The 263002-nt window shown below is 41.9% G+C and overlaps 3 protein-coding genes across 6 annotated transcripts; all 3 read left to right on the top strand.

Annotated features, from left to right (window-relative positions):
• Nucleotides 1-51410: 51410 nt before the first annotated feature.
• Nucleotides 51411-106067, top strand: LPCAT2 (lysophosphatidylcholine acyltransferase 2). 2 transcript variants are annotated; one of them, XM_005289777.4, is made up of 14 exons: nt 51411-51638; nt 62845-62984; nt 64047-64264; nt 65892-66004; nt 69302-69362; nt 70829-70887; nt 79732-79766; nt 85173-85227; nt 90095-90177; nt 90807-90932; nt 92781-92934; nt 101274-101372; nt 102947-103088; nt 104359-106067. In XM_005289777.4, exons 1-14 carry the CDS (start codon nt 51531-51533, stop codon nt 104598-104600), a joined length of 1635 nt encoding a protein of 544 aa, XP_005289834.1. In that variant the 5' UTR covers nt 51411-51530; the 3' UTR covers nt 104601-106067. The 2 variants fall into 2 exon arrangements, with proteins under 2 accessions (XP_005289834.1, XP_005289835.1); XM_005289778.4 differs by having other exon boundaries at nt 51416-51638; nt 62845-63009.
• Nucleotides 94871-96473, top strand: CAPNS2 (calpain small subunit 2). The gene has a single exon (XM_005289776.4). The coding sequence runs from the start codon at nt 94994-94996 to the stop codon at nt 95735-95737; it is 744 nt and encodes a 247-aa protein (XP_005289833.1). The 5' UTR covers nt 94871-94993; the 3' UTR covers nt 95738-96473.
• Nucleotides 106068-139214: 33147 nt separating the features above from the next.
• On the top strand, nt 139215-241026 carry SLC6A2 (solute carrier family 6 member 2). 3 transcript variants are annotated; one of them, XM_042852290.2, is made up of 15 exons: nt 139215-139349; nt 141638-141944; nt 166531-166662; nt 170765-171002; nt 185823-185961; nt 187348-187482; nt 192592-192695; nt 196903-197027; nt 198893-199005; nt 203766-203894; nt 210927-211026; nt 224247-224347; nt 231540-231707; nt 237852-237923; nt 239568-241026. In XM_042852290.2, the coding sequence occupies exons 1-15, from the start codon at nt 139320-139322 to the stop codon at nt 239589-239591; spliced, it is 1917 nt and encodes a 638-aa protein (XP_042708224.2). In that variant the 5' UTR covers nt 139215-139319; the 3' UTR covers nt 239592-241026. The 3 variants fall into 3 exon arrangements, with proteins under 3 accessions (XP_042708224.2, XP_008165157.2, XP_023959867.1); XM_008166935.4 differs by lacking the exon at nt 139215-139349 and adding an exon at nt 140958-141118; XM_024104099.3 differs by lacking the exon at nt 139215-139349 and having other exon boundaries at nt 141215-141944.
• Nucleotides 241027-263002: the final 21976 nt, after the last annotated feature.

Here is a 263002-nt window from a genome sequence, read left to right as displayed (position 1 = left end):
ACGCCTTTGCTCATATGGTTTGAATTCCAGCCCCTTAATCATCTTTGTCTCTTGCCTCTGGATCCTTTCCAATTTTTCTATATCCTTTCTATACATTGGTGACCAGAACTGGACACAGTACTCCAGCTGAGGCCTAACCAGCACCAAGTAGAGCAGTTCTATCACCTCCTGTGACTTGTATGCTATGCCTCTGTTAATACAACCTAAAATTGCATTTGCTTTTTTTGCAACAGCATCTCATTGCTGACTCATGTTGAGGTTGCCAAGCCAGTTTTCCCCTATTCTGTATGTGTGCATTTGGTTTTTCGTCCCTAAGTGAAGCAGCTTACATTTGGCCCACAACTGCAGAAGAAAGCACTGTACTTCTACATTTAGCTTCCATGTTTTTACCCTGAAGTAGCCTTTCCAGACAGTTCCATTTGTCCATCAGCCACGTCTGTATTCCCTCAATAGCCTCCTATCACCTTGTCTCTTATTGTCATTGATCTACAACTTACTTCTCTGGTTAAAGGCTTAAGCAGCCAATGTCTGATGATGTAATTCTGGCATCTGTCAGGAAACGATTGAATAAGATTGGGTATGGCATCTGAGCAAGAGACAAAACACATCACTGCTACAATAGATGGCCTGGCTGATCCCAAAGCGTTCTCCATTCACTCCCGAGTCTCGATTCCAGGCCTTCTTCACAGATATAGAAAGACACAATTGAATAGCGATGCAAAGTCCCCAATCTGAAAAGCAATGCTGGTTGGCCACCAAAAATGAGTAGTGTTTAGTGATTTAAGGTGATTTTAATTTAAATGGACAAACCCCACATACTGTTAAAAGAGAACACTGAGAATATACAAAAAAGCACAGAGACCAGTTGTTAACATGCGGTCATCTTTGTCACAAATTTATCACACACATCTAATTATCTACTGTTGATTGATATAATGTGATTTTTAAAAAAATCTCACAAAAGGAAACAACATGCAAAACCACATCTTTTCCCAATCATCTGGGGATGTAAAATTGAACTGAAAACTAGAATTAGCACTGCCTGTTGGGGACCAAATACTGGCTAATGTGCAGAAAGTGGTTTAGCAACTTCTCAGACTTTTTGGAGGGCCCAGAACAGAGCTCTTATGGTTTGTGCACGCATCTAGTGTATAAATCCATGGTCCCAAACAGGACACAAACTACCAGCTAACTCCGGCCCCTTTAGCATTGGGGATCAAAAATAGCCATTCATCCAAAGCCACAGGCCTCTACAGTTTGAGTAAAGGTAAAATCTCTACTAGCTGCAGTATGATTAGGACTATATCCTCTGTAGGCCAGTCACTTGAGGTCTGACATTTTATCCAGGAGGAAGTGATTATACACAGAGTTAGGCAGAAGATTTTAATCTGATAGATTTGAGGTTCCAGGAGTTTTTGTTGCAGTGTTTTGCAGGTTTTTAAAAAATTGGGTGCAACCATTTTGTATTGGAAAGTAGTGATTCTAAAAGGAACTTTAGGGGTCATGGCGGATAACCAGCTGAACATAAATCCCCAACACAACGTAGCGGCTAAGAGATTGTGATTTTTGGATTATAAACAAGGGAATATTGAATTGTATTGTAATTGTATAGGGCATTGGTGGAACCATTACTGGAATACTGTGTCTAGTTCTTGTGTCCACACTTTAAAAAGAATGTTGAAAAATTAACAAGTGTTCAGAAAACAACTACAAAAATGACCTGAGATCTGGGACACAAGTCTTACAGTCAAAGACCAAAGAAACGACTTGATCACAATCTGTAAGTACTTACATGGGAAGATTTCTGATAGCAGAGGGACCTGTAATCTAGCAAAGACATAACAATATCCAATGGCTTGCAGCTGAAACTAGACAAATTCAGATTAGAAATAAGGTGCAAATTTTTAACCGTGAGGGTAATGAACCACTGGACAAAACAGACCTAGGAATGTAGTGGATTGTCTGTCACTTGAAGTCTTTAAACAAAATGGGTTGATTTTCATTAAGAAATGATCTAGCTTGATTTAGAGTTTATGGCCTGTGTGATGCAGGTGGTCAGAAGAGATTATCATACTGGTACTTTCTGGCCTTAAAAATCTATGAAAGTTGGTGTCAGTGCTTTTTTTCTGCACCCATAGAGGAAAAAATATAAATGGTATGATTATTTTAAAAGCATAAGAAATCTGGTATCATACTATGGACTACAATATTTTCTTTCTTCCGTTAAACTGGGAGCAATCATTTATCTAATTAACTCTTAGTATAGATAGAAGTCCAACAGAAACCATTTTTAGAAACCATATGAAACCTAAATGTTGCTTTTCCTAAAGAATGTCTAATTTGGTCACAGTCAATCCATTTAAGTATGTTTACACTGAAAAACAGAGGGATCTCACTTAGAAATAGAGTAAGAAATATTAGAAATAAGCATGTAAATCTGGACAATGCTCAAATTGTTGATCACTAGTATTTGACAATACTGGTCTGGCTCTAATACAATAGTTCTCAACCAGGGGACCCACTTGGAGGGCCGCGAGCAGGTTTCAGGGAGTCCGCCAAGAAGGGCTGGCATTAGACTTGCTGGGGCCCAAGGCAAAAAACCGAAGCCTGAGCAACTTAGCTTCGCAGGGCCGCCTCTGGTGTGGGGCCCCAGACAGTTGCCCTGTTTGCTACCCCCTAATGCTGGCCCTGGCTTTTATATGCAGAAAAACAGTTGTCACACAGACGGACCATGGAATTTTTATAGCATGTTGGGAGAGGGGAGGTCAGCAAGGAAAAGGTTGAGAACCTCTGCTCTAATAGACTCTCGTACTTGTTGCAATAAAATTAGGGTTGTGATTAAAGGGCATTTGTTGACGAGACTAGCCAAAGAAATGAATGGCTTTGTACAGTGTTTTTGTTTAAGAGGGATGAACAAAAAGTCTCTCTTATTAGAGGTGCTTTAGACCAATTGTAGTGTTGCTCCTATTAGTATACCTGTATCCCTGTTTAAAAAAAAAAATCACATGATTAAAAAACAATTTCTAATTATAAGAACAAATCTCCAGGGAATTGATATCTGCCTGTATAATTTTTTGCTTTTAGAAACCCTGATCTATTCATATAAGAATGGTTTGAAAATCAGATGTCTTCTTTGTTTACTTCAGGGTCATGGGTGCATGCAGCTTCCCAGATTAGCCTCTCACTTCCTGTGTAGAAGTCAAGTCTGTTAATTAGGCTGCTTCCTATCAAAACAAAACAAAACAAATCAAAACAAAACAGGTCCATCCTGGATCACCATTTCTTGCCCTGCAATACTCTCAAATACAATTTTGAATCTTTGTGACCTGTTAACATGGGCTATAAAGTCAACATGTTGGATAATTAACACAGTTCAAGGAGTAACCTAGACTAATTTTGCATACATTGTTCTGTGTCTGAAGACTCCATATTTTCAAAATAAGCCATATGCACAATGACTCTAGGAGAGATTTTATAGAGAATGGCTTAAGAGAATGAAACAAAGTGAAAGTAAGGTTATGTTGCAGATGAAATTAGAGCAGATGGAATGGCAAAGAATATATCAGGCTATATTGCAGATAGAGTGGCAAAGAATATATTCAAAGAGATACTCAATGACAGGCTGCCATGAATGAATGTTAGTTAGACCCATCAGAATAAAGCCTATCCTACTGAAAAACCTGCTAAAACAATTTGAAGAATTAAAATGGAGATACAGACTGAAATTCACATATATACGGCACAGTACAGACTTGGTTACAAGTGCTGGTGGGCAAACCACAAAAGACATGGAAGATTGGTGTGGTTTGGTTCAGATAATCACCCGTGAATAGATCTAGGCATTCAATTGGATCTAAATTTAGTCCAAACTACACATCTGATTTGTATAATCCAAAGTTAAATAGAGCATTAAAATTGAATTAGTGCAGCAGTAGGATATGGAACACTTAGTTACATTGCTAAACTCTTTGCTAGCACACTCTTCGTATGCACAAAGCTGTAAAATGCAATGGTTGAGAGATTTCTGAAACACAACTCAAAAGAAAGTTTATATTGCAAATCTCTATCCTCCAGCTTTCGAACTGTGCTGACATTTTCTGTGCTTAAGTAACTGAAAGGTGCAGGAAACTGAATAGTGAGCAAATGAGGGAGTTAGGTTTTCAAACATGGATGCCTAAACTACCCTGACTTTGGCCAGTCAAATAACATGTCTTGTGAATGCCCATTTTAAATGCTGAGCTACAGAATTTGACCAGCATTTACAGGTGCCCATTTCAATACTGGGTCCACAGTCAAAAATGAAATAAAGTAAAAGGTTCCATGCTCCATTGATTCTCTCTTATTATAACTTTCCAGGATATCAACTTCAGTGACAAGCTGTAACTTGAGGATGCACCATTATTAGTTTCATCCCTATCACCTACTTAACCTGAGTATCTAGGAGAAATCTCCACATACAGAAAATCTCATAAATCCTGAGGAGGAATTTGGGTCTTCCTGTGGGTTCTTCAAAAGCTAAGCTTTCATTATAAAATTAAAAAAAAAAAAACTTTCTTATTTCGAAGACAATGGTTTTGTCTCCTTAATGAGACAATTGTAGTAAAATAAATTATTTCTCTCAGATACCACAGTGATGAGCATGGTATAAACCTCTTTAAAATAGAATATCTCAATTAACCATAAAGTCCAACTATGGTCACTTAAATACCATCATTGTTAATCACTTCTCTCCATAAATACCAAATTCATCCAGTATGGCTAGATGCACAGTATCTTGATGGTCTATGTTCTTGCATAAGGAATAGAAAGAAGTTTTTAATGTTCTGAATATGCAAACAGGCAAATAAACTTTTGGTTATATGGATGATCAAGGTGATGGCTATTAACCTTAAAATTATGGTGAAAGTGGTATTTAGAGTGATGTCAGCTAAAAAGTTGTGGACTCCTGAGGTGCACTTTGTGGCATCCTACATGACATTACTTGATTTTGTGGGTTTCCAATAAAACCTCTTTTTAGACCAGAAAAAGCCACTCTTCACATTTTTGTTGAATGATTTATATTTAATTATACGGATACCTGGCATTGACTTTGCATGCAAAGCATTTTTGATCTTGTATTTCTAAAATAGCTAACAGATCTCTAACGGACTCTGACTGTGACCAATTTGGAAGTGGAATCAGTCATACTGTCACAGCACCGATGCAACCAAAGTCTGAACTCCAGAGTACCTTGTTTTCTTATGGGACAGAAATTTGTTGACTCAGACAAAGGATCCTAGTCTAATTTACCAACAGTAGACATATATTTTTAACAGAGTTATTACATGTGGAAAGCAAAGGGCATTTTCTATCAGTCACACATGTAGCACGCCATTTCCAGAACTCAACAGAACAACTATTTTCAAACCCTCGCCTGTTGTGCTCTCAGACCCAGTGAGCTTTATTCGCCGCTCACTGGGGTTTCACACCAATTCAACTCCATTGACTTAAATAGAGTTACTCCTGATTTACACCAGTGTAAAAGCTAGATAAGGCCCTGTGGGTTTAAATACCTCCATAAGCACATTAAGGGTATGTCTTCAGTACGTGTTAACTGTGCATCATCTACACCCAGGTTATTTCTCTCTCATTACGCTAGCTAAGGTTAGTGCAGCCCTACTATGAAATAACGCTTGATCTCCTGTGTCCACACTGGTGTGCTGCACACACTCGTGTGAGACACTAAGACTTGGGGTTGGGGACGCATCCCATGGTTCTTTATGCTGCAGTAAGATGAGCTGCTCTATAAATTCTTTCCCAGTGAAGTGTGAGAAAACTTGTCTGCCTAAACTTGTCTGCCTTTTCTGGGCTCACGGAAGGCAGTGGAAGACCAATGGCACTCAAGTGGAACTAGCCTGTGTCCACACTCCCAGAATAGTTGAATTAGCAGCCAGCGAGTTGTGCTCACTCGAGCATTAGCATGTACCCCCTCTTGGGTCAGGCAACTCAAGTCAAAAGCAGCACCACGCTTGAGTTAAGAATTTCTGTATGTTGACAGGACTCAAGTGAGGAGCAACACTGGAGTTAAGTCCACAGTAAAGACAAGCCCTAAATCTTTTGTTATGAGGTGGGACTGGGCTGTCACTCAAAAACACTCCTCCCCTGAGAAGCTGAGTCTGAACTACCCCTTTCCTGCTGTTACTCCCGCCAGTGCCAATCTACAAGTTGCAGCAGCAATGACTGGCCTAGCGTAGAGAAAGCACTAGGCAGCCACTGGAGTCTCAATCCTTGTTGTCTAACGCTGCTCAGAACAAGTCTACGTGCAATGCCAATGCCTTGTCTCCATTAGCATTCTTACTTAGCTACCACTGCTGGAGCAGCACCAGCAGTATCAATGGTGGGAAATATTAGGGGAAAATGGTGACTATAGACAAGACCATATAGGGCTTTTCCTGCACAGGTCTCAAGACCCTCTACAAAAATAAGTAAGCATTATTATCACCCTTTCACACAAGGAACATAGAACCCATGAGTTTAAGTGACACCTTCAAGCCACATAGTGAGGAAAAGGCATAACCAGCTGCCCAGGCTGGTGTCTTAACCGCTTCACCACATTCTCTCCCTTCTATTATAATGTTGGGATAAATTCAAGTCCACTTAGGACTTTCCAGTGGCCATTATGCTATAAACCATGGCTACAGGGATCTCCGCAATCGTGGAGGTTGAACTCCTGTTCCAAAGCTTAACCCTTGATCTGAAGGAGAATTTCCACTAGTTGTTAGCAGTACAGGGTCTATGACACACAATGGGACAGTTCCAGTTCTATCCAGTCAAGGGCAGTGGTGTACATTCACTAGCCAGTCTATGGGTATGTCTACACTATGAAATTAGGTCGAATTTATAGAAGCCGGTTTTATAGAAATCGGTTGTATACAGCCGATTGTGTGTGTCCCCATATAAAATGCTCTAAGTGCATTAAGTCGGCAGACCGTGTCCACAGTACCGAGGCTAGCGTCGACTTCCGGTGCGTTGCACTATGGGTAGCTATCCCACAGTTCCCGCAGTCTCTGCCACCCATTGGAATTCTGGGTTGAGATCCCAATGCCTGAATGATGCAAAACAGTGTCGCGGGGGGTTCTGGGTACATGTCGTCAGGCCCCTCCCCATCCATCAGAGAAATGGCAGACAATCGATTCGCGCCTTTTTACCTGGATTACCTGTGCAGACAACATACCATGCCACGCATGGAGCCTGCTCAGCTCAGCTCACCGTCACCATATGTCACCTGGGTGCCGGCAGACGTGGTACTGCATTGCTACACAGCAGCAGCTAATTGCCTTTTGGCAGTAGACGGTGCAGTATGACTGGTAGCCTTCATCGGCGATCTGGGTGCTGGCAGACGTGGGGCTGGCAGATGTAGGGTTACATTGCTACACAGCAGCAGCCCCTTGCCTTTTGGTAGATGGTATATTACGACTGGTATCCATCGTCGTCGTACTTCCCAATGACGATGATGGCTATCAGTCATAGTATACTATTTTCTGCCAAGTGCCCAGTATTTTCTGCCAAGCACCCAGAAGATGCCGAGGGCTATCAGTCATGCTGCACCGTCGTCTGCCAGCTTAAGATGTAAAAAATAGATTTGTTCTGAATTCATTTGTTCCCCCCCCCCCCCCCGTGAAATCAACGGCCTGCTAAACCCAGGGTTTTGAGTTCAATCTTTGGGGGGGCCATTCTGTGTGACAATTGTTTGTGTTTCTCCCTGATGCACAGCCACCTTTGTTGATTTTAATTCCCTGTACCTGTACGCCATGTCGTCACTCGCCCCTCCCTCCTTCCCTCCATCCATCAGATACTAGTTTCGCGCCTTTTTTCAGCTCAGATGCCATAGCACTGGGATCATGGAGCCCGCTCAGATCACCGCGGCAATTATGAGCACTATGAACACCACATGCATTGTCCTGGAGTATATGCAGAGCCAGGACATGCCAAAGCAAAACCAGGATCAGCCGAGGAGGCGATTGCAGCGCGGTGACGAGAGTGATGAGGAAATTGACATGGACATAGACCTCTCACAAGGCACAGGCCCCAGCAATGTGCAAATCATGGTGTTACTGGGGCAGGTTCATGCCGTGGAACGCCGATTCTGGGCCTGGGAAACAAGCACAGACTGGTGGGACCGCATCGTGTTGCAGGTGTGGGACGAGTCCCAGTGGCTGCGAAACTTTCGCATGCGTAAGGGCGCTTTCATGGAACTTTGTGACTTGCTTTCCCCTGCCCTGAAGTGCCAGAATACCAGGATGAGAGCAGCCCTCACAGTTGAGAAGCGAGTGGCAATAGCCCTGTGGAAGCTTGCAACTCCAGACAGCTACCGGTCAGTCGGGAATCAATTTGGAGTGGGCAAATCTGCTGTGGGGGCTGCTGTGATCCAAGTTGCCAGGGCAATCAAAGACCTGGTGATATCAAGGGTAGTGACTCTGGGAAACGTGCAGGCCATAGTGGATGGCTTTGCTGCAATGGGATTCCCAAACTGTGATGGGGCAATAGATGGAACCCATATCCCTATCTTGTCACCGGAGCACCAAGCCACCGAGTAAATAAACTGCAAGGGGTACTTTTCAATGTTGCTGCAAGCCCTGGTGGATCACAAGGAACGTTTCACCAACATCAACGTGGAATGGCTGGGAAAGGTACATGAAGCTCGCGTCTTCAGGCACTCTGGTCTGTTTTGAAAGCTGGAGGAAGGGACTTTCTTCCCGGACCAGAAAATAACCGCTGGGGATGTTGAAATGCCTATTGTGATCCTTGGGGACCCAGCCTACCCCTTAATGCCATGGCTCATGAAGCCGTACACAGGCAGCCTGGACAGTAGTCAGGACCTGTTCAACTACAGGCTGAGCAAGTGCTGAATGGTGGTGCAATGTGCATTTGGACGTTTAAAAGCGTGCTGGCGCAGCTTACTGACTCACTCAGACCTCAGCGAAAAGAATATCCCCATTGTTATTGCTGCTTGCTGTGCGCTCCACAATATCTGTGAGAGTAAGGGGGAGACATTTATGGCGGGGTGGGAGGTTGAGGCAAATCGCCTGGCTGCTGATTACGCGCAGCCAGACACCAGGGCGGTTAGAAGAGCACAGCAGGGCGCGGTGCGCATCAAAGAAGCTTTGAAAACAAGTTTTGTGACTCCCATTGATGGAGTCAAAGCCCACGGTTGGGGTAGTGGTGGCTGCACCCCCTAGCATGGCATGCAGCTCCGCGTAGAAGCGGCATGTTTGCAGCTCTGACCCGGACCTTCCGTTTGCCTCTCTGGCTTTGTGGTAGGCTTGCCTTAGCTCCTTAATTTTCACGCGGCACTGCTGTGCGTCCTTGTTATGGCCTCTGTCCTTCATGGCCTTTGAGACCTTTTCTAATATTTTGCCATTTCGTTTACTGCTATGGAGTTCAGCTAGCACTGATTCATCTCCCCATATGGCGAGCAGATCCCGTACCTCCCGTTCTGTCCATGCTGGAGCTCTTTTGCGATCCTGGGACTCCATCATGGTTACCTGTGCTGATGAGCTCTGCGTGATCACCTGTGCTCTCCACGCTGGGCAAACAGGAAATGAAATTCAAACGTTCGTGGGGCTTTTCCTGTCTACCTGGTCATTGCATCTGAGTTGAGAGTGCTGTCCAGAGCGGTCACAATGAAGCACTGTGGGATAGCTCCCGGAGGCCAATAACATCGAATTCTGTTCACACTACCCCAATTCCGACCCGCTAAGGCTGATTTTATCGCTAATCCCCTCGTCGGAGGTGGAGTAAAGAAACCAATTTAAAGGGACCTTTAGGTCGAAAAAAGGGACTTAGCCGTGTGAACGTGTCCAGGCTTAATTTGATTTAACGCTGCTAAATTCGACCTAAACTCATAGTGTAGACCAGGCCTATTACAATACATACAACATAGAACATAGCAGAGGTTATAGTACAATGCCACAGTTTACATAGACAAGGGGATGAGGTAACATCTTTTATTGGACCAACTTCTGTTGACGAGACAGATAAGCTTTCGAGCTTACACAATGCTCTTCTTCAGGTTTGGGAAATGTATTCAGAGTGTCACAGTTAAATACAAGGTGGAAGAGATTGTTTAGCATAAGTACCTTTCAAGATCCATGGGTCCTACACTTACCTATCACTACATGTGCTGTACTTCATCCAGTGCATTAAATGCTCCAACAACTAAGTGGGTGAAACCAGACACTCACTACACTCTCGAATGAACTCACACAGGAAAATGATAAAAGATGAAAACATCCTATCACCTCTGGGTGAACACTTTTCACAAAGCGTGCACTCTATATCTGACCTATCAGTCCTCATCCTCAAAGGAAACATGTACAACACCTTCAAAAGACAAGCCTGGGTGCTTAAATTCATAATTTTGCTACACACTAAAAATCATGGACTGAACAGAGACACTGGATTTATGGCTCATTACAACAATTTAAAACCCACTAAACCCCCACCCCACCCCCAGCTGCCTTCCCCTCCCCTTTCTTTCCCCCATATGACTGGAGAGGTGTTAACAGTCCACTTCACCCTCAATGGCCCCTTGAAATATGCATTAAACATCTTATGCTAAACGATCTGTTACACCTTGTATTTAGCTGTGAGACTCTGAACACATTTCCCAGACCTGAAGAGCTCTGTGTTGCTTGAAAGCTTGTCTCTCTCACCGACAGAAGGTCCAATAAAATATATTACCTCATCCACCTTGTCTCTCTAACCTCCTGGAACGGACACCGCTACTACAACAACAACGCATACGGTTTACATAAGCAGTAAACACAGCAGGCTAAAATAGAAATGATACTCACTAGTAACTGGTTCATGAACTCTTATTATTCATTTTCTTCTTGCCATTTTGTTGTGATTTGACAAAGCAACAGTTTCCTGTGAATTTAAGCAATTGTCATTAACTACTAGACTGTTCTTTACATCAATAGCAAATAGGTCCTCTGGGCCCATCTTGGACGAATTACTTCTCCACATGGGCTTGCTTTTAACAGTAAAAAACAGGAGCCTAAGCTTTCCTCTGCTTTAGGAAGAGATTCAGTCTAACAAATGACCATGCACCGGGATCTGTGGGATCGCTGAAGCCAAATATGTACATTTACATCTAACTGCCTACATATACAAAGGGGAAACATTCTGCTCACTATTGGCTACACAGAAAGCTCATAAGAAATAGCAGTGGAAATCTTATAAGTTTAAAGGGAGGGATATCTGTTGAGAACTGGGGGGAGGGGGAATGGATGGACGGACCCTGAAACTCACAAGAGAAGAATAATGCAGTCAAAGACAGATCTGGAGGTATCTCCAAAGCTGTCAGCTTAGCTTCCTGCATACCAGAGTCTGTCAAAGAGCTGCATGCTGCTATTTGAAACATATTACCTTCTGGAATTGCAATCCAAAAAGGAAGGGAAAGCAAAAAGAACAGCAAAAATGGCATCCTAGATTAAACCGTGTGGCTCTGATATTTACAATTGCACACACAATTACTATGATTTCATGCACAACCAGCCAAGTAATGTGTACTTGGCCTTTTACACACACAGTCAGTGCAGTTAAATGTGCGTCTGTGATGGCTATGCACACATTTTGCACATATATTGAGTGTATGCAAATCTAAGCTTTTTTGTGTAAAAATTCTGAAAACACATATATTTTAACGTATAAGACAGCTTTGCATAACAATATATTCTAAAAATAATTGTTCAGAAATTAAACACATTTATTTTTTTAAAATAGTGTAGGTGTTTATTAAGTACACGTACAACATTTTAAAAACAGCATAGTGACAAAAACCAGCAACAAGTCTACACTCACGTTTTCCCAATGGTTGTTAGCAGTAGTGCAGCAATGGTGGAAGAATTTCAGAACAACCTCAGTGCAGAGACAGCCTTTGGGAATCACTCATGATGCCCATGGAGAGGCCCACACCCAGAATATAGGCTTCCACATTCTTGCAATGCCTAGATGATGAAAAGCACTCATCAACAGACACCACCTTTGCAACTTGCTTGGCTGCCTACCAAAGGGTGAGCATTCCCCATCTGTTGAGGGTGCTGATTTAATCTATGCCCAGTTCTTCTGGTTGCTTCCTCAACTCTTTAAGCATTACCTCCCACTTCAAGTAGGCCGCACCCAGACTCTATTAGATGATGGACAAGCTGCTCACTTGCACTTGCAAGGTCAACAAAGATTGGAATATAAAGCTGTGTGTCTTCCACATACAGTACTGAAGACACCACAGCCTGTATTTTCCTATTGCTCCTAAAGATCCCATGGAAATGGAGGGTGGCAGAACAGAAACCTTTGGAACCTTCAACTGCCTGTAACTGCCCAGTGCTACCCTTTGGCACTTCCGAAGGAAAGTAACAGACCCACTCCAAAGTGACTAACTCGCGTTGCGATGAAGAGTTGGTCAGTGTTGCCAAAATAAACTCAGTATTAAAAGGATAAGAGTTTAAATTTGCATTAGCCTGAAGTTTGTCAAACTGATCCCAAGGGTTATTCACAGATGGTTTCCTTCTCTACATGACAGGAATTCAGAATATTATGGGAGTGGGTTTGTGGTTTGTGTTTAGGTTTTCATCCACTCCTTCGATCTTGGGCTACTTTGGAGCTTCACAGCCCTATCCAGCCTTCCATATGCCATCACAGCTGTCATCCTGATGCCAAGAGGGCTGGCGTTTTCTGAATCCATAAAGCAGTTTAGCTATCTGCAGTCAGGGGCTATACAAAGATGAAAATCCTACACCCTCCCATGTACAAGACTTCAGATCTCCACCAGCCTATGAATGAAGAAACTCAAGGTTAAATCGAAGCATAGGCCTCCCACCCAGTGCTACATCAGCCAGCCAATTAAGCATTGGAGACATTATTAAATACTTTGTGGTTGTCCCCATAAAAGATCGTGCTGACTACTGCCTTTCTCTTTATTGTCCTCCTTTTCAACTCCTTTACTCCCATTTGTGCTGAACATTGGTGCACTGGAGTATAATGCCTAAACAGGGCAAATGACTGTTGTAGTAAGTAAACCAAGTTGAGGCAATTTATTTAAATGCAAGTCTTGCATGTGATAGGAAAAAGTCAGACAATTTTTCTTTCAATAGTCAGTGCACCAGCTGCTGCGCTTCAGTCCATTTTCTCTACAGAGTTGGAGAGAAGGTTCATTACATATTCCCCTCCTAGGATTTTGGTCCATTCTTTCCCCAATAATATATGTACCCTTTTCTGAGGCCTCTGCCAACTCTCTTGTTTGGCAGAGCCAGAAATGAAATGGGAGGACATCTTGCTACTTGGTAGGAATATGGGTGTTTCACACACACACCCCGCCATGTGACATGCCTTTCAGCAACTTGGGAAGTCCATGTGCCAAATGCAAGGGGTTTGTGTTACTCCTATTCAACAGCCTAAACAATATACTGAGAAGAGGGGCAGCCAGAGAACCAATGGACAACATGATGAACTTACCGGTGCCTGTCTCACATCAAGGTGACAACATTAGAAGAAGGCACCCCTCTGTTCCCTCAACAGCACCCCGCCATAGGGCAGGCGAAAGCTGCAAGTCCTCGCCCTCAGCATACTTGTATGGTACTTATTCTGTTCTCCCTTACCTGTTCTCATTTAAATACTATTTTCTCTCCCTTCTGTCCCATTGAAGCATTTGATTGATTGAGAAGCCAGAGGCCATCTTCCCTTCCTTACATACTTCTAGATGGGTAACCATCACTGACCAGATCAAGCTCCCTCTGCTGGACTCACCAGGCTGATGGGTTCAGATCCAAACACTGGATCCTGTATGTTTCTACCCTCTGGATCTGAGCAGTGTCCAAGCACTGGTTCTGGCCTCTCAGGCTCACTCCCAGGGTGCAGACACCCTATCTAATACCCGTTCTTGCTCAGCCTTCAGGTTTGCTCTCTATCCCTGTCACAAGCTTTCTCTAGCTAGTTCAGGTCTGGCAGTTCAGGTCCGGTAGCTCAGAGTACATATCTTTTTAATGAAAGCTTCTATAGGGGGTCCCTGGTATATATCTCCCCTTTATCCGTTGTTTAGGATAGCTCACATCAATAGGGGAATGTGTTTGGATTACGTTGGTCCAGATCTGCATATCTGTCATTTGCACGGATCGGGACCAACGTGAATTGGAACATGTTCCCCTATTGTACAGTACAGTACTATACTTGCATTTGTCGGCCACGCTCAAGGCTTATTACCTATGGAAGATGTTCTCCATGTTGATTAAGGAGATGGCAAGTGAAGGAAAGTCCAATGTAAAGGAGTTTGGGAAGTCCTACAACATTTTGAACGGAGTGAAAAACATTAATGCATCATGGGAAGAGGTCACTTCAAAATGTATGAATGGAATTTGGCACCGTGCATGGCCAGATGCTGTCCACAGCTTCATGGGATTTGATGCCATTCCTGTTCTTGAGCAAGAAATTGTCAAGTTGGCAAAGGATGTCAGCTTCGAGGAGGTGGTGGAGGAGGAGGATGTACCGGAGTTGTTGGAGTCTCACGCTGACCAACTGACAAATGAGGAACTGATTGAGCTGGACCAACAACGAATATCCGAAGAAAGCAAGGACAATGACGACGACGACGATGATGACATAGGGCAGAAGCCAGGAGTCTGACGACAAAGAGTCTCTCCCATTTCTTTGAATTGCTGGATGAGATGACTGAAATCAAACAGAGTGGTGATCCTTTTCATGAACGGTCTGCAAAAGTCTCCAAGGCTCTCAGTGATGCAGTGGCTTGCTACAGGAAGATCTTTCCTTCAAAGATTCATGCAGGAAAGCAGATGTCGATAAAATCCTTTGTTAAGACTTCTGCAACCAAAAAGCCAACCACGGAAAAGCCAGCCCAAGAATATCCAGCTGCCACCCCTACCTAAGTTTAGCATAATTGACACTGTTTTATACTGTATTACTGTACTGTACTGACTGTATTAAAATGTTCTGTGTGTTTGAATGATGTTAGTAGGGTTCTACATTATTTTATTCAATATTTTATGTGTACAATGTGTACTGTATAACCTGTCATTGTAAAAAGATACACTGTTTAGGCAAAAAGAGCATTGTCATAGGCGAGTGTGGTGAAGATGTGAACCCCCTCCCTTATTCCATTATTTCTTATGGGGAAAAATTCCCCGGTATACGTTTGTAACAGGGTGCTGGCCGAAAAAGGTTCTGGCCAGGTCCCTGTTAGCCCAGCCCCAATTAAGGGGTATTCATTGGTACTGGCTGGGTGTGGCTCACCAAAGGGCTTAAGGAAAAACACCTGTGGGCCTTGTTAGCCCAGAGGCTATATAAAGCTGGCAGGCAGGCAGGAAGGAAGGGGAGGGGAGGGAGATGACAGAAAAGGGAGGAGTCTGTGGCTGTAGTTCCCAGCTGGCTGAAGAAGCGAGCTGTCTCCCAGGGAGCTGGCTGGAATGGACCGTATATAAATGGTGGTGGGAACTGACACAAGGAATAAAAGGGCACTGGTGCTTGCATAACAAGCAGTCTCTGACTGATTTTTGGGACGAGCAGCGAAGCGCTCCATTACACGTGGGGGCTTGTCAGGGATTGGAAGCCAGCGAACGTGGTTGGCAACCCGGAGATGGAGGAGACCCTGTCATGGATGGTAAAGCAGCAGGAACAGACACAGCAGACCCTGCAAAACTTCCAGCAGTCCCACCAGGCTGAGAGACAGGCCTTCCTAGCCTGGCAGGTGGAACAGCAGTGCAGCCCACAGGAATTTATCCTGGAGCAAACCAGCGTACAGGGGCACTCCTACAATGCCTGGTGAGTCCTGTGACAGGAGAGGGCACCCGTCCGCCAGGCTGGGGACAGTGCAAGATGAGCCCGGCAGATGATCCGGATACCTTCCTGGGGACCTTTGAGCAGATAGCCACGAGCGCCGGGTGGGAGAGGGCAACGTGGGCCCTCTGACTCGCTCCCTATTTGACAGGGGAGGCTCAAGCAGCCTATATTCATTGAGCAAGGAACAAGCCCGCTATTATGAGACCATAAGAGCAGCCATTCTGGACCAGGTGGGCCTGTTGGCCGAGCGGTACCAACAGAAGTTCCAGTCGGCCCGGTGGACGTCGACAGTGCAGCCCGGGGCGTATACCCAGAGGCTGATGGTCTGGGCCACGTGCTGGCTGAGGCCTGAGGTGCATACCATGGGGGAAATCATGGATACCCTGGTCCTTGAGCAACTACTACAGAGCATCCCTGAGACCATACGCATATGGGTGAGACATCACCAGCCAGGCACCGTCGAGGCGGCCGTCAGATTGATGGAGGAGTACACAGAGGCCAAGGGACCCCGGAGGGCGGACTGACCCCGGAAAGATAGGGAGATGGGGAGGAGACAGACGGAACCTTTTCCCGGGAGAGGCCAAGAGAAGAAAGCGGATCCCCGAGGAGCGCTCGAAAGGCCGCCTGGCTAACGTGTGTGAGAAACCAGGTCACACGAAACAGGACTGCCCGGATATGGAGTGCGGGTGGGCGGAATTTTGTGGATGGACTCAAGTTGAAGGGCAAAAATGGGGGCCAAATCTGTCCACCATTCCTGTGGCATCCACGGGGACAAGAAATCCTGCCTGGTGGCTCAGTACCCCTGGAAGTGAGGGGCCGCTTCAGATGGAAGTGGGTGGGGGTGCTGGATGGGCTACCATTCCTGGTAGTGTTAGGCTGGGACTGGGGTCCGCTGCCTAGAAGGAAGCAGTGGGGTACCCCGAAGTGGAGATACCGAGCCGGACAGTCTCCAGATGAAAGGACGGGCCTAGTCCCGTCAGTAGCGAAGAAACTCCTAGACAACAGAGCCCAGAGAGGGTGGACCTGCGGGAAGGGTATATGTGGGAGATGGTCAGCCTGAGCCCTTAAGAGGGGACGGGCGAAGGGGAGCACCCCATATCACCGCTCCCCACGGATGAGGGCCTGGACCCGTGGAATAAAGCGGGGGAAACTGAGGTGCAGAAGGTCCCACCAGATGGTGGGAGGAATCCTGACCCCCTACCCAAGGGGCAGAGGGAACAGGGGACTGGTGTGATAGTGGAGGCGGAGCTATGGGGGCAGCCACTCCCAGAACAGTGTACGTTCTGTGGGAAGGGGATGGAGAACCCACCAACAGAGGTGGCCGGGGTCACCCGGCCAGAGGCGGGGAGCTTTCCCCGGAAGGGCCCGCCCCAGCTAGAGTGCGGAAGGGCCAAGGGGCCGAGGTTGACTGGACTTTCTGCTTCTTAAGGGGGAGACATGTACAGGGTGCTGGCCAAAAAGGTTCTGGCCAGGCCCCTTTTAGCCCAGCCCCAATTAAGGGGTATTAATTGGTACTGGCTGGGTATGGCTCACCAAAGGACTTAAGGAAAAACACCTGCGGGCCTTGTTAGCAAGGGGGCTATATAATTCGGTGTCTAGGTAAGATCAGTACCAATGAAACAAGTCCTCTGACCTTTATATTTATTATATAATCAATTATATTTAATAAGCATAATTCTGACCTGGTTTTGATTTGAATTGGTGAAAACCATCACAGATCTTTATACCATTAGTCCAGTATCTTTGAAAGTAAGGAAACCGTAAAGCTAAATGAAATACATTCCCAATCCATTCACACAAGGGGGACACATATCTAATCTGTCTTTAGTTATTAGTTTTTACTTAACTGGTGTCCTGCATGTCTTTGAATGAATTTATAATATATCAAGTTATACCTGGCATTTGTCGATATCATTTTGGTTTCACTGCACTTAGTCACCGAGGTTTATTCAGATACTTGTACCTCCAGATCTACTTCCTGTCTACTCACAGTTGGACACTGGGAGTAAAAAATGTCCATGAAGAGTGTAGTTAGGGGAGGACTTAACCTTTCACCCCTAAAATCATCTGTTCAAATCCCCACTAGAAAACCAAAAGCTGTTGGTCAGCACCAAATTCAATTTATTTTAAAAGTGTGGATAGATTTAATATTTTCTGGGTGAATTTTATGCTAATGAAAGGAAAAGGCTACTAACATTGGCTAGAGCCAATTTTAATCCAAGTGCTATGCAAGCTTCCCCACGTGGCTCTGCTAATGCCATACACTCCTGACCTAAAGCCCCTTGCTGTTCCCGTCCCAGTCTCCCATGGGCAGAGACTGCTAATGGTACCAAACTGGCACACACTGTTCTTTTCAGAAAACTTTTTACTTTTAATGAGGTAAATGTTTAGATCGGGAAAGGGCTTGGGCTAACCTTTATACCAGCTTGATGGGCCAAATAAGTAATTATTACTATTTACCATTTGTATTACATTAGTAACCAGGGGCTCCCAACCAAGGTCAGACCCTATTGCTCTCAGCACTGGCAATACAGATCGTGAGAGACAGTCCCTACCCTGAATAGTTTACAGTCTAAACAGACAAGGCAAGACAAACAGAAGGTGAGAGAGCTAAAATACCTTCACTTAAAATAGGAGAACTGAGGCTGGAAAGGCTAAGAAATTTGTCTTAGGTCACATGGAAAGTCTGTGGAAGAAACAGAAATTGAGCAGGACATCGGGATTCAAGGCAATATTTGCAAAGGTATTTGGGCACCTAAGATGCAGATAGGTGCCTAAATACCTTTGCAAAGCAGCCCTTACCCGCTAAGTATTTACACTGTTATGTGTCATTAGAGATTCAAAAGCAAGACTACCTTTACATCATTTTCTTTTATATTTTTTATCTGTATGGTATGGTGCTGCAAATCACAGTGAGGATGGACTCTCATTATGCATTCTGTAACATTAACACACACATGCCATTTTACAGATAATTTGGTTGCAAACCTACCTTTCACAAAAATGTCCAAGGGTTTAAGAAGCCCCAGTAAAGCTAAACAAAATACCAAATCTATAGAACTTTCCAGTGCTATTAGAAAGCCTCAGAAGACGTGGTAGGTTCAGAGTCGCACATCCCCTGTTTAGGGCTTGATTCTGTAACCATTGCTCACATCAGCAGTCCCACTGACTTCTGTGGGTCTACCTGTCGAAGTGTGTACTACTCAAGGGCCAGATTCTGCATCCCTTATGCTATGGATTTGAAGAGATGTGCACGCTCCTCAGTGGAAGGTGGCAGCACCAGGGGGCTTTAGCTACTCTGACCCTTTGTGGCACACAGATGGAGTCTGTCAGCATTGCCAAGAATGGAGCGTCTGTACCAGTACATCAGCTCCAACGTTAAAGAGGTGCAAGCATTTAATCATAACCCTTTTATTTGGTAACTCCCCATAATGCACATACCACTGCCCTTCTAGACCAAGACAATCTGAAAGACACTCACATAAGACATGCTTATCAGATTACCTTCAGTACAATAAATGCAATTGATTTTTCCACTGTGTTAGCAATTCCTCACATTAAATTATTGAAGCCCACACTCACCAACACATCCAGAAAGCTATTAAATATGGATTGCTTTAATACTATGAGATCTTTTTTCTCATGTGAAATAAGCATTGTGGTGAATTTTAACCTACTGAAAGCCTTGCAGCATGCCAAGGTTAATACTGCAAACTTCACTAAAGCACTTCACTAGGTTTTGCTTGAGGTTGCTAAAAGAAGCAGACTAGCCCCGTAGCCCAAGACTGTGCAGATAAACTCTTGATCAGAGATCACTGCAGTCTTTTCTGACCAATTTAACACATCTCTGGGGTCCTGTCTACGTTAGCACTTTTCCCACCCCTGATTCAGTGCCAGTACAACTCAACTGGTGGTATCATGGTAGAAGTGCTGGTATAAACAGGGCCCAGGCATTTTTACTATCATGTCATGTTAACTGTGTACAATATGAAGGTTCGATCATACTCATCTACATTAGCGCTCCTTCCAAGACAGGATTAGGGTACTATAGGCTGATGGCCCCAGATCCTCGAATTTTATGATTACATCATAATTGCCGTTTTCATTTTTAGAAAAATTACAGTTTCTGGCCCCAATAGTTGCAGAGAAAACCTTCAGAATGTGGACCAAGCATAACCAATGCAGCACCTGAGTCTGCAGAGAGCCTGAGACAATAGTTCTTAGAGGTGTAAACTACAGTATGTATCTCAATGAAGTGATAACTCTAGACCTACTGCTCTGGGGCCCTGCCAATGCCATCCCAACAGAGGATTCAATGTGGGGCAAGAACAGATGAGTAGAGAGGGCCCAGCCATCTCACTGTGGAAGGCAGCTGAGGTAAGCACAGGACGGCTCACCCAGCTGTTACAGCTGCTTCTCTGAAGTGGGTGAGGGACATCGATTGCCATCTCTACTGCTCTCATGAGGAGCAAACCTTTACCATTCCTAAACTGGAGAGAAGGGGACTCACGCTTTTACCCATGACTCTCTGCCAGGGCAAAGGAGTGGGCCCCACTGCCACCACCACTCCAAGTGGAGGCAGAATCATACTGGGACCTGTGTCATGGTTTGCCTAGGGTCCCAAATTACCTTAGTCCAGCCCTGGTTTCCTCCTCTGCTACCACTAGTAGAGCTACACTGTTAGCAGCCCAACGGGGAGAGAAGTGCTGGAAATCCCAAGTGCAAACACACCCTAGGAATGCATTTGGATTTTCAGCTGAGCATAGCTACCAATTGACACCGTTTGAGATGCCTTGCCTGCATCGAGTCCCTTTTATGTGAGCATCCCGGAAAGCTTTACAAACATTAATGTCACAGCGCCCGGTGAGATAGGTGAGAGCTGCTAAACACATTGCAGACAAGTGTCCTAGAGAAGAGGAACTAAGTGGGTTATCTGCACCCATAAAATGGTTTTGAGTATTTGTTTATTTTCAGGAATACATATTAGCATGACATATGATTCTCCAGCATTAAACCTGGATTCAACTTTTTTAAAAAGCATCAATTGGCTTTTGGCCTGTGGAAGTCTGCAAGGACAGCAAAGAAGTCCCCCCAAAATGAGGCTTTTGTGGATTTTGCAGCATTGCAGGGCTTGTGTAGTGTGGAAGTTGGAAGTATTTCTTATTAAACAATTCTGATCTTTGGAAAGCATAGCTGTGTATCTTAGCTCTACAAAAGCTAACCATCCCCAACTGAATCTTTGCCTCTGAAAAACAACAAATATTGCTAAGATGCAGTGTGTTGGAAGGGCACTCTAGGGCAGCTAGGTCTGCCAATGCCTTTATACTAGCCCTTTGGAAAGAAGACTTCAGATTCAAGGGTTGTCACATTCAGGCATTAAATACTACATTCATATAAAGAAACAGGTCAGCATAAATTAGACACAAGGACAAATTCCTTCTGACCATTTTGAACCTTATATGTAAACAGCAAGAATAATTCGCCTCTTTTCAGACTGTTCCATTCCTTCTAGTGAGCATCTTTATCTCAACTGCCAAAGGCTGTGCACTGTGGCATTTGAACTGCTTAAGACCAGCATAAATTACAAACATATTATTACGTGCCTGATTTTGGAGATTAGCCTCAGCCTTTTGGCATGTACAGAATCGAGCTTAGTTTCCCTATCCCTAAAATTGAGGATAATGATACATAACCTACTTCACAGGCATGTTGTCAGGTCTAACTAGATGTTTGTCAAGCGCTATATAACTACAAAGGGGTACTAATGTCTGTCATAGAGGTGATGAAAGAATTCCGGCTTCCAGCTCTATGCTTATTCCTCTGCACAATGTGACCTCTAAGGCTGCAATGTCACCTCCCCTCATTGCTCCAAAAGTTTTGATTAGGAAAAGGGGCCTCTACGTTTTTTCACTCTTCACTGAAACACATTTTTGGTCTCCCAAAATTTTAGGGATGCAAAATGAAGTGGTGAAAAATGTTTGCAGTGTTGATGTAGCCGTATGAAAAATGTTACTTTTATGCAATTTTTCACCCATCTCTGGAACGACATGTTTAAATTACTAGCAAACTATTCTGGATTTCTCTGCATATTTCCCTGTATAATCTTGTGAAAGGGAAATTCATTGACTAGAACAGGAAAAACGATAACTGCTGGACATAAATGCACTTTTTAAATGCACAATGCTTTTTGATAGAAAATGGAGCCTTTTCTATTAGGTTTTGAAGGGATTTTTATGATGATGTTTTAATAAGGAAGTATGCCTTAAAGAATTATGCAATGATACCAGATACCATAAATACCTTCTGACCATGTTGTGAAAATTACATAGTAACTTGTGTGGGAATTACAATGGAAATAATGATAACTGTGCCAGGTTAGTTCATGTGATTTCAGCAGGCCCATGTTCTCCTAACTTTGCAACAGTTTGGATCCCCACTGCACACCCATGTATTGTCCCACATACTCAGCTTATTCAGTAGAATTGAGAAATAAGAACATCTATGAAATGAGAAAGTTAAAATGAAGGAGTTCATGAAGACTGAGGCAAGGAAGACTGTAGCTGTAGGACTGGCTTTGCAATAATTGATATGTTCAGAGAACAGCAAGTGAGAGCCGTTGCAGTTGCCACAGCATTGTTTCTAGTTTGCTTTTATTTTCAGAGTAACAAAGAGGCTGTCACACACTGATATTTGGAAAGCATGAAAGATTCTGAAGTAGTCCAGCCTACATATGGTTTTGGGATCAACTATGTGACATAGTCCAGTAACTGGACAAACAGCGCCACTCACAGGCCAAACTGAATCACTGCACTAATGTGTTTCTAACCTGTGGAATTTGCAAAGTTAAAACGAATGGAAAACCTAGTTGACTTCATTAAGCCCCAATCCACACCACCCCTTCGACTTGTCAGTCATGGCATAAGAGAAGTTTCACCTAAGATACGTTCTGAATTCACTCTCTGAATTATGCTTGACCATGGCCAACCCAGGATGTGGAAACTGCCAAAAACATGAACTCCACTTTCCCACAAGACAGTTACAGATATTTACCCTGGACAGTTTTTCAAAGTACAGGCACAAAAATGACTTCTGCTGAAAGCAAGATTAAAAGGTGCAGTATCCCCTCAGTCACTGCTTCCCCTAATGCCTCCTCCACTCAGTACCTTAACACTAACCAAACAATAATTCCTGCAATTTGAGAGTGACGGAGCTCAACGATATCCAGGTTAAACTGTCTTTTCATTACAGCAGCTTGGGGCGTGACTTAAGCCATTATAACCCCCCTTCTAATACTTACATCAAGACATACATTTGAGAATTAGATATGAAATTTGTGTTTAGAACTTAGCACATTGTACAAAAATGAAGGTGTGGGCATTGATATGGCTATGATAAGGCATGGCATGAGTGTGTGGCTCTGAAAGACATTATATAATGTCCTGACACATGTCTATATTAATCAGATGCCCACCACTAATCCTCCATATCAGATCCAGGGCCAGATTCTCAGCTGCAGGCAGCTTCCACGATCTCCAAGTTGGTTACAGTGCTCTGATTTTCAGCCTGGCATAGGTTAGAGCGGCTGGGGGATTGTGCTCTGTCCACTTTCTGCCCCCACATGGCCTTCTGCACTAACGGCTTTAGGAAGAGAGGCACAGGAGCCATAGAACAGCCTTGGGTATTCCCGCAACATCAGGGCAATGCCAAGCAGGGACTTGTAAGTGTTTCCCACTCCCTTTGTGCTATTTGGGACTAGTATCGTGCTATACAAACAGATGCCATTAATTAAAACAGTGGTCGATATAAAAGCAAGGTATATTTGTTGGACATATGTACGAGAATACATTTCCAGGCAAAAATAATTAAGCAGCAAGAACATTGCCTCATCAGCTCTCATGACTACTTATATATACCCACTTTCCCATTCTCCTAGACCCTGCATTTTGGTGATCATTCCTTCAGCCAAGGAACTAACTCCCTCTAGAATCACTGAGCATATCAGCCAGAAAGGGGTGCTTGAGGCCGATTCAAGACATTTCCTCCTTCTAAGAACTTGAGGTTTCTGTCTTGACTCACAGTCACTCCTGGCAGTCTGCGAAGCAACGATCTTCTCTGTAGGAACAGAGCATGCTGCCACTAAGCCACTGACCTGGCCCACATTTCAGCAGTATTTCAGCTATGTATCACAGCTGCTAGTGGCATTTATTTTGTAAATGCACATTACTGAACACAATTTTTTAAATTTCCGAAAGGGTCGTCACAGCCTGTTAAAGAATCTTTACTAAAGCCTGTTTAGCAAAAAAAATGGACTTTTGACCTGACTGGCTGTGATGGATTCTTGACGGAAAACCTCATAGTACATTGTATCAGTCCACTAGGTGAAACCAGCAAGAATTTATACAGCTCTTCATACCAGGAAAGATCATGCAATAAAAACAGCATATGAAGGAGGCACTTTCAGAACCAAGCTAATCTAACCCTTTCCTTTGGCATTCTTGAAGAACACAAGGTCAACATAATTCCAAGGTATTTTTAGGAGACTGTGTTATTTTCTCTTCTACTCATCCAAACAGCTCATTAAGAACTTGATCCAGGGCCCATTGCAGTCAACATAAAGAGATCCGCTGACTTCAAAGGGTTTTGGATCAGGCCCTAAATCCATTATGCCAGTGCAGGGAAGTCGTATCTGTCCACATCTTTATGTAATTTTAAGAGAAGTATATAAATATATTAAATCCCAAGCACAGCTTTCATCAGCCACTTTGCTTCAATTCTCTATCGCAATTCAACATGCCCAACAGCAGATTTTGTTGTACACTTTTATTTCCACAACCACTTATTAGCATGGTAACCTTTCAGCCCAGAGCATGGGGAATCAGCCAAGCAATGTCAATGATAATATTGCACAACTAATTATTGTGTATCACAGTGAAAAGTTACTCTGCAGTTTCTTGCTATAACTGGCTACTTAGTAGAGAGAGTGAGAAATCATAATAATTAAGAGCAATGATTGTTGAACACACTCATTGCCACATTTGAAGAATGAATGAGAGTAAAATTTATTGCTAATCCAGTAATTGTGGGAAAGCAACCATTAAAATATCACAATGTCATCCTCTTACTAGCCTATAAAGTGAAATAAGAAGAGCAAATCCAACTTTAGAACACTTGCAATTGGTCTTTACAGTGGCTTTATAATGGAAACATAAGCTTACAGCCCATGTACCTCATCAGGAATACCTAAAAGTTGTGACCAAGTTAGAGGAACTAAAAGACAAGAGAATGAAAAGGGAGAAGAAGGCAAATGAAGAAGCAGCCCCAGAAATATGGACATTCAAGGTAAGCAGCCATATGTGAACCACCATAGCATCTATATTCTCTGGGTCAGTTTGTCTCTTATGAAAAAGTCACTGTTATTTTCTGTCCCTCAGTTTTTAAAATTTCTCCCAGTCTTCAATGCAGCCTGACTTCTAACATATTTAACTAGCTTCCGGGAAATTCATGCGGGCCCTGGCTTGGTGGAGGAGAGAGAACACATCAACAATGGTTCCTTCTCCCCAGTAAATGGCATTTGATGCTTGATGCTTTTGGTTCACTTAGGTGGTTATATCTCCCAAGCATAATGGAAATTCCAAAATCAACCAATCATTGACTGGATCAAACTTCTCACAAACCCAAATCTACTAGATGAGCTGAGTGCTTCGAATTCAGATTTTTTTTTCTTTTTTTGCCATTGAAAAGAAGAACAAAACATGGGGTTTTTCTCTGCTGCTGTGTGCCCTAACAAGAGCCCTTTGCCATAAGAATCAGGTATGGTTTAGTAATAAGAGGAATTGTCATAGGCAATGCAATAAATAATTGATTATTCTATGCAGATCTGCTGAATTCCATTCCAGCATGGGGGGATGTTTCCCATGACTATGGAGAGTGATCAGGATATAAAATCAGTTCAAAACAGAAGCCATATTACTGGCAGTCTCTTTAGAGCAGCAGATGTTTGTCAATAAACAGAAATTTAACTGGGTCTCTCTGATGTTTCATTATCTGAGGCTGAAAAACACCGCTAAATATTTCAAATTTATACAGATTAATCTATTCTCTATTACCATCTAATATACAACAAGATCTAATCTTTATTGGCAAGACCTCTCCATTTCCCTGATGGGAAGGGTAAATTCTATTAATATGAACATGAACAGGTTCTATCTGTATTGCAGTCCTGGTGGCTATTCCCCAGCATACTTTCAATTTACTGAAGTGCAAGAGCCTTTTGTTTATTATGGAAAAAACGCTGACCTAGAATTAAATACAGCAGCCTTGCGTTATGGAGAAAGAAAGGAGGTCCTATTCTTCCTTACTGTCTAGTAGGTCAGCTCATGGCAATTCCAAGCGATAGAGAATTTATCACATCCATAGTAATGTGTTCCAGTGGTTGCTTATCTTTACTGTTATAAATGATTGTTTCAGAACTGTAGTGTCTTCACTCTTTATCCAACTTTAAGGACCTGGTGAAACCACATGGACATACCTGGGTTCCAAGAACCGTGTTTACTACTTACATACAAACAAACAGGGCCTAGTACATATGCATGGCTCCTCTGATAGCTTCTGGTGGCTTGTGCAAAAGAAGACAGGGAGGCCAATGAGAGGACTCACAAACTATTTGAAGAGATACTACCCAATACTTATGCACTACAGAAACAATCTATAATTATTGTGTAACTACATATTTTCCTTGCTCCCTGTTGAGCTTGGATTTTCTCATGAACATGGGAGGGAATATAATTCCGGTAAATTCCTCAATTAATTACACACTTGCATTTTAAAAATCTTCACTAACTCAGTTCAATTGATCAAGATCAGCCTTTTAAAAATAACTGCAATTTAGGCACTTAAATTTCTCTCTCAAAAATTCGGACACAGAATCGCCTCCCACCCTGAGAAAACAGGATTTCCCCTTCCTCAGAGCACAAAAGGAACAAGCATCTAGGATGTAGTCCAAAAATATATACTTCAAAATTCTGAGCCAAAGTCCACAGAAGTCAATAGAAAGGCTCCCATTGAGCTTTGGATCAGACCCCAAGAGAGTAAGAACATGAGAGCAATTATGTTCTTCATAATTGAGTACAAGAATTTCAGGTCGATATACAATTTGCTTTCAATGGCTTTGTCCATACTGCCCATTCCCCATTCAGGATTATTGACTCTGTGGGTTTTCCAAATTTAGCACCACTATAGGTGGTTCAGAATAACCTTGTGCTGTAATATTCATTAACTTGTATTTACATTGTGATCTAAGCATAAGTTAAGACTAACTTAGTCTTCCTGAAACCATTGAGCTCAGGGTAGACTTAGCCCCTCATCTTTGCAAGAAAAATAAACCAATCTCCAGACAGATTACTGTGTGGTGAACTTCAGGTGAGACTTTATAAACTGAGATCCTGCCAGTTCTGTGTCCACACCACAGATTCTTCATAAGAACAGAAGATTATCTAGTGTCTAAAGTCAAAATGTCCTCTCCTCTCCCCTGTCATTCTGCTGTACACCAGTTCATTAGTGCCCTTCAACTCTGGAGGTGGCTACGTGTTTCAGTGATGCTGCCTACTCAGTCTGTAAAGTACTTTGGGGTCCTTAGAGATACAAGGTGCTATATACTCATGTGCGTATAGATATAGATACACACACTCACACACACACACATATATTATACCACACAAATATAGTATAGTAGTTGAAGTTATATTCACTATTACTCACATTAAAGTTAAAATATTACCATTGTTTTTGAAAATACTGTGCATGCAAAATATTCACCATCCCACCTTTTTGTGCCAAATTAACTTGAGACTTGGGCTTGTAACAATTTAAGAGTCTGAACTAGAAGAAATGGGGTAGGGGAAATCTCATTAAAGGGAGAACTAAGAAGAGGCTTTCACTTTCATATTGCAATAGCTGTATGTGATGGATTGGCGGTGGCCTGAGCAACTTCAAAGGGGAGATTCAAGGAAGAGTTTCCTATTAAACCCCAAAGCACATATTAATAATCAGCTACAGTATTTTGGAAGCATCAGAAGCTACTTCCAACTTACTCTAGCTTTGTGATTAAGAGCGATACAATGAACTGCAGTGAACTATGTCAGGCTATGTTGAGTCTACAAAACAATGTAGCCTACACGCAAATTGATTTACACAGCTTTTTTGGAATTCAGTAGCATTTTCTTACCAAAGAGATTTGGATTTTCTCCAAAGAGAAAGTTGTTTTCATTAACCGCACTACAGCTAAGCAACGGAGACAGACAACTAATTTCCTGAAATGCTGAGCACAAATAAAGTCTACATCTATGTGTTTGGCAGCCTAAGTATTTCCAATCAAAGCAGCTCTGCTTGAAATTAAAAAAATAAATCTAAATATTTTAACATCAGAAGGTATCTATCCAGTAAATCACACGCTCTCAAGAGACAATTGGATTACAGTCAGAAACCACCAGGAAAAACTTTCTGCATGTGGAATTCTGACAGTGGGGTTCTGTTTCTCACCATGCACATTTTTTTTTTTTTTGGTAATTAAAACCTATTAGTTCTACATCTCTCTAGCAAAAAGAACTTCAAGAACTTTAAGTAATAATAACCATATTTTCATCTTGAAAGCACTTTATAAATATAAAGTGATGAATCCTCATAGCCCCTTTGTAAACTGTGGAGTTTATTATCCATAATACAGAGGTGAGGAAGCTGAGGCAGAGAGTTAAGTGCTTTGTTGAGGACATAGAAGAAGTTCATGGATTAGATCTCATGCTCTCTGAAGAGTATATAGGGGCTAAAAAGGAGAAACAATAGTCCTTTCATTGCAGAAGTTTGTGTAGGTGGTGGGACTAGGGGAAGGAGGATGTGGGAGAGGGAGTACCTGTAGTGCTCAAAATTATAGGGATTCTTATCTGTGGCACAGCTTTAAGTAGCCATGGGAAAACTGCCATAAATTAGAGCTGCCTCAGCACCTAGGGTTATTTCTGTCCCAGCAGCACCCAGGAATCCAGCTACCTTTGCATCCCCTCCTCACGGCATAGCATCTGAGAAGAACAGAACATGGTCTTCTGCCAATAAAGATGTGGTGGTTAGTGATCCAGGCACTCAGTTATCATGATAAGCAGACACTATTCTGCTATATTATTTGTGTGAATGTTTAGTGGACTTCTTTCTGTCCTCAAATGAAGTGTCACACCAATCCAATACCTGGCAACATGTTTTGAGATATTATAAAATACAACTCATTCCCACTAGTGCTAACAGAGCAACTCCAACAGACAACATAGTCTGAAATATCACATTCTAATTAGCCATTTATCTGACTACACTTAGATTTCCCTACTCTGGTTACACAGGAAGTGCCGTCTGCTCAGTGCTGTCTTCTATTGGAGCACAGCATCCTGGAGTATGATTCCATGACTGCTGCCCCCCATGCAAGAATATTGCCACATTGATATATGTAGCTCATAAGACTATCCCAAAGAACATCAATTTAAAGTTACTACAAATATATATAGCAACAGAGAGTCCTGTGGCACCTTTAAGACTAACAGATGTATTAGAGCATAAGCTTTCGTGGGTGAATGCCCACTTCGTCGGATGCATACAAATATATATGTGCAAGTTAAGATTAATGGTCCTCTTGTCCCAAAGCTCCTTAGGTGGGGTTATCAAGTAAGATGTCCTTCACCTGAAGGGTGTTTGCACCCAAATGTTTCCACAGTGGAGCCTGAGTTCCTTTATTTCAGAATTTCCAGAATAAACCAAATTCTAGGCTCTCAGTGTTTAAAGCAACGTACATCCTGTTCTGTTCTTTATATATGCATCTGTAATTCACTGGTCGTTGTGGTGCCTAGGTAGCATGTACTTGGTCAATCTTTCTCCAAAATTCAGAGAGCTGTCCAAATTCACCACCACACCAGCATTAAATTAACTTTCTTAAGTGGGGCTGTTCTTACTTGTTGGTCTCCAGCTCAACAGGGCTGGGCCCTGGATTCCTAAAAGATCACCTTCAGGCTGCAGGATAGGACTATGGTTGACAATTCTGCTTCTCAGGCACAATGGTGATGTTTATCACAAGGGTATAGCTTGTCTGTGCTGGAGACGGAACTTTCTCAGGGGCTGGTCTAAGGCTCTGGAACCAATTCCTCCAGGATCTAAGAACCACCACAAACCTTTCTGCTTTCTATTCCGAGTGAAAGGCACAGTTCAGTACTAAACACACAGCAGATATCAAAAACTATAATAATAAACAATTACATTGAATTGAAAAATCTCTCATACTTTTCCCCTTTGGAGAGAAAAAGGGAGAAAGAGAGCACTACACATAACAGATGTCAGTCACATCACTCACTGCACTACTGGAAGGCCATCAGATACTATGGTAATGAGGGTGGTACAAGAACCTGAATAGAATGCAAAAGAAAAGAAGAAACGTGGCTAGCCATTCTGCAGCTACCATTAATGAGGTAGAGTTCTAGTGGCATATGCCATTCCCTCTTCTATTCACCCTCACTAACAATACTCTATTATTTTGGTCCTCAAATTAGTCAGTTGGTTTAAATAAATGTAATGAAAATGTTTTAAAGACTGCATATATTTGCTTCTTTTCTTGCTTTTCTTTCCACCCTTTAACATAATTGCAACTAGCCTGTCAAAACTGTGAACACCATCAACATTACAAATCTGCCTTCCCAAGAAACTGAATGCAGGAATTAGAAGATTTGAGTAGAGTCGCTCGGGGATATTTTAGAGGAGGACAGTGTTGGCCTTGGGTTTATGGCAGGAAGTCCTTTGATATTGAAGATAGCCAGTAGTGAAATGCAACTGGCGTCAAAGCATTAACACCTCCAGTGTTCAACTTTCATGTATTAATGGTTAGGCTAACCCTTGCCAACCTCTGAAAAGAGTCTTGAGTGATATTTCAAGGTAAAGTGAGTGGATAAAAATGCCATCAAGAAAAGGTGAGCAGAGAGCATTCTTACGGAAAAACTTGAACACTTTATACTGAAGTGTGATAAGCACTCAAATAAATCTTGTGCAGATCCCTATCTGCTAAGGGTAAGGCTATAAAATCTGGACAGAGATATAAAACTAGGAAAAGAAAACCTGGCCTATTAGGCCTTTTTCAAAGGCTCTGTCTTTCTCCCGCCTATCTTGCTTTTGAAACTTGAGGGTATTTTAAAGCGTCCTGGAGATCAATTCTCTCATCAATTCTAGCTCCACTGTCAAGAGCCACAATCCAACAGCATAGGAATATATGGTGCGTAGAGAGGTTTGGTAGATTTTATTTCATTTCATATGGCCTCAACTGTGTTTTGGTCTGTTTTCAGGATTTACCACAAAATTCTTTTTAGAAAAAACTCTGCAATTTACAAAGGAAAGACATTCCCACCCAGGCGAAATACGTGCTCCTGAGGAAAGTGTTTATTGAAATTTAAGTATAAGATGGGGTTCAGTAGGTTTCCAATATTTATCATAGCATTTTTTTTCTTTGAGAGGTTCTTTGTTTTGCCTTATTGTTCTTGACATTTCATACAGCATGTTATGAGTTTTCTCAGAGGAATGCTTTTTCCAGAGAAGCACAAATTGCTGGGTTTTCTCTCATGCTAAGCATTATTAAAAGACGTGCCTTTCCCAAATAATAGATGAAAGGCAAAGTGCCTTATGTGCACTTGCAAAACAGAAGCACAAAGCCTCAGAGAGAAATGTGGTCTAATTTCTAATAATATGAAGAAAATCCTCTCAGCAGGTTGGTGTGTGTTAGCATTTTCCTTTATGCAGCTCTTCTGTGGTTCTGAGGTAATGCTCCACCAAGACTGGAGATAAAAGCCATGTGAGACCATGTATAGGTAGGAAACAACTTTCCAGATTTCTATTTATGTGGTATATGCCTAGAGTTCTACAGGCTTCAGCTGAAAGATTGGAATGCCCATCTCTCCAAGCACAATTCCACGGGATCCGAAAGCCTAATCTGACTTTAATTCCCTTTAAAAACCACAGAAGCAGCCAAAAGATACAAATAAAAATCAGAATTTAGAATTTTAAGCTAGATCCATATTCTCCCTTACAGTCATCCACTGAGATTTAGCCCTATCAGTAGTTACACTCTTAAATAGATTCTAGATGGATAGTGGCTGATTGCAAAAGTGTTTTGTTGCTCTCTTACTTGGCTGCTTTAGTGATTGCTCTTATTTACATCTATATAGGCTGAAACTCTTAACAGCAGTAGTGTTTCTCAAATGATTCAGTTTAGTCAGATATTTACAAAAGATCATAGTCTACAAGGCTAGGGGGTAAATATTAGGCTTCTCCCAAACCTCCCCTCTCTTATGTTAGCTCCCATAGAAAAGCAGTCAGGGAACTAGTTATTTATAACCTGTGTCAGGAATCACATGATGCCTGGCTTTTAATGGAACACACCCTTTCTAATTACACTCTTATATTCAATTAACATACTTTAGCTTGTGTTCCTTTTCGGCCCAAATCCTCAGGCTATTCAAGTGCTTTTCATCCTTACCTGCTTATATTTCAGCGATACTGAAATTAGCAGTTTTCATAAAATCACAAATTAATAAATTGCTAATTAATTGACTTACTGAGCAATACTGCATCTACTCTTCTGTCTTTGCTCTGTCCCAGTAAGGAGCAGAGACTGAGAGTAATTAGGCTCATCAGCGTAAGTAATCTGGTTTCTGAAGCTCCTGCCTTTGCCTAATGCTTCCCTGTGGATAAGAGTCACAACTTTTTGCCAGATTAAGGACCTGGTCCTGTCCCCAGTGAACCCAATGAAAGATTTGCTACTGACCTCAATAGGAGCAGGATTCCTACCTCAATAATATAGAGCGCTGATATTTCTGATAATTTCCCAACAAATAGCTGGAGTTAAGGAATTGGTCTCCAAATTAACTTCTGGACCTGCAGTGATTGATAAAAGATATTTACCCGTTGCACCTTCTTTTTCAATCCACTTTACAAACACTATATTAATCCTTTCCCAAACCCCAGTAAAATAACCACCACACATTACATAGTGGGAAACAGGCAGGGGAGTGAGTTGCTCCAGGTTGTATAGTGAATCACTGGTGGAATTTCAGACTTCATTCCCAGTTCTTACCACTAGTCCACACTCCCGCTGCTGCTGTGGACTCAAATGTTTTTCTTAACTAATCACTTCACTGATGTAGCGCTTTCTTTTTGGCAACTGAGGTGCAACATATTTACTTATTTATCATAACATTTGTGATCTGTGATTTGACCAAATCATTTACCATGTTTTATAGGGCCTTGTTACAGCCTGACCCAGCTCCCCACTAGTGTAACTCCTTTAGGGACAACGTGTCAGGATAGTGAGGTACATAGGCTTAGCAAATGAATTTCTTAACCATGGACACTTTACTCTAAAAGCAATTGAGAGGTACAGGACTTTGAAAATAAAGTCCTGAGACACATCATGCCTGAGTCTGAGCTCAATCCTCCTTGTGAGTCTCAGGTTTGGCAATGTTTCAGGCAGGGCCGGCTCTAGGTTTTTGGCTGCCCCAAGCAAAAACATTTTTGGCTGCCCCCCCCACCCCAGCCCTGGGTTCTCTCTTCCCCACTCCTACCTGCACCCCCTGCCGCCCCAGTCCTGGGCTCCCCCCGACCAGTGATGACTCTGCCTGCTCCCCCCTCACCTCCAGCCGGTCCAGCGCTGGCAGGGTCGGGGTAAGCAGCGGGGCTCCTGGGCCACGTCTCAGCCCAGGGTCCCTCCATCCACAGCTCCCGCCTCCAGGACCGACCAGGACCTGGGAGGGCAGAGCCGGGGGACCACCGCCGCAGAGGGCTGAGGAGCCGGGGCAGGGTAGCCCCAGAGGCAGCGGAACCCCAGAGAGAGGGATGCAGGCCCCACACGACAGCGCCCCGCCCTCTATGGCATCGCTGCTGCTGCTTCTGGCTGCCCTGCCACTGTCCCTGGGTGGCTTGGGCCGCTTCGCCCAGCCCCGGCTGCAGCGCTGGGGGCGGCCGCCCTTCAGCACCTGCAGGCGGCCCTGTGTGCCCGGGGGGTGTCCCTCAGCCTGAGTGTCCCCCGCTCGAAGCCTGCCCGGCCCAACCACAAGGTGAGGGCGCTGCTCCCCCACGGGGCGAACTGCAGCGGCTACAGGGCGCCCCCCCCCCGCGCACGACGTGCTGCTGCTGCCAGGGCCAGCTCTAGGCGTTTGCTGCCGGAAGCACACACACACAAAAAATGGCCAGAATGCTGCCCTTGAAAATGTGCTGCCCCAAGCCCGTGCTTGGTTTGCTGGTTTGCTAGAGCCGGCCCTGGTTTCAGGCTGGGTTGAGTTTCTTTTGTTCTCTTTCTTCTGCAAGCCCTTCTTACGTATGGTGAGGGTTGGTCGCTTTGCACAGAGCAGCACCCTGTTTTTAAGTAGTCTCCATCTCTCTGTCGTGTGCTCCACTGGGAAGCCCCAACCCCCTTTCCCAGTCATGCTGGCCCCACCTACCTGTCCCCATTAGTTGAGAGTCATTCAAAGTCAATGGCTCCAGATCTAGGTCGTGAGGACTCTTAGTATTAGTCTTTCAGCAAGCTGTCAAAGCATTTTTCCTGGGGAGGGCAACTATCTGTAATGTAGTTCAATAGGTTGTCTTTGGCCATGTCCAGGCTTGTGTTCAAAACACTACAAACTGGAATTCAAATTTGATACCGAAACCACACTGTCATAGGCCTGGCCCCATTTTCTGATTCATGAGCTATCACTGGCTCTTTATCCCAAGACAGCTCCTTTGCTTTTTTCACATCTTATAAATTGTGCAGAGCCCCACCGAAGTCCACATTGATGGAGGAGTCCTTCACACAGATACAGGATTGGGGGCCTTAAGATTAAAGTGTTTTATTGTACTTCCTCCTTCATTTTTTTCTACTTAAAGATATGATATTTGAGGACCCTAATCCTGCTTTCTTTATACATCCCAAACTAAGTCAACTGAAACTCAAGGAAGAGCTGGTCTGATAAAGTTTTTGTTTTTATTTTCCAAGTGGAAAATTTAAACAAAAATGGGTGGAAAATCCATTTTCATTTACATTTTCCATGGAAAATGTTGATTTTTCAAGGAAAACTCAAACACCAAAAAACTCAAACACCAAAACCAGAAATATTTCAATTCAGAAATGCTGCTGTGTGCCTCAGATGAATTGAAGTTTGGGCGTCTCATGCTCCCATTCTGCTCTAATGGCTGGGTCCTATGGTTGGACTATATCTTCTATGATCCACCGCAGTATCCTCTCTTGGAGAACAGAGGCAGGGCATGATGGGAGTTCCTGGTCATGGTGCATCTTGGGAATGTAGTCCGGCCAGGAAGCACCCAAAGGAGAATGGGGATGTGAGGCAGGTGAACTACAACTCCCACGAGACACTATGGCAACATATCCAAATTGAAATATTTTGGTTCCCAGGTGTTTGGTTTTTCAACAAAAAAAAGTCAAAATTTTTCAGGAAATCATACACTTCAGGAAAAAGGTTGTTTTGTCAAAAGCCCAATTTTCCATCAAAAAACAGTTTTGACTGAAAATTTTCAGACAGCCTTACCTGGGAGTTCTGGGGGTACAGGGAATGCAGGATTTATTATTTCTTTTCATAGTCAACATTTTCTCTTGGCTTTTAATGGATGGCCTGGTCCATTGTAAAAATAACCCAACAACCCTGGATCATCTTCTACATACAAGCTCTGCTGATACTACAGTGTGCTTGCAATTTTAAGTAATAAGACAAAATGTGACTTTTGAGGATCGTTTTACATATGGATGGAGTTTTGGAGGGCACATAGTTGTGGTAAGAAGGGTTTGTTTTCCTTAACTGAATACGCATGAGTTATGGATTAAAGTGAGGCACGTCCCATTTATAGTTGACTTTACCCTATTTAGTGTTGCATACTCGTGGCTGCATAGCAGAACTGTGGCTACTTGTGCCAAGGAGGGTATAAGAAGTTAATGGAACACAGAAAACTCTGAGGTTTTCTGGCGTGAAGCTGATGTAAAACCCACATAAGTGATGCCACACATTTTTGTGATACTGTTTTGAACGTAAAAAAACCAGCCACAATGCCTGAATCTCCTGGGAGAAATAACTAGGGCGTACTGGGTGTTAAGACCTGAATTCTTGTCTCAGAAACCATTGACTATGGTAGGAAAGGGGATCTGAAGATTTTACCTAAAGATACAGACATTAAAACTTCTCTTGGTGTTTGAGCCTGTAAGACACAGCAAAGCTAAATATCTACCTTCCATCCAGCAATTATGGAAAGGATGGGTAGATTCTGATCTCAGTTACACCCAGATCAGGGTTTGGACCAGGAGGTTCAATCCTGTGTTCCTCAGAAGCACCACTTGGCAAAGGGTCAGATTCCATGTGGCTTTACTGCTCCCCCAATGAATAGTGCCAGTGCAGGGCCATCTATATGCCAAGGTGGGAACAGCCCTGTCAGCTCTGTGTTGCCCCTGCAGAAACTCTTAGTACAGAGGGAATTGTTTGTTGGGAATGGGGGAGACCAGGGAGTGGGTGGATTATTGGCCACAGAAGATGTGGCCGGGATAGTCCTGCAGCCTAGCAAGTCTCTGCTGCTCCAGGCACCAGGGCACTTTGGCAATGAAGTCTGCCCTAGCTTATGGAAGAGCCTGGAAACAGAAAGCTGCAAGTTCTTGAAAGAGAAGACACAAAGGTGGTTTGAGGCACCTCTTGACCCAGCCTTCTGCATTAAACCTAAGCACATGCCTTGTGCTTAGCTGAACGGGGTCCATGGTTCTGCATGAGGATTTTCTATGCATTAGAAAAAAATATACAGAAGTATATTATATCTAATAATAAATATTTTCATTTAGGAGACCCAGTAAAACCATTCTTCAGGGGCCATATCATGCTTATTAAGCATTTACTTTAACAGTGATTGCCATTACAAGCTGAAATAGGCCCAGGTCCTTCAGATCCAGCACCTGGAATGAGCTCATGTAGCATTAACAGAGACACAAAGTATTGAATTTTCTAAATCAGGGGTTCTTCTTCTTTTCCTCTTTTCTTTTCCTTCAGGATGCTCTGGCTAGAGCTGGTGAAATTCTTCACAGCAAATAATTCACTGTTCTTAATACAGGAGAAAGAAAATCAGACCTCACAAAGATAGAATGGACAGCAAAGAAAAAGGAAATCACAACAATCATTAAAATAAAAGAAAATAAAAGGATCATAAGCTTCTTAATACAAGGGGGGAAATGAGTATATTGGAAGAGAAACCAGAGATGCTAAATCTTCCAAATAGCAGCAGCAGTTTCTGCTTTCCATCATTATTATGCAGATCAAGATAAGGCAGCCTCCGAATATCCCCCTGGTCTGTAGATGTGGTATTATTGCTACTAAAGGAGAGGGTCTACAGAAGGAGACGTGGTAACTTGAAGCAAAGGGCTGAAATTAAGAAATGGAAAATTCAGACAACCAGGGAAATGTCCCAACTGTAAGAAACACACTTAATGGGTGCTACTTCAAATAAATAAAAACTGAAACACTGTTAGGCTTTAGGATAGCCTCCCAAAGGGAGCCATGTCATTAGAGACATTTAAAACTAGCCTGGACACCGCACCAGTAAATGTAACACTCCTGAACTAATAGTGGGATGGAGTAGTACTGTGCCTTAATAATGAGTAGAGGTTTATCGCCCCCTTGTGAAAAGAGAAAAAAAATTCAGTCTTCTAGGAAAAGGGACACGTGTGATTTTTGCTTATAGATAATACTGAAAATGTGATGATATGGTGTCCATATAGTAATTTACTAAACGTAAGGTTAAGGGAGCCAGAGGCACTGTTCTTATTAACAGACTGTAACAATTTTATGTGAAAGAGACAAATGCTAAGCATAAAAAAGGAAACTACAAACATGAGGAACTGAGCCAATTGGGAGTTTTCTTAAAAAAGCAATTTAAACTTCCCAATGCTCCATTCCCCGAGTTGTGTGACTCAGTACTGCATACAATATAGACCTATAATGGTGCTAGCTGGCCCTAAGCAGGCCCATCCAGAGAAATCTGGGGCCCGGTACATCATGTTCACTGTCCCTGTTGTGTGCCAGCACTCCACTAGACAATCATCCTCCCATTTTGCCCACTTCTGTGCCCAGGTTTCCTCCATGGGCAGCCCCAGGTCTCTCATTCCTTAGCAGCTTTAGCAGAAGACAGAGAGCCCTGAGTATTCTACCCTCTGTACAGACTGTGATGCCATCATGACTCTTTATTGAGCTAGACACAGCGACTTATTACATATTCTACCTCCTGCCTTTCCCGGGCTGCATTCTCCACCCCTCGACTGTCCCTGTCAGACTCAGACCCACTTACCGTTCACCTCTTCCTTTTCATCTCCCTCGTTTTCCATTCTCTCACCCCTCTTCTCACTTAGCCACTGGTCCCTTCTCCACCCTCTTTTTCCTTGCCCCACGCTACTCCCCACCTCATCTTCCTTCTCCACTGCTCCTTCCCGCTACTTTCCCACACCTCCCCCTTTTCCTCCCCGCTTCTTTTCCCTGAGCTTCTACCCACCTCACCATGCACCCTCCTAAGATAAAATGACTACCGACGCTTACTAGCTTTCTCTCACCCTCTGCTGTCTTTTCTATGTTAACTGTAAGCTCTTCAGGGTAGGAATAGTCTCTTAACTATATATGGGGATCACCTACCATAAAGCGCCGATGGCAGTTGGGGCTTCTGGGCACTATGGCCCAGATTGTTAAAAGTATTTAGGCATTGCTCTGCTCAGCATTGCAAGGCCTAAGTGACTTAGGAGTCTAGAGTCTTATGCACTTAGGAGCATAAATTCCATTGACATTCAATAAGACATTCAATATTCTTAAGGGCTCACCTTTGAAAATGAGACTTAGGTCTTGCAATTCTGAGCAGAACAATGTCTAGATACCTTCAAAGATCAAGCCTATGTCAATACAAATCAGTATTACTATTTCTACTATTAATAATAATAATAATAATCCTGCCTGACATAATGCTTCTATAGCTTTACAATTACATCTCACCTAAACACTCCTTTGTGACATTTCCACCAAGTCACGGCAGCAATACAGCCCTAAATATTATTTGATCATAAATAACAGAGGACTTATATTGTGAGGAACAAAAAATGTACCAGCCTTCTACAGTAATCCTGTTGCTTTTACTGTGCTGCAGTGGGTTTTGTTGCCTCCCCTGATTCAGAATAAACAAAGCATAAATCCTATCCAAATGAAGGTTTTGCTAAGTCCTGCTAGCCTAATGTAATACCCACTCATTATCACAAGCAGTGTATTATTACCATTTAGCTTAGTAAATATTTAAAATTATATTACAGTAAAGAATACAAATTCACCTACGTGCCTTTACTGTGCTTAGTTGTGAAATTTAATAAACACAGTTTTATAGCTACTATATTTGAATACAATTAGTTCCATACATTTCCAGCTTAATAAGAAATAATACATATTCATTTCTGCTCATTAACAGTCAGTAAATAACTCTTAGCTAATGAACATTCAATTATGCTCCATGAATACATTGTGGGATAAATTCTCTTTTTGTTGCTCGTATCAGTTCACTTCAATTCAGTTTTTTCTAATTAAAATTATTTTGCCTCATGTAGACAAAACTGGGGTTTTTGAGTCCCTGGAGACTTCTCTAAGACTTCTTTTTTATCTCTATGTACTGTCAGCTCCCTAATTAATGTTTTAAATAGGGTAAACTTTACTGTTCCTCCTGGGTTTAGTTCAAAGGGAAAAAAACAGTAAGATTTTATATTTCATACACATGCAATTCACTGATTCTTTCTTTTTCTCGTAAATCTACTTTTTTCTTTTGTTTTAAAGTGAACTTAGTGATCATGGAAGATGACATTACAAGAGTCCTGGGAGTTGGATACATAATCCTCCATCACCAGTTTGGACTTCCTTTGACCAAGGAAACATACACATACACCTCTACCTCAATATAACGCTGTCCTCGGGAGCCAAAAAATCTTACCGCGTTATAGGTGAAACCGCGTTATATCGAATTTGCTTTGATTAGCCGGAGTGCGCAGCCCCGCCCCCCCGGGAGCACTGCTTTACCGCGTTATATCTGAATTCATGTTTTTTCGGGTCGCGTTATATTGGGGTAGAGGTGTATAAGAAATTCCCATCAAAGTGTCCAGTTCTCTGGCAGGGAACTCCTTGATGTAAATGAGAGTATGTGTGACATGGGCCGCGCCTGCTGAATCAGGCCCTAAGTCAATACTGACTTTACCTTCAGTTAAAATCAGCAAGCCACATCTAACCGAACATCATTTAGCTAACTGTTCAGTGTATCGAGGTAGCCATATAGGCCCTGATCCAGTGAAGGATTTAAGCAAATGCTTCTCTTTAAATCCCATTGACTTTCATGGGACTAATCACATACAAACTAAGCACATGTTTAAGTGGTTTGTGGAGACCCTGTGCTGCACTTCTGATACACGACTTGTAAACCTAAGGGACCTGATTCTGGGTTTTTTCCTGCTTTATTCCACTCAAGTGGTGCAAATTGTGGGGGAAGCCAGATTAAATGGCTACCTGGGAATTATCTCAGCATAGGGGGAGTCTCCTCCCTGTTGTAGGGTGCATGCCCATGGGAACAAAGTATCACTTTACTGCCATTATACTCCAGCTATTCTTGGATGCCTGAATGACCCATTAAAGCAATGGACAGTCCAACTGTCAGGCTACTCTAGCTTATGCAGGAGGGAGAAGCACTTGAGTCTGACCCCCACCCTAATGCTTCTGAACCAGTAGAGGCAACAGAGACTGTGCCCCTAGATCTTGGGCAGATTAGCCCCGGGAGAGGAAATTTTGGACGGGACCAGGCAGAAGACCCAAGGTATGACAACATTAGGAAGGAGGTGACTGAAATAGATGGGGTCCCCGTGGAAAGGAAAACCCAGGGACCAGGACCCTACTTCATAATGAAGAAGGATCTCTTATACCGGGTTGCACCAGTACAGGGGCAGAGGTACAGCAGATCCTGGTACCTCAAAAACACCAGAACGCTGTATTAAGTCTTGCTCATAGTCATCTTTTTGGGGGGCATTTGGGGGTAGAGAAGACCCTGGTACAAGTCCTACGATGGTTCTTCTGGCCCGGAGTACATGAAGAAGTGCGGAGGTACTGTGCCTCCTGCCCGGAGTGTCAGCTGCACAGTCCCCGTCCCCACTTGAGGGCACCTTTAGTACTCCTTCCCATCATAAAGGTCCCCTTCGAGTGAATAGCCATGGACCTAGTGGGACCCCTGGAGAAGACGGCTCGGGGCCACCAATATATACTTGTTGTTTTGGACTATGCTACTCGCTACCCAGAAGCCGTCCCCCTGCGGAACACGGCTTCTAAAACTATAGCCAAAGAGCTGGTGGGGATCTTTGCCCAAATGGGGCTACCGAGGAAGATATTAACCGACCAAGGAACCCCATTTATGTCGAAGCTAATGAAGGACCTCTGTACGCTGCTTCATATACATACCCTGAGAACTTCGGTCTACCATCTGCAGACTGATGGGTTGGTAGAAAGGTTTAACCGAACCCTCAAGGCTATGATAAGGAAGGTGGTAAGTCGGGATGGGAAGGATTGGGACACCCTACTACCCTACCTTATGTTCGCTATCCGGGAGGTACCTCAGGCCTCAACTGGGTTTTCCCCCTTCGAGTTATTATACGGGCATCACCCCCGTGGCATACTAGATATCGCCAAAGAGATCTGGGAAGAGGAACCCAATGAGGGAAGAAATATAATAGAGCATGTATTGCAGATGCGAGACCGGATAGCCTGGGTTACCCCTATTGTATGGGAACATTTGGAGAAGGCACAGGAGGCACAGCGAACCCATTACAATCGCCAGGCAAAAGTTCGACAGTTCCAACCAGGGGATCGGGTTATGGTAAGCAAGCTTCTGGCCCAATGGCAGGGGCCCTATGAGGTGGTTGAACCCGTGGGGGAAATAACCTACAAGGTGTGGCAGCCAGGATGCAGAAAACAAGAACAGATTTATCACGTTAACCTTCTGAAACCCTGGCATGCACAAGAGGCATGCACAACGGTCCAAAAAGACCTAACCCAGGAAAACAAGGCTTCCAAACAGGTGAGAGTGTCTCCCGATTTAACACCAGATCAGAAGAATGAGGTGTCTGAGATGATCTTCTGGAACCAAGATGTGTTCTCGACAAAACCGGGTCGAACAACCGAGACATATCACCACATCGTCACGAACCCTGGGGCCAGAGTAACAATGAGGCCCCATCGGGTGCCAGCAGTAAAAAGGGAGGAAATAAAAGCAGAAGTAAAAAAAATGCTGGCGTTGGGGATTATCGAAGAATCCCACAGTCAGTGGTCCAGCCCAATCGTGCTGGTGCCCAAACCTGATGGCACCACAAGATTTTGCAATGACTTCCGGCGACTAAACTAAGTATCCCAGTTCGACGCGTACCCCATACCTCGCTAGTGGAGATGAGCTAGTGGACCGTCTGGGTAATGCCCGGTACTTGACTACCCTAGACTTGACAAAGGGGTACTGGCAGATTCCCCTTGCAGAAGACGCAAAGGAAAAGACTGCGTTCTATACATCAGAGGGTCTTTTTCAATATACTGTCCTCCCTTTTGGACTACATGGGGCCCCAGCTACCTTCCAGCGCCTCATGGACAAGCTATTACGCCCCCATAACAGTTATGCTGCTGCCTACTTGGATGATGTGATCATTCATACCCCAGACTGGGAAACCCACCTGGAGAAGGTGGAGGCAGTCCTCGATACCTTCAGGCGAGCTGGCCTTACAGCAAACCCTGCCAAGTGTGCTGTAGGGTTTCCGGAGGCCAAATACCTTGGCTACATTGTGGGAAAAGGTCTGGTAAAACCCCAAGTGAACAAGTTAGAGGCCATCCAAAATTGGCCCCGACCAAGTCGCAAGAAACAAGTCCGGGCGTTTCTAGGTGTGGTGGGGTATTACCAACGATTTATCCCCCACTTTGCCACAAGGGCAAGCCCCCTGACAGACCTAATGAAAGCCCATGGACCTGATCTGGTGAGATGGTCTGACGCAGCAGAGGAAGCATTCACAGACCTACGGACTGCCCTCTGCAGTAACCCCGTACTGATAGCCCCTGATTTCACCAAGGAGTTTATCCTGCAGACAGATGCATCGGAAGTAGGGTTGGGGGCCGTTCTATCACAGATGGTCGGGGAGGAGGAACACCCAATTCTATACCTCAGTCGGAAACTCCTTCCAAGGGAACAAAAATATGCAGTGGTGGAGAGAGAATGCCTCACTGTAAAATGGGCCCTGGAAACATTGTGCTACTACCTGCTCGGGCGCAGATTTGTCCTCCTGACAAATGCCCCTCTTCAATGGATGCAGCAGAACAAGGAGAAGAACACAAGGGTGACCAGATGGTTCTTATCCCTCCAACCTTTCCAGTTCCGTGTGCAACATAGAGCAGGGAGCCGTCATGGCAACACCGATGGCTTGTCACGTATGCACTGCCTGGCATCCCAAGCTGCCCAATCCCTTTGCGTTGAGCAGGGGGGAGGGATATGTGACAGACCCAGACCAGTGGGGTACTGGAGTCTGGTAGAGGGCAAATATACTGGTCACTGGATGAGTCGTTTTCTGTTTCCTGAGTGACCAGAGCAGGGGCTGCACTAGAATAATCAGGAACCTGCTAGAACCAGTTAAGACAGGCAGGCTAATTAGGACACCTGGAGCCAATTAAGAAGAAGCTGCTAGAATCAATTAAGACAGGCTAATCAGGGCACCTGGGTTTTAAAAGGAGCTCACTTCAGTTTGTGGTGTGAGTGTAAGGAGCTGGGAGCAAGAGGCGCAAGGAGCTGAGAGGGTGAGAGTGAGGGTGAGGGTGTGCTGCTGGAGCACTGAGGAGCACAAGCATTATCAGACACTAGGAGGAAGGTCTTGTGGTGAGAATAAGGAAGGCCATGGGGAAGTTTTGAGGGAGTTGTAGCTGTCATGCAGCTGTTACAGGAGGCACTGTAGGCAGCTACAGTCCACAGGGCCCTGGGCTGGAACCTGGAGTAGAGGGCAGGCCTAGGTTCCCCCCAAACCTCCCAATTGACCTGGACTGTGGGTTCTTCCAGAGGGGAAGGTCTCTGGGCTGTTCCCCAACCCACATGGTGAATCTCTGAGGCAAGAAAATCCACCAATAAGTGCAGGACCCACCAAGATAGAGGAGGAACTTTGTCACACTAGTTAAATAGATACCTCTAGAAACTGATCACTCCTAGTATGTTTTATTATCCTTCTATAATGTGACCCCTTTCTGTTTCTAGATCTGCCATTAAAAATGATCCTTTATTATTCTGGACCATAGCTTGTGCTACTGATTTTCCTTTCTCAGTCTGTGTTTTGGCTACCTAACAACTGGTAATTTACACATAGAGTGTGATTCTTTTCTCACACCAGTTTTACACCAGTATAACAGTATTGGCTTCATCTGAACTGCTTCTAATTTACACCAGTGCGAGCAAGAGGAGAGTCAGGCCCATCAGATTTAGTAATCTCTTGTGCAGGGTTATTGTAGCCCGCCTTGAGACAGGGCTGTGGGGATCAGTTACTGAACAGTGCTGAGTTTTGTTGTGGTAGAGCATTGTGACCACCAGATGGGGCTCGTTTTTCAAAAGCAAGTGGGAATCTGCTTCAAACATAAAAGTGGATTTTCAATTTATATGTCAGAAGTGCCTTGTGAGTGTGTTCTATAAAGATAAGACACTGGGGCTAATCAGGATAATTAATCAGCGAAAACCTATAAGGAGCACCATCTGTTAGCTTGTGGTACAGAGGAGAAATGACTGACAGCAGATTTCAAAAATGTGTGAGTGCATGTATTTAGTCTCATACTTTGGAATATGTATTTTCTTCCATTCCATACTTTTTGGAAATAAACATTAAAATGAGTTTCTGGTGTTTTATTTCCCATCATTATGGTATGAAGATATATAGGAACACATTCTAGCTAACGCAAAGAAAGGAGAGTTATTTCTTCCCAAAATGAGTACTAAGGGGAAGACGTTAATGTGGTATAATTTGTCATAGCACCACTGATGTCAATGAAGTTATGACAATTTACACCAAAGGAAAATCTGCCCTCTACAGGATATATTCTGCAAAAATGGCATTATTATAATTTGCCCTCTACAGGATATATTCTGCAAAACATGGCACCATCTGCTGGCATGTTCCGCATGGGTTGTATGTACAGACTGCAGCTGTACTGGACGCAGGGGTTTAACATCAGCAGATTTAACTGCAGGATCAGAATCTTAGATTGTAAGCTCTTCTGGGCAACAATCTATCTTCCTACATCTCTGCAAAGTGCTTAGAATACTCTTATGTGCTAGATCAATATTTTATAGTAATAAGAATAAACTACTCTTAAATTGTACATATATAACACTGTATGTTTATCTGTGGATTTTGGTGATGTACAATAAAAAAACACTAGATAGACATAAAATTCATTGTGGTGATATTATTATTATCAGTAGTAGTCATTTGTATTGTGGTAGCACACAGGCGCTCCAGTCATGGACCAGGACTATTGTGCTAGGGGCTGTACAAACACAGAACAAACAGATGGTCTCTGCCCCCAAGAGGTTACAATATACCTCACTGACATGAATTCCGGAACAATGGCTGGATTACAAATGAATGCCAGTAAAATTTTCACCTCATCATGTATTCTGGTATGCGACATATTTTACAGAAAGACTCTTTCAGAATGTTAAAACATTTTATTTGCATTATATGCTTCTCTCTCACTGCAAAGCTAAGCTCTCTCAATGGCATAAATCCAATTGTACTGATCGTGGATAGGAGAAAAAATATAATCAATATTTTAAAAATTGTGTGAAATTGCCTAAAATAGATTTTCTATACATAAGAACATCATGACTGTAAGACTCAATAACTTGAGATCTTTGAAGCAGCACAAGAAATGAATGAATTAGAAAGCTAGGATTCTCCTCTATCCAATGGGATAAAGCTCCTGGCCAGATCTCCAGTTCATGTAAGCCACTGAAGATCCCTGGAGTTAGAAGTAGTCTCAGTGGGTGAGGATTAGTGGGCGGAGTGCAGGTGAGATGGTCAAAGATGCTTGATAAGTGCCATTTATCATGAGTACCACCACCACATGCTTTATATATACCTAAATCTGAACTCAAATAGCAACTGGAAATGAATGATATAGAAAAAGAGGGCCTGATTTTTGAAGATGCTGAGCACCTGCAACTCTCAATGATTTAAAATATCCATATCACCAAAGCACTACACAAAAAACCTGGCTGTGCTCAAGAGGTGGAAGGTTAGAGAGAATAAACAAGAGAGATCACACCTGAGCTGTTGCAAACAGAAACATTATGTTTACTCAGCTTCCACTTTGCTGCTTCCTGCATGAAGATCACACTGTACAGGGTAGAGAAGCTGAGGCTCAGAATAGTTGGCCATGTGAAGCAAGGTCTAACCGTCAACTGGATGGCAATTCTGTGTCTCCTGCATTAAGCTTGGAACTCCTAATTTATGTTAGCTCAGCTGCTAAAACTATAACCCCAGATTTCTTCTCCTCATCTCAGTTTATTTAATTATAAAATGGAATATCCAGGATGAACATTCACTCTTGTCCTGCTATCCGTTACTGAAACAAAACCTTTCAATGCTTCCGAACCACATTTTTTGACATTACTATTCTATGGGAAATTCCAGTTTCCAACTAGTTCTAGCCATGACCCATGGAGTCAGGGCTTTAAAAGATCAAGGATTGGCAGAGAAGGTCACTTTTGAATTCAGGGCACTATGGCTCTAGGCCTAGAAGCTTGAGTCTTGGCATCATCCCAAATGGGAGGAACGTGAGTGAGAGATTTAGTACCTAAGTGTCCTTTATTATAAGTGGGGACGGGGGTTACAGAAGGAGAATTAGGCAGAGCCTTAATCTCTACACAAAGCTCATTTAAGCCCAGTTGGGGTGTTTGTATGCTCTATGGAAGACCAGGACAAATTACTGGGGCGGGGCTTCCCCCCCCCCCCGCCCTTGTAGGCCCTGTTTAGCCGGTCTGCGCTTGCTGGGGGGCTCGAATAAATTCCGGGCCTGGCTTCCCCGGTTCCCCCCCCGCCTCTCGTCGGCCCTTTTTAGCCGGTCCGCCCTTGCTGGGGGGGCTGGAAATTTTTTTTCACCGGGGCCCAAACCCGCTCTCGGCGGCCCTGTGGAAGCCAGACAAATCTCTCCACCAACTAAGAACGGCCATGCACCGCCACCCACAGAATCGAGAAAGAGCTATCTATCTGTCAATCCTTTCCGTGTCCGGGCCGGGTGAGGTTTCCCATGTTGAGTCAAATTAAGCCGCAGGCTCCACTCCCGGAGGTGCCCTTCCATCAATTCCTTTAAGTTTCAGCTTTGTAACCATACTCCCCCCGGAACCCAAAGACTTTGATTTCCCGTAAGCTGCCCAGCGGGTCATGGGAATAACACCACCGGATCGCTAGTCGGCATCATTTATGGTCGGAACTATGACAGTATCTGATCGTCTTTGAACCTCCGACTTTCGTTCTTCGTTAATGAAAACATTCTTGGCAAATGCTTTCTCTTTGGTCCGTCTTGCGCCAGTCCCAGAATTTCACTTCTAGCGGCACAATACGAATGCCCCCAGCCATTCCTCTTAATCATGGCCTCAGTTCCGAAAACCAACAAAATAGAACCGGAGTCCTATTCCATTATTCCTAGCTGGAGTATTCCAGTAACCAGCCTGCTTTGAACACTCTCATTTTTTCAAAGGAAATGCTTCGGACCCCCAGGACACTCAGTTAAGAGCATCAAGGGAGCGCCGAGAGGCAGGGGCTGGGACAGGCGGTAGCTCGCCTCGCGGTGGACCGCCAGCTCGATCCCAAGATCCAACTACGAGCTTTTTAATGGCAACAACTTTAATATATGCTATTGGAGCTGGAATTACCGCGGCTGCTGGCACCAGTCTTACCCTCCAGTGGATCCTCGTTAAAGGATTTAAAGTGTACTCATTCCAATGACAGGGCCTCGAAAGAGTCCTGTATTGTTATTTTTCATCACTACCACCCTGGGGCGCGAGTGGGTAATTTGCATGCCTGCTGCCTTCCTTGGATGTGGTAGCCGTTTCTCAGGCTTCCTCTCTGCAATCGAACCCTGATTCCCCGTTACCCATGGTCACCATGGTAGGCACAGGAAGTACCACTGAAAGTTGAGAGGGCAGACATTCGAATGCATCATCGCCTGAATACTCCAGCTAGGAATAATGGAATAGGACTCCGGTTCTATTTTGTTGGTTTTCGGAACTGGGGACATGCTTAAGAGGGACGGCCGGGGGGCATTCGTATTGTCTTGCACTGGTCCAAGAGGTGAAATTCTTGGACCGGTGCAAGACAGACCAAAGCAAAAGCATTTGCCAAGAATGTTTCATTAATCAAGAACGAAAGCCGGAGGTTCGAAGACTATCAGATACCATCGTAGTTCCAACCAGCGATCCAGTGGCATTATTCCCATGACCCGCCGGGCAGCTTACGGGAAACCAAAGTCTTTGGGTTCCGGGGGGAGTATGGTTGCAAAGCTGAAACTTAAAGGAATTGACGGAAGGGCACCACCAGGAGTGGAGCCTGCGGCTTAATTTGACTCAACACGGGAAACCTCACCCGGCCCGGACACGGAAAGGATTGACAGATAGATAGCTCTTTCTCGATTCTGTGGGTGGTGGTGCATGGCCGTTCTTAGTTGGTGGAGAGATTTGTCTGGTTAATTCCGATAACGAACGAGAGTCTGGCATACTAACTAGTTATGCGACCCCCGAGCGATCGGCGTCCAACATCTTAGATGGACAAGTGGTGTTCAGCTCCCCGCTCGGCCATCAGGTCAATCTGGAGGAAGCGGGCTGAAAATTTTTTGCCAAGTCTGAAAAATTATTGCCGAGTCTGAAAAATTTTCCAAGTCCCCGCTCGGCCACCAGGTCAACCCATAGTCAACTGGCTGCCGATGAGAGAGGAATTGGTTGCTGCTCACCTAGCCAAGCCGTCAGGTTTTTGAACAAACAGTTATTCATAGAGAAATAACAGCAAGTTACAGAACAATGCGAAAACAAAACCAGCACCTCCCTCCAATACCCTCACCGCTCAGAGAGCCCTTTGGATTTTTGGTCGGTCCTTTCAAGATGCCTAGACTCTCCTCTCCTCCCTCTCAGCCTTCAGATTCTTTCTCCCTCCATCTGTAACAAGTTCTCTCTAGATAGTTCAAGCATGGCAGTCAAAAGGTTCCCCAACATTCCATGTTAGCAACTTCTTTGATTGTCCTGTAACTGTTCCAGACAGGGTGTGTGACAGGTGACAGTGAAAAACCCCAGCAGTGAGGAAAATCCTATCCCGTCCAAGATTCAATTGCAGACAGATAGCGCGGTGCGTGCATACCTGAAGCCACAATTTGGCAGAATCTTTGTATTATTAATTAGCTGTTACACTGTGTTTTGCACTTTCAAAGCACAAATACTATTAAAAATCATTTGACTGCTGTTAATGTATTAATCCTCATGACATCACTGTGAAGTAGGTAAGTACTGTTCTCTCCAAACAGAGGAACTGGATTAGAAAGTTGAGACTTGTCTATTATTATTGTTATTTAGTTGTATGATGGTAGCACTTAGAGGCCCCAACAGAGTTAGGGTGCTAGCCACTACATGAATGCTTAGTTACACACAAGACAGACAATAGGTGAGATAGGAAACAGTGTCACAGGGAGGTCAAGGGACTCACCTAAGGTAACACAGCAGGTCAGTCATTTGAGAGCCAAGACTGGAAGCCAAGTCCCAGTCCAGTGCCCACTCCACCAGACCCCCTGCCTTCGATGGGGCAATGAAAAAGTTTTGTTCTTATATCATAAACAGGTTAATAAACTTATATCAACTCTGTTATGAGTGTAGTGTGAGGAACTAAAACAAAGTACCCCAAAGAAAGTCAGGCTGAAACTTTGCTTAGTTTCAAAAAGGGACCCAGCTTAATTCAGGTTTGAAGACAGAGGAAGTTCCAGCAGCCCTCACCTCCGAAAGGGAGATGGAGAATGAATAGCCTTATAGGACTCCCTACCTAAAATTAACTCCTCTTCACTAATTATGCCACCTGATCCCCTGACTTTATCTTTCTGGCAATAAGTTGTCCTGTCTCTGCCTAGTGGTAGATCATTGCAGCATAAAGGTTTCAGGGCATTAGGATGAGGACCTCTTTACAGGATATGCCATCTATTTTAGGTCCATGTTTACCCCTGCTTCTACATACAAACCTGGGGCTGTCTCATTGTTAAACCCTGTCAAATACGAATCAGAAATGGTGGCAACATGATATAAAAGGATGAAACTGACGTTATTGAAGTAAACTTTACACATATTAAAGAGAGAGAGACAGACCCGACTGACCCAGACCTGGCTTGCTCCTCTATGATTGATTGGGCTGTGCATTTGAGAGATTTTTGGTTTTGTACCACCACAAAGGAAAGGGGAAAAGAAAATCTCCATGGAGTAGCGACAGTCTTTTGGTCTGTGTTTGTAGAGCGCCCAGCACAATGGAATCCTAGGCCATGACTGGGGGTCCCAGCAGGCCCTACCACAAAGCAAATCATCATCATAACAAGGGATGCAACCTCCAAGCAGACGCCTTGGGCAAGTCATTTAGTTTCTGTATGCATCAGTTCCCTATTTGTGAAATGGGGGCAATAGTAGTTCCCTGCCTCCCAGGGTTGTTGTGAGGAGAGATATAGTAAATATTGTGAGACCTGTAGATACTACAGTGATGGAGGCCAAATAGGCACCACAAATAGATGTAAGGTTAGTGAGGCTTTCTGTGTGCTGGCTCTGAGAAGGCTGCAAGGGGCCTGCTGTTCAAGGTTTGGGGTGCTGGCAAGAACCCACTAGCCCAGAGGGTCTCAAACTGGGGGTTGGGACCCCTCAGGGGGTCATGAGGTTATTACTTGGGGGGGGGGGTCAAACCCCGCTTTGCCTCCAGCATTTAAAATAGTGTTAAATATAAAAGTGTTTTTAATGTATGGGGGGGGGAAGGTTGCACTCAGAGGCTTGCTGTATGAAAGGGGTCACCAGTACAAAAGTTTGAGAACCACTGCACTACTGAGTCCCAGGAGATGGGAAGTGTCGGGGGTCCTCCAGCTTTGGCTTTGGCCACAGCTCCTGCAGGAGGAACAGGGGCTCTTCTGTACCTGGGATGGTTCCCTTCCCCGCCCCCAAAGCTGAGGGCCACAAGGGCCCTGGGGTTGGCTGTGCTCTGGGGGCAGTTCCCTCAGAGACCCGTTTACACCAGGGGGCCAGCCCAGGCTGCCATTAAATCCCCCCCCCCCTTCCCAGCCCTTCTGGGGGCTCTGGCTGGAGCCAGGGCAGGGGACTGCCCCGCAGAACCCCCCCCCAGCGCCCACACGCTGAAAGGCCGGGAGCAGAGACCCGGCCGTGGGCGTCTCCTGCCTGCGGGGGAATCCCTCGGGCGCGCTCCCCTCAGGCCAGCCTCCCCCGGGCCCCGGCCGGCTCATGCGCAGGTGGCGGCAGGAGGTGGAGCAGCCCGGCGCCGGGCTCCGTTGCGGTGACTGCACAGCGGCGGAGCGGAGCGGAGCGGGGCCATGGCGCAGCGGCTCTTCCCCCTGCCCAGGCAGCAGTCCCTCTACCCGCCCAGCGTCCGCAACCCCTTCGTGCACGAGGGGCGCCTGAGCGCCCGCGACAAAGCCCGGGTAAGGCCGGCGGCGGGACTAACGGGGCAGCGGCAGCCTGGCCGGTGCACCCGGGGCACGTGCGTGGGAATGAAGGTGCCGGGGCGCGGGGAAGGGTCTGGGCCCGGCTGCTGGGCGTGGTGCCGGGCTTCCCACCCAGGCTGCGGCTCGGTCAAAGCCAAGGGAATGAGGCTGTTTATGCCCGTGCAGCCCTTCCGCCAAGGCTGCAGTAAATCCAGGGCGGCGATTAGCCCTGGAGCAAACCGTCTCCCTCCAGCCTCCCTCCCTCGGCGATCTGCAGGGAAGCAGCCCGACGGCCCCCGCGGGTGTGCACGAGCTGGACAATGTTTGTCTTTTCCCTCCTGTCAGCGTGCGGGGTTGCAACGACCCAGCTAAATTGCATGGGCACTAGACTTCCCTTTCTGTGCGTGGACACATTGCAGCTGAAAGAGTACAGGGTGATCCGACTGTGGTTAAAGTAGGGGCCGCTTATACCAACAAACAAATCCCAGCGCCTTTCCCCAGCTTGTCAAAATCTACATGGCTATTTCCCATGTTAAAGAGAGGCACTATTACCAATACTGTGCCTTAGTAAATGTTGATTTCCCCGCCCTTAAAAAGTAGCTCTCATTGCACTGGAGATGTTTGTTTGGTCCAATTGACCAATTAGAGCAGGGGGTCTCAAACTGGGGTTCGTGAGCTGTCAGCCTCTACCCCAAACCTCACTTTGCCTCCAGCATTTATAATGGTGTTAAATCTTTTAAAACGTAGTTTTAATTTGCTGGGGGGGGGGGGCTGCACTCAGGGGCTTGCTATGTGAAAGTATAAAAGTTTGAGAACCACTGAATTAAAGGAATAGAACTGCTGAGGTGCAATTACTTTTGATGTTAGCACTCTGGCACCATCAGGTCAAAACTGGTCCATGAGTTGGCTCTAATACTACAGTTAGATCCAGTTGCAGCACTGGGATTTTAGATTTGGCTGGGGTGGGGGAGCATTTTATAAAATTTAACAGCAGTAGAAGTTTTTTCCAGTGGAAACATTTCCTTCCCAATCATTTCATCATTCTTCTGGTTCATGTCACCTTGAAAGTGAAACTGAATAGCAATAAAAGGGAAAATGACTAGTCTTTTTTATTATCAAAGCTTAGGCGAAATGTAAAAGAAATCAGCATAAAGAGTAAGTCCCCGTTTAAAATGATCTCATTTTAATAATCTAATGACCTAATCCTGCAAACAAGCAGGTGAAATATCTGTATGTAAATGAGTAGTCCCACTGACGTCAAAATCACAACTTGTGTGAGTAAAGTTACACCCTTGCATAAATATTTGCAGTATGAGGGCTATAGTTGTTGTTTATAAAGTAGGAAAGAAAATAGCTTAAAACATTATTTTTGTCATAAGTGAACTTTTAAACCCCGTTCCTTGGGTTATTAATCTGTACAATGTGGCTAATATTGTCTCGCTTTGAAATGGCAGTATAAAAAGCTCAATTATTATAATATTGATTTTAAAAGGACTCATGTTACGCACTTTAAAAATTTTCTTTTCAAATTAAAATTAAATAATTTAAAATATATACTTTAAAAAAAAAATGTTGACTCTTACCTATCTGTTAGCTTGGACAATGCAAAGAGGGTGGCCAGTTTCACATTATCGTTGACTAGGGTGACCAGATGTCCTGATTTTATAGGGACAGTCCCAATTTTGGGGTCTTTTTCTTATATAGGCTCCTATTACCCCCCAACCCCTGTCCTGATTTTTCACATTTGCTGTCTGGTCACCCTATTGTTAACAGATTTTACTTGCAGGCTCAATTGAACTAGATTCTGCGGTAGTGGATGCAAATGCTGCAGGGGATTGGATGACAGACTTTTTTTTTCTTCTCTTTCACCTTTTGGAATGAAAAAATACATGGAAAATATGGATTTATGATTTTAAAAATCTTATATTATTAAAATCTAAACTTTGAGCCAAATTTGACCCGACATTGTCTCAGTAAGGACAATCAACACAACACAGGGTGGCCTAATCATCTTCCACTTTCTGCTGATACTTTATTAAATATCTGGGATTATGTGTAATGGAATTCTAAATAGTTCTATATATCTATACTCTACATTTTAAATAATTCACATTGAAGGTCGGTGAGGTGGAGGAAAGGTAAGACACTTGCATAACAATTTATGATCAGTATTTACTCTGTTCAGCTTTAATGGTGGACTGAAATGTTTCTTAAATACAAACACACCAGGATCTGCAAGCATGGACCCCACATCTCTCAAGTGTGCCATTGACTTTGGTGCGACTGCGATTCCCCAAAGGTGTAGGTTTCCATACTAGCAGATCTGGTTATAGAATACAGAAACTTGTTTTCAGAAGCCTACAATTTGAAACCATGTTCCATTACTCCAGATCTCTACAATAATCTCCACTTGTTCAGCAGTTGAAGTATGTTCTTGTAAAGCTACAGGAGGGTGAGGGGAGATTACACAATGGTACAGTTTCAGGCCCCAGTGCTGCAAGATGCACTGTGTGGTGAGCCTGTCACCCATTCACAGCCCCCTTGAGGCCATTGGGGTTCTCCATGAGTGCCAGGTTCTGCCTGTGAGGTGCACCTTGCAGGTAAAGTCCTGACAGAGACAGGAGGCCAGTGGGAACTGAAGATCCTGCTTTTCACATTTTGCTAGCTGAATTTTTCTTGTGGACATTAGCAGCGAATGTTCACATTCGAACTTCTGCATAAAAACAAATGCTTTTCCTTAATTCCTTTCTAGTCTTCAGTGAGATGTGGTATCACCCTGTCCTACATTAGAGGCTTAGTCAAATAGTTCAGTTCCCAAATCTAGGGGGGCCTTTGTGGCTTTGAATATTTTTTTACTCTTTAACAAAACTTTTTATAAAAATAAACATTTTCATGACACGTTTTCTGGATAGCTATATTCTGCTGTAAACCCCCCAAAGGCTGCACCAATGTGCTAATAATACATGGAAACTGGGAAGGGAAACTGATTAGTCTGTTTTCATTGTTGGAGCTGAGTGCAATGCAAGAGGTAAATAATGTCAGACACGGTGAAAAGTGTAGTCAACTTTAAAAGACCTCTGGCTTTATATACGGCAATATAGCAACTTACTTTTAAATAAAAATGGTTTTTTAACCTCACAGTGCAGCTGTTTAGAAGAGAAAGGGTCTCTTTAGAAGATGAGGAAATGGTTTTCTCGTCACATAGGATTACTTGGGTTTGGAACCATCTGAAAAAAAGTAATACAAATCTATTGAAACAAACAATGGATGTTTACCTTGCATCCCACAATATAACCAGTCATACCTGCTAGGGGCAGGTTTACCTGCTCAGGAGCTGTAAGAAGGTGGGATTAGCAGACCTAAATTCGTCTCAGTCCTTAATCATCTCTGTACGTCAATTTATGACATGTCCCTCTAATATTAAATGTGTGTGCTATAGGTGATCAGGAAAAAAGATTGCAGTATCTTTGTTGTGTTAATTTGGAGTTTATAGCTCAATAGCTCTATTTAAAATGTGTGTGTATTATACTGCCTGTACCAATTGAGGGGTGTTGTATCAGAATAGCCCATCAAGTCAAGCAGAAGACATGGGTTATCATTCGTGTGGTGGTTGTCACCAAAGGTTGCAATTAAGATTTTAAAAAGATTGTGCTAGGAGCTGTACAAACTGCACAGGAAGATGCAGCCTTTGCCTCAGAGAACTTGCAATCAAGTTTGAAACAGATGTAAATAAGCAAGTGTGATTAACCAAAGTGAAGAAAGGAGTAGGGTATTTAGAAATTAGATCACATGGATTTACATGGATTTCCCAAGCTTGATGGGGGCCTGCTATTTCCAGTCTGGAGTTAGTTCATCAGAATGGTTGAATTTTAAAATAAATAAATCTGCTATCACTGACTGCTGCATTACCTATCATTCACAGGCTGGCTGATTTTCTTGGGCCTAACACCAAAAGTATGTATTGAGGAGAGGCTAGTAACCTTATAGATTAATTCAGAATGCATGTTTTATGTGTAACGGCCGCCATCTTGGCTAACTTGAGGGATTGAACTGGAGATCTCTAGGGCTAAAAGCTTGAGTCTGTGCATCTTGAGTTCAAGAAACAGACTCTCTAGCTGGGAGTTGTAACAGACTCATCTTGTGTGGACTGGGCACAGAGGAGGACATACTGACCAATGGGTTACATATGCATAAAGGGCATCATGGAAGAAAGCAGAAACACTCATGGGAGAAATAAACAAATGGAGGTATGAGGGAAACATAAGAGACTAGAGTACATACGTTGGAGAGGGACAGATTTGTGAAGAGCCTGGAAGATGAGGACAGGAAGCTTGAATTCGATGCACTGAAAAATGTGGAACCAGTGGAGGGATTCAGAGAAAGGGATGACGTAATCAGAGCAAAGGGTAAGGAACATGATCTTAGCAACTGTATTTCTTAATGGATTAGCGGGGACGGGGGCAATGTTCTTGTCAGAGAAGCCAGAGAGTAGGAAGAGGGAGATGGGAGATGATGTGAGCCTAGCTGTGTGGAGAGAGAAAAAAGGCTGGATTTTGGAAATGTTATAAAAGAGGAAAGGGCATCGTCGGCATAAAGCCTAGATGCGTTAGATGTAGGAGAGGGAGGAGCCAAAGGTGACCCCAAGATTGACAGAGTGTCAGGGAGGATTGGGGCATTGTCAACAGTGTCAGATACTGGGGTGGAGCACTGGGTTTGGGAGGAAGGCTAAAGAGTTCAGTTTTGATCTTGTTAAGGATAAGCTGGTGTTGTGACATCCAGGAGGTGGCAGAAAGGTAGGCCGAAGTATGAGATTGCATGGATGGAGACCAGGCAGGTATGGAAAGGGAGAATTGTAAGTCATTGTTTTAAAGAAGCCCTGTGAGCAGAAAAATCATGCCCAAAAGGTGCACAGCTAGAAGAGAAGAGGCTCCAATGAGAGCGGGGCAGGAAAGGGAATGTGCAGGAGCTGACAAAAGAGATCCTCATTCAATGGGTAATTTTGAAAATTTTGGCCTAGGGGACTGATAATTCCCTCCTTTATTCGGTGTCGATCATTGTGAATCTAATAAAATCATCTCCTGTGTGCAGAATTTGTTGAACCAGAGATTTCCTATTAGCTTCTCAATACTGGATCAAGAAATACAGTACATGATCTTCTCCTTTTGCGTCTTTTGTTTATAATCTGCACATGAAGTGCAACATCATGGACTATGCATCATGGAAATGTGGTGAAATGATAATCAATGGAACTTGGTAATACCAGAGTACAAAATATATAGGAATGACACAGTAGGTCATAATGGTGGGGGAATGGCACTATGTGTGAAAGAAAGCATACAGTCAAAGTAAAAATCTTAAATGAATCAAACTGCACCATAGAATCTCTATGGATAGAAATGTTGTGCTTGAACAGTAAGAGTATAGCAGTAGGAATATACTACCGACCATCTGACCAGGATGGTGACTGTGAAATGCTCAGGGAGCTTAGAGAGGCTACAAATGCAGAAAATGCAATCATAATGGGGGATCTGAACCAGAAGTGAATATAGCTGAACTGCTAGGTAATAGTGGCCATAATGTAATTAAATTTAACAGGCTTGTAGAGGGAAAAATGCCAAAGAAACCCACCACAGCAGCATTTAACTTCAAAAAGGGGAACTACACAATAATGAAGCTAGTTAAACAAAAATTAAAAGAAACAGTCACAAGAGTGAAATGCCTGCAAACTGCATGGAGACTATTTAAAAACACCATAATAGAGCCTCAAACTAAATGTATGCCCACCCCCCAAAGCAATAAGAAGACTAAAAAAATGCCACCATGTCTAAACAGCAGAATGCTAGAAGCAAAAAAGACATCTTTTAAAAATTGGAAGTCAAACTCCAGGAAGGAAAATAGAAAGGAGGATAAACTCTGGCAATGTAAGTGTAAAAGTATAATAAGGCAGACCAAGAAAGAATTTTAAGTTCCACTAGCCAAGGACACAGAAAACAGCAGGGTTTTTTAAGTACATCGTAAGCCGGAAGCCTGTCGAAAAATCAGTCTGGCCACTGGATGATTGAGGTGCTAACGGAGCATTCAAGGCAGACACAGCTGTTGTAGAGAAGCTAAATGAATTATTTGCATTGGTCTTCACTGCAGAGGATGTGAGGGAGAACCCCATACCTGAGCCATTCTTTTTAGGTGACAAATCTGAGAAACTGTCCCAGATTGAGGTATCTATAGAGGTGGTTTTGGAATAAATAGATAAATTAAACAGTAGTAAATCTCCAGAACCAAATGGTATTCACTCAGGAGTTCTGAAGGAACTCAGATATGAAATCGCAGAACTACTAACTGTGGTATGTAACCTGTCACTTAAATCAGTCTCTGTACCAGGTGATTGGAGGGCAGTTAATATAATGCCTGTAGCCCAGTGGGCTAGCTTGCCTTTATTATATGCACTGTATTGCATTATATTCTGCTTTGCATTATATGTAAGGAACCTACAGGCCTGTATGCTGTTAGCATAAGACTTGAGGTCTATGAACTTTGAACAGATAAACGGCCAATGGAAACACCAGTATTGGGAAGCTAAAAATCGAGTGTTTAAGGGGAAGTTCTGACCACAGGCATGTGATCCAACCACAAGAGTATCCTGACAATAAATTGACGTATATAACAGGTACACGACTTACAGCTGCAGATACCTAAAAGGGGTCATGGTAACAAATTAACGTATATAATAAGTTGAAGTAATTGATATACTAACCTATAGGAAAAAAAAGACAGTCTGACATTAGTAAGGTTAAAAAATACAAATAAAGAAAAGGGGAAAATCCCCTACTAAATATGCATCAAACATAGTGGTGACAGCGTAACATATTATAAACATTGTATCACAGCCTAGGGGCAGTAGGGAGGAGATGTAGTCCTTGGGAGGTGCCAAAATAATGGGCACTAGTGCTGAAGGAGAAGGTGATGGTAATGAGGAAGATAATAGCTAATATTTCAGGTTATTCTACAAGGGATGGTGTGAGTGTATGGATGCGCAGATGTACATTCTGTAGTATCGCTATCTACATTACCAGGGCTGGCTCTGGGCACCAGCTCAGCAAGCAGGTGCTTGGGGCGGCCAAGGGGAAGGGGCGGCACGTCGGGCTCTTCGGCGGTGGGTCCCTCGGTCCCTCTCGGAGGGAAGAACCTGCCGCCAAATTGCCACCAAAGAAGAAAGCGGCGCGGTGGAGCTGCCACTGATCACGATCGCAGCTTTTTTTTTTTTTTTTCCCCCGCCACTTTGGGCGGCAAAAACCCTGGAGCCGGCCCTGTACATTACCAAGTTGGGGGGTTTGTGACTCTGCTAAATGTATTAATAAAACAATTTGTAAATATAGAAGAGTTCCAATCGTGTATATGCCTATTTTTTAAAAAAGGCCCCAGAGGCGATCCTGGCCATTACAGGCCCGTAAGCCTAACTGCAGTACCAGGCAAACTGGTTGAAACTACAATAAAGAACAAAACTATCAGACACATAGATAAACAAGATATGTTGAGGAAGAGTCAACATGGCTTTTGTAAAGAGAAAACATGCCTCACCAATCTATTAGAATTATTTGAGGGTTCCAACAAACATGTGCACAAGGGGGATCCAGTGAATATAGTGTACTTTGATTTTCAGAAAGCCTTTGACAAGGTCCCTCACCAAAGTCTCTTAAACAAAGTAGGCAGCCATGGGATAAGAGGGAAGGTCTTCTCATGGATCAATAACAGATTAAACGATAGGAAACAAAGGCTAGGAACAAACTTTCAGTTTTCACAGTGGAGAGCAGTAAATAGCAGGGTCCCCCTGGATCCTCCCAGGATCTGTATTTGGGACCAGTGCTGTTCAACATCTTCAGAAATGATCTGGAAAAAGGGGTGAACTGTGAGTTGGCAAAATTTGCAGACATTACAAAATTATTCAAGATAGTTAAGTTCAAAGCTAATTGTGAAGAGTTACAAAGGGCTCTCACTAAAGCGGGTGACTGGGCAACAAAGTGGCAGATAAAATTCAATGTTTATAATATTAATACTTAGAAGATAAATAAGGACAAATTTACTTTTGGATGGAGATGATCCAATTATTTTTGGAACCGTAGGATATCATGACAAGATTGAAGGAATGCTGAAAGAGATGAAAGAGAGACAGACAAAAGGAACATTGGAGCCAATGGAGTATATTGAAGAATAGGATGAATAATACTTAGAAATGCTTTTAATCTCCAACGTCAATTACAAACATTAGTTAATTTAAAGGGGAGACGTAAGAATCAAGACAGTGAATATAGTTTGGTAATGATCATTCAGCTGTATGAATCAGAAATTGCTTTCCAGAAGTTATTTCCTGATGGGGCAGCTGTTTGGCCTTGCTTGTATTGAACAGGCAGTAGTCACTTGTAAAGATCAGCTTAGAAGTTCTGTCTTTGAGGGAGGAATGCTGCTATTTAGTTGCGGTTTAAAAACTATGGTAAAGCTTGCATGGTTGCTAGTAAGAGCCAATCATCTGCTATGGCAGTAAAATACTTAACACAACTTGCTTGTTTTTTGTACGATACACTTCTTGCTGCAATGTACCTGTCTGGTTTTGGAAATTCATTGTTAAATGGCTGTGGATTAACTTTCAGATATAACTTTCAAAATGGGGTTTCCCAAAACTAATTCTTCTGTTTATACTTTGTTATTTTTGACCTGCTTGAAAAACATTGCAAAATTATTTAAAGATTTCAAATTAAATACAACACATTAAGCTCTTTGATTGTGATTAGTTATGTTGAGAGGCTTCATGACATCCAGTCATGCCTTTGGATGAATATGGTTTGTGCATGTATCCTGCTATATACAGAAGCAGGATATGGTTACATCATGATAAAGTTTAATACTCTGTCAAATATTTGCATTAATGTTAGCATGATTTGTGGTTTTATAACCTTTACTGAATAGCTGGATTAGCCAGTCTGCATTTTCCTGAGACGTGTGTCTCTGACAGAGGTGGGCAAACTACGGCCCACGGGACCCTCCTGCCCAGCCCCTGAGCTCCTGGCCGGGGAGGCTAGCCCCCAGCCCCTCCCCTGCTGTCCCCACTCCCCCACAGCCTCAGCTCGCTCGCTCCGCCGCTGGCGCAACGCTCTGGACAGCGGGGCTGTGAGCTCTTGCCTGGCAGCGCAGCTGCAGAGCCTTGCCTGATCCGGTGCTCTGGGCAGCGCAGTTGTAGCGCCGCCAGCCACCGGTGCTCCAGGCAGCGCAGTAAGGGGACAGGGAGGGGTTGGATAGAGGGCAAGGGGGTTTGGGGTGGTGGTCAGGGTGTGGGGGTGTGGATAGGGGTTGGGGTGGTCAGAGAACAGGGGGTTGAATGGGGGGCAGGAGTCCCGGGGGGCGGTCAGGAAGGAGAGGAGGGGTTGGATGGGGCAGCGGGAGACAGTCGGGGGCAGTCAGGGGACAGGGAGGGGTGGATGGGGCAGGAGTCCCAGGGAGCAAGAAGCAGGGGGGGGTTGGATAGGGAGCAGGGGCGAGGACATACCTGGCTGTTTGGGGCAGCACAGCCTTCCCTAACCGGCCCGCCATACAATTTCAGAAACCCGATGTGGCCCTCAGGCCAAAAAGTTGCCCGCCCCAAGTCTATGATGTACCTACCCAGCATGTTTGAGAGAGCTTTAGGAACTGAGTCGAAGAGGAATAGTTTGATTGTGGCAAGACTGCTTTGTGTGTATTACACTAGGTGTAAATATTGAGTCTGTTCTTGGCAGTAACCAAGGAATAGGGAAGCTGTGTCCTTTTCCCTTCAACAACTCAGAGTGCATTTCAGTTTTTGCCTGTCTAAACCAAAGTTTTTCTAAATTTATGAAAAATAAAGTTGAGGCTCTATCTCCGTGTGTTTTGAGGATTCAAAGAGGCACATTTCAAAGCAGTCAGGAGGTAGGAAGTCAAATATTGATTGATTGTGTTGTCTTCGTCAAGCCTGTATGTTTTAATACTTGTAAGTGACTCCAGTGCTTATGAAAAATTCTCAGTGACTGGGGACTGAAGACCTTTATTGTGCATAGAACTGACATTGCCTGGGCAGCAGTAATGACATGCAGTACTCCTACTATGCGTGAACATAAGTTGTAGTGATTGTCTTTAGGGGTGAACAGGCAATTTAGGTATGGCTTCACTACATTTATAGCTCAGGGCACAACCTGAGTGTTAGCCCTAATTCAGTTCCTAACCACATCCATAAAGGTCTAGCTCAAGGTAACTGGGGCTTCATGCTCGAGGTAGCTAGCTCATCGGGGTGTGTGTGCATGTGTAGATGCTTGAGTGCCACTGAAGCTCAGGCTCCTAATGCAGGGGGGGACTTAGCCTGTTTCCATCTTGGTGTCTCTGCTGAGGCTACACCAACATTAGTGCTAGTTACAGTAGGCTGTGTTGTGGATATGTTCCCTAGGACCAGGACTGAGAAAACATCCAGCAGATATCAGCTGGTAATGATATTTGGTTACTAGCTATCTGGACTCGATGTGAACCGGTCACCTGGAGGCGACCATAACCATTTCCAATCTGCCACGCCAGGACATTAGGGTGGAAACACTCTGACGAGAGGAACGGATATCTGGTATAATCCCCAACCAGTCCCTCATCGCCGACCCCACAATTTGCCTGCCTGGTTTTGACCTGCCCCGTCGCCAATGGTCCCTGTTGAACAGGTTCTGGACCGGGCAAGGTCTCTGTGCAGCCAACCAGTATTGCTGGGGCCTTCGTGGCAGCCCTTTGTGCAGTTGCAGCGCGACACAGATGATGACGCACATTGTCGAGGAATGCCTGCTGACTAGGTTCAGCGGTGGCCTAGAAGAACTGCATCGCGCCACTGAAGAGGCCATCGCTTGGCTAGACGGCTATGCCCCTGCTAAATAAATAAATTTTCCAATCCCCTGTGCCAATCAGTCTTGTAAGATCCTTTATTTAAAGATTCAGAAAATCCAGTTCTAACTATAGAATTTTCCCAAGCACCATTTGTAAAAGAAAAAATAACTTCCCCCTCCTTTTATATAAACATCTGTAGTTGTGTTAGAATCACATAATACTTTTCGTATTTAATCATGTAGCAGTGACATAAGTACTTTAAAGTCCACATTATGTAATCAGAGCAAATTGGTTGTCAAAGTGATTTCTGTTGGTGCATTTTCTTCCTTTTTTTCCCCCCTCCCAGATTGTCCTATTGGGGATTATCCTGCTTCCATTTCGTGCCATATGCATTGCATTAATTTTGCTGCTGTCATGGCCATTTGCAGCAATTGCAACTTTCTGCCATCCTGGAAGAGGGTCCATGCCACTCATGGGATGGAAGAGGTAAAAAGCAATTGTCAAACTTTAGGTAAATTTTAGTGATATATTTTAAAAGCTCCAAACGTTAATAAATTGTTTCCTTATTATTTACATGATCAAAGAAATATTGCAAATACAGGCTGTGGAGAATGCGTCTGCTTTAGGATCAACAACTTTTTGGTGCATTTTCTCTGAGTGATTGTAAAACAGAAATAAGGTTTCTGCTACCTCATGCAAATATCAGAAAATCTTCTATGTGGTGGGCTATGTAGTTTGCTGAGCTCATTGTAGCAGAGACCTCGGGAGCTAGTTTAGATATTACACTTTGCAAGCCAGGCCTTTCCTTAGAGGTGGTGCCGGAAAGAAATATTTGGGCCATGGAGTGGGGTACTCATTAACAAAGGAAGTAAAACACCTTTGGAATTCTGCCCAAGGATGATGGGAACAAGAAAATACATCCCTGTATATTGCTGATGTTACATAATAGGCAAAGTGCCCAGACTGCTCAATATTATTATGCATGACAACAAAAACACCTGTGGTAGCTCCCACGTCTCTTCTCCTAGGTGTGATGTCATCAAAGGGCTGTTCCACAGCGATAATCGGTTATAAGCAGGGATTCTGGGTTTTGATCACTCCGCTTTGAGCCTTTCAATATCTTGGGTGCATTCCAGATTCTTCCCTCTCTGTAGCCATATGATACCAGGCGCAAATGAAAACAGGAAGTGAGTTATAGCAAAACTGGGGAGTAGCTGAGAGTTAAAGTTCCCCTTTAAAGGAACATGATCACTTTCCATCTTAATCAGGGTTTATTTATTAAAACTGATCATTTCAAAAAATAGGATTGATGTTATTTGACTTGCTAATTTTGATTCAAAGTGGAATCCCTATGTTTTTTAACATAAAAAAGGGGCAGGAGGGTCTGATTTCCCACATAGTGGGTGCATGAGTCCAGTAGTTATAAGGTTTCCATGTCATGCATAACTTGCATGCTCTTTATTCTAAACTGGGAAAGAAATGGTGACCGGGGCAAGTAATGGAGTTGATTCACTTACACATGCTATTTGTTTTGTTTTCTTTTTAAAGGAGAGTGACCCGGTGTGCCCTCCAGTGCTTAGGTCGTGTTATGTTCTTCTTGATGGGCTTCCAAGTTGAAGTGAAAGGGAAAGTAGCAGGTCCCTTGGAAGCCCCAATCCTTGTTGTAGCTCCTCACTCAAGCTTCTTTGATGGAATTGTTTGTATCATAGCTGGATTGCCGTCGATCGTATCCAGGTTAGAGAACCTGTCGGCCCCCGTATTTGGCAGTAAGTATTGATAAAGTTACAGATAAGGGGTAAAATTTTCCAAAGCACTATAGTGACTTAAGAGCCAAAGTCCTATTTTAAAAAGTGACTGAGGGCCAGATTTTTAAAGATATTTAGGCACTTACAAATGTAGGTAGGCGCCTAGTGAGATTTTCAGATCTCAATGGGGGAGAGGTTCCTAACTTGCTTAGGCACTTCTGAAAATCCCACCATGCACCTATCTGCATCTTTAGGTGCCTAAATATCTGCGAAAAGCTGACCTATATTTCCACTGTCTTTCCCTCCCTAACACTGTCCTGCCATAATTTCTAGCTCCATTGTCTTCCTTTGTGCACATGACTCAAGTGACCCTTGACAATCATCCTGTAAATCATTAGCCAGAAGATTCTCGTGTTGACAGTGTTTGGCTTTGGGCAACCTGGATGGAACGGGGAAAGGTTGGGAGCTTCCCAGAAATTTCAGACTCTTGGGGGGAAGGAGGCAGGAAGACAAAGGGGCTTCAGGAGTAACACAAAGAAACCAAAGGAACGTGGTTCACGTGACTTTGGGGTGACTTTTGCCACAGGGAGACCTTCTTGCCGCAGAACTGGATTTAGTGAGCCCACGCTGAAGGCTTAGATACATTCCTGGCCTGTGACAGTGACTAGCTCCACAGCAGATCTCTCAGAGGAGACTTGAAGGAAGCAGTGGAATTGACGATCCCGGTGCAGATCTGCCAGTCGTTTCCAGGAATGGGAAAGTTGTGGAAAGGCTTCTCTACTTGACATGGATGGATGGAACGGACTCATCAAGCCCTCAAAGTGCTGAATTTTCAAATGAACATCCAAATTACTCAGGGTCTTGGGGGTTGGGAGTTATGTAAAGAAAATGCAGAACAGACCCATATCAAGGAAATTCAGAAAATGGCGCATTCTTGACACTGGTTTCTATGTTTGAACTCGCTGAGCATTTGTGCTTTGTGTGTGTCACTGATCTGTGAAGAAGGAGTTATGCAAAAAGGAAACCATTCCATAGATTAGAATATATGCTTGATTTTTCCCATTGTCTGATCTCTCCTCCTCCTTCTCCCCCCAATCAACCCAAGAAAAAAGAAGACCCACACTTTTATTATTACTGGGGCCATATACATGCTGTAGCCCTTTTACTAATCTCACGTCCTTTATTTTGTATGGTGGCCAGCCTGAAGTTTACAACATTGTTCATAAGCAATATAACTCAAAGCCATACTCCTAGTAGGCAACTAGGAAAAGTAACCTAAAAACACTAGACTAGCATGAAAGACACTGATATTTGCTATGTAGTTTTGGGAGCACAGGGTAGGGAAGATGGTCTCATGTTGAAGGCAGGACTGGGACTTAGGAGATCTGCATTCAGTTTCTGACTCTGCCACAGATTGTATGAACTTGAGTGCAAATCACATAATTTCTCTGTATTAGGGGCAATAATATCTTGTTTTTTCCATTCTTGGCCTGTCTTTTCTATTTAGACTGGAAGCTGATCAAGGCAGGGTCTGTTTCTTACTATGCGCTTATTCAGTGCCTAGGACAGTGACGCTTGATTTCAGTTGGATCTTCTAGGTATTAGTGTGCTATGAATAATAATGATAACTTGAATCTCTCCTTCACAGCAATTCTCAGATCCCTCCAGCCTGTACTGGTATCACGTCTAGACCCAGATTCTCGAAGGAATACAATCAATGAGATAACTAAACGAGCAACATCAGGAGGCCAGTGGCCACAGGTAAAATAGGCTGTAAAGTGTCAGCTTTCCTTTTAAATTGTGAAACGTAAGGCTTAAAAATCCCATTCAGTTGGGCACTGGCCTGTAGCTGTAACTTTGAAACCCAAGGAGACATCATCAACCCTTTGGGGTTTTATAAAAGGCTTTTTAAAAAGGAAAGGGGATTCCAGCATAATTACTCTTGAGTGACTGAGGAATCAATTCAGAACCCAAATGTATTAACAACTTGTAAAAAATGTGTCAAGACCACTCAAAGGGATGCTTTTTCCCCCCTCTCCCCGCCCCGAAGATTGGGGCCTTGAGCCTGTTGACCAGGTCGCTTGAAACTTAGTAGGCATTTAGCTTCACCTGTATTTTGGAAGCCACTTTACCATCTGTGTTCGAGTTCAGCATGAGAGTAATGGATATCAGCTCCGCATACCTACTCGCTTGTGGTAACTTTTCAGCACCACGCTGTTTCTCTCCTTCTGGGACTACATCATCTTTCCAGCCGGAGTAGCTAGATGCTGGGGACCTCCGTGGAAAGAGTAGCGTTGTGGGGAGCAGCTCTACAATTACTGTGCCAGGCCAAGGGCTGGGATGGGCCCTGAAACCTTCGCACACCCCATTCTTCTTGGAAGAGCAAAGCCTAAAGGATCCCTGTAGAAGCTGATCCTCTAGTTCTGACCTCAGCCCACTGCTGCCCTGTCATAAAACCCCCTGACTGACAGTGCCCAGGGAGCCCCACACAACTGAACTCCCCATGACAATCTGACCAAATCCTGCATCTGTCCTATCCCACGCAGTGGAATGGCACCTCTTCTACTGTGTGTGGAGCTCTTAAAGGCAGAGGAGCATCCAAGGTAGAAATCTGCACCTGATCTCGTGCTTGTGCTTGTGTTTGTTTTTGTTTTCAGTGACTGAGAGAACGAGTTCAGTGGCTGAAATATCATGAGATCTATTTTTCTCAGAGCAGGTCCCTTCCTGGATGATTGAAACATCATGAGGAAACTGGCTATCAGTTTGTTTTTGTTCCGTAGCTGGCTTCCTGAAGCAAAAATAAAAAAGCTGGTGAAAAGTCAGAGATGCCAATAGCAAGATATTTGTGTTTCTGTTGAACCGGAATGCACAGCCCTAATGATAAGGGGGTGATCGGGCAGACAGCAGCCATAGAGCCCCATTTCCAGGAAACAAAAACCAAAACACACGTCATTTTCTCCCTGGGATGGGATTATTTAAATACCATGCATCATTTTCATTCCACAAGCAGCTTGCTCCAAGTTCTTTAGTTAAGATTTAGGCTTCTTTAATTTGACTCACAAGTGCACATTCAAATTTGCCCTATGCATTCTTACAGCCACCTTTGTTGTTTTTCCATTTGTCACAGGTCTGGAACTCTGCCATGCAGGCATTTTAATCAGACACCCAGGTCACATCTAGGAAAGCTTTTGAGTAATGCTGTGCTTAGAAATGGAGGTGTGATTGAACCAGTGCAGTTCATTTTCCTGGCGGAAATGCGTGGTTGGATGGAATCTAGACCAGGTGCACCAGAGCTCTGCTGAAGACGGGGCAGACACAGAAGTGGCTTTACGACAGTTTTGTCGTAATCCCCAGAGGTGTTGGGGGCTGTTTAGGCTTGTGGCATAAAGTAGAGTAGATTTGTGGATTCCCAGTTTACCAATGAGGAAGCTGAGGCATAGCTAAGTGACCAATCCGAGGTTGTGGAGTGAGTCAGCAGCCAAGCTGGGAATGTAGCCCCTGCTTTCTGACTCCCAGTCCTGTGTGTTATCCTTCCTCTTTTTTGGAGGAACCTGACCGTAAACATATTTTCACAACATATTCTAAAATATCTAGGGCCAAATGCTGCCCCTGTAATGTGGGTGCAGTGGAGGAGAAAGCAGAGGGATCCAGGGGCCCCTTCCCTTAGAACAGTGCACATCAACAGAAGAACACTCCTGTTAGCAACAAAGGGGCCCAGCTATTGCTTCTCCTGTACTCCTCCGCACAAAGGAGGCATGATCTGGTTAGGGTGCTTTGTCTGTTCTCAGCATGTCTGCTGAGGTAGGTGGCATGTGCTAGCCAAGAGCACATGCTGCTGCTCCCATCACCTGTTTCTTTTAGGTTCTCAAAGAGTGGTTCGGTCTAGAGAGAAATGGCTGCATTTGTCTACTTGATTCTGGAGGTAGGAATGTGAAAATTCCTCTCTCTGGGCACCAGCCCTATGTCCTTTAAGTATCAGTTTTCGTGCCCACGTACCTAGGTAGCAATTTTTTTGTTCTGGTTGTACTATGGTTGGTACAAGAATGGTCATGTGTTTACCACCTTTGTGCTTCCTCTATCCTTGGAGCTACCCCTCTGTCATAAATTAGAGCAGCCTCAGGGTTGCTCTAACTTACACCTACCTGTCTATGGCCCCAAGCAGAATATCACTGGAGCACAGGGATGCCTTGGGCGTGCCTTCTTTTCCCCAGCCATGCCCTGTGAACTAGGAGGGAGTAGAGTAGGAGCATCTCTTTGTAATTTTTGCTACAGTGACACTGTTCAGGAGTCGCATGTTCTTGCCAAGAGAGTTCAGAATTCCAATAGGTGTTGCTAGAGTGCCCCGAAAAGACAAAGCTACTAGTGTGCTCTATGTTCCTTGAAGGGTTGGCTGCACTGTGTCGTACTGTATCTCCTTCTAATCCAATTGCTTCAGAAGATGATTCTAAGACCTCCTGGGTATCCAGTATGTCTGATTCTTCCAGACACCGAAGCCATTCAGTAGTACGTAATGCTTTCAGAAGTCATCACATCACAAATGCCCCCACCTCTAAGTCTGTGTATTGCTGCTGTCCCTTGATCCGTGATCATATCCTCACAGTTGGCATCTAAGCTCATGTTGATAGCATCTGTGTCGGTAAGTGCTTGAGTGCCTCTTATGCACTTGATGTCAACCCAGACTCAGTGTTCATACAGCTTACAGATCTGTAAGGAGCTCCTGGAAGAGAAAGAAACAATCGCTCATTATTTCCAACACTAGATACTGCAAGGGAAACATTGGAGGCCTTTTGTGCCCTACTTCAGACTTGACAAAGGCCTTCCCCAAAGTTCCCTCTCTTACAAAGCATTTGTTTTCAAATCCAGATGAATGAAATCGCTGTCAATCACAGGCGTTCTTTCATTTCCTTGCTGACAAAGTGATAAACTTGTGATGCAGTATCAGGGCTCATTGACAGTTCAGAGAACTTGAATAAGAAGTCACACCTTTAGGCATGTATAAGTTGTTAAGGCAAAAGTATAAAGTGTGTGTGTATATACACCTTTTTTTTTTAATCCAAGGTACTGATTTTCCCAGAAGGCACCTGTACAAATCGATCCTGTCTGATCACCTTTAAACAAGGTGAGAGATATTGTGTTGCATGTATTTTGTTAGAAAATCATGGACTGGCATGATTTGCAAAGTCACTTCAGTCAGTTTGTAAAAATATTAATTTGGTCCAGTGGGTTTCTTTTGTTTATTCACAGTCTGTAAGGGTTCTGTCAAGTCAAGCACTTCTAAAAAGCTACTTTTCTTCACCTTTGCTACTAGTAACACTTTAGATTATTAAAACTGCAGTAGTTTTTAAAACCTCTACTACTTTATACCATTTGCTGTGAGAGTTTGCTTTTTCAATTTGTGGCAGCTTGTAGAATGATAATAGATTAGTTAGTTGCACTTGTTTTCTGGGCAGTTTCTAGACAATTTTACTAGGTCTTTTCATGCTTTATAGCAATGGTTCAATAGTAGTGTTGCAAATCCTTTACAGGAATGTCTATTAGTTTAATATAAAGCATCTTCATTGAAATTAAAAACAAACAGTGGAAACCCATTTTCACAAAACCTACTTTTGAGAGATTGGACCTGACAATGTTCCTGTAATTTGAGATGCATTTGTTTTAGTTAATCCCTAATATTTAATATACTTATTAATGCTACAAATGTATAAACAACTCTGGATTTTATTGGTTCCTGCGGGATAATTAATAATTGCATTTATTTTGGTAGTTTTGTAATTTTTAAAATTTAGAACTGAGCAACTAAGTGAGCAATCTCAGTGCTTCAGTGTATATTTGTTCAGGTACTGATGGGGGGGAAAATAGAAACATTCTTTGTCATGCAGCTGATTTATGAAATCTACTCTGGTTCGTATTTAGCAGGATTAGCAGAGCAGATTATTGGCTGCACAGAATCAATGTTCTATTATGGCACTGTCTAGTAGAAAGTGGTCTCTGCTGCTGCTTGCTCACCAAAGCTATGATGGTTTCCCACGTTACATTGTTGAAAAAGCAGCCCCCTATTCTAAAGTCACATAATGCTAGTATAGGTACCTATGTGACTAAATAAGGACCATAAGCATTACCTGATTGTCTTGGCTGTCATTCTCCCCAATGGTCATGTGAACATGTAGCCAATATTATTCCCATGGTGACTGGAGAGACAAGGTGGGTGAGGTAATATCTTTTACTATGTCACTCACCTTGTCTCTCTAATGTCCTGGGACCAACACGATTGCAACAACACTGACTATGTCCCTTGACAACTGACATTCATCCAGATGGGTGAAAATTAGTTTAAAATAATCCACAAATCCAAGGGAATCACGTCTCTCTGACCTAAAACTCTGTTCTGGAGTTCAGCCAGGTAGAAGGGAGGGTCTCCTTTATCTGGAATCACTAGTCGTGCTTTTAAAAAATAACTGTCAAGGGATAACTTTTTTTTTGTAATTTCCCCTTTACATTTTATTTGTCCTCCAGTCCTCCTTTGTCTTAATCACTTAAAATTATTAAGTGGTATTTTGTATATTAAAAAGTGATTTGTGGTTACAGGAGCCTTTATTCCAGGAGTTCCCGTGCAACCGGTGCTGCTCCGATATCCAAACAAACTGGTAAGTAGAACATTCTCCTTTTGGCAACTTAGAATGTTTTGATTTCTAGCTTTCTTCTTAAGACACCCAGGTACTCGGCAGTCCATTGACAAGTTTACATGCATTTCTAGAGGCCCCAGCTGCTTTGCCTTAAAGGGTTGGCTGAGAATTCCCCTGACACAGGGAAATCCTCTAGTGATGCAAAGCTAGCGTAGCTGGCTCTACTGCATCTTTCCTCTTCCTTCTTAGTGTGGCCAGACTGGGAGGAGCTATCCTAGGATTTTGGGGGAAGAAAGGTTGCTTCGACTTCTACTCATGGCTGCACCAAGATTACACTGAAGATTGAGGGCCTACCGTTGTAATACAATAGAAAGTGCTTAAGAAATTAAATGCTACTTTAAGAGCACTCTTGCTATATTTTGTTTACTAGGTGTGAAAAGCAAATTTGTAACAGTACAACGGGTTCCCTTTGATTGACTGCAAGCAACATGGAAGCAGTTCCCTCAAACTAAGTCTGCTCGTATTGTTTGGGGAGTGCTTTGTCGTGGCTTGTCATACTTTTACACAAATTTTCCTAATCCACATGAGCTTACTGCATTCTTCCTACTATCGAAGCAGCCTGTGTAGCATGTGCTTTGGAAATGTCCTGTTCAGTGCTTCAGTATTAGTATTTGGTTTTGCAATGTCTTGTAAAAAATTGAAAACAACAACCCAGATGTCTTTAATACACTTTCCATATTCTAGTATATATGCAATTGGAAATCAAATACAAATACATTTACCATAAGAAATGCTTATGTCCTCCTCCAGTGTAGTTATGTTATGCCGCCGGCATAATTAAATTATTTAGAATAATAAACTCTGCTTTCCTTTTTGTTGTTTCACACTAGTTTAAATTAATTGTAATATGTCATAACTTGATTAGCTTTGAGACAGAAACCATGTTTTATTGGTGTTCTGTAAAGCTGCATGCCAACTTCTGGTTATGTATCTTTCACAGTAATGTTGTGGGGCCCTTAAGAAAACAAATGTGATCCATTAAGAGAAACAACCTTTGAAATAGTTTAATAAGATAATTACTAGAAGGCCACAAATAAAGATAGTGCAAGGCCTCTCAGCAACACTTTTTATTAGGAGTGCATGGAATTTTAAGAATTGTCCTTGATTGCACATCTGGTTCCATCCTGCTGAAATACTTACATGGCAGATAAACTTGAGGAATATTTTTAACCCCCGATGCATGTATGTAATTCCCATTTACAACTACTTCCTCTGCAAAACGCACTGCCACTGCTTTCACATGTACATAAGAATAATAGTTTGCACTGCATCCAAGAAACTCAAGTAACGTACATATATTAATGAATTTCCCTTCACAGCGCATGTGTGAGGAAGGTAGGGTAAATGTTACCCCTAGTTTACAGATGAAGAAACTGAGACAATTTGTCCAAGGTCCCAGAGGGGGTGAGTAGCAGAGCTGGGAATAGAATTCTGGTCTCTTCACTCCTACGTCTGTGTTTTAATAAAAAAAAAAAAAACAACCCACCCTTTCATTCCCCCCCCCGAATTGTCCCATATAAAAGAATGCCACCAGTGCAGTGGCTGCATCAGACCCCAATGGCAAGGTGGCAAAAGTCAACAGGAGTGAGTACTGAAGGAAGAACAAAGTCCTTTAATATTTACAAAGCTAAATGTTTTACATCAGATTGGAAGTAAGCTGACTGAAGTCTTGGCCTCCTGAATACAATTAGATCCTGATCCAAAGTTTACTGGAAAGGTTCCAGTTGACTTCAGTGGGCCTATATTGGACTTGGGTAAAATCCTGGCCCTATTAAAATCAATGAAAGTTTTGCCATGGACTTTAGTGGGGCCAGGATATCACCCCAGTCTTAAATAAACATATAACGAAATATATTTTTCTCATCACCTCTCACAACTAATTGAAAATTAAAGTAAATTCATTCCTTACAAGCAGGCAGCTGCAAACATTTAGCATATGGGAATTTGGGGACTTTTGATTCAGTTTTACTTCTACTCTCCGCCACCCGATCTTTCCAAGTTTTTGTAGCTGTTAGAGCAATTCTTCTCCCTGAGTAAACTCAAAAGGCCCCAAGGCAGACATTTAATGCTCTTAATTATTATAATTAATTAAGCTGCAATAGATATGCTTGTATTTGTGGTGTGGGTTATGCGCTCTTCTTCCCGGAGGCTTAATTTATGACTGCTGCAATATACCTAACTTTCAGAGGTGTAGGCTAGTACATTCTTGTTGTTTTCTTGCTGCCTGTGCGCCTCCCCTCCCCCTCTCCCCACCACCACCAGAAGCATCAAACATTTTGAGGTGGGGGCTGGGGAGTGGGATCACTTGTGTCCTGTCTCTTTTAGGGCAGGTCTACGCTACCGCTTAAGTCGATCTAACTTGCGTCGCTCAGGGGCGTGAAAAAGCCCCTCCCCGAGTGACACAAGTTTTGCGCTATATATGCTGGCACTATGTCGGTGGGAGACGTTCTCCTGCCGACATAGCCTCCGCTTCCTGCCAAGGTGGAGTAATTATTCTGAGGGGAGAGCGCTCTTCTGTCGGCATAGCGCATCTTCACCAGACACGCTACAGCGGTGTAGCTGTGCCAGTTTAGCACTATAGTGTAGACTTGCCCTTAGATGTCAGTACTCTCCTCTGATGCTGTTTCTCCCATTTACCACAATGGGAACCACACCTGCATTGGGAGAGAGCATTAGATGAACTATCTTCCCCGCACTTTCTCTTTCTAATCCTTCTTCCCATGCAATTAAGTAGTGAAGCATATGATTACAATGCTAGACATGAATGTAATTTTACTACTGCAACAGGATTTAGAAAGATGTCCTTCAGCTGACTTCCACAGGGAAGTTGCAAACGTTTCTTTACATGCCCATTGCAACATAGTGTGTAGGTTCAAATTAAGTTAAGGGGAAAGGCTCAGTGTAGTTCACAATATTTTTTTTTATTATGAAGAATAATAAGATTGGAAAATCATTTTTGGTAGCTTTGTTTGGAGGAAAGGAAGGGTGCACAATTAAATGTTGCAGCAGGAAGGGGGAGAAATTCCAGGTGGGAGACAGAAGTTACTGCGCACAGGGAAGATGACAGAAATTGTTTTCCCCACTAGAGAAAGTACCACACAAGTAGCACACCAACATTTCTGTTGTGGAATTTGACAGTAAAAAAAGTCAATTGAATGCTTATAAGACATCACATAGAAGTCTTTCTTAAAAACTGCTAACTTTTTCTTGGATAATGTCAACTCATTATTAGCAGTGTCTTCTATTAAGTGCAGGAACTTATAGAGGGGATACTTAGATGAATGTAAAGAGTGAAATAACATAGTATAAAGCAGCTGGCAAGTTTTTGCTTTCACAAGTCAGCAATAAGTTATTACTTAGCTTGTAAACTCCTCGGGATAGGGTCTATCTTTTTTTCCCCTTGTGTTTGTACAGTGCCTTGCACAGCTGGCTGCTCGGCTACGATTTGGGGCCCACAGTAAAAATCCTAATAATAATTAAACAGTTTAAAACCTATAGAGTACATCTTTTTGTTTTTGTCTAGAATCTGTCTCTGGAAAATAGGCTGATAAAATAAGTGTTGCAAGGTATAGTAATGAAGAAAAACTATGGTTGATTATTCATATGAATTTTTTTTGTCTTGTCACACATTTAAAAGGCATTTTTATCATTTTTCATGATAAGCAGAAGTAATCTTGAAAATCTGCTTATCCTTGCAATAGTTTTGATGATGCAGCGTATGCAATGCATGGTTTTAGTTCTGAATTTAAGGATGTGTAGATTGCAGTAGTCATCAGAATCTTGATCAGTTGTGGTAGCATGCAGCGTATCCAAACTTTCTTTGCAGTAGCTTTTGTGTGAAACATCTATAAATACAGCTCAGTGTGTTGGACCAACATTGAGTGGGTTGATAGCTGGGACATATGAAGTTATATTTTCTTTACCTATTTAGTGAGACTTGTCACAGTTCAGGGCACCTGCATCTGTATTCCCCCTTCATGGTCCAGCAAGAGCACCCATTCTCAGGATTCCTGCTCCGCAACCATCATCTCTTGGGCAGAGACACGCATCTCTCTCATTCCTGTCCTGGGTATTTCCAGGCTGCACAGATCCCTGCCTACACTGTGAATTCCCCAGCAAGGCAGATTGCCTCAGCAGGCCTGCACTGCCTTCCTTCCTCAGAGGCTATAAGCAGCATAATTGCCCACAGTTAAGTTACCACCCAGCTCTTCCTAAGCAAGCACCTTTAAGGTGAAAGTATTACAGAGAAAGTATCTTGAAAACAATAAAAGAACCTACACCCCTGCTAATACGCTTACCAGAGATCACCTCCGCTCCAGCAAGGGCTCTGGCAGGTAAACAGTCTTTCAGACCTCACCAAAGGGTTTGCTGTGGTCACAAGTTCATAGCCACTGTTAGCTCGAAACAAGCACCCCATGAATTGCTGTGTGCAGTTTGGGTCTTTGATCTGGGAATAGGTAATTTGTAGACCATGGGTGTCCTCCTCAGGGCGAAGCTTCAAAACGCTGAGTTCTTGCATAACTGAAGGGGGCACATTTGCATGTATACTTCCTCCTAGAGATTTCCTGGAAACTCACTTAACTTTAAAAGTTCAAATTGTTTCAAATAGTCCTTCAAAGCCCCTAACATTTCCCATGCTTTACATGAATCATGTCTCGACCCCAGAGACGATACATACAATCCCAAAATACTACATCAGTGTTTGCATTTGTAATACAATGAAATACCGAATCAAGTTTAAGAATATGAGTAAGGTTTAACTTCATCCTATCATGTTTCTCCAGGATATTGCAGGAAATTGCCATATCTGTTCACAAGGCTGTCCAAATATGTTTGTGTTCCTTGATTCCTCTAGTCGTATTGTTCCATACACAATTGATCAGGTACCCAATTCATTCCCACAGTGTTTCAAAGCAGAATCCTCCTTCAGAGACCCAGGAATGGGAATCACTTATGTAGCATTTGAGAGCTAATGTAAGAAGCCAGGTCTTTTTAGCATCAAAATTGGACTGCTGCTATTCTGGCTGTGAAAACCCTGCTAGTGGGGCTATTTAGTTTTAGATGTAGCTGAAGTAAAACAGTAAGCAAAAGTAGTTTGATTATAGCGGAAGTTGGAAGTTTCCTGCCAAGCCAGGGCGTCTGCCTCTTGAATCTCAGATTTCCCCAAAGTACATCAAAAATTCTGCTGGTGTTCCCCTCTTCTGTTAAGATTCCAGTATTTTATCACAACAAGCTTTGGCAAACAGTTTCAAAAGGGAAAAAACAGGCAAAAAGGCCCAATTGAACATATAGTCAGACCTTGTTATTTTGAATCAGTTTGTACCTTCTTACAAGCGTATTTTCTATAGTAACTTCTCTGGCATACAGAGGTAGACAAAGTCTTATTTCAAATACACCTCTACCCTGATATAACGCGACCCGATATAACACGGGTTCACATATAGCGCGGTAATCCTGGGGCTGCGGCAGCGGGGCTTGGGCGGGGCTTTAAAGGGCCCAGGGCTCCAGCTGCTGCGGGGAGCCCCAGGCCTTTTAAATCACCGCTGGAGCCCTGCCGCTGCTACCCCGATATAACAGGGTAGGGATTTTTGTCTCCCGAGGACCACGTTATATCGGGGTAGAGGTATACATGAAACTCTGTGATACCATAAGGTGATTGTTGCGGCTATTTTACTGGAGAATGCTTTAAATACATAAGTGGCTTTGATCAAGTGATGTAAAAATGTTGCCTCCATCTATAATATAAATGCTCCTTTGACTGTTTACTTGTGGGACACTTTTGTTAGCCCCTGGCTTAATACTGGAACAGTATAGATACAGTGAACTTTGACAACAAACATCCAACAAACATTGGGGGGAGGGATAGCTCAGTGGTTTGAGCATTGGCCTGTTAAACCCAGGGTTGTGAGTTCAATCCTTGACGGGGCCACTTGGGGATCTGGGGCAAAATCAGTACTTGGTCCTGCTAGTGAAGGCAGGGGGCTGGACTCTATGACCTTTCAAGGTCCCTTCCAGTTCTAGGAGATGGGATATCTTTCTATTCCTGTGGAGCCAATACAGCTGTAAGAGATTGAGCAGGTCTGGTCTTCTTCATGCAGCACCAGTGGAACTCAGCTGCATTCCAGTTGTAGAATCTTTATTAATTGATGATGGTGGAAGAGGCAAAAAGAACCCAGCCTGACTTTTTATATCCCAGGCTGAGTCTGATTATTCTAAGGGCAATAGGCAGGAAGGGGCAGGCAGTGAGGATGGTATTGGGGGGGGGGGGGAAAGGGGGAAGACCTTCCTTCTTTGTATCGAGACTATCATGAGATCTGAGTCATGGATGGTTCCTTTTGCTGCAGCTTCCCCATTTTCTGTAGCAAACCTTTTCAAGCCTCTTACAGGTAAGAGAGACCTGTCTTGGTTCTTGACGGAGTGACTAGTCTCATACAACCTGTCAGACTAGAATTGTATTAACTTGTATTTCTCCTAAAGAATTTGTGACCGCAGTATGGTCAGCTGGAGTTAGAACAGTGCTGATGTCAGTGTCAATAAAGGGAGGCAGCACGGGCTAGTAGTGGTTGGGGGATGGCCAGCAAGTCAGAGACCTGGATTCTATTCCTGCCTTTGCCACTGGTATGCTGAATGTAACTACATCTTGCCTTGCCTTAGCCTGCTCACCTGTAACATAGGGATAATGATATTTACACTCTTGTAAAGCACTTTGACATCTATGGATGGAAGTAACTAATCAAAAGATTAATACTAGATAGAGAGTTTTAAAACTTAAAAAACCACCAGATCATTTATAAAGAGGAAATGACCTTAAAAACAACAGTCATTGTACGGAAGTTGGAGGAGGAAGCTAAAAGTATAAAAAGCAGTTTAGTGAGGCGGTCAGTAAATTCAGGGTGTTGAGAATAAGGTATAAATTAGCAATCTTGTCCATAAAATATTAATAGGGTAAATCTGTGTCCTTATGTATGGGAAGTTTGTAAATGTATTAAGCAGCTTTAGAGTTAAAAAGTGAAATACTATAGGTACATTAGCCTTTCTTGGGTTTACAAAGGTACATAAGAATGGATATACTGGGTCAGACCAATGATCCATCTTGCCCAGTATCCTGTCTTCCCACAGTGGCCAATGCCAGGTGCCCCAGAGGGAATGAACAGAACAGGTAATCATCAAGTGATCCATCCCCTGTTGCCCATTCCCAGCTTCTGGCAAACAGAGGCTAGGGACACTTCAGAGCATGGTTTTGGTAAATTTTAATCTACGGTCTAGTCATCCACTGTTTATAAGAACTAGGGTAAATGTGCACCACATTTTGTTTCTGTTTCGGGCTCCTTTTCTTTCTAATCATGCTCAGTACAGATGTGATCGTAGGAAGAAAGGAACAGCCTGCAACAACAATTTAAACAAATCATTTCAACTAAGCTGTGATTATCCCCGGTGTGATTCTATACAAGATGATTGGGAAAAGGGAAAAAATACAGGCTCGTGCCTTCCTTTAGCTTCTTTGTGCTGTGTAAAGAAGGCCTGAAAGATACTTTGGGGTTTTTTGTTTTTGTTTTTTAATTTTCTATATGTTTCTACACTAAAAATTCAGATGTTGTCTAGATTCATAGATTCCAAGGCCAGAAGGGCCCATACTGATTATCTAGTGTGTTCTCCTATATATCGCAGGCCATAGAACTTCCCCAAAATAATTCCTAGAGTAGATCTTTTAGAAAACCTCCAATCTTGATTTAAAAAATGTCAGTGATGGAAAGTCCACCACAACCCTTGGTAAATTGTTCTGATGGTTAATTACCCGCCCTGTCAAAAATTTACACCTTATGTCCAGTCTGAATTTGTCTAGCTTCAATTTCCAGTCTAGGCTGGAAGATTCTTTGATGACTGGAGAGTTTCGTGTAAATGATGACATCACGCATGCTAAAGGAGTAAAAGTAGCACTGTTAAGTGGGAGAAGATAATCTTCATCCGACTGTTAAAATAACAACTGTTTGACCTCGGTGACTAATATTTCTGAATAAATGAAACATTTGTTGAACATTCCACATTCTTGTCCCTTCCTTCAGGGAGATAAGAGCTTAGTGCCTCCCACTGGTCCTCCAACAAAACCACAGAAGATCAGACTTCACATTGCTAACATTTCTGTGATGGGAAAAACAAACAGAATTTGTTTCTTAATTAAACCAAACAAACCAACCCATCCTTTCAGGCCCTAAAGTAGCACAAGCCCCTCAACTCCCTCCCTCCCCCTTTTGGTATCCTTTGTAGGTTAACTTTAAAACACTGGAGTGAAGCAGGAAAAGAAAGATTGGTTTTGCATAAATGGAAGGCATCACTTTTTAAAGAAGGCAATAGGAAAGACCAGGTATACCCTAGCATGACTTTGTGACACAGCTAATGCTGCAATCTCAAGCAGAACTACCAAACCACAGTGTAAAGCTGTTCTTCCTGGAAGACAAGGAGTAGATTATAATTAGTGCCTTTTATAGGGCTAGTGTCAGCTCGCAGTGAAGTCTTTTAATGGGAGCTCAGTAAGAATCTAGATGATGTAAAACATCAGTCAGTACAAAACTGCCTGGGCAAACTAATGCATGGGTTTAATCTTTTCTCTGTTTCATTTTCCATACTATGGAAATGCAGCTGCTGGTGAAAATATTTATAAGGCTATGGATTCCAGACACATTAACATTTTTTATAGGACAGTAAAACATCCTCTGCTTCACCCAATTGTATGCTTATAATTTTCTGTTGTATCGTGTCTGTTCTCCCCTCTTGTTTGACTTGTCATACATTTCTGTTTTTCTTTAGGATACTGTGACCTGGACATGGCAAGGCTATTCATTGTAAGTTTTCTAACCCTATTAAAAACAACATACAGGAACTTCTCCCATTAATAAATACACTGGCAATGACCAAACCAGCCCTGTTAAATCCATAGGAACACATTTCTTGATTTGTTCTTCTGATGGAACGTAGTTGGGGATCATACTGACATTATGTGACATGCTCCAATGTTTAATCTCTTAGTAGATAGAACACTAAACTGGTATTCAAGACACCTGGGTCTGTTCCTGACCCTGCCACTGGTTTGCTGGATGGCCTTGGGCAAATTACGTCATCTCTGTGTGCCTCAGTCTCCCCATCTATTAAAAAGGGGATAATGATACTAACTTCCTTTGTAAAGAGCTTTGAGACCTACTGATAAAAAGCACTATATAAGAGCCAGGTATTATTATGGCAGCAAGTTTTGTACTTGTTTTATTTTTCTGTCCTGTAAGGATCTGTCATTTCCCAGTTATATCACCCTGAGGATCCCCTTGCTTATATTGGTATCAATCCAGAGTAACTCCAGTGAAGTCAAGAGTTTTAAACTGGTGTGCAAAGGGTAAAAGTGGAAGAAAACCGAGCCCTATTGTATGTGGAGCTGCAGGTGCATTGCGTTCGTAACATTCCCAAATAATTATTTCCAGTTATTCTAGCATTAAATTTTATAAATGCAAAGCTTCTGCCCCCGCAGTAGAGTGCCTAAGGAATATTCTAAGGCTTGACTGCTTACGGACTTTTGCATTGTAGCTAGATCAGGATGGTTCCCACAGATAGTAAAAAAGTTCAGTTCTGGATTTTCTGGTTGCTAGTAACACCAGAATAATAACTGTTCTAGAAGAGGCAAATGTTGCCGTTAAGTAACTGTGCATATTGTCAAAAGTTGATTTGGTTAGTCTTCTCCTGGCTTTTGCTTTTTTCACATGCTACAGTAAAGCAGACATGGAAGTGAAATTCTTAACGTTTTTGTTTCCTTTTCCTTTTGGACTGTCACTACTGAAAAATCACAGGCATCAGCAATTTGCTTGATTTTTATCTTTCTTTAGTGTCATTTTAACCTCCAGCATACTCATTTCTCTATCTGACTTGAAGTTTCAGCCCAAGATACAGTAGATAAAAAGAGGCCAGGACATAGCAAACATCTCTTCCTCTCCTTCATCAGATACAGAGAGACAGTCTTTCTATATACAGACTCTTACAGTACTTTTCATCTTGCACAATGAAACAAGAGTGCCTTTAGCTTTAGGAGATTCCAATGAAGAGAGATTTTCCATTTCAGATACTAATAGTCAGTGAAAACTCTTCGAGAGAGACCCTCAGAGACCAACAAAGGGCAATAGCTTAACGAAGGTGGCTTTCTAATAAGTGATTCCAAATTGTGCTCATGCAACCGAGCATATTAAAGCTTAAATATTTGACGCCATATATTTTATTTATAAAACCTCAGTAGAAACATTGTGTAGTATAGAATTTTTTTTCAGTTCAAATATATTTACATGAAATAATCAAGGAGAACTATTCTTAAGTATGTTTTAGGAGCATTTTAGTCATGATGTCCTCAGTGTCATTGGTCGATTCCAGTATTTACAAGTTTGATGTAGTCTTAGCAGTTGATGATCTAGTTCTTCTCGTTGCTAATAAAGGACTTTCCTCTAATATTTTGTCCAACCTGGACACTTGTTCTATAAAATTCCATTCAGACAACTTGTACATGATAAGAAAGATTTCTTTTTTGAAAGTCAAGTAGAGAAAGTAGAATTTTCTTAATAGCAGCTAAGATTTAAGGCTAAGGTTTTCAAAAATAGGTGCTTATAAGCACTCCTAAGCAAGTGGCCTGATTTTTTTATTTTTATTTTTATTTTATTTTTATTTTTTTATTTCAATAGTCCCAAACAACCACTGCCTACAGTGTGAGTTGGTCCTGGGAAAATCCTTGTTCTTGTTCATATATCGCATACTGGATTTGCTGGTGGAAGGATGGAATGTAGATTTTTTTTATAGGCTTTGAATGTGTGTGATTATTACATGAGCCTTATTGCACAGAGCTAATTTTTTAGTTTCTTAGTTTATTACTTAGATGCTATGGTAATAAAAATAATAAATACTGTGGATGGGTGTGTATTATCTCAAGTGTCTTGAAAAAAGCAACAGAGAGTCCTGTGGCACCTTTAAGACTAACAGATGTATTGGAGCATAAGCTTTCGTGGGTGAACACCCACTTCGTCGGATGCATCCAACGAAGTGGGCATTCACCCACGAAAGCTTATGCTCCAATACATCTGTTAGTCTTAAAGGTGCCATAGGTCTCTCCGTTGCTTTTTACAGATCCAGACTAATACGGCTACCCCTCTGATACTCCAGTGTCTTGAGTCACTCAAGAAACTGCCTTTTCTTGCCCATAAACTTAAGAACCATATTCAAGCACAATAAAACAGACATTTCACTTTCATGCAGATCACTTGAGACTCAATTTCTGAACCACTTTTCCATTCATGTGACTCCCAGCTACATATGTTATCTTTTCCTCTTCCTGGCTCCTGATTCAGGGCTCAGCCCTATTTTTCTTGCCTTAAGAAAGAAGTTGCATTTGAAAAGTGACACCTTGGATATCACAGACATGGGCACACTAGAAATATTAAGATTAATGAAAAGTATCGGGGTCAAATTTATCAGAGAAATAGGTGAGAAGATTGGGATATTGTAAACAGGCAGTCTGCAAAGGGACTTCAAGAACTGAATCCTCAAAATCTTCCTCCCCATTCAGTTTGACTAATGTAGACATAAACCGTGTGCTTTTCCTTTGTTCCAGAGCATTTGTTCTGTACAAAATTATACTAGATCCTTGTAATTAGACCATATCCATCAAGCCATTTCTTAAGCCAATTATTTCACGTGTCCTAGGAAGGGATGATGCTAGAAAATAATTTTCTAAATACATTTAAAAGAAAATGCTGGAAATAAATGGGTGGTAATGGGATCTGCCAGAATTGCATATCTGGACACACAATTACACAATACATATGGAAGATCCCAGAACTTATTTAACAATAGCATAAGTAAATGACTATGTATAAATGTTAATAAAAATATATTGGAGAGAGGGAGTTTTAAAAGGAACATGATGATAAACTAATAGGATATTAAGTATCAGGGGGTAGCCGTGTTAGTCTGTATCCACAAAAACAATGAGAAGTCCGATGGCACCTTAAAGACTAACAGATTTATTTGAGCATAAGTTTTCGTGGGTAAAAAACCCCACTTCTTCAGATGCATGGAGTGAAAATTACAGATGCAGGCATAAATATACTGACATATGAAGAGAAGGGAGTTACCTCCTCATCAGTTATTGGGAGTGGACCACATCCACCTTGACTGAATTGGCTTTGTTAACACTGGTTCTCCACTTGTAAGGTAACTCCCTTCTCTTCATGTGTCAGTATATTTATGCTTGCATCTGTAATCTCCACTCCCTGCATCTGAAGAAGTGGGTTTTTACCCACGAAAGCTTATGCTCAAATAAATCTGTTAGTCTTTAGGGTGCCACCGGACTCTTCGTTTTAATAGGATATTACACTTTCTTGTGTAAAAGGACAATGTGAAATGGCATAGGTGGGTGTAAGCACAGAGATAAAACTGAAAACCTAGATTTAATACTTGAATAACTGAAAATGTAATCAAACCTTTTAAAGCTGCACTCCTTACTCAAATATGATCTCAGTTTTTAAACTAGAAAGGAAACCTCTTTAGACTGATAATAGCGTAAAAAAAATAACTCCCTCCATGGGGGCCAATTAGTAAACCAGAGTCTATGGGAGAATGTCTAGCTATATGTAAGCTAGACTCTTTCTTCTGCTTCCCCTACTGGGTTCCTCTATTAGTTGCTCTCACTTCTCTTGCTGGCATAAACCCTTATGATTACTAGGATGTGACCTAAGAATTTAAGATTTGCCAGAGTAGATATGAGCACTGGTGAATCAAGCCTGGGGGATACATGGCTGAAGCAGACTTTGAGGGGAGAGGATGAAGGGAAGAAGACTGGGGAAAAGCAGGGGTGGGGGTGAACGGGGAAGAGTAGCAGGAAATGAGAGCAGAGGCGAAGGGGTGATTAGACTCTGTAGGCCCTTGAATGAAATTTCATGATATCCTGAATAATGTCTCCCTTGTTTCGCAATCTGGAAATAGTGCAGGAAGGTCTAATAAAAGAGCTAATCAATTGCATCTTGCAGCGCTGGCATCGCATTTGGTAGAACACTTGGCCCCTCCCTGAAACCTGTCTGCCCCCATTCTGTTTTCACTCACTCCTTTTGTGTCACTCTTTTAACCTGTGGGACAAGTGCCTAAGACTGTTTTATAATTTTAAGTCATCTGTTAAAATTCATGAGAAAAGTCCAGCTGGCCCTCCCACTCCACCACCTCTTCTCTATCCCCGGCCTTCTCAGAAAACTCTTGCCAAACAGAATGAAGTTGTCTGTAGGATTTGCCTTTATTTAAGGTTACAAGTAAATGCTTCTCTCTTTCAGCTTGAAAGTGCTAACAGAATGAACACTTTTGCAGTCAAATGTGGAAGTGGTTAACCATACCTCATTTCCCAACTTCCCCCATGTTAAAACTTCATACAGCCTTTTAAAGCATTCAAGACCCAAAGAGCACTGGTAGTTTCTTGTTATAATAATAGTTAGCATTTAGATGGTACTGGAAACATGCAAAATCCACATACCTGTAAAAGCTTAACCAATCCTTCCTCTGATCCTGGGAGGAGGCCAATAGGTATTAGCCTCACTTTTCATATGGGAGAACAAACACACAGAGATTAAGTTCATACAGGGTGTAAGAGCCAGAGGCAAGGCTAAAACTCAGGATTTCCTGTTTGCCAAGCCACTAAACTTCACCTCTTATAAAGTCATAGATTAAGTGCAGAAGGAACTGTTAGATCTAACTTGACTTCCTGCATGACACAGACCAGTTACTCCTGTAATGAGCCAAACAGCTTGGGTTTGAGTATCTTCCAGAAAGGCATCCAGTCATTATTCGCCGTGTCCCCCAATGCATCTTCAGCCTTGTTTAAAAAAATAAAAATTGCTAGCAAGATGTGAACTCTCTTGACTTTATATAAAGCATGATGAATGTGTGTGTGATAACTACACATGTAGTGCTGTAAATGCATATGGCACTAGAAAGTGTAACACGTTCTCTGCTCTGAAGAGCTTGCAGCATAAATACCGCTAAAATGCCTTTAACTTTAATAGGAGCAGGAACCAGCCCTATGAAGAAGAAAACCTAAGGCAGCATCTCAAGAAGGTTCAGCTCAGGGCATATAGAGATTGTCAGAAATAACAGAGACTGAAAAAATGTTAACAGATGGTATTTGCAAGTCAGCTGAAAGTAGATTGTTACTTAAAAAAAAAAATCTTTTTCCCCCTCCCTAGCAAAGAACTTTGTGTGATGACTTTTTGCCAGCCATTAACGAGGGTAGAAGTTGAGGTAAGAATTGGAGAAACGTTATTAAGTTTGGATTTTTTTGATAAACATACTGTTCCTGTATTTTTTATCAATATCTAACAGAAAAGAAATGTCTTTTGGCAATAAGTGCAGTTCGTGTCTTAATAGATTAGCTCACCCTACGGGGAAACATGGTGGATACAGCTTTTAATCTGCTGCCCGTGTTGACATGTCTCTTGACAAGAGCCCATATGTGGAAGTGGTCGAAAGGGTATTTGTTATAAAATCACTAATAAATACCATTGTTCACAAACATTTGACTCACTATGCTTGTAAAGACTGAACAGATTGAATTACAAAGTAACTTGTTCTCCCTCACCGCAGCCCACCCTGGAGGGCAGTAGAATGATATCTATACCAGTGGTTCCCAAACTTTAACAGCTCATGAACCCCTTTCACTAAAATATCAAATCTCATGAACCCCCTCCTAAAAATGAATATTTCCATGGATTTTCTCCCTTATCTGAGCATAAATTATAGAAGCAGTGATATTGGAAATAACTTGGGTTTTTTTAATGACACGCTTATTACACACTAGTTATTATTACATAAGATTTATAATGTAATGATAAATTATATTACATTATGAAAACGGCAACACTCTTCCAAGATTTCACTTTTGTAGCTCATATCACTTCGATTTAGCCTCCTACATGTTTCATCAAGGAGTACCAGACGTGAAACAGCATGAAAGTATTTAAGAAGCCAACTCAATAAAGAGTTCCTCCCACAAGCATTCGGGTCTTGAGCAGTCCAGGCAAACAATGCACAACTACAACAAAGCTTAAACGTGTTGTGCCAGGAAGTCATGGTTACGGGGCTCGGGCTGCCGGCCCCCACAGATAGCGCCCACGTCCCTAGGGATGGCTCTGTCTGCCAGTACAGAATTTTTTTCTGAGAACCCCCTGATATATTTCACGAACCCCAGTTTGGGAACCACTGATCTATACTGAGTTACATCACAGGGCAGTTGCCATGTGATCTGTGTAACATGTTTACAGTAATAGTTCCCTACAGCTCAGAGCGAAATACTTTTAAGGAATTCAGTGATTAAACGGAGTGTTTTCATTCTCAAAAAAGAGTGTGCCTTGTTTAGTGAACCTGTTATCTTATTGCTTACTCTTAACTTTATTAATGTGTACAGTACAAACAGGTGTATCTGATAAGAGAGAGAAAAATATATGCACGTCTCAGATCTTAATGAACACAAAAATGGATCACTCACTTCCCAGCAAAGACTTACTAACCAAGCGTACTAGTGAGGGGCTATCTCACTACAGCTAAATTACTTTGGCAAAGGATTCTACACAGCACTTACAATATTTGTTAGTACTTCCTGATATATTAATAAGCTAAATTATACCTGTTAAATAGAAGAACAAAGTTGATTTGGATGGAATACAATGCCATCTCTGTTTGTTTATTTTCAAAATTTAAGACTTAGCCATGGGTCTCCAAGTAATTGATGTGTGTTAGCAAGTTTCCTTGTTGGTATTAATATGCATGAATTGCTGTGTAATGCAAAAGAAAATACAGCATACCTGTAACTCATTTGAATAAATGTCTTTATTAGACATGTAGAGAAAGAAAATAGTTAACACTGTTCTGTGTATTTTTTTTTAAAAGGACTCTTGCTGTCTCAGAATTTAATGCAAGTGCACCCGTAATAAAACAAATCTGCCCTCAAATTCTAAAATTATAAAAATTAGACATGAAGTATTTCACTAATATACATCTCCCCCAGCGGAGAGAAATAAATTGAATTAATAAATTAATTAAAATAAATTAGACCTCACCATGAGCTTCTATATGTTTCTGTACAGAGATGCACAGCAATGTACCAGTTGCATTTTAAGAACATATCATGAACATATCCCAATGAATTGTATATATTGGACGTGAGACAGTTAAGCTGAGAATCTGATAGGCAGACTTATTGCAAAAGATATACACGGTGAATAGCATAGGGAGGGAGGGAGCAGGCCAAAAATAGGTCAGGGAGATATTTTCATTACTTGAGTGAGTTTAAAAGGATTTTATCTTGCAGGGCTGGAATTTCCCTCTGCAATACTCAGGAATTTCTGACTAGAAGAGAGTACTTATTCATCGTCAGCTGGAAAGTAGTTGTGCTAGCCCCAGTCACAGGATGGGAAAAATTAAATCAAGTCCTTCTCCAGAGTGTGTATGGTTATGGGCAAGTCCCATGCAGTGAGTCTCAAACATCATCACCATTGCCTTTGGAGGAGGTAGAGGTGTAGTCTCAGCTGGTGAAGAGTAAGCTTGCTCTTTCATACCAGCACCTGAGACACAAACGGCAGGCTTACATAGATTAATCATGTCTAGGGTTCACATTTTTTGGATTGTTCAAATGTGTTTTGACTTCATCCTACGCAAGTGCCTGCAGCCAGGGATTATGCATAGTGTGAATAACTGTGACTGCAGAGGATGTCAGTGCTTTGCTTCGCTAGCCCAAGAGAGTTAACCACTGTTTCACTCAAGACATGTGGAGGAGGAGGAGTTAACTTAATAATGGGCAGGGTGGGGTATCAGACTCAGAACAAAGTGAGTGCGTAGTGATCCTCAGGGATCAGTTCTAGGACCTTCAGTGCCAGAAACGCAGACCTCTGCCACTTGACCACCTGCTGTTTGAGAGCACTCTTTTAGTTGGGAGTAAGTGGTTGGTTGTTACAGCCACTTGAAAAGACATGCTCACAGGCAGTAAGCCAGTGCATACTGCACGCAGGCACCAGGAAGGAGAGGGCTCGCCACACTGCAAAAGAAAACTGACTGTTAGGGCTGTGTTTATACAGAAAGTACATACAATATATTACAAATGAGTAACAGATACAGCAACCATTATATAGCAAATTACTAAATTAATATACAGGGCTGTGTGCAAACAGCACACTGAATTAAACAGGAGTTCTGCATCCCTTTCCCACCACATTGCTTTGAAAATGAACTTTTGCCTGTTTGTTTTATACGGAAGTCAACTATATTTACACAAGCCAAGCCCATTTTCTTTGTGCTCCTTTGTCGACATGTTATAAAGAATCACAGATGCAAACACCGCATTTATGGAAATCCTTAACAGTAAACATAGATTTTTTAATAACAAGAAAGACATTATTTTCACACTGATGCAAATTCACTCGTTATTTTTTCTCTTTATTTGATGTCTCAGAATAAAGACTGACTTTTATTGTGGTAGTAGAATTATGCACATTTATTATGATGTGCTAATAATTCAAAATGTACTTTGTAAACTAAGTTACCAAGTCCTCACCTTTTGGTGATGCCCCATTGATTTAGAAAGTTGAATATAATTGAGAATGCTTCTTTTCCAGTAAATTACTCCAATGCAATAACCCTTCTTATAATTTCATAATAAATCTACTCAGTATTTTGGGGACACAAGATATTTCAGGGATATCTGCACACCACCTGTTTTTCCTAAGAAACAGATTTTGCATTTGGATCTCTGAATTAGTTGTAAGTCTTTAAACAGTCAGCTTCAAATTGGTTAAATCATATTAATAAATTTAATGGATTTATGCCCCCAAAGTGGATAAAGACTCAACTGTTTCAAATAGCAGCATACAACTGACTTCAGGTCTTTTGCTAGTAATTCCCATTTTGGGGTCCAGAACCCATCTTTTGGAAATTTTCTATCACCCAAATATGTCTAATAGCTTAAGTCTCAGTCTCACTATTTATTACCTATTTCTGAGTGCTGTGGTTCAGAAGACAAAACTTGACCCTAAGAAAGAACACAATTTTTAATCTAACTCTTGTTGATCTCCAGTTGTTACAGAAAAAGAGCAGAAGAATGGATAGTTCTATAATGATGTTTTGACAAATTTAACTTTTTATTTTATCATTATTGACAAATATGAACTCTCCACACAAATATTTAAAAAAAAAAAAGATCTTTGCAAGATTCATTTGTGTTTGGTCAGCCTCTTATTATCTTATCTGTGTATTTCTTTTGTTCAAATTCCAAAAATAGCAAACATATATTATAAAATTATCTTAATCCTGAAATAAAACCATTTATCTTTTATATGAAAATAAAACCATTTTATATTTTTTCCATTGGAAGATTTCCAATCATTTATTTCTCCATGTCACTATTGTTGGGGCATCTGCCGTTTTCCAACAACAAGATATAGAATACCAGTCCTCAACGTTCTACAATTTAGCTGTAACATCAATATGTTTTCAACAGATTAGCCTTAGTACAGACTGAATTTAAGTTGTAATATAGTACTAGGTACCGAGGTATTTAGGGCATTGCGTTTTAAAAGTGTGTGTACAGTCCCGCAGTCCGCAGCATGGGGCAGGGATCTCTAGCAGGAGGGTCTCTGCCGATTGAGGTCACTAATAACAGGATTGGGGACTTCAGCAGCAGAGTCCAGGGAAGGGGCGGGGATGGTTTTATGGCCTGCAGCGTGCAGGGGGTCAGACCAGATGATCATAATGGTCCCTTCTGACCTTAAAGTCTATGAGTCCCTGAGGCCTAAATACTGGAGCTCAACCCTAATTTTATGAAGAACTGTGTATTTAGGCGATTTGCCTCTTTAGTTTTGGATTTCATATTAAAGCAGCTACAACAGACCAAACCAACGTGTAGCAGCCGTGGAACAAATTGACAAATAATCTGCTGTGTAGTGTTTTGTTTGGGTAAGTTTAAAAAAAAAAAAAACTGAGCTATTTCTAGGGCTATGGTGACCTCTAGTGGCTGATTACTTAATTGCCTGACTGATATTTTTTCCCCTTTATGATGCAAAACCCTATCAGTAATAAGTTAATGGCTATGCAGATTTACTGAATAAATTATATTTTTCAGTTTCTACCTGTCCATGTTCCTACTGAGGAAGAGAAAAAGGATCCTAATCTTTTTGCCAACAGAGTCCGTAATACCATGGCAACGTATGTATCCATATAAAAAAAATTCTCAAGCGCTTACCAAGAACTGTTCTTATATATCCTGGGCACTGGTTCAAATATATTTTGAACTGTTTTAGGGATCTGAAATATTTCAGGGAGTGATTGACAAAGCCATGATTCACCTGAGTCCAAGGTTTCGTATTCGAATCTCTAAATTAATTGTATAAGGTGTAAAAGCCTCTGTAACTAGACAGTTCCTAATTGGCTAATTATTACTGACTAGTAATAAGTTAATTGTTCTGTGCTCCACTATAATGCATTTAATCAGTGTAAAGCTGGGGTAATCATTTGCATGACAAGACATAAGTGCACAGATTCAGTTTTCTCTACTATGGTTAACGGGCCTAATTCTGCTCTGTTCCAACAGTGTAAATCTCAAACAATTGGCTTGACTCCAGTGTAATGACTGTGGATTTGCACTGGCATAACTATGAACAGAATTTGACCCAGCAGCTATACTAACCGCTTAAGTGGTGCAAGGATAAATTCTCATCTTGGCTGTTTATGTATCACCTTTGAGACCAGCACCGAGGAAGGTTGGGGGGAGGGGGCGGGGGAGTAAGATTCAAAAATCCCTTTGTTAAGATGTTTGTCTTTCTACTTCATTTCAGGGCTTTGAATGTGCCAGTTACAGACCATACTTTTGAAGACTGCAGACTTATGATTTCAGCAGGACAGCTGACCTTGCCCATGGAAGCAGGGCTGGTGGAGTTTACTAAAATCAGCAAGAAACTGAAGTGAGAGAGGTTTTGCTATTCAGAGGTCTTTAATGACTTTAGAGCTGCACAAGACATTGTGTCGTGTTCTCCAGAAACAGTAATATTGGTCTGAAGTAAATAGGATGAAATTCAATAGGGACAAATCAACGTACTCCACTTAGAAAGGAACAATCAGTTGCACACATACAAAATGGGAAGTGACTACCTAGGAAGGAGTACTGCGGAAAGGGATCTGGGGGTCATAGTGGACCACAAGCTAAATAAGCTAGTATAAGCTAAAATGTAACACTGTTGCCAAAAAAGCGAACATCATTCTGGGATGTATAAGCAGGAGTGTTGTAAGCAAGACACGAGAAGTAGTTCTTCTGCTCTACTCTGTGCTGATTAGGCCTCAACTGGAATACTGTGTCCAGTTCTGGATGCCACATTTCAGGAAGGATGTGGACAAATTGGAGAAAGTCCAGAGAAGAGCAACAAAAAAATGATTAAAGATCTAGAAAACATGATTTATTACAGAAGATTGAAAAAATTGGGTTTGTTTAGTCTGGGGAAGAGAAGACTGAGAGGGGACATGATAACAGTTTTGAAGTACATAAAAGGTTGTTACAAGGAGGAAGGAAAAGAATTGTTCTTCTTAACCTCTGAGGATAGGACAAGAAACAGTGGGCTTAAATTGCAGTAAGGGAGGTTTAGGTTGGACATTAGGCGCAGGCAAGGGATGTGCTGGCCGCGGCTTCCCGCCGCCCCCATTGGCCCGGGACGGTGAACCGCGGCCAGTGGGGGCTGCGATCGGTCGAACCTGCCGCGTCAGCAGGTAAATAAACTGGCCTGGCCCGCTAGGGTGCTTACCCTGGCGAGCCGCGTGCCAAACGTTGCCGACCCCTGGTCTAGATAATACTTAGTCCTGCCATGAGTGCAGAGGACTGGACTAGATGACCTCTCTAGGTCCCTTCCAGTTCTATGATTCTATGAACAAAGGACAAATTGCCTGGTTGATTATTTGATCTTGCGTAATGTATTTTAGGATTTGAAAAGTAATATAGTCTCTCTAGAAATTAGAGATGGAAAAGCCTGCAGGGATTAAATTATGGCTTGGACTATGCGCCTGTGTGAGGAAGTAAGAATCTGTCTATTGTAGTTCTATAGCCCTCTGCAACAGTAGTATCTGAGCACCTCACAATCTTTAATGTATTTATCCTCACAGCAGCCCTGTGAGATAGGGAAGTACTTTTATCCCCATTTCACAGTTGGGATGCTGAGGCACAGAGAGCCCAAGTGACTGCTCCAGAGTCACACAGGAAATTTGTACCAGAGCTGGAAGTTGAATCTGCATCTCCCAAGTGCCGTCTACTACCCAAATCACGGGACCACGCTTCCTCTGTGTTGGGGATAGGGTGTTGTCACTTCTCCTGACAATGAGATGCGTTCTGGGGTGCATCAGTATCATTACTCAGCCAGCGGCTTAGTTGCAGAGCTAGAAGGTGCCCTCTCCCATGTGGGAGCTAATGCTGTGACATGAAACAGTGACGGCTGGATTCAAATTTAAGGCAGTGAAATGTTGTCTTTAGTTCTGTTGCCAGATGTTGCCTATGCTTCTGAAAACTTTCATCTTCTGTGCAGTGAGTGCTGAGATACCTAAGCACAGAATTAGTTTTAGTTTAAAAAAAATAGTTTTCAGGGGTTTTTAAATGCTGATTCAGTATGAAATATCGCATATTGAAAGCACAGCCTTTTCAGTGTACTACATACTCCACGCTATCCAGTTTTCTGCTGTGGAAACTGCAATCATTCTCTTGCTACTAAAACTCCATCTCTCTTGAGCCCTGCTACACAGAAGTTAATTATGTCTTCCTCTGATTTTTATAGTCTAAAATGGGATCCTATCCGAGATCAACTGAATACGTTTGCTGCTATTGCAAATGCCTCCAAAGGGGGAAGAATTGGAATGGAGGAGTTTGCCGAGCACTTGAAGCTGCCTGTCTCAGATGTTCTCAAAGAGCTGTTCCTACTCTTCGATAGGGTAAGGATTTATGGCACTGATTGAAATAAGGTGTCTTAGTAACATTGTCTTAAGAATCATTTTCCCTAAAGATATTTGCAAGCATAAATCCAGCTCACAAAAGGAGTAAATTGCCAACCAAAATCCTACTGACAGGATTGTAAGGCTGCAGGTAACTGAGGGAGCCCAGTACATGTAATACGAGTGCACTTCGTGCTTGTGGAAACATGCTGTACTTTGAAAGGTTGCCATTTATGCACTGTGTGCTATGTACAATCAGCATGGTATCCTGCAAGCAGGGCCGGCGTTAGGCTGATTCCCCTGATTCCTGTGAATCAGGCCTCGCAGCATCCGGAAGAGGGGCCCCGCAAGTAAGGCCCCGGAAGACAACTGCTGCCAAGGAAGGACCCTCCGCTGAAGTGCCGCTGGAAACAGCGGCAACCGATTGAGCTGCCGCCAAATTGCCGCCGCTATCTTTGGCGGTAGCTCAGTCGCTGCCGCTGTTTTCGGCGGCATTTCAGCGGTGGGTCTTTCTAATCGGGCCCCGCAAGTCCTAAAGCCGGCCCTGGCAGCAAGGATCTGTTGTTCATGTTTTATTTTGTGAGTTTCACAAACTCTGCATGTTTTTCCTGGTCCTGCTTTTAGTAAACTTCCCTGTCAAGGAATTGTGCCATATAGCACTGATAAAACTTGTTTTGAGATTCTTCAGGTTTGAACGAATTCATCAGCAGAAAATGAAGGGTCCAATTTCTTCTTCTTCTGTTTAAAACGCTGACTGTATTGAAAGTGCCTGACCTACAGGCATATGTGAACATTTCATCGCCATAGACCGTATTTAATCCCAGCTGTTCAGTAATGACCATAGTGTCCCTCTCTAGGAAACTATTGGCTAAGGCCCTACTTTTCCCCAAGCTGGGACATTCCCGTATGCTGAGTAAACTGTTGTCATTTGAGGATCACTCTCCATGCTTACAGTGTGGTGCTGATTACCAGATTACGGTATGGCTCCATGTAGCAGGGTCCTACACCGCAGTAGAGTAGTTGAGATGTTTAGTTTCACTGAAAATTCTATCCACTTGCCCCAAATGAAATCAGTTACGCTTAAAATCCCAGGTCTTTGACAGGATAGCAAGTTTACTGCTGATGCTCTTGTAAGTCTGGTTCGAGCGTCTCATCAATACCTTGTTCTTCCTGCCTGCTTTTTATTTATTTATTTATTTAATTTCAAAATACTCAACTTGCACTCAAGAACGCAGCTCTTTGGGGAAGGAAGGTTAACGAGTTATGGGAACTCTCAGCTCCAGGTCACTGACTTAAGCCTCACCCAAATTTGTAGCCACCAAAAGGCCATCAAAATCTCAGATAGTAAAATGAGTCGACAGGGGCCCGTGATATAGAAACCCCCATCAGACCTGATTCTTGTTCAGTCTTAGCAGAGAGGCTACAGACAAAAAATGAAACGGAACTATCCTGACCGTTAGGCTGTGGCCATCACCATAAGTGGGAGGTTGAGACCCATTGGCATGGCTGGTTAGGCAATCTTGTATTGTTGCTAGCAACGCTGCACCTATTTGGACAAACAAGTTATTTTAATTTCTGAACTCCAACAAAGGTAAAGACATTGGAGAGGACAATGCAGGGACAGATACAACCATGGTAAACTGAGCAGATCTCCTTGGGAAGTTAAGTTAGAAGTCGTCTAACCTTGGCTGTGGTCCTTTCTAATGTTGCATTGCTCAAAGGACCACCAAGGACATTTTGAAATTTTTGCTGTATGGTTTTCAACCCCTCAGTTTTACCCTAAAATGGTTTCACGTCAGCTAAAACAAATCTGATCTGTAAAATAAAAAGCAAGCATTTGGAGAGAGAAATACTTTATAACTTGTCAAAAGCAGAGGGTGGCTGCAGGGAGCTGATGGAATTCAGGCAAATGCATCAGACGTGCCTGGGCATGGGGAATACTAATACTTCAGACAGATAATATGTATTTTGCTCACACCCAGCTCAGACTCCATTACTGCTCTCAGAGGCTGCAGGATTTTCAGCTCTCATCTGGTTAATTCTCTGTAAACCATTCACCATGTTCCTCGCTCAAGCCTTGCTTGGTGGCGGGAGCAGTGGTGGAGGGGGCCTTGCAAGAGGCCTGGGAGGTCTTTTAGCAGGAGGTGGACAAGGAAGAGGGAATCTTGGAGGACTCGTTGGAGGACTCGTCAACATTATCAGTGAGGTAGCAGCTCAGTACACCCCAGAACCACCCCCAGCTCCTCGCAGCCACTTCATGAATGTGGAAGCCGGCGAGAGTGAGGAGATCCGTCAGTTCCGCCGACTCTTTGTCCAGCTGGCCGGAGATGACATGGAAGTGTGCGCCACCGAGTTGATGGACATTCTGAACAAGGTGGTGGCCAGACATAAAAACCTGAAGACAGAGGGCTTCAGCCTGGACACATGCCGGAGCATGGTGTCAGTCATGGACAGTGACACAACCGGCAAGCTGGGCTTTGAGGAGTTTAAATACCTGTGGAACAACATCAAGAAGTGGCAGTGCGTGTACAAAGAACACTACTCCGACCAGTCAGGAATTCTTGGGAGTGCTCAGCTGCCAGATGCCTTCAAGGCTGCAGGGTTCCAGCTGAACGAACAGCTCTACCAGATGATCATTCGCAGATACGCCGATGAAAATGGGAGCATGGATTTCAATAACTTCATCAGCTGCTTGGTGCGACTGGATGGCATGTTCCGTGCCTTCAAATCCCTGGACCAAGATGGAGACGGCCTGGTGAACATGAACATTCAAGAGTGGCTGCAGCTGACCATGTACTCCTGAGAGAGCACACTGGAATGGAATACACTCCAACTGTGTGCTCTTCTTTATACTGGTGTTAACTAACTGGAGCCTTTCTCCTTGTTCAAGGGCAACTGTTTTGTTGCTATGAAAGAGAACGCAATACTTTAATACTTAAAAAACCCTTAGTTTATTGTGAAATGTTTGTTTTTTCTACTGTGTACGTTTTACTGTTGTTTGGATTGCTGAGGGGCTAGCAAATGGAGCATTTCTTGAGCTGTGCAAGACTCTGGGTGTGCGCGCACGCACATGCATATGAGTACCTATAATAGAAAACTAGATTTGGGTTCAAAAAGGAGAGAACGTTGATGGGAAGAGTAGTGGTTAAGGCTTGCGTCTCGTATAGCATGTTGGTGGCTGGTGGACGTATACATATAATACAGAATACATTTCTGATTTTTTCTTAAGATTGGGGTTGTTCTTGATGACTGTTTTGATTTTTATGTGTTATCTATCAGTGCTTATTTTGCTGGAGGCAGAAGCTGTGCTTGCCTGTAGGGAAATTGCTAGTAAATAGAGGTGTATTGATTTCTAATTTGTAAGGAATTATTTGTAATGGGGAAAATAAATTGGAGTTGTAATTATTATAATAATCAGTGGATTTTGAGAGACAAACTAAATCTCTCCTCTTTCCTACTTCTGCTGTCTCATTGTTTTCAGCTGAAATGTTTCCTGGGGACCTGGTGCTTGGTATATACTCTTTTTATTCCTGCAGCCTTCTAACAAATATTTTTACTGTAAAGTGTAATAATCTGAGTAGTGTTAAAATACAGAATTGCCTATCAAGAGGGCCGCTGAACTGCTGCGGTCACCTATTAGACAGACGGACAAATTCAGCCTTGGCTTATCTCCATTGAAGTGGAGTTTCCTCAGGGATGAATTTGACCCACAGTCTCCAACGACAGTAGTTCCATTCATGTCCGGGCAGAGATGCTTCCGTGGCGTTAAAAGGCAAGAAGCAGCAGGAACTGTAGAAGGTGTGCGCCTGCGGGTCAGAGTGTCCTTGGCTGCTTTAAAGCAAAATTATTTTACATGGGCCTAGTTGCTGTGTGTGTGTTTGTGTGTGTGTGTGTGTGTGTGCGCGCGAGCTGAATGGAATGTGAAAAGATGAGTCAAGCAGTCATGTCTAGTTACAAATATCCAGCCGCCTATTCCCCTCCTACACCACCTTGGTAAGAAAGTGTCATCAGCAGCTAACTAACTAAACAATAGGGGGATAGCATTTGATTAACAACAGGCTGATGTATTTTGAAATCATTATGGCTTCCATTTCCATTTCTACATTCACCGAATCTCTGTACACATTGTCATTGAAATCTGATCACCCTTCCACAATGTACGAATCATCATTTAAATCACTTATGGTGCCCGATACCAGACTAAATAACAGGAACTTAGTAAAAATAAAAGAATAGTCAAATTGTGACAAAATAGGCTAACTCCTGAACCACATCCACCTCCACATCATCCACAAATTAATAAATCACAGAAGCATACTTTTATCTACATAAGCATTTTGGCTAAGTGGGTAATAATCCCAGTAGAAGAGTGAGTGAAAGAGAGAGAATGACACTTTGGTGAATGTTGCTATATTAATGTTTGCTTTAGAATCTCTGTCTTTCAGGCTAGTGAGATCTCACCTGTGGGTACAGGTAATTGTTTGGCAGGGAAGGATTAAAATAACAACCTCCTGCATGATGTTCCCTATTATGAAAATGAGATATGTAAAAGCATGTCCCTACTGCTGTGTCCAATAGGAATTCCTCTCTCTCTGTTGCAGACCTAGAAGCGATTGTGATGATTTTCTTTGACATGCATGAACAGTTCTTCTAGGAAATATGGTTTCTAAATCAAACTAGAAATGATGGTAAAAGTCGACATGAAAACTATCCCTATTATGACACCTTTTATAGGCACAGTGCAAGTTGAGCCCCTTGGGCAGTGACACCTCAGGCTTTTTCCACATCACTCCTGTGCATCCACCTGGCCTTGAAAGGGGTTTTGCTAGTTGGAAAAAAGGTAATTCAGTGTCCATGCCCTATCTTTCTCCCTATGGAGCTGTAAAGAGACCGTTTATTGTGTGTGCGGGCGGGGGTGTTTTTCCTACAATATGCAAGCTTTACTGCTACTGAGACCACCATAAATGTACTTAACTGAGCGCATACCTCTGACTCAAAAACAGAAAATACGTCTTAATATATAGTACTCCATACTGAAAATGGCAATGCAATGCTGAAGTCTGGTTTAAAATCAGAATACACAGTAAAATTGTTATATTTAACTTGTACTTTTGTTTAGCAACATACAAATATTTAAATGAGCTACATGTATTTGCTATGCCAGATACCCAATTAATAAGAAGTATAGCTGGGGAGCAGTATTCAGGCATTCAGCACACTGCAGGATCCCAAAGTCACACTAGCCAGCCACTGCTTCATTCGTGCTTTCCAGGCCGGTATACCCCATGGTCTGTCATAGCCACCCTGAACTCTGCTGGGCATATTGCAGCTAGATAGCCCATGGAAGCCTGGTAAGTGCCATTATTATCCTAGTGTATGACTTGGGCTATATAATAACCAGAGGCAGTGGCTTCTGCATCACCACGTGGTATATGCCGATGGTGAGAGAATCGAGGGGGGACATTTCACCAGACGGTTGCAATGAGTTAATGTGACAGACCTGAAATGAAAACCAAAATTTTAAATTGAAAAAGTAGCTTTGTGTGGAAACCCCTTACCTTTGCTATTTGGGGAATTGGGGTTTTGGTTCACAAGTCATCTCTCAGAATAGCTTTGGCTACAGAGTTTAAATCTTGCATATCGTGCTGCAAAGCACAATCTCCTGTGAAAACAGAGAGGCTGTTAGGCCAAATTTACCTGCAGTGACATTGCTTGTTACTGTCAGTGTTTCTCTAGATGCATTTTTAATTCAGTGACCATCCTTTCCCTCCTATCCTTTCTCATGCCAGGAGCCATGCAAACATCTCCGTTTCTGCTCCTGCCCCTCCCACCTCTCTTTTCATCAAGTGTCAAACCATCTGGCAAGTAGCCAGCATCCTAGGAGTTAGTATGATTAAGTCACAGTATGAACTTGAAGTGCAGTTATCACACCCAGGTATCCAAAATGCTGGAATGAAGTACTTCTGATTGCACTGTATTTAATTCTTGGTTTTGACACCTAGATGGAAATAATTTGACCATTCTAACTTTGTCATGCTCCGTTTATTAATAACGAAAGCATTAGTCCCCATTATGAACCAACTGATTTTCAAATTCTGTGTGTTTTAGTTTTAAACCAAGGCCATATTCACTTAACATAGCTTACTTTCCCACCCTCGACTCTTGCATTCATATTTTTATGCACCACGGGGACAATCTTAAACCATTTAAAAAAAAACCATACCCAAGCTAAAACTGTACTTCATGCCACGCTACATGTACAATGGAATTGTAAATTCCTGAAAACAGTTCTAGTGGAATCAGCAAAAAACCTTCAACTAATTATGTACAATACAAGTATTTGCTGGATGATAAATTATGATAAATTAACAATCCGGGCATTCAGATTGTAAAACTACACAATAAAAAGCAACGATACATTGTATATCTAACATTTGGATGTCACAAGATCCATAGTGTTCAAATGTCTGGCATCAGAAACTATTGGACAAAAAAAAAAAAATTGTACTGCGGTACCAGCTAACTGTTAATCACAGAGGTTAAAGTGCAGAGATTGACTAGAAAATTGCCAACAAACATCAAATTATACCATGCTACCTGTCTAACAGGATGCTGGTAATTTTATTAGCAGTGAAGAATTTTATAAGGAAACTTGTTGGCAAACCCGCAAGTCTCTAAACAGTAGGTGATATTCAATATTCTAAATGTTTCCACAAAGATTCTTTACCCTATCAATAGAAAACAAAACATGGGTGTCTGTAAACTGGCAGTGTATTTGCTTTAGAGGCTGAGTAAACTTGGATCTAGGTAGCAATTGCTTTAAATCTTGCCAAGTATATTGGTCATTTTTGTTTGTTTAAGAGAAAAAATACTTTCTCACCCACCTATCTGAATCCAGGACCATCCAAAGTGCAGAAGCACTCATTCAGTAATGGAAATCCACAGTATGCAGATCCCAAGGATCTGAAGGCACTCTACAATTTAGTCTTGGCACTGTTCCATTAGGTAGCTTATTATTCCATTATACAAATGGGGGAACTGAGGAACAGAGACACTAAGTGTGTTGTGTTCAAGAGGATCGCACAAGCTGGTTGCAGAGCCAGAAAGCTATGCAGATCTCCCTTCTGCTCTGTGTGTTTACCCACAAGACTATTGTTCTTTCATTTGTCTGTAAAATGTTTCATATTGATCCACTTGGGAGGATCTTGACACTACTATTTTGCCTCCTGGAAGAATATTTTAATTCAGAAATGTAGCCCTCCTTTTTTTTCTCATGAATTCTGCACCATCAGCATTCAGTTTTTACAAATTTGTTCGCTGTTCAAAATTTTTTGATGAATGTCTCATGGGAATATTTCAGCCCAGGAATCACCAGTCACCTTAACCTCAAGGTAGATGCTCTGTGTCTGGTCACCTAACTTTCAAATGTTACTGTTTCTTACCCATGACAGAATATCTCCCAAGTCCACAAAGAACTTTTAAGGTCATCACATAAATACAATCAACTCAAATACGCACATGTATTTCGGCAGGTATTTGCCACTTCCCCTCACTGCAAATAGACTCGCAAATAATTTCACCTCAACCTGGTAGCCAGTCCCATCAAAGGAACTGCAGTTTAGGTCTGAATGAATGTATTGTAGTATCTTTCTACTTAATACAATCTGGTTTTCCTACTTCCAATACAGGCCATTATGATTAAAGTGCAATACACCTCTACCCCAATATAATTCAGATATAACACAGTAAAGCAGTGCTGCGGGGGGGGGGGGGGGGGGCTGCGCACTCCGGCGGATCAAAGCAAGTTTGATATAATGCGGTTTCACCTATAACGCGGTAAGATTTTTTTGGCTCCCGAGGACAGCGTTATATCGGGGTAGAGGTGTGTCTTGTAGTTTGACTCATGAAGTGTCCCAGGTATTTTTACAGGTATTCTGAATGTAGTACTTGCTCCACAGAAATCCCATGGTAACTTCTTGCCTCTGTATATGCTGCATCATATCTCTGTGTTCTATTCCTTTTAGCCAAAAGTACTTTTGGGGGTGATCAAAAGCTAATAACCAAAACTCTCTTCTTACGCAGGTAAAGATTTTAATCCTTTTGTGAACTGGTGCTTACAAAACTGCAACCAGAAGTAAATTGTTCATCTGTAGAAATGCTTTCTCTGGTCATTTTTTAAATGGTACAAATGTACTGATTTTTTTCCTGATTTTTTTTTTAAATAGTAAATTAAGCATTAGTACAGATTGCATAGCTTGATTATATTTCTCATATGGTGAGCCTTTCAAGTGATCCAAGCTATTAACTCTAACTTTTGCCATTTGTCTTTGTGGTTACAGAATGGAGATGGCACCATAGACTTCCGAGAATACGTGATTGGTTTGTCTGTTCTTTGTAATCCTGCCAACACAGAAGAGACTATTCAGATGGCATTTAAGGTAAGTTCAGTTTAGTACAGTACTGTAAACCTGACAAACCTGGGCTGACTATAATTCTGTTCTCTTTCAAATCATAATACAAATTTATAGATTCAATCTGTTATGCGAATGTGAGTAATGCTCTTAAACCAATTGACATTTGTAGTGAAGAAAATGCAGATGTCAGCTTAGACAAGTTCTTCAAAAGCCATGTGAAAGCACTAAGGAATATGTAACTTGGCAAGATAACTCCAAAAATGATTCAGCAACAGTTACACACTTCTGTGCGGGCGTTTTGTGAGTGATCTGTAGATCAGAATAGTCTGGTGGGGCTCAAGTCTAGCTGTTCTTTTTAAAAAAATCATCAATGGACATGTCAAGGCTAGTAAAATAAAAAATTAGTTACCAGCTTGTTTTGAATCATAGACACTTAGACTTTGAAATCCCTCCACTGCTCTGCTTTTGTGTATTCCTCGTGCAGTGTCTTGAGATGTGAGGGACAGTTACTCTGAACAGGACTCTCATAAGAGAGACCAGTGCTTACTCAAGAAGTTGCCTCTATTTTTATGTGAAATTATTGTGTCCTATTGCTGCTCTATATAACTAAGTATTCCGGCAATCCAGCCTGTTCAACCACTGCTCCAGTGCTTTTTCAGAGATGTTGTGTCTGAAGATCCTCAGAAAGACTGGCCTCCAAACCATAGCCACCGCCAATGGTATATTAACTGTTGCATTTCCTTTGAAGCCGATAATTTGGACAGCATTACTCTCCTCAGTGGGAAGCGTTCTGCTCTGAAATGGAGCTATGACTTTTCTTCCATTATCTGCTATCAAACGTGGTTTCACTTGCAATGGGTTCTGCTAGATTGCAGGGGTTCACCCCTGGGGAGCTCTTTGCAGGATGGGAGCCATCGTTCCCTTTATTTCTGACACTAGTGAGTGGTTAGTGCAGCTGCTCACTGCCGCTGCCATGCTAGAAAGCATGGGATGAAATATGTAGTGGGCAACAAATCATGCATGTTATTACAATATGGATTTTCATCCTAGCCAAAATAGTAGCAAGTTCAGTCATGTCATAAAAGTTTAACTTGCAGAAAAAGAAGACAAAAGCCTGATGGTGTTCTTTTTAGTACATATACGTGGGACACTTTTTAGAGGTTATCACATCCCTTTTAAATACAACGGTTTATAACAAACTATGGGCCGTGTTTTTGAAAAAGCTAATTTAGTGGTGTTTTTCCATGACTAGTTTCTGAGCATATTTTCCAGTACAGCATATTTACATCCAATTATTGCATTTGTCCATCATGCATCCTTTGATCTCAGTGTTGTCTTTCTTTTGAAAAGTTCCTTGAAAAATGTTCCATCTCATTCTCTGAAAAAAAACATATTTTAAAAAAAAAAATTGTAATAAAAATTAGTTGTTGGGACTCCAGTCTTCAAATCACAGTGACAACTGCTGAGACATCTTGAATGGCAGAGACCATTATTGGGTGCTTTCAAAGGTTAATTTGAATTGAAATTGCTGCGCTACCACATAGGCAAACTGATACTAGGGGTGTTCACATTACAGTTTTGTAATCTTTCTACTTCAGCTCTTTGACGTTGATGATGACGGCAGCATAACAGAAGACGAGTTTGCTTGTATTCTCCGGTCATCTCTCGGAGTCCCTGACCTTGATGTTTCTCAGCTCTTTAAGGAAATAGACACAGATAATTCTGGGAAGATCGCCTATAGTAAGTATATTCCATAGAACTAATACACTTATACTAAGAAAGAGCCTTGATATTACTACTCTAAGATCTCAGTCTTCGATTATTACAGATTCAGAACTCTTTTCCCCACAAAAAAAGTCTAACAGGTGCCTAGACCACTCAGATATTGTTAATGTTGAGAAAAATATGTGGTTGGGGAACATGGACAAATATGATATATTAATTTCTCCTTAATTGTATGTCTACACTTGAAGCTGGGGGTGTCATTTAGTTAGGGATTGGTCCTGCTTTGAGCAGGGGGTTGGGCTAGATGACCTCCTGAGTTCCCTTCCAACCCTGATATTCTATGATTCCCATTCAAGGAGACATACTTGCACTACCGTGTCAGAGACCCTAGGCACATACTGAGGGCTGCTAGCCAGTCCCACCACTCTCACTGCCATGGCTACATTCTATTTTTAGCGCATGAGCTCAAAAGGAGCAAGTGCAAGTATTTCTCCTCACGCTGGGAATCGCTCCCCCAGTTCTAAGTGTAGATGTAACGTAAGAGATCTTATAACATCATTTCTTTGGGTTTTTATATTCCATCTCCATCGCCATGAGTGCCTTACAAGAGATTCCCACAAGCAGCCAATGGACTAACTTCTTCCATACTTCCCCTGACACAATCGCAACAATTGGTAGATTTTCTGTCTTCCCATCTGCCCCACCCCTTCTTCTTCCTTCATTGCTGGTTTTATTATGTCTGAGAGAAAGCTATGCTGAAGCAGTGAGCTTTGCACATCCCATTTAAGGCAATGAGACTTGTGGTCATTCTAAGCCCCTGTATTAGGCAATTCCAAAGTCTGGGATTTATGCTGTGAAATCTGTGTCACCCACACTACTGAATTCCACCATTGAGACCGACAGTTACCTCTTATGCTTCAAAGCAGCTATGAACGCATTATTTGTAATGAAATAGTCCACAATAGCCTCACTTATTGCAAGAGTTTTGACAGGTGTAAAATTTTAACTTTTCAGGTCACCATTCAATTGGCATTTCAGTTTCTGGAAGTTTTAATAAGACTAAATATATAACAGCTACAATATAAATAGTAATTCCAAAACTTCCCCCGCTCAAGTCTCTTGCGCCTTCCTCTGAAGCATCTTGTCCTGGTCACTGTCAGTGAAGGGATACTGGTCTCAGTGTGGCAGTCACTATAATTTTCTTTGCTGTAATACTGTTATTGTGCAGTAGAATATTTTGCATCGTTGCTGCTCAACACACTGTCTTTACTGTCTTTAATTTCAGATGAGTTTAAGGACTTTGCATTTAAGCATCCAGAATATGCCAAGTTATTTACTACATACTTAGAGCTACAGAGGTGCCATCTACAGACATCAGACGAAGAAGATGATTATCAGACACCAGAAGACACATACTCACAGAGTAAGACATCACTCTCAGAAAAGACTCCAATCGCAAGAAATAAAGTTGGTCCTGAAGGCAATGAAGAAGACCTCTCAAGTACTTCAGACAAAAAGGATGACTAAGTATAAAAAGCCTGATAATTTTGCATTTACACTGTGCAGATTTCACTGAGGTTATTTTATATCAAAATGTACTTGTTGAATATTGATAAAAGTTAAGATTTTTAAGAATGTTTTTACTTTTTTTGTATTTCTCTGTGTGTCAATTGTGGGGGAGGAGGGATAAATAATTTATTGCATTCTGCCACTCGGTGTTATAAGTAAAAATGTCCCCTCTTAGGTAGATTGCACAATACAATCTGAATCTAAGTTAAATGAATACCATAGCCTCAATTTTTTTTTGGTGTCAGTCTCACAGGACTGTGAATATTGTTTACTCTCTTCCAAGCAAGGTGTTTACAAGGTAGCAGACATTGTTAGGGTAGCCAACTTAAGAAAAGTAATTTCCCAATAGAGGCTGAGGAGAAGATTTGCTGCTCTCCCTCACTATAGGACATTTAAATATCAGACTTTGTTTTTTTTAGTCTACGGGCACCCTTCAACATTTCTGAAATTTCAAAAGTATAGAAAATTTAGAATTCATAGGAGAACAAGTGTTAGGAAGTTGGTATTTTAGTTAGTGCATGGCTGTCTTGAGGCTTTCCTTAATCTGTTGTCAACCACAATCAAAATTTCTCAACAAAGCCATGTTGATTCATTGATGTTAATAGCAACATCTTTGGACAAAGGCCCACTGAAGATGGAATGGGTTGTATTTGTAACAATAAAAATGAATTGGAGTTCAAAGATAGCAGATCATTATTTGAATAGGAAAACTCAGAAAACAGGACCTCAATGGTTAGAACACTAATTGGGAAAAAAAGGCATATAAACAAATACAGTTTTTACTAATTTAATGCCATATGAAAACTAGAGGAAAATTTCGATGTAACAGTCATCAAGTGATCATGACCTTGTTCTGGATAATGTCAAGCCATAGTTCTAATAGAGTCTACTGTAAAATACGCTTTCAGAAACCATATCTGCACTTAATACACCCTGAGAGCATGATCCAAAGGCCACTTGAGGTCAGTGGAAAGATTCCTGTTGACTGCAATATTCTTTGCCTCAGTCCCCTACTGTGCAATTTTGGACCAGAGTTTTGAAATGTTGGTCCATCATCTTTTCCCCCCATTAACCTGTAAGAGATTTATATTCTTAGCTTTCAACATTCCTAGGAGTTACTTGCATAAAATACCCTATTCATCAAAGGGAGAAGTGGCAGGTTAGTTTTAATTAGAGAATACCTGCTGAAAGATGGGCAAGAGGCTCAGGAATATTACCTCAAAAGCCTGGAATGCATTGTGTAGCATCAGCAGGAGACCTATTTCTGCTATTTGAGGTCCAGTTGCAATGGTGGCTTCTGACCTTTGATCAATGATTTTACTGTCTCAAGGTATATTTACATGTTTTAGCTTTCATGTGTGATCTTCTGTAATATTGTGGCTTTCTCATGTTCCAGATGCTTTAAATAAATATTTTTTTTTTAAAGAACATGTGTGAGTATTGGAGGAAGGACATACTGGCTACATGGGCTGCTGGGGTTTTCCAGCAATGGGTCATCCCTTGCAATGTCTTCGTATGGTGTAAGGTACAATGTAAGTTGAAGTTGCCATTCTTAGCCCTGAGAACGATAGTGCTGTCATTTACTGCAAGGCTAGAGAAGTATCATATGGTCGCCGCTTTCCTGGAGATATAATGGCAGAGAATTCTCCCTGCTGACTCCCCTAGTAAAAGGGAACATTGGCACAAAGGAACCGCACACAAAGGAAAAAGAATTTTGCAGTCATCTCTTTTGTGGTGCCTCTGAGATGCTTGTCTGTCCACAGCCTGTAAATGAGGACACGTCATAGGCAAGTAAAAGGAATCAGTGATTCGAACCATAATTTATAAATAGAAATTATGTCTGAGTGTAAGTTGAACTCTAGGAATGTGCGCTCTGACCCCACAACAGCAAATACCAGTAGAAGGATCTAACCACCATGATTTCTGAGACACCTTCGTACATGTAGTCAGTTGATCCCTCACTTTCAGAAGCTGTGTATGAAAGTGTACATACAGATCCCAGCCTGTGATAGATTTTTGGCTTGCCTCTTCAGCCAATTCATGGGATTTTTTTGTTGCCGCCTCTTGCTAAGCGAACAGATTTCCCCACAAAGTTAGGAACTACCAAATTCAAAATTTGTTACTGATGTGCGTGATTATTGGCTGGGGCCACCTCCCTACTACCCTTTGCCTCAGCCTGGCATGGCTATACAGTACCCCAGTCGCTGAGGGCTTGTCTAAATGGACAATCACTGGGTGTGAACCTACCCTGTACTAGCATGCTGCACTCTAGGTGTCCGTGTGGACCCTGCTGATGTACTTTAAAAGTTCCCTAGTGCACTTTGAAGTATTGCTGTTTTAAACCTCAGTACATGAGTGTGCTCTAGGGAACTTTTAAAATGCATCAGGAGGCCCTGCATGGACACTTACTGCTCAGGAGGCTAGTGCAGGGTAGATTCACCACCTAGCTTGCAATGCAGGAAGTGTTCATTTAAACAAGCCCTTAGAGGCAAAATGAATATGAATTTCTTAGCAAAGGGGATTTTGCCTTACACACATATCAAAGGGGACTGAAAGTGTAGTTCATGGTTTGTGTCAGGATAGAAGGAGGATGCTTTTGTTCCAGGTAACTAAAGTAAGAGAGGGAGTGTCAGTGGTAGACAAAACAGTTTTTTCTTCAGAACCTTTATGTGGGAAGAGTTGCTTATGCACACTCCTTGAATTTAGTGGATGCAATAAGTGAAACACCACACTGTAGAGCACTGTAACAACTGGGTTACACAATGGGAGGCCACCACAGCTCAAAAGGAAGATAGCTCTATACATTACACGGAAAAGGCCACAAATGGTTGCAGAATGTAGCACGGGTTCTCATAAAGAGAATTTATTGAGCACGAGAGACACTAACTCAATATATGCACATCTGGTTGGTGTGCAAGAAGCCAATAAATTAATTTCTAGGCATCCTCAGGGCTTCTGGGTGATTTTAAAAGACAAACTAAGAGCAGTTTGGAGTAACCAGGTACTATGTCTAACTAAGTGGCAGAGGGGAACTGACGCTGAAAGGAAAGTTTTAAGAAGCCAGGCTAAAATAAAAGAAACCGTTCTCAATCTAGCATTGAAGGATGGTACATTTATATTTCAGCGCAGGGTGAGTGTAAGAATTCAACAGCAGTGGACCCCTGGTACATAAGACACTCATCTTGTGGTAAAAAGGACATTATTTTGAACCCTATTCACTTATGGGGAGTGATTCATCCAGTTGTCAGGCATCCACTGTGCTCTGTCAGCCAAGCAACATGATGATGTCAAGCCAGCTTAGACGGAAACAGAGAGAAAAGAATGCCAGCAAGCCTTAACCAGGCTTCTTCACAGAGATATTCAACAGCAATGGTGATTAGACTGACCTGCACAGGAGTCCATACAAGAGGGTTTCCAGGCTGATGAGAAATTACCCAACACCTGTGATGGAACCCTACCCAGAAAGAACTGGACAGGATCAGTGCGGTCGGTAACACATTGATGGCTAGCAGACAAAGCAACTGTTAGATCTAATACTTTCTCTATAGCCAGCTGCCTAGCATCCATCACGCCAAACCAGGTCCTGATTCAGTATTGCCTTCTGGCTTGAGCTATGTCTGAGATTGTGCTTTGTTTTGTTTTCACTGTGGAGTTTTTGCACTTGCAGAAACTAACCCTTCTCCCCCAACACACATTCAATCCCCCCCCCCTAGTTCAGCTTTTGACTGTAAAAATGAAAATTCATAACAGATTCAAAATTAAAATCCTAGGGCTTGGTGGGAATTGGCATTCATAACTGTGCAGGCAAGCATACAAGATGAAGTCACATGTAATCAGAGGATGTATCTGGTTTTAATGACATTTAATTAATTAATTTTAAATCCCAGGAGTAAGAGTACCCTTTCCAATGAAATAACATTTATTAGATTGATTAACAACGAGGTGAAGTTTGTCAGTAGCTCTTAAGATAGCAGAGACACGGTTACTATACATAGAGCGGCGGAAGGTAAACATCTTATAGGCTTAGTAGCTATGTTCATAGCTTGGTTGAAATTTGGCCATTTCATTAGTACAAGACAGATTCTGACATTTCATAAAGCCAAAATGCTAACAAAAAAATTAATCTGATACAAATACAGTATGCAGATAAAGTTCAAGATGTGGTACGTTCAGCGCCACAATACAGAAAGCGTAGAAGGCTCATTTAGGGCCCAAATTCAGCAAAGCGCTTAAGCATGTATTTAATCCCATTGCCATCAACCATGTGTTTTGTTGACAATGATAATAATGCAAAGCATGAAAAAAATTGCACTGGCAAATGATTATTGATAGTGTTAATCATAAAGTATCACAAAACAGATTCAATACAAATGAGTGAATAGCACGGATATTTTGATTTATAATGTCATCCATTTAGCTTTAAATCTTTCATAATCACTGCAACATGATTGATAAGACTTAGGTGATACATGGATTTTTTTATGCTTAAAAAATTACTTCATGTGGGTATTAGGGTTTTTTTCCCCAAAGGTTCAAGGTAAACCCCCAAATACCTATTATCTTAATTTTTCAGACTGTTACTTTCAGCTCATTAAATCTATATGCAAATAAACATTAAGGCTGAAATGTTCCAATAGCCAAATAATCTAATATTCATTTGATTATCTGTATAATGTTTCTCTCTGCCCCCTATTTGAAATGTAAAATCAGGTTAAAATGAGGGGGTTATCTTTTAAAGGTTTTAGGGGGGTTTTATTGAGCTATTTTGTTCTAATCTGAACAAACATATGTAGATCATCATGTCACCCTATTGTGTAACCAGCGCTTGAGTATGTTATCCTGCTAAGGCAGCCCTGTTCATTCCAGTCCTGGAATTTGATATACAAGCACTGGGCATTTTAGTATTTACACAAGTTTTGAGCCATCATTAGCCTTGATCATCATCAGACCCAATCCTGCAACCCTTACAGTACAAGGCAGGCTATTTCTCAGCTTCAGAAGAAAAAACTATGTGGCAATTTTACTATTATTGTTATTTCAGAGGCGTCCTGAAGGCTAATGTTCATATAACCACATCCCTATAATTACCATTTTTAACCATAATAGATATTATCCATTTCTAGGCAGGTGATATTTGTCCTTAAGGATGCAAAAATTACAGAACTAAAACGAAAATGAAATTATTTATATCCCAAATCTGCTGTTAACTGTTCTCTTGAAGGCCCTGATTCAGGAAAACTCTTAAACACACACTTAAGCAACCTTCCTGAATAAGGATGCTTGCATAAAGTGGGGTCAATAGGTTTGTCTCACTGGGGTTTTGATCATTCCAGCTTCCCATGCACTGACTGTTCATCTAGACAAGTAATTTACTGAGGGTTGCTGAGCTGGTGCACCATGGGATAGCTCAGTGGTTTGAGCATTGGCCTGCTAAACCTAGGGTTGTGAGTTCAATCCTTGAAGGGGCCATTTGGGGATTTAGTTGGGGATTGGTCCTGCTTTGAGCAGGGGGTTGGACTAGATGAGGTCCCCTCCAACGTGATATTCTATGTTTCTTTCATTGAGAATTAAGCACAAAATGCAATACCATATGCGAAAGTAAACTAGTTTGTGGATATAAAACCCCCCATCCCAGGGCAATTAGTGGGGAGAGTCTGGGCTGGTGTGGGGATGTTGCTGAGAGAGGAGTATTTAAACCCCAAGGATTCAAACAGCATGCATCACCCCCACTCTACGTCATGAGATGGGCTTAAAAATGAAAAGACATGAGTTCGGGGTCTTTGTCTTATTGTTCTTGGTGCCTTTCGCACTCACAGTTTCTAGCTTCTCTGCAATCAAGAGGTTAGAAACTTAATTATATGTTAAGAGATCTGGGATTTTCACAATCACATGGACACGGGAGCTGGAGCTTCAAGACACACACATTAGATATCCAGAAGACTTGCACTAAAGCAGTTGGTAATCATGGTATAGGCCAGCAGCATGTTACTAGCTGTTCTGGGGTGGGGGCTAGGGGGTGCAGGGGTGGGGGATTTGTGTGTCTGTCCCTGGTGTGACACAACAACATGTTCCTGTTAGGAACTGCCAGACTGGATCAGATCCAAGGTCTATCTAGTCTAATGTCCTGTCTCAGACAGTGGCCGATACCAGATGCTTCAGAGGAAGGTGTCAGAACCTCTCAGCAGGCAGAAGTGGGATAATCAGCCCTTCACTTTGGTCTCAGCCTGGTCGCAGAGCATGTCTCCACTGCAGCTGGGAGGTGTGATTCCCCCTGGGAGTAGACTGGCTCACACTAGGTCCACTCCAGCCAGTGCGCTAAACACAGCAATGTGGACATTGCAACGTGGGCAGCGGCTTGGACCAGCGACCTGAGCTCAAACACAGGGGGCTGGGTGAGCTTGACTCAAGTGGGTCTCCTGAGCTGCTATTTTTAGCATGGGAACTCAAGCTGAGCTAGCCAGAGTCTGTCTGCCGTGGGAATCACACCTCCCTGGTGCAGTGGAGACATACCCTAAGGCAGTGGTTCCCAACCTTGTTCCGCCGCTTGGGCAGGGAAAGCCCCTGGCGGGCCGGGCCGGTTTGTTTACCTGCTGCGTCCGCAGGTTCGGCCGATCGTGGCTCCCAGTGGCCGTGGTTCACTGCTCCAGGCCAATGGGAGCTGCTGGAAGCAGCATGGGACGAGGGACGTACTGGCTGCCACTTCCAGCAGCTCCCATTGGCCTGGAGCGGCGAACCGCAGCCACTGGGAGCTGCGATCGGCCAAACCTGCAGACGCGGCAGGTAAACAAACCGGCCCGGACCCCCAGGGACTTTCCCTGCACAAGCGGCGGAACAAGTTTGGGAACCACTGCCCTAAGGCTGTGTCTACATTGCACAGTTAATCCAGGTGATTCGCACTCATCTAGCCTAGCCTTGACGTGAACAAAGCCATACCCCATTAGTGTGTCCTCACTGTTTCTAGACGCACCTGCATGTGTTTGGAGGCATATCCAGGGGTCTTTGTGCTGAACCCTAGCGTTGTATCAATTGCAGAACCTGTCTGTCCTTTGTGGGGAACTGTGGGAAGGCATTGGAGGACTATCAGCACTCAGGTCATTTGGCCTATATCCTCACTGCAAAGTCATCAGGGTTCAGCCAAAACTCAAGCTCTGATTTAACCTACACCACTTGGACCAGCTAGCCTAGGCTTAAAGCATCTCCAAACCTAGGGTAGAGGTTTTTGTGAGTGGATGGGAGCAAGGTTAAGCCTAAAACTCGGGTAAAAGTCCAAGTTAACTGTGCAATGCAGACATACTCTTAATTAGATAGTAATAAACTCTATGGCTTAAACTAACATTAGCTGTGTTCTAGTGGCACAAAAGAGCCCTAAATATTTAACATTAGATCAGCTCAGTTTTTTTTTTTTTTAATTTTGTTTAAATGCTTTCTTTAAAAAAAAAAATCCCCACAACTTTCCCTGCTGTTTCTGAACATTACCGCTCCGAATGTTTCCTAAGCATCGGACAATACGCTACAAGCAAAGTGATGCAAATTAGAAAGCCCTGATTAAAGCAAGGGCTTCGAGACTATAATTGTTCAAGAAGAACAATTTCCTTTCCAAAGGTAAACAACAGCCTTGCAGACAAAGATAAGGCCAAGTGCACGTAAGACTGCGTTTCTGCTCATACTTCCCGATATCAAAGATTTTAGGAAAAGTCAAAATGTTTGCTTAAAGTGTAAAAAAGAAAGTGAACAGGAAAAAGTGTAGGAGACTAAAAGGAATCACTCAGCACTGCTGACAGCTTTTAGGGCAGATGTTTGCTTCAATGCAGGAAGCCTTTTTGAAACTGGAGATAACTAGCCATTAAATAAAGCAGCTATTCAAAGGAGAAATAGACTAAGTGTTGAAGATATGCACATTTCTCTTTGAACGTAAACATGCCAATCTTGAAAGATTTTCTTGAATTAAATTTCTTCGACAACTTGGTAGCTAAATCCTTTGTAACAGAAAATATATGAGAAAGGAAAATGAATATGTTTAATACATATAAATAGCGATGGGTAGAGCGATGCTATAGCACTTACATCCATACAACTGGAACATAGGTTTGAACTAGTTCTAACTCAAACCTAATCCAATCCTAGAATCCCCTTTGAAGTAAGTGTCAGTCTTAGTTTTTTCCCATCTTTGCCTTTTCCACTTTAAAAGTAGGAAAGGGATCCTTAAACTTTTCCAGTGTGGACCATTTCTTAATAGAAAGATTAATTTGTGGACCTAAAAGGACCCTCCAGGCATGAACCTGTGAAGAGAATGATCCAAGGCACAGAGCTGAAGTGAAATTGAACTATTAACATGATACACTTTTAATTAATGCTGTTAATTTTATTACAGCAGGACCTAGAAACCCCACCTGAGATTGAAAAGCCATTGGACTGGCATTGTATAAACACACAGTGAGAGACTCTCTCTGCCCTGAGGAGTTTACAAACAAGGCAAAGAGAGAGAAGAGAAACAGAGGCACAGGGTGGCTAAATATTTGCCTGAGGTCACACTGCAGGTTATTGGCAGAGCTGGGATTAAAATCCAGATCTCCTGACTCCTGGTTCGGTGTCCTACCCACTAGACCATGCTGTCTCTCTGAAACTTGAAGAAATAATCTAACTCTGATCCCTCTAAATGTGGGGTAAGTTCAGCATGAGATCAAAACCACCATGCGCAAAGAGAGAGCAGATCAAATAGATTAGATTGTTTATGCCAAGAGGGTGCATGTTTTTGCCTTATACGCTACTTTGAGATCAGTGTTTCTCTTTTTAAATGCCTGCCCTTCTCACCTGCAACTGTCTCTGCTTTGCTTGCCACTGCTAGGCATTTCCAGTTCATCAGAGACTGATCCTGTCCACTGTGACTGTACTATCTTTGAGATATTGCACCCCACAGTCTCTGCACAGTTCATGTAGGCTCCGTGCTCTGGCAGGCAAGTGTCTAAGGAATGTATCGCATGCCCATAGAGTCCAATCTGATTTTCACTGAAGTCAGTGGTGGACTTTCTACTGGTGGGGGGGTCGGAGTGAAATCAGTCTCATGTTAGTTCATTTCTCAGCCTGTGGTGGGGTTTGCGAACTCAAATAATTTCATGTCAGTCAAACCCTTCTGGCTTTTCTCCTCAGGTCTCCTCACTATTTTCCCATACAGAATCCATCTACCTTTCTTCAAAGACTCAGACTTTAAGTCATTGTTTGCTAAGTTTGTTAATATTTTCCTGCCCATATCACAGAAGAACCTGCCAAGAGAAATATCTCAACTGGAAAACAAACAACAGGCAGAACTTGGCATGCATTCTTCCCAGTTTGGGTGGATAAATAAACAGTAGATCAAATATTGATGAGGGGGGAAAACAGTGTTTATTCCTAGCGGGTTCATTTCTTACGCACACCTCTCTCCCACAGCATGGGGACAAGCACGTCCTGTGGAAGTGTGCGCCACTGTATCTGGGAAAGGGCTATTGCTGTAAACTGGACAATACATTCTGTCCTTATAAAGTGTGTCAGCCTCTTGGGGAAAAGCTATTAGTTTGTATAGTATGGTTAAAATATATTTAAGAAATTAAGCCAGCCAAAACACACCCTTTCAGAGTGGCATGGTGTGAGCACAAACATTACTGTATCATATGAGATAAGTGGGCCATCTAATCTTGTCTCCTATCTCCAAAAGTGGCCATTGTGCCAGACATTGAACAAACACGTAACAGATAGATAGCCCCTGCCCCACACAGCTTACAATCCAAGTATAAGACAACAGTTGGAGGGTGGCTTCAGACAGGGAGCACAAGGGAACAATGCGTTAGATAAGAAAGCAATGGCTGAGATGCTTTTACTATGCTGATGACATGTATCCTCATTGGATACAGACAGTGCTATTGAATGTCATACACAAAGGACAGGTGAGAACAAGACATGGACAAGAATAGCGGCTAGAGTTAGCTGGCTGAAGCGCCATGCAGATGAGTCTGAGGTGATGCTGGTTGGCTGGCAGTAGTAAATGGAAGATACACTGAGGAGGACGTCTTTCCTTTCTGTTGAGTGTGTGCTCCTGCCATTTGTTGCTAGAGTTCACTATCTAGGGATGGTTTGGGATTCCCAGCTGCTGATTGATTGATCATATGGCAGTAGTTTCTAGGAAAACCTCTCCCTCCATCTGCCCAGAGGAGTGTGGCCATTTCCTTCAGAAGCAGACTTTGCTACTATAATCTATGTCTTTGTCTCCTCAAACTAGACTGTACAATGGACTCTGCATGGGCCTACAACTTAAATCTACCTGGAAACTGCAGCTGGTACAAAAAGTGGCAACTCAGGGGAGAAAAATAAATCCATCCATTCTCTGAAGGGCCCTATAAGTTGATATTTCATGTAAGCCCCAGAGGAGGCCTCAGATCTGCTTGCCTAGGCAGAGGTAGGATAGCAGCTTTTATCTTATTTTATACTTATGTGTAAAAGGGGTCCAGTCCCAAATTCTAAGCACACCTTTAACATGACTTTAAAAATCATACAAATCTTATCCATACCGAACACCAGCTTTTCCTCACTGCCTGGCCCAAATTAAAGTTAAACCAGGACATTTTAAAAAAGCAAAAAATACTCTACCAACCTCAACAATCACTGCCCCATCTCCGTTCCACAAAGGTCTGAGCCACACCTCCCATTCCAGAACCAGTTCTGCTTCCATCCCAGGCAGTGTTCTCCTCCATGTCTCTGAAACTATTTCCTTAAACTGCTCCTCACTAGCTGAGGCATTTTCTTGCCAATGCTCTTCTGACCATGGGATGAGCGAGATGTACTCACCCCTCTCCCTCCTGGGTCAGAGAAACTGCCAACTCTTTTATCCTCCAGAATCAATGATTGTTATGTGATACCTAAGAAGAGACTTCACACAACATCAAAAGGGAAGCATTTAACTTTACCATGAAGAAGCATGCTATTTGCCATGGAACTAACTACAGATAAAGATATTGGTTAGAAAATTTAAAACTTAGTGAATTACATTATCAATTTAGAAAAGGAGCATAGCATCTTCCAGGCCATATATGAAACAGAAACTGCTGACAAACATAAGATCATAACAATAAATCCAGTTTAATAGATGCTAACAGCTCGATCCTGCAAGGTGCTGAATACTATGGCCTAGATCCATTAAAACACTTAATTTAAGACAATGGGTCTAGTCCTATGCTTACAATTAAACACATGCTTGAGTCACGGGCTTAAAGATAATCACATGCTTAAGTGCTTTTCTGAATAGCCCCCAGAGGGCTTGTAGGACTGAACAGCAGATTTTTTTGGTGCCCAGATACCATGTTACAATGATGAACACCTCAGAAATACATACCTCATGTAATACTTGAGAACATACAAAGAGTGTCTGAGCCGTCAGCCAACACTAGAACCTAGTAGGTATCCAGAGCCATTCAGGGTACAAAAACAGAATAGGGAGTAGTTACTCGTGAGTCATTAGCCACACCTTTGAAAAATTCTGTACCTCCTTATATATGTCAAGAACTATAAATAATTCAGGGAAAAAAATCTTTTTTCAGTCAGTGCTTTTACATAACTTGACCAGGGAATAATCTACAAAGCTTGACCACCCTTTCACAAAGGAGGAGATTTTGGATGTGATAATACATTGCGGGTCTGAGAATCACCTGGCCCAATGGTCTGCCACTTACTATTTATATGCCATTTTCCTGGAAATGTTTAATTTTGCTATGCAGGAGGGAAAATAGCCCCAATTATTGAATGAGGCTATTATTACTTTATTATGTGTTGCTCATTAGAAATCCACTGAAGGGCATCTCAAATGGAGCAAAGGCTTTCTTCATTTCAAATCTCAAGGGTCTTGCAGGACTAAAGGGTGGAACATACATCGCATTCATCAGGACCAGCCCAGTTATGTCTCTGGCTGCTCCACTGAAGATAATCTCTGAAGGGAGATATGTAGCTGCCCAGTTCCACACCATTTTTTAAGGATACTGAAACTGCCACTTAATTCCTGGATTAGAAGCTATTCTACTTCTATTCGGATTCTTACCATGGTAGCTAAGTATCTTCCAGAATTAGAAAAATCAAACAACTATCTAAGTATAGTCCAAAAACAGCTCAAGATTTTCAAGGACTTCTTCTCCAGAAAGTTTTATATAAACAGGAGGAAAGACTGAAGAATTTGATTTTCTCTGAGAGCTATTTATTGGCCACTCATTTGGGAAGAATGCATGACTGACCTGACCTTGGTCCACTCCACTTTGTATAAAGCAGGCTGCATGTGGTAAGTAAAACTGTTGGATTTATTTTAATAAAAAAGCAGGAAAGAAATCACAAAAGGGATTTCGGTTTAGATAATCAGAATGTAATTACCCAAAATATAATACAGGCAGGGCAATAGAGTTATAATACATGTTGTTTAATGATGTATGTTGGTCAGGCTCTCCAGATCCAGACTTTGGGCCTGCAAAACATATGGCCAAGGGACTCCAGATTTGATTTGACAAAAGCTTCTAGGCTCTTTTATGGTGAAGCTAACCTTCAAAGCTAAATCATAAGGTTAGACATTTGTCCGGGTGATTTCTCTTTTAAATATAGTTATTCACGGTCTCTGCCACAGTCACCCTGTAGTCCCCCAATTTTGCTGGACCAATTTACATGTGGGGGTGAGCCACCAGCAAAGCAAGAACTGCCTTGGACTTTCTCCTGGGCAACCACCTGCTGCTAAGCCAGCATGCTGCTGAGGTAATGCAGCCACTAAACAAAAGAGTCAACTTAGCTCCAGGCAAGACAGAAACAGGAGGTAAAGTTTTCTAAAACATCTAAGTTACTTAGGCATATAGGTCCACTTTAGACACTTAAGTCCCATTGAAAGTCAGTTTTACCCAGGGTCCTCCCCCGACATTCTCCTCAAGAGTAATCACCATGGTGGGGAGGGTGGACAAAAATAATGCAACATAGGAGGAAGGGGAGACAGAATCCATACCCGCCCAGCCCTTGGTAGCAGCAGCAAGCCTTCTGGAAAACCTGAGGGGTTGGCCGATTAGTTATGAACAGATCTCCTGAAAAAAAAAACAGGCACATTTCCCCCTCTCCCCTTTTTGGAGCCTCACAGAAAAAGCGACACAGGAATTGAGATTTAAAGTGTGCCAAATAAAGGCTGTGTGCCACAGGAGAGAGGACAGAGCCATATGTTCTCCCCCCCATCACACAGAAAAGATGTTGCCTAGCGCTGCTCTAAAGTGTTCCTTTCTATTTGCTCTCAAGACTCGCCAAGCCAACAGAGCAAGGACAGTCAAGCAGTGTTCACACCATTGGTGGAGGAGCAAAGCCGATGGCCCAGTAATCACGCAGCTGAGCCCACATACCACAGACATCTCCAGCTTATGGATATTTGCACTTGCTTAGTGCCAACTGGTGTCCAGTCAGTATCACTACTGGGGCGGGGGGAGGAGGGGGAGTTTGCCATCCAGTACAAGATGTGTGTACGCTCTGCACTGAATGTCTCACTTGTGCAAAAGGAAATGCAGTTTGTTTATAGCACAGTAATGTTGACTTAGCTATCAGCACTGTAGCTTGCATGCTAGCAAGGCATGTAAGTATAGGTAGGCATTCTTTCAAACAACACAGATTCTATTCAGTTCCCTCTGTGTTCAACCTTGGGTGGGGGGATGCTAATGTTATTTTACTATAAAGCCATATATTGCCCTGGTAGCTTCTTGCTTATGTGCTCCTGCTACAGCGAGTCAAACTATTAATTACAATTTTGGCCCCATTTTAGTCAGTAAATCATTCAACAGCCAGTTCTGATTTTCATTATCCATGAATATTTCCTGACTACTTTGAATTAAACACATTCAGCCTATGAGATACCCACAAACTGTTCACTGCACCTTTTCTCCATTCACTATTCCTTTTGCAGGGTTGGTTATCTACATCACATGATGTTGTTTCCACTCCCAGATTGGATGAAGTTATTTTTAAAACAGGAGAAGGATATCAAGTTGTGAATTACAAACACCAGGCTTTAGGGACAAGTTTCCAGACAAATAATGTTTGCTAAAATTAGTGAAACTTTTGGCATTGTAAACATTTGTGATATCTCTGAGTTCTCTTCACTAAGGTATACAAGTACCCCACAAGTCATAGCTCACTGAACTTTGTACTTTTAAACTCAAAAATACTCCTTAATCACAGTTTGTTTCCCTGCCATATTTGACATGCCATAGGTCCCGTATTGAAATATATTTTAGAACATTTCGGTTCACTTTCCACTTTCCACCTTCTCTGTCATGTCTTTGCTCTTTACACAACATTAAAATGATGAGGAAATATACAGACAGGGTTGGATTCCAACTAACTGTTTACTAATTATATACAAACATAACGGATATATACATGGCTATTCTGGTGGCCTCTACACTAGAAGAAAAGGCAGCCACAAACTCTTTGAAGAGATACTACCTAATACACTACAGCCTCACTCCAAATTGGTTTCTGGGGTTATAGAGCCCTGTCAGGGTGTGCCAGACTGCCATAGCAATGGGATGACAGAATGCCCCTGCCACCACAGGATTAGAGTGTTATAGGAAAGCCAGGAAAGTGGAGGTTTAAAAAAAAAAATTAAAACACCACAAAACGCCACACACCAGTGACCCAATCATCTTCTTCCTCTGTGCTCTCTTCCCTATTTTCTCCACAGGAGTGAGGTGAGTATGTAAGAGCCCCAGTCTCCTCCCCTTTCCCCAGCACATTCAGTAGTTTGATGCAGGATAAGACCCTCTTGCAGACCTTTCCCTGCCCCCACTCTGACTGACTGATAGAGTAACTAAGTGGCTTACCACTCCAAACACTCTTCTGAATAGCTACTCTACTAGCTCCATGAGCCAGACACTCCCCTCGCTCCCCCCCCCTTTTTTTTTTACATAAGAGAGCACACCTATATTGGAACCTGCCCTAGTCTATTGCCTTTAGATGTGGGAACCATTCATCCTCCCAACAGTAGGAAAAAGGGGATCATACCCCTCTCCAAGAGCTCAAGGGGGAGAGATAGCTCAGGGGTTTGAGCATTGGCCTGCTAAACCCAGCGTTGTGAGTTCAGTCCTAGAGGGGGCCACCTAGGGATCTGGGGCAAAATCAGTACTTGGTCCTGCTAGTGAAGGCAGGGGGCTGGACTTGATGACCTTTCAGGGTTTCTTCTAGCTCTATGAGATAGGTATATCTCCATATATTAATCCCAAGCCCTAATGAAACACATCCTAGGAAAACAGGGCATGCTTGTTTATAAGGATTCTATGAGAGCTCTGCCTGGAACCCAATCACAGCTAGCCTGAGTACAGTGTGATGGGGAAACACAGATTTGGTTTGTGGCAGTATTGGCATGTTAATTGTGATAAATTACAAGTAGTGGAACAGATACATTTCAGAGGAACCCACCTGCGGCTGGTTGGCAGGGAACAATTCAGCTGCTGCTTCTATGGCCACCATGATCTGTCAGTGATTATGTTTGTAGGGTACTTCCATCACTGGTTGAAGGGCATGTCATGCATCATTTGTCACAGCTCTTTGCTGGTTATGCAAATACTATACGGAGAGTAGCATCACTAAAGGATAAGTTGCATCCCCCAATTCTAATCTCTATTTTCCTCCTGCATCTCTGTCTTGCACTGCAGGAGACAGCTGGTCCTAGTGGCAAACTGAGATGGAGAGTAGGGCTTGAAAAAGGAATTTGGTCATAGGCTAAACCTTGCCAAAATAAGGCATAAAAAAGTCGGTGCAACCTTATCAGCTCCAGTGTTACACATACTGTTTATAATTGCTTAGTCTTATTTTAAGAGCATGCTTTTTCATTGCTAGCATACACAAAATTCTCATTAAAGTCAATCCGGAAGCATGCAGGATCAGGTCCCAATTGGGGATTGGGTCCTGACTCAGCAATAGTAATCTGTTATGTACGCTGGTGAGTGAATTAGGAGAAGGTATGTGTATGTGAGTGGAGTTCAGTACAAGATCGGGTGGTGTGTGTCCACTTGAAGATGGTTGGTTCATTCTGCCGTGTCTCATCCTACCTGTATGTGCTTTTAAGGATTTGTATGTTTGTTGCTCGGTGCCATTTTATTTTGTGTTCACTTTGGAATGGAATAGAGTTGTAGAGTTATTGCTGCAACTAGCAATATATGGGAACTGAAGATGTGTCTCATCCAAAATGCTGAAGCTGAACCGCAGCTTTGGAAATCCAGTTTTTGTGCCTCATAGGCCATTTCCTAGTCTGAAGATATCTGCTCAGCATCTCTGTTTGTTTTGTTCAGCTTTTCCTTAATAAAAATGAATGATCAATTATTAAAACACTTTGCTAAAGGTAAGTACCACTCAACTGGATCCTATCCTTGTTGGTGAAAGAAAAAATTAACTTGTCTTCCAGCTATGTAATACAGAACATGTGCCTATGCTAATGTTTCAGACATGAAGCATTTTTGTTGGTTTCAATGTCTGGAGATGTTTTAAGTGACAGACATTAGCATGCCACATGCTGGGTGTAGTACCACCCAAGGTAGAAAGGACAAAGGGCTCAAGCAAACTTACGGAACAAATTTGCACAGGTACTAACCTCATTACCTTCTGCACCAACTGCAAGGCATATTTCTTTGACCTGCCTCCTCTAACATACACATAGTAGGGTGCACATGTAAAAAAAAAAAAAATCTTACCAAAACAAAAACACTACATTGCACACACAGTTCTCCCCTTGGGGAGAATATGAAAGACAAAGATGGTAGTCATGTCACTTTATGCACTACTGGAAGGCACTCAGATATTACAGAGATGGGGTAGGATAAGAAACTATACAGAATAGAACAGAATCAATTGCAATGAATACATTCTTTACTGAGACTCTGACACAAACAATAATATATAGTTCTTTTTTTGACCTCCAGTTCCAAAGATACTAAACACTGCTTGTGTTTCCTAGTATCACCTCATATGGTCTCCAGAAGACCTATATAAATTTAAGCAAAAGTAGAAAGTGACTTCTGGTTGCATGACACTTCAGAATTGTTGGATATAAATGCCAAATATCCCAAACATCAATACTTTGATTAACGAAGTGATGAATCACTAGTACAGGGTTAATAGCAGTTTTCTGAGCATTGTGAGCAAATATGGTCCTTGCTTTGAAAACAAATAACCAGTATTTGAAAATATAGGGCTCCAAATTTAACAATATGACAAACATGTGGGCGAGCTGGAAACCAGGAAAGATTATCTGCCTTAACAGATATAATAACAGATCCATAACTTGCAGTGGAGAGCAGAATAAATGCTGTTTAATTACCTGGGACTGCAAACTAAATTGAATAAGTAACCAGTTCCAGAGGAACTTGGAATATATTCAGTGCAACAGTGTTTTAAGAAGGAAGTTAATTTGTTTGAATCTCATTGTTGGCTTTTGCTGAGTTTTACCCCCTGATAGTTTTTCTCCAACAGGGACTCTAGTATTACACAAGAGAGAAGAAACCCTCCATCAGTTGCAGCAAGGTAGTTTAAGTTAATATCAGCATTGACACTATAAGCCTCTCCTTCCAGGCCTTGATTTGGCATTTTAAAAACAGTCCAGAGCTGCCAAGTTCAGATCTGGATCCAAAATCCTCTAAAGATTTGGATTTTGGTTCAATCCCCATCACTTGTTATCTCCGGTTACTTAGATTATAACCTCTTTGGGGCACAGCCTCTTTTTCTCTTACATGCCTATCACAATAGGGCCCCAATCCCCAATTTGGGCCTCTAGTCTCCACTGCCATACAAATAAATAATAATCTACCCTGGATAGAAATTTGACCCTTTAATTCCCAGCCTCTTGAAATTAAGTTATCAAGTATATTTGCTGAGAAATAAGATCCAGAGAAGGTGCACTGGTTGGAAACAGATGACAATTACATTGTATGAAAATCAACTGAGGAAGCTTTAACATGAGGGAAAATGGTGCCTAACAGTTAGAAATCTGCATTTATGTGATGTTAAGGTTGAGTTTTTATAACACCAGAGAAACATAGAATTGGGTTTCCCTACCAACCACAACTACTTCTGTCCTCATATGCATTACAATAAGTTCTTTCACTGTGAATACTGACCCTATCTACTGTAGGTACTTGACCCAAACTTCTTTGTGCCTGTGTGTCTGCAGCACTGATCATTAGAAGGAACTGTAGCAACTAGATGTTGACTGAGACACATTTGAAAAAGTAAAAGATTTGGAAAAAGGAAAAGAGGAGGGAAAGAAGCAAAGAAGGGGGAAGAGGAATGATATTAGAGTGATATTTGTCAATATGTATTAATCAGTTCACAAGATAGAGGAATAGTGCTTTGCTGTTACATTATTACAACATTATTACATGTTGTTACATGCCTCTTATGCAGGTTTGGAAGAATGATATTTTTATTGTAAATGTCAGTAAACATCGATTTCACCGTTCACACACATATCAATGAAAAAATATTTCCATCGCTAATAATCAAAATTTGCAGACAGACAAAGAAAGAAGAATGCTTCGCGAGAACTGATTAGAGTTTGATTTAAGGCTGATTACTTTGTATACTTTAACGTGATGGTGACAATTTGTGTTTTATGGTTATAAAGCTCTAACTTTTTGAATCTCGGTGTCTATGGTCATTAAATCCCTCCTGCATAATTTCTCACAACTGTGAAATTTTAAGTCGATAAAAATTGAAAAAGGAAAGCCTAAAACTCATAATTTTGCACAAGTGAAAATTTAAATAGATACAAATGCTTAAAAACAAACATTGATATCAGTTGATATTACAAAAATTAAAAATCAAATCCTTATATCATTTTTATCAACTCATCAGTGCCTATGAAGGCATTGACTAGTAGCAGTAGATGCTGCAAGGCCTACCACCTACATGTTCAGAGGCTGAATGAGAACACAGCAATTTTACAGCTGGAAGTTACAGGTCAAGCATTAATTTTGCCTAGACTTGAGACTTTCACAGCAAAATGTAGAGAGTTTTCATGTAACAGCTCCCTCTCCTTTAAAAGTTGTGAACTGCACTGATCTGGCTCACCTTGTATTTTACTCTTCTAGACTTATTTATATATATATATATATATATATATGGAGATATACCTATCTCATAGAACTGGAAGGGACCCTGAAAGGTCATTGAATCCAGCCCCTGCCTTCACTAGCAGGACCAAGTACTAATTTTGCCCCAGATCCCTAAGTGGCCCCCTCAAGGATTGAACTCACAACCCTAAGTTTAGCAGGCCAATGCTCAAACCCCTGAGCTATCCCTCCCCCCATTGTTAAATGAAGTTCACATACGTTGATGGGGGTCAGGATGCAACATTCCTTTCGGGTGATTTGCCATTCAGAAATAGTTTTGGCATGAATGTGTCAGAACCAGGGAATGAGGAGCTGCAGAAAGTCATCTCACAGGAGGCCCACATTAAGCAAACATATCTGCTTCCCCTCCAAAAAAATGTCACTATAATTTCAAGTTTAATTAGAGGGGTCTTGTTAAAGCAAAAAGGACAGAAACCAGCAAAGTCTCTAGCCACATTACTTCAAGCAATTTACCAGTGTAAACTACAAACAAATAGCATCAGCCCAAAACAGAAAAAACCTGCCAGTTCTTAGGTTGCCAGCACTCCTAGCATAGGCGTGCACACGGTGTGCCCAGGCACACCCTAATGCAGGGGTGGGCAAATGGTTCCACTCCGTGGTGCAGCAAGCCACAGGGTCCACACTGCCAGGCCGGAACGCCCAGCCGAGCACAGCAAGCCTCTGGCCCCTCTCTCACCTTCCTCCCTCCTCTGGGGGCTGGAGCTGCGCACTCCCATGGGGCAGCATTTGACTCCACGGGGAGGCAGACATGCTCCCCGCTCCTCTGGAGCCATGCTGCCACGCGCAGCGCTCTGAGGGCTGGGGCTCCACGAGGAGTCAGACACACTCCCCCCTCCCCTGGAGCCATGCTGCCGCGCGCTCAGCGCTCTAGGGGCCAGGGCTGCGTGCTCCCGCGGGGCAGTATTTGGCTCCGCGGGGAGGCTCGAAGCCTCATCTCATGGTAAGGGGTCCGGGGCCAGGGGGGCTGGATAAGGGGTGGGGGCAGTCAGGGGATGGGGTGGGTTGGATAGGGGGTGGGATCCCGGGGGTGGTGGTGGTTAGGGGCGGGGGGTCTCTGGTTACGGGGGGTTAGCAGGGGGGATTGGAGGGGGCATGGGAGTCCCGGGGTCTCTCAGGGGGTGGGGGGTGGATAGGGGTCAGGGCAGTCAGAGGACAGGGAGCAAGGAGGGTCCTGGGGGGGGGGGCAGTTATTGGGGAGGGTCTCTGGAGGAAGTGGTCAGGGGACAAGGAGCTGGGGGGAGTTGGAGGAGTCAGGAGTTTTGAGGGGGGGCTGTCAGGAGGCAGGGATGTGGAGAGGGGTTGGGGGAGGCAGGGAGCGGGGGGGTTGTATGGGTCAGGAGTTCTGGGGGTCCTGTCAGGAGGCAGGGAGCAGTTGAATAGGCATGGGAGTCCTGGGGGTTTGTCTTGGGGCTGGGGTGTGGATAAGGGTCGGGGCAGTTAGGGGACAAGAAGCAGGGAGGCTTAGGTAGGGGGTGGAGTCCTAGGGGGCAGTTAGGGGCAGAGGTCCCAGGAAGGGATAGTCGGGGGGGGACAAGGAGTAGGGGGGGTTGGAGGTTCTGAGGGGAGAAGTCAGGGGGCGGGAAGTAGGAGGGAGTGGATGGAGCGGGGCAGGGGCGGGGCTAGGGCGGGGCTCCCTGGGTGCACACCCTAATGAAATGGTCTGTGCACGCCTATGACTCCTAGTCCTGGCTTCCAATCAGAAAATCCCTCTCTTCCTGACCCTCTCAAGAAAGAGCAGTCCAGCCTCTCTTAAGGTGTGGAGCCTAACTCAGCACAGTGTCATCTCATTTGGAGAGAAACTTGTTCCCAGTAACTGGCAGTAGGTTTGGTCATTGTTGAAGAGCTCGGGATCTGAATTACTGATGGGAGAGACATGGTGTGTGCTGTGCTACTCTGAATATGGCAGGTTCTGTAGGAAGGGGCGTATGAAAATGTACAGCCAATTATTCCCAGCTTCTTGCAGTTGGAGATGAAACCCACCTATCTTCCCTATTTTCAGATGTCTACTTAAGGCTTAGATATCCATATAAACACTTACAGTATATCTCACTGAGGTGCTGGTTCTTGCCAATAGAAAAGTCACTCAGCAGCATTCGCTTACGTTTCCTGCACTAACATACTGTGATTTCCCATGATAGCACAAGGCACATAGTACCTTGCCTTGGCCTGACACCCCCCACTTGTTTTTCTCCCCCCACTCTGCTTTTTTGGTGGGGGGTGTCCATACAATCCTGTGAGACCGTTTTTTGTTGTAAGTTTCTTTGGCTGCATGACCAAGGAAGGTTTTTTAGCTTCTGTAACAAGTTCTTGATCACACCCAGGGCCGGTGCCACCGTTTAGGCAAACTAGGCAGTTGCCTAGGGTGCCAAGATTTGGGGGCACCAAAAAGTGGTGCCCCCAATTCTTTTTTACAGTGTTCCTATGCCCCCTCCCTGAGCGCACGGTTGCCGCTCCACTTCTCCCGCCTCCCAGGCTTGCAGCACCAATCAGCTGTTTGGTGCCGCAAGCCTGAGAGGGGAGGAGAATTAGAGCGGGGGCGGCGTGCTCGGGGAGGAGGCGGAGCAGAGGTGAGCTGGGGTGGGGAGCTGCCGCATGGCTCCTCGGGCCAAGGGGGTGGGGAGCTGCCTCGGGGGGGGGGGAGCTGCCGCAGGGCTCCCCACCCCAACTCACCTCTGCTATGCCCTCTCCCCGAGCACACCGTCGCTGCTCCACTTCTCACGCCTCCCAGGCTTGCGGCGCCAATCAGCTGTTTGGCGCTGCAAGCCTGGGAGGGTAGGAGAATTAGAGTGGGGGTGGCGTGCTCGGGGAGGAGGCAGAGCAGAAGTGAGCTGGGGTGAGGAGTTGCTGCACGGCTCCCCGGAGGGGAGCTGCCGTGGGGGGGGCGGTGGGAGCGCCTCAGGGCAGGGGGGGGCGGGGAGCTGCCGCAGGGCTGGGGTGGTGCGCAAGGTGGAAGTTTCACCTAGGGCGCGAAACTTCCTTGCTCCAGCCCTGATCACACCCCTTACTCCACTTCACAATGGTGAAACTGACTAGAAGGAAAGTGCCCTGAAAGGGCCCCCTTATGGCATTTCTTTCTGAACATTTTGTGGTTGGTGCGGGTTTGCTCTTCCTCACAAATATTCAAAAACAATCACATTAGTTCTAAACAATTCCAAGGCAAGGAGTTTAGCTAATGACAGCTCAGGAAAATAAGACAGACTGGTACCCTGGAGAGGCAGTATAGTCTGGTGGATAGGGTGCTGGCCTGGGACTCAGAGGACTGGGGTCCTAGTGCCGGCTTTACCACTGAGCTGCTGCGTGAGCTTAAGCAAGTCACTGCACCTCTGTTTCCCCTCCTACTTTTGTCTGGCCTATCTGCCTAAATTGTAAAGTCTTCAAGGCTGGACCTCCATGTGTGTACGGTGCCTGGCCCAATGGAACCCTGCTTATCCTAGGAGTTCCTGTAATACAAACAATGATATCGCCTCCCAATGATACTGAAATCCTTAGCGATGGTACATGTCATCACCTCAGTCTATTTCCTCATCGACACAGTGTATTTCCTCACAGAACATTCTCAACAGCTGTTCATTTTTGACCCCTGCCTTGAAGAACAATATACCTAAGCATCACCAAACGAATGAGATCAATGGATAGTCCAAGAGGCCAATCGCGCAACTTGCAAACCTTCATGGAGCTAGAAAAAACTATTTTTAATGTTGGGGATGCCTGATTCTGCCCTGCTTTGTCATATACATTCATAGAGTATCCAAAGGATGTATGGTTTCTGTTATTCAATGCCCTGGCTTCACTTCAGAGTTTAATCCTTCAACAGGAATTTGTTGCCTTGACTAACCCTCTGCCATTATCATTATCCCATAAATAAATAAAACGGAATCAGTTTATGTTTTGATGATACAATGTCATCAGTCTCCCTGTTCTATTAAGTAATTTGCTGTTTAAAACCTATAGGATATTACGGTTACTACATTCTAAATGACACAGCAATCAAAAATTCTCTCCGCTCGTTGAGCAACAAGAGGGTGATTTTTCATGGCTTACTGGCAGTGTTTACATGTTTATATTTTACTGGGATGCAATCACTACACTCTGAATAAAATTATCTATGAAAAGTTAACAGTCAGAGCGGGGGTGGGTGAGGGGGGAATGTTTCTCTACTGGCTGAGTCTTCGTTTGAAATGAACAAAGGCATAGTCCTTTTTTTTTTTAAATCCAAATCGTGTTTAAAACTTACTGTGGTTTTTTTTTCACTCCCATTTCCTTGAGATCACATGCTGTGTGTTTGCTCATGGCAGAGAGGGTCAGACAGAGTTTGGTGCTAGTTTTAGAAAATCGTGTGTTTTATTTTTCCCAGCAGTCAATAAACCAATTATTCCATTTGAAGGCTGAGAGGTCAGTTCTGTCTTAAAATGTGTTCCTTAAGCATACTTCTAAGAAATGGGCACTGAACAGGTGAAATTACAGTACAAGTATTTCTGGGCTATGGAACCTTATAGATCCACAGTTTGGATCTACTTCACATTAGGAATGGCCCTAAAAGATGTCACCAATTAGGGTTGGACCAAGGAGGCCAGTTTTTGGTTCTGGATTTGCCAAGTCAACTGTGTCATCTTTTGGTTTTGTAAAAATAAGACTAGAAGTGGTTTGGGTTGGGTTCCATTTTAGTAGTACCACACAATGGAAAGGGAGGTCAAATGGGTGAGGGAGTGGGTTCTTCTCTCATACTACTAGGTCATATAAGTCTCCGCAGAAGTCCTGTGAGCTGGAAACCAGCAACACAGATTGGGTTCTGCATCAGAGAACAGCTAGAGCACAGGGCACTATGGCCACACTCCTTCCCTCTGACTTTGAGACACCTCTATGGTAGAAGATAAGGAGAAGTGATGTAGAATCATTGCCATGAGCCTGGCAAAGAATGCCCCTGTGTTGGGGGTATTGAGCATGCTGTATCAATGGCATAAAGGGATCAGAAAATCTCCTGAAGGTGACTCATTCTGAATGATCATTCGGTACTTGGCACATAATGGGAGATGGCCAGCAGTACTGAGCATGCACAGAACTAGAGCTCTGAATGGGAGGAGTTCTAGTCTCAGCTCTTATACTGATGTGTGTGAATCGGTCGGTGCGGTTCACAGTTCTTTTCAATTGGACAAGCCCTCATAACCCTATCTTTAGTCACGCCCCTGGTGCATTCTGATGTCTTTAATTCCATGATCACATACTATTTGTTTTATAGGGTCGCTGCCACATTCAGTGGACAGGTCAGACTGTGAATGAGGCAGAAGGTTCCAACAAGAAAAAGGAGGTTCTCTTATATTTAAGGCAGGGATCCAGGAGAGTTGGATTCTATTCCTGGCTCTGACACAGAGTTCTAATGTGATGTTGGGCAAGACTATTATAACACCCAATGGGGCTGAACTGAGGATGCATCGACAACCTTATATCTGGTATTTTCTAACTTTTGAATGCTTGACTTTGCAACCTTAACATTCTTTTAACACAGTTTTTAAATTGTTTAACTCTATGGTTTAAATAATTAACTTTTTTAGTATTGTTATGGCTGCTTGTGCCTACAGTACCTCGAAGCAGGTGGTTTCAAGTTCTATAGAAAATCACTGAGCCTCTTGGATGACTGCAGAACAGAATATTTTATAAAAAAGCAGGACACAGGAACAGACACACAGGTAGCAGGTTCCCCTTTGAGACCATCAAGCAGGGCCCTTGGTCAGTAGCATCAGTTCTTCTACATATTGTTATCTTTACACTACAACCTTCCCTCTTCATCCCTCAAACTGAACTGAACTGTAACCAGCAGGTGGAGCTTTAGGGCAACCCAAAAAGAGTTTTGCAAATCCTTGCACAGCATCAACCTGAAAGTTACATTTCCTGTGTATCCGCTTCCAGGCATTCAAGACAATGCTTCTGCCAGAAAAAGCAGGCCAATTCAGAAAACTGCAGCTGAAGTACTGCAATTATTACATCTGCAGACACTTAATTGATACACACGATCTAGATAAATGCCACACTTTCTGGCAGCCCATTTCATCTTCCCCATTAGATACAGAGCTAGAGGACTATGTTTGTCAGGAGAATTCTGAACAAAGGGTCACTGTGCCTCTAAGGATTTGTTATGTTGTTCCCCTTCTTCTCCCACTACCCCCAGACTTTGATACAGTCTGAAGTTAAGCACATATAACCCTCAACTTGATAGCTCTACACCCATCATGTCTCTACTGCAATAACACCAACATGGTCTTGATGCATTTTTGGTTCCTTGTGAAATAAGGAAACAGCCCACAAAAATATTTGTGCTGCCTTTGGAAAAGTGAATCAAGAATTACTGTTTAAAGTGAGAACTAATGGCCAAACACCACCCTCATCCACACCTGTATAATTCTAGGGGGGTCAAATATGTCTGCATGCATTATCTGAAGTTGGTATTTCTGAGTCAAGTTTTGGTCCTGTTTTATTTTTAAAACAACAGAAATCATTAAAAAACTATTTCTTGCCTTGACCCAGTTCTTTAGGTTCCCACTCTGATGCTGTTCTATATATCAGTATTCATTACCTGTTCTATTTGTGTGTGTCTGAAGGATGGAGTTTAATATAGTCGAGTACTATTTGCCAGCAATTGTTTTAGACATTAAATATTTGGGTTCACTTGCCTTTAATAACAACAACAACGATTAACAAAGTAGTATGTAGGAAATGGACTGTCAGAGTGTACAAGATGTTCCAGTGTGACTAATGATTCTAAGTGCCCAACCTGACACATCTTCAAGGGGACTGACTTTCACAACGTGCAGAGCCACCTACTCTCTGAAAATCTGGCCCCTTTGGAGGGGTATCAAGTTGGGCACCCAAAAAATAAGGTACCCAGCACCTCTTGTTGCTTTTGGCTGTGAAAGCGTACAGCACCCAATGCATTTAGGATTTAAAAGTAAACTTGTTTTACCCAGACTTTCCATTTTCTTTTTTCAATTCAGCTCCTTGTTTCCAACCTTTCAGCTTATCAGCATTACTTTATTCAATATAAAGTAGTGAGTTTACCTTGGATCAATTATACCTTTTCCTGTGTAATTTCCAAAGCTTAATATATCTGTTACTGGTCAGCCGCAGGGAAAACTTGTCCAGCTGGATCCTAAATTATTTCAATCCTTAATTCAATTGTATTTTTGCCACAGACCAGCCAATGAGCATAATTCTTTTAGGGCTAAGAAGCCTCTTTAGAAATAATCCAATAGCCCATATTAAAATATAGGTCACTGCGAGAGCTGCCAAGTGGCTGACTTGTCATAACTTTGAAGATAGGCTCTGAGTCTCCTTGGGTGCTGTTGATGCTTCCAGTGCTTGCAGGCTTAATTTTAAAACAATCAGCTCAACAAAAACAATTTACTTACAACTGTCCAAACTACTCAATGTTAGCTCGGAAGCTAATTCACTAATTCGCTACTTGGTGCTGTGGTTGGGTAAATGCTGCACTCAGGGCAACTGGAGCTTTCCTAGTACCAAGTAATTTGATAAATCTAAGTACCTATATAGACCAATAGCTGTAGGATCAGAGAGAATTTGGGCCCAAGGAACCGAGTCAATACACACACGAGGTAAACACATATATATAAAAAAAAGGCAAAGGAACCTTCATATGCTGAGAAGTGAAGTATTTTCTGGTAGGATGCTCTACCCCAGCTCCTCTGCCAATACTGCAAATTATATATATTAGTGTCCACTAAAATAAATAAAAAAGATTACCTGCATTTTCACCTTGGTTTAAAAAGGAGTCTACTCAGTGGGTTAATGTCTTGGGAAAATCTTCCAATATTAATTGGCTTTTCTTCCTTTTTCTTCCGGAAACAAAGCCTAATCCAAAGATCAATGAGGTCAATGGGCTTTGGATCAGGCCCTTATAGCATATGCTGGCCTATATATATCCACTGAAGACACCTGATCTGAATGTGCCATACACAAACTGAAAGATCATCTGTAGATGTCCAAAGTGAACCTAATTTTTACATCTGTTTGTACAGTGCCTGTGCATGTACAGCATCTAGCACATAAGTCCCTGACCTGGATGGCTGTTAAGTGGTAGCACAACAGAAATACTAGGTAATAGCATGAACTATAGATCTCATGCATTCTTTACTGAGGAGGCAGCTTGTTTATTTAATACAAATCACTTATTCCTGGGTTTCCTTAGCAAAGCCAAAGATGACAACAAGTAGGATTTAGACAAGTGGAGTTTCTGTTTATTCCCTCTCTTCAGATATGGGTATGTAATTCCCACTGGCCATAAAGGGAGCTTTGTATTTGCATCAGAGGACATAATTTGACCCCAAATATTAATATTAGTACAAATAGCAATCTCCCCCAGTGAATAATTCAGATGTTTTCATTGTTTGCTTTGGATTTAGTGAAATTAATGAGTCAGGTGCTGTTTTTCCAGTTGAGAAGAGGGTACTTTGGTGGTCCATTTGTGCCTTTGGATGTTGAACATGAGTCTTGTTAAAGTCAATGGGCGTTTGTGTCTCTACGGGTAAAGCTGACCTTGAGTGTGTTTAATATTCATTGTTGTATACAATACACTTAGGGCCTCATTATTTTCTCACTCTTTACACAGAAAGTCAAATGAACCGCATTTTACACTTGCTCCACCTTACCATAAGTATCAAAGAGAGACTTGTCTTAGTTGTTGCTTAAAGTCTCTTCAACTGGAGCTGTAACAGCCCCTAAATTCCTAACATGTTAGATTCACATTTACCAGCCAACGCCCTCTAAAGGCAACCTAATGTTAAAAAGCTTCCTCTAAATCTCAAGCTCATCCAAATTTCAAAGGGTCTTCATATTTATTAGACTGTAAGATCTGTGGGGTGCTCTCTCACTATGTGTTTAGGACCCCATTTTGCTTGGCATTGTACAATCTTGGTTGGGGCCTATAGACACTACTGTAAACGACTACTACTAATGAAGTATCTTGTAAAAAGCAACAGAGGGTCCTGTCGCACCTTTAAGACTAACAGAAGTATTGGGAGCATAAGCTTTCCATTACTTGCATGGAATGGAGCATAAGCTTTCCATTACTTCCATTAGTATACCTGCCTCTGGAAATTTCCATTACTTGCATCTGAAGCAGTGAGGTTCTTCAGATGCAAGTAATGGAAATTTTCAGAGGCAGGTATAAATCAGTATGGAGATAACGAGGTTAGTTCAATCAGGGAGGGTGAGGTGCTCTGCTAGCAGTTGAGGTGTGAACACCAAGGGAGGAGAAACTGCTTCTGTAGTTGGATAGCCATTCACAGTCTTTGTTCAATCCTGATCTGATGGTGTCAAATTTGCAAATGAACTGGAGCTCAGCAGTTTCTCTTTGGAGTCTGGTCCTGAAGTTTTTTTGCTGTAAGATGGCTACCTTTACATCTGCTATTGTGTGGCCAGGGAGGTTGAAGTGTTCTCCTACAGGTTTTTGTATATTGCCATTCCTGATATCTGATTTGTGTCCATTTATCCTCTTGCGTAGTGACTGTCCAGTTTGGCCAATGTACATAGCAGAGGGGCATTGCTGGCACATGATGGCATATATAACATTGGTGGACGTGCAGGTGAATGAGCCGGTGATGTTGTAGCTGATCTGGTTAGGTCCTGTGATGGTGTTGCTGGTGTAGATATGTGGGCAGAGTTGGCATCGAGGTTTGTTGCATGGGTTGGTTCCCGAGTTAGAGTTGTTATGGTACGATGCGTGGTTGCTGGTGAGAATATGCTTAAGGTTGGAGGGTTGTCTGTGGGCGAGGACTGGCCTGCCTCCCAAGGTCTGTGAAAGTGAGGGATCATTGTCCAGGATGGGTTGTAGATCACTGATGATGCGTTGGAGAGGTTTAAGCTGAGGACTGTAGGTGATGGCCAGTGGAGTTCTGTTGGTTTCTTTTTTGGGCCTGTCTTGTAGCAGGAGGCTTCTGGGTACACGTCTGGCTCTGTTGATTTGTTTCTCTATTTCCTTGTGTGGGTATTGTAGTTTTGAGAATGCTTGGTGAAGATCTTGTAGGTGTTGGTCTCTGTCTGAGGGGTTGGAGCAGATGCGGTTGTACCTCAGCGCTTGGCTGTAGACGATGGATCGTGTGGTGTGTTTGGGGTGGAAGCTGGAGGCATGAAGGTAGGCGTAGCGATCGGTGGGTTTTTGGTATAGGCTGGTGTTAACGTGGCCATCGCTTATTTGTACTGTGGTGTCTAGGAAGTAGACCTCCCGTGTAGATTGGTCCAGGCTGAGGTTGATGGTGGGGTGGAAGCTGTTCAAATCATGGTGGAATTCTTTCAGGGTCTCCTTCCCATGGGTCCAGATGATGAAGATGTCATCAATGTAGCATAGGTAGAGAAGGGGCGTGAGTGGACGAGAGCTGAGGAAGCGTTGTTCCAGGTCAGCCATAAAAATGTTGGCATGTTGTGGGGCCATGCGGGTGCCCATAGCGGTGCCACTGGTCTGGAGAGAGATATTGTCACCAAATTTGAAATAATTGTGCGTGAGGATAAAGTCACAGAGCTCAGCAACAAGCTGTGCTGTGTCATCATCAGAGATACTGTTCCTGACAGCTTGTATTCCATCTGTGTGTGGGATGTTTGTGTAGAGAGCCTCTACATCCATGGTGGCTAGGATGGTGTTTTCTGGGAGGTCACCAATGCATTGTAGTTTTCTCAGGAAATCAGTGGTGTCACGGAGATAGCTGGGAGTGCTGGTGGCGTAGGGTCTGAGTAGGGAGTCCACATATCCAGACAGTCCTTCAGTGAGAGTGCCAATGCCCAAGATGATGGGGCGTCCAGGATTTCCAGATTTGTGGATCTTGGGTAGTAAATAGAATAACCCCGGTCGGGGCTCTAAGGGTATGTTGATTTGTTCTTGTGTTAGTGTAGGGAGTGTCCTGAGTAGATGGTGCAGTTTCCTAGTGTATTCCTCAGTGGGATCTGAGGAAAGTGGCCTGTAGAATTTGGTATTGGAGAGTTGTCTGGCAGCCTCCTTCTGGTAGTCAGACCTGTTCATGATGACAACAGCACCTCCTTTATCAGCCTCTTTGATGATAATGTCAGGGTGGTTTCTGAGGCTGTGGATGGCATTGCGTTCTGCACGACTTAGGTTATGAGGCAAGCGATGTTGTTTTTCCACAATTTCTGCCTGTGCACGTCAGCGGAAGCATTCTATGTATAGGTCCAGACTGTCATTTCGACCCTCAGGAGGAGTCCATGTGGAGTTCTTCTTCCTGTGTTGTTGGTGGGAGGGTACCTGTGTATCAGTGCGCTGTTCAGTGTTATCTTGAAAGTATTCTTTGAGTCGGAGGCGGCGAAAGTAGGCTTCCAGATCACCGCAGAACTGTATCATGTTTGTGGGGGTGCTGGGGCAAAAAGAGAGTCCCCGAGATAGGACAGACTCTTCTGTCCTTTACCTGCCTCTGGAAATTTCCATTACTTGCATCTGAAGAAGTGAGGTTCTTACCCACGAAAGCTTATGCTCCCAATACTTCTGTTAGTCTTAAAGGTGCCACAGGACCCTCTGTTAGTTTTTACAGATTCAGACTAACATGGCTACCCCTCTGATACCTGAAGTATCTTGTGACTACCTTGATTTGGAGACACGCACATAACTCCATGAGACCCATATTTTCCCACAATTCTTACATGCAATAACAAGTTAAAACACTCTTCGAGAATTCCTCCAACAGGCACATCACAAGAGAGCCGTGCCACTAAAATAAAATGGGAGAGGGATGAAAAAGAAGGGGCTTACAGCCACTCTATAACTCCTGGCTTATGTATGTCCAGAGCAATTCTGAGCACCTTCTGGCCCTCAGCCTTACCAACTACCTCAATGCAATGAAGGGTATGTTTACACAACAAAGAAAAACCTGCGGCCTGCTGACTCAGGCTCACAGGGCTCAGGCTGTGGGACTGTTCCATTGCTGTGTAGACATTTGGGCTTGTACAGGAGCTTGACCTTTGGGAACCTCCCACTCACAGGGTCCTAGAGCAGGGGCTCCAGCCCAAGCCCAGAAGTCTACACAGCAATGAAACAGCCCCACGGCGTGAACCCCGCGAGCCCAAGTCAGCTGGCATGGGCCCGCCATGGGTGTCTAATTGCTGTGAAGACATTTCATAGACCAAATGAGGGTAGGCTTTGTTATCCTTCGAGAAGAGAAAATCAGAGAACACTCAATTGCTGTAGGAATTGATGATAAAGTAGGCATTAGTTTTCATACTGAGTCAGAAGTGACACTACAACCCAATGACAGGGACACTGTAATGCTAGGGATGTCAGCTTTCTAGTGAAGCATGTAATGGACAACTTGATTACTTGTAGCAAGTACCACCTTTTAATGAACAGCAGGAATGTTAATTCCAGTGTCTTGGCCAGTTCAGGAGTGGGTTTGCTTGGTAGCCCATTTACAAAACCATAAGTAAAGTAATCTTTTCATGGTTTGAAGTGTTGTATGGTTTCTAAACTGTTGTCATGGTATCCTTCCTTTACAGAGTCAGTGCAAGATGTCTTTTTTTGCCTAGTGAGTCAATGTATATAGGTCCTGGTCCCCACCATCACCATTCTATAAAACAATTATTGTTGCTCATCATCTCCTTACTGAGAAATACTGCAACAGCCCTCAAAGACAGACTGATGGTCAACCCATACAAGGAAGCCTAGATCTAGCAGAAGACAAGGCTTCACCCTGGTCTGTATTACTTGTCTCCCTTGTTTCCCAGTTCCATGAACTCTCCACAGCAGAAAGCCATTGAGATTGTGCTCAACCTCCCAAGCAGTGGATTTTTGACTGGCTAGTGAGGAAGAGAGGAGGTTTGCCCATATAAGGGCTCCCCTACAACACATGGGAAGGAGGGAGCAGTTGGGGCCCAGTCAGGAGATCACTGCACTGTCCTTCTTGGTGACCAGAAGAGAATGGGCGATATTTATAATTCATGCAGCCCTGGAGAGGCCCTCTTTCATTGGGATCAGACAACACCTACCCATGAACTGGGTAAAAGGGCTGGACTCCCTGTTTACACACTATGAGCATTATGCTAGTTGCCTTTTTCCTTTGAGGGGGGGCAGGAAGGAATTGTTCCCTCCCCACCACTCTGGCAGAGGTGGGGTGGGTTTTTTTTTTTGCCTTTTCCATAGCAGTTCCAGGACCTGGTAGGATGGAGTAGGCGGGTTAGATTATAATGTCACAAGTTAAGATGCAAAACTTGTGGTGGATGTCCAGTGTGGGAACTTGGTATTGAAGAGATATGGTTATCAAAAACAATGAATTTGAAACGGAAGTAAAAAGAAAGCATCCCTTAAGGGATCTGAGTAAGAGAGGGACTACAATTCCTATGTCTCATGCAACAGGGAGCCAATCCTCCTCATGCTTTTTTAGCCCCTTAAACCTCTTAAAAGGGGAGGGCGATGGGGTCTCACCAGCAGGATGACTGGCAGGTTGGAGATTATGTGGAAATGATTAAGAAAATGATGATGACCTGCACTGTACAATTTATTGCCAAATATTACCAGATATTTTAAGTGAATAAAGTCGGCCTAATGAACCCACAACTATTGCCTCCTGACTTTCTTGCAGCATGGCCAGACAATGAATGATTCAGCCCTGGGATACATTGGACCCCAGCATCTAAATGTCTCTTTGGACAGGGAATTAGAGTGACACAAAACATCCCAAAGCCCCTGCTTCATTTTTGAGGTGAGGAAGGGCTGAAGCCACCTAATACAGCCCCACAGGCAATTAGTGCTAGCTAATTGTATAGGAAGGGGTTAGAGTGGTCAGGACATCCAGTACATAAACTGATGCAGCATCTCTTGGGGACCCTCCATTAGGTCCTAAGTTAAAATGGTCTTCCCTGAGCAGAACCCTCAAGGAATACATTGGTTTTGCCCTTCAAGACTTCAACCTCCCCACACCCACCCCTGTTCAATCTCTGACCAGCTTGCTATCTGCACTGATCTTTCCCCAGCCATTAGCTCTATTCTGGAACACTAAACACTATTCTGTATTAGTAATTAAGTTTCAATTTATGTAATATGCTTCTTCCTTCCTGTCCTAAAATTGGTGGCTAGGGTTGCTATGTGCAACTTAAACAGCTGCCACCTTCCATCCCAGAGGTGGCTCCATTTATAGTCTGTATAAGATCAAACTTGCAAAGGAATTTAATATCTTTGGGGATGAAAGGCAATGTATACATAAGGTATTCTTATTTCTTTCGTTCCTTCACATTAATTACTTTTTATCTGTAAAAGTTTTGGTTCTAGAGTGCAAGAGACAAGCTTCATCTCCATTACAATTTTAGCTGCAGCCAGCCTTCTGATATTATCCATTGACTACTGGCAAAGTCATGATCATTTGGGAGGTATCCAGTTTATTTTCCTAAATTGTTAGGTGGCAAGTACATTACATTTACACAGTGTTTGTCACGTTCTTTTCGAGCAGCTGGGCCACATGAGGGATAACAGCCTACTACTGGTTTCAGCTAATGGAGTTAGTTCTTTAACCAGGGCTTTGGAGCAGAGCTTGGAGCTGGAGCGCGGAGCAGCTCCAGAGCAGTGGAGCTGCAGGTTTTTGCCTGGAGCTGGAGCGGAGCCGGAGCACAGCTCCAAAGCCCTGTCTTAAACTCCAGTGGGAGATGTGTGTGCTCGGTTGCTAGGCCATGGATTCAGACCCTGCTGACAATCCACATTGTGGGGCTTCACACAAGCAGATAGCCCAGCTGCCTCAGTGGAAATTTGGAAGCATAATGCTAAATCTAGACTACTTTTATGCCAACGCAAGAGGGTTTTCTCCAGTGCCCCAGCCTACTTTTAAACATTAGAGATCTCAGGGCAATTGAACAATTAAGGCCAACTCAAAAGCAACCAAAGGCATTCAACCACCTGACGCAAACAAAACCCACCCCAAGATATGCCCTAGCTCAGAGTAACATGCAACTAACTGCCTGCCATCTTGCTCTGCCCCACTGAGGTTTCTTACCACACTTAGTATTCCCTTCTCCTGCCCGTAACTCAAACAGCTGTCAGGCCCCATTAGGCATAACAGGATGCAGACAGATTCAAGATTAAGCAACTTTTTAAAAATCCAATTGAGACTTTCTTACCTTGAGGGTGCAGCAGATATTACATTAGCCAGATTGCCCACACTTTCCACCTAAGAGCAATCACATATATTGAAAATAAGTGGGGGCTTCCTGGATTCTTCCCCCTCCTCCCCCAATCTCATAAGAACCAAAATCAATCCCCCTCCTCCCTTCCAATTCCCTATTGTGGGGAAAAAAGGTGTTCCCATCTGCTCCGAGCAAGATTTTATCTTGTTTGTCCGGAAGGGACCAGCCAGAGGGACAGTAATTCAATCACGTGGAGAGAGGGGGTTAAAAAGCTCCTTGGTGGATCGCCCGCAGCTTCTGCTCCAGGAGGCATTTCCAGTCCCAAAGGAAAGGAGGACTAGTGTGGTAGACCCCAGAGAGAGTGATCCCTCCTTCATTACTACCCCCTACCCCCCCCGGCTGCCAGGACATGGGACAGAGCCCTTTTCAGGGCCATCTGGTGAGTTTGCCCGCATATTTGCTTCAGGGCGCTGCAAGGTGGGGTTGGGAGTGCAGTTTTTTTATGGCTAGATTAGAAACAGGGTTTGTTTTTAATCCCGAGGTGCAGATGCTCCTAATTGAGGGGGGAAAGGGTTGTGCACGTGCTCTGAGTGTTTTTGGAGAATGTGTGTTTAGAGGAGGCGATTGTTTCTACGGCAGCATGTGTGGATAGGTTGGGGGGGGGGGGCAGGGTGGTGGTTCCCAGGAATGTGTGTGGTATGTGCACCCGGGATGGAGCATTCACAGGGTGCAGGCTATGGAGAGGTGTGTGGGGCTAGGCTGTACTGGCATGGAGTGAGTGTGCCCCGTCTGTATAGCCAGTGTGTGCGCGTAGAGGGCAGTGTGAGCGTATGTAGGCTCTATAAGGCTAGTTGTGTAGTGTGTGTGTGTGTGTGTGTGTGTGTGCAGATGATGGAGTCTTTCCAGAGGGCGCCTGTGCAGTAAGGTACTGCATGGGGCAGTGTGTATATCGGAAGCATGAGCAATATGTCTTGGGGGTTGTGCCAGGAGGGAAGAAGGAGTTGTGTGTGTGATTTATTCAGCCAGGCTGAAGGCAGGAAATACGAATATCTGGGTGCCATGTGTCCTCAGTGTGCTCTGACTCTGGAGAGTTTCGGCAAGCGTTGAGATGCTATGCCTAGATCGGGGGTAGGAGCCAAGGCACAGCTGAGGATCACGAAGGCTGCCAGTTGCATGGTCTGGGATGAGGGATTTCCATTCCCAAACATTACCCCTCTCCTAACTGGGCTCCTTTCTCACCCTCTAAACTCAAGGAGGCACCTGAAACTCCTCGTCAGGTCACGCTGGCATTGCCACAGTGCGCATGGCACTGGTGTATTATAAATCAGTTCTCAATGCAGGAGGAGGCCCCCCCTCACCAAGGCTAGAATGGTACTGGGGGAGGCATGTATGAGGCCTGTGACCTGACCTGAAGTTAGGCAGGGGCAGGGGCTGCTTAGTGGGATCACTGGGGAAAAGGCAAAAAAGTTGGACCCTGCCAGTGTTTGGCCGCTACTCCCAAATTCCACTGCCTAAAGGGAGAACAAGTCTAGTCGCTGCTATGGGGGTGGGGAAGGGATCATACACACCCCCAGATCCTGATGCAACAGATCAGCTCTGGAGAACCCGGTATCCCCCTGGATTCAGACAATTTTGGGCCCCAGTCCCTCTAATTCTGTCCCCTAATTCTACCGGTCTTACAGGGCTTACTGTTGCAGCAGGGGCGCTGGGACACTTTGGTTCAATGGCTCTCAGCCCTCCCTCTAGACAAACTGGAAACCCCGTGTGTCATGGAAACCACTTCAAGCCCGGGGGTGCTGTAGCACCCCTAGCTCCAGCACCTGTGCCCCGATCTGGCACCTGGATAACCCCACCAGATCCAGACAGTCCCTGGGCCCGCACATTCTGCTGGCGAGACAGGGAACAAGTCAAACTACCCCTGCTTCGGGGAGGGGGGGGTCCAGCTGCCAATGCACCGCGGTGCCACAGCGCTACCACCCTCCAGCTCTGCCCCCCCCCCCCCCCCCATTGCCCTGCTCAACTACTCAGCGCTGCCAGACCAGGGGAAACTGCCTCGGTGGCGAGCTCCGGCAGCCGAAAGTTGGCCGGGTAGCGGCCCCAGCTGGGCGCGCTGGCAGCGGGCGAGGCGTGGGGGCGGCCGGGGCTGTGCCGGCGGGGAGGAGACGCAGCGCTGCCTGCCCCTGTGCGGGGCCAGGCTCTGCCCCGGCGGTAGGACCAGGCGCCGGGGAGCCGGGAGCGGAGGGGGGGGGGGGTTGTGGCGCGGGCGTACGGAGGTTTGACATTTTCAGGTGCAAGGGGAGTGGCTGGGGCTGTTCCCTATTTAGCCAGCGGGACGTGGGGAGCGGGGCAGGGAGCCGGCAGCGGCCAGCGGTTCCCCAGCCCCTGTAGCGCCCCTGCCAGGGACCCCTGGGCGGTGGGTGGCCCGGGCACTGGGCACTTGTCCCGCGCCTCACCTAGGCAGGGGGCGCGGCCGCAGCGGGGCTCGGGCAGCCGGTGCTCCTGGGGTGCGGGGAAGCCGGCTCGGAGTTTGTGACTCCGTCCCGTGCACCCCTGGCGCGTGCAGCCGCGCGGGATCCCGGCTCATCTGCAGCCTTATTACGGCTTCTCCAGCCCCGCCGGGCCGGTGCGCACAGAGTCGCCTCCAGTGGGAAGTGCACTTCCGTTATCTCCTTCTCCCCCACCCCCTCCGCCGCTCCCCCTCCTGAGCTCTCTTTCTGGGTGTTCAAGGCGAGGATGAACAAACAGATCCAGCCCGAGCGCAGAGTGTCGGCGGTGGCTCCCGTGCAGGACTGCTCCGGCCAGCCGCCGCCGAAGAAGGATGTGGAGCTGCTTCTGGTGAAGGAGCAGAATGGGGTCCAATACACCAGCAGCAGCCTCCTGCCGGCCGCCTCCAGCCTCCACTACACCGCCGAGGGGCAGCCGGAGAGGGAGACCTGGGGCAAGAAGATCGATTTCCTTCTCTCGGTCATTGGATTCGCTGTGGACCTGGCCAATGTCTGGAGATTTCCCTACCTCTGCTACAAAAATGGAGGGGGTAAGAGCACAATTTTACTGGGTCTTTCCCATCCCCAGGGCTAGAGCTTTTGCAGACCGTAGTGCTGTATTCACTTCCCAGAGTTTCCAGCTTTTGTATTTTTTTTTTTTTTTGTATTGCACACTGGCTGAAATCATAGCTGCGCGGGGTCTCTTCTAGCCTCTCCGTAATGATCTGTAGTCAGTGTCACTGGTTAATAGCTATAGGGCACTAGGGCAGGGAGCACTCCCTGATCCACCCTAGAAACTCTCTTCCCTTCCTAGTAGTCTGCAGAACATGGTTCAGAGCTCCCTTGCCGTTTATTCCACTGAAATCGATCCGATAAGAATTACACACACACCCCTCTGAGTAAAAGTTTTGAACTGATGCTACTACTTCAGTCTTTTAGAGCTGGTTTTATGTCAGACTGCTTGTTTTGCAAAAGCTCTGAGTGGAGTGTATGGGGAAAATACCTTTGAACAGTAAAAGAGCATCTGGGAAAGTTGTAGCTTGGCCAGTGAAAAGTTTCTGAGGGAGACACAGCTTTTGTTTTGGATGTGATTTCCACTATCTAGTATGCAGTTTGAGGGGTTTTTTTTGGTTTTGTTTTGTCTCCAATGGGCAGAAGACTTGTCAAAAAATGAAACCCCTTCTGCACATCAAAAACAAGCCAAAGAACCCCACCTTAATTATATTCAATTCAAATAATCTAGCACATCTATAGCAAGACCTTAAACACAATGAGGCCTCTTTCATCCCTGTGAAATTTAAGGTGCTGCTGGTGGTGATGCCCCCTCCCCCACACACACACACTGTGCAATGGAGTAACACCATCTGCGGGTGCCTACAAATCACACATAGAACAGACCCCATCTACCAGATGGAAGACTGTTTGCCTGAACGTTCAATGCTCTGGGTAGAAGGCTGGCTGGATAGAAAGCATGTACTGTGAGACACAGCTATTTATGTCTCGGTGATGTGGTTGCTTGGTGATAAAAACTAACGGTTTCACATTCGTAGCATAAAGTCTTTCTTTCCTATGAGAAAATACATGGTGCGGGAAAATCCCACTCAATGTAGATAGCTGAAACTGAGTTGTACGGTAGGTCATTGCACCTTCACTGTCTCTTCCTTAGAACTTAAACTGATAGCAGTAAGGACTGGTACTTAAAAACTTAGCCTGCTTTAATACCACCAAATATTTGGAGGAGTGGGGAGATCAGGTAAACCATACTCCTGCTACCCATACAGATGTGTGCCAGTTGTTCAGCAACTGAAAAAAATAACCCCCAAATATACTTTGATTCAATCCAAGATAGCTCAGACACTCCAAGATACAGTGGTGCCATGCACTGCCCCTTTGTAAGGGTCAGGTAGGTGACCCTTGAGATCTACTGCAGGTGTATCAACATCACTATCCATGCCATTCTACCTGTATGCACCATTTGGAGAGCTTCTGTTTACTTGACATTCAGTGAACAGATTGTATTTTATTTTCAGGGAGACAGAGGCATAGTCCCCCTATTTCACTGTAGAGTAACAGAAAGAGGTAAAGTCTACAATGGTCAAACTCATTGCATTTCCCCCATGATTCTGAGTCCCTTCCAGTCAGATTCTTCCCCTTTTCCTTAGTAGTCTGCTACTAGTTCAGGCACGGGAGACAGGATTCTCCATCTTCCTGTGTGTTCTGTGAGCTCTCTGTTAGCTGTTTGTTGTAACTTCAGCCAGGGCAATGTAGACACAGCTAGCATGATTTTCTGGGAAAAAGTGTGAGATGGCAGCTGGTATTTGCCTGGCTTTTTAGAGGATTCTTTCTACTGGACCGAAAACTCCCACCTGACCCTCTGATTTAGCTTTTGGGTTATATAATTTTAAGAAGTCAACCTTGCTGTTGAACTCTCTGGAAATATACACGGATGACAGACAGAGCTAGTGTACTCTCCCATAGAGCACCCTGCGAGCTGCCACTCGGAAGCTTTCGCTCTTCCCACCAGCAGGAAAGTGAAATCAGGGTTATTGCTGAGAGGCCCCTGAATGTTAGGGGCACCCCCAGTGCTAATAGATTCTTCAGAAACTCAGAGCGGCTCTGCTCATTGGTTTGGAGACTGTAAACACTATTTTGTTGCCTCTGCTCCTCCACCTTCCGCAGTCAGCCTTCCCTTTTCCCTTAACACATTCTTAGCAGGACAGCTCCTTCATGGCACCGTTTCCTAGTACAGATCAGGCCTGAGGAGTGGGAAACAGAACCACAGAGTGGGCTTGGTAACTACCTTCTATCTAGTCACACATGACTACAATTATCTCTCTGGTATCTGAATGCTTTTCCATCATTCACCACCATGTTTGATATAGGCATTGGGCTTGCTTGGTGAGGAAGTAGAAGTCTCTGTCTCGGCGAGTTGGGCAGAGGAGACTAAGGGTGAGTGAACCTGCTTTAGGTAGTTTCAAGCCAGCTCAATAGTTTGGCTGCACATTTGGACATAGGAGGGTTCTGGTTCGACAGGTGTTTTTCCTGCAGCAGCAGAGGTGCTGAGGAGTGCAACTCAATGCAGAGAAGAAGAATGCCTTCTGGGTTTCACTCCCTTCTCTCCATCCCTGAGAACCACAGGTGTTTTCAAAGGCTTGATTTGCAAATACAGCAGCGCCTATGAAAGTTGCTATTGTAGGCGCAAAACAATGACAACACTGCTTTTCTCTCACTGCTGCAGAAGAGAACCCCACGAGCATTCAAGTGAGTTTTGCTGACTCAAAGTTAGTAAAGAGTTTGATCAGGGAGCATATAACTGCTGGCTTACACATCCATTCAGGAGATGTCACAGGCAGACAGACACACACAAAATGTGATTCGAAAAGCAACAAAAAAATAAGTGATACAGTTATCAAAGTAGCTTTTGGTTTGGCTGCTCAGTTAGCCAGAGGTGCAGTATCCGCTTGGATTCCTGTGTTGGCAACGGCACCAATTGAATAGAATGTTCAGAGACTTTTTTAAAATAAATTTAAAAAAAATCATTCAGGGCTTCTGTTCTCCTTTTTGAGGTTTGTAAGGGTCTTCTTAAAGGACCTGACTGTACAGGGGAAAGAGTGAAACTTTCTATACATAAAGTGTGCTGAGATCTACAAAGTAAACAAACAAAGAGCTAGGGCCGGTTATAGCACTTGTAGACAAATGTGATTAAGGCTGATGTTCCTATAGTCGAGGGAGTGGCCTGCAACAAGTTCTCTCAAATGCCAAGACAGAACTAACCACTCTGTTTTTCTTCTTACGGCTACATGTGATTTTTAGATTCAGAGTACTGTGATATATTGGTGAACAGAATTATATTCCCATTCCAAAATCTATAATCAATAAGGCAATATTAGGGGCTCACTGCACACAGGAACATCCAAGCACACGAAAGATCCTTCCTGAAAGTGTTATGTGACAGAAAATTCCCCTATTACAATAGGAAGGGGGGATGCTGTCTGGGTTCCTGTGTTACTCTGAATAGGTTAGACATTGTCAATGAAAACACTGCACACTAGAGCCTTTCCAGGCTTGTAAAGATTAAGTTGTTCATGATGTCAAAGTGAGAGCACTTGTAGGAAGCAACATGCTTTTTACAGGAGGGAAGTCTGAATACTCACCAGACTCACCTCATTCAAAGCTGAATGTTACAAGGATGTGTATGTATATACATACCCACCTCTTATAAGCCAAATCCTTGAGTTCCTTTGTCAGGCAAATGCCAGGGGCTTTCCTGTGTAAGAATTGGAGATATGGCCCTTTGGGGCTAGAACCTAAAGTTCCAAACAAAGACAATTTCCATTAGCTTGAATGGGAATAGGGCACATGCAAGGAGTGCGGGGTCATACCATTGGTTGCTAGTTTGTCACAATGTGCAAGTTCATAAACTGCATCACTGGTGTTAGAAACTGATTTTTTATTTTTATTTTTACCAGCTCCCAATAAAATAACAACAACAAAGAGTAAGAAGGACCCAGCTATTCATTTAAGATTCTAATATTCATTTAGAATCTTAAATGAATAGCTAGAAACATCTGTGTTTTTGGCATATCTTGCTGAGTTACTCCAATGGGATTTCTGCACATAGAGATAGAATGTAACCCTGCCTGAGCAACTGTCGCTCTCAAAAATGTCCTTCAACAATTCATTAAAAAGCAAAGCAAAATTAAAAAAAAAACCTTTGAGATTTAAAAAGTTTGAGTGTTCATTTTTATTTTGCTTACCTGCGGTCACTGATTTTGCTTATCTTGCAGGAGAAGACAGCATTCAATGTCTGCCATAGTTACAGTTTGAAACAGGTCAAAGATTTATTTAAGAGGAAACTTTCAGTTCAGATATACTGGTCCTGATCCAGCTCTCATTGATTTCACTGAGTGCAGGAGTAAGGCCACTGTATATTATTCTAAGCTAATTTCTTCTGTGACAGCGAAAATTACATACAGATACTGCAGCTTCTGGGAGACAGACAAAATTATACTCTAGAGCTGGGAGGTCCTTGAATGTTTCCAAACTGGTTTGGACTATCAGCAGTTATTGTGAATTATTTGTACTTGACTAGCCTTCACAACACAAAAGAAAACTATAGCTTTCAGTAGGTAAAGTGTGAAATGCCTTGCTATCAAGTATGCCAGTTTTCACTGATTTCCCTATGCTCATAAATTCTTGAGCCTTATTAGAATCAATTTCTCTTATAAACCTCTGGCGAGAAGTTTTTTTAACGCAGTTCCTGGCTTTACTTCTGTATCTAGGGTCTGATCACTCTTTCTTAAATCAGGCAATATCACCGTACTTAAGTCAAGTCTGATGCCTGACCTCTTATACATTTCTCATGAGCCTGCATTCAGGGGGATGTTTTCCGAGTGAGGATTGCCAGATAGAGCCCCAAAGAGTTTTCCAGCACATCTAGTAGCTTTAGAATTAGATTCTCAAACTTGGAATAGGATTTATATTGGTAGTTCAGAATGTATCTAATATCCCAAACTGATGCCAAATGAAGTTGAGCAACAACATGCTGAGTAATGCCTGGTATGATTAATTGGTGTACTCCTTGTGGGTGCGTGTAAGGCAATACTTTGCATTCATTAACAGAGCAATTACAACATTCTTTTAATATTCATTTTTAAACGTTTTCCTGTAGTTTGTAAACAAAATGAAATGTGACCTACCATCTAGAATATTTTGAATTCAGTTTCTAAGAGAAAAGACTTGTTACACTATCATGCACTTTCTTTGTGATCCAAACTATTTGGTAAGATTGATCATGTTCAAACTTTTCATTAGGAAGCATGAAATTGTCAAATTAGTCACCAGATCCTTATTATACCATAAGACTCAAATTAAGCTTTTCATACATTCACAAAAAAGTCACAGATACCCAAGGAACTGTTAAAATATGTATCATAATAGATATATTTTAATCTCCTCAGAGACACTTTTCCTCCTCAGTGTTTTAGACTGATTGATTTCCAGGACTGTACCTAGTTACATTTGGTTCAAAGCACAATTCACCAACAATCAATACATTTTAGCAGAGAAATGCAGCACACCATTAAAAACCTGATTATCCTACTTTTTGTGTCACATGACAGTAACCTATGGAGTATTGTCTTCTGTATTATATAATCAACATCTGAAGTAATTTCAGTCAAATTTCACTGAAAGCTCTACCCTGGAGTGGGCCTCATTGAGCAATAAAAAGTTTGGATTCAAATGTAGTGGTTAAGTTTGGTTTCCTAATACTGAGTATCCAAGTTTTATTAGCAAAGCTGTGTCAAGCCAGTGAACTCCCATAGATCCTTCAAAATGTTATGCCTGGCCCTCTCAGCTGCTATGCTTATGAACACATTGCAAACAGAATACTGGTCATATGCGAGAATACTCACAATCTCCCTGCTGCTTCTCCTCCACTTGACCATCAGTCTTGCTACCTGACCAGAATGGTGCCCCAGAATTACAGTGGCCCAGGCCCAGGCCTCGTGGGGTTATAGGTGAATGTAGCCCTGCTTACTTGGCTTACATCAGATACTTAATAGATGTTGCCAGTATCTGAGAAGGAATAACTAATTCTTACAGTCTCAAGAGATCAAATCCCTACCTATTCTAAATTGAGTTTCTGTTTTTGAGTTCAGGGCACTATGAAATCTCACATAAATGACAAGATGCTAATAATACAGTATTACTGACCCCAAATGTTCAAAAATCATGAGATTGGCTTTAAAATCATGAGATTATGTAAAAGTAATAGATTTGGTGTTCTTTTTATTTGCCTTCTGCTTTTTGAGTCTTTAGGGTGCACGGGGGTCACATTTTGAAGCTTTCTCCAGTCATGAGGACTAGAAGTTTACTTTTCCCTTTAAGAATGAAGGCTGAAATCATCACACATCCACTTGACTCCTGAAGCTGGAGCTTTAAGGAAAACAATAATTATCATGAGACTCGTGACAAATTCATGAGAGTTGGCAACACTAGTAATACAAACGTCCAGCTAAATCGTCTCTGAATTGAAAACTTGCATCTCCCTGAACAGCTTCCAACAGGCTGTAGTTTGATGTTCAACAGCAGGTTAATGGTAGTGAAATGTTTTAGGACTGTATCCTATTCAGAATTATCCTGTGAGAGTGAGTAAGCCAGACCAGATTTGCCACTAATTAATCCTTTTTGTGATCTGTTCGGAGAGATGCCCCAATCCACACTCCCACAGAAAGAAAATAGTGGTTTTCTAAGGAACTACAGTAGGTGCTTAACACCTTTCCTTAATGCAGTGCTTGCCACATAATAAACAAGGTTAGTGTTACTGTTGGCAGATTAATCAGTTGTGTTGACAGAATGCAGATGTCCCTTTCTAACAGTGCTGAAGGGGACTGAAGGAACAGATCATGCACAATTAAGGATTAGAAATCCATTGATACAATTTCAGTAGCATCTACCGCAAAGATGGGCAAAACAGCACCACATCACAATTAAAGGTGGGTGTCGTTTGAAAGGTTTGGTTCATGTTTTCATTTTCATCCCCTTGTGCTTCTGCTGGTTTGGTGTGGAAACGGAAGTGCTGAAGTATCACCAGAAAGCCTGTTCTCATCATATTTCTAACTTATCTGAAGAGGGAAGTTCTAAAAGTCACATTAGAAAGCGTTCTCTTGTCAATATAGCAGTCTAGTGAAGCAGACCCAGGAGTTCAGTGTAGTTTGGTTAAGAATCCTAATTTTTGGATACTTATCCAAGCTGAAATGCCAGGCCCATTCTCTCACTGATCTCTGTTTAAACTCTTATTGAATTCAGTGGGAACTATAGAGGCAATGGAAAGCAGAAAAGACCCTTAATGAGAATAACCAACAGCCCCTTTTCACTGCACCTTCTGAAACATTTGTAAGGGTACATCTACACTACAGGGGGGAGTCGATTTAAGATATGCAAATTCAGCTACGTGAATAGCGTAGTTGAATTCGGCGTATCGCAGCCGACTTACCCCATTGTGAGGACGGCGGCAAAATCGACTTCTGCCGCTTTCTGTCGGCGGCACTTACTACCACCTCCGCTGGTGGAGTAAGAGCGCCGATTGGGGGATCGATTGTCGCGTCCCGACGGGACGCGATAAATCGATCCCCGAGAGGTCGATTTCTACCCGCCGATTCAGGCGGGTAGTATAGACCTAGCCTTAGAGACAGCTGAGGGAGAGAATTCATGCTGCTCTGCCCATAGTACTAGCCTGGTCTACACATAGTTTTTGACTAGTTTAATTATTTCAGTAAAAAATAATTAAAAACACCCCTAAGAGAAATAGTTATATCAATACAATGTGTAGTGTGGATGAAGCTATATTAGTATAAAGATGGTTATAGCATTAGAGTATTCTGCTTTCCATACAGTATATCTATCTTGATATAAAGCACCTTTGTACTGATATAATTGTTGGAACCCCACACAGATGCAAAATTTGTGTCCGCATCCGATCTGCAAAAATGATCCGCAGATTTGCAGGGTTTTAGGTATAAAATTTGGATCTGCATCCATCTGCGATCTGCAGAAATGGTCCACGGATGTGGATAGCTGCGGATATAAAGTGGATATCTGGATCTGCAGGGCTCTAATAAATTGTGTACACACAAAGGGGAGGGGGAGGTGAGGCTTGAGAGGGCTGTACTATTTTAACTTGTGTTTAAATAAGCCCCGATAGAAACTATGATTAAAATCAGTCTGTCATATACTGGTCCACTTGCTGCAAATTTTAATGCAGGCAAAAGTTTCAGAGCATTGCAAGTAATTTTAAGAAGCGTCACCTTTAAATGAACAGATTTAAAATAGAACGTCTTCATCCACTGCTTGGTTGAGAGTGCATTAATGACTTTCACTACTAGTGCCTTTGCCCCAATTCACTCTCTGATTAAAATGAGTGAAGAACCTTTAGGAACCTAGGGCAAAAGTATGGAATTCCTTTATTGGTTTCTCTCATAAACACCATAGCATTAATATAGATATGGTGATTATGGACCTATTTTCTTTCAAAAGCATGAGGGGAAATGGTTTGTAACATGCACATTTATGCATGTTCCTATATTTTGAGAGGCATCAGAGTCATTGTAAAATATTGCACTGCAGGAGACAGGGTCTGACGAAAGACATTTTTTTAATAACCGTTTTGCATGAGTACCTTCTTGGACATAGCACAAGTCCAGATCTGTTGACTAGTTCATCCTCATTCCTAGTATTTCCCGTCTCCTACACAGCATTCGTATCATTCACACGGCATATACAAAAACATGACATGAGATTTTCCAGGGAATCTTGCATTGAAAACAAAAATTCAAACCTTGTTTGTGTTACTTTGCAACTAATACCAACCCTGTTACTGGAGCACTGAGTGAGTGAGCAATGTTAGTAGAAAGTTACCCAGGAGAAGATGGGGCAGATCTTGATCACCCTAGGTGCCCCACTCAAATCAATGAAGCTGCTTGGGAGAGCAGGAACAGCAGAATTTGTCCCGATTTAAAGAATCAGTCCATCCTTATTCTGGCAAAAGTCTCTATTTATTCACATTGAAGAGCTGCAAATACAGTGATTTTTAATCCAAGATTTTATGATTTTCTAAAAGAAAGAGCCTAATCCAGTTAAAAAATCTTCCCTTCCCAGTGCTACAAGTCACAAATTTCTAGCCAAGGTAGGTCACTGGAGCTTCAATCTGTCATGAGTATCGTATTTAATCTTGCTGGTCCTTAAGAACTACATTTCTTTTGGGGTAGGTTTTGAGTGGGGACTTCCACATCTGGAAATGAAAGGGGAAACCTTTCTCTGACAGGGTATTTAGTCCCTGGTCAGGGGAGAAATAATCTGACTGAAATGCCTTTGACCTGAGCACTGATTGAGGAAAGACTCCAGCAGTGGACCCTAAGGTTGTAGTGGTGACTGCATCTTCCAGCTTCCCTTCCACATGGGGTCTGTGGTCACAGGATCCACACAGGCCACATATCTGTTATCTGTGCCCCCACATCTTGCCTACCCACAACACCACCTTCACCCAACCCCCATGATGTGCAAGAAGCTCTCAAGTCCTCCCTTTTCTCTCTCTCCTCCCTGCATCAGAAATGTGGTGGTTCCACTGAATCTTGGGTCTTCCATGACAGCTCAGGAAGGATTTCATCCCAAATGCCTAGTGCTTCTGCATTGTTCCTTAAGTTAGAATAGATGTTCCACATTAAAGGCATCATGCCAACATTTTCCAAGCTTGACTGCTTAATAATAATAATATAATAACCAGGCACCTGAATCCTTAGTTTAGGGACAAAATCTTATTTCTAGAGGTGCTGAACATTCACAGCTCCCACTGAAATCATTGGATAGACATTGGATAGATGATTGAGCTGCAATTGCTCAGCACCTTTAGTGCCTGGATATAGGATTTGTCTGTCTAGCTTTAGCCTTTTGAAAGCAATGACCTTAATTCCTTAAGCAGTAGCACCAGAACCACAAGAGAGAGCATTGCCTGCATTTTGGTATGTTATTCTTTTGTTATTTATTTATAGCTTCTGTTGGGAAGGTCATAGATGAGAACTTATCAACTAATGTACCTTATCAGCACTATTCACTATTTTCTTTTCTTTTGTCCTTATCTTTCCCCGCCTATTTTGTAATTAAATATGCCTTGAAGTGTCTCTACTGAAGTATGACAGAGGTGACAGCACAATACTCTGAGATTTAGGGACTACAGTTCTGAAGCTGAACCTGTCTGCCAGAGGACTGTCTGTCTTACTCATTTTCATCCAAAAAGACATTTCAAAGTTTCCAGTGGATGAAATTCCATGAAACAAAGTGACATAAAATTCAGAAGTCAGGTAGAAATGGATAGTTAATTATCTTTAGCCACCCCTTAAGCAGTTCTTTAGGATCAGAGCTCTCAGATTGTTGGAGCGGTGAAGAACGCTGCCTTCATTGTTGACTTGCCTTTCACTAGAAGATGCTAATTTCCAGTGCTCCCAATCTTTGTCTAAATAGTCATGAACACAATCATTTGCTTGCAAAAATATAGACAATTGCTGATGCTGTTCTCTTGACGTGTATTAACTGGTTTGCTATTGTTTAGTTATCACTATTGTTCGAGTTCATACTCTACCTTTTAAGCATGTGTAAAATAGGAATCCATCACTATCAGACTATTTTATATATATATATATATATATGCCTCACAGCTGCTCTGTTATAAACTCCTTCCTTAGAACATGCTTGTCACATCAGCATAACAAAGAAACCTTGGAGCACAAGAGCCGCCTATTGGTTTGATTCTGCCCCACTGAAGTCAATGGGAGTTTAGATTTCAGTGCTAGAAGGATCAAGGTCTCACTCCCTTATACATTTTTTAATCAGTGCTTTGGGGGGTGGGGGTGGGGAAGCAGATGGCAAGAATAGCCCTTGATTTCCAAACATTGAAATTAGGAGCAGGGTGATTAAAGAACCACATCTTACTACAGCAGCATCCTTAGGTTGAGTAACAGTTTTGTGTGTCATTGATGTGCTGGGAGTAGAGGAGGTAGAAAACTACAAAGGATTCATCTTCATGTGAGCCTGCAGAATTGTTTGAGCCCAACAGCGGGTCTTCTGGCCCATCAATGGCATGGGAAAATGGACTCTAAGTTATCAATGAGCCAATGAAATAAGCTTTTATCCTGAGCTGATCAAACCTAAAGAAAAAAAAATGATCAAAGATTTGCTTAGGACATTTTTAGAATGGGTCCAATGTGGTACTACTGAAGGGGAAAATGTCATTTTAAATACAGGGGAAAAGGAAGGACTGGCATTTTTCTCTGATAGTCACACTGCTCTATAGAATATGAAACAGACCAAAACTTTTTTCAGACCACAAGGTGGAGCAATAAAACCTTATAAACGGATAATTAATGTAAAGTCAATGTACTGTATTTAAATAGCCAGATCATTAGGAGCTCGTCAGACAACTGTATAATAATGAAAATGGTCTTTCACAACTGGCTCTTTTTCTTGGATCTTCTGATGCACTTCATATATTAGGACATTCTAGGACTGGCACCTTTCAATGAAGCCTAATTGCACCAATGAGTTGGCTTTTGCAGTAATGGTGATGAGAACACTGTGCAAAAATGAACAGCATGTTGCTCAAATTAACCTGCCATTGGTCCATTTGAAACAAGGCTAACATAAAAGTGGAGGCATATCCCTTTATTGGAAGGAAGGAAAAGGGCAGAGATTATTTCTCAGAAGGGTTTAAATCTTAGAGGGCTACCTGTGCAACCTTACAGAACTGTTTTAAAAATGGACTGTGAACAATCCACATTTCCATATTACATTCACTACTGCAATCCTAGAACACAGAACCATATCCTGTATTTTTTACAATATTAAAACTTGCATCCCCCTCTCACCAGGTCTCAAAGTCTGATCCTACTTGTGCATGACAATCTTTCAAACAGCTGGGGATACAAGTGAAATGTTTGCTTTGATGAGAGATAACAGTTAAATAAGTTGGAGTAATTACAATATTAGAAATTTTCACACAAGTCTTCTAGAAACGCAAGGATCATAAGTCACTAGCTGACTCAGAACTACATTTGTTACATGACTTTTCATCAGGACACGGGACTGCAACTATCCATGGATGTTCAAAGAGATTGATCCTTAGGAGGCTGAAAAGCTTTTATGCCCCACTGTTAAGAGATTAGTAATGAAATTACTTCAAATGCACATTTTAAGATTAATGACAAAATCAAGGAATTTCATGTGCTAAGGGATGCATTTGTGTCTTATCTAAAGAGAAAGATGTAAAAAGGTACCAGTACATGAAATCACTAGGGAGGTTGTTGAGGAGAACGGGGCCTTCACCCAATACTATGCCCTGTAAATAATGAACAGAGTGTTAGATTTGTATAAATTGTGGTTCTCATTAAAGGCTCTATTTTTAAATTGACTCCATAAAGGTCATATTATGGCCTATGCACTCCTTTCCTGCACTGCACAGGGCTTTCTTATTACAGATCACAGCACCCCGGGAGAGCAGCCTCCATGGGGATACTATTCACCTACATAGGCAGATGGGTGGGGAGTGCAGGGCCGGCGCTTCCACTAGGCGACCCTCGGCAGGATTTGGGGGGCAGCATTTTGCCATCCTCGGCCTGTTCTCATCATATTTCTAGTTTATTTGAAGAGGGAAGTTCTAAAAGTCACATTAGAAAGCGTTCTCTTGTAAATATAGCAGCCTAGTGAAGCAGACCCAGGAGTTCAGTGTAGTTTGGTTAAGAATCCTAATTTCTGGATACTTATCCAAGCTGAAATGCCAGACCCATTCTCTCACTGATCTCTGTTTAAACTCTTATTGAATTCAGGGGGAACTATAGAGGCAATGGAAAGCAGAAAAGACCCTTGGTATCGTATAGTGGTCTGAGCTGATAGTACCTGAAATCTTTTAAAATAAATGGGAGAACATTTGTCTTCTCCAAGGCAGTTTGGGCAACAGCAGCTGTTACTGTAATGGTAAATTTGGTGCCAGCATAATCCCTTATTTAAGTCACTGCAGCCAGAGAGAGTTTACAAAGTCCTAGTTAGCCTCACTATAGTAAGGTATTTATTATAATTAGCTAGGATACTTTTCTTTATTTAAATCCAATTGTACGAGGTATGGAACCTTACCTTTTATGGGTTCTTAGCTCTATAACACAAAAAATTATAATTAAACTGCAGACGTTTTTCAATATTGTTGGCAAAAAAATATGCACAATATTTGGTCTAGAGTGTGTTTCGTCAGTTGCCCATACTGGTATCAGCAAAAACACTGGTCCTGATGACTCTACTTATAATAACAGAGCAAAACAGCACCTTGATTTACTGGGATTCTTACAGGTAGGAAATTATAACTATCATTCTCTACCGAGACAGAATATATTCCTTGGCTGATAGCAGAAATTTGCAGGATTCTGCTGTACCAAGAGTGCAAGATAATATTTGCTGTACTAAGATATTACAAATAGACCTCTAGTAAAACCTGGAAGCACAGGGGGTGTTTTGGTTTGGTCATTCAGTCCAAAAATTGGACTTAAGATAGGATTAATCACTGAACAGTAGGACAAGTTTTAAGTGTACCTCATGATGTTTATACTTGCTCTAAAACTCTGCTAGAGAAGAATCATTTACCTCCCATTGGTTTGTACATTAATCCTCTTGAAAGCTGCCTGGCACTTGTCTAGAGCTGATTTAAGATGTCTTGAGCACTTTGCTTCACTTTGGTACAGTTATGAATCACATGCTGCCTAAAAATGGGTACTGCATGCTCCCCAGAGGATGTTTGCATTTGTGGTAGTTTTTTTGGTTTTGTCAAAAAACTAAAGACAACCTGGGGGAAAAAAAAACAGTCTTTAAATGTGGCTGCCTCCATGTGAAGTTGTTCTAGGAAAAAGAAACTACATCACTCCTTTAAGCTTGCAGAATGGCACAGTATTAAAAATACAGCCTCTCAGCTGCATAGCTTTGCAGTGTATGCTAACGATTGTGAATCCGCTGGAGCAGATGCCCTATGACAGAATCTGAGTGCCCTGCACAGGAGCATCAAGCTCATGTGCAAACAGGGCCCAACATTTGTATCAATCATGTAGAAGTACATCAAAACTTACTGCTGATATATTTTTGTGGCTGACACACAGATTGGCAGAGTAGTAAATAATGATTCAGAGAGAGCAGGAGTACAGAGCAACCTGGATCACTTGGGAAGCCAGGCCCATTCCAACAAAATGCCTTTTAAAATCCAAAGTTTCACACCTAGGAACAAGGAGTGCAGACCATTTGGAACGCAGGGACTCTGAAAACGATTTAGGGATTGTAGTGGACAAGCAACAACATGAGCTCCTGGTGCGATGCTGTGGGGAAAAGGGCTAATGTCCTCTGTTGTCTAAACGGAGGAGTTGTGAATAGGAGCAGGGAGGTGATTTTACCTCTGCATATAGTTTTGTGTTCAGTTCTGATCACATTTTTGAAAGGATGTTGAAAAATTTAAGCGTGTGCAGGAAAATAACCACAAAAAATGATTTTTTTTAAAAAGGCCTTATAGTGACAGACTTAAATAGCTCAATTTGTTTAGCTTAGCAAAAGGAGGCAGAGGTGACTTGATTACAGTGATTCATGGGGAGAAAATACCAGGTACTGAAGGGCTCTTGATCTAGCAGAGAAAGGCATAAGAACCAATGGCTAGAAGCTGAAGCCAGACAAATTCAGATAAGATACATTTTTAACAGTAAGGGTGATTACCCATGGAATAAACTATCAAGGGAAGAGGCAGATTCTCCATCTCTTGATGTCTTCAAATCAAGACTGGATGCCTTACTGAACGAGAAGCTTTAGCCAAACACAAGTTAAGGGGGCTCAATATGGGGGTAACTAAAATGTAATGGTCTGTGATACATAGGCTGTCACATGCTCCATCCTAGTGCCCTCCTGGATGCTAACTGTGTTCTGAAGGGCTGAGAAGGGGTGGAAACCCCCTAAAGCAGCTCCCAGAGCTGGCTGGATGCAAGCTGAACTACACAGGAGCCCCCTCAGAACCAGCTCTAGCTAACTCGGGCAGACTACATGATCTAATGGTCTATGATATATAGGCGGCAGACTACATGATCTATTGGTCCCTTCGAGCCTATGAATCTATGAATGGTGAAAACATTCAGTCTCAATTACTCTGGATTGAGACAAACAAATAGAAATGAACAAATGGAGCCCCCCCCCCCCCCCGAGAGCAAATGAGAGAACTGTGACTAATATTCTGCACCTGAATGGAAACAAACTGGCAGCAATCAGGGAACCCTCTGCATCTTGTGTTATGTACATAGCTTCCTATGGAACACCACAGAAAACAACTGCTCAGGCCATCATCCTTCCAGGGAAGCCTAGTATAGTAGGGTCTGGTAACAGGCTTTTTAAAAACATATTTTGACTTCTAATGTTTGCCCCTGGTTACATGAATCCATGGACTGGAAAACCAGCTCTTTTCTGTTCTAATCACCCACAAATGTTTCTTATTCACATGGGGGGGGGGGGGGGGGGAAGCCTTGAATTTGTTGTCCTTGAAGTAGATTTGCTAATGTACAGGTTGACAAGTTGTTTGCCTGCTGACTTTCCAAGATGATCCTGCAGCTTGTGTTTGGAGCCTCATTGACTTCATTCATGTACAGATGAACTTCTCTCTTAGAAATTTTGCTGTACCACGGGTGATTGCAAGTATATACGTCATGTTTGCAGTATTGGGGCACCTATGCTAATGCAGTAAGATGATAGAATGGGGAAAACTGTGCTAATAACTCTCTTAAGCCTCTAAGCATGTCCATTGTGAACTAGATGTTTTCAGAAGCCTAGCAGTCTCACTCTGAGTTTTTAGTGCTGTGAACGTCCGTCAGCCTCTCTATCTCGAGTGCTAATTGAACATGAGTGATGGAAGAGAGATTTCCCTCAGGGATAGAGCTAGATGTTCTGCAGGCAGTCTTTGCTACACTTGACCTTTTGGATATTTGTGACCTGGCTAAACTGGCCAAAGTCACTTGCAAAGAGTCACAGTGCCAATGGAAAAATGTGGGCACAAATGGTGGCAGCTAGACTTTCAAGTCATTAAAGACTATAGGCTTTCATTCTTGAATGTAATTGTTAGAAAAGTCATTGGTTTGTTCAAGTATGGGAATTGCTGTACTTTGTGAGGAAGGAGGCTATACCAGGCACTATTTTTCCATGTTGGCACTAGGGTGACCAGATGTCCTGATTTTATAGGGACAGTCCTGATTTTGGGGACTTTTTCTTATATAGGCTCCTATTACCTCCCCCTCCCCCGTCCCGATTTTTCACATTTGCTGTCTGGTCACCCTAGTTGGCACGCTATGGAAACCAGAATTTGTACAAAGCTATTAGTCAACAGCTATGCTCAGTCATTTAAAGAGAGAATTGTTTTCGGAGTTACTTTCACTTTTTAACGTTATGAAGTCTAAGCTGTCCTCCAAGATCTTCCCTAAATATAAGTTAGATACCAGTAAAGCTGCTCCTCTTTTTCCCTCCTAGACTTATCTATACATGTTATCTGGAGCTAGTTCCTCATTTTAAGCCTCTTCCATCTTTCCACAAACCATCTCTATGGTGATCTAATTACTACATTGAGCCCTCCTCTACCTGAGAGAATGTCCCATTTCTGGACAGCTCTCCATTTTCCTCCAGAGAAGGTAACTGGATTTGACCAAGATGTTGCTGCCTTTCTTCTGACACTGATGTTATCTGTGCTTTTATGATGCCCCTCCTTCCCCAACTGAGATCACTGGAGTGCAACATACATGCAGTTATGCTTGATGATCCCTCCGAAGCTTCAGCTACCAGCACTCCTACCATTACCACACTGTCATCTCCACTGGCTCTTGACCCTCTTCCTGGATTGCCTATGTTTTCTCAAACTCATGCTTTCTGCTTTGATTACTCTAAAATGCTTGCTGAACCAGATGGGCCTTTGCTGCCCTTTTGGCTGTTCCTGTGATTATCTCTAAATTACACACCATTGTAAAAGGTGATCTTTTCATTAATTTATGTAAATAGGACCTTACTCAATGACTTAGCTATTACTTATGAATGAATCATGCTGCTCTGAGTGGTTGGATATATTTAACTCTCTTTAATATGTTCAAAATAGCTTCTAATGGGTCTCTTTAGCTCATTACTCTTGCCACAGAAAGCAGAGGAGATAACTGAGTTTGTCTGGCAGAGATGTGGTAACCCTTTCTGTTACTACCCAGTGATCAGAGTTTAAAAATACACAGCCATAAGTAACATGGTAGTGGAAGATTAGCAACAGTGTATTTAGACTTTGAAGGAGGTCAGCCAGTGAATTGCACTAAAACACTTATGGAGACTTCAGCCTGTTTATTCCCCCCCTTTCATTTGTGAAAGGAGCCCAACCATATCAGAAGTGTTGACCTAAAACTGAAAATTAGGGCATAAATTGACTCACACCTAAAAACAAGCTACATTAGAGTGCATCATAGTAAGAGTGCGTCATAAGAGATGTTATACATTTCTCATTACCATATAATTCCATTCTTCATAGAGTGAAAGAATAAGCTTTTGAGAAAAACCCATTAGCATTCTTGGAAGATATTGTGGTATGAAATATTACAAAGGAGTTGCTGACATTTGCAAGGTATAACACTGTGATCCGTTTTTGTTGTAGACAAACTATTTACAATACAGTATTAGTCTTGACTACTGTAACCTACATCTACCTGTGCTTGACATCACCATTCAAAAAGCTGTTAAGTCATCTTCTTGGCTTGTCACTTAGATTAAGTCTCCTCCTCTTTATATTTCTATCCCTGTAATAGGGTCACTACCCCCAAACATCCCTTCAGGGCATGGGGTGTCCTTGCAACATCCCTGCCTCAGTCTCCCTCTCTACTGGGCCCCTCATTGACTTCACAAAGGCTTTCTCATAGCCCAGAACACCCTTACTTCCTCTGGCTTATTATCAGACAGTTCCAAAATCAGGTCCTGAGAGTACAAATCAGAAGTTCATATTCTTTAAGGTTTACATATCATCCTTCCCCACTCTTCCTAAAGGCACTCCTGGGCATTCCTGCCTGGGCCTTCCTTGGCTTAGCAGGTCACTCCCAGGCCTATTTAGCTACAGTCTTTTCTCCCCCTGGTGCCTCAGGATCTCCCCCCAGGGCCTACTAAATTCCTACAGCTCTCTCCCCCCTAGTATCTCACAGGCTCCTGCAAAGGCCAATAAATCCTTGTACCTCTTTCTTCCCTAGTATCTCATAAGCTCCTGTAGGCCCCTTTCTAAGTCTTTACAGAAAATTTTCCCTACTGGCTTTCCAGGCCTCTCCCTTATCTATTCCAGACTCCTGCCTGGGTCACATGACTTTCCACATGACCCTCTTCATTTTCTGCACCTGGAGAGGAGAGTTGGCTGTTACAGGTGGGGCTGAGACCCACCTCCCTTTCAAGGACTATCCAGATTGGACCACTCCCCTTCCCCTGTATCAGGCACAAGCACCTTCACAATTTAGCTCCACACATCAAATGCTGCCTTTGCTCTATCAATTTTCTCAATCTTCCCCACCCACTAGTCAGCTGCTCCCTCCAACACCTTCGTGCTTTCTCCCATGTTGCCCTGTGTTCAGGAAAACTCTGACAAAATCCAGCTAGGCACAAGTTTATCCACTTTCAGATTCTTCCTCTATGGCTATGCATGCCAGCTGATAGTGAGCCAGAACTAATGTTTGCTGTGCTAGGACATTCTTATATTACTGTTACCCTGTTTTCTCTGTCTATGGTTGTCTTTTCTAACCTAGATATGAAGATCATTAGGATTGCCTTTGAAAAATGTGTTTGTACAGTGCCTGGCACAATAGGGCCCCAGGAGCTAAGTCAGGATCTTGGACAACAGCTTAAGAAAGATAACACAAGAAAAAGCAATTTGCTAATTGCATCTGACCCTCTTCAATTCACAACTATTTGAACAGATTACACTTCCACACATTTTCTAAATTGTCCAAGCAAATATATTTCATTCTCTTATTGCTTATGAACTGTTGATACTACTTTCAGTATTCTTTAACAGTTTGAAAAAAGTCAAGCAATTTTGACTGGGCACAGAGATTAGTTTGTTTTTCAGTTTTCTGCCTGAAACACTGTCATTTTTAGAATCAAGTTTCTAGCATGAATACTTGAAACACTCTTTGCTGCAAATGCCCTACAATGTTTGTTCAAAATTTGCTGCCAGTAATCTTGTTCACTAGAATATTCATGGAAACCAAATTCAAAAGAGTCATGAATGCACCAATACAAATTGTTTTTAGGTAAGTTTGCCCAGCCTGTCTGTTATATCCGTATTAATAAATTCATTCAAAATAGGTGGCAGCTGTTTTAATCACCTTGTTTTGATCCTCATCAACTTAGAATTTTCCTTCTCTGATCTCTAAAATGGAGATAAATCTTTCTTTTAGGACTGATTGTTGAAAGACATTTGTTGCAATTCTCTTCTCTACCCTCCAAAAGAGGCCATTTCAAAAATATTTTGAATATTGAAGCAGAATGGAAACTGTTAAACTCTTTTAGTAGATTTCACTACTATAAATGTTATTGTAATAAGATGTTTGTTTTTGTCACTGGGCTCAAGGATGCTAACTGTGATTGTAAACTCTGGGCCATATTTTGGCCAGCCTACAGGAAACCATATATGTGAGCAGTCTTGCATCTGAAGAAGTGAGGTTCTTACCCACGAAAGCTTATGCTCCCAATACTTCTGTTAGTCTTAAAGGTGCCACAGGACCCTCTGTTGCTTTTTACAGATTCAGACTAACACAGCTACCCCTCTGATACTTTACATATATGTGAGGTTTCAGCCTGTAGTTTCCTACAGCTGGTTCTGGTGGGGGTGGAAAGAGGTGCAAGGTTTGAGCTCATGTAGAGTGAGCAGTGGAGGCATGGTTTTCTTTCATCCACAGATATTCTGAGATCTAAAAGGAAATGTCATATGGAGATCATGGCATCAGTTGTATTGAGAGATGAGGCATTTATGCAGTGGTCCGGGTCTTCTGCACCAGTCTGTGTCCCCAGAAACCATGCACTTACAGGGTTTCTGCTGTTAGCCATCCAACTCCCTTCCAATATGGTGAGAAAATCTGAAGAAGGGGAATCTTAGCTCTCCTCTCCCTTCCCAGCCACAGCTCCTACCCATGTAACACTGCCCTGGGGTGGAGCTTCTCCTGGGCTGTGTCATGGAGCCACAACATTCATACATACACACCTTCTCCCATCAGTACTTCATAGTCAAGAGGGTAGAGGGCAAAGGCAATGCAGTTGAGATTGGCTTTTAGCTTAGCTGATGCAACATGGATACAATCATATTCTCCTTTGAAGAGTCCATCAGACGAATATAGGGTCCAATTTAAAACTAGGCAGCAGTCCTGTTGAACATATTAGGGATGACATACTAAACCTTCTCCATAAACTCAAACTGTGCCTGAAGCAAGCTTTTTGGAGATCAAACAGAGCTTGGTTAATTTCTTTTCCCCTGTTATTTTTCATTATTTGCGCACCCGTGTGCTTCTGGGCTTTGGCTGGGAGTGGAAGAGGAAATGTCAGAACAGTGCCAGAAAGGCCAAACTTTTGCTGTTTTCTGAAGCTGGCTGCACCAGAAGTCTCGTGAGATTTCCAGATCATTTTTGGAAACAGATACCTTTCAAATAAGGATCAGCATTTGGTTGTTGATCCAGACTTTGAAAATTTCACCCATCACCATTTATAAATATATTTACATGAAAGGGAACTCTCTGGTGTGAGATAATACTATATCACGTAACAGCCTTTTGTTGAAAATGACACCTAAAAAATAGTGAACCTCTCCAGAAGAACCTCATTAAACCTGGGTTCACTTGCAGCCTAATGGACTTGTTTGTTTAAGTATCATTTAAGTACAAAACACTTCAGAGTTCAATCAACATATTAGTCACATTTGGAAAACACACATTTTAAACTATGATTTAATATTTATGTGCATTACACAGCCTTTTTATTAATTGCTTCGAACAAAAACTTCCCTGCTCAATATGTAGTGTTCTGTTTTCTACTGTCTCTTGACATTAAAGTTAATCAAATAGCTCTTTGTGAAAACTCCTACAAGAAGTGCCTCTCCACAACATGCTAGGTTTGTGAGTCAGTTTTACTCATTGTGTTTTTGAGATCACTCACAAGATCTCTGAAAGTATAACACCTAATGTAATTAGTTAGATATTGGCCATTATGAGAACAATATATCCTATACTAGACTGTTTCAACACTTATTGCAATTCAAAGTTATTAGAGATCAGTGGGAGTTGGGCACCTAAATATCTTTGAAAATGGCTCCCCAAATTCTTATTAAAATGTAACCACTCACAATAGCATTACTACTAGAAAAGTACATATGATCGTCTCTGAATTATTATATTTTTATTACGGTAACATGTAGGACCCCTGTCATTGAACAGGACCCCTTTGTGCTAGGCACTGAACAAACACAGAGCAAAAACATGAAAGATATAATGTATTTCTGCTCTTATCTATTCATGATTTGTCTGCAAGCTATGTTTAAATTTATTTATTCTCTGAATATTTCTTGGTCTCTAATTGTTTCAATTTTCAAACACTGTGCTCTTGATTGCATAGCAGATTTCCTTTCCTTGATTGGATGAGCTGCATAATACTTTGAATTCAATTTCTGCTGTGACTAAAAAATGTGTTTGCTTTTCCATTCATGTTCTTCAATATTCACTTGAAATTCATGCTCTGAACACTCCTGCTAGTTATTTTATTAGAATATTTGTGGAAAACAAACACCAAAGGTAGGGTTAAAACACAGCCATGCAAGCTTTTTAACTATGATGGAGTATTTGCAGAAGTATGGTGTTTTTGTTGTTGCTGTTGTTTTTTAAAAATTCAATCAGCTCTACTTATTTTCATGTTTCAGACAGTTGCTCCAACACTTTAAGCTACATTATAGGGATAGATTAAACACACTTTATTCTAGGTTTTTATTTTTAGAAACTTAACATTTTGCCTTGCAAGGGTAAAGAGTTTTCAAATGCACAAACCAGTACAGCAGAGCATGATGCACAGAACCAGTTTTACACCTTCCTTTTATTCCCAACTTCTTCTTCTTGTTGTTGTTGTAGTGGATAAAACCTCCACAAATGTAATTTAGACAGTTTCTTTACTCTTTGGGTATATGGGTCATTTAAACAGGTGGGATAGCTCAGTGTTTTGAGCACTGGCCTGCTAAACCCAGGGTTGTGAGTTCAATCCTTGAGGGGGCCACTTAGGGATCTGGGGCAAAATCAGTACTTGGTCCTGCTAGTGAAGGCAGGGGGCTGGACTCTATGACCTTTCAAGGTCCCTTCCAGTTCTAGGAGATAGGATATCTCCATTAATTTCCAATTTCCAAAAGGTATCTCCCATTTACCCTAATTACACTTAGGTGTATAAATTAGCCACATACTGATTGGAGAATACATTTGTTTTCCTAGGGAGAGAAGTCATTCTGGATATGTATTTACTCTGTCTGCAACCTAGTTAATACAACAATCCAGCTGTATTTTATGTTCACAAATTATAAACAAATTAAAGTTTTCTGGACCTAGTTATGCAATAAAAATGAGAACCACATTTTGATAACCTCACAAGTCCATGGTCTGTGGAACACCATGACAGAAATATTATTAAACATGACATAAGTTATAATTGCTTTATGGCTTCACATGAGGATATCCATTCCTCTGGGAGGCTTTAGTTTCTGTGGTTTAGATATCATGGTGTGATATAGCTAAGAAATGTTCAGATCAATTCTACATTAATTTTTTTTTTCTTGGTAAAAAACATCTTTTAACATACAAGTGGCTTAAGACCATTTTTATGAGAGAAGCACTGACACAGCAGGATTTGCCATTTGTTAAGGATCTGTGTGTGCTGAGAAGTTGTGGACCAATGTCCAAAATCAAGTCAGGTTAGGCACCCCACGAAGATGCAACATGGGGCATGCCCTATGGGTTGTCACGTTGCGATGTAATGGAGTGATAGTCTGCTTACAAATTAAAGCAAGACAGTTGTGGCCTACAGACATTCTGCATATTGTCAAAGCATCAACAAGCAGTGAGGAGACCCTGCCTGCCACAGCAGAGGAGCCAGTTCTTAAAGGAGGATGTACGTTATGCCAATGGCCACAATAACTCACACACTCCTTATACTGTTACTTTTATCAAGCAAGACAGCTTCTATAGTCCCCTACCTGTATGATCGCCCAAGGCCTTTCTTATAGGATCCTTTATCCAGTACCTAGTACCCTACTGCTGACCTATAACATATTTACTAAGAGGTGCAAAACCCTACATTATAAAGGGAACCAAACTCTACCCTTTGCCAACATGTTCAGGTAAAGAGAGCCTTCCCTTCTCTTTCAGTGGTGAAAGTTGGCTTTGCACTATGCCTGAGTTTGTTGTCCCATTAAGGATACATTTTGCAGGACCTGCTCTCTGGCTTTTTAACCTCTGAAACCAGACTACTGGCGTTTTGTAATACTAGCGGAAAATATGTTCCATGCTAAATGTTTTTCTCAGGGGTCCGTCTTTGGGCCCCAAACAAACAAATGAAGTGAGCACGCCAACTTGTTAGAAAGCATGATCTCATCCTTCCTGATTCCCAGAGACAGTTTGCTCTGTCACTGCAAAGGTAAAAGAACTAGAAACAAAAATGCAAAGAAAGCAAAATGCAAGGACCACTGGACAGTCAATCGAAACTGTCGAATGATCTCTGCCTCTCTCCACCCTGTGCTGATGGGCTGGTTATGCCAACCCCCTTCCCTCCCTCCTCATAATAAATCACCTCACTTCAACTTTACTCCTCACCTGATTATCTTCTCTTCACCTCCCATGCCCTTCTCTTCCCTTTTCGTTCCATTTAGCGGATCCCCTCCTAACTAAACCCACCCCCAAAGACAGACAAACAAATAAATTGTGGAACTAAGGGTATATCTACTCAGCAAAAAACCCCACAGCAGTGAGTCTCAGAGAGTCAGCTGACTCGGGCACATGATACAGAGCAGCGTAGACCTTCCCACTTAGGCTGGAGCCCAGGCTCTTGGCTCTCCCTCTTGCCGAGTCTCAGACTCTGAGCTTCAGTCTGAGCCTGAATGGCTACATTGCTATTTTCAGCTCTGTAGTGTGAGCCTCACAAGCCCAAGTCAGGTGACCTGGGCTCTGAGAGACGCTGGTGGGTTGTTGGGGGGGAGGGGGGGGGTTGTGCTGTATAGACATTCTGGAACATGACATTTGCTGCCATCACATTTTTCACTCTGACTGTGTGGCCTACCCCTTCTCCCACCCTGTGTTTGTCTTGCCTATATAGACTCTTTTATATGTAGATTATAAGCTCTTTGGGGCAGAGACAGTTTTTCTGTTCTGTTTGTACAGCCTCTAGCACAAGGGGTCCTGGTCGATGACTAGGGCTCCTAGGCTCTATGGAAATACCCATAATAAAAGTAATAATAAACCATAACAAAAGCCTAGATTTCAGTGGCTGCTTGTAATTCTGTTTTTCCAGGTGCCTTTCTTATCCCCTACATCCTCTTCCTAATCATTGCTGGAATGCCCTTGTTCTACATGGAGTTAGCACTGGGACAGTACAACCGGGAAGGGGCTGCTACGGTGTGGAAAATCTGTCCAGTTTTCAAAGGTAAGTGCCAGTTCTCCACTTGATTTGAGGAGAATGTGAGAGTTTTAAACAAGTCTGATAAAAATAGAAAGGGTCTATTTTCTTCTTTCTTAGATAGCATGAAAGTTGATGGCCTATTTGATAAGCCCGCAATCTAAGGTCCTCTTGTGATCACAGAACAAGCACAACATGGGAAGAAGCAGGGGGATTTTCAAGCGGGAGGAGAGTCTAGTTCCGACTCCTCGTTCATTTCAGTTTTTGCTCTCTTTGTCGAAACTCCATCCAGGGTGCCAATTAAAGCCACTTGTTGCGGCTATTGTTTCTTGTGATGTTAAACTCTTTAGAATCACAGGTTCAAATCCCAGCAAGGTCCAGTGAGCCCATTACACTTCTAACATAGATAGATTAGGTTTACCATTCAGTTTATTCTCTAGGGTTTTCTTTTTGAGGCCTTGAAAGCCAAAATGTTACTGGTTTTGCTGGGGGATTAAAACTCCAAGGGCACTGACTACTGACTATGGCCCAGATCCTCAAAGGTATCTAGGTCCCTAACTCTCATTGGAGTTATGTGCCTAAATAGCTTTGAGGGTCTGGGCCTAATGGTCTTTTCTGCCCCTACTGTTACATTGCACACTGCGTACTAGGTGCTTACATTTTCTCCATCAAACAGGTGGCTGCATTCCAGTGGCATCTTGTGTGGGCGTGTAGATATTTGTGTGGGTGTAGAGATATATAGTTCAGTGCTTGTGGCATCCTTCAGGATGTAAGATGTGATATGCTTTCAGTGTAAAATATTAATACTTTATAAGGACCCATCCAAAAAGTGCCAACTGGCAATGATTTTGGATTGCTACCATCCTGTACCTGATTGGATCCATCTAGCCTCCTAGGTGAAAGATTCTGCAATTCAGAGTTGTGTGAAATGACTGAAAACGAACCCAAACCCACAACATATGTTCTCACCAGGCTTCTTGGTTTTCTTAGAAGCATAAAGTCCAGACAAAGTTTGTAAAACGATTGGTGAAGGGTAATGAGCTTCACAGTGGCCATCTCCTCTTGCCTGAACTGAGGCTTGACTATGGGTTATCTTGAGCTCATTTTAGGCTTTTCTTGTTGTGTTGAACCCTTGTAGAGTTTTCCTTTTTGTGGGGGTTGGGACTCAAAACCCGGAGAAGAGTGCAGTTTTACTGCATTCTGCTTTGAGATCATGCTTTCAATCGCAGCAAAACTCATAATGAGGTTCGAGATGAACAGACAAGCATAGACAGACACCTAATTAAAAGTATGCATGAAATCTTTCAAAATATAACTGCTTAGTTTTTCCCATTTCTGTTGTTATCCTGTTACTAAACCCATGAGCGACACTCCTCCCACCCCCCAGCATCAGGACATCCTTAGTCAAAAAAATTCTCACTGATGTTAACTAAATTTTTCTTTTAATGGCAATGGGAATTTTACTTGTCAGGAGTGTAAAATCTGGCTTGGAGGATCTCACAAAGTCTGATCCAAAAACCGTTCAAGTCAATGAGAGTCTTTTCACTGACTTCAGGCATGACAAGAAGATGAGAAAGGAAACTCAATGTTTATTTCATGTTTAGGATTTCATGTAGAGGCTTGTTAACAATCCAGCTGGTTTTTAAGCTGAGATTTTCAAGTCTGCCTAAGTGTGTATTAGAATCCATTGCTAAATGTTTGTATTACTGAGTAGTACAATACAAGGGACATCAAATATTGGATTCTAAAATAATAAGAAATGTTATATTTTAAATCCCAGCAATGGGATACTGTTAGTAAAGTTTCAATCACAGCTTCTGATAAGATGCATAAATATATTTCAGTACTTTGTTAAATACACCAGAGTTCTTTCGATATATCTCTGGGTTAACTCAAAGCTGTCACTGACATGAAATGTGCATGATCTACGCTCAAATTTATAATAGTTTCTCCAAATGAAAAAGCACTATAGTGCTAATTTTAGCTCTGAATAATATTGCTATGAAACCTAACCTTAATGAAGCACTCCCATAAGGCAAGGGATCAAAAATGTAACTTGTAACCTTTCCAGCACAGCCCATTTGCATCACAAGACTTTACAAGGTTTATATTAGCAGCCTGAGTGGGACAAAGTTAAAATAAATAAAAGGATGGATCCAGAAACAATGGAGCAAATTCATGCCTGGATTTATCCTATTGTTGTCAGTGGAGTGACCCCGGGGATAGGTTTGGTCTAGTTCCTTTGAATTTTCACATTAAATTGCAACCATCTTCTCTCCAGAATTGTGGAAACAGCATGTGTGTCTGGGGTGGTTTTAAAAAAAAAAAAAAATTCCCCCATTTCAATGCAGTATACAGTCTTTGTGGTGGGTATGTACATTCTAACATACATCATCTAGGGAAGTTTCCACTGCTTTCTTTACTATCATTTATCAATATAGTTTCACTGCCAACATGCAGAAGCCATCCAAGCCCCATGATTTTTAAGACAGTTTCAAGTTTGTTTTCACCACTTTTTGCTAGAAGTCAGAGATAAACAAACTAATTCCTATGTAAAACATTAGTTAATTTCGCCTGACAAACACAGAGCATGCTTGACACAATTTACTCTTAAGAGTGTTGCCTCCTAAGGAGTTGGCAGCTACTCCTTACATGAATTTAATACCTCTTTCTATTACATAATGGAACAATATTCTTGTAGCAGTTTCACAGACCAACTCCCCAAGTCCCTGGTACTCGATTTACAGCAAGCTGTGTCTTCCCTGGTTTGTCAAGGTGCATAAAAACCTGGTGGCATGTGATTATTAGTGAGAATCTCATGCCATTATTAGCATCACCTTTCTGGACTGACTAAAAGTAGAAATGAAGGCTTACACTTAGGTATTGAGATACCACAGTGATGCTGCCTGTATAAGACTGGATAGTCTTCAACTATTAGAGATAATCCAAATGGCTTAAATGTAGAATTCGTTAAACACTGCTGCCCAGAGAAGAAAGAAACTGATGGCACTGGCTGAAGCAGAGCAAGCTTCTTTGCCCAATTCTGAGAATGAACCTCCACTCTGACCTGCTGTTAGTACCAGAGTTCCCTCTTAGAATATGTGACAGTGATGAATTGCTTACAAGGGTCTGTTTTCATGGTGAGAACAAATGCTCACTGAAGAAAGTCTGCACCGAAACTCCAAACACACCTCACGATATTCCAAAGAAACCCAGATTTCCACGGGCCAATAGGGAATGTGCAGGGTGGAGTTCACCCCAGGCTGGAGGGCCCATACAAGGCCCTGCATACTATTTAAGGATTTAGGGTTAAGTTCTGCCCTTAGTTACACTCTGCCAACCCATTGAGGTGATACAGTAGCATGGGGTGAAAGTCAGGGTAAAATTTAACCCTACGGTTGAAATTCCCCATGATTTGAAGGGTCAGCCGAATGTCTGGGACCCACTTAAATACCTCACTGGGGGTTCCACAGTCTCCACACACCTTGCATAATCTGTAATGAGTTTTCATGTTAGATTCATGTAAACCAGTGCAGAGAATGGCAATGGGGATATGCCAGGAGAGGAAATCAGTCTGTAGTCACAATACTGGTCGCAGGTTGGGATGGGCAGCCGCCACTGTTGAAGCCCACAGATGGGTACAGCAGCTGTAGGGCTACTTCACTGCAGCCCCACGCTCTGGCCTTAACTTTATAGGGAGGGAGGTGGATTACACTGAACCTGAACTTTACTCAGGTGAAATGAATGGCCCTATTAACATAGGGCTTACAGCCCTCTGCACTGGGTGAGTTTTCCCCTATGAATATAGAGCTGGATCAGAGCAGAGCTTTGTACTTTAATAGCAACATTTCTAGTTTCCAGCAAACACAACAAGCTTTATTAAACACCAGTCAGTTTCATGGAATGATTATTTTTAACGGTCAGTTTTTGTGTCCAGCCACTATATTTATAACCCTTTGCTAAGTCCTTACAAAATACTAGGCAAAAACAAGTGTGTGTTTAGGAACTGCCCTTATCTTAAAAAAAAAAAAAAAAAAAAAAAGGCATGATTTAGCTTTCAGACAATACGGTTGGAGTATATTGTTGTATGTGAAATGCAATGTATAATCTAGTTTTCCTTTGTCTTTAGGTGTAGGCTATGCTGTGATACTCATAGCTCTTTACGTGGGTTTCTACTACAACGTTATCATAGCTTGGTCTCTGTATTATCTGTTTTCATCATTCACATTTGAGCTTCCCTGGACAAACTGCGGCAACAGCTGGAATAGCCTAAACTGTACAGATCCCAAACTCTTCAACGCCTCGGTGCTTGGCAATGGCACCAAGTACTCCAAGTACAAACTCACTCCTGCTGCTGAATTTTATGAGTAAGTGTTGAGTCGCCTTTGCTGTTGCTTCAAATTTCCAGTTTAGTTGAGGTGTTTGTTCATATGTCTCTAAAAGTCTCTCTCTGATGAGCGAGCATGGCCTAGGGGACAGAACCCTAGACTACGAGTCAGGAGACCTGAGTTATACACCTGGCTGTACCACTGACCTGCTGTGTGACTTAAGGCAAGTCACACTTTCCTTCTGTGCCTCAGTTTCCCCAGTTCAGCTAAGTGATGCCACTAAGTGATGTGGAGTCAGAGACAAAGCACAAAATCTCTGCCCTACCCCTCACCCATGTGCAGCTTTTTTTTATTCTACACCAAGGTGACACTTGTGTTAGGCAAAGGAATAATACATGCAGAATAAAGCTGTCTGAATAGTTTGAAACTAATCATTTACCCAACAAATTTTGCTTCTCTGCTTACCAAATATCTCTGAGCAGATCTCTTTTTCAATTGCTGCTTCAGCAGCTCGGTGAAATGGGATGAAGCGCAGCGCAGGGAGGCGATGGTAGCAGTTGCAAAACACAGGGCTTGATCCTGTTCCCATTTAAGCGAAACGGAGTTCTGCTGTTGATGGTAACAGGAACAGACTCAATCACAGAGGCAATCGTTAGGCTTTGAGACACTTCAAACTAAAAGTCCTCTTCGGGTGTGTAGTGGTAACAGGACCCATTGCAAATGGGAATACGAATGAATGATGAAAATACAAAACAAGAATGTCTGACATAGTAGAGCATAAGTCTCACTATGAATGATTGGGTTCTGGACCCCTCTCCTCTTCCAGGGAAAGATGTGATTGGATTAGTGAAAGGGAAGCACTGGCTGGACACCAGACCAATCTCATCAACTGCTAAATTGGTTCAGATTATTAATTAGTATTTGTGTTTTGTAATTGTAACCATGGCAATGTATATTTATCTAGTGAGCGCTGACCATGTTCTCAACATTGAGAACAGTCGTCATTCCTCCCACCAGCAGCCTAACCTGTTCAGTGTGGCATACCTGGCTGGGCTACAGTTGGGATCTTGTGGGTCCATGGTTACTGCACTGACACATTAATGACTCATTTTTCCTCTTTAATGTTAGTAAATTTGAAAAGTTGGGAGTGACATACAGTACAACCAATGGGAGAAGATACAGATTTGCTAAATTCTATGCTTTGCAAGAGTCTAAGTAGCTGTTATGGTATAGGAACTTGATACAATGCTGAGTAATGTCAGCCAGGAAATTGGCCTCTTCCCTACAGAAAAAACACACTTCTCTTAGTATTGTGGTTAATTACAGCAAAAAGATGCAGTAAATATTATACACTGTAGAATATGCTATTGGGGTGAAAGAAGAAGAGATCTGAACAATCTGGGAACACTTCCAAGTGGTAATTACACAACTTCTAATGTTAATGTCATTTAAGAAAAGTTTCCTTTTAAAACTTGTGTATATTCTTGGAGTCTGATTTTTAAAGGTATTTAGGTGCCTGATTTCCGTGGGAGCTAGGCATCTAATTTGGTTTAAAAATCTGGCCCTCAGACTTGTTACAACAATCATCATAGTCATCTTACTTGCTCTGTCTACTTCTATATTGCTCACTAATTGACTAGTAACCTTTGAGTTCTATCCATTTTGCCATCACATCTTATTTAGAGTTAGGAATTGTTGTGGTTCTCTCTGAATAAAACACTCACCATTCTTCTAGGTGGTGTGATATCTGACACCTTTCAGCCTGAGTGAACTTTTACTGCTCTATGAAACACAACTCAACTTGTGACTCTGTGAAAACACAAGACTAAAAGTCAAGAGATGTGTTCTCAGCTCTGCCAAGTAATATACACCTCTGGTGGGATTTTAAAAAATGCCTAAGTGAATTAGGAACATACATTGCATTTGCCTTTCCCTGGGATTCATAGTCCTAAAACTTGGGCGTTTTTGAAATCCCACTGCTTGTATTTACTAAGAAGTAGAATATAAAGCTGTGAGGGGTTGCAAGTGATTTTAGTGTTTTAAGGTTTGTTGTGTTGGCCACTGTGTGATCTGGATAATGGTAAGAACAGTTATTTAGGGCAATAGTTTTGCTGTGGGAGGTTTCAATCTCTCTTTTGTGTTTGTCATATGAAGAAATATTGAGCTCTCACTGGGGAAAATAGAAAAGAAGCAAAGATCCATTCTGTGATCAGAGCATCAGCGAACAAAGCTATAACTCCTATCCAGCCTCCATATTTTTAAAGCAGGCTCTAACAAGGCTGCTGTGGTGGCACATAAAGGGGACAAACCTGGGTGTAAGCTCTACACTCTTTTGTGCCTCTGCTGCTTAGAATCATAAAAGCATAGGACTGGAAGGGACCACAGTAGGTCATCCAGCCCGGTCCCCTACACTCAGGCTAGAACTAAGTAGTAACTAAACCATGCCTGACTTGTTCTTAAAAACCTCCAGATGGAGATTCCACAAACTCCCTAAGCAATTTATTCCAGTGCATATCTATTCTGACAGTTAGGAATTTTTTCCTAATGTCCAACCTAAACCTCCCTTGCTGCAATTTAAGCCTATTGCTTCTTGTCCTATCCTCAGAAGTTAAGAAGAACAATTTTTCTCCCTCCTCCTTGTAACAACCTTTTATGTACTTGAAAACTGTTATCATGTCCCCTCTGTCTTCTCTTCTCCAGACTAAACAAACCCAATTCTTTCAATCTTTCCTCATAGGTCCTATTTTACAGTTGTTTAATAATGTTTGTTGTTCTTCTCCTCTGGACTTTCTCCAATTTGTCCACAACCTTCCTGAAATGTGGCACCCAGAACTGGACACAATATTCCAGTTGCAGCCTTATCAGCGCAGAGTAGAGTGGAAGAATTACTTCTTATGTCTTGCTTACAACACTCCTGTTAATACATCCCAGAATGATGTTTGCTTTTTTTGCAACAGTGTTACACTGTTGACACATATTTAGCATGTGATCCACTATGACCCCAGATCCCTTTCTGCAGTACTCCTTCCTAGGCTGTCATTTCCCATTTTGTATGTGTGCAGTAGATTGTTCCTTCCTAACTAAAATACTTTGCATTTATCCTTATTGAATTTAATTCTATTTACTTCAGTCCAGATCATTTTGAATTTTAATCCTACCCTCCAAAGCACTTGCAACCCCTCTCAGGTTGATAAGTGTATTCTCTCTATGCCATTATCTAAATCAGCAGCTCTCAAACTTTTTTACTGGTGACCCCTTTCACACAGCAAGTCTCTGAGTGTGACCCCACCCCCCTTATACATTAAAAACACTTTTTAAAATATTTAACACCATTATAAATGCTAGAGGCAAACCGGGGTTTGGGGTGGAGGTTGACCGCTTACCACCCCCATGTAATGACTTCGTGACCCCCTGAGGGGTCCCGACCCCCAGTTTGAGAACCCCTGATCTAAATAATTGATGAAGATATTGAACAGAACTGGACCCAGAATTGATCCCTGCAGGACCCCACTCAATATGCCCTTCCAGCTTGACTGTGAACCACTGATAACTACTCTCTGGGAACAGTTTTCCAAGTAGTTATGCACCCATTTTATGATACCTCCATCTAGGTTATATTTCCCTAGTTTGTTGATGAGGAGGCCATGCAAGACGGTATCAAAAGCCTTACTAAAGTCAAGATATACCACATCTATCATTTCCCCCCATCCACAAGGTTTGTTACCTTGATAAAGAAAGCTATTAGGTTGGTTTGACATGATTTGTTCTTGACAAATCCATGTTGACTGCTACTTATCTTATTATTTTCTAGGTGTTTGCAAATTGATTGCTTGATTATTAGCTCCATTATCTTTCTGGGTACTGAAGTTAAGCTAACTGGTGTGTAATTCCCTGGGTTGTCCTTATCCCCCTTTTATAGATTGGCACTATATTTGCTAGGGTGACCAGACAGCAAATGTGAAAAATCGGGATGGGGATGGGGGGTAATAGGCACCTATATAAGAAAAAGACCCAAAAATTGGGACCGTCCCTATAAAAATCGGGACATCTGGTCACCCTAATATTTGCCCTCTTCCTGTCTTCCAGGAGTGTTGGAAGATAATTGCTAATGGCTCAAATATCTCCCCAGTCAGCTTGTTGAGTGTTCTAGGATGCATTTTATCAGGCCCTGGTGACTTGAAGACATCTAACTTGTCTAAGTCATTTTTAATTTGTTCTTTCCCTATTTTAGCCTCAAGCCTACCCCATTTTCACTGGCATTCACTGTGTCAGACACCGATTGCTACTAAATTTTTTCGTGTAAACAAACAAAAAAGGGCAATTAGCATTTCCACCATTTCAACATTTTCTGTTATTGTCTTTCCCCCCTCGTTGAGTAATGGGCCAACCCTGGCCTTGGTCTTCCTCTTGCTTCTGATGTATTTGTAGAATGTTTTCTTGTTACCCTTTGTCTCTAATTAGTTTAATCTTTCCTTGGCCTTTCTAATTTTGCCCCTACATGCTTGCGTTGCATGTATGCTTAGCAACAAAGCTGGCGATCTGGAGTAGGGGAACCCCTGCAGTCATACGACTGACAGAGCTATCTGTATACCTTCTGCTCTTGTCTCCTCCCAGCATAGGGGCATTCCAAGGGCTGAGATCAGAGAGCTGTACTCCAACACTCCCGAGATGGTAGAATGTCTCTGGGGGAAGAGGGGCGGTCCTATTTTCACTGGGGCAAGTTCCAGAGCCGTGAGGCACCACTGACTTAACTGGAGCTGATATGCATCTCCTGAGAATCTAGTTTAGTGGGGGGAAGCTCACACAGTTAATTGGTTTGCACAGAAACACAAGCTGTCATTTCCCAGCAATACAAGTTAGTAGATAATTTTGATTGAACTCTCCATTTATGTCTGCTTAATACCATGTTTCATTAGACAAATTCTGGTTCCAATCCTCCAGTCTCCAAACAGGCAAAATTCCCATTGACGTCAATGGGAACTTTGCCTGAACATGGACTTTGGGAATGGGTCTTCTGTAGTACCTCATTAGAGATGGTCAAAATAAATCATAAATGTATTTGTACATTTAAAATCAGGCAAGATAAGTGTTATGTAATCTGCTTCTTTTATTCTTCCTATGACATGCCAATAGTGGAGTGGTAGGGTTCACAGCTTATGCTCTGCTGCTGGGAATAATAAGTCATAAGAGAAATCCAGCTAGGAATAAAACGTCAGCCCCACATTACTTTGGAGACATGTATCACTTTAATTATTTCCTTATCCTGTGGTTTGGAATTCACCCTGGAGAACGCAAACTGCCTTTCATCCGCTTTAACTTTGTTAAAATAAGTCATTAAAAAGTTACCACTTAAGAAAGTGCCTCAGTGGAAAAAAAATTGTTCCCAAACCTATCTTACTTATTCAAACATTTTATCTGAATATAGACATACTGCATCTTTGTTCTCTCCCTTCTTGCTCCTTGGAAGGTTTTGTTACCAAACTGTCAGCAATGCATTGAGCTACAGCTATTTTCTCAGGCCTTTAATCCTTTTCTCCTGTGTAATAAAAAAAAACACAAACATGTTTTACGAGCAAATTTTCATGCCCCATTCAGTGGAGCAAATTCACTGAATTTGTGCAACTAAATGTATGCAAGGCTGCCTAGATACGAATAATTAATTGTAAAATGGCTATGTAAGCAACCACATGGAAGTTCAAACAAGCTTGAATCACCACAATCCACATCTATTATACTTATGACCATAAATTTATGATGCATGAAGTAACAGTTTTCTGCAGCACATTAACTCCACATCTGAGAATGTAATCACAAATATCAAAATTGAAGTGCCTTAACTTTAGTTGGCCAACTGCATGGTTAGTGGGTTGGACTGTAACTCCTTATAGGAAATGCCATAACAAATCAGACTAGTGGGCCACATAGTCCAGTATCCTGCCTCTCGCCAGAGACCAGTACTAGATGCTTCAGAGGAAGGTGCAGCAAACCCCAGTATGGATAGTTATGGAATAAACTCTTTATAGGAGAGATTTTTTTCCTAATCACCATAAATCAGTAATTTATGTAATCCCCTTAAGTATGAGGGTTTATCCCTTAAATTTTTGTATCCTCTTAAGTAACTGCAGATGTGTGTGTGTGTGATTTTATATATATAAAAAAAAAATCACACACACACACTTATAATGTCTAACCCTTTTTTTAATCCTGCTGAATTCTTGCCCTCAATTTCTTGCCGGTGAGTTCCACTTCTTGAGCATACATTGTTTAAAATTGTGTTGTCTTGCTTTGTTGCATGTTGACTAACACAATCCTGTTAGCCTTCCATTCAATAGAACAGAATTCGGTATCTCACTTAAAATTGCTTCAAGACCAAGTGTCAGCAATTCTGGTCATAAATAAAATGACATCAGAGGCCAAAATCCAGTGCTTAATTTGTGCCATGGCTGATTCCCAGCACCTCTAGGCTTGGCAGTCCATAGCCCCGGCGCCTCTAGGCTTGGCGGTTCATAACCCCGGCGCCTCTAGGCTTGGCGCATCAGTTATGAAATAAAAAAATTGCTTGAGTCCTGACACCTCTTTAAGCAGTGCCGCAATGAATGAAAAGGGACAGTCTGATATTCTGTTGATTATTCCATAAGAAGAAAAATCCTAGCTCATGCTAGGCTGAAAAGGGTCAGGAGTTGTCAGCAACTTTCAGTTATATTCCAGTTTAGCAGGTAACAAGATCTAGTTCATAAGTGTGTACAGCATTGTTCATGTTTGAGCCTCTCAAGAGTTTTTCCTTGAGCTCCTGCTGCAGCCAGATCCAAAATACAAATCTGAGGGTTTGGTTAGAAAATAGAGAAGTCCATAATAAGTTTTCTGGATCCCTAACTTAATCACCTCTTTGGAATGGTCATTGAAAAGGAGGGATTTCCAGATGTTTCTGGCAAAGGTTAGGGATGGGTAACACTGGGGAGTTTCTCTTCAGAGGGACTCGTGCAAACACTGAGCTTGGTTCTAGCTTTGTGTGCCTGTCCCATGGACCTGTTCCAAATCCACTGAAGGCAATGAAAAGACTCCAATTGACTTCAGTGGGTTTTGGATCAGGCCCCATATTGAATAATGTATCCAGTGAATCTTGCTGTCTTTTGCCGTCGGAAGAGCCTTAAGCAAGTTACCTCCGGTTTATTAGCTATTCAGAAGCATTCAAGAAATATTTTAGCAAATTGTTTATAAGCCCATGAACTGACAGTGAACAGTTCTCTGTGAGTATTGTATATTTGCTATTTTAACGTTAGACATTTTAAGACAGTCAAAGTCACATGCTATTGATTCTTTTCTCTGATTGGATGAGTGAGCAAGCCTTTCTGGTACAAATACTTGCGTGCAAATTTAAAATCGCTTTCCCACAAATACTTTCATGCACAGCTGGGATATTTGTTTTCCACAAGAATTCACATCAGTAAAATTTGTTTGATGCCTACTCATAGAAAGGGGAACACAAATGAAATGTGAGTACAAAGCAAATGAAGTCATTTACATGTGCTTGCATATTCATAGGAAACTGTCATACTTGGCTAGCTCTATTTGAAGGGTTCATAAACCTTAGCAAACCTGATCTGAATTTAGATTTTATAGCAAAACCTGGAACTAGGGACTTAGTAACATCTATGCTAGTTTAAGTTTCTAGAGGGGCTCCAAGCAATGGTATATTGCAAAGAGTCAATATCAATAGATTATACTTGTCCTGCATGCAATACATTCATTTTCCATTAACTTCTGGGAGCAATTCAAAGTGTTACTTTTCATGAATAAAGCCCTGTGTGGTTTGGTAAGAGTATCTGGCTCCCTGAGTGACTGCCCTATAGAGGATCACAACAGCTGAAGTCAGCTCTAGATCTCCTGTTGAGTTGCCCTAGATTTGAAATCTTGACAACCTGAGCCAGAGCCTCTATATGTGGACTTTCCCCCGCTTAGTATTATAGCAAACGTCCGCCATAAAATGAGAACGTGTGTGTTCGTGTCCTTCTCATGCAGCAGTCAAGGGCATTGGGCCCTGCTCCTGCAAGGAGCTCCATACTGGCAAACCCTTGTACTTGCGTGCAGCCTCGTTGAAATCAGAGTGTCTCCATGCAAGCGTCGGTTTACCTGTAGTGAGCTCATTGCAGGATTGGGACTTTGGTTAACTGACCTGCCTGGTAAGAGTTTACAAGACTTTTAGTCAAGGAATACTCCATTGGCAACCACAAACGATACATACTTGGGAGCACATGAATTTTCCTGAAGTGCCCTTGCTGCTTTGCTTCTTACTTCTAAAGAACTTGGACACAGGCTAACTTGCCTCCCTTTGTGTGCCTGCTATTCATTAGAGCAGCCAAGGGGTTAAACCAAAGGGTTCTATTTTTATTTGCAAACCACAAGAGAGTTGGTGCAAAAATCAGATTTAACAAGCAGCTGCTTCAAAGTGCAGTGTAAACTTTAATGTGCCTAAGCATTGTACACATAACAAGGGAGGCCAGTATTAATAATTAAATGGCAACATTAAGTAGAGCAAAGACTTCAGTGGTTTGGGATTAATATTCTCTCTCTGTGAAAAGTTAAATCCCAAAGCAGCCATTTATCAGCTCAGGATTAACATTCATGAAAATTTAATACCATTTCATTTAGATCAACCAGCAGTTCATAATATACCAACCCGGGCCATTGATCAAAGTACCTACACAGAGACAGGTAATTTTAGTAGACATTGTACATTACACATTTAAGGAAACCAGCATCAATAATTATTTAAAATTATGACCACAGCCTGAGGGACACACCTAGATGATTCTTCCAATTGCAGGAATGAGCACAATGAACACATTTCAAATTGCATTATAAATGTAATTAGCAGGGAGCAGTAATTTTAGGGTTTGTAGTTTACATACGGCAGTCGTTCTCAACCTGCAGCCATGGGCCGCTTGTGGCCCAATCAGCACACATGTGCAGCCCATGAGACATCCTGAGGGCCATACAAGTAGTTATATATATATATATACACAGTGGATGCGGCCCACATAACATACAGAGAGCTGCATATGCGGCCCACAATGGTAAATAGGTTGATGACCACTGACATGCACTATATATCGTAAGTCACTCTAGCATCTTCTAACCAGGATGGTTCTCTAAACTTAAAAATTAAAGTGATAAAGAAATTAATCTAGATCAGAGTAGGGGCTAGGACCCAGAACTCTTGGTTTATTCCCATCTCTGTCTCTCTATTAGGTGTTTCTATTAGCCTTATTGCTCTGTGACCCTGGGAAAGTAAATTAAACCCAAATTTTCAAAAGCAGCCTCTAATTTTAAGTGCCACAAATTTTGAGAGGCTAACTTGATAAATCTTTAATGTCTGAATTTTGGAGGAACTGGGCACTTGCAACTCCAAGAGACATATCTATAGGTGCCTATACCATAACCCACATACCCTAAAACTACTTGTCCTCATCAGATTTAGATGTCAAAAGTTTTCTCCTCTAAGATTTAAAAAACAAACCAACAACAACCTGACATTGAGGCTATTGACAACAAATGCATTTGTCAAAAACATCACTACATCAGTTAATATCCAGAAGTTTATATTTTCTAACATAAGGGCTAGAAACATACTTCTGTTTTTAATACAAGCTTGTCAAAATGAATGACTTTGTGAGATTGTATGATGTATTTGCCAAAATATCAGTTCCTCAACAAATCGCTCTGAGGACAGATATACTTTGCCATTGAAGCCTGCCTTTCTGTATATTGTGCACATGCATGTGTGTGTAAAATTCCTTCCACTGGTCCAACACAAATGCAAACCAATACCTCTTTCAACTAAAAAAAATGAGGATGGCTGTAGCTGGTTTCACTCAGAGACTGGCAGGCCATGGCTTGACAGTCCTTCCACCCCTGACGTCCAGAGGTGAATTTGCCTGGAGGTCAGCCAGTCTAGCAGTCGAGCTGTAGTGTGTCATTCCCCAGTGCTCCAGGGTTCTCCCAGTTGGATGGAAGAGAGGGGTGTGAAGTTAGGGGGACCTGGGCCCTGCCTCTCCATCCCACTACAAACCAGGGCCCAAAGGGGAAAGATGTGGAATGTCTCAGTCACCTCTTCCTGGTGCACCTTACTTAGGGTGACCAGATGTCTCAATTTTATAGGAACAGTCCCAATTTTGGGGTCTTTTTCTTATATAGGCTCCTATTACCCCCCATCCCCTGTCCCGATTTTTCACATTTGCTGACTGGTCACCCTAACCTTACTGGCATCCCCTGAGCTGTTTCCTACTTCCCCCACACTCTGCAGTTTGGTGTGTGGCTGCTGCCCCCTCCCGCTCCAGCAGGGAGTTCCCAATCAGTGTCAGCAGCTGAGCTGGTCAAGCATTCCCCAACTCTCTTCTCCATGTTCATTTATTCTCTCTTAGCAGGCATCGGGGGAGGGAAAAGGTTCAGGCCTTTACCCTCCCAATTGGGGTCTTACCCACAGTCCAGACCCTTCTCCTGTGGATTGTTCTGTCCCCAGGGCTGCAAACTGGCTTCCTCCCTTCAGCCATCCTCTCCTCCACTCTCTCCCCCTGCTTGACTATTAGAGTCCCCCTCTGAGCAGCTCATCCATTTGGAATATGTTCCACAGCTGCTGAAGGGCGGGGCCCTTTTGACCCAGTACTGCTCCTTTACTCCCTTAGTCTCTGTGTGGTCTATAAACTGCATCACAATGGCAAAACAAACCTTTTAATTAAACTTGGAATTATCATTGGACATGGATTGGAAGCATAGCCTCCATTTTAAGTCAATCTGCTTGCACACTAATCTATGATACTTGCAAAGTACAGCACTGTGACTCTCTCAGTAAGAGTTAGTCACACAAATAAGCTACTGAGGAATCTCTCCATAGGCTTTGGTTATACAAAGGGCAATATCACTCTATCGTTTTTGTTTTTTTCTCAGGCTATGGCTTAAAAATATTTGAATGGATAATCTAGTCATTTTCACATATGGATATGAAGTTTTCTTTCTATTGAGTTTAGTTTCCTTGTTATGCTTTAATCCTTCCACAGTTCCATAAAGGACATGGTCTCAAAATAGCTCACAAAGGGGATATGATGGACCCAGGTCAGAGGTGACCTAATAAAAATACCTATTATATTGCACTTTTCATCCATAAATCGCAAACCACTTCACAAAGGGGTTAATATCACCATCCCTTTACAGATGGGGAAAGTGACACGTAGGGAGCAGCAACTTGCTCAGGGTGACCCTGTAGCACAGTTAGGAATGGAACACACATCTCTTGAGTCCCAGTCCAGTGTTCTATCACTAAGGCTACCCTGCCTCTTCAGTTTAACAAAAGCTGTGAGTGTAAATGCAGGACCTTGTCTTGGCAACTTGGGATCCAGGATCTGCAATCAGAGAGGACCTAGCTATATTATGGAGGCAGAACAGAAGGCAAGGGTGTAATAAATAGCTCACTGCTGCTGTCTTCTGGTTTCAGTTGAGATGAGTGGCCTCACTTGGGCGGAAATTCAAGGATTCAGGTGAGGGAGGGGAAACAATAGTCCATCCAGGAGGAAGTAGGGGAGTGAAATCTGCCCAGGAAGAGCAAGCTGAAGGGAGCAGGGCAGGTAGGAGGAGTCTGCCCATGGGGAGAACTGCTTTCCAGACACAAAGAGCCGAACGCGCTGCTTCCAAAATAACAATAGAAGGGCAAACATAAAATCTCCCTGAGAGAGACAGCGAAGTCCCTGACAGTAATATCCTCCAGCCTGAAATCCCACAGAGCCCTGCCCCTCCCACCTCAGCAGATAGGCAGGAAGACTCTTCGGGCCTGATTATATAGTAGTTTATAGCCCTGACAATGCAAAGGGCCTCAAAGGTGGTGCAGATGTAATTTATGGCCACTTTAAGTCCCTTTTACATTGTAAGAGCGATGTAAAGTAGCCTTGGTGTAAATGACAAGAATTAGGCCCTTTGCATTTACACCCACCCTTGACAAGAAACTGGACTATGGCAATTCTTGTTTTCCTGTCTGCAGGTTCCTCAGTAGGGTTTTCATGCTGTTCCAGCTGAATACCGCTGGCCCTGTGTTCTGGGGTCAGGCTGCAATATTACAAAGCCTAATAGTCATCCTGATTTATCAACTCTTCTTGTGTCTTGCTCAGCCTAATGTAATGAGTCCCTTATCTACTCTCTAATTGCTTTTCTCTTCCTCCCCCCCCATCTCCCAGTAATGATCTGGTAATGTTTTTCCTCACTTTCATTTTTTATCTTCCATCACTTTTTCTGAATATTTTGTCTACCGATTTTCATTACTATCACTGGTTATTTTACTACATCTTCTGACTTTTGCCTTCCTTTGTTGTCTTTCTCTTTGGCTGTCACTAATCTGACAAAAACAACAAGGAGTCCGGTGGCACCTTAAAGACAGATTTATTTGGGCATAAGCTTTCATGGGTAAAAAACCCACTTCTTCAGATGCATGGAGTGAAAGTTACAGATGCAGGCATTATATAATGACACAAGAAGAGAAGAGAATACCTCACAAGTGGAGAACCAGTGTTGACAGGACCAATTCAATCAGGGTGGATGTGGTCCACTCCCAATAATAGATGAGGAGGTGTCAATTCCAGGAGAGGCAAAGCTGCTTCTGTAATGAGCCAGCCACTCCCAGTCCCTATTCAAGCCCAAATTAATGGTGTTAAATTTGGGCTTGAATAGGGACTGGGAATAGGCATCTTTGCCTCTCCTGGAATTGACACCTTCTCATCTATTATTGGGAGTGGACTACATCCACCCTGATTGAATTGGCCCTGTCAACACTGGTTCTCCACTTGTGAGGTAACTCCCTTCTCTTCATGTGTCATTATATAATGCCTGCATCTGTAACTTTCACTCCATGCATCTGAAGAAGTGAGGTTTTATACCCACAAAAGCTTATGCCCAAATAAATCTGTTAGTCTTAAGGTGCAACTGGACTTCTTGTTGTTTTTGTGGATACAGACAAACACGGCTACCCCCTGATACTAATCTGACAATTTCCTTGTTTTGCTAATGGAGTTAGAGAAATGTATTATAAAACAGGAGTAGTACCGCTCTCAGCACATTTCACACTCCATCCACCATTGGGTAGTTTTAGATGTAGACCTGCTTACAGAGATTGGTGGCAAAAAACCCCAAATAAATAGGTTGATTCCATTAATACTGTGTTTTGGCAGGTTTCTGGATTAGTTGTGAATCAACTAAGGATTTGAGAAGAGAGACAGGTGATGACAGGTCTGGCTTGAAAATAAATATTCCAGTTTATGTCCACTGAAGCTAATGATATTTTAAATAGGTCTGTAGGGCTTATGTTACCCCAGAACACATTAAATGACAGGCTCAAAAGCACATCTGCACAATGTTGGAGGAGATATGGGATTGTTCTTCAGTTGGTGGAGAAAGTGGTCCCTGTCCAGGAATGGACTCTGGTCATTTTGCATTACTCTCCCAATGCCAAGTGGCCCTCCACCCAGCTGCTTCAACCCTGGAGAATCTCATGTGTCAGGGAATCCTCAAATGGCCTACAGCTGCTGTGAAGTCACCTTCCTCATTGCTACAGGGAGAATGGTTAGGAGGACCCCCTTAGTCCAGCTGGTCCCCAGCTGCCTTAACATTAAATTGCTGAGGCTTAAGAAACAAACAAACAAAAACTTCCCCCATGTTATGATTCTTTTTCCTGATGAAAGGAACAGACCTCTTGGAATCAAGCTTCCAATGCAACTACTTATAAACCCAAATTTGAAATTGCTCTTTTGGCAAATGTTCCTAACAGTAAGATCATTTGTGAGATTTTTCATGGAAAACAATCACCACTGAAGCATAGTCGTGTAAAAATTCAAAAGAATATTTGGGGGAAATGAATGTTCAATGAGAACAAGGCATGCAGGATCAGGTTTAACTTTTCTGAATATCAAAGACTTGAGGTGGGTTCCATTCATTTAAACCTTTGCTCAAAATGTGAGACTTTGTGGGTTTATTCTAAAGAAGCCCAACCTATTTATGTCCCTAAATTTGGTTGAAGAATTTTTTTTTTTTGTTAAGCATCATAAGGAGTCTATCTGTATATTTTGTTAATGTTTCTGCAGGTCTTAGCACTCATTTTTCTTAAAATATAAACTAACGCTCACCTTTTAATTTCTAAAAAAGAGAAGATTCTTGAATGGGCATCACATACATACCGATCCATGTGCTTCCATTCCTTATTTGTTATTGGCCCTACAATGAAATAAAAACAGAGCAGCTACCTACTGTGGCATGATACTTTTAAAAGCATTTTTCATCCAATTAAGACTGAAATTGAAGAACCAGCCAAAAGATTATGGCAAATCTTCTTTATTGGATATGATGAGCTAGCAAAGCAAAACAGTTATATTATTTAACTTCCCATTTCCTCATGCTGTGGTGACCCAGATTTCTAGTTGACATTGGCCTAAGTGAAATCTAGAACTGGTCAAAAATGAGGGGAAAATATTGGTGAATATACTGTATACACATACATATGAAAATTGACATTTTTCATCAATTTCAAAATCTGAAATATTTCAACCAGCTGTCTGGCTGGAGAATAAGGGGGTGTGGGTGTCCACACATTCATTTTATTTTCTGTGGTTTAATCAAAATAGGAAAAAAATATTAACTTTTTTGTCAATTGAAATATGCAAAATGTTGACCAGCTCTAGTAAAAACTAAATCAAGCAGAGAAGCCACTGATATTGTCATTCAGCTTTCATGTCTACTTGCAGCCCACAGAATGAGAAGTACTAAGCAATGACCTGATGGCGGTTTTGTTTGTTTTTTTTTTTGTCTCTCTTCCCCTCTTATGTCTAGACGAGGTGTACTGCATCTGCATGAAAGCAGTGGAATCCATGACCTTGGCTCACCCCGATGGCAGCTTTCGCTGTGCCTCTTGGTGGTAGTAATAATTCTTTTCTTTAGTCTGTGGAAAGGAGTGAAGACTTCAGGAAAGGTAGAGCTAATATTGCTCTTGTATCTCAATATTGTTCTTTGTCCTTTTTAGAAAGTGACTTTTTGGGGGGGCGGAGGGGAATAGGGGTTGTAAATCATTGTGCCCAAGGGTGCCACTAGGACCAAAGCTTTAGATCTTTGTATATCTGTTCTACAAAATGGAGTGGACATTTCAAATACAGCTCCTGTTTTATCTGACTCAACAGTTATGTCATCTTTGCTCCAGTGATGTCCAGCATTGCAAAATTCTGTTAGCTTTTTAACTTTAAGTTCAGTATTAGTGGCTTGATATAAAGCCCATTAAAGTCAATGGGTGAGTCTTTCCTTTGACTTCTGTTGGCGTTGGATAAAGGTAAAGATTGTCTCTGGTTCTCTGCAAAACTTGCTTAAAGCTTTCATTGTATTGTTTAAGGGCCTTTGTTTTTATTAAATAAATGTCCATTCTAACTTAAACACTTTCTCACTTCCAAAGGTTTCGGCAACTATTCTTTGAAGTACGTCAAGAGTTGAAATAAAACCACCTGGATATTTACTTACACACCATTTGGATATTTTGAAATTAAGACATTAGACCTTGACACAACTCTATTCACTTGCTGAAAAGGAGTTTCTAGCTTCCAAAGCTCAGAATATTTTTGATTCTGATAAATTAGCTACCACCTCAACAGTTTTCATCAGTTAATGTTCATGTACCATGGTTGAATTTCAATCATGTGGTCCAATGCACAGCCTTTCTTTATTCATTCAATGCACAGCCCTTCTTTATTTGGCTTTTCAATTACAACAATAGGGTTAACCCACCATTTATGCCATATATTTTCAGTAAATGCCAGCATTTCCTCATTTTCATGTTGATATTTTACTTAATTGCTTAGAATAAATGGAACGTTTCTTGGCAACGTGTGGTGAATGAATCAATCTCAATGTATTGTTTGCTTCCAGAAGTCCTAGCTGTGGAAGAGATCTGAGAATTCTTGCTGTCTGTGGTTGCTTTTTATATTTCTATGGTATTTACAGCAAATATCTGCTCATGTCTACTTACATTTCTGGAAATAATTCACACTGAGCTTGCTCAGAAGTTTAATATGACCATTAATAATATAGTCGTTCCACTGCTGACATATAATCTCACTTGCCTAACCCATCTCATACTTTAACATACTACCTATCTTTACTTGTGGGAATTTTCCTAGTCTGTGTGACCGGTAGCTAACAGTTCTTTTTTGCTAGGACAATGCCCCTTATGATAAACAATCAAGACATCCTCCAGACAACAGAAGAGACAAATGCAACAAAGGGACAGCCGGATTCTCCAACATGTTTATAAAACTTCCTGTTTGTGTAACAGTAGATTAATTAACATTTGGTGTCTGTTTGTTCCCTGCAGGTTGTGTGGATAACAGCCACTTTGCCTTACGTTGTATTATTTGTATTGTTAATCCATGGAATCACATTGCCTGGTGCATACAATGGAATAAATGCTTACCTTCACATAGATTTCAAAAGGTTAAAAGAAGCTACGGTAAGTTCTCTCCTCCATCTTTGCTTCCTATAATGAAATAATAGCCCTCCCAGAACCTCCTAACTATTGTCAGAGTTAATAGAAATGGAAGCTGTTATTAAATTGTTAGTGTTCGTTTCTAAAATGATGTATTTGTTTGTTGGCACATGAACATTACTCTAGTTTCTCTACTGTGCTGAGTTTCTGGCTCTCTGATGGTGAGGAGAGCATCAGGGAGCCATATCAGGATGGATCTGTATAATTCTGGGCATTGGTACTCGTAGAATAGTCTGGGGGCTGCTTCAGTTTATTCCTGCTTCCAGTGGTCCCTAAGAAACCGTACATGTTTTGACCACACACCCTACCTATGATGACGTTCTTCCTGTCTGGCCATGGGGTGGTGCAAAGGCTCTGTGCCAGCGGAGAGCTCCTGCATACTGGGGAAATAGTTGGTAAGATCTGGTTATTTTCTGGCCCTTTATGTTGAACAGTTGCTAGGAGAAGATAATGAGCAGAGCAGATTGAAATTTTTCCATTGAAAAATAATGTCTACAGAAAATAGCATTTAATTGAAAACGAAGATTTTCATGGGGGGAAAATAATTTTGGATTATGTTTCCCAGTTTGAATAGGCACTTGAAATTTTGGGTGAGTATCTGAACTGAGGTTTGGTAATGAATACCTTACTTGTCAGGGCCATTCCAGTGCAAGCCATTTTATTGTAATGACTGAGACTTTAGTAAGGAATTAGCAACTTGAAGTACATATGTCTGTAGCTTTTCCTGACATTGTAAGTCAGCCTAAGCAAATGTGCCCACATAAATTCAATTTGTAGCCAATATAGTCCTATAGGCCTTAGTGCCCTGAGAACATTCAACCTACTGTATATTAGAATAACTTTTGCCCTCAGCCCACAGTATTAAAAAGATCTGCAAGTCAACTCACTCAAATTTGTTATGAAATTACCAGCCTTTCCAAAGCCCCAGAGGGCAGTAATTTAGTGATCACAAACAGATTTTATCCCAGGGCTTTTTTGTTTTGTTTTTTGTTTCTTACTTAGTGGAGAAAAAAGAACCAGTCCTTAAACAATGGCATCCCCTTGGTACAGACCAACCTGAAAATGTTAAGTGCTTTTCAAATAGATACAAAATAGAAAACTAGAAAAACATGAGAAGAAGAAACAAACTGGCATGAAAACACCTAAAGAGAGGCCCATCAGAGTTAGAAAAACTAGACAAAGTTAATACGAAGCCTGAGTACCAAAATCCAGGACTACTTCATGTATTGTAATCAAAACAGCCCCTCCACAACTCCTTTTTTTTTTTTTTTTTTTTTTGTAGTAATGTTCATTTTATCTGCTGTGTGCAACAGCCAGTATTTAGGTCTCCTCATTGACATTGCAGTATAGCACAGCACATCTTCAAATCTGAACCCACTCCACTTTGGGGTGCTTCAAATCCAGATCCAAATATTACAGCTTGAGCCACATCTGTCACCAAAGCAATGTCACGCTCATCATACGAGAAATGGGCTATACAGACACACACCCATTACTGTATATTACACAATATGGGGAAGGGGCAGGAGTATTTCATTTTCCTTAATGACAGGTTTCACGGTAGCAGCTGTGTTAGTCTGTATCCGCAAAAAGAACAGGAGTACTTGTGACACCTTTAAAAAGCAACAGAGGGTCCTGTGGCACCTTTAAGACTAACAGAAGTAATGGGAGCATAAGCTTTCGTGGGTAAGAACCTCACTTCTTCAGATGCAAGACATCTGAAGAAGTGAGGTTCTTACCCACGAAAGCTTATGCTCCCAATACTTCTGTTAGTCTTAAAGGTGCCACAGGACCCTCTGTTGCTTTTTACAGATTCAGACTAACACGGCTACCCCTCTGATATGTGACACCTTTGTTAGTCTGTAAGGTGCCACAAGTACTCCTGTTCTTTTTTCATTTTCCTTAGTATTTTAAGTGATGTTTGGAAAACAATAAATATTCAGGGCCAGATCCTCAGCTGGAAATAAATGGAGCTATGCTGACTTCACACCAGCTCAGGATCTGGTCCTCAAATTGTGTTCTGCATTTGTAGACCATATTTGTGTATTGCTCTTTTGGGCTTTAAGTTTATACAGCTGCTATTTGGCTAGCCACAAAGATATTTGTTTGAGACCAGGTTTTCCAGATTACTTATATAAAAGAGAGAGACAGACGAGAGAATGCTTGCAGGATGATGAAAGATGGAAGACAACTTACAAGGAAGAGGAAGGTCAAGTTGCCTGTTGAGTTGTTCTTTCTGCAACCCCCTGTTGAGGAGGCTGGGGCCCCGGCTGGCTCTATTGACGTGTTTGTGTGCTTAATCCTTGTTATTGGGCCTCTGGGAGATTTGACAGCTGCCTGAGTACCAGTTCAGTCTGTTTCTGAAAGAGTCTTTGACTTATGAATATTTTTTCCCCCGTGAAGAACAGCAGCAAGTAAAAGTCACAGATAAATGGCACTGTTCTACAATCTGCTCTGCCACTGGATCAAAAGTCCTAATGTAAAAGGCATAAGGTCCCCTCATGCCAAGAGTTTATAGGGCTCAGTATGGCAAGGTGGTCAGCAACTCGTGAGAGGCTTCCATTGCCAGTAACACCAGCACTGTGCCGGATCAGACCCATCAAGAATGCAGATAGAAATGTTGTTTTGAAGGGATCTGAAGGAAACAGGGCCTACGTGCATTCCTTGTTGAAAGTCCAGCAGCACAAAGCTTGATACTGTTGGCTCTATGGCACAAAAAGCAAGTGATTAACTTAAAAATTGGTGTAAATGGCAGCTGTACTTCTGTTCCACAAAAGGAACAACAGCGGGTGCTTAATAAAACCGGAGCCATCAGGAATTCTAGGCCAGGAAGGAGGTATTTGCTCCTTTGGACGTCATAAAAAGTTTCCTGAAAATTACATCATGTCTGGGGATTCACTTAGTATTTCCCCTTCCTCTCTGTATGGTGCAGCAATATTGCAAGTCCATACATGGAAGAGAAAGTGTAGGAACAGAAGTTAGAGTAATATAAACAGGAAGGAAGCTTGGAGTGAAAGACTGGCTACAACCTCCTAGAATTTTTTGTAATAGTACATAAAAATTCAAATACTGTAGGATACAGTTAAACTGAATCATGGCATGAGTCAGAAGTAACTCTATTGAAATTAGTAGAATAACATCAGTGTAAATTGTAGACAAACCCAGCCCTATTGTCTCTGTGTTGCATCCTGTTTGTTATTACAAGGAATATTTTGCATGGAACCTTGACTTTTTAGTGACTTGTGTCTTCTGCTGCTTACTCCTTATCTTGATCCGCACAGCAGCTAATTGGGTTAACACAGAGGATTATTTCAATCCAAGGTTCAGATTTAGCAAGGCCCAAAAGTACATGCTTAACTCCAAGACCATGCTTAAATCCATCGCTATACAGCCTGTGCTAAAGTCATCTTAAAGCCAGTGAGACTTAAGTGCTTTTGAATCGGGTCAAAAATACAGAACTAGAGTAAGCAGCTACAAATCCAGTGGCAGGACACGAAGTGGCAAAGAGCCAGTGACCTATCAAAAAGCAATAGAAGGACCTTGTGCTGTCAATATGGCATTTCCAAGTATAGTTTATTTTTTAAAATTCCTGGGGTCTCAAACTCAAATGACCACGAAGGCCACATGAGGGCCACGTTACTGGCCCCGCCCCCACCCCACCCCTTCCATGAGGCCCTGCCCCCATTCCAACCCCTTCCCTGAAATCCCCACCCCAACTCTGCCCCCTTCCTGCCCCCAAGGAGGGCAGGAGGGGTGTGGGGCTCAGGGCAGGGAGTTGGGATGTGGGGTACAAGAGGGCTGTTGCTTCAGGCACCACCCCCAGCAGCTCCCATTGGCCGGGAACGGGGAACTGCGGCCAATGGGAGCTGCTGCGGGCGCTGCCTGAAGCAAGAGCAACACAAAGAGCCCTGTGCCCCCCCCCTTCCCCATGTTCCGTCCGCTTCCCGGAGCGGCAGGGGGCAGGGCAGGCAGGGAGCCTGCCCTTCCCCCGGTGCGCGTCGGGCTGGAGCCGCTCTAGGTAAACGGTGGGGGGGGGGGCGCGAGGAGCTCGCAGGCCACAGAAAACAACCCCGTGGGCCGCATGCAGCCCCTGGGCCAAGTGTTTGAGACCCCTGGTTTAGACTTTGTACAACTTTTCCAACAAGTAGGATGCGGAGTGTTAGCAGCACCAGCAGCTGATAGCAATACATCCTAGAGTTTTTTTGCTCAACCCACACCCACGGGTGTTTTAGCCTAAGGCTGTATTTGGCAGATTCAGCTAAACCCAAACATTCTGAGTCGGTGAGGTGCTGAGTACTCTCAGCTCCCCTAACTTCAAAACCTCTTGGGATCAAGCCGTGAGCTTTTGATTTCTCAATGTGACAATTGAGGGCAGAGACGTTTGAAAACAGTTCATCTGAACGCCTCTGCCTGTATTTTCAGGATCCTAGTTTAAAATCCAGGCATTGTCTCTGGACATGGGCTATATACAGTCTGAGTAGATGAAGTGATGGGACTTAATGACTATCATAAAAATAATTCTTGGTCCTTTAAATGAGTGAGAATTGAAAAGGAATCTCTCTTAGAAGTCCTATTCACAGCATGTCAATCAGACTTCGACCTCTGATGGAAGAAAGCATCATATAAACTGTAATTACAGCCCCATGCAATAAACTCTCCTTTGGGAAAGGAAAACATTCCATAACTCCTAGCCTTTTAACTATTTTTATTTCTGACTGTGCAATCCAAATTAACCCAGCGCTAGTGGGAAGTGTATTGCCACAGCACAGCAAAAAAACCAATTAATCGTTTCTGTACTCAGCACTCCTATAATGCCACTCTGCACATACTTAGGTTTTGGTATTGCTTTAGAGTTTGCCTCTTTGTTGAAATAGTCCAGTCCTTGACTGTATCCCATGCCTTGGTTCTTGATGGGCTGGGAAATATTTATGGTTCTGTAGTCATGGAGAGTGATCAGATATTATTTCAATAGATATCCAAAGCTAGTTCTAACTGTACAGTTCTGTCATGCCACTCAACTTTTCTCTTTTAAACTGAGCTAACACATCTAATAATTTTCATCTCTTTCTTCAGGTCTGGATTGATGCAGCCACTCAGATATTTTACTCTTTAGGAGCTGGATTTGGAGTTTTAATTGCATTTGCTAGTTATAATAAGTTTGACAACAACTGTTATAGGTAAGAGAGTCTATGTCTCATTACTATTTGATCATGACAATTGGTTTTAAAAAGCTTTGATTTCAGACTCACTTTACTTACACTCTGACACCAAGGTTCCAATAAAATATCTGAGAAATTTGAAATGTAGTCTAATTTTTTATGTATTTATTTCTTGATACATATTTCACAATTCAAGAACTCTATTTTCATGTTAGCTTTGGATTTTTTTTTTACTTCTGATTTTTATATATATATAAATGCTATCCTATATAATATACCTATAATATAATAAAATATATCTGTTTTATATAATAGTATGTTATACAGGTAACAGGTATACTCTATTATTTATTATTATTTATTTAGCCAGTGGTACTGATAATTACAACCTAATATGCACCAGAGGTATAAGGGAGTCCTTATTCCCTGCCTGGGCCAGTCACAGGTCTCACCAAAAGGGTTTGCACAGACACACTGTGACACTTTAATGGTAAGCCTGGCTTAGAAATATCTAATGTTTGCAGGAATATAGTAGTATATATTACCATAAAGAGGGAAATGGGCACCTGCCATGCTTTTAACAAACACAGCTATAGCAGTCTATAACAGACTATATAGATTTTATGACAGGTTTCAAAGGAGCAGCCGTGTTAGTCTGTATCAGCAAAAAGAACAGGAGTACTTGTGGCACCTTAGAGACTAATAAATTTATTTCAGCATAAGCTTTCATGGGCGTACTTCCACCTTTTCATGTTCTCTGTATGTATAATATCTTCTGTCTGTGTGTTCCATTCTATGCATCCGAAGAAGTGAGCTGTAGCCCCGAAAACTTATGTTGAAATAAATTTGTTAGTCTCTAAGGGGCCACAAGTACTCCTGTTCTTTTTATATAGATTTTAGTTTGCTGAACACAGGGCTTGATCCAAAGCCTTTTGAAGTCCACGGAGAGACTCCAATTGATTTCAAGGAGCTTTGGACCAAGCCCACTGTAACTTTAGATTCACAAGTGGGTTTCATGTTAGGTGACATTAATGTGGGTAATGCTGTAGTAAAAATGACACCTGTAATAATAGCTATTCTCCAAAGTGGCAATCATTGCATTCTACAATTAGGTTAACATTAATCTTACAGATTTCTAGGAAGCCTGGCTTTAAGACGTTTCCTACATAATTGTTTTATTCTGTATCCTGAGTAAATTTGCCAGGAAACAGAAAAAGAAATACACTCTGGAACTTAAAAAAAAATGCCTTGAGGCAATACCCAAAATTACATTAAACTGTGCTGAGCTTATTACACTTGTCTTATGTTGTTTACCGGCATCACTCTTGCTGTATTGTAGAGTGATCTGCAGTGTTTCAAAAATATTATGTTTTATCTTTAATCCTATAAACAAGTTTCCATTCAAAGACAATTGACACTTAAATGAATCCATTCTTTGGAAAAATACTGTGGAGTGTGTCAGTGACATCTTTATTACATGGGCAATGCTTTACGGAAGTGGAACGAAACAAATTGAAACTAGCATTGTATTTCCAAATAAAAGGCATGATTCGCCACTACATTACCCCGATTGTTTTGTGTCAGTGGAACTCCATTGAAATCAATAGTTACGCAGGGGTAAACCTGGGGCAACGCAGTGGCAAATGAGAGCCAGAATCACAGCATTTTGCCAACTTCTATAGTTTGCATGTAAATCTGTCACTTGAAAGGGGTAACGTGTGCGGTTGATCATGCACAAGGAAAAAGCTACTTGCATGTGAGTGTTCTGTAATTGAGGGAAATGGTAATGAGGACCTTGGTCATAATATTTCACAGATACTTAGCAACTTTTGTCCTAAAGGAGTCCAAATAATTTTACAAGTATATAGTGTGAGTTAGTCCTTCCTCTTATGTACACACTACTCTACAGCAACCCAGTCAAGTCTGGGGTGCAGTGGGGTAATTAAATGTGACAGATGGAAACTCTGGCTAAGGCAAACTCTGTCATTAACAAAAGCACTACGGTATGAGTGGTGTCCACACACTGGAGACCGGACCTCAGTTTTAAAGGTCTTCTCCAACAGTCAACTGTATGGAACTCATTATATCTACTTCTAAAACAGATCTATTTCGACAACCCTGTTGTGGTTTGTTTGATTTTAACCAGGGGCCCATGAAGCCTGGGTATTTCATACTTAAGGCTGAAAGCACTGAACAATCTTCTGTGGAATGGAGTTCACGACATGACTAAAGCCAATGAATCATATTACTTACATTTTTCATAAGGCTTGTCTTTATACCATTTGTCAGGATCATGACCAGGACGTGGGCAGTTGGGCCTAACAGTCGGAGTCATAGGGGTTGCGTGGTCTGGGGCTTAGCACAGAGCCAAACTGGAGTCAAGGATCAATGCCAAAGGACTGCCATGGACGTAGATGGGAGCAGAGCCAGTGGTCAGACACAGGGATCAGAAGACGAATGCCAGAGCCAGTGGGCTAGCTGGAGACAAGGTCGGGGAGCCGAGATGGGGGTCAGAGCCAAAGGCGTCAAGGATGGGGAAGGGCTGGCACTGAAGTGGGCACAAGAGGAGGCTGGGCATGGGCAGGCACAGGCTGGGTGGGAGCAAAGAGAGAAAAGGCACAGGATGCAGCGTCAAGCACTCTGGCCACTACTTGGTCAAGGCGTAGCTTAGCTCTGCCATCCCCACCAGTCAGGAAGTACAGTCAATGAGGCAGGGCAGCTCCTGCTAGGGTCGGCTATGCCCAGTGTGTTGCTAGACCGATCCTGCTGCAGCTGGCTCCCCGATGCCACTAAACATCAAACATTCACAGTTCTGGGGAATTATCATGCTGAGGTGGAACTTTCTCCGGTGCTCTAGGGGAGTGTATTACCATAATGTTACATTGAAGAGCTGGCTAAACTTTAAAAAAAAAAAAAAAAAAAGTCTATGACGGACAGATTTGCTAGAGAAAATTTGAACAGAATAGTTTACAGCGAACAGCCTGTGAGGTATATTTGCAGGTGTCATTATGAAGATGACAGCTTTGCAAAAGACAATGAGGTTTATAACATCTTGCTGTTACTGATATTTAACAATGGGGAGGAAAGGGGGAAACATTGCCAGCCTTTGACTCATGAAATATCTAACAAATTATTATCACTTTCTTCGCACCACAAATAAATGCTAGAGCTAGTGCAAAATGGGGGGGTGGGGAGGAGCAATCTCCTCTTTTTGTAAACATTTGGAATGTCAACAAAAAATGTTCAGTGACATTTTGAACTTCAAAACCATATGACCAGTTGTAATACGTATATTAGGATGGGGCTGACATTCCAAATTAATGTTGACAACGGTGGCCAGATTTAATTTTGACATAAATCTACATAACTCCATTGAATTCAAAGGAGGGTTGTCTGCTTACCCCAGGGCTGAATCTGGATTTTCCTTTGCGGGTCCTGTCATTGATCTAAAACAATAGCAGATTAATAATAAAGTTATCAGCATGTTTGTCAGATTCATGACTGAACTGATGGTTACCTCTTTATATTATACAATGATGATGGTTGGGTCAGATTCCAATCTCACTGATGTCCATGGGAGTTTTGCCATTGATTTCAGTGGGAGTCAGATGAGGTCTTTCCATGCATCTTATCTGAAATGCCTGCTTAACTGGAAGGATTGATGAACAGATTCTATGCAATACCTTGAAAATGGCATCAAAGTTCACTAAAATGCATACTTAGGGTGACCAGACAGCAAGTGTGAAAAATCAAGACAGAGGGTGTGGAGGTAATAAGAGCCTATATAAGAAAAAGACCCAAAAATCGGGACTGTCCCTATAAAATCGGGACATCTGGTCACCCTGTGCATACCTGATGTTGTCTGAAAACATTCACAAGAGTTTATAGGTATGGATTGGTATTTGCTAGTATTCATTTCCCCATGTAGCCTTTTGTTCACTTCTGGTTACTTCCCTGTTCCGTTATTGCTGCCAGCTAGGACCATCTTACAATTTAATATAGTTTTTTTTAATTTTTGAACACAGATTAATTTCAAAACAATTTAGGAAATAACAGTGAGTCTCTCCCAGCACAATATGCTCGTGTAAGCCTTTGATCATCAGGATGATTACTTAATTGGCATGTTTCTCTTTTCCACCAGAATTTTATCATCATCAGAACACAATTTCTACCTATTTCCTAAACTGTTTTGCACTCAATTGTTCTTCTCTCTGTCTCATATTAGGGATGCTTTGCTGACTAGTACAATCAACTGTGTCACAAGCTTCATATCAGGATTTGCAATTTTCTCTATACTGGGCTACATGGCTCATGAGCACAAAGTAAAAATTGAAGATGTAGCCACTGAAGGTAGGAAGTTCATATTTACTCCAGATTTACTGAAAAATTAACCACCTTCTCCAGTGCTGCCCTGCACATTTGTTTATGTTCATTTCAAACTAAACAAGACAAAGAAGCCCACCTACAATGGACCCAGATGTGGCCCTGATTCAGAAAGCTACTTAGGGTACGTCCACACTGCAATTGGGAGCATGCTTCTCAGTGGGAATAGACAGACACACTGGCTTTGCTTGAGCTAAGACTCTCAAGATAGCAGTGTAGCTGGATGGAGCACAGGTGGTGGTTTGGGCGAGCTGCCCAAGAACGTAATCTTGGGGCTGCACAGGTTTGTACTCAGGCTGGTAACCTGAGCTGCTGCTTGTGCTACCCCTGGCAACACTGCTATTTTGAATGAACTAGCTCAGGCAGAGCTGTCATGTGTCTGTCTGCTCACAATGGGAAGCACTGCAGACGTACCTTAGGCACATGCTGACTTTGCGTATGTGAGTTGTGACCTGAAGGGCACCACTCAAGTGCTTCAAGGCAGGCACAGGCTTAAGCACATTGTTGAATTGGAGCCCATGCAAGGTGTTGAGTGGTCCAAGCTCTAGTGAGTTGAGGGTGCTTGGCCCCTGGCTGGAAGCACGTAACACTTTAAAGGGTCAGGTCTGTACTGAACACATACATAATCTACTGAGACAAGTCTACTGGCTAGTTCCTTAAGTTACTGCCCTACTGGGTCAGACCACGTGCCAGGTGCCCCAGAGGGAATGAACAGAACATGTAATCATCAAGTGATCCATCCCCTGTTGCCCATTCCCAGCTTCTGGCAAACAGAGACTAGGGACACCCAACTCCACACAAAATGGCTGTGAAGTGAGTGGGAGGAGGTGGCCTCCCTTATAACATTTAGCCAGGGGTTAAGGCATTCACCTGGGATATGGGAGACCCTGATTCAATTCCTTCCTCTTCTTGGTAAGGGCAAGGGATTTGAAGGAGTTTGAGGGATCCTTGACCTCTCTGGTGAGTGCTGTAGCCACTGCACTCAGGGATATTCGGATGTGTCTCTCTTTCAGTCTCTCTTGTTGAATGGATTCCATTTTGCATTTTAAAAAATTAAATAATTAAATATTAATTGGGCCAGATAGAGTGTGAGACTCGACTGATTCTGTAGTTGCAACGCCTAAGTACTTTTGTGCATCTGGGCCTGAGACTGGCTTCAAAAATCTAACTGGCTTCAAGACTGAGCTTGACAAATTTATGGAGGGGATGTTAGGATGAGACTATCTACAGTCACATGTAGCCGATGTGCAACTGCTGGCAGCAAATATCTCCTATGGCTAGTGATAGGACAATAGATGGGGAGGGCTCTGAGTTATTACAGAGAATTCTTTCACAGGTGTCTGGCTGGTAGGTCTTGAACACATGCTCAAGATCTAACTGATCACCATATTTGAGATCAGGAAGAAATTTTCCCCTGGGACAGATTGGCAGAGACTGGGGGAGGGGGGGTTCACCTTTCTCTGCAGCATGGGGCCTGGGTCACTCGCAAGTTTAAACTAGTGTAAATGGTGGATTCTCTGTAACTTGAAATCTCTAAATCACGATTTGAGGACGTCAGTAACTCAGCCACAGATTATGGGTCTATTATAGGAGTGGGAGGGGTGGGTGAGGTTCTGTGGCCTGCAACATGAAGGAGGTCAGACTAGATGATCCCAATGATCCCTTCTGGCCTTAAAGTCTATGAGTCTAAGTTGTTCAAATACTATGGTGAGGGACACCTATATAAGAATCTAGGGAGGTCAAATCTTATTTTCATGAACCTTTTTATAGTTTTAAAAATTTAACAAAAGCCTCCATGCAGAAATGAGTTTTTCTTTCCTCTTGCTTTTCAGGAGCTGGATTAGTTTTCATCCTTTATCCAGAAGCCATTTCAACCCTTTCGGGATCAACATTTTGGGCAGTGGTGTTCTTCATAATGCTTCTCACACTGGGCATTGACAGTTCCGTGCGTATCTTCCATGCCTGTCATTTTTCCTTTAGTAACATTCTCTGGTAATAAGTACGGAGGCACCAGTCTGATTCCACTAGGTTTCAGAAGCCACATGCTGTGCTCTCAGTGTATCTGTTTTCAGAGTTAAGGCCAGTATGCCATATAGCATTGCACACAGCAGTTTGTTTAGTCACAGATTCACAGTGCGCAAAAGGCTTGAGAGGGCCAACTAGTTTATGATTCTGGGTTGGGCTCAAGCAGCAAAAGTTATTACACTTTAAGGCTATGATACTGCATCACTGAAGCTAATGAGAATTTTACCATTCATTTCTACAGCAGCACACTCAGAGCCTAAAAATGAACTTGGAAAAAACATAGGAACAAGATGCTGAATTGCCTGCCTATGGTTCAGTACTATTTTGTATCAGAGATTTCTACTTCCCACAACATCCTAAATGATACTCATGACACAAAGGCTGAGGATAGCATCTAATTATAGCTTTGATTTCCTATCATATGGAACTGTATTAAGATACTTTCCTTACAACAATAGTCTCATTGTGATACTTTTTAAAAAATCAGTTTCATTTACACTATTAATTTGTGTTTGTTCGGTGTCTTGGCAAAAGGCAACAATGTAATCTGTATGTTGAAAGATAATAGATATTTAGGAATGGTAAAAAATGAGCACTAAGATAGGTTGCCTCATTTTACAGTTAAATTCAGTTTTAGATTTAGTGTCTGAACTTCATTCAACATGAAGGGGGAGTATTTGTGCTGTCTACAAAGTGAAAGTATATTGTCTTGGGATAAAAAAGATAACAGAAACTTCAACCCTAGATGAAATATTCTAAATACCCTAACAGCACTTGTACCACCTTGTTCTTCCCAAAGAGGCATCAAGATTTCCTTTTCTACTTAACATAAAAGCTAATTTTCTTCTGGGAAAAGTAAATAGGATCTTTAAAGAACAGAACTCTGATCAGTCTAGTCATGTTCATAAGGATATTTTTACTATTCTAAAATAAAAATTGACAAGAAGAAAGTTAACTCATTTTCAAAAATAGAAATGGAAGGAAAAACAGAGACAAGAGAGGGAACAAAGCTGGGGGGAAAAAGAAGAGATCACACAAAGGAGCTTTGATAGTCATCTGCAAGTATTTGAAGGACATATTCTAGAAGGGGTCTGAGCTGTGAAGTTCAGCTCCAGCTCTGAACTCTTCCCAACTCTTTGAATTCTGGATTTCACTTCAGGCCTGTTAACGATTAGATCAAGTTGTAAAATTGAGACTCTAGAATCTTATTCTAAAAACTTGAGGCAAAGTCAGATCTGGGGTTCCAGTCTGGACCTATTTGTACTGTAAACAAACATGAAGGAAGGAGAAGAGTAGATTAGGGTGGCAAGAATGACCAGTAATAATGAGTCAAAATTAAGAAAAGTAAAATCTAGGTTGTATATTATAGGTTGAGCTCTACTAGGCCCAATCATGCAAACATTTAGGGACTTGTTTAACTTTACCACGGTAAAGCACATGTGTAAATACTTGAAGCGTCGGCACCTTAAATTGTAGAATAATAATTTTTCAGTGGAAGGGGTCAAATTATTCAAAGTGGATAAACTGTGATAAATCTAGCATTTTCTTGTTCTTGATTAGGCTTGGATGTTTGCCTATTTATTTGCTGTTCAGAATTATTTTCTCTCAGGAGAAGGGAAGGGGAGTTGTCAACACTACTGCACTGAACACTTATATCTTAGTGACATCCAACCACCCAGTCACAGGCCTTTGAAGACACTGACATGCCACTGAGGGAAGACCAATCCAACATGTGACTCCTTTGGTTATAGAACCTCCTGTTTCAATTGACTAGCCAGACATATAAAAGTATTTACCCCATTCAATGTCATTGCCATCTACATGCACCATCAGCAAGTCATTCATTTTATAGAGACATGCAGAGCTTTGGTTTCATCATCCTGCTACGTGGAGCACAAACATGGCCATTAAAACAGCTGAGGAGAGGAAACTAAACAGTTTTCAGTGTCAGAAGTTACAGTGGACTCTTAACATCCATTGGTTTGATTTTTGTCAAAAACAAGGAGATATCTAGATAATCCTGGCCAGTTGCAATCTTGTACAAGTTGAGAACAAGATGACACTGCAATGGTGGGGTCATGTGCAGAAGAATGTATGGTTTTACAGAAGTTTTTAGAGTTGAGGCTTAAGGAAGCCGAACACAAGGCCGACCATGAATGAAGGAGGTTGGAAGATGCAATTTTGAGGGATTTAAGAATCCTAAATCCTCCCTGTCATGAGGTGCTTTGCTCACTGCTGTGTAGTGTCCTTGTGACCCATCTGGGGATGAGCTCACACCCAGTCTGATGCCCCCTCCTTCAGTTTCTTGCCCCATGATCTCACACTCTTTTTCTGGAGTCACTCCCTCTTCATGGCTTGGCCCTCCAGTCAGGTTACTATCATTTTGTCCTTCCAGGGTATCAAAGTCCCATTAAATGACTGTCCCAGGCAGTCTTCTGCTCCATTGTCCAGTCTGTGCCACTTCCCCAGCCAGGGTCGGCAATATCCTAAACCTTTCTGCTGTTTCCCTGGTCTGCTTCCTGCTTCGCCTCTATCAGGCTCCTTCTTCACCCATCTCTAGGTACACCCTTCCCTCAGGCCCAGGGTCTCGGGGCTTCTATTCTCCCCCTGGTTTGCTCCTTCCTTCTGTAAGCCCAAAGAGTGACTGCAGGCCTTCTGTACTGCAGCCCCCTTCTTGCTCTCTACTTCCCGGTTTTATAGCAGCTTAGCCGTCTCCTTGCCCAGCTGGGCTTCATCATCAGCTAAAAGCTTATCAGCCCTGACTCTCCTCCAGGTGCAGCCTGTCACAGGGTTAATTGGCCCTTTTCTCTCTAGTCAGGCTTGTGTGGGATAGGCACCCCACCCCACACCCATGCTGACTCTTGCCAAAAGAAGAAGTCTTCCAGGGGACGGTTCAAGATGAATTCCATTCTATGCACCACCACAGCTACATCAAAGCCACATCAAGCTGCTGCCGCTCATAATTATTTACTGGTTTTATGCAAGCAACTGTGGGGTTGTTTGCAGACTGTTTCCCTTGCTTACCCACTCTACATGCTGTGAGCTCGGTCACCTAGGACATGTGGTATTGTTGCTTATCCCTGATTAGAAACTGAAATTATAAAAATAGAGAAATAATGCATCAACACCCTTGTTCATGTACAAAACCCCTTATTGACATATGGAGAGAGTTTTCTGGAATGCCCCCAAATGTTTATGGAAAGAGAAACTTCCTCATGAACGTGTTAGTGACAGCAAATTAAAAGGATTAGGAATTAGAATGAATGTCTGTAATGTTCTTTTCAGCATGCAACCATCTCTACATAGGACATTAACAATGGGGATGAACAAAGCACTAGATTAGGAAGGAGTCCTGAATGAATAGGATGGAGTAGAGAATCTGAAGGCTACTTTTCCACTTCTAACTTCTCTGAGTCTCTCAAAGTAGCCATGGAGTAAATCTTTGTGACCAGGAAAAATATTAACCCATATTTAAGCAGTGCACTGAGATTTAACTGTACAATTTCTGTTGATGCTTACAGAAGTCACATGGATAAAACTCCACACTATGCTTTGACATTTTACTCTTGCGTGTCAGATTTGCTAAAAGAATGTTTGCCCTTCCCTCTGCAGCCCTCTGGTTTCTGAAGTGTATCATTCAGGTACTACTGAGATTATTCTCAGCAATTGATTTGAAACAGAGATGTTGTCTCCAACCTGCTGCCCTCCCCCTCTCACCCAACCCCCAAGTATTTGCCACATTTCTCTTCCATGTGCAGGAAATAGCCTATATCGAGTCTCTCACGATTCTTAAAGAAATTAAGATGGCTTGTTCATCCCTAGCAGGAGCAGGGTTGGCCTTAGGGGTTGGTGATCTGGTGGTTGCCCTGGGCATGAGCTTCCAGGATCACCAAAGCAACAGCAGGACAGGCATGGGAGGGAGGGGAGAACCATTGCTTAGCTATTTATTTATTTGTTGCTCAGCTGTGTGGGGAGTGCCAAAAATACTTTCCCACCTGGGCAGCAAAACACTGAGGGCTGGCTCTGAGAAGGAGACTTGGATTCATTCTGATCTAACCCTATGAAAAAAAAAACAAAATATTTGCATTACAGCGCAGGACATAAAGTTCATGATCAGGAACCTGTACCCTATAGCAGGATCAATGAAAGCTTGGAAAATATTTCAGCTACCACAGTCAATTTCTCCCAAAAGCAAAAAATGACTAACATATAGTGGTTATGTCCAGAGGGCAAACTAAAATTCTTCTATGGTATTATCAAGAATTTTTGTTACTATAAAATTCTCAGCACTAAGGGTTGTCTCTCTAGCCCCAGTATACAGAGGTAACAATGTTGTTTGATTGGCCACATTGCTTAGCTCTGCTCTCCATTTTATTGTTCCTTATCAATAAAAACAGCAGCCACCAGGTGAGGGAAGTTGAGACCTATTTATTCTGATTTCTAACACTTCAACTATGTGCAAGTATGAGCAACAACAAGGAAGAATAATCCAGAGTGAAATCATATGCACATTTTATAGAAGGTATAACACTTTTAAATAAAGAGAAGAAAATCAATGTTAGAAATCACAAAAGGAAATAGAGATGAATCTCAAACTTATTTATACCCTTCTGTTTGTTTGTGGGTAAAATGTCTCTGTCATTACTGTCTAAACTAGATTCCTGTATTCCTTTTCCTTAGATGGGTGGAATGGAAGCTGTCATCACTGGGTTAGCAGATGATTTCCAAATACTGAAGCGGCACAGAAAGCTTTTCACATTTGGTGTCTCCTTTGGCACTTTCCTGGTGGCTCTTTTTTGTATCACCAATGTAAGTACTGCAAGCGTTTCCATTAGCAAGTTAACTTAACAATGCAACTATTCATGTAAAAGAGACAGAATTACTGTACGCTGGGGTTGATCTCTTTGTGTGCCTGGAAAGTTTAATTATAACCAACATTATTGTCTGAATATTATATTAATTCTTCTATAAATGATGCCTCTCCCCTCCTGTTTTTTACAAGGCTATCATCTATCAATTGATCTCACAAACCTTTATTCCCATGCATTATACTTACCTCTACTGTAGCTTCATCATCTGAAATGGGACTATGGGGAAAGCGTTTTGGGGACCACACCCGGAAGCATTTGAAAACTCTCTTTTCACAACAGCACAAGATAATTAATCAATAAGAAACATTCACTTCTTGTAAAATTACACTTCAGTACAATAATCTTATCACCCTTTCCACGAGCATAATAATAGCTTGGCAGCGTAGCAGATCATAGTTACTAATGCATTGGGTTGGATGCATTTCAGTGAAGGAACCTTCCTATTTTTGAAAATCGGGGGTATAATGCAACCTGCTCCCTGCATTACAAATATAAAGCAGAAAAATAATGGCTGCATACATGTGCTGGATGTGGGGAAAGGTTGCAGGGAACCCTTTGCACAGGTGGCAGTCATACTGTGGCTGTTTTTGCTGTCTACGGGCAAAGGAGCAAGGCACTGCAAGTGCTGGCAGCACAACACAGAGAGGACATGTCTGTTCTGGGCTGGCCTTGCTCTTCTCTGCGTGCCAACTAGAACCAGGAAGGTGAGTGCCACTGCTAGGCATGCACCCCATCATGCTACCATATGCATTATACCTTACGTAGCCATAATGAATGCACCAGTGCTGGGATCCTATGACCACATCCCTGGCTATCAGCATTCCACTGACTCACAGATCAACAAGTTAGCAGCAAGTTATTAAAATGGTACTAATTAATTAATTGAAAAGTTTTAAAGAAATTTTAAAGTTAACAAAATGCATTTTCCTGGTAGTTTTTTCACTACAGCGTTTCATTAGCTAGAAAGGGTTTTCAAAGATTGAAAGTAAGCCTTATATTAATAATACAGATCATTTATACTAATAATAAATATTGACCCTTTTTACATTTTTCAGCTTTCTCTGTCATCTAATGCAGCTGGACATACTACTTCCTTGTTCAAGGTCTCATCTGGGTTAACAATAGGCTTGGACCAATGGGTTTGAAGAAACACAATGGGTCAGATCTTTAGCTGGTCTAAATTGGTGTAACTCCATTGACTTCAACTGCGCTATGCCAATTCAGACCACATGAGAATCTAGTTCAGTGTCTTTCAAATTACGTACCTCTGTGGGATTAAATCCTCAAACAAGCTAGACTGCACTGAATTGCCTTGACAGGTACCAATACATTAGTGCATGTCAAAGAAAAAGTTGATGTCACATGTGTACAAAGTAGAAATCAAATCCCCTGTGAGACCATAGAGATAAAATAATCAGTTGAATTTCTCCTTGAAAATCTTTGGGATCTCCTTTCAAAGCAGTCTGTTTTTCATACACACATATTTCATCAGTCACCTTGCTGGATTTCTAAAAGAAAGGCGTTCAAATAATGAACAGGTGTAGAGCAGAATTTCTCACCTAAAACACTATTCAATAAACAGTCTTTTGCTTGTTGCTAAAATATTTGCCATACAGTTCGTTAGGTGCCCTATGTTAATCCAAACTTTGGCCAGATCTCCACATCTCCAGAGTTTATAACTCAGAAAAGCCTAGATAGCCGTCTCCATTGGTTACTGTAAATAGTGACATCTCTGGTACAAAGTCTCTGTATGCTATGAGAAGAGAAACGCTAAACTATGCCTTTGTTGATTAAACAGTAAAATCATCATCAGATCTACAAAACTAATGGTATTTATCCTCTTTTTTAAATTGTTAAAGATACTAAAGACAAAATCCACACGAGGAGCAGGCATATTCATAGTGGGTTTGTTTATAAATAAGATTGATAGAATCTACCCTGGCTGGAAGTTCTCTCAGCTGTTTGCAGGGGATGAAATGGTAACAATGTCTTAAAATATTTTGCTTTGCTTCATTTCAAAACGATAGGGAGCTCCATATGCCAACAATCCCCCCCATTCTCTTCACGCCACACTAAATAAAATGAGACATTTAATAGTTTACTCAAAGACCAATCAAATAAAACAAAGTCAAATCCAGCTCAGAGTGTCTGAAAAACCATTTTGCAAGAATCTCGGAAATGCAACTTACAGTTCCAAATCAATGCATTTCAGGGGATGAATATTTCGGAGGAGAGGGGATATTTATGTCGGGTGAAATCCTGTCACCACACTTCAGCCACAGAAAAAGACACACACCACAGCATAGCCAGGGCTCTCCTACTGTACTGGAGAGCAGGCAATGGAGACTTCACAGCCATTTGTATGCACTGGGCCACTCTACAGGAGCATGGGAATGGGACATTGGATCCAAGACTGCAGATCCATTGGACCACAAACCTGGCTATGGGAAGAAGTGGAGTGATAGCAGCCAGGACTGTGACACACCAACGCCTTGCAGCTACTTTGAGAAGTAACTCTACGCTAGCTGTCAAGTATCAGGGTTTTTTTCTACGCTAGCTGTAGTTTCGGCTCAATCCTCCAAGTTGGTGAGAAGTTCTGCAAGGCACCAGGAGACCTCAATTCCCACTGAAGTTACCGGAAACTGATGGTGCTCGCTAACTGTGTGTTCCAGCGAATTCCATCCATTTTTCAGCTCCCATTTTGCGGGTGAGGGCTAAGCCCATTTGCAAGGGTTGTTCATTCAAACCCACCATTTTCCATGCAGCCCAAGAGATGCCCAAGCTTTTCCCCTCCTTGGTTAAACACACTCAGCGGCAGTTCCAGGCACCAGCGCACCAAGCGTGTGCCTGGGGCGGCAAGCTGTGGGGGGCGGTCTGCCGGTCACCGTGAGGGCGGCAGTCAGGATGCCTTTGGCGGCATGCCTGTGGGAGGTCCGCCGGTCCCGCAGTTTTGGCAGCAATTCAGCGGTGGGTACGCCAAAGGCGCAGGACCGGCGGACCTCCTGCAGGCATGCCGCCGAATCCGCGTGACCAGTGGACCTCCCACAGGCATGCCGCCGAAAGCCGCCTGACTGCCGTGCTTGGGGCAGGAAAATACATAGAGCCGCCCCTGAACATACTGAGATTATTATATTTCTAGCCATCAGACCTCCGGTAGCTGGAGGATAAACTTTGAAAGTAGAAGAATTTTAACTGTTTCTTTAAGAGCTCTGAGGAGCCCTGCTATTTGAAGTCTCTGAGTAGTTAATCACTCCCTGGTGGTGGGGACGAAGCTGAGCTGAGCTAAGCAGGGAGCTCTGGTATAAAAAGTCACTTGCTCGGCAAATTCAAAGGCCATGAACAGAGGCAGCTAACAGGAGAGTTTTGGACGGAGTTGAGAGAAGGCGTGTGAGAGCCTTTCCTTCCAGGTTCAGCTCTACGTCTGATTTTAAGATGACCAGTGATGGAACAGTGGTGGTGACCCACAGCAGATTTGCCACATTTTCTTTCCTGCCAAAACAAGAAGGGACTTCCTGGTGCATGAAGTGCCAGTTGGTGGCTGTGCTGGAGGAAAACATTCTTGGACTGGAGGTGCAAATAGAGATGCTACTGAGAAGCAGAGGAGTTCCTAGACAGGTCTAGGAAGCATCCACACCCCCAGGTTCAAGGAAGAAAGTTGCTGATCACCAAAAAGTCAGGGAAACAGGAAATCAGAGGAGGAGGCCTGGCAGTTCATAACCACCAGAGGCAAGAAATCACATCAGCATTCCTCACAGCTGGAGACAGATGAGGATGAATAGACTAAGGCCACCAGAGAGATGATGACCAGGAGAAATTCCACACAGCTAGAAGTTTCCAATCAATTCCAGGTCCTCCGTATGGAAACTATAGAAGTTAAACTTAAGATCCAGCTGGGCCTAGGGAATGGAAAGATGTACAGGACAACCGGTACGAAAATCAAGCATATCCACAAAGAGTTCTCCAACTGTCCAAGAAAGACTGCTGATCGTTGTTGGACATTTTGTACTCAGAAGAATTGAAAGATCATTCTGCAAGGGACAGATGGATAACAGGACGGTGTGCTGTCTTCCTGGAGCCAAGACACAAGACCTCACTCTAAGATTGGATAGGCTTCTGAAGTCAATGGTCAAGAAGCCATTCATGATGATTCACTTCGGCACTAATGACACGGCATCATGGGACATCTCACAGATAATAGATGACTTCAGGGAACCTGGAAGTGTCCTGAAGAAGAATAAACTTGAAACAATCTTCTCTGAGATCCTTCCTGTCCCACAAGCGAAGGAAAACAGAAGGCAGAAGATTCTGGCAATGAACCACTAGCTAGATAAGTGGTGGAGGGTGGGAGATTTTGGTTTTATGGTACATTGGTCGACCTTCTACGGGGAGAGGGAGCAGTATAGTTTGAACCGCCTCCACCAGTAGAAGGGGAACCAATCTCCTCAGGGGTAGTCTGGCTAGAGTAGTCAGGAGAGCATTAAACTAACAACAACAGGGGAGAGTAAAAACAAGGGAAATATGAGCACTCATTTAGCAGAGAATCAAGATGTTGAAAACAAAATTAATGAAGGAACCCGAGGATATGAAGAGAAACAATTCTTTAATTGCCTATACACCCAGTGCTAGGAACCAGGATAACAAACAAGATTGAATTGGAATTGCTTATTTATGAGTATAAATTCAATCTAGTTGGTATTACTGAAACCTGATGGGATAATGTGTAAGACTGGAATATTAAAATCAGTGGTTATAACCTATTTAGGAAGGATTGAGTGGGCAAAAGGGAAGTGGCACTCTATGTCAAAAATGGCATTATTGGTTTCTGAGTCACTCATAACTCCAAAGAAAATGATCTTGAATGCCTATGAATCAATGTCCTAATGCATAAAGCACAAGATGGAGTATTAGTTGGCATTTGCTACACACCACCAAATCACACTAGGGAACAGGATGACCAGCTCCTTATGCCTCTAACCATAATATGTAGGGGGGGAAAGCTGCGTGATCATGGGGGACTTCAATTTGAGTGACATATGCTGGAGATCTCATGCTGCCAGTATTAAAATATCCTTGGAATTTCTAAATATTATAGATGACAGTTTGCTAAATGAAAAGCTGTTGCATCCAACATGGGGGAATTCTAGATTAGATCAAATCTTAACAGATAAAGAGAAACTGATCACAGAACTAAAAATTAATCATAGCTTAGGTACAAGCAATCATAACTTGATCATATTTACAATATGGAAGCAGAATAAAGTCCAGACCAGTAATATATATGCTTGGTGCTTTAACAGGGCCAGTTTCACAAAGTTGAAAACAATTATGAGCCAGATCAACTGGGAGGAAGAATTTAATCAGAGAAATCTAAATCATAATTGGGAATTGTTTAAGAACACTTAACTAGATGCCCAAAAAGTCACAATCTCATCATCAAGGAAGGCCGTATTGATTAAAAAATTGACCTGGTTTAGAGGGGAAGTGAAGGTAAATATCAAAAATAAAAATATATAATAATGGAAGAAAGGGGATGTTGACAGTAATGAATATAAATCAGAAGCTAGGAACTATAGAAACTGATAAAGGAAGAAAAGGAACACAAAGAGAAATATATGACCATCAGAGTTAACGACAAGGAGGAGTTTTAAGGATACTGGGAAGAAGAACAATCCTGACAATTGTATTGGCCCATTACTGTATGGAAACAGTAGAATTATCAGTAATAATGCAGAAAGGCAGAAGTTTTCAATATCGATATCTATTCCGTATTTTGGGGGGAAAACAGATGATGTAGTCTCACATGATGACGATAACACTCTTTCCATTCCAATAGTATCTCAGGAGGATGTTAAACAGCAACTACTATAGTTAAACATTTGTAAATAAGCAAGTCCAGATGACATGCATCCAAGAGTTTTAAAAGATCCGGCTAAGGAACCCACTGGATGGTTAATGCTGATTTTCAATGTCTTAGAACACGGGGAAAGTTCCAGAAGAAAGAAAATGTGGCAATATTTTAAAAGGCTAAATGGGATGACCCAGATAATGATAGGCCTTATAAATGAGGATTCATCATCAAGTGTGTGTGTTTCAAGTGGGGTCTCACAGGAATGTGTTCTTGGCCCTACACTATTTAACATTTTTTCAATTACCTAGAAGAAAACACAAAATCATCCCTGATAAATTTGCAGATGACACAAAAATTGGAGGAGTGGTAAATAATGAAAAGGCCAGGTCACTGATACAGTTTTAATACAGCTACATGTAAATGTGTAGAGCTGGAAACAAAGAATGTTGGCCATACTTACAGGATGGAGAAACTCTATCTTGGGAAGCAGTGACTCTGAAAAAGAATTGAGGGTCATGGTGGATATTTGGGGGAACATGAGCTCCCAGTGCAATGCTGTGGCCAAAAAGGCTAATGTAACCCTACAATGCATAAACAGGGGAATTCATGAAGGATGTTGATAAATTGAGAGGGTTCAGAGAACAGCCACAAGAATGATTAAAGGATTAGAAAACCTGCCTTCTAGTTATAGACTCAATGACGTTAATCTATTTAGTTTAACAAAGAGAAGCTTAAGGGGTGACTTGATTACAGTCTATAAATCTCTACATGGGGAACAAATATTTAATAATAGGTTCTTCAATCTAGCAGAGAAAGGTATAGCATAATCCAATGGCTGGAAATTCAAGCTAAACAAATTCAGACTGGAAATAAGGCATACATTTTTAATATTGAGAATAATTAACCATTAGAACACTGCACCAAGGGTCGTGGTGCATTCACCCTCACTGACCATTTTAAAATCAGGATTGGATGTTTTTATAAAAGATCTGCTCTAGGAATAATTTGGGGGACATTCTCTGGCCCATGTTATGTAGGAGCTCAGATTACATGAGCATAGAGGTCCCGTCTGGCCTTGGAATCTACGAATCTATGATACTTGTTGGATTTTTTATGCCTCAGGGTGGAATTTACGTCCTCACACTACTGGACACATTTGCAGCTGGGACTTCAATCCTGTTTGCTGTTTTAATGGAGGCAATTGGAGTTTCCTGGTTTTATGGTAAGTGCTTTTCTCTTGTTTTTTGTGACGACAAAAAGTCTTGTAAAATGTTGGCTGTCCCCATGATACTGTGGCCCACAGCTGTAAGTAATAATGGAAGTGTGCTGTATAGCAGAAATCAGAAGAGCAGTAGTTTTAATGCAGTGATCTTCATCTGATTTACAAATAGTGACACGAATTCATATGTTCTATGGCCAAATTTTGGAGCCTTGTGCAAAGCCAAAATAAAGTGCTTTGGGCTGAGGATCACTGTAAGGAGAGAATCCTCCCACTCTTCCCCAGGTGTTGCAGCTGTTAATACAGCCTGTGGGTTGCAGCCTCTAAACCATGCAGAATTTCAGGCCAGTGGATTAGCTTAGTTGCGGAGCCACGGACACTGCCCCTACCTCCCGCAGAACCTCCCTGCTACCCACAGGGAGCGTGGAATCTTTGTGGTCTCTCCATGACCTACACAATGAACACATGGTGGCTTGACCCTATAGGCTTGTATTCATTTCTTCCTGGGCAGTTCTTGTCTGATTTAGTAATAGAGTGCATGATAAAATACTCATGTAGCACTAAATTTTGTTTTGTTATATGCTTCAACGTATGATGCCTAGTGTATGAGCATATCCATCAATGAACTGGTGAACACTAGAAATAGGACATATACTTTAACATGAGGTATTGTGTAGCAGTTTAGTCTCTAATGGCAGTTAGGCACCTAACTGTCCTTTGCGCCTTTAAGCATCAACCCAAATGATGGGGTCGCCATCATTATGTATATTAACAAGGATATGATGAGCCAGGCTTGGGAGCTCTCCATAGACACTAAGGTCTGTGTGAGACTGTTCCATAAATCCAAACAGCAATCTTTCCCAATTGATACACTTTGGTAATTCTGGGAGATTTTCAAAGGTGCAAAAGGCAGTTAGGTGCCCAACTCCTACTAAAAGTCAATGACACCTGGGAACCTAACACCTGATTTCTTGTCCACCAAAAGGGATGCATACTGGGGGTTTGGAGGGGTGTAAGGAGCCTTCCATAAGGGCAAGGCACAGTGGGAGTTTAGGGACAACTCTGTTCATATTATCCTGGAGGTACACAGCACACTCCCTTGCAGGCCAGGCTTCAGGAGATATTCTGACAGCCACCTGGAACTCCCTTCATGCCAGAGTGGCTTTGCATCAACCCCAATGCAATGATATGCCAGTGTACCCTAAAGGAGAATAATGCTCATACAAAGTATGGGTCCAATTCTGCTCTCAGATGCATGCACACAGCTTCCATTTACCTCCTGGGCAGTTGCACAAACAATATCGGAAAGCAGAATTTGGCCATTTGTATTTTCTGATCCCTCAAGTATTATAAATGCAGGATGGGGCATTAAAAATACAGGACAGTTATATAAGGAAGAAGAAACAGCAAAATTGATTTTTGCTTTCCAAATGCAAAAATAATCAAACATTGGCAGCCAGCCACTGCTCATTCTCCTCCAAACCAATATGAATGCATTTAGGTAACCTTAGCCAGAAGAACAGCAACTGTATTTAGTTTACTAATATACTGGGACACTAAATCTGGATAGACCCAGTACTTAAATGACAGGAATTTTAAAACTGGTGTAATCTTGTGGAAAATGTCCTGTGTCGTGTATGTCAGCCAAGAAACAGGTGTGTCAGTGATGAAACTGTTGGAAAGCCACTTGAAATCTAAGATAACCCTGAATGCTAATTGGATTGTAGCATCTACTATTTCTAAATGTACAACTCTTCCATCTTGTTCATTGCTTTGCTGTATACATGTGATCAGTTGTATCAAATCGTCCTTATGTAGAGAATTTACATTACGTAAACTGATTTTTTTTCTTATATATTTTGCTTTGGAAAATGAATTCTTTCCTTTAGTGGACTGGGTTTCAGATGGATAAAAGCTTCTTCCAGCTTAAACTTCTCAGGTGGTGCTTGCCACTTTTTGGTTTCAGGTGCAGAGTGTCAGTATTTTTGCCTTAGACCTTTAGACTGTGTTTCACTCTGATTTGAGAAGACACAAGGCATTATTTGTCTTAGAAAGGGCCTGAACTCCTTTTTATATTGTTGGCATGCTTTTCTATTGCTAAAATTAGAGTTTTGATTGCCTCTTGTTTGTGAGGCAGCTAGGGTGCTCCACTGTGTATCAACAATAAAATGTCACTTATTACTGTATACTAATATGATTGTGTTTATATTTGCAACATAATGATCCTGTACAATTCAGTGATGACAGAGTAGACTATTTTTGTTCCTGAAGAATGGAAATGGAAACTTAAACTGTATGTTACTTGGACTAAGAGGATCCTATGTACACCGGGCTCAGTTTTGCCAATTATTTGATAGCAATGGGACTACTTGATAGTAAACGTGAGTGAAGGTGGCAGAATCAGGCCTATATTTCTTCTGTTCAGCATGTGATGCTCAATGGGGTTTTTTAACTCTCACTAGCCATGGTCCCTGAAGCTTCTCATGTCTTTTCAACCCAAAGGACTACATTTTGGGGGCTGTTAATGATCTGGAGCCTTAAAATTCCACCTGTTCTGTAGGAGGTTGTTTCTTTTTTTAAAAAACCCTGAAACTCAATGTTTGTCCAATGCAAGGAAGAACACCAGCTGAGAAATGGAGGGAACTTTAAAGCTCCATTGGTCACTGAATCATGCTGAACACTTTGGGCAGAATTTGGTCTGTATTAGACATATCGTGCTCTACATATGTAATGGAAATGATACTCCATTTCTCTTGGGAGGGACTATAACATGTCCTGTACTTGTCCCTGTCAAAGCTGATGAAATTATAACAACTTCCTTCTCTGAATAGCCAAATGTTCAAAGAAATTCTGGATTCTCCCCGGGGATTCCATAATGTAACTTGAAATGAGTGTGGGAAACTATATTATATTATAAACCTCTGGCATGTTTTTGTCCTTAAATGATCTGCTAATGTATATTTTCAAACTATACATTAGGCAGTGTAAATCATAATACAGTGTAATGGCCTGTTTTTATTCCCAACCACCTGTTCCCAAATCACCTGGTGTATCGTTGTTGTTGCGAGTTTTTCAAGATTCTCCTGCAAATAACTAATGCTCCAACTGTGGATCAAAGCTCTGAATACAACTACAATTTGCTGTGTTTTTTGTAACCTCATCTGTCATGTTTCTGGCCGACTTTTCAGACAGCATAAAAGTTGAAAACATGCTTCCAAATTACTTCCCCAACGATTAGTCTGTAAACAAATGCAGCTCAGTATTGAGCTCAGACACAAGGTGCATGTAATAATTCCACTTTTCCTCTTTCAAAATACAATGCACCATCCAGGCTCCCCCTTTAATGACTTTGAGGTTACTTTGCTTATATTTAATTTCTGTTCTGCTTTCAAGCCAGTTGTGTCCCAGTTATTGAGGACACCATCTCGGAAAACTTTTTTTTTCAGTTCTGTCAAAGGCATTCTAAATATTTTGGCAATTCAGTAGACCCCTCAAACAATAATCATCTGAACAATGTGATATTAATAGTAAACCTATCTCTTTGCTCCACCACACACTTTAGGAATATATTGACTGTCCTAAGGGTCCCATGATAATAAGTTGTACTTGGGTAAATAGTTTTTACTCATGGCAAATAGTCCTGTTTTGACAGCATCATTCAAACCATCTATCATACCTTAAGATAGTTGCCATTAAAAAGTCAATAACATTAATCAACCTCTCACGCTTTCTTCTCTATTCAGCCACCTCTTCTCTCCTCACCATAATCAGAGTTCAAGGACACAGCCAGCCAACATTCAAGCATATATTTTCCCCTAGAGACTTTATGTGACTCATCTAAGTATATACTGAGCTAGCTGTCCTGATTACTGGTGAAATGATTCTTCTTTTCCTGACAGTCATCTTATTTTCTTTTTAGAAATAGTGCTTTATAGCTGTCATTGTGTGCTTTATAAAGTTCTCAGGTATCCTTGCTCTACTGCCATTTACCTCCCTTGGCCATCATCTCATCACTTTATTTTTTTAGTTAAACTCCCAAATGGAAACTTTTGGCAAGCAAGTGATCTGAAGGGGCGACGTCCACAATTGCTGCATCTAAGGAAAGCAAAAAATGTCAAACACACAATCTTCACAATGGTAATTCTGTCCATCAGAGGTAACATAAATCTCACAAGTTATAATGCTGCTTTCTTATAAAACAATTACAGGCCCTAGATTTTAGAGGAAACTGCTTTTTAAGAGAGGTAAATGTGTCAAAGAGAGGGATGCTCATACTCCAGTTTGGCAGCTGAGGCATAAAAATAGCATTGTTTCTTTAGTGATGAAGAGTTATCTTCTATTATTAAAATGAGATTTACTGTGCTTCACAATAGCTAGGCTTGGATGAAGTCCACAAAGTAAATCATCCGAGCTCAGTCAGAATTCACTTACTTGTTAGAACTTCTCCCTTTGCTCATCACCTCTTTCCCTCCCCCCACCCCCATAATTGGGAAAATAGCTATTAATTTGTCTCAAGCAGCTGATAAATGTTTTTACTGACACAATAAAACCTGCTGCTCTATAAAGAACAATTTATTGCAGCCCCAGGTGCTATTTAAATCGTTGACTGATTAAATCTGGCATGGTCTTGACCACCTCTTGTTTTCTGATAGACCCCCGTTGCCTTAGTGACCCAGCAGGAACATTAGCTTAGCCCAAAGGCAAACTTGACATTTTGGCACAGACCAAAAATGTGGAAATATTTAGTTCAAGTAATACCTATGTCCATTAACTGTGAAGCTTTTGTTCCAAAGATTTTTTCAGGGGAGGGGGAATTGTTTTGTTTTAGCAAGTAAAGATACTTTCGTTGGCATTAAGTTTTCCTTCTGTTAACATAAAGGTATGCTTTGCTCAATACACGTTCTGGGAAAAGCCCCTCCCACCCCAAATTAAAATCTGTTAATTAGCATCACTGCCAGGAAAAGCTCCACGTAGGGTTTACAAGTCACAATCCCTTTCATAGAATATCAGGGTTGGAAGGGACCTCAGGAGGTCATCTAGTCCAACCCCCTGCTCAAAGCAGGACCTATCCCTAGACAGATTTTTGCCCCAAATCCCTAAATGGCCCCCTCAAGGATTGAACTTACAACGCAGGATTTAGCAGGCCAATGCTCAAACCACTGAGCTATCCCTCCTGTCATGGCATGTTTCTGGGAAGGAATAAGCTTAATATTTGTGAAAAATGAATTCCTGGTTCCATTCCTGCCTCGCATTTTCAGTTGCTTAGAATCTTCTTTAAAAAAAAAATCCTTTTGGGGTGAAGCTTTCCATACTTGGGCTCAACCCACAGGTGAGTTTGTTTGGAATGTTTGAGTTAAATGGGTTGAGCCATTTGGATGATGGGGAGACAAATATTAGCTAGGAACTGACTTTCAACATTATATTTTTGTTCAGTCACACATCCGTCCACACATAGATACAGGAGTGCCACTGAACAGTCTGAAAAAGAGGGAGGGGAAGCAATCAAAATGGGCCAAATGTGAGTGGCATTGCAATCCCCTGTGCCAGGTCACACTGCCACTCACTCAAATTTGTCCCATCCACCACTCCATCATGCCAGCAGTGAAGGGAATCTGCCATTACACCACCCAGCTCCAGTCAGAGAGTTAGGAGGGTGTTGACCTCAGCTGCGCCCCTGGTGAGTTCAGATTCTCAAATATGGGGGGGGGCATGCCCCTCTTGTTTAAAAAGTGGTGGGGGACAGTGACTCTCCTTCTCCACCACTGGCACCCATGCATGGATACCAGTACAACCATGAATGAAATACCTCTACAAACATTCATGTGAACAAAAACAATCACAGAAATAGTCATAGAAAAGCAAACACAAATGGCGCAGATGTGTTTGGAATGAATAGAAATTTGGAATTCATGAATAAATTGGGGAAAATGTTCCCCACTCTTCTCCCAGCTCTAACAGAAGTGTCAATTGTGGTGGCTTCCATACCTCTCTGAATGGCACTGGCCATGCATGCTCCCTACTGCTCATTGTGCACCTCATGAGGGTGCCTCCCAACCACAGCAGTCCTTCTGTCTTGCGCTATTGGGTGACCACGTGGCTGCAGCACCCAGCGCTGTGCAGAGTTGGTTCCATAGGGCAATTTTAAAGAGAGCTACTGTAGCATCCCCCTCCATCCTCCTTCCCTCATTGCTGCTCATCTCAAGTGGTGACTCAACTGTCTGATTGAAAAATTGCTACATCTCTCATTTTTCTGTTCTCTTCCTGCTTCCTAACACCTTGCTCCCAAAGGCCTGTACATGCGACAAAGTCAATCAAGTGCTTCCAACATGACCCAGATTTTTCACATGCAAATACAAATGTCCTCCCAATGCTGTCCATATCTACACAAATAAAACCTCAAACCTAATATTTTTCCAAACAAAACCTATGAATACACATTCGTGGGAAAATGCACAAAGAGGGTAAACAGGGTTGAATTAAATCAAGATCCAATTTTAAAGATTAAGTTTGCCTGCCATCATTTGATCAAATATGCCATTTAAAATGTGATTGACGTATATCCTCTTTGCAATTCAAAAATAACTTTAATTTGTATAAAACATAAGGTTAAAAGAGTATGGAACATGACATATTCAACATAGCAAAATGAAATAGAAGATAAGTGATTGAGATATATATATATATTTATATATAACTTTAGGATTCCAGATACTGAGAACTGATCATGTTACTTTTTGGATGCCTACCTCTTTCAGATAAGAGAAAACAGTTTCTCTCCAGGGCCAATGGTCTACTCAGGGGTTTATGTAGGATTTGAGTGGTCTCTGGGCCCCATGCTGGCCCTCGGCACCGGGATGATTTATGCCCTAAATCTATAATGAAGCCATAAGCAAATCACACAGCAGAGCATTGTGCAGGAGCATCTGCAGTGTATGAAATTTCATCCTGACTAAATACAGTGGTCTTTATGCAGTTGAGATGAAAGCATATTGCTATGTTAAAGGATAATTTTCAGTTACAGCTGGGATCTATTTGTCATATTTTTTACTAAGCTGTTCTTTTATGCCTATTAATTTGATTGACATGTCCAGAACAATTATTTATGCAAGAACCATGCCAACAGTCATCAGTGGAGTAACAAAACATTAGTGTGGACACACTGATAAAACAGCTTTGCTGTTTACGTATTTCAGAGATTACACTGAAATTCTCTTTAGCACTAATGTATTTATTTAGGGTCTTTGGTCATAAAACTTAAGTGCATCATAGCTTTACTTCCAAAGATTTCAGAAGCACTTCATAAACTTTACTAATTTATGTTTATAGAACCTACACACTTCATTGTCAAGGTTGCAAAAGGTTGTTGAGGGTGTATACATCACCCACAGTAACATACAGTGGCATGCAGCCACTGATCAACAGTACAAATCAAGATTCAAAGAATTTAGGATAGGAAGTTGGGAAGAATACTTTACCTAACTGAACTGGGCAGAATTAGGAATGCCAAATGTTAAAGTCACATGATTAAAATGGGGGAGAAGATTTTATATATGACCATTTAAAATGTTAAAAATAAAAGCAAACTTTACAGAGAGGATAGTCAGCACAGGTTTGCAGAGTTAGTTTGAGACGTCAGAGTATGAATAGAAATAAAAGAATAAAGAAGTATGTATCGTAACTGCACTAAAGTGGCTAGAGTGTTTTGCTGAAAAGGAATGGATTACTCCTGAGCTTAAAGTTAAGCACATGCTCAAGTATTTTGCTGAACTGGGGCCTTTAAATTGCACATTTCTAAAGCACTAAGCAGCAGTATTGTCTAATGGACTATGAGCCTGATTCTCAATTGCTTTTCTGACAATGTAAAGAGACACTGCTGTAAATGAGAATAAGCTTCTACAAAATTTTAAAGCCAGCATATCAGAGTTAAACAAGTTTAATAAAATATGAGAAACAGTGCAAACAGGTGGGCTGAATCCTGTAGCTACACAGAAACATACCATAGAAAAAAAAGTCCTTCTATATGTTAAGGATTGTAGGTTAAGAATATCAAGGATTTGGTATGTTCTTCATATTGACAGTGATGGAGCAGAGCTGGACTGCTATATTGAAACTGCAGTGGGGGATGTGGGGAACAAAGTCCCTTTATTTTCAGAGTTGCATAGTCATATATAATATGATCAAAAAGACTTTAGTCACAAAATGCTATGCTAATCTAACCATTCGGGGGGAAAGAATGAGTTAAATGTGGGTACTGAAGCAAAATTATGCAAGTCAACTGGTTCCATTTGAATTGTTCCCTAAGAATAGGCATTAGTACTGTGGTAACACCTTTCAACTCTCGTAAACAAGTTCCAATGAGAAAAAGCCTTCAAAGTTATGGCTCTTTGCCCATTAGCTTTGGGATGAAAAACAAACCTGCAAGTTGCAACATACTTCTCCAGTATATTAATACTTGGAGGTTCAGTACATCTACGTGAGCGTGACACTGGTCAAAGAGAAATATTGAGCACTGAGCCAAGAGCCCTTTTTTCTCTTGGAGATTTCTCTAATTACTTTATTTGTGTTGTCTCTAGGCTTACAAGCAAGGAATCTTTTTTTATGTATGTGTTTGTTTATTTTACGGTGGTTCTGACCAGGAAATTTTTTCCAAGCTATCACAGCAGCAGTGGTCATGTAATTATAAACTGATGTGGGAAAATAGTCTTGGCACAGATTAAACTTTTGCAAAGTGATCTCTCCCATTGGGAAATGCTACCAGGAGAAATTCAATTCAAAGATTTCAACAACAGATACAAAGCCGGGGCTTGGGGGGAGAAATTAGCAATCTAATCATATGGAAGGTAGACATTTTACAATTATTTTGCATAACAAATTAAAACTGCCAGTTAATACATACATTTATGTTCTAATAAAATATTATGGGTGGAAAGTAAGTATTTCCAGTCAGGAATTAAGTTCAAGAAAGGTCCAATGAATATGAGTTAGCATGATTTCTATCATTTTTTCTTCCGCATACCGAGCTTCCTACAATTAGACATATCTTTATCCGTTTGAGACTAGCTGCAATACATTTGACCCCTGTAGACTCTCAGAACCTTCAGCTAGTGCAGACTATGGTAGCCTACTGCAGACTCTCACAGGAAGGACCTCATGCCTACACACTGGTTCCCAACTTGTTCAGCGGTGAAATTCATGGTGTTGGTTTAGAAGCCCTATAGAGCTCTTTAGGGTTTAAGTCCTGCCTACTTGAAAAAAAACCCACATCCCTTTCCTCACTCATTGCCACAGAACATGATATGTGCGGAGGTACTCATACTAACAGACCTCTAGTTTAAATGAGCAGTGGCTGGAGGCAGGATGTTTCCTATGAGAGGTTCTCATCTCTGGAACAAATGTCCATCCTTGGTCCCATGGAGTCTGACACCCTTCACTTAAAGAACATGCTACAAAAGTGTTTATTTTCCCAGGTTTCGGAGAAAGGGACAAGTTGAGGATGGTGTAAATGAGGTAAACGACGGGTGCTTGCCCAGATAGATTAGGTGGCTCCAGAAATTTTTATTTTTATGGCTTCCACTGCTGCTTATGTCTATATATCAAATATATATACACGAGAATTTAGGTGCATTATCTAAAAGGAAATACATGAAAATAATCACATTTCATCCTTGGCTTTATGTTCCTGGTGAGATATGGCCTTTAAGGGCCTGATTCTCCTCTCACACCAGTTTCACACTGGCACTAATTGGCAACCATGATGCTATTTCAGCAGAGATTCCAAAGACTGAGTCGCAATGGAAGCTGAACTATACTCTGATCCTAGTCCTAGCCCAAATAACACTTTTTGATAGGTGCCTTAGGTGGAAAGACATGGGGGCTTCCGCCAGTTCACTGATAGGACAGTGGGAGGAAACTTGTACTGCCACTGTGTATACTGTGTCTGGTCACACACAGAGGATTCTAGCTTTTAGTGCTGTAATATATACTATGCGAGCACGCACGCACACGAATAATAATAATAATAAGAAGAAACGAATAAGGTATTGAGAACCTTAGCTATCTGATGGTTTAGAGGAACACCTAAGTGCTTCAATGATAGTTTGGTTAATTTGAGAGAGTCTGTCTGCTACGCTTCTCTCCTCGCTAGTCAATGTCAGTTGCATATAAGTCTGTTCTGCTTCTCATTTTCATGCATCCCTCTTTCCACAGAGCACAGTAACAACCATTGGATGTAGCTAACTTTCAGCTACAGTTTTTAAGTGGTGTTTGGTTAAATAAGGTTCGGCTCACAATGAAAGTAATAGGCTCATGTATTTACAACTGCTAATGCAAATTTATAAATGCTAATCAAGTGATCAAGGTGAGTCTACCATGTTTATAAAAACATGTTCTATGTCATTCATTTAACATGGCAAGTTTGATTATAATTATTTAGAGTCTGATCTTGCAGTCTCATCAAGCAAACCCTCTGCCCCCAGCTGCCCAATGATTTCAACAATCAAAACTCCCAACAGTTTCCTATAATTGCTGCTTTTTACTTTTTTACACATGTGAACATGTCATTTATCTTCTAATGTATCTTCTGTGTCCGCAGTATTAATTTAGGAGATATTGACAATGTGTACAGAGATAATAGTTTTTAGAAAAAATATTTGGTATTATTGAGTAGTTTCCTGCAATGCTTTGGGAAATCTAAACCAGGGCATTGTAGCCTTCCTGTTATGCTCATTAATGACCTGGGAAAGGGGGTGAACAGTGAAGTTTGCAGATGCTACAAAATTATTCAAGCTATTTAATTCCAAACCAGACAGCGAAGAATTACACAGGGATCTCACAAAACTGGGTGACTGGGCAACAAAAGGGAAGATGAAATTCAACATTGATATGCGCAAAGTAATGCACAGTGGAAAAAACAACCCTAACTATACACATACAACGATAGGGTCTAAATACACTGTTATCACCTAGGAAAGAGATCTTGGCATCACCGTGTCTAGTTCTCTGAAAACATCAGCTCAGTGCACAGCAGCAGTCAAAAAGGCCAACAGTATATTAGGAGGTAGTAGGAAATGGATAGAAAATAAGACAGAAAATAGCATAATGCCACTCTATAACTCTATGATGTGTCCCCCCTTGGTGGACAATTCTGGTTGCCCCATCTCAAAAAATGTATAGCGGAACTGGAAAAGGTTCAGAGAAGGGCAAAAAAGAGTATCAAGGGTATGGAAAGGCTTCCATAGGAAGAGATACTAAAACGCTTCGGGCTGGGCAGCTTAGAAAAGAGATGACCAAGGGGGGATCTGATCAAAGTCTATACAATCATGAATGGTGTGGAAAAAGTGAATAGAGAAGTGTTTTTACCCCCTTCTCATGATACAACCGCCAGGGGTCACCTGATGAAATTAATAGGCAGCAGGTTGAATACAAACAAGAGAAAGAACTTTTTCACATAATGCACAACTCAGCTGTGGAAGTCGTTGCCATGGAATGTTGTGATGGCCAAAAGTATAACTGGTTTCAAAAAAGAACTGGATAAATTCATAGGTGATAGGCCCAGCAATGGCTATGAGCCAAGCTGGTGAAGGAAACACCACCATGCTCGGGGAAACCCTAAACTAAAGCCCTGCACGGGACTATTCTTTAATCCTACTCCCACTTGCACCTGCTATATGGCAGTGGGTCCTGTGGAACCCACAGGATTCCAGACTCACTGCAGGGTTCTACACTAGTCCTGTGTAGGTCTCTACCCTAAACCTCTGACTATCAGAAGCGGGAGTGGAAGACAGGAATGGATCACTCCATAATTGCCCTAGTCTGTACAATCCCCCTGAACCTCTAGCATGGAGACAGGATATTGGGCAAGATGGACCATGGTGTGATCCAGTGTAGTGGCTTATATTCTTATGTTATGGCACACATCTAAACTGAAAGATAAGCACCTAGACAGATTCTAGAGAAGGTTACTGAAAGATGAAACGGCATGCATTACAAAGACAATGTGTATTTCTTCACACTGCGCTGAAAAAAGTGGAACTGGTAGCTCCTCTGAAGAGTTACAAATATGTGGATTTACTTTACAATCAGCGCCTTATTTATTTGTGGGTTTTTGTATACGAGTATGAGTGAGTTGTGTAATTTGACTACAAGTAGAATAGCCCACAGCCATAATAAAAAAAGCATCTGTATTCATTTTGCCATTTCAATGTTTGAAATGTGTTGTGGCTTAAGTGAAAATGAAGCTCAACATGTCTTTCTCAGGTTTCAGAGTGGTAGCCATGTTAGTCTGTATCAGCAAAAAGAACAAGGAGTACTTGTGGCACCTTAGAGACTAACAAATTTATCTGGGCATAAGCTTTCGTGGGCTAAAACCCACTTCATCAGATGCATGCAGTGGAAAATACAGTAGAAAGATATATATATATATATATATATATATATATATATATACACAGAGAACATAGAAAAAAATGGGGGTTGCCATACTAACTCTAACAATTATAACATTCAAAAACCAGTCGGAGAACACTTCAACCTCCCTGGTCACTATTACAGACCTAAAAGTCACAATTCAACAAAAAAATTTCAAAAACAGACTCCAACGAGAAACTGCAGAACTGGAATTAATTTACAAACTGGACACCATTAAATTAGGCTTGAATAAAGTCATTACACAAACTAAAAACTGTTTCTCCATGCTAATTTTTCCCCTACTGCTACTCACACCTTCTTGTCAACTGTTTGAAATGGGCCATCCTGATTATCACTACAAAAGTTTTTTTTTCTCCTGCTAATAATATCCCACCTTAATTGATTATTCTCGTTAGAGTTGGTATGGCAACCCCCATTTTTTCATGTTCTCTGTATATCTATCTAAATATCTTCCTACTGTATTTTCCACTACATGCATCTGATGAAGTGGGTTTTAGCCCACGAAAGCTTATGCCCAAATAAATTTATGTCTTTCTCAGTAGTCGTGGGATTTACAATTAGAGTATCATGTGAATAGACAATTAGAGAGAAACCCCAGCCCCTTTGAACTCAATTTCAAAATTCCTGTTAGCTAAAATGGGGTCAGGATTTCATACTTACATTATTTCTGGTTTGGAAGTAACTCACTTATATTTTTCTGAGACTACAAATAACAAATATGTTTGTTTTTTTGCCACTGTCTACTCATTTTTGCCAACTTGAAGTCTGAGTCTCTTCTGTTTGTGTTTAACTTGCAGGTGTGGACAGATTCAGTGAAGACATCCAACAAATGATGGGCTTCAAACCGGGCCTCTACTGGCGACTGTGTTGGAAATTTGTTAGCCCTGCTTTTTTATTGGTAAGAGGTGATTTATTTATTTATTTTGTCCTGGAAAGAACACTATGAGGAGGCTTCCTACCAGCTTATTCATACTAAAAGCAAGATATTAAGCAAATTCATAACATTACTCATCAGGGCCTACGCTACATGTTTTGTTGCCCAGGGCAGTATAGAGTTTCAGTGCTACCCAAACAGCTGAGCAATACAAAACAAATACTCTGCCCACCCAATTTTGATGCAGACACACACCCTGGATGTTAAATTTGGCATCCCCAGAACCAGGTGTTCAGAGCAACTTTCCTGATTACTGGACCCTAAGGCTGGCCCTGTTACTCGCGGTTATCCCCAATGTTGTCAGCCAGGATAGCAGAAGCCATTTTGACTCATTTTCACATTTGGAGAGGCTGCATTTTGGGTGAAATTTGTCAAACAGGAAAAAAAATGATTAGTGGTCAAGACCACCAAATCAGTTGTGGGCATCACTTGTAGCCCCTTCTCTCCAAACTGGTTTAGGAGATAGTGGCTCTGCTTGGTAACCCGGATGGTGGGAATGCTCTCCCTGTCCAAGACACTGTGAATATGTGTGTGTTGAAGGAAGGAGAGGTACAGTCCTCAAATTCTTTTTTGCAGAAAGTGAACACCAGGTAGGAGCTAGAGGTTAACTGTATGGGATTGAAAGGCCATTTGGCCTGGAAGGGTCCTCAACTGGTTCAACTAAACATTTTAATCTTTTGAGGTTTCTTCATCATCAGAGCTGCATGTAGAGCTATTGGCTATATTGAAGTTGGCTTGGAGAACTAGTGTGTGTGTGATGGTATGTGTTTATATTAATGCTGAGGTTTACATATTTCTCATTTTACACCTCTACCCCGATATAACGGTGTCCTCAGGAGCCAAAAAATCTTACCGCGTTATAGGTGTAACCGCGTTATATCAAACTTGCTTTGATCCACCGGAGTGCGCAGCCCCGCCCCCGTGGAGCGCTGCTTTACCGCGTTATATCCGAATTCATGTTATATCAGGTCGCGTTATATCAGGGTAGAGGTGTATGTCTCATTATGACTTCAGTGATGCCCAGCAGATGTCAATCAAATTGGTTTAAAAAATAACCAAAAGAACAACCCTTTCCTCCCCACAACGAAATCTATAGAGTAATCAGATACATGATTCCAGCTGTTGCCAGAGTATACAGAACTGCAGTTGCCCTCCATAAGGAACGAAACATAGGAATTGCCATACTGGGTCAAACCAAATCTAGCATCTAGTCCAATATTCTCTCTCTAACAACAGTCAATATCAGATGCTTCAGTGGAAGATGTAAAACCTCTGAAATACAATTTTGCAATAGCTTGTCCAAGGGGAGAAATGTTTTTCTCGTAGCTATTGGGGCTTTGGTGTTTATCTTTTGATGAGTAACGCCATTGACTATAATTGAGTTTAACTTTTGATAGGCAAATGCTTAGTGCAAAAAGGTGAAACATAACTGGTAAAAGCAGTATCCAATATGTTTCCTATTGATATTTCATTGATGGAGTTCAAAAGTGTAATACACACAGTACAAAGTGAAACTATTTAATGATTATACCACTGAAACGATCATATTTGTAACATTCAGAGCAAAATGTACAAATGCAGTTTTCCAATCAACTTAATCTCAACACAAATAACATGCTGCCAATTCAGGTCCCACCCCAAAATGTAAGATAAATAACTCAATATGGAGTGGTAATGTTTATACCAAATGTTTTAGGCAAATAAATATTTTGGGGGGGGAGGTTATTCAGTGCTAAATTTCACTCAGCCATCATTAAACAAATATGTGTCAACTAAGCACATAACTTCTTGAGGCACTACCATTTATGTATGTGCTTGTTTTTGAATAGTAAAACCACAACAATATGCACAAGAATGTGACTACATATAAAATTTTACAACTATTTGTTATATATGTACTAAAGAACATAGTTCAGTTATTAATGTATTTTTTTGGAGGGTATGAAGATCACAAATGTGGACTAACGCATTAGAATATGTAGGGTGCAATTACTCCAAATGGTTAGCTGTGTGACATAGAGAGGAGACACATTAAATATAGCTTGTAAGCCTTCTGACGTGTATTAGGGAAAATAAACAGACGTTTCATTACATTTGAGGATTTTTTCTCCCTGAAATATGAAGGTAGCATTTGGTAGTTTTATGTAAAGGTTAGAGTTGGAACTAAACTGCAGTTTTATATTGGGTATTTATACATTCATTCCAGGTTATTTGTAGATCAAAAGGTCATGGTGAATATATGGAGATTTTGACATCATTGTGACCTAGGATATTTTCTGTTGCATTAAAGTTTATGCTTTCAATTTAAAATTGAAAGCAGTAGCGATCTGCCAAATTGCTACCTCAAATCTGGATCAGATATCGTCTCAAAGTTGAAAATTAGGTATCAAACAGTTAATGACACAAGGCATTCTTATCGAGACATATTTATGATGGGATACACTAACACATTTTTAAAAAGGAAAACATTTTAATAGCATACGATAACATCCAATCAGTAACAAGTCAATGAAGCATACACTGAAGTCAGTCAGTCGTACTTTATATTAATGTTCCATTTGTAGGTGTTTTATAGAAGGTTAATGAATGATCAAAAGATGTTATAAATATGTTACAGACATGAGGACTGTATGTTGAAGATGATTATAACCACATCAGTAGAAGGTATATAGAGATGGTTATAATTCATTGTTACATAAACAACCTATTGACCTGTTAAATGCTCTAACAATTGATTAACCATTTAGTAGCCCTTTAAACACTAGTTATAAATATAAGCTTAGTATAAATTGTGACCCTCAAGGATAGATCCTGCAACCAAATCCACACAAATTTTTGGATCCCAGATCCCAATCAACAATAGTTTGAATGAAAATGCTGGATCTAGCTTTCTTGTGTACCACACTCCCTGCAACCCAACTTTTGAGAATGGGAAGCCAAGTTCTGGATTCAATTTTACAGCACAAACCTAGCTGTAGGGAAGTAAATGAAAGATGTTCTAATGGTGTTTTCCTGGCTACCAGGAATTTTGGGTATTTGGGATGTAACCTCAGCTCTATTTTTAATCACACAATTGCTCACAGATGTCTGTGTGTAGGATGTGGGATGCAGCATAATGGTCACTGTCTTTCCAAATAAGCTTATTCTGGTATAAATATGTTACCAATCGTTCTCTAAATTACTTGGTGATGAACTGCATGGTCAGGGTTAGATAACTACCCACCTTCAGTGTAGGTAGGTGATAATTGGAAAGCGAATTAAAAAAGAATTGCTAATCTCTCTTAAAGTATATGCTTTAATATCTACTGTAAACATGAAAATATGTACCTTTCTGGATCAGTGGATGCTGCATCCTCTAGCCATGCATACAGTCCTAGAAGACCTCCAGAATTAAAGTCCAATATTGTCAATCATTGACTGAGTGTAACTACTATATACAGATACTTTCTAATACCTGTGGGGAGAGTACACACATTTTAGAGAACATTGAGTAGCTTGATTCTAATAGTCTGGGTTTTTTCAGGTGTCTTAAAAGGTTATATGGACACTGTAAGCATGATTTATTAGGGGAAAAACGTAGTCCATACCATTTTTTTAACCTATAATTTGTCTCCATTATAAATTGTGAAAAAGCAATGGAAATGCTTTTTGTTGTTATTTGTTTTAAACCAGAGGGAAAATCTGAATTGAAAAGATGTAGCAGAATTAGAGGGGGTTTAGAGACAGTGAGAAAAGAGTGGAATTGTTTAATTTACAGGATATTAATAAGAGGAGCTATAAATTATACGGTATAATGAATGGCACAGAGAAGGTAGATCAGGAACTTCTGTTAGCCGTCTCTTATAATGAAAGAACAAGACAACAAATACAAAGCTGATTAAGGAAATAGTTTTTTTAACACAACGTACCCTGTGGAACTCATTGCCACATGAGATCAATCAGGCTAAGAACTTTGCAGGATTCAAATATTATTGAATAATAATAATAATAAATAAAGTATAAAATAAATATAACTATTATTAGAATAGTTAAATATTTAATTTTAAAAGAATTTTGGAAGGGATGTAAACCTGCATGCTTCACAACATAAACCAGCCTCTAACAAGTGGTTTTTAAGAGAAAATTTTACCTGGGGAAAGGCTACCCCATAATTGCCTAGTGCAGGGGTCCTTCACTTTCCTCAGAAGCATTTGGTACTGACCACTGTCCAGGATAATGGATTAGAAGGCTCCCTGTTCTAATTTAGTATAGCAATTCCTATGTTCCTAAATATAAACAGGTCTTTCCATAGGATACTAGATCAAACATTTATCTTAGGAGTTTTAGATATCCACATACCTATGTTAGCATTAGGAAGTCTCTTGTTGAAACATTATCCCCACATTTCTCACAGCTATAGAATGCCAACCAAAAACATCACTAGATGAACCAACATTTGTGAGTATATAGCATTTCTGGCATTCTTGCTGATTTGAAAAAGCTATCTCAGTAGCCTTTGACATTCTAGGCCTGGTCTACACTAGAAAATTACGTTGGCTTAACTACACACCCCTGAACGGCGTAGTTAAACCGACCTAAGTCCCTGTGTAAACAGCATTAAGTTGACGGAAGAATTCTTCTGTTGACCTAGCTACGAACTCTTGGGGAGGTGGATTACCTATGATGGTGGGAGAACCCCTCCCATCAGCGTAGTAGTGTCTACACTGAAGTGCTTCTGTAGCCCTTCAAGTGTAGAGAACCCCTCAGTCGCTGAACATTTTAATCTGAAGTAGTTGCATGGCCCAAGGTGGAATAGCCAGGGGGACAAAAAGAAATTACCAATGTACTTTGCACATTGAGATTATATACACATACTGATAGTCATCCAATTTATCTTCTGACAAATACAACATTTAAAGACATTTCTGGTGACTGATTCTATTGGTATTGTACTACAATATCTAACAAAACTCAAACATATTATACTGAATCAATAAGTGATTCAGAATGTTTCTAGCCTGCATTGTATTAGAAATCTAACGTTCTTTCAATAGGACACACAATCCAAGGAAGATACATTGTGATGGGCATAAGAGTGGCTGAGTTTTTCAATTTTCAGTAGCTCATGTCCAACATGGAGCAGCAGCTAGAAAAAAAAATACCCTCAAGCATCTTATTTGTTTAAGTGGGATAGAAAGTGCTGCTGTACATTGAGAGAGTGGAACATCTGGCCAAGCTGTCCCAAACATCTTTAGCCAGAAGAGCTTTTTTCCCCACCAAGGCTTTTTTCCTAGAGTAATGGTTTTCCTGACCCACAAACATTTTCAAAATTTCAAAAACTGTCCCACTCCATATCCACATCAGGATGAAACTAGAAACCTTTCCATTTTTGTCACAAAATAAAACCAACACACACCGAATCCAATCTGAGACTAGTCAATAATAGCAAATAGCCTGGTGGTGAGAGCACTCATATGTGGTGTGGGAGGCCCAAGCTCAAGTTCCTGCTCTGCCTGGATTGGAGCAGAGACTTGAATCTGGGTTTCCCACATCCATGCTGTAACCACTGGGCTAATGGCAATTCTGGGGACACACACTTGAGAAACCTTTCTAATGATATAAACTGAGTATGGCACACATTAAATGGATTAAAAACTGGCTAACTGATAGGTCTCACAATGTAATTGTAAATGGGAAACTATTGAGTGGCTGTGTTTCTAGTGGGTTCCCACAGGGATTAGCTCTTGACCCAGTGTTTAAAATTTTTATCAATGTCCAGTAAGAAAACATAAAATCATCACAGATAAAGTTTGCAGATGACACAAAAAAATGGGGGAAGTGGTAAAATAATGAAGAGGACAGGTCACTGTGTCAGAGGGATTTGGATTACTTGGTAAACTGGGTGCAAGCAAACAATATGCATTTTAGTATGAATAAATGTATATATCTAGAAACAAAGAATGTAGGTCATACTCATAGGATAGGGGATTCTATCCGAAAAAGATTTGTGGCTCATGGTGTACGAGAGCTCCCAATGCGACACTGTGGCCAAAAGTGCTAATGCAATCCTTGGATGAACAAACAGAGGAATCTCAAGTAGAAGTAGAAAGGTTATTTTACCTCTATATTTGACAGTGGTGCAACTACTGCTGGAATAGCGTGCCCAGTTCTGATGCCCACAATTTTAAGAAAGATGTTGATAAATTAGAGAGGGTTCAGAGAAGAGCCACATGAATGATTAGAAAACTTGCCTTATAGTGATAGACTAAAAGAGATTAATCTGTTTATTTTAACAAAGAGAAGCTTAAGAGTTGACTTGATTACAGTCTGTAAGTATCTACACGGGCAACAAATATTTAATAACAGTCTAGCAGGGACAGTCCCATCCTTATGAAGAATTCAGGGCTGGCTTTAGGCCGATTCCCTGGAATCAGGCCCCGCGCCTAAGAGGGCCCCACGCCTTAGGCACCTTTTTAATTTTTAATTTTTTTTTTTACTCACCCGGCGGTGGTCCACTCCGGGTCTTCGGCGGCATTTTGGCGGCGGGGGGAGGGGGGGTCCTTCAGTGCCATGGAAGACCCAGAGCCGAGTGAAGGACTCCCCACTGCCGAAGACCTGGAATGCCGCCGGGTATTCGAATCAGGCTCTGCAGGTCCTAAAGCCGGCCCTGGAAGCATTACTAGAACCCCTGGGGAAAAGGACAAAGAGGGATCTTAAGGAGTCCTCAGGGACCCTTTGAAAATCTCTGCCTATAGTCCTGTCCGGGACCCATGACTTCAGCCTTAAGAACGTCCCCATCTCTAACTCTAGTTTAAACTACAGAATAACAAGTCAGCCTCCCCTGTCTGCTTCAGAAGTAGGGGAGGAAATCCCCCTTCCACAGCAGCGTGTAGTCTGCTGGTGAGGTTCACTAGTACACAACGCAGATACAAATAGCCTGGCTGGAATTTTATGATTTTTCTGACCATTAACATCATTCGTGAGTGCCCTAAGTGGTTCCACACTGTCCTCTAAAAGGGACACATTGTAAACAGGCTGAAGGTAGGGCCTATTGCACAGGTCTAAGTATCCCCTTTGCACTGGGCAGCCTGCCTGATCTAATAGATGAGGCTTGTTTTCCACTTGGAGTTTTCCCAAAGGACTAAAATTGTGGTTCTTTCTATTTTTCCTTCCTTAGTTTGTGGTGATAGTCAGTATTATAAACTTCAAACCTCTGACCTATGATGACTACACCTTCCCTCTCTGGGCAAATCGCATTGGCTGGGGAATAGCATTATCTTCAATGATCCTGGTGCCTGCCTACATTATCTATAAATTTCTGAACGTGCGTGGGACCTTTAAAGAAGTAAGTGGAGTGCTAATAAAATGTCATGAAATGTTATTATGAAATGAATGTACTGGATTTGCACTAACAGTTTGCTTCTCTAGCTCCCCAGACACATTCCTCGTTATGTGACCTTTCAGATTCAGCTTTCTAACAGGTTGGAATTACAAGCTGGATTTAATACACCCTATTCCAGTTTCTAGACAGAAATTAGTCTGCCAGAATGCCCCACTGTAGTTCATAAAAGCATTTTTAATGCACATTTTAAAGTTGAATTAGTAGATTTTTCTCAACTGTAGAAATATATATAAATGGATGCCTTCAAATACAATATCCAGAATAAAGAGTGGACCCAGTCCAGATGCTTCTCTAGACAGCAATTTGGCCCATGATTCTCAACAGGAGTCCTGTGCATCTCTGAAAATCTGGGCACTTCATTGAGTTGATTAAAATAGATTAGGCCACTCATCTGAAAATATGGTTCCAAATGTTTATTGTATAGTTGATATTTTAAAAAAAGTTGGAGGGTGGGTAATTATAGAGCTAGTGACATCATCTATTTTGAAGATTGCTTGACAGTTCCCATTCATAGACCCTGTTTTCGGTTGCTTATAATTTTTTCATGCTGGGGGTCTACCTCAGGCTGAATATTCTTGGAAAACTTCAGCCAAAATAGAGGAGTCATTACCGAAAATGAAGATGTGAAAAATAAGTCCTATTTCCCGTATTAAAAAATTCTGGGGAAAATTTGAATCGCTCTAGAGCCCCCATGCTTTGGAACAGGGACTTGGAATTTGGCAGGGGGTAGACTTTGTGTCAGGAATGTGCCTTTTGCTATCCCTATGGAAATCTGCCGAAACGTGGGCAAGTAATAAGCTTTGAAAAATAGCCGTTCACATCCGCTCAGTAAAGACTCCTTAAGGCTTGTCTACAGCTATTCAGGAATAGTGATTAAGCTTTAAATTAACACCATATCTTTATCCAAATTAACTTTAAAGTAGACAAGTTGTTAGATTTTTGCAGCTAGATTCCCCAAAGATTCAGTCTACACTGGGATGCTCCAGCCTGGGATTGAGCATATTGTTCCCTGCAATTGCAGCTCTGGGCTCCTGCAGGCTCTGCCAGGCACCTGAACTGAGAGTAGGGAGACTGTCTCTCCTGTACTCTCAATGACACTCATGCTGGACCCAGGCAGCTGCCTGAATTGAATGCAGAGGGGCAAGAGTAGGACCTGTGAAAGAGGAAAGGGGAGTAGATTGGGAAAAGGACAAAGGGGTGGGGCAAGCCTGAGGCTGTGGGGGGGGGAATAGGGAAGGGAAACTGGGAATGGGAGTTAGGTTGGGATGGAGACTGGGAGTGGCTAGGCAGGGAAATGGGGAGATACCAGAGCCAGTAGGTGAGTAAAGAGTGGACAATGAGTGAGGCTGGGGGACACTAAGATTGGATGAGGACCCTTGGGAGGCAGATTGGGACTGAGATTCTGTGGGGATGGGAAACATGGGCAAGTGTGTGTTTGGGGGAGGACTGGGAATTGCTGGGCAAGGGGATTGGTCTGGAGAGTCCAGAGGGGTGAGACTAGGACTTGCTGGACATGGAGACTGGCACTTGGGTGAGACTCCTGAGGAGTGAAGACTGAGATGAGGAACCAGGGGTGCAGAATACCCGGGGCTGAGACAGGCAGGTTGGAGGGGATGGGACAAAAGAAATTCAAGCTTTGGTGGAAATGTGCAGAAGAGTCTGTGCCCACTAGACAAACTCCCCCCCGCAGCCTTGAACGGAACCCAAGATTCCTGTGTCTCAACATTCCTTTGCTGTCAGCAAATGTCTGCAAAACCCACTGGCAAATGGTCTCATCCCCCTCCAGGGTTGTTCAACAAAGAGGATGACAACCTACTACTGCTATCAGTTACTCCATTAATTCAAGCAGCAGAGGTCTGTGGGGTGGGTCTAAATGTTCCAACCCTGTTGATGTACCTTGTAAGTGTAAATATAGCACATCATATGATGGATGTTAGTTTTTGTTTTATAGGTGTTTTTACGATCTATATTGTTTTATATGTTATAGAAAATTACAGGCAAACTACATTAAAAGAATATCAGGGTTGCAAAGTCAAGCATTCAGAAGTTAGTAAATGCCAGAATTAGGATTGCCTGTGAATTCTTAATTTGGCCCTCTTTCAGAGCTGGATTAACTCTCCTGTGGGCCCGGGGCTATTAGATTTCATGGGGCCCTTGGGGGTTTGGAGTGGGGGAGTGGGATCAAGGCTGGGGCAGGGGACTGGGGTGTGGGAGGGGGGTGCAGATCTAGTTGGGGGGTGGGCTCTGGGGTGGGTCCAGGGATGGGACAGGGGGTTAGGGTGCAGGAGGGGGTGCAGGCTCCAGCTGAGAGGTGCTTACCTCGGGCGGCTCCTGGTCAGCGGCACAGCAGGGCTAAGGCAGGATCCCTGCCTGCCCTGGCTCCGCGCTACTCTGCTCCCCTAGGTGGCCAGCATGACCGGATCCTAGGCATAGGGGCCAGGCTGCTCTGCGCAGTGAACGCTGCCCATGCCTGCAGGCGCTGCCCCCGCAGCTCCCATTGGCCGCAGTACCCGGCCAATGGGGGCTGCGGAACTGGCGCTGGGGGCAGCGTGCAGAGATTCACTGAACCCCTTCACCTAGAGACTGCAGGGGCACATTGGTGAACTAGCGCTCATGGCTCCAGCCCCAGGGGGGCACCGAGGCTCAGGGACTGGTGTCCGACACACAGCGCAGAGACTTGCCATGGGCCGGATGAAAAGAAGCAGTGGACCGCAACCGGACCGCAGGGCCCCCCTTAGCCAGAGGCCTTGAGCTGCAGTCCCTAAAGCCCCTGCATTAATCCGACCCTGCCCAATATTGCACATGCATTGCAGTCTTAAATCACATGATCACATATTTTTTCCACATGACCCCTGCCTCATTAACTTCACAGGCTGGACCTGCTCTGGAGATGATAGCTGTAGGGCCCTTGTTACATTTGTTCTAGAAGTTGAAAGGCGTGTAGGGGATAGAGCTCAATTGAAATTTTTTGATGAAAGCTGGGATGTGGGACATGCATGTTGTTGGTCTGTCTAATTTGGAGTAGGGTCTTGTCTCGGTCTTCCACATCAGAGGTGAGTGTCCTAGACCTCTAAAATCTTGGCTATTTGGGGTTAGGGAGGAGCTCTCTCTCTCTCTCACACACACACACACAGACACGTTTTTGTGAAAGCTCCCTGTGTTGTTTGGATGTAGAATAAAAACAAATATTGAAATCGTGAAAATTTTTATGAAATGGAATTCCGGTTTCCCATTTAGCCCTAGTAGTAAAATGAGGCAGGGGACCACAGGAAGAGAAAAGAGGGTCTCATGGTTAAGGCAGTTGAATGTTGTCCTGGGGAATTGGATTCTACCCCTGCCTCTGCCACAGAGTTCTTGTGTGATACTGGCCAAGTCACTTAAAACAAACCTTTTCAGGTGGTCACTAATTGAGTGTTCCTTATTTTCCTGATGCTGGGGTCTGATCTGCATAAGTGCTGAGCACTCACAGCAGCAACTGGAGCAAGGGGAGCATTGCTTTGAAGATATACCGCAAAGTGCTACATAATGCTAAGTGCTCTGAAAAATTCAATCCCAGGCATCTCAAACTGGGCACTCAATATTAGTGGATACTTTTGACTCAATGTCCCTCAGTTCCCCATCTGTCAAATGAGGATAACACCTCCTCATTTAACAGGGATGCTGAAAAATAAATTAATGTTTGTCTACCACTCAGATACTGTAATGATGAGCACCATAGAAAAGCCCACGTGGAAATTAATAGTTCTATCTTCAGAGCAGGGTTTGAATAACATGCAGGAAATAAGGCATGAGGCAACACACTGAACAATGAAGAGAAAATAGAATATTGAATAGCAGCTCATGAATTAAGCACCATCCGTCCTGTACACTGACTGAGGCAGGCATCTTGTGGCAAAACTAGTATGTGGTCATGTAAGGAAAGACTATCAAATGCATACACAGAAAGGGGCTGAAGAACGGTGGCACAAGCAACCCTAATTCTGACCTAATTTCCTAACTTCTGAGTGCTTGACTTTGCTACCTTAAAAATGTTCTTTTAACGTAGTGTTATTGTGTGTAATGTTAATCTAGTGTGTTATTGTTCTGCTTAAGAGGAACCTGGTTTCTATGGTGAAAAAAATACATCTAATTATTTTTCATTACAATCTCACTGATCTGTACTTGCCTCAAATTACCATTTCAAAATGACACAAGTTTAAGATTCACTGATCATATTAATTTTCTCATCACTGTCACTGGAAATTCTTATCCATGCTCCAAAGGAATCCACAAATAGGACTTAGAAAGTAAAGCCACCTTTAGATCTGTTTTCAGCCCTTTAAAAATACCAAACGTACTCCTAAGACATTGAAATGTTGATTGTTTTATGTTCCTTATAGTCCAGTATTTTAAAACTCAGGCAAGCACAGTTTGAATATCATCTGGTTTATTGCAAACAGCTGGATTTCAATCATAGTATCTATCCGTAATCTGAAAAGATGCCCCTAGGTTTGTCAAAATTCAGACTGCCACAAAGAAGCATTTTATAGTTTATATACCCAACAATTGCAACAATTTTTCCTTTCTTCTCCCCAGCAAATGACAGGAACCTTTCATATTGTTCATGTGTTCTGCACGCAGATGTTCTACTGACCTCAGCAGAAGATCTGTGTGTGGAACAAGTGCAGAAAATGCACAGTGGGTCTGATGCAAAACCTGCTGAGGCCAATGAAAAGGTGCCAATTGACTTCAAAAGGTTTTGGATCAGGCCCTTTCGTTCAGGTAGAATTTAATTATCTTTTAAACCTATTATGCAAATAGAGTTGTGAGGTAGCCAGGCATGTCATTATAGTTCAGTCTTTTATTTCTGAGCCTCAAATTCAAATAGTCTCCTAATATGTTAGGACAAGAGAAAGGTAAGAGAGACAATTCCATAGGCTCAACTGTGAGCCCTCTTACTCCCCTGTGCATGCAAGAGGGAGTCTAATCCTTCTTATACCACTGTGCAAGCTAACAACAGTACAAGCCTGGAGAAGACAGCGACCACTGCTGGTCAGCTATTCCTTCTCCTGTTCAGATGGATGAGAGTGGGCAGGGAGCAGATGAAGACTTGACTCCATCCCCCAATACACCAGGTTAATTAGCAAAACCAGTGCAGACAGGGAGCCACGAACCTGGCTGAGGTCCTCTGAGTTACAATCTGATTCCTGCACTGTCCTTTACTCCTGCTAGTTTGTAGGGTTACAATCCAGCCCTGTGCAATCAATGTTCTGCAAAACCTTTGGCTTTCTTTTCACTGGGGTTTGTGCAAACCCTTTATTTTGTTCAGTTCTCTTGCGTTTGCAGATCCCTCTCAAGCGACACCAAAACCTCACAGCAGAATTTACTTTAACCCACTGAGTTTCACCTGCTTGCAAAAGCTGATGACACAAAATTATAGGGCAAGCTCAGGTTTGCTCACAAAGTTTGAACCTTAGCAATACCCAAAAATAAAAGGGCTGCAGATAAAGGGGAAGCCATGCCCAAAATTCTTAGTATAAGTATAAGATATCAAGGGCTAAATTGTGGCTATTCAGCTTGCAGTAGAGGGAGAGAGGAGGAAACCTCTCCAGCAGGAGCTCCTAGAGGTAGGCACAGTGCCCATGGAAGTGCATGCCAGAGCAATGTTTGTGTGTGCTCCCAAATGACACTACAACCTAGGCTTTGTGGACAATATGGAGGGGTACCCTCCCATGCACCTTTCTTCACCTGTTTGCATTGTTACTAGCCTCCAGCAATCCTTGCATTCAGGAAGTTCAAGGGCTGTGGTGCCAAGTAGCTCCTGGGGCCCTTTTCCCATGATGGGGGGGACCAGCTAAAATTTATCATAAACATTCTGTTGTTGCTGTGAGATTAGGACTACCATCAAGAAGCTCATAAATTATAATACACTTTGATCTCTCAATGATTAGGTCTCCTCTGGGCTCAATGATATTAAAAATTAAGTCACTGATTTAGAGAAAACTCACACTATTTCCCTGTAAACCCAGAGATAACATCCCCTATCTGCAGATCTAACCCATTTAACATGGCTAATTTTCTTTCCTGTGTGCCTCCACTCTTGTTTAGAGACTAGCTTACTGCATCACACCTGAGAACGAACACCATCTTGTGGCACAAGGGAACGTGAGGCAGTTTAAGGTGTGTATTCCTTCTCCCTACCTCCCTGCCCATTCCCTTATCCTTTGCACCCTTAGCAAGTTTGACTGGCAAATGAAAGTGGGTTTGTTTCCTTTCTGCCTTTTTGCCAGTATGTTGCTTTGTGGGTGGGAAAATGCCATGTGCATCGGCCTTGTAGGACTTTTGGTACCTATCTTTTACCATTTTAACAATATGACCCTATAGAGTCCATGAGGTTATCCCACAGCAGATCTAGTTCCAAGCATTTTTGTTCATATGCAATCATGGTGAGATCTCATCAACGGACATCTTGGCAATGATTGATTCCAGACCATCATGCAGTTTTTTAAAAAATTAAGTATTATGAGATGCTTCTCCCCTCACATAAGTTATTTCATAGGGAGCTGGATTGACGGTTTCTATCTCAAACTCCAAATATGTGCCACCAGTCATGACAAAGAGGCAAGCAAATATCCTGTGACAAGAACTCACTTACAAAATGGTTATGCTGAGATGACCCGATACGGAAATGTAATAGGTTTTCCCCATATGCTTACAGGTTGAACGTGTTCCTTGTTTTGCATGGATGGTCTTTAAGCAACCATGAGAAATATGCTATAAGTTTCCAATGAGGCCTTCAACTTAGCAAATAAAATGAGCCCGTTGAAAAACTCTTTGCTAAAAGTGAAAAAGCATACAAATATCCCATTCTGCACTATTATCAACATTCATACTGTATTGTTTTTTGCCTTCGTGGTTAAAACTAACTAATAATTATGTACAATAGCTCAAAACTTGACCCCAGTTGCATTGCTGATTCAGGTGCTGGTCCTGAAAAATAAGGTGAAAATTTGGCCCTTTATATTTAGTTTGAAACAAACGCAAGAAACTGAATAGACAAAATACTCGCTATATATGAAGGCGAATTCTTTCTATATATTTTAGAGTGATATTATAGTAGAGATATCTTCCCTTATATTTTAATACCTCAAATGTAAGTGATTATGGCTCAAGATTTCAAATGTGTGTGTTTCCATATTTTCTCTGTGATTACTGCACATGAACATGCAGACATGGGCTATATGCACATATTTCTGCACAATTCTGAACATTTGAACCCAAAGACATAGTGGTATAACATATCTTTTCAGCAGTTTTTGTTTAAATTATGGAGGTTGGGAAAATAGACAAAAAGTAGAAAGGCATAATTTGAAAAAAGCAGGAGTGGGGCTCTGACAGTGGAGTTCCTGGATGATGTGTCAATCACTGAGGCCCGTGTATTGACTTAAGTTACTGTTTCCAAATAGCCAGCATCAATAGCAGAAAAACATCATGATTGTTGGACGTTAATCTTGTTTAAGCATCTTAACAAAACATTAAGCCGTGTGCCTATCTTATGATGCAACTAGTATCTTAGTTATGTTTCCCTAATGTCCAACTGTTGTGCATTTTAAAACTGTCCAATTATTAAATGATCGCTGTATAAGACAAGCTGGTTGTTAATAGAAACTGGAATTCATTCTGAAAATAATACTGGTAGTCCATTTTTCCTGCTTTTCTGTAATTCAAGATTTGTCATCTCCCTTATTTCATACTTACTCTCATCACTATCATTGAAATCAATAATATATGATCAAATAAATAATGGCTTCTGTTTCCTTTCAGCTTCAACACTGGCTATCAATATGACAACTGACAGGTTGAGGAAAAAGCCAATACATTAAACTAAACTGGGAATAAACGAAAAGTCAAGTTCAAAGCTCTCTTGATTGTGTTTGGACCAGGCTGGCTCAGAGCTCATCTACTGATTCCTTTGAGGGAAGACAGCTTCTGCTCTCTGTTTTCTCTATTACTTGGTTTCAAATGAACTTACAGACTGGTTTTCCATTTCCTTATATCTTTCAGTGCTATGAGATCCATACTTGACCAAATTTGTGAGCTTTGATAGAGATAGAAGTGGAGGAGGGAGCAGAAAATCAGCATTAATTAAAGAAACTCTTGTCTTGGAGAAATAAATAAAAAACATAATTCCTTTTAAAATCCCTGCCACAACGCTGTTTAGAGACCAACTATATACTCAGAGATGGATGCATCTCAATTATGAGACAAGAGTGACTTTAAGTGCACATTCATGTCATTTGCTTTCTTTCAGGACTATCCTTTGGGATATAATTTTGCATCCTTCTGAAGTGGAGACTCAGTGCTTCACTTTCAGTGGTTTGTTATTAGTCTCTTCTTTTGGTGAAGAAGGTTGTCTTTGCTGTATATGTCTGTGCCATTTTCTGTGCAGTTGAACTATACACACCAAAAGTAACAGGGATGGAATTAAATTCCTATTGTTGTGGCTATTGAGTACAGAAAGTAGTTTTAACAATACACTGTACTTAACAATGCAAACATATTCCTTTATGTCAGCTATTAAAATGGCTTTATTTATCACATGATCCATATTCTTCAGACTTTGAGTTAAGCACCAAAAATATTTACAAGTAGTCAGATTTTCCTTCTACATTCTGTTATATTGTGTGACAAAGAATGTACAGTATATATAAATATATAGGAACAGAGGCAATGATTTTTAGAATAAGCCACTCTGTCCAGTGGCACCAAAATATCAACTGTTGGCTTTGTGCAAGTGCACTATTATTATAAATGTCCTCTAGGTTCAACTGCCAGAACATTTTAAGAGTTGTGTAGAACATCTTGGATGGAGGGGTCTTCTAGGCATAACTCAATTATCTAGGCCTGCTCCCTCTCTTGTGTATTTCAAGCAGCTTTATGACAGCTAGAAAATACAGAGCAATCATAGTGAGATTGGATGCTGTTCTGTATAGTCTGTTTTAAAGTCATATCTTCCCAGTGATCACTAGGGGTTGCAGTAACTGGGAATTACTTATTACAAGAACTATTCTAAATTTTAGAGACAGCAGGTTCTCAGTTGAATCTAGTCTGGAGTTAGAGCCTTAATGCTGAATTTCTTTGCCTTTATATGTTCAATTCAGTTTCTTAATGTTTTTTTAAATATATGTAGTGTTTCCTTTTTTAATGGTTATTTATATTATTTTTAATTCTTCATTTTTTATAATACCATCCTGGAAGTCTGAAAATAAAATTTTTCCCTATTGATTTTGTCCTTTTCCATTTAACAACCATTGACTTCCTTCCAACCCACAATGTTTCTAATAGAATTGAAATATATCTGCTTCTCTTTTTTACTTTATCCTTTGTGCCCCAGCATGATTGAAAAGCCAGAAATATTTAACAGTTCTTAAAAATAGCTTCTTTTCTATTTTCAGTGTCTAAGTGACAAACTATTGTCATTGTCTTCTTTTCTTCTTCTTCAAAACACAGAGTTTTAAACCCAAAGGGCATTGTCAGCTTTTTACCCAAGCTAATGGACAGTAACCTGGTAGGACAGCTATGGTGATTTATATACAAAAATCAAGAAGTTTAAAATGTTAAAATTAAAGTACTGTAATTACCTAAGAGTCCAAACAACATCTTCTATAAAGAGGAAAATAAGTTTAGGATTCTTTTTTAAATGGTCATTATATCGTTACTCTAATCAACATTGCTTCTTAAAATTATGCTGGGGTCCTTGTTTTGTAGATATAAATCTTACTTTGAGAATGGCATAGCTTGCACAGTCACTGTTCTGAGGTGACCGAAAAGCTTCTCAGACCGGTTATGGTGATCAAATTGAAATATACCAGAGGACTGCTAAATGTGCAAATCATCATGTCTCATCAAGTCATATTCCTTTAGATCTGCACATAAATGGTAAACTTACAGGCTAACAACCTACGGCAACATTTAGTTGTGAAAATCTGCCAATATACAGTGAAATGGCCGCAGATGTAATGCTTTCACGTCCTAAAGCCTGTGTGGGTTTTCCTTCTTCTATCTAAGGGCTTGTCTGCACTGGCACTTTACAGCGCTGCAACTTTCTCGCTCAGGGGTGTGAAAAAAAACACCCCCCTGAGCGCAGCAAGTTTCAGCGTTGTAAAGCACTAGTGTAAACCGTGCATCAGTGCTGGTAGCCGCACTACCTGCTCTGGGAGCTACGCCTCTTGTGGAGGTGGTTTTTTTAGAGCGCTGGGAGAGCTCTCTCCCAGTGCTCTGCTGTGACTACACAAGCCACATTAAAGCACTGCCACAGCAGCGCTTTGCCTTGCCAGCGTAGACTAGTCCTAAGGGACGTTGGAGCTTGCTCCAGCCAGCATGTTAGGGGCCTGATCCTGCAAATATTCACTGGGTTCTTACTACTGTAGTAATAGTAATTCTTACTACTGTGAATAGTTTCCATGGGTGGCTATGCCCAAGGCTAGGGTGATTACTCATTAAATTAATTATTGATTTGTATTGGGGTAGCACTTTAGGACCCCACTTACGGAGCAAGACCCGATTGTGCTAGGCACTGTACAAACACAGAACAAGAAAATGGTCCCTGTCCAAAGAGCTTACAATCTAAGGGCTCGTCTACACTTGAAATGATTACAGTGGCACAACTGCATCACTTCAGTGTAGACATTCCCTATGCTGACATGAGGGTTCTCCCCTCGGCGTAGGTACTCTACCTCCTGGAGGCAGTAGCTAGGTCCTAGCACTGTCTACACCGGGGGTTAGGTCAGCTTAACTATGTTGCACAGGGGTGTGGATTTTTCACACCTCTGAGTAACATAACTGGGTCAACCTAACTTTTTAGTATAGACCAGGCCTAAGTATAAGACAAGAGATAATAGGTGGAGCTGAGAGACAAAGGAATTCTGTTGTCAATGGGACTACTCAGGATAGTAAGTGCTTGCATGATTGGTCCTTATTTCAGAGTGTCAGACAGAAGGAGTCTCTCACAATTATTACGAGGCATTTCTTCTGCCCCAGAGCTGGAAAATGTTGTCCCTGATTCTCCATTAAATGAGGGAGCAAGGTGAGTCACTTTATCACATCTGGATGACAGAAAAGTATGTTGCCATTAGATGCGACCTCAGGGCCTGCTGAGTAATGAAATACTTTCAAGGAAGCCATGCCTGATTGTGCGAACAAGGTGCTAAAGACTCACTCTGTACTCTGTAAGGCAATATGGACAATATGTCCATCAAAGAAGCCATCAAAGTCCATCAAAAATGTCCATCAGTCAGGAATTAGAGAGATTTGGTGCCACACCTTGCTCCTTTCAGGTACCATCTCCCCAGTGTCTTTCTGTGTCTCACTGAGGAAACTAGAAAATGCCTTGCACAGAGTCAGCTTCTTTAGGCTTCAACCATAGCAGTTATGGAAGATTGCTCAGGCAAAGCAGGCTCACCACCTTATGAGGTGGCTCAGCTAAATGGCTCCCACCATAACAGAACCAGTGTGTCTGACACATTCAGCCAAGCAGCAACTCACTATTCACACACACACACACACACACCTGCCTGAGAGAGCAGACCCTCCCCATGCCTTGGAGCAGTCCCGTGAGACCCATTTCTGAGGGCACTGGACACTGGAGAGAAAAAGTCCATCCAACTCCACTACGTGCTTACTTAGGGAGAGGCAGAGTCTCATAAATCTCAGGATTAACAAAGCCTAAAGTCTCTTAAACGAACGCCCCTCTGACACCATCCCTTGTCACAGCTCAGTAATTCCTGGGACCTCTTTGCAGCCTCTACAGAGGAATAAAAATTCCTCCCCTTCCTACCACCTAGAAACAGATTCCCTCAGAAGAGGAATATGACTCCATGCTCAAACCTCTGTCACTTCACTTCGCTGCCTCCCACCCCATATCTTCCCCCACAGATCCCAAACTCTGAAGATCTCCCCCCCCCCCCCACCCCCACCCCCCACACACACAATCTCTAGTAAAGTAAGAGATGGCATAGTAACCCATTTTCTGCTAGAGGCAAGGCCCTGTTCATTTGCACCCCCAGATGCAGCATTATCTTTCCCTTAAAAATGAGCTTGTAATGTGCTTGCTAGTTCTGTAGATTGGTGAGCCAGCGCGGACACTCGCCTTGGTCTGAGGGAAAGGGTGAAGTGACTATTGTAGGGAGCATAGTGTAGGGCTAAGCAGGTTTATTTGACAGCTTTGGAAGTCATTGTATGGCTACTCTGCAAAACCAGTGAGTTCTTAACTCAGGTTAGCTTTACTGCATCAGCTAAGGTTAAAATAGCAGTGAAGGCACTGCAGCTCAACTTTTAAGTCAGCCCAAATTCAACCCCATCCTCCCATATAACCTTCAATTCAAGCAGCTAACATGAGTTACAAGCCAATTTGCTGTGTCTTTGTTGCTATTTTAACCCAAGGTAGCGAACGTGTGTTAGCTAATCCAAGTTAAAAATCATACTTTTTTTTTTTTAGTTTTTTAAACTTGTGCTGTAAGACTCGGTTCAGGGCCAGCAAGGAGAGGGGCTCAGTGCAATGTCTCCTGCTCCTGGGCAGTCCTTCACTGCCTGCCTGACACTGAAATTAGAGCCGAGCAAAAATTTTCATGCAAAACTTTTTCTGAGAAAACCAGAAATTCGACGACACCAAAACATGTTGCAAATTCGTCTCTGTTTCCCTGAAATATTTTGATTGGAGAATAAAATTCTGAAATTCAGTCTATCTTTTATGAAACAAAATACACCTCTACCCCGATATAACGCGACCTGATATAACACGAATTTGGATATAACACAGTAAAGCAGTGCTCTGCGGGGGCGGGGCTGCGTGCTCCTGTGGATCAAAGCAAGTTCGATATAACGCGGTAAAATTTTTTGGCTCCCGGGAACAGCGTTATATCGAAGTAGAGGTGTATTTCAATTTTTTGGTTCAAAACTACTTTTCATTTCAAAATTTCCCTTAATTTTATTTAAAAACAATACAAAATATTTGAAAATAATCAAAATCAACATGAAACATTTATCTTTGTTGAAAATAAACATTTCATTTGACTCTAAACTCTTTTCCCCCAATTTTTTGGAATTGCCAGCAACCATAAAAATCCATTATTTGCCCAGCTCTAACTGAAATTTAGGACCCAGCCATGATCCACACTGTCTCACCAAGCCACAGAAAACCAACTAGCTGGTAAGAAGAGAACTTGCTTTTCCTTCATATTTTTCTTCTGCAGCTCAGCAGTAATGCTGTGAGTTTTCCAAATATCTGCAGCTTTCCACCACTCCATGGTTACAGCCCTTGAAGCCTAGATTTCTAATGGAAATATAGTGAGCCGTTTAAGTCAGTAATCCAAAAAGTACAAGTATGATTTAATGCTTGGCCTCTGTTTGAACCACTGCAGGGCTCTATCTTGCCTTCTGTCATGTCCTGAGGCATACATGTTGGCAACACTTGAAAGGTATTTTACCATAGTGAGCGATTTTGCAGGAAATCTAGGATAAATATAAAGTAAAGGGGGAGAAACACTTGGCCGTTCTATTGTATGTGTACTGCAATTGCCCGTGTGATGCATGTTGTATGTAATTTTCCCAGAGGAAGCTCCCTGTAGTTGACCTTTTTCCACAGTAAGATGAAACACTAATAAAACAGCCAAATTCAAACATCTAGTATAACATTTCCTTTCTTACATTATTGTTTAGAGGTGAGTTTAATTTATGTTTTCCCCAACCTAATAAGAGAAATGTCATGTAGACAACAATCTCATTTTTCAAACAGTTTTCATAATCCAAAAAAGTTGTTCATTTAACATAAATCAGATTCGGATGGAATGCATAAGACAGGCACAAAAACAACATTTGTTTTTGCTGAGTGTTTTGAATATTGTCTTATTGTATATCTTGAAGCTGTGTCAAACATTTCCTTAAACACAGGGAACAGATTTAGTGAATCAACTCAAAAACATAGACCACGAATTTCTGACATGACTAGTGATTTTTTGCTGTCTCATTTGAGTTGAGACATTTAAAAAGTGTCCTAAGTTAGGACCTGATAAAGTGTCTCAAACTGGGCCCCCCAAATCATTGATTGTCTTTTAGACTCTTGGCCACAACACAGGAAGAGGCAGATTTTATAATAAAAATCCTTGGAGATTTTCACCCAAAGGGAAAAGTCTTTGCATTCTGTATTGATTAGCATGACTCATACTATAACCTATGACCGCTATTCAGTTAGAAGTCAAGCTACTGTGGACTGTAGAATGAAGTTATTGCTGTTTGAACATACTCCGTTCAAAAGAAGGGGGGTAAAAATGACCTACAGCTCCTGGAGCTGCCTCTGCAGGGCTGGCCCCTCTGCATTAAGGGCTGCATCAACAGCATGAGGGCTGTTCTAAATAACAGTGGCTAACAGCCCCAAGGAGCCGAATCTGAAGCAGAGGATCAGTGCAGTGCTTGGACATCCAGGCCCTTGCCCCCTTTTCTCTGCCACACTGGCAATAAAAAGGGTGCCTAGGAATGGTATAAAAGCTCCTACCTACCTATGCTCTGTGTCAAAGGATCACCCTTATACTGAGATCATAGAATCATGGAAGATTAGGGTTGAAAGAGATCTCAGGAGGTCATCTAGTCCAACCCCCTACTCAAAGCATTGATGAGTATCCAAGCATTGGCTGCACCAGATTATGTCAGCAGAGCAGTGCAAAGTGGTTGCAGAACTGGTTCTTTGGCATTTAATTTATGGCAAATAAAAAAATCCTAGAGTTAAACTCAAGGCAGGTGTACACTACAATATGTATGCTCTGAGGAGTATGCTCTGAGATCGATCAACTGGCGGTCAATTTAGCGGGTCTAATAAAGACCCGCCAAATCGACTGCAGATCACTCTCCAATAGACCCTTGTACTCTACCCCTGACGAGAAAAGTAAGGTAAGTCGACAGGAGATTTTCTTCCGGCGACCCCCCGCGGTAACTCAACCTAAGGTACGTCGACTCCAGCTACATTATTCACATAGCTGGAGTTGTGTAGCATAGGTCAACTTACCGTGGTGGTGAAGACATAGCCTCAGTTAATCTTTTGACCCTCCCCCAATTTTATTCCTCTTTGTTTGGGAAAGGAGCATATTCTAATGAAAAGCTTCTACCTGGAAGGAATCTAAAAAAGGCCCTGGAGGTGGGGGTGATTTCTGGTTATAGAATTGAGTCCTCGATATATTTTTGCAGTCACATTTTTTAATTCCAATCTAGGTGTCGGAACTCAGTGCTTTGCACTGCACTACAATGAGTTGTTGTTTTGGTTTGTTTTTTTCCTTAACCAATATTCTTGGGAGGCAAGGTTTTGCTGAGGTAGGGATAATGTTAGTCAATAAGACCAACCAAATGTACACATGTTCATTAGTTTTGATGAAAAATGCAATTAGCATGTTTCTGCAATGCCCTGAAAGGCCTATTCTGAGAGGGACCTTACCCCACATATAACTGTTTATTTTAATTATTATTATTATTTAGACAAAAAATGTTTCTGAACCTGATTCTCCCACTCCCAGTGCACGAAGGTCACAGGACGGGGGTAGAACACCTAGGACTTTTGATCTTTGTATCACAATTGGTTCAGTATGTTGATCTGAAAGGGAACGGGGAAAAAAGACAAAATATTGGGATACAAGTAGAAGCAAGAACAGGTATTTCCTTCATCTAAACCTCCGAACTTTTGTGAACAGAAGTTGTCGACTTGCTTTTTAACATTGGCACTAAAACCAAGTTGATGTGATTCAGGAAACGTGTGGCTGTCAACATTAATAAGGGTAGATTATTACTGAGCAACTTTTCAATGTATTAGTCATAAAGAATATTATCTTTAATTTCCGTGTCAATATTTTCTAGCAAAACTTGTTTTCTTGAACAGAAAAAATTACTATGGCAAATACAAGGGAAAAAATTGAACAAGAACTGTAAGAAATTACTCATTTTCACTTCCAAGGACATCACTGGTGAGGAGGAATATTCTAATATCGATTGTCTGACAAAACATTCCAGAAGAGAGACATGTTCTGTATCACACTAGCAAAAAGAGGGCACTTTATCAACTCTGCTGATGTGCAAAGTTTGTCTAAACTATATGAAAGAAGTGGTGTAGTTCTATTTTAAAACTGGGCAGTGCCATTTGGCAGCAGTATTGGAGACATCGGTAGCATTTTGTGTAAGACAAAGAAGTTAACAAGATACTTCTATTTGCAAGTATCCTGTCCACTCTGGTGCTGTATGTGGTCACTTGTTTTTCAGTGCCACTAAGCTGGGGCCTCTCTTCTACACCAGTAACCCAACTTTTGGATATTGACATGGATTTTTCTCATCTTAGCTTCTGATGGACTAGAATGTGCCCTTTAGTCCCCTCGTCACACAATATCATGTAGTGACACCAACAGGAGGTGGAGTAGCAATAACTAACTAGATTGATGAACAGCAACACAGAGAATCTGTAGCAGTTTTTTTAGTAAGTTCTTATGTTACCGTGATTTGAAATGAACCAGTTCTTGCATGCTACATTCTCGAGAGTGCTACTTACTGCTTGTTGCATATCATGCACATGTCAAGATGATGTGGTTCCTTTTGCAGGACTAAAAATGTGAATGCCCTCTGCTTATCTTTAAGCCTCTGCCCCAAATTTCATTCACTCCAGAAAACATTTCAAACGTGGATAACTATTCAGCCCAGTGTACATCTTTTGATGCCTAGAAGTTTCTGCAGGAAAAGGCATCATCGGTACAAACATGGGGAGTATGATCATTAGGGACAGAAGCTGTAGGTTTTATGCACTCAGGCCATTTTCAAATTATTCACCAAAGCACACTATAACTTTTAAGAATGGCAAGTTCATGTAAACATAGGGCCATATCCTCAGTTGTCTGTAACTGCATAGCTGAATTGTTCATCCCCTAAGAATCTGGGCATACTATCACAATCAGGAGACCATCTCTGGATGCTCTCCATTGAAATTCTTTATCTATGTCCATCAGACATTTATCATTTGGGCTACCGGAGAGAATTAGGCTACAGTTCAGCCTGCATAAGAATTTTCCTTGTGTTTTAATTAAGTGACAACTTACAAAAGATGGTTTTTTTGTTTGTTCCCCACCTCCCCAGTACCAAAAGCAAACTTATTTAGTCATTTAGCAATCATTATTTGAAGAAATTGATGTAGAGGGGAGACGCACACAGAGAAATTCAGGAGAACTAAATGACCAAATGTAGTGTAGAACAATGAATGTTTTCAATTATATTGACCTCCTTTGTAAAGTGCTTTGAGATCTACTGAAGAAAAATGCCTGAGCTAGGTAATATTAATAGGACTGATTCAAAGCCCAGTGAATTCAGTGGAAGCATTCCTGTGTACTTCAGTAGGTTTTGGATTGGCCCCTATGTGAAACATTTTTAAAGTCTTTCAGTCCTACCCTACAGTCTTCACATAGGTAAAATTTCTATTGGCATCAGCTTTGACATTGAGATCAGCTGACCTCTTGCTTAAGTACTGATTGCAAGACTGTGCCACTTGTATATTTGTTTTCTTTTGTAAAAAGGTGCTTACTTTTCCTCTTTTACTGCAACTTTAAATCGTTCTTTGATTGTTAGATTTCTTTAACAGGGTAACATGCAAAAATGCAGTGAACTCAGAAAATCACTAAGCATTAAGTTGTCTCTGTTTAAAGGTGTCATGTTGCTTCTTGATCACTGCCAAGACAGTGTTAAATTTGCAGGTGACCTGCCTTCATCATTTATTATGTTGCACCCTCTCTATGAGCCTATCTGTGAGAGCTTAACATATGTGCACTTAGGGAAAATATTATTTACTAAGGGAGTTTTTCCAAATACTGCATTTTAAAAGTAACTTATTAAGGTTTGCCTTACAAATGAAAGCTTTATAGTGAGCATTTACTTGGTTTACACAAATGTTTTACTTAATTTGTAAAGCCTTTTTATAGCAGTGATTAGAATTTATCTGAAATAAGGGTACCTCTGTATATGAATATTTTAATATTTTTACCTGTTTTTTTTATTTTTAACAAAATGTAAATGTATATTGTAAGGCGAGAAATTGAGCTTTTGTGTTATCATATAGGACCTGTCTCTCCATTATAAGTCTATGTAATCAGCCAGTCTAGTTCTACAGTATGTTGGCCTTTTGATTATAAATGTAAATGTGAGAAAGGAGAATAAAGAATTGTTCTCTACAGCTAAAATGCACCGTAGAACAATATTCTCCAAAACTGCCTTAATTTCATAAAAGGAAGTCATGCATTTGTAGTCTATATTCTGAAGAACCAATTAGAGCATATTTTTGCCTGTAATTTTGTTTTGTTATGGAGAACTGTACTTTAAATAAAATAAACTAGTGTCTAATACACATCCATATCCAAGTCAAGAAATACTATTTAATTTAAAAAAAAAAAGCATAGAAGTTGACAATTTACCAGTGATTGAACATTCTGCAAAGTATCCGAGTGGCCACAAATGTTTGAATAATGCCACTAAACTTTCACATCTACTTCCGTCAGTTTGTACAATCTGCAGATCCCTTTATCAACTATTTCATTAACACCTTTCGTTGTCTGGGAAGAAACAGCATTTCAATTTCATTTTTTTTAAATAGAGGGACATACCTACATACGTATGTAACCAGAAACAACTACATTTCTTATAAATATAGGTGTACGTGTGATAGATGCGCTGGTTAACTATGTTTAAAATGTTGATAAAGTTGGTGAATGTAAAGTATTTGTCCTCATTCTTCTGTCCTTCTGTAATCCCTGTAAATAAGAACTGTTTTAAGCTGTGCACCATAAATGTAATAGATTATTTCAATATTGTGTACAAAGTATTATTTAAATGAATAAACATCTGACAAATATGCACATACAAAACCAGACTATAAACAATAAAGAGTATCTTCTGTATCAACAATTTAGTCATAGTAATATTGCATGCAGTGTGTTGAAGATGTTAAAATGAAAACGGAGTTAAGATGTCCAAATTGTTCTGAATGGATAATCCCGAAATGATCTTCACACAGGTGGAAACTATGCCTTGACGTGAGTGGGGTACAGAAACACCAGTCCTACTAAAAATATGCAAACTATCCACTTTTATCAAACATTGTCTCCGGCTGATCCTCCAGGTTAAAAATAGCAGGCAAAATGTAGAAACTGCACACAATTCTTATCTTTGCTCAGTTATATCCCACATCCTTTTACCATTCACCTAATCAAATGGATTAGAAAGAGTAAAGGGATTATTTAATTCCTAGAGTGAGTGTAATCCAAGTAACTCTGTAAAGCTGTCATACTAAACACACAGTAAGTGAAAATCAATTTAAAAATCTCTCAAAATGCAAGATGCAAGAACTGCAATTTCCCAAAGTACACATAGTTAACCTTTGTAACTACTTGCTGTCATTTATATTCTGCTTATAAAATATGCCATAACTATAGTAACAACTACACCTCTACCCCGATATAACACGACCCGATATAACACGAATTTGGATATAACGCGGTAAAGCAGTGCTCCGGAGGGGGCGGGGCTGCGCACTCCGGCGGATCAAAGCAAGTTCGATATAACGCGGTTTCACCTATAACGCGGTAAGATTTTTTGGCTCCCGAGGACAGCATTATATCGGAGTAGAGGTGTATAACAAAAACCAACCTTAATCTATGGATTAACCAGGAAGAAAAGATCTACTTTTGCTATTCCCCTTAATTGATGTCACTTAGTTTTTTAAAAAATGGGATAATTTGATTATTTTGCCTACAGCTGAAACCATCAAATATACCATTGAAAAGTTTATTTTTTAATTTATAAAATAATTTAAAGCCTACTCACAATGGGTCCAATTTGAACGCTTTGAAATGTTTCACAACTCTTTTTGACCAACTCTGCTATTGAAGGAATATAGCAGAGGACATCCCCTCTCAAGTGCAGCTTAGACTATAGTGCAGTGGTCTCCAAAGTGGGGTGCGCGCACCCCAGGGGATGCGCAAGAGGATCCATGGGGGTGCGCGGCATGAGGAGCGCTTTTTATTTATTTATTTATTTATTTATTTGTCAGTTCAGGCGGGAGTCCAAGCGACTTTTTTTTTGCGCTTCGGCGGTTCGGGCGGGAGTCCGAGCGCCTTTTTTTCTTTTTTTGCTTCGGGAAAAATGGCAGCGCCAGCACGGCAGGGGGTGCGTGCTCCAATTTTTTACTGATAGGGGTGCGCGATCAAAAAAGTTTGGAGATCACTGCTATAGAGAGACCAACAAGGCAATCAAGCCTGTTAGAAGAGTAATGGCTCAATAGGGGGATACAAAATATCTACCTACTTTATCTATCTAGTTTAAAATGATATGGTAGAATTATTTCTACAATATAAATATTGTCCGTAAAAACTGTTCTTCTCTTAAATCAGAATGTCAGATGTGTTCATTGAGTATATCAAGTTCGTGCAACTGCTGCCTCAGGTTCGAAGCTGAGATAAATAACCCAAGGGAAGTCAGGGCCATTTCACACTGAAAATGGGACCTGGGGGCCTGGCTACTGCTCACTCCATGGCAGCTGGAGGTTGGTTGTGGGAGGCACAGACTACACTTAAAAGAGAGAAATATTGTTGCTGCTTTTAAGCATGCTCCCCCCAGGCTCTCAAGCCCCTGGAACATTCTAGCTGCCTTGTTTTCTGGAGGCAGAATGATGTTGCAACTGCACCTATTCGCTTCGCGCCCCCTCCGACCCCCCGCCACCCCACAGCATGGACCACCTTGTTCTCAAAGCTGAAGCAGAGACCTTAGTTTGCAATTAAACACTTCCAGTACCATCCTGAGCTACATGCTATGTAATTACTTCCCATGAAGCTAAGTGGGGATTAGACACACAAAAATACAGTCTTCAGGATCAGGCCCTTCTAAATCTTCAAATACATAATGTTCATCGAGAATGTCTCTGCCATAACTACCGATTGTGGTGAGCCTTGAGAAGGAGGATACAAGGAGCTTTCCCTCCTAACCTCTGTAAGGACCATACAGAGCTGAAGCCCCCGTGAACTGAGGAAGGCACCGACTTCATGTTTACGCCCCCAGAGTGTGTAGAACTAAAGCAGGCCGAAGGAAGACAATTCAGTTTTGTGGCAACTTTTGAGGGTTGTGTTCTGCACTGGAATGAAAATAAAACCTTTTGAACATTTTCACAAAAAGAATGAAATTGTGTTGTAATGTCTATTTTCAAATCAAAAGCTGGTAGTTTGTGGGGCCGGGGCATCAGCCTAGGAGAACAAGGTTCAAGGCATTGCTCTACCTTAATAGGAGCACAATTTTTCATCCCAGATCACTCTGAATCAGGCCAATCACCTGACCACTAGGCTATTAGAGCACAAGAGGTTGGTTTTTTTTCTTGCTCTCTCGCTCTCTCTCTCTGGTCGGAAGTGACCAGAGAGCCCTGGACCCAAAGCACTTTTCCAATGAAAGCTTAGTCAAAACATGTACGTCTTGGCAAAAGAGCATATTTAAATGAAATTTAATTTAGTTGCAAATGTTCCAACCAGCGTCATATGGAACCCCCAAAAGGTCAGACAGGAGGCGGAGACATAAGTTTGCAGTCTGATTTTGCACAGGGAGAACAAATTGCACCCCATAAATGGCTCGCCCTACTCATCCAGGAGTCTAAAGGACCAGTCTGCTGTGTGAAGCAGGTTGCCTCCCTGTGCTACCTCAGGGGCAGGACACCAGCACTTACTCTGGAATAGCTAAAGATCCTATCACTCCATTCACAGATTTGCTGTGAGGCATGTAAAGCAAGAAGCTTAAACTGAGTCCCAGTGTATTTTAATAAGATATAATTAATTAGAAGTATATAGGATTCCAATATTAGTGCTCAAAAAAGGATACAAACATGGAGTAACCACATTGTACAAAAAAAAAGTTAATTATACTTTTCAGAAGAGAAAAACCTGTTAGTCATTGTATTGCTTTAACTTTGACACTACAGTATTTCCAATTTTCTCCCCTTTGTTTCTATCCAGGGCTTTGAGTACCATAACTGGCTGTGTGGATTAGTGTACATGATAAATATTTTCAGCAACATGTTGTGGATTCTATTTAATGAGTAAGTATAGTCAAAGGGCTCAGTCCAGAAGTTGTGAGATGTTTAGTGAAATATCCATGTTGAATGCCAAGCGATTTGCAAAAGCATCATAAAACTCCCACAGCTCTTAAAGTTTTAAACTTTCCTCTATTCATTGTTCCATCCAAAGTAAAGGACATTTGGACTAGAGGAATGGTCCATGCATTAATACAACTACATCCAGAGATGACATTAGAATTAGAGCTGGGTTCTCACATCTCCAACCCTTGGGTTATAGGAACAACAACATATTACACTCAATAAAAGTGTACTGCTGTACACAAGTAGACTTCAGGAGAGTGCAGTGGTACAGTTTATATATATATTTAGCATGTGACACATTACACAACAGTGTCAGTCTACTGTCACTTACACCTTTTATGTTGTTATGGTGAATGCTCAGGAATAGAGTGACAAATAAATAGAGCCAGATAGACACAGCATAGACATACTACGAAAGTTCAAGATCGGGTGAAATCATTAGGGAAAAGCTGCAAAGATTCCCTATGGATTTTGCAAAGTTAAAGTTAGTTTAATCACTTCTTGGTGTACTGGGTCAAAAAGTTGCCCACTTCCAGATTACTATTTATTGAGAATGAATTTATTGTGCTTGGTGCTGTACAAAGGAGAAAGCAGTTCCTTCTCTGAGAATCTTACAGTCTAAATTACCAACAGATAGTCCAGTCCTGTCCAGCCCAATTCATGAAATGTTGGTTGAAGGTTGGATCTTCAAGTGGGCTGAATATTCATTTTGTTTTCAAAATGTGTGTGTATTTAGTAGAGGTGGTCAAGAAACAGAATTTGTCATATGAATGGTGATCACATGAACTGTGAAAAGAAGTGCAGTGGCTTTGGACTATTTTTAATGTTGCATCTCTTATATTCTTGTTTTTATAAACAGATGTGAAAGTGAAGGGTGCCTAGAGCTCTGGATGGACGTCCTTTTGTTTGGAGTTTGTATAAGACCAAAATCTCAAATAATAAAATAAATACAATATCTAGGGTCAGTTTGTAGAATCTTAGTTTTGAAAGCATTTAAATGCAGAAATGTAGAGTTTGGGGGAGGTCTTTTAACTGATTTTAGCAAGTTATTCACTCTGGATGTACTATAGCATTGCTTTAGATATTTGAGATGTCACAGTGTACTAAAGTGTTAGAGAAGTTATACGTAACAGTACACATCTGCAATGTAGGGATGTTTGAAGGCCAAAATATAACATGATGCACAAGCAACTAGAAGGCTAAAATATCCTCAGGAAAAACTTATTTGGTCTCCAGTACTGTATGACTGGGAAAGTACAGCAAGCCAGAAACTTTAAAGGTTTGACGCCTATATTTTAACAGCAATTTTTTTCAAATAAGATTTACTTTGTTATGATAAATGAATCACCACAAATCCTGTAAGCTACAGGCTTATTTTAACATAAGCTTGTTTTGTGAATTAAAACTCTCAGCAGTGTATCACCCCATCCTGCGTTCACTCACTGTGTTGTCAGAGGACCGCTGTCTTATGAAATTCTTCATAATTCACCATCACCCATGTTCAAGATTGATTATGAGGCCTCAGAAAAGGCAAGCTTTCAGAGTCAAATGAAAACTAACTATGATGAAGGCAGCAGGTAGGAGAGAAATTGCATTTTCCCAAGATTAGGGAATAACAATACAACTCAGTCAAAATTGTGCTGTGTTTATTGTTGGCATTTCTCCTGTAAAATGTACATTGACCTTGACAATCAATGCACTGATGTGGGGTAGGAATAGCTATCTGATTCTCCTGGCTGTGTGCATTTATGCTGCAAGATGAGGATCACAGCCCAAAATGTAAACTGCCAGGGATGAGAGAATGCACTGGGTTTTTGAGATGTTTAACATGCCCTGTCAAGAAGGTGAGAAATAATGTGGCAATAATTAGAGAGAACATAAGCAGCTGGGTAGACACTCTGAACACTGGAGTAAGTTATTCTATACGCTGGCTATGATCTTGTGTAAACTTGGATGATGTATGAAGGTGCTAAAGGAAAAGTTAAAAATAATGAACTGAGTTTGTTTTACATAAGTTAATATAAACACAGGCAAATCACATTCCATTAATTTGTATTCCTCACTAAATGGAATGATTGCCCATTACATATCTTGCTGATCCAGGCCCTGCTTCAACAAAGCACTTAAATGCTAGCTTAGCTTTACAATAAGCATTTGTTTAAATCCCATGGAACTTAATCACATGCGTAAGTGCTTTGTTCCATTTCCCAAACCTCACCCTACTCCCAAACCCTCAACCCCTCCTCTTCTGCTTCCACTACATGCTGAAGCAGTACAGCAGGGGAATGAACCCACTGCTATACCTGGTGCAGTTAGTTTGCATTGCTGAGATCATCAATATTCTGGTAGAAAAAGTGAACTCTCTCTTTCAGTCTGCAGATGAGGGAATTATTTTAACCACTAGCAAAGAGAACATGTCAAGTGTTGGATGCCTTAACAACTGATCATTTTGTTTCTTCTGCAGTAGAAACATTCCAGATGTTTTAAGGGAACATTCACTAGGGAGTTGACTTGTTCAGCAACAAAACAAAGACCAAAAAAAAAAAATCTCTTATTTTTACCCTTTCCTGAATGTCTGTCTACTTCTAGAAGCATAACTGGTCTAAACTGTCTGATGATGGTGTTGCTTTCATTTACAGGTTCAAATTCGGCTATCAATCCACCCACTGACCTTCTCCCAGTCAGTGAGGTGGCAGCAATGTAAGTGAGCCCAGAATTTATGCTTACTATGGAAACTTACAACAAGCAGGGAAGAATATTTTGTCCCCTGTGGTGTGTTAAATCTGGCAATTCAAAAGCTGACCCCATTCAGAGAAGTTGCTTTCTGTCTTTCGAATTTGATTAAAATGCTCAGAGCCATAGAGATTATACCCCTTAAATCAAATACAGTGGCATCAAGTACTGCTCTGCCTAGCCAGGAAAAATACTCCCTTCTTCAGTATTTTTTCAGCTAAACAGGTAGCAGAATTGCAGGAATCAGCTACTGATATTCCTTATTTCACATGGTCAGTCTGTTTTCAAGCCACACTTCTCATTATTATCTTAAATGTTGTCTATTTGCCATGTAATTTTTGCATCAAACTTCTGTAAATTGTTTTCAAGCCTCTAAAAATCAGCATTATTAACAACTACTACTACTAAAGTAAGTCCCGTGTGAGTTTTTGATTGGAGAAAGTCTAGTTTGTGTGTCCTCCTAAAAGTATAATAGAAGTAACTATTTCTTCTCTGCTTTTGGCCAATTATGTTGTGCCTCTTCTGTTAGAGAAGCTAAATCTAATATTAATTAATTAATTAAAATGCATGTCCTTTCCAAGTTGAGGACTCAATAATGGTAACAATATATAGTGTTAATTGCATTTTCAAGTAGCAGTTTTATTACTCTTTACCTCTTTTGGAATCTTACGAATAAATGTGAACCTTAGATTTAACCCCTACCATTTACCTGAAGTGTGAGTTATGTTCCATATTCAATTCAAGAAATTTTTTTTAAAAACGGCTTGGAATGGAGGGTAGAGAAAACGAGGAAGTGTCTGAGTCTCTTCTCAGAACAATGCAAATCAGGGATAACGCTGAGGAAGCTAGTGGAGTTATACTGGTATAAAACAGGTGGTGAAATTAAAAGGAAAATCAGGGGTGACGTGTTTAAGGATAGACCCTGTGATTTAAAATGGAACAATTTAATTTTATCAAAAAAAATTATATATATATATATTTTCAATTCTAGTGCAATACTAGGGGGTAGGCAAGATATGCTCTGTTGCATCATTTGCATAGTCTGGCAGCCCAATCAGTAATTTCAGCAGTAAAACAAAATTGTTATCTCACAGGGAGGTGGAAAAGACCTCTCTAAAAATGGAGACAACACTGTACCTACCATTGCAAAACACTGCATGATCTTGAGCGGAAAAGAACTAGAATACACATGTGCCAAATATCAGTACTATCCAGTCTTCTATTTCCATTAAAAATGTACTAAAGCACAATAGGTACAAAATGTACTCTGAAAATGTTTGTTGTTTTTTTTGGTTTTCACAAAATTATCGTAAGCTTCTTGGTATACTGTGGTAGTAGAAACAGAACAGGTTATCTATCCTGCCGAGAGCTAAAATCTGGAGAACGTTGGCCTACATTAAAGTGAATTAGAGAGTACACAGGCACATAAAAACATTAAAGGAGATTTGAAAGGTGATTTCGGTGTCATTGCCTTGGGGCAGTAGAAAAGCATGACTAGGCAATTTGTTTCTAGTGGCTGTATTGCACTAATAAAAACTCTCACACTTGTAAACAAACAAGAAAGATTTGGATGCAAGAACTTAACCTTATATAACACAAACTTTTACAGCAGTCTCTCAGAATTCTCGCTGCGTGCTGTGGATAGACTGTAGTATATGATTTGGGGGGTGATCTCCTTTATCATCTCCTCTTATTATTCAAGGCCCAATGCCATTCGGCCATAATTGTCATACGCTCCTTCCCTGATTTTCACATAATCTCAAATACAAGTATGTGAACTTTACTTATCATGAAAGTCCAGGGCTGTTCTCAGTTTGTATAAAGTTTACAGCCAACAAGAATGGTGGAAAGCTGCATGTAATTGGATTTAGTGATTGAGTTACAATTCTTATTTATGCAATCCTCAGTTTCTCCTATTAACAAATCCTGATAGATGCCTGATTTTTTGCCAGTGCCATTCTCTTTCTACCTTTGACAGCAACAGATGGTTTATACAGTTTTGTGACAAGCACATTAGAATGCTATAGATGAACAATAGATCAACATCCACAACCAGAATCATGTAAAATCAAGCCGTTCCTGATCAATGATTTTAAGTTTGGGGTTCTTTTTATTTGCCTTCTGCTAACTGAGCTTTTCAGGTTCATGTTTTCAAATTTTTCTCCATAACCAAGAGGGATAGAAACTTTCATTTAATATAGATGACAGAGATGCTCAGGTAATCATTTGATTGGGGATTAAGAAAAATGCCAAATATTACTAGACCTGTAACAAAATCTCAAGAGTAGGCAACACTGCGATCAGCTTGATAATATGAACATAGTATTTAAAAAGCCCTAGCATACTATTCTTCCCTTGCACGGAAGACACAGAAATGTTTCTAAAACTGGCTGAAACCTGCATTGGAAAGGTAAAAATTTGAGACCTTTCCATCCATGTGAAAAATAACCATCACCCAAAGTTTTGCCACTGACGTCAGAGGTATTGTTCAGGTACTATCTTTGAGATCCATGAAAATACATACTTAAACACTAATAAAAGAATCACTAAAAGTGACATTCTAGGAAGCTCTGATTATTGAAAAACCTAGTATAACTTTTGAATTTCATGTTATTCTATATTAGGCTTGTGTGCTGTGCTATATGGCTCCATTCTTTTTCAGAAAAACTATGATTTGCTAATCCTCGCTTTGTTGAATTATACATGTTATAATCTGTATAGAAAATTAGCAGCCTTTCCTGACTTCTCAGCAAATAATTAAGAGCAGGTGCTATACGTATATTACTTAGATTTATACGTATATTACTTAGATTATATTTTTATATAAAATATACTAAATATGTATTTACATACAGTATTTGGAGATAGCCTATCTCCTAGAACTGGAAGGGACCTTGAAAGGTCATTGAGTCCAGCCCCCTGCCTTCACTAGCAGGACCAAGTACTGATTTCTCTAAGTGGCCCCCTTAAGGATTGAACTCACAACCCTAGGTTTAGCAGGCCAATGCGCAAACCAGTGAGCTATCCGTATTATAGACTATAAATAATTAAAATGATGACTGGCAAAATAAATGAACAAAGTACACTTTGTGATCAATTAATTCTATATAAGAGCTCGGTATTATTATGTTTGTATTCATTCATTTACTTGCAAGTTCAGAATATTCAGCCATTCACAATGAGTTTCCCAGCCAGTCATGTGAATTAGCAAAGTTCTTGCATATATATATATATATATCTTTAAGTTGCACGCAGAGCAGATGATAGTCCCTGCTATAGGACTGCTGCTATTCCTGAAACTGAGTGATCTATGGGGAATTCTTGCAACTAGCAGATCCCTTGAATTTAGTTTGGGCTACATTATTGAAGATGGTCTTCACTATTACAACATCTTCAATAGTGTGGCCCAAACTAAATACAGATTTTTAATATTAAACGTACAATGACCTGTTGAACTTACATTAGCAATTATATTGCCATCTCCAGGTCAATAAGAATAATAAACAAATATCTGGGTTAAACAACCAATATTATGCCAGAAAGCTTTAGCTCATCCACACTCATTTTTCCTTAGAAACGAGTCCAATTTCAAAATCTCTATCTGTAGTCCCTATTGATATTTGTAACAACTGCCTCTTGTCTTTAAATCCTCCATGAAATGGACTCCTACGACCACACCGCTATTGATTAGAACCAGGTAGTCTGGTGGCAAGCTGGGGCTTCTCTTCTGCAAAGCTCTGTTTCTTTTATTGTTACCTCAGCTTCCCAACCCATGCTCGCCCCTTCATCCATTTTGTCCACCCATTGCATCTGGTTGAACAACTAGACCCCAATCCTGCAAACACTTATGCACATGCTCAATTTTAGGTTCATCAGTAGCTCTATCAAAGAAAAATTTATAGGAAGGGGGTCCTAAAATGTGAGGTCTGCAGGGCAGGGGCTGTATTTTTTGTTACATGTCTATACAACACCTTGCAAAACGGGGCCCTGACTTTTTATGATGATGCCCAGGCAATACTGTTACATACATACACAACCAATACATATTTTTAATCATATTGGGAAATACCCTAGCGGTGTAGCAGGAAGCAAATATATTTAAAATAATAATTAATTAATGTTGGCTGTATTAAATAATTAATGAGGGCAGAAAATGTGAATTGCAATTTTACTTTAAAAAATAAAAAAGGAAAAGTCATGCCAAATAACACTTTAATATTTATTACGCTTCTTCTACGTGATGGAAATGTTTTAAATTGCAGTCCTCAACAGTTTAAAAGCAGGTGACGATAGCACACCACCAAAAATAAAGCAAAATGTGTAGGCCATCATGGACAAATCTCACTAGGTGGAGGACAGGTCAAGGTGAGAAAAGGCAAACATTTTTTGTGACAAAAGAACCTATGCTATGACTTTTGTTGAGGAAATCACGGCTGTGAGAAACATACAGCTTTACTCATACTGCAATGCTATATTTAGCATGTGGTATCAATGTTTGGAAATCTCCTTTCGTGTTAGATCTTTGTATATTTCATCTCCGTAGCCAGATGAAGTTATTTTGGGGGTGTTTTGTTGTTGTTTTTAAAGGCCCCCCAAAAGCTCTTGGAAGCCCTTCATGCAGAGAAATGACCCATCCCAGCTCTCACAGCATGCTTGCTGGCTACCATAAACATTACTTCTGATCAGATGGAAGCATTGTTGTCTAACGGCTGGGGTGCACTACGTAGAGGTTTAGCTTATTTCTTTTTCTTTTTCACCAGCTTTTTGGTAGTGTAGACTACTTGCTGCTTTCATCTAGTGGGAACCTAGACTGGCCTATGTGAGTAGATAGATTTCTCTCCCACACACATGCACACACACACGCATGAGTGTGCGCACATAAACATTTTCTTTCTCTAATCTATAGAAGTGGTATTACCTTTATTTTACCGGTGAGGCACAGAGAGACAGAGAGACGTGCCCAATGATGGTTGTGACGGAGCAGAGAATGCATCCAGGGTAGGATCCTAACAACTGGGCCACTATAACCACATCACACCATATAACAAAGACCAAGAGAATACTGGCCAGACAGTCACAGCTCTTCTTTTACGGCACTTGGCACACTGCTATCAACTTCTATTCTGCTCTTGACAAAACAAGTGAAAATTCCTTTCTTTTCTGTATTTTCTTCCGTTTGATAGAGATTGGCAACTTTTGTATTTCCTGGTATGGGAAGAGCAGTGGGAGGTTTTTTAAAAAGATTATTTTTAAAAAACTAAAAAAAAAAGATGATCTTGGTTATTTTTCATTTTCCTGCACCTTTCCATGCACTAGAACCAGAACTGCTGAGATATTATAAGCAAGCCTCCACCCTGATGTCAATTACTAGGTAATAAGTAACTGCTCATCATCCCACAAGGTAAAAGGAGACACAGAGAAGTTTATCTCCTGTTGTTAATAAGATGCACAACAACAACAAAACTAGTAACAGGCCACAAATAATGGAAAGGAATCCAAGGTGAGGAATGAAGACATTATTGATGAAAACCAGATGGGAATGCAAAAGCTAGAAGCACTGTAAGAGTTAGAAAGGCACAAGTCTGTCTAAGGGCCTGATTCAAAGCCCATTAACGTCACCAAGAACAACCGGACACACCAGCAGTTGAGCAATGCATTATTGCAGTCACCGTTCGATAGAGGCAGCACGATGCCAATATAGAACCCAATGTAGCAAGGTATCTCCCATGGCTGTGTGGAAATAATTTGTACCATATTCAATCACAGAAGGAGGGTTGTTAAGAACCTTTTAGTGAAGCTGCCACCTTTCTCTGAGGAGATGTAGTAATGTTCTTCCTCTTTCTATAAATGACAGCTAGCAAAGAGCAAACACTCAGCCAAGCACATCTCTCCACAGGAAAACAAGTATTCCATAACTATAGGGAGACACAGCTTTTATTGAATCTATTCTTAGTTGTCTGAATGTCATGCAAACACTTGTGTACTTATCCTAATCCCAATAAAATCCTACAAAAGAGATGTACATATGGATTATAGAAATTAAACACAATGCTATAGAGAAAATGAACGTGCAATAAGTCATTACCCCTACAAGAACCACACATCTGCATTCAAGAAATGTTAATGTTGATGCTGACCCCGCAAGAGGGAGATCTGTAACATACACTCATCAATGGGCACTGGCACTTTCTGTTATGATCCTAGTGGCAAATGAAAAGATGTGGAAAACGGAATGGAACTTCCACATGCACCTACATACCCACCATCCTTACCGTAACATTTTGGAACCTTAAAACAATAGATTCAGTTGAATTTGAATCTGCTTGCC

The sequence above is a fragment of the Chrysemys picta genome, chromosome 14 (assembly GCF_011386835.1).
Source record: "Chrysemys picta bellii isolate R12L10 chromosome 14, ASM1138683v2, whole genome shotgun sequence".
In the NCBI taxonomy this organism is placed as follows: Eukaryota; Metazoa; Chordata; order Testudines; family Emydidae; genus Chrysemys; species Chrysemys picta.
The sequence above is the reverse complement of the archived record's forward strand: the minus strand, read 5'-3'. Positions and strand labels throughout refer to the sequence as shown.

Bases quoted from the DNA above. Each gene is read 5' to 3' on its own strand.
- CAPNS2 (XM_005289776.4), top strand. From the start codon at position 94,994: ATGTTCCTCGCTCAAGCCTTGCTTGGTGGCGGGAGCAGTGGTGGAGGG.
- SLC6A2 (XM_042852290.2), top strand. From the start codon at position 139,320: ATGGGACAGAGCCCTTTTCAGGGCCATCTG. The intron at 187,483-192,591 runs GTAAGTTCTCTC...CTCTTTCTTCAG, and splicing joins AAAGGTTAAAAGAAGCTACG to GTCTGGATTGATGCAGCCAC. The intron at 211,027-224,246 runs GTAAGTGCTTTT...TTTAACTTGCAG, and splicing joins TGGAGTTTCCTGGTTTTATG to GTGTGGACAGATTCAGTGAA.
- LPCAT2 (XM_005289777.4), top strand. From the start codon at position 51,531: ATGGCGCAGCGGCTCTTCCCCCTGCCCAGGCAGCAGTCCCTCTACCCG. The intron at 69,363-70,828 runs GTGAGAGATATT...TTGTGGTTACAG, and splicing joins TCTGATCACCTTTAAACAAG to GAGCCTTTATTCCAGGAGTT. The intron at 70,888-79,731 runs GTAAGTAGAACA...GTTTTTCTTTAG, and splicing joins TCCGATATCCAAACAAACTG to GATACTGTGACCTGGACATG.